The sequence below is a fragment of the Cavia porcellus genome, unplaced genomic scaffold (assembly GCF_034190915.1).
Source record: "Cavia porcellus strain 051 isolate PalLab524CR breed Dunkin Hartley unplaced genomic scaffold, mCavPor4.1 scaffold_16, whole genome shotgun sequence".
Lineage (NCBI taxonomy): Eukaryota > Metazoa > Chordata > Mammalia > Rodentia > Caviidae > Cavia > Cavia porcellus.
Window position 1 is genome coordinate 33,322,856 of NW_026947499.1, and position 235,184 is coordinate 33,558,039.

The 235,184-nt window shown below is 50.4% G+C and overlaps 14 protein-coding genes, 1 long non-coding RNA gene and 2 other non-coding genes across 74 annotated transcripts; 8 read left to right on the forward strand and 9 right to left on the reverse strand.

Annotated features, from left to right (window-relative positions):
* Positions 1–2,657: 2,657 nt before the first annotated feature.
* On the forward strand, positions 2,658–15,021 carry Nherf2 (NHERF family PDZ scaffold protein 2). 7 transcript variants are annotated; one of them, XM_023560911.2, is made up of 7 exons: positions 2,658–2,773; positions 6,636–6,836; positions 12,280–12,459; positions 12,669–12,822; positions 12,897–12,940; positions 13,667–13,774; positions 13,951–15,021. In XM_023560911.2, the coding sequence occupies exons 1-7, from the start codon at positions 2,729–2,731 to the stop codon at positions 14,107–14,109; spliced, it is 891 nt and encodes a 296-aa protein (XP_023416679.1). In that variant the 5' UTR covers positions 2,658–2,728; the 3' UTR covers positions 14,110–15,021. The 7 variants fall into 7 exon arrangements, with proteins under 7 accessions (XP_023416679.1, XP_063082376.1, XP_023416678.1 ...); XM_023560910.2 differs by lacking the exon at positions 2,658–2,773 and adding an exon at positions 3,886–4,268; XM_003478474.5 differs by lacking the exon at positions 2,658–2,773 and adding an exon at positions 3,888–4,268 and having other exon boundaries at positions 13,667–13,729.
* A 568-nt stretch (positions 15,022–15,589) lies between these two features.
* On the reverse strand, positions 15,590–22,233 carry Nthl1 (nth like DNA glycosylase 1). 4 transcript variants are annotated; one of them, XM_003478112.5, is made up of 6 exons: positions 22,057–22,233; positions 20,710–20,948; positions 20,257–20,427; positions 19,321–19,480; positions 16,249–16,354; positions 15,590–16,172 (listed from the first exon to the last, which is right to left on the reverse strand). In XM_003478112.5, exons 1-6 carry the CDS (start codon positions 22,184–22,186, stop codon positions 16,049–16,051), a joined length of 930 nt encoding a protein of 309 aa, XP_003478160.1. In that variant the 5' UTR covers positions 22,187–22,233; the 3' UTR covers positions 15,590–16,048. The 4 variants fall into 4 exon arrangements, with proteins under 4 accessions (XP_003478160.1, XP_063082377.1, XP_012997062.1 ...); XM_063226307.1 differs by having other exon boundaries at positions 16,249–16,351; positions 20,257–20,430; XM_013141608.3 differs by having other exon boundaries at positions 20,257–20,430.
* Positions 22,227–60,057, forward strand: Tsc2 (TSC complex subunit 2). Of its 10 annotated transcripts, none has more exons than XM_003478476.5 (42): positions 22,227–22,384; positions 23,018–23,184; positions 25,096–25,182; positions 26,701–26,811; positions 27,659–27,803; positions 28,701–28,818; positions 29,231–29,279; positions 29,652–29,777; positions 30,271–30,344; positions 31,476–31,602; positions 34,362–34,505; positions 35,739–35,876; positions 36,358–36,461; positions 37,033–37,114; positions 38,590–38,745; positions 39,189–39,305; positions 41,788–41,910; positions 42,403–42,509; positions 42,712–42,862; positions 44,022–44,144; positions 44,885–45,019; positions 46,349–46,538; positions 47,697–47,790; positions 47,964–48,066; positions 48,303–48,397; positions 49,457–49,585; positions 50,964–51,128; positions 51,364–51,516; positions 51,604–51,716; positions 52,122–52,334; positions 53,674–53,877; positions 54,500–54,568; positions 55,721–55,851; positions 56,172–56,668; positions 56,866–56,941; positions 57,062–57,148; positions 57,834–58,020; positions 58,280–58,419; positions 59,283–59,361; positions 59,439–59,530; positions 59,616–59,714; positions 59,813–60,057. In XM_003478476.5, exons 2-42 carry the CDS (start codon positions 23,047–23,049, stop codon positions 59,975–59,977), a joined length of 5,436 nt encoding a protein of 1,811 aa, XP_003478524.2. In that variant the 5' UTR covers positions 22,227–22,384; positions 23,018–23,046; the 3' UTR covers positions 59,978–60,057. The 10 variants fall into 10 exon arrangements, with proteins under 10 accessions (XP_003478524.2, XP_005007462.2, XP_003478525.2 ...); XM_005007405.4 differs by having other exon boundaries at positions 50,967–51,128; XM_003478477.5 differs by lacking the exon at positions 54,500–54,568.
* Pkd1 (polycystin 1, transient receptor potential channel interacting) lies at positions 60,053–107,595 on the reverse strand. 7 transcript variants are annotated; one of them, XM_013141602.2, is made up of 46 exons: positions 107,160–107,590; positions 92,069–92,140; positions 91,863–91,934; positions 91,499–91,668; positions 90,570–91,241; positions 90,262–90,442; positions 89,030–89,250; positions 88,701–88,816; positions 87,438–87,564; positions 86,898–87,130; positions 85,645–86,400; positions 84,425–84,556; positions 84,051–84,226; positions 83,613–83,746; positions 79,445–83,067; positions 79,102–79,251; positions 77,792–77,935; positions 77,432–77,711; positions 77,126–77,339; positions 76,897–77,053; positions 76,407–76,559; positions 75,520–75,664; positions 74,810–75,430; positions 74,458–74,614; positions 73,987–74,239; positions 73,666–73,861; positions 71,148–71,318; positions 70,886–71,029; positions 70,590–70,800; positions 70,370–70,496; positions 68,229–68,345; positions 68,070–68,119; positions 67,635–67,819; positions 67,463–67,556; positions 64,903–65,021; positions 64,626–64,828; positions 64,363–64,557; positions 63,909–64,048; positions 63,499–63,611; positions 63,158–63,302; positions 62,917–63,042; positions 62,590–62,764; positions 62,197–62,487; positions 61,991–62,125; positions 61,612–61,917; positions 60,053–61,520 (listed from the first exon to the last, which is right to left on the reverse strand). In XM_013141602.2, the coding sequence occupies exons 1-46, from the start codon at positions 107,372–107,374 to the stop codon at positions 61,038–61,040; spliced, it is 12,900 nt and encodes a 4,299-aa protein (XP_012997056.1). In that variant the 5' UTR covers positions 107,375–107,590; the 3' UTR covers positions 60,053–61,037. The 7 variants fall into 7 exon arrangements, 6 of the variants coding, with proteins under 6 accessions (XP_012997056.1, XP_012997057.1, XP_012997058.1 ...); XM_013141603.2 differs by having other exon boundaries at positions 85,666–86,400; positions 90,262–90,445; XM_013141604.2 differs by having other exon boundaries at positions 67,635–67,798; positions 90,262–90,445.
* Positions 107,596–119,104: 11,509 nt separating this feature from the next.
* On the forward strand, positions 119,105–124,302 carry Rab26 (RAB26, member RAS oncogene family). 6 transcript variants are annotated; one of them, XM_005007410.4, is made up of 10 exons: positions 119,105–119,193; positions 119,288–119,459; positions 120,471–120,581; positions 122,495–122,536; positions 122,615–122,681; positions 122,799–122,851; positions 123,174–123,239; positions 123,352–123,408; positions 123,488–123,584; positions 123,684–124,302. In XM_005007410.4, exons 1-9 carry the CDS (start codon positions 119,165–119,167, stop codon positions 123,557–123,559), a joined length of 669 nt encoding a protein of 222 aa, XP_005007467.1. In that variant the 5' UTR covers positions 119,105–119,164; the 3' UTR covers positions 123,560–123,584; positions 123,684–124,302. The 6 variants fall into 6 exon arrangements, with proteins under 6 accessions (XP_005007467.1, XP_005007468.1, XP_005007466.1 ...); XM_005007411.4 differs by having other exon boundaries at positions 123,498–123,584; XM_005007409.4 differs by having other exon boundaries at positions 123,508–123,584.
* A 341-nt stretch (positions 124,303–124,643) lies between these two features.
* LOC106025292 (uncharacterized) lies at positions 124,644–125,172 on the reverse strand. The gene is made up of 2 exons (XR_001198861.3): positions 124,982–125,172; positions 124,644–124,780 (listed from the first exon to the last, which is right to left on the reverse strand). It is a non-coding gene; the product is annotated as an uncharacterized LOC106025292 (long non-coding RNA).
* On the reverse strand, positions 124,858–124,941 carry LOC111754083 (small nucleolar RNA SNORD60). Its single transcript, XR_002788809.1, has one exon. It is a non-coding gene; the product is annotated as a small nucleolar RNA SNORD60 (small nucleolar RNA).
* Positions 125,173–125,413: 241 nt separating the features above from the next.
* Traf7 (TNF receptor associated factor 7) lies at positions 125,414–144,704 on the forward strand. Of its 7 annotated transcripts, XM_005007412.4 has the most exons (22): positions 125,434–125,619; positions 132,270–132,385; positions 133,684–133,802; positions 134,008–134,065; positions 136,335–136,426; positions 138,514–138,630; positions 139,078–139,170; positions 139,381–139,414; positions 140,179–140,362; positions 140,438–140,572; positions 141,134–141,351; positions 141,428–141,501; positions 141,729–141,777; positions 141,857–141,984; positions 142,274–142,356; positions 143,012–143,051; positions 143,173–143,289; positions 143,365–143,487; positions 143,645–143,764; positions 143,859–143,990; positions 144,073–144,192; positions 144,343–144,704. In XM_005007412.4, exons 3-22 carry the CDS (start codon positions 133,722–133,724, stop codon positions 144,355–144,357), a joined length of 2,013 nt encoding a protein of 670 aa, XP_005007469.1. In that variant the 5' UTR covers positions 125,434–125,619; positions 132,270–132,385; positions 133,684–133,721; the 3' UTR covers positions 144,358–144,704. The 7 variants fall into 7 exon arrangements, with proteins under 7 accessions (XP_063082382.1, XP_063082381.1, XP_005007469.1 ...); XM_003478115.5 differs by lacking the exon at positions 132,270–132,385 and having other exon boundaries at positions 125,435–125,619; XM_063226311.1 differs by lacking the exons at positions 132,270–132,385; positions 139,078–139,170 and having other exon boundaries at positions 125,432–125,619.
* Positions 144,705–144,882: 178 nt separating this feature from the next.
* Positions 144,883–162,138, reverse strand: Caskin1 (CASK interacting protein 1). 2 transcript variants are annotated; one of them, XM_003478479.5, is made up of 20 exons: positions 161,788–162,138; positions 156,265–156,316; positions 156,069–156,166; positions 155,732–155,877; positions 155,557–155,652; positions 155,314–155,444; positions 154,602–154,710; positions 154,409–154,517; positions 154,233–154,327; positions 153,959–154,076; positions 152,688–152,789; positions 152,512–152,600; positions 152,343–152,427; positions 152,173–152,264; positions 151,214–151,324; positions 151,024–151,125; positions 149,484–149,622; positions 147,413–149,413; positions 146,608–147,022; positions 144,883–146,421 (listed from the first exon to the last, which is right to left on the reverse strand). In XM_003478479.5, the coding sequence occupies exons 1-20, from the start codon at positions 161,879–161,881 to the stop codon at positions 146,322–146,324; spliced, it is 4,284 nt and encodes a 1,427-aa protein (XP_003478527.2). In that variant the 5' UTR covers positions 161,882–162,138; the 3' UTR covers positions 144,883–146,321. The 2 variants fall into 2 exon arrangements, with proteins under 2 accessions (XP_003478527.2, XP_005007475.2); XM_005007418.4 differs by lacking the exons at positions 151,024–151,125; positions 151,214–151,324.
* A 6,660-nt stretch (positions 162,139–168,798) lies between these two features.
* LOC111754067 (U6 spliceosomal RNA) lies at positions 168,799–168,903 on the forward strand. The gene has a single exon (XR_002788794.1). It is a non-coding gene; the product is annotated as a U6 spliceosomal RNA (small nuclear RNA).
* Positions 168,904–170,097: 1,194 nt separating this feature from the next.
* On the forward strand, positions 170,098–174,044 carry Mlst8 (MTOR associated protein, LST8 homolog). Of its 4 annotated transcripts, none has more exons than XM_005007419.4 (9): positions 170,098–170,241; positions 170,765–170,923; positions 171,064–171,115; positions 171,197–171,359; positions 171,708–171,783; positions 171,856–172,008; positions 172,689–172,813; positions 172,944–173,107; positions 173,391–174,044. In XM_005007419.4, the coding sequence occupies exons 1-9, from the start codon at positions 170,134–170,136 to the stop codon at positions 173,507–173,509; spliced, it is 1,119 nt and encodes a 372-aa protein (XP_005007476.2). In that variant the 5' UTR covers positions 170,098–170,133; the 3' UTR covers positions 173,510–174,044. The 4 variants fall into 4 exon arrangements, with proteins under 4 accessions (XP_005007476.2, XP_063082385.1, XP_012997494.1 ...); XM_063226315.1 differs by having other exon boundaries at positions 171,067–171,115; XM_013142040.3 differs by lacking the exon at positions 170,098–170,241 and adding an exon at positions 170,527–170,545.
* On the reverse strand, positions 173,901–176,359 carry Bricd5 (BRICHOS domain containing 5). 3 transcript variants are annotated; one of them, XM_023560731.2, is made up of 6 exons: positions 175,513–176,359; positions 175,253–175,375; positions 174,772–174,927; positions 174,598–174,699; positions 174,204–174,330; positions 173,901–174,103 (listed from the first exon to the last, which is right to left on the reverse strand). In XM_023560731.2, exons 1-6 carry the CDS (start codon positions 175,561–175,563, stop codon positions 174,009–174,011), a joined length of 654 nt encoding a protein of 217 aa, XP_023416499.1. In that variant the 5' UTR covers positions 175,564–176,359; the 3' UTR covers positions 173,901–174,008. The 3 variants fall into 3 exon arrangements, with proteins under 3 accessions (XP_023416499.1, XP_003478164.1, XP_063082386.1); XM_003478116.5 differs by having other exon boundaries at positions 174,204–174,357; XM_063226316.1 differs by having other exon boundaries at positions 174,204–174,368.
* A 179-nt stretch (positions 176,360–176,538) lies between these two features.
* Pgp (phosphoglycolate phosphatase) lies at positions 176,539–179,360 on the reverse strand. The gene is made up of 2 exons (XM_003478117.5): positions 178,652–179,360; positions 176,539–178,553 (listed from the first exon to the last, which is right to left on the reverse strand). The coding sequence occupies exons 1-2, from the start codon at positions 179,283–179,285 to the stop codon at positions 178,228–178,230; spliced, it is 960 nt and encodes a 319-aa protein (XP_003478165.1). The 5' UTR covers positions 179,286–179,360; the 3' UTR covers positions 176,539–178,227.
* Positions 179,361–188,179: 8,819 nt separating this feature from the next.
* E4f1 (E4F transcription factor 1) lies at positions 188,180–198,739 on the forward strand. Of its 5 annotated transcripts, none has more exons than XM_013141775.3 (14): positions 188,180–188,376; positions 191,441–191,592; positions 192,667–192,772; positions 195,201–195,394; positions 195,482–195,602; positions 195,743–195,904; positions 196,015–196,184; positions 196,541–196,750; positions 196,938–197,046; positions 197,179–197,396; positions 197,575–197,773; positions 197,850–197,940; positions 198,064–198,126; positions 198,203–198,221. In XM_013141775.3, the coding sequence occupies exons 1-14, from the start codon at positions 188,226–188,228 to the stop codon at positions 198,219–198,221; spliced, it is 1,965 nt and encodes a 654-aa protein (XP_012997229.1). In that variant the 5' UTR covers positions 188,180–188,225. The 5 variants fall into 5 exon arrangements, with proteins under 5 accessions (XP_012997229.1, XP_005007478.1, XP_005007479.1 ...); XM_005007421.4 differs by having other exon boundaries at positions 188,186–188,376; positions 197,850–197,992; positions 198,203–198,739; XM_005007422.4 differs by having other exon boundaries at positions 188,186–188,376; positions 196,941–197,046; positions 197,850–197,992; positions 198,203–198,739.
* Positions 198,740–198,930: 191 nt separating this feature from the next.
* Positions 198,931–201,804, forward strand: Dnase1l2 (deoxyribonuclease 1 like 2). 3 transcript variants are annotated; one of them, XM_063226327.1, is made up of 8 exons: positions 198,931–199,575; positions 199,825–199,976; positions 200,074–200,162; positions 200,247–200,330; positions 200,409–200,509; positions 200,631–200,743; positions 200,936–201,187; positions 201,485–201,804. In XM_063226327.1, exons 2-8 carry the CDS (start codon positions 199,833–199,835, stop codon positions 201,536–201,538), a joined length of 837 nt encoding a protein of 278 aa, XP_063082397.1. In that variant the 5' UTR covers positions 198,931–199,575; positions 199,825–199,832; the 3' UTR covers positions 201,539–201,804. The 3 variants fall into 3 exon arrangements, with proteins under 3 accessions (XP_063082397.1, XP_005007477.1, XP_003478531.2); XM_005007420.4 differs by having other exon boundaries at positions 198,931–199,976; positions 200,409–200,515; positions 200,580–200,743; XM_003478483.5 differs by having other exon boundaries at positions 198,931–199,976.
* A 993-nt stretch (positions 201,805–202,797) lies between these two features.
* On the reverse strand, positions 202,798–219,979 carry Eci1 (enoyl-CoA delta isomerase 1). Of its 5 annotated transcripts, XM_063226325.1 has the most exons (8): positions 219,849–219,969; positions 219,647–219,742; positions 210,861–210,887; positions 209,594–209,721; positions 206,190–206,336; positions 205,171–205,292; positions 204,892–205,070; positions 202,798–203,248 (listed from the first exon to the last, which is right to left on the reverse strand). In XM_063226325.1, the coding sequence occupies exons 1-8, from the start codon at positions 219,952–219,954 to the stop codon at positions 203,082–203,084; spliced, it is 972 nt and encodes a 323-aa protein (XP_063082395.1). In that variant the 5' UTR covers positions 219,955–219,969; the 3' UTR covers positions 202,798–203,081. The 5 variants fall into 5 exon arrangements, with proteins under 5 accessions (XP_063082395.1, XP_063082394.1, XP_023416712.1 ...); XM_063226324.1 differs by lacking the exon at positions 210,861–210,887 and having other exon boundaries at positions 202,798–203,323; positions 219,854–219,979; XM_023560944.2 differs by lacking the exon at positions 210,861–210,887.
* Positions 219,980–220,630: 651 nt separating this feature from the next.
* Rnps1 (RNA binding protein with serine rich domain 1) lies at positions 220,631–230,099 on the reverse strand. Of its 7 annotated transcripts, XM_003478484.5 has the most exons (10): positions 229,651–229,986; positions 229,205–229,223; positions 227,855–227,927; positions 226,485–226,672; positions 226,091–226,246; positions 225,235–225,426; positions 224,787–224,889; positions 224,245–224,398; positions 221,932–222,073; positions 220,631–221,482 (listed from the first exon to the last, which is right to left on the reverse strand). In XM_003478484.5, the coding sequence occupies exons 4-10, from the start codon at positions 226,553–226,555 to the stop codon at positions 221,383–221,385; spliced, it is 918 nt and encodes a 305-aa protein (XP_003478532.1). In that variant the 5' UTR covers positions 226,556–226,672; positions 227,855–227,927; positions 229,205–229,223; positions 229,651–229,986; the 3' UTR covers positions 220,631–221,382. The 7 variants fall into 7 exon arrangements, with proteins under 7 accessions (XP_003478532.1, XP_005007489.1, XP_005007485.1 ...); XM_005007432.4 differs by lacking the exons at positions 229,205–229,223; positions 229,651–229,986 and adding an exon at positions 230,000–230,024; XM_005007428.4 differs by lacking the exon at positions 229,205–229,223.
* Between the last annotated feature and the right edge of the window lie 5,085 nt (positions 230,100–235,184).

A 235,184-nucleotide genomic window follows, 5' to 3' on the forward strand; every position in this document is an offset into this window, starting at 1 on the left:
ATCTTTTTCTCTTTTTTTTTTTTTTTTTTTTTTTTGAGATGGAGTTTCACTATGAAGTTCAGGCTGGCATTGAACTTACTTTGTAGCTCAGGCTGACCTTGAACTCACAGCAACCCTCCTGCCTTGGTCTCCTGACTGCTGGGATTACAAGCGTGAGCTACCATCCCCGACCTGGGCAAGATTCTTGAGCTATCCAGAGCTTCTACCCTGAAGGATGTTGGCAGGGCCCTAGCTGAGTTAATTGCTTCTCTGAGGGCTGTCCTAACCCTGAGGCTCCCTTGCTCTGTCAAATCCCTATTTTCCTGGGTTGCAGAGATATTTATCCAGTGTTTGCCAGTGCCTGGTGCCAAATGATCTTCAAATATTTGGTCATGAGTGCTGGGACTCTTGGCAAAGAGTCTGGATACACCCTGGCCCAGAGTGGCGGGTACTGGGGTCCAAGGTGAAGAGGCAGAACCAATTAGCAGTTTGGCAGAGGTCAGGCTTCTGTGCCTGACACTCCCCATGGCAGTCGTTTCTGCATAAATGCCTGCAATGTACTGGCCTCATCCCAATACCCACACTGCAGGACTAGATCTGCTTCAAGCCAGATGGAAGAGGCTTGGGGCAACATCCCCCTCAGCCCGTCTCCACCCCACGACGCAATCCACATATTCTCGCCAGGGGGCGCTGCGCGGATGCTTTTACGGGCGGCAGGAAGGACTTCTTCAGCAATGGGAGGGGCCGTGGTAGAGGGGCGGGGCCTGGCGGGAGAGCAAAGCCGCCCCACCCTCCGTGGTTGTCGGATTCCTGCCCCGCCCCCTCTCGCCCGCCCGGGTCCTGTGCTCTAGCTCCCCGCACCTGGGTCCCTAAGAGAGTGCAATCTGAGGGAGGAGAGCCTAAGTGAGTCCTGGTGATGCTCGTGGGGCTATTAGTATCCATTAGGGAGAGGCGGTGGTGCCCAGGACACTCTACGATATTACTGGGATTTATATTCATGGCTCCACCCCCAGAATTCCCAGGCTTCTGCCCACTGCCACGTCTCAGAGCACCCTGCCAAAGTCCAGTCTCCTCCTGAGAGGCGGTGTTGCAGGAAGGTCTGCAGGTTTAATGCTCAGAGAAAAGCCCTCTGCCCTAATCGGGTTGCAAGGGCCAACCCTTATTCTAGGGGAAGGCCTCTGATAGCCTAGAGGAGGTGAGGGCTGAGAGGTGGGATTCACCAGCTCTCTCTGCCACAGAGCACCCCTGTCATTTAGCAAATTGACAGGGTTAGGGTGGGGTGAGAAATGGCCCAACTGCCCGATGACCTGTCTTGACCTTCCTAAGGGCCAGGTTAACCCACTCCTCAAAGAACTAGCAAATATTGGATTTAAATGTCTTGGCAATAAATAAATAAGAACTAGCAAATAAAGCCTACCATCCCTGTGTCATCACCCTAAGGCCTCGTGGGTTCTTTCTCCTATCCCATAATTGGAGACCCTTGCCACTTTCCTGTCCCCACCTCCAGGCCTTTGTTGGTGCCTTTTTGCTTGTCCCCCTCTCAGCTTCCCATCTCAACAGCTTCCTGGCCGACTGAAGTGCCTAGACGGTAATGGAGGAGGCCTGGGAGAATTCACACATGACAACCATGTCACCCTGTGTCTCATTCTGCAACTGTGGGCTCTCCATGCTTATTCTGTCACCTCTCATTTATTCCTGCTACTCCCTGAGAAATAGTGGCCTACTCTTCTCTAGGTGTTTGTCTTTATTCTGTCACTGTTACCTACTCTGCCAGGCACAGGCACCCACTTTCTTTGTTATCCTAAGATGTTGCTTTGTTACTGATACTTTCCCTGATACTTCTTGTTTCCTTTTTCCTTTGGAGACTCCTTTGCTACTCTGTGATTACAGTGTCCTGTGACACATCTTTGATTTCTTGCCCCTGGCTGTGATCACATGTGCCTGTTTATCCTTCTTTCTGGTCACGTTTTGTCCTTGTCCCATCTTAGGTCACCGGGTGAGTAGGTGAACCCTGAGCTGCAGAAGGCCAGGGAGGGCTCAAGTCTGATCTGGAACCTGTCCTACAGAAGAATAAGAGGTCTCCTATGTCCCTATCTTAGGAACTCTGGTCCCTACTTTCCTAATCCCTGGCTTGGTCGATCATCTCCTTCCATTCTAGCCATTAAGTGACTATCTGGCAAGTCTAGATGGTCTTGGTTGCTGCACAATGACCTCCATGGTAAAAATACTGCCCACACCCATCCTCACAGTCTCTGACGGTAGCAGTACCAGGCTGGGGCTAGGGAAACCAGTCACAGGTCAGATAGGCAGCCTATGGATAGGCAGACAGACAAATTGAGGTAGTCATACAGGATAGAGCCTATGACACCATCAATTAGGAATTGCAGAGGGGTTAAGGGTAGGGAGAAGCAGGGGGCTGGAGGTTTAGCTCAGCGGCATAAGCGCCTGTCTTGCAAGCAGGCTGTCGTGAGTTCGATCCCCGGTACTGATAAAAAGGAAAAAGACAAAAAAAAAAAAAAAAAAAAAAAAAAAAAAGGGTAGGGAGAAGCTAAACAGCCTTCACATAAGTGGCTTTTAAGAGTAGCCTTTGGGATATGGGCACCCAAAGGGCTATGCCCCAGAGGTTGCTCAGAGGCAGGCTCAGCCTCTATGTGTGTGTGTATGGGTGGGGTTTGGGAGCCTAGCCAAGCAGACTGGAGAGCTGAGAGAATGAGGCAAAGACTGAGACTAACCTGCCTCTCCGGCCCACATGGGGAACTGTCTAGGCTGGCCATACATAAACTCTAGGAGAAAGGTATGTAAGGTCTGTGGGCTGGGGTAAGCCTGGGACTTGACTATGTTCTTATGCCTGAGAAGCTGCTCCTCCATGAGGTGTGGGCTCACAATGTTGGGCCCAAACCAAGCTGGAGAACCTTTTGTGGCTTCCTTTTCACTGCTGCTTGCAGTTTTCTGATCTGCAAAATACCTTCTCTGCCCCTGTTGTTTAGGTAAAGCACACACAGAGAGGCTTGAGAATTATCAGAGATGCTCCATGTGATTCTTTCTGTTCTCCTGTCAGAGAAGGAACAATCATGCTTGGGAATCATGGTTGGGAAGGCTGGGAAAGGAAGGGAGCAGGCAAGGGGAGAACTGGAGGAGCTTAGTGAATGTGGGGCAGCTGACGTCCTCTATAACTTAGGGGCCAAAGACCTCAGCAAAGTTCATCCTAGGTCAAGAGGAGGTACCAAAGATCCTTCCATTTTAGCTGGACGAAGTCAGGTCCCTAAAGGCAGGGATATGGAAGGCAGCATGGTTAGTGGACCCAAATCCACACCAGGAGGTTCAGGGAGTCTCCCGTCACCAGTCTCCATGATCTAGGGAGGGGATACTGCAATGTAACTTTAAACCTGTCTTTTTGCCTCCTGTACTATCCTGGGACTGCACTGGGCCAAGACAACTCTGGTTGCAGGATGGGATCCAGATTCAGGGACAGCAAAGGGGAACAGGCAGAGGGGATTCTGAGGGGTGGAGAGAGAGAGTTTCTTGATGATGAAATGGGCTGTAGTCCTGGCTGTACCCTGTGGACCCTGCGTGGCATCCCTCAGTCTGGGAACCCATTCTCCTAAGATGCTGTCCATCTCAAGAGCTTGTCTTAATGCAGCGCACACAGGTGTCCAGTAATGTTCCTGCTGTAGAAGGCAAAGGTGCTGTTGCTAGAGAGGATGCCCAAAATGTGGAGTAGAGAAAAGAGGGTCCCAGTGACTCCGCAACTACTTTGGCTGGCAGTCCTCCACTCCCATTTTCCCTGGGCCTGCGGGGCGTTCACGCAGGGGCCTAGCTAGCAGGGTTTGGGTCGGGCTGGGGCAGCCCAGCATCGGGGGCGGAGAAAGGGCGGGCGCGGGGGCGGCGCTGCAGGCCTGGCGGGGCCCGGGCTGGGGCCGGAGCTGCAGCCGGAGCCCGAGGAGATCGAGATCAGAGCAAGCAAAAAGGAGTCTCCAAGGTTGCCGCAGGTCCCTAGTATCCCCGCCTGCGACCCCGCGCTGTGGGCTGCGGTGCGCGCTGTGGGCTGCAGTGGCCGGCCGGGGGGCAGCGGCGCCATGGCCGCGCCGGAGCCGCTGCGGCCGCGCCTGTGCTGTCTGGTGCGTGGCGAGCAAGGCTACGGCTTCCACCTGCATGGCGAGAAAGGCCGCCGTGGGCAGTTCATCAGGCGCGTGGAGCCGGGGTCCCCCGCCGAGGCGGCCGAGTTGCGAGCTGGGGACCGCCTAGTCGAGGTTAACGGCGTCAACGTGGAGAGTGAGACACACCACCAGGTGGGTGCCTGCGCCCCGCCCCGGGCCGGCCTCTCCTCTGGGGTGCAGATGACCCCCTGGCTCACTTAACTCTGCTGGGGCCAGGCGTGTGTGTGTGTGTGTGTGTGTGTGTGTGTGTGTGTGTGTGTGTAGGGGTGGCACACGGTGGCCTGTGTAGGCTCCGTGGCGAAATGAGGATGTGGTCCGGCAGGCTCCTGGCAGGGAAGCCCAGTACCGCACGTGTGTGTGTGTGTGTGTGTGTGTGTGTGTGTGTGTGTGTGTGTGTGTAAGAGAGTATTCCGTCAGGGAGGGGTCACTGCGGCTGTTCTGTCCCTTGGCTCTGGCTCCTGTGCTTTGGTCTCAGTGTAACTGTGTCAGGGTTTGGGCACATTGGGACATCTTGGCACAAATGCTTTCTGTGAGTGTGTGTACACAACTGGAAATGTGTGTGACTGCAGGTCCCTCTGGGGCATCCATATGTGCACATGTCTGCCAGTGTGTAGAGGGAAATGGTCCCAGCAAAATACAAGTGTCTGATATGTGCTGGGTTGTGTGCCTAGGACTGGGTTGGACTCGTCTGCATACATGTCCTGTGTGAGTTGGGCTTTGTATGTGTATGTGTGCACCTGTCTGCATGTCTGGTTATGTGTCCTTGGCAGTGTCTGAAGCCAGTGTACTAATGTGCATTCTACCTGGGTGTGGCAGCACATTCCTTGGCTCCTGAGGTGCCTCTCGTTCCTCTGAGCCTTCCTGCCTGGGCTGGGGTCACTTCAGAAGCCCCTGCCTCTTGCAGCTGGAGGAAGGCCTAGAGAGTGTGCTTTTTCTCTCTGCATCTTCTGCCCCCTGGGGTATCTTGTTCTTTGGCAGCAGACTCACCCCAGATGCTGGCTGAGGTCCAGCCTTTCTCTACCCTTTCTGCTCTAGGTCCCTTGTGTCACTCACAGCACTAGCCAGTCAGGTCAGGATCTGTCTTTGTGGCCAGTGGTAGGTACTGGAGATAGCAAACTGGTTTTTGGCTGGGCCAAGAGTTGAGCTCCTGTCTCCTTCAGGGGTCTGTCTATCCTGTCTTTTTCCTAAAGCATCAACCAAATATGGCTATGTGCTGAAAAGGGTAGGGGTGGAGGCTGGAAGGATGGTTCAACCTGTGGGGAGCCCCTGGAGACCTGTTTTTGGCCTCTGTTTGGCAGTCCCTAACACTCTCACCCCAAGTGTACCTGTGTATCCCAGGCCTTGGGGGGTGCCAGTATCCAGTAATTTCACACAGAACCATAATGGACCCTCCTCACTGCCCCAGGAAGGGAGGAAGTACAGCTCCTACCCCCATTTTATAGATGAAGAAACAAACTTTGAGACTGCAGATAACTTATCCAGGTCCCACATCAGAAAGCAGGAGGATATTGGAATTTTCCTGTCACTGTCTGGGTTATGAGGAGAGAGGAGGGACATTAGGGGACTAGAGAAGGTGAGTCTTGGTTACACCTTGCTATCCAAATGTTGACATCTGCTGAGCAGAGCAGTGGTTGATACTTCAGGGAGGGGCCGGGTTGTCACTCTTCTTACCCTGTGCTACCAGGAACTTCCCTTTCTCCTTGTGGTTGCACACAAATGCTCTGGCTGCTCCATGACTGCCAGCATGTTTGCCATGTTTCATAGGTATCCACTTAGACACATGGAAATCTGTAAAGCCACACCTGCCTGTGGCCCCCTCATCTACTGGAACTGAATTCTGCTGACTAGAAGGTGGGGAGGTGCCTGAACAGAAACCTAGGTCTTCACTTGTCTGCAGATCCACCAGGACTGAGTCCCTTGTCATGGAATGAAAGGCCTAGAGGCAAGAGTTTAGATTGTTATGTTGGTGACAAAAACCAGCCTAAGTACATCAGAGTGGCCCCAGAGAACATACCATTCTTGCATATCAGCCAGAGACAGACCAAAACAGATATGTGCCCAAGAGGATACACATGCATATGTGGATATATGTGCACATGTGCATATACTCTCACAGACTGAAAAACCAAAGTCCAGTCAGGCACATCTTTGCCACTTTCAGACAGACTGACTCTTCATTGGCTGATTCTGTGACACCTTCCCATCCCCTTCTTTCAGTCCTTCTTGGAGAAGAGCTGGGGCTGAGACCAAGGACTAAGAGGACACGAAACCTTTGCAATCCAGGTGCTAGTGTCAGGTACTCCAGGTTAAGATGGAGAGTGCTACTGGAGCCTGGAGGTAGGAAGGTGGGGCCTGCAGGCCTTTCTGTATAGCTACCCACCTCTACAGACCAGCCTCCTTCCTATTAACCCAAGCCTCTGTGAGCCCAGAGTGGTGCCAGTGTCCTTGTGTTACCCAGGGTAGTGCCTGCTGACCCTCTCCCACTTCCCTCTGTCCTAGGTGGTACAGAGGATCAAGGCTGTGGAAGGGCAGACACGGCTGCTGGTGGTAGACAAGGAGACGGATGAAGAGCTGCGCCGGCGGCAGCTGACCTGCACTGAGGAGATGGCCCAGCGAGGCCTTCCACCAGCTCATGACCCCTGGGAGCCAAAGCCTGACTGGGCACATGGGGGCAGCCTCAGATCTGATGCTGGCCAAAAGGTATGGCAGGCTCTCGTTATGGGGTCACTCAGCTGCTCCCAGAGCCGCTATCTCAGCCTTTTGACAGTCTGCACTTCTGGTTATCTCCATAAGCTGATGTTTCTTTTACCTCTTGGCACCCCCTCTCTGCCTCAGTGACCCATGGTGACCACCTTCTAGGCCACTTGGGGCCACTCATTCTGTCCTTATTGTGCCCCACCCCTGGGCTCAGTGGCTGAGGAGCCCTGGGAGGAGCTAGTAGGTTGTTCTAGGACCTCATGTGGCTAGCTCTGTCTGTGCTAGATGTCTGTCAGTGGCCCTGGGAATCTGTGTGTCCTGGGAAGAGCTGCTGGAGGCTGCATTTTTGCATTCTCCATTTTTGGGCAGTGCTTTGATTAGGGCGAGTTGAGGACACATTGAATTGAGGGCCCAGCATGGCCAGAGTTGGAGTGGACCAAGGAATAAGAGTAGGGCCAGCACCCAGTCAGTGCTTTTGCACTGGCTTCTCAGGCCTGCCCCTCATGTGTTGGGTCCTAATGGGGTGACTCCCCCAGATAAAAGGGGCCTCTGTGGCCCACCTTTTTTTTTTCTTTTTTTTCTGAGACAAGAGCTTGCTATGTAGTCACTTTGAACTCACTGTATAGCCCAGGCTGGCTTTGAACTAACGGTGGCTCTCTTGCTTCAATCTCCCAAGTGCTGGGATTACAGGGATGTGCCACCATGGTCAGATGTGTCCCTTCTGTGTAGTACCTGTCCTTTGTCCCTGCCTCGTTTCCAGGTTACCAGTTCTACACACACAAAAAAGAGAGCTAAGCATGGAAGCATATGCCTGTAATTCCAGCACTTTGAAGGCTAAGGTGGGATGTTGAGGCAGGAGGATCCCTGCCAATTCAAGGCTAGTCTAAATTACAGAGAGGCTCTGTTTTTTTTAAAATTTAATTTAATTTTTTTATTGGTACCAGGATAGAGCTCACAACCACATGCTTGCAAAGCAGGGACTTATGCTGCTGAGCTAAATCCCCAGCCCCTGAGACTCTATCTTTTAAAGAAAGAGAGAGAGAGAGAGAGAGAGAGAGAAAGAGAGAGAGAGGAAGGAGAAGAAGAAGAAGAAGAAGAAGAAGAAGAAGAAGAAGAAGAAGAAGAAGAAGAAGAAGATAGAAGGAGAAGGAGAAGAAAGAGAAAGAGAAAAAGAAAAAGAAAAAGAAAAAGAAAAAGAAAAAGAAAAAGAAAAAGAAAAAGAGGAAGGCTGGGGCTATAGCTCAGGAGCACACTGCCTTCTTGGCAAGCGTGAGATCATGAGTTTGATCCCCAGTACATCCCCAGCAAGGAAAAAAAAAAAAAAAAATTGAAAAAGAAAAGAAAAAAGAACAAGGGAAAACCTTTCCCACTTCCTTCCCGATAGCTATAATACCTGGGTGTGTGACTTGAGGCCAGGAGAAAGGGCTTGGGGTTGTACCTCCTGGAGGCCCTCATATTTTCTCTCATACTCAGAACCCTGTCACAACTACCCAAAAGAATATAAGTCTAGGGCGGGGGCTGGGGGAGGATTTAGCTCAGCGGCGTAAGTGCCTGCCTTGCAAGCGTATGATTGTGAATTCGATCCCAATACAAAAAAAAAAAAAAAAAAAAGAATTTCAGTCTAGGGGTTCCCCAGATCCTGCTCTGAGACCCTGTAGCCTAGGGGTGATGGCATTGTCAGGTCTGAAGTTTCTGAACACCTTGAGATTTGCCTTTTCCTTTCCCTTTCCTTAGCTGTGCCTAGGATTTGACCCTGATAGAACCTGCCTTAGGATGGGGAGATGGAATTCCCAGCAGAAGTCTTCTTCCTGGGCAGAGGCCTGTGTAGGGGACCCAGGAATGCTTTTTGTTCCCTGAAACTGGAGGGCATATGCTAAGTCCTGGAGTCTAGACTGCCTCAGGGCTGCCAAAGGTTGAAAGTCTTTCAGGAAAGTCCTCCTGGTGGCCAGCTGGTCCCCAGGTCCCCTCCCCCGGCTGAGGATTGGGTACCTCCTCCCTTCCTTTCCCAGGAGGAAGCAACCCCCACCCCCAGCATTTGTCCATTGATTTAGACACAACAGTGGTAGCTGAGTTCACCTTCCTGTGGAAAAATACGCCCTTGGGCCTTATCTGGAGGTGGGGTGGCTGAGGCACCTCAGTCTTGGGTGGGACCTTCCCCCCTTTCTGCTATTTCAGGCTCTGGGGGCTGCAGGAAGCCCTAGGAGGGAGCTTCCTTTGGGTGTATTTTTAGAGGAACAAAGGGAGGTGTGATGGGCAGGTCCCTCTATGGATGAGGTTAACTTGGGGATGGGGAGTCTGGGAGGTCAGAGACCCTGGGGATGGGGTCATTCTCATGTGTGTGGCTGCCACAAGCCAGGCTTAGAGACATTTGCCTTGAAGTTGAATGCAAGGAGTGTGGGAGGATGGGGTGTACCCTGCCAGGATGTTCTCTCTGATGAGGGTGTTTGTAGAAGAGGGACAGACTTAGGAGGTATGTGTGAGGCCCACCAAGTGCCCCAAAGGAAGTAACGGCTGCCTTTGCTCTGTCTGTGCCTCAAGTGTTCTCTGTCCTAGGCTGGGTAGGGAACGTGGGGCATGGAGAACACTAGTGTGGTCTGTCCTTCCCTTTGGGGGCCTAGAAGGCCTTGTCAGTGGTGACTCAGCCCAGGGCCACAGGAGTCTGGGGGTGGCTGCAGCTGCAGTGCAGCTGATTCTTGCAGTGACAAAGGAAACAGAGACAAGGCAGCCAGGGAAGTGGTGAAGCACCCTTGCTATCCACCTCCTCACCCCCAGCTGTGATCTCCCCCATTTGGAGGGAGTGTAGGGTAGGTGGCTGCAGGGTACAGGATGCAGTGCCTGCAAGAGGGCCTGGGGTTCTCTAGGCTGCTATAGTCCTCCTCCACTGTATGAGCCACCGTAGTAGGACTGTCCTCTGTCTTGGGGCTGGGGTTCCCCTCCCTTCCCTGTCTCCCTAGCCCTGGGTCCAGCAGCAGGGCAGGGCCTTACAGTGGCTTCCTTCCTTCCTTTCTTGGGACGGAAACCCAGTTAGGTGGGTGGGTGGGTGGGGGTGCTGGGTTGGAGTCTCAGCAGGGGACAGGGCTCAGTCACCACCCTGCTCCCCAAAGTGATTCAGCCTGTATGTCCCCACCCATCCTCAGGGAACCTGGGCTCCCACAGAAGGTAGATAAGTAGGGTGGCAGCCTGGGCTGGCCAGAGAGCTCAGGACACTCCAGGCTGTATGCTGACTGCTTGCCATTTCTGTACTGCCTCTCATGGCCCGCTCCAGGAGTTCCACACCACCCACCCCAGCTCCAGGAACCTTTCCACAGAGCCCACCCTGGGGGCTTGTGCAGGTCAGGTGGGATTTGGGAAGGGTGGGGCTGTGAGGACCCCAGCCTCGGTTCATTCCTCCAAGGAGGGAAAAGGGACTTGGGGACCTTTGTGTAAGTAGGCTGGACCCCAAGCAACAATGGGGGCCTTTCTGTGTTAGTGCTGGTGAGTCACCATCTGGAGGGGGCACTGCTTGACTCTTGGGGCATTCCCATGCCAGCCTCTGGCTCAGCGGGAAGACCAGCACTTGCCTTTCACTTCTTTAGCTGTGGGACCCTGAGGGCCTGGAGAGAGGCAGCAGGAAGTGTGCAGAGCCAGGCCAGGGAAAAGGAATTCCAGCAATGCACCCCCCACACCCACAGCTTGCCTGCCCACCCTTTTTGCACTGCTTTGTGTAGCCGGGCCCCCTATTGCACTCCAGTTGAGGGTCTCTTGCCAACTTTGACACCTTGAACCTGCTAGTCATAATGAGAGGGACTTATGTTAATAATTAGTAAGTAGGAACCTCTTGGCCTGTGCAGTGAAGGGGGGGGGTGTTCCGCATTGAGGCAGAGAGATGGCCAGAGTGGTCCTGAGAACACGGATGTGGCCTTAGCCTAGCCTCATGGCCCCGGATACTCCTGTCAAATCCTGCTTCCTGTTTGGGGGCCTTGAGAGATCCTGCCAGTCAGGCTGTTGCAGTGACTGTGGGAAGAGGCCACAGGGGCTGGTGTCACGGGCCCTGTGTTTACTTTTATGGGTGGCTGTGAGTGTCCCTGTAGGATGTTTAAAAGTGTAAACTTGGATGCCTTTGTCTCTGTAACCAAGGGATATAACCCTGCATTCTAGGCCATGTCCCTAAGCTAGGCATGGTCACATCATGTGTCTATCCTCTGGGCTGGCTCTGGCTTCTGTCTTGGTTTTTTCCTTCTCATCCCAGGCTGTGCTCCTGACACTTCTGTGGGAAGGTGGCAGGCCTAGAGGTGTAGGCTTAGAACACTAGGCAAGGCAGCAGGAAGACACTGTTGCTTCCATAGTGATGTAGCTGCCCATGGACAAGAACCAGTCAGATTTGGGGTTTGGAATGAGCTCAAAGATTGGGCAGCTGGAGCAATCAGGGGGTGCTCTGGCCTAAAGAAGGATGGGTGCCCATGTCTTGGAGACCTTCCCTGAGACCTGAGGGACAGTCCCCCTAGTGCTATCCCTGCTCCAGCTTGGCCAGGATCCCCCTGGTACCGATAAAAAAAAAGGAAGAAGACAAAAAAGAAAAGATGCAGGGAGATGGAAGGTGAGGGAGGGGCCAGCACACTCTCACCTGCATACGCCCTCAGAAACCTGAGCTGCTACCCGCCTACTCACCCTGGCCACTGTAATGTGTAACTGGGCACCAGCACCCGAAGGCCATTCAGCACCACAGTCACTGTTCTGGTTGCTGGCTGGGTGGGGGTCACTGGGTCTGCCCCCTGCCTACATAGCCCCTGACCTGGAGACCAGCTGCAGGATGCCAGAGGTAAAGCAAACTAGGGACCTGGGTGGCAGTGGGGGTTCCCTGCTGATACTGAGTGCTGTTGTATCTCTAGTAGGGTGGTGGGGGCAGGGCTGGGGTTCCCCTTCTAGGTCTGGCCCTTTCTTTCTGGGCTTCAGAGGTGGAATTAGCTGTGCTTTGCACTGGAATATGAAAGCAAACACAGCCATCACACAGGCTGCAGCCCATGGCCTACCTCCTGGAGGAACACAGCTGACCAGGCCTAGGAAGTGGGGCAGGAAGCCAGGGAGGTGGGATGTACACGCAGGCCTGGGGGTGCAGCCATTTCAGTCATTCTGTCACTGTGATAGATGGGAGCTTAATTCCACCTGGCTTTTCTCCCTACAACCTCAGCCAGTGCACAGCACCACCCTTGAGCATGAATTTTCCCAACAACTCCACAAGGCAATGTCCCAGCTGAGAATACTTCATATTGGAAACTGAGGCTTTGCCTGGGGTCCCACAGCTAGAACTTGGTCTCAGGCAGCCTCACCGAGGCACTGGGGCAGGGAGCACGTGGAGTGTTTGTTGTTGAGACCTGGGACTTCCTGCTAAGGTGGTGGGTGGTGTTCAGAAGAGTGACTTCTAGGTTTGGGAGGCCAGAGCCTGACCTCACATCCTTTATGACTGCAGGATGTCACTGTGCCTCCAAGAGAGCTGCGCCCTCGGCTCTGTCACCTTCAAAAGGGACCTCAGGGCTACGGATTTAATCTGCACAGTGACAAGTCTCGACCTGGCCAGTACATTCGCTCTGTGGACCCAGGCTCACCTGCTGCCCATTCTGGTCTCCGTGTCCAGGACCGGCTTATCGAGGTACTACAACCACTGATGTGCCATGTGTGTACATGTCTGGGACTTGGGTCTTTGCTGAAGGAGGGGAGTCACCGGGAACCTGAGCTGGCACTCCTGTTGCTGCCTCAGCTGGTGGTGGCTTTGATGAATATTTGATGGCACACCTGGCTAGGTGGTGTGGGTCAGGCTGTGTCCTTTGAGTCCTGCTGACCCTGTGCTGGTGGTGGCAGGTGAATGGGCAGAACGTGGAAGGGCTGCGCCATGCTGAGGTTGTTGCGAGCATCAAGGCACGGGAGCACGAGGCCCGGCTGCTGGTGGTGGACCCTGAGACTGATGAGCACTTCAAGCAGCTGCGGGTCACACCCACTGAAGAGCATGTGGAAGGTGGGCCAGTGCCTGGGGGGATGGGGTAGGGTCAATGTCAGGAGAGACCAGCCACTGACATGCTGTCCCCACAGGTCCACTGCCATCACCAGTTACCAACGGGACCAGCCCTGCCCAGGTGAGAGAGTGGGTCCAGGTGACCATGGTGCACCTCTGGGTCCCCAGGACTGACAGAGGCACTCCTTCCCCTGGAGATCTCTGCATTTGAGTAGTGTGGTTGTAAGACCCAGACCCATGTCTGGCTCTATTACTGCACTGGCTCCTCTGTGGGGATACTGTCCTGGGTCAGTATCATGCCCTAGTCACACATGGTAGGCAGGCACCTAGGGTTCTGGGGCCACTGTCTCTCTTTTCTGTTCCTGGTACTATGTGGCTATTATTTCATCCTGCAGTGCTCACCTCCTTGGAAGCTGGTCCTAGCTTTGTCCCAGATGATACTCATGGTTGATTCCTGCACCAATATTGCCCTTTCATATTGTGACAGGCCAGGGCTGGTCACCTGCCTGTTTACTGCTGGGTGCCCAGTGTCTTGCTCAGCTGGATCTGGACAGTAGTGGAGGATTGGTGCTCACTACCAAAGGAGTAGTAGATATACTTGAGGTGTGCACCTGTGCAAAGGCCTGCATGTAAAGGTGTAGTGTGTGTGCAAGGGCATGCATGCAGATATGTGTAATGGTGTACTATGTACAAAGGAGTGCATGTGTAGCTGTGGTGTGTGAACAATGGTGTGCATGCTCAGCTGTCATATATGTGCATGTGTGTGTGTATGTGTGTGTGTGTGTATATACACTAGTGGCTCCGTGGGTGGGAACCCTGAAGCCCTGCCTTGCCCTTGGTTTCCCAGCTCAATGGTGGCTCAGTGTATTCATCCCGAAGTGACCTACTGGGCTCAGACAAGGACACTGAGGTAACTCTGCTGTGTTCAAACATGGATGTGCCAGAGGCCTTGAGGGTAGGTGTCTGTGGAGATTACAGCCTGGACAGTGGGGCCACCACTTACAGGAAGCCCTCCTGCACTCACTGTCCTGATCCCCAGGTGGCCTCTGGTATAAGCTTCTTGGAAAGGTACCTGTCTGGGGCCCAGGTCTAGAGCTTATTTCTGGCACCTTGCCTGCCTTGTGCCCCCAGGATGGTGGTACCTGGAAGAGAGATCCATTCCAGGAGAGTGGCCTCCACCTGAGCCCCACAGCAGCTGAGGCCAAGGAGAAGGCTCGGGCCACACGGGTCAACAAGCGGGCACCACAGATGGACTGGAACCGGAAGCGTGAGATCTTCAGCAACTTCTGAGCCCCTTCCTGCCTGTTTGGGCCCATGTGGAATCTCTGGCCTTTCCAGAGCTCCCCAAGCCTCAGTGGACTGGAGGGTGATCTCATGACATCCAGAAAGCAACCTGTGCCCAAGTGAGCTGCTGTCTTGTCTTCAATTTGCTGTGTGCTGGGGCACTGTCCCACCAAGATGGGGGGAGAGAGAGACAATAAGAGACAAGTGAGAGAAAGAGACAGTGATGGAGAGAAGGGGCCCAGAATGTGACTATTGCCAAGGGCCTTGCTCTGTCCCAGGCTTGCTGACTGAAAGGAATTCATTTTTGCTTTTTTCCCCAGAAGATTTGCAATACACATTTTCACTTAATACCAGAGGCTCCCCTCTCTCTTGCTCTCTAAATAATTGCAATAAAACAAACCTTTCTCTGCAAATCCTTCCTCCCTTTCCCCAGCAACACCATCCTGAGTGGAAGCCCAGGGACTTCCAGAGGACAGAACCAGGGACCCTCGCCATGCTCATGTGAGCTTTTTTTGGGGAAAGGCTGGGGAGGCCAGATGTGCCTGCAGGAGTTGCCTTCCCTTGTGTGAAGGGTTACTAGGTCAAGTCCTAGCTCTTTGCCCACTAGAGGCTTGGAGTGCAGGACCTGGCCTCTATGAGGTGCCTGAGGATAGAGGCCCATACCCCCAGGAGGGCAGTCTCTGGATACATCCCCCTTCCCACACTCCAGCTCCCAGATTTGGGGAGTATGGATATAAGAACTACCCCCATAAAGGACCCCAGACCTATAGGCTTAGCCTCTGCCTTACACCCCATCCCCAAGGACATCCTGTTGGCTCTGCCCTTTATTCAGTGCCCTGAGCCCCAACAGGCACTGCTGTCTGCCTTGTAAGCCATAGCGCATGCGCGCCCTAAGAATAAACAGGCCTTGCCTTGGAACCTAGCATCATGTCTTCTTTGAATCTCCGGTTGGTAAGTAGAAGTTGATGGATGAGGGCCATTCTAGGGGACCCTGAGGTCAAACTGCAGTCAGGGTGGCTTTAGCTTCTACTCCTACCTGGGGCCCCCACCCTCTGGGGCCTCTGCCCATCTCTATTTGGGGAGCCCCAGCTCCCCACCATTATCTCCTCAAGGCTGCCTGAGCTCAGGATCTCTACAAGCTATCCCCCACATTGAGCACTACACACAGTTCAAGCTTTGTGTTCTGGTGTCAAGACATGTTGTTCTGTGAATGTTGAGGTGGAACCCTGGCAGAAGCAGCTCTCAGAGTAAGTTCAGGAGTTGGCAGAGTCTGGTCTGAGAAGCTGCTGGGCCTACAGATGGACAGAGTGTGGAGGGACTACAGGGATACCGTTCTAGTACACTGAGTCCCCGACTAACGAATGAGTTCTGTTCCAGGAGAATATTCATAAGTCAGATTCATTTGTAAGTCTAAGAAAGTAAGTCTTACACACTTCTGACACAAATATACAATGTAAAGCATAAAGAAAACCAAACATACAAATACTGTAAATAAACTATTTTTACTTTTATAATTATCTGAAAATGATAGTATAGTACAGTACAAAGGTAGGCATGTGAGCTACTTCCATGATTTGTTCACATCTACAAATGTTCACAATGTGAGGTCCCTTCCTATCTGTGAAAGTTCACAACTCTTAAGTCAGGGACTTACTATAGGCTTCCTGGCAGCTGGGTGCAGCTGGTTGTCACCATTTCCTCCTTCCCTGAGTACACAGCAGGGATTGTCATATTCTTCAGTCTCATAGGGAACTCAGCCCAACAACCATGAGCAGTATACATGTTTCCTTGCTGCCCTCAGACCCTGCGAATAGAATTCAGATCTCAACTGCAAACAATACCCAAGCTTTATTACACAGGTTGTAATCCTCCCCGGCCCCACTCCTGAAAAAGGCACTTTATAGGCAACAGCAGCAACAGGACCCAAGCTGAAGACCCATGGTCCTTAGAAGCTCTGGGCAGAAGGGCAAAGGGCCTGGTTGAGGCAGGTCTGGCAGCGAGGGTGGGTAGGTAGGCAAATCTGCTGGCCAAAGCCCACCAATAGTCCGTTGATCTCACTCCACAGCTGCCTGTGGAGGAGAGAGCCATGTCAATGTGGAGAGAGGAAAAGGCCCCATCCATCAGAACACCCCCATCCCACTGCACCTGGGCAGCCACTCCTCTAGGGCAGCGCGGGTCTCCTCTGGAGATTTGGTCATTCTCTTGGTCCACTTCAGTCGATTTGCAATTCTATGCACATGTGTGTCCACTGCTGTATGGAAACAGGGCAAGATGAACTGGTATTCTCCACCAAACCATGACTGCCCAAGTCATTATGTATGTGGGCAGGAGAGCCCACCCTAGGGCTCCAGAGCAGAGATGAGAACTGCATAGCCCTGGCTGCATGGCTGCTGCATCTCAGCTGCTGGGCTGGACCTGAGCCTCTCCCTGGTTGCAGCCCCTTGTATCTCTCCTATTGCTATGGGAGACTGTTAAGAGTCCAGTCCCAGTAATCCTAATGCCAACATGGGTATCTCTGGGCCAGGAAGGTATCTCTGCTCTAGATTCTGCCTTGACAACAGTAACAGCTAACTTGGGTCAACGGCTTGATGGGGTCAGATCCCACACTGAATTCCATTAGCTTCAGCTCAGTAACTCTTTTCTGATTTTTGTTTGAGAGTCCATTTAGTTCAGGCTGTCCTTGAACTCACTATATAGCCCAGGCTGGTTTTAAACTCTGGCCATTCTCCTGGCTCAGCTTTCCTGAGCTAGAATTATAGGCATGTGCCATCATACCTGGCTTTGTTTTTTTTGAGACAGTCTTGCTATGTGGTTCAGGCTGGCCTTGAACTCAGTATGTAGACCCAGCTGGACTCAAACTTGCTCCCAAGTGTTGGGGTTACAGATGTGCACTACCATACCCAGCATAGTAACTCTTTACAAACCACCTGTGGGTGTAAAATCAGACCAGGCAGGGTTCATTCCAAAGCATGCAATAGCTAGGGTATAGTGTGTGCTTGGCATATGTGAAATTCTGGGTTTGATCCCTAGCACCAAAAAACAAAAAACAAACCAAAACGGTGTACTTTCAGTTCATACTTTCCTCATTTACAACATCTGGCCTATAAAGGGCATGGCCTGCTTTCTTTGCCTCAGCTGCTGTGGATCCTGGCCAAGGCATTGGCTTTGGGCACCAGGTTGGATAACAGCAGCTGGATATAGTAGGTTAGTCCGAGATTATTGTGGCAGAGCTGGAATCTGCCACTGTATCTATCAGAGACACAGCAGGGAATGTGGCCAGGGCTGCTGTAGCTGTGATCTACCTGAGCCTCTGCCCCTACTCCTACCATCTGGCCACTGCAAAGGTTCATTCCAGGTGCCTACTCATTAGGGCCTCTTCCTCTGGCCCAGGCCTCCTCCTCTTGGCCAGCTGCAGTCTCAGCCCTGCTTTCTTCTCCGGGGTTGGTTACCAGAAGCTAAGCCCTGCAGTAGCTCCCTTCCCTTGCCAATGCTTGGGAAAATGTATCTTGGGTATAGGCAGAGGATGACTGCTTGGTGGGGAGTTCACATCCCAAAAACCCTGAGCCTGTTTTTGCCTAACACAGAGGTGACCATGCTCCTTAGGACATCCAGGTGTTCAGTCCAGGGCTACATTATGTGTTAAATTCTTGTGCTGACCCAAAGGGATTCTGATACATCTGTATAGTTAAGTATGGCAACTCTTTTATTGGCTTTGAAGGAACGAAGCCAAATGCTTGATATAAGGTAGCCCAGCTGAAAGTGGAAAAGCTGGGATGGGCTCCTGTAACCCATAGCTCTAACTTTTTGTTTGCTTTTTTTTAAACTTTTTATCGGTACCGGGGATCGAACTCACAACTGCCTGCTTGCAAGGCAGGTGCTTATGCCGCTGAGCTAAATCCCTAGCCCCTCTAACTTTTAATTTGAAGAGGACTTTTTTCCTCCCCTAGGAAGCAGCCCTGGAGTCTCTGTGATGGTCAAATTCACGGACAACCAGACAGAGTGACTTTCAAACACTCCTTTTGGCTGTGTCTACTGTGTTCAAAATATAGTCCCCTGCCTGGCCATGAGCCCTTCCCTTCCAGAGGTACCCAAACATAACATAGCACTCCTGGGACATGGGCAGGCAACTGAGGACAGTGCTCAGATAGGCTCAAATGTCTACCAAGAGGCTGGCAGGTAGCACTGAGAGTTTAGGTAGGGGAGGAGGCAGTGGTCTGCTCCTGCCCAGCCCAGTTGTTCCAGAGATTAATACTCTTCAGTCTCAATTGTAGCTGCTAGCTACCAACCACAGCTCTGGGCCCTGCGCTACTCTCCTGTTTGTCAGGGAGTGTTGCAAAGTTGCCTGCCCAAGGACCTGTTGAGGGAGCACCCCTTCCTACACAGAATCTCAGAGTAAGGGGCAAGGAGAGGCTGGGGTCACTTTCCTGGTTTCTGAACTGGCTGGCTGGGCCCTGCTGCTGTGTAGCTGCAGGAGCCTCAATCTCTAGACAAAGGTTCAAGAAAGCAGCAGCATTGTCCCCACCCCAGGGAGTCTGCCTTAGCCCACTACACTAAAATCTCCAATGTCAGCAAGTGACATCCAAAAAAAGGATTCCACGAAGGGCCCTGCCCCTGCCCCAAACCTCCCACTCAGTTGTCTCATTTCAGTTTCTGCTCCTAATCTCTTGTCTGCTGTACAGCTTTGCAGACACTGTTCCTTCTGTCTGGAATACACTTTCTTCTCTCAGCCTGGCTAATCTTTTTTTTTTTCCGGTACCAGGGATCGAACTCACAACCTCACGCTTGCCAGGCAGGCACTTAGGCCCTGAACTAAATCTCCAGCCCCCCGCTTGGCTAATCTTGCCTTAACCTGCGCTCTGGGTGGAAAACATGTCACCTGCCCAGGCTCAGCAGCATATGTGCCCCACATCAGCGTTTCCACCCACAGGGGAGGCACTCTATGTTGAATCTCTCTCCAGCAGGGGGCACACACCTATGTTTAGCTTCAGGGCCCTTTAGAACCCATCAGATAGTAAGATACTCAGGAAATTTGATCTCCTACTGTATTTGTTTCTGGTAGAGCTGGCCAATTTATCATTGGGAATACCTTCCTAACTTCAGGCTCAGTCTTAGATGAGAAGGCTCGAGCTGGGTCATTGGTCACAGGATGTGGAGAATCCCAACAGCAACCACCAAGCCTAGAAGCCATTCCTCCTTCTTGTGCCAGGTGCCACTTACCTATTCCTGACACAGTGCCCCAGGCCACAGCCATAGCTAGGTGTGCCATCTTGGGCCCCACACCAGGCAGTGCCACCAGCTCAGCCAGAGAGGCTGGAATGTCCCCATTGTAGCGCTGCTTCAGGATGGCACTTGTCTGCTTGATGAACTTTACTTTGCTCTGAAAGATGGTAAAAGATCAGCCCTGGGGTGGGGAGGTATAGCCTGATATGGGAGGACAAGGTCCTGAGGAGACCCAGAATTGCCTGTCACCTGCTCATCTCATTCCCCAGTAGATAGGAAAGAGCCAAGGGCAGCAGGGAGACTTAAGAGAGGCCCTCACCGGGGACCAAAGGTAGGGCTAGACCCCTGCCTTCCAGGCTTATGGACCAATGACATGTCTGGGGGGCCCAGCTTATATCCCTCTGCCCCAACAATCTCTCCCAAAGGCTGGGCTAGGCTGAACAGATAGGCCATTCCTAGGAGTTGAGCTCCTCAGCACCTGGGCCTTCAGCAAGGAAGGCCCAACTCCCTGCCAGCTGCTAAGCCAGCCAGGGAGTTCGATTCTGTTGCTGAATGAAGAGGGATATTTAAAACCTATTTAAGAGCAGCCCCACCCACTGAGCTACTTTCAATAGATCTGTCCACCCACCATCCAGTATTCTGAGGGAGCAGCTTGTTTGGGGATGCTCTCCAGGGAGGCTGGAAGTAAACAAAGGGGAAGGCAAGGAAAGGAAGGGCAGGCTGCTGTGAGGGAGGTAGAGGAAGGAAGGGGCACAAATGGGAAAGGCCAAGGAGTTCCAGGGACAGGGAAGCAGCCACAAAGCCTGCCGCCACCCCACCCTACCAGTTGCTCAGAGGCAGGAAGAGCCCGTAGCTAGAAATGCTTGCTCCTTGCCTTCTGTGTCTCTGCCTGGCCAGTACCACCCCAGCCCTGTCACCATGAGCCAGGCTTACCCTCCAGAATCCCACCGGATAGATGAGCTTGCCCAGCGTGTTGTCGTCTGTCTGCAGGATGCTGTCTACAGTTAGGCCCTGGGCCAGAAGTCGCTGCATGGCACCTGCAGTCACCTGGTCTTTGGTCTGGCTGGAAAGCATCAGAGCCAGTAGTATCTGGTACCTCTGTACCTGCTTGTGCAATGACAAGGACCAGAATAACAATGGGTTCTGGGAGCTTACTCTGGGCCAAGCCCCAGTTAAGCCCTCTATCATCTTCCTTTCATCCCCCTGGACCTTCTACTCACCAAGATTAACAGGATGTGTGTGTGGGCTTGCCTTGTGCTGCCTGCAGTGGAGGCAAGCTAAGAGCTGCCAGGTCTCAGGCTGTCCCACGCCTGAGGCCTGAGAGGAAGCAAGTGTCTTTCTTGCTGGGGGAGGTGTGTCACCAGGGCAGGTGGGGCTGCTCCCTACCTTCGGGGGAGCACTTGGGTCACAGCAGTGCTCAGCTCCCAGGTGGTCCACAGGTGCATCCTTCTTGCTCCTCATAATTCGGATATTGGTTAGCTGCTGCTGCCACTCCTGCGGCTCCCAAACTGTCACTACAGGTAGGTCAGCCCCCTCACTTTTCTCACCATCTGAGGTCTCATAGGCCACACACAGTCTCTGTGCTTTCCGCTTTCGCTTTGCAGGCATATAGTTTTTTTTTCCTTCTGCAAAAAAGCACTACTCAGTCAGGTCTGGTGTCGAAAAACTTGTAATTTCAGCACTTGAGAGGCTGAGGCAGGAGAATCCCCGTGAGTTCAAGGCCTGCCTGAATTACATAGTGAGATCCACAGTTCTTCAAATAGGGCCAACAGAGAGAGGGGTGAGCACAGGTACCGCTTGCCACCTCTCTCACTTATTCAGGTAGACCGTCCATTAGCTACCTAGCAGGGGTGTGCTGCTTCCTGGAAGGCAGAGGATGTAACCCTGAAAAAGTGCAATTAGCATGCCAGGATTCCAGTAAGGCTCCTACCATTATGCCTCAATACGGCCTATAAGCTGTATCTAACTTTCTAATACTCAAATCAGACTGCCACTCTCCTCTCGTCGCTTTGCTTTGCCTTAGCCCTCAAGATGAGTCCCGATTCTCTCTGGCTATGAACGCACTTGCTGACCTTGGAAGCACCATCACCTGCCTCTTTCCACTGCACAAATCCTTCCCCTCCCATGCCTATCCCAAAGGGTGACCTTGTTTGGATTTCCTAGTGCCCTGGGTGCCTATGGAATCCCTGGACTGGCCAAATTCCTGGTCTGGCCAAATCTGTAGAATTTCTAGCACGGGAATATAGGGGCTCTGTTGGTCTCGCTGAGTCCTGCTCCTTGGCACACAGTAGGTCCTTAAGGGTTACAGGACAAGTACAATGAAGGCCATGCCCTTTCCTGTTTTATCTGGGCACCACCCTTCAGCTGGAGGAAACCTTCGGGCTGGAGTTTTTTTTGGGGGGTTGGGTATTTTTTGGCAGTCAGTCTGGCCGAGAAGGAAGCAGCACAGAGCACAGCACTACAGTGCCCTGCAGTCAGCCCGGCACAAATGGACTGCCCCAGGGCAGGCTGGTGGGACTGGAACTTTAACGCGCAGGACGCGGGCGGGGCGGAGCCTAGATGCGGACACCAGTGTCTGAGAAAGGAACCGGGTGGAACCTCAAGGCTGCACGTAGGGCCAGAGGGTTCATTGGCGTTTGCAGGCTTTGCCGCGTCTTGGGTCCGAGTTCCAGCCTGCAACCCTCCATCCCTTTCCCTAGCCTCCTTCCGCGGTTTGGCCGGGCCCAGCGCTACCTGCAGCCACCTCTCTGTTCTCGGGCGGCGTGGGTTCTTCCCCATTTCCCCGCGACCCAACCCCGGTAGCGCGGCTCTGGCTGCGCGTCACCATCCTGGCCGCCGCCGTCGCTACTGCCGCAGCCTTCATGCCAGACTATGCTTTCCAGCAGCCCCGGCGGCCAGTCACTCTGCTCAGTACGCGCGTAGAACTACGGCTCCCGACAAGCCCAGCGTGGCTCTCTGCACTCTCCCACCCCCGGAAGTGCGGGTCGCGTTTCCGGCGGTGGCTTGTTGGTGGGGGGGCTCCGGGGAGTGAACGCTTCTCAGCACCTTGCGGCTGCAGCGGGTAAGTGGGTCTTGGCGACACTGCCACTAGTGCTGGCTGAGACGCCAGTGTGGCTCACTGCTGACTTGGTGGCGAGGATGCTGGCTCCATATGCTCATAGCTCTGCTGTGTCCACTGCACCTTAGTCTCTAAGGCCTTTTTTTTTTTTGTGTGTGTGTGTGTCTTTTTCTTTTTTATCGGTACCGGGGATCGAACTCACGACTGCCTGCTTGCAAGGCAGGCGCTTATGCCGCTGAGTTAAATCCCCAGCCTCTCTAAGGCCTTTTTGCTTTTTTTTATAAGTCATGGCGGGTGTGAGCGGGTCTCAGCTGCAGGTGTTCCTGCGACAGCTCCTCAGCCACCCAGGGAGAAGAGAGGTGGCAAATGTGGCTACCTGGAGCCAGGGGACAGGGGCGCGGGGGCGGGGGGGCGGCCGTGTCTGAGCAGGTAGCAAGTTAGGTCAAGCCTACATCTCCCATAGATTTTGTGGCCGGGTAGCCAGGCTGTGGTTGAGTGGTCCCCACGGGATGGGGCAGGGGTTGATTATATCCCCCGGAGACTAGAGTCTGTGCGGCTGGAGGTCAACGGCGGCGACGCTTTCGGGAGTGGGGAGCTGTTCCTTAGCTGTTTCCAATGCCTCTTTCTTCTTCGCAGAGGAGCCCTCTCCTGGGCCCCTCCCCACTATGGCCAAGCCAGCAAGCAAAGATTCAGGCTTGAAGGAGAAGTTCAAGACTTTTTTGGGACTGCGAACAACAAGACCAAATCCTAGGTCTGCAGAAGGCGTTCAGACCGAGTTTATCATCACAGCGGAAATCCTGAGAGTGAGCGAGCTGCCTGTACCTTCCTTAGCCTAGGGAGGAGGACAAGGAAGACTGGTCTGTCACAGGGTTCTGTGGGGGATGTGTTGCTGATGCTTGCGCAAGGCTACTATCCCTAGTATTATGGAGGTTAACATACATGTACTTCCACAGGATACTTCGCATCAGGATCTTGGTCATCTGCTCAGGCATACTGACATTAGAATTCAAGTGTTAATACAAGAAAACCCATTTTGCCAGATGTGGCCTGAACACCTTCATCTTCACAGGTGGTTAGGGATAGGCCAGATGTTAACGGGTAATATGTGAGTTCCTGGGAAAAGTGGATCCCTGTTTTGTTTTCTTGGCTATGAGAACCCCGATCGATGCATATACTACATGCATATGCTACCTGCATATGCTATCATTATCTTTTTTTCTTGTGGTACCAGGATTGAACTCATAACCTCGAGCCTGGCAGGCTCATATGCTGCTGAGCTAAATCCCCGGCCCTTGTGTGTATGCTATCAATGAGCTACACCCCCAGCCCATCTTTTTTATTTTATTTTATTTATTTATTTATATATATATTTTTTGTCTTTTTCATTTTTTTATCGGTACCAGGGATCGAACTCACAACTGCCTGCTTGCAAGGCAGGCACTTATGCTGCTGAGCTAAAATCCCCAGCCCCCAATCTTTTTTATTTTTATATTTTTGATGGTAACAGGAATTTGAACCTGGGGGCTCATTTGTGCTAAGCAAGCACTATGTGATTGAGTTATACCCCACCCCCTTTTGTGTGTGTGTGTGTGTGTGTGTGTGTGTGTGTGTGTGTGTTTTTATCGGTACCAGGGATTGAACTCAGGACTGCCTGCTTACAAGGCAGGCGCTTATGCCGCTGAGCTAAATCCCCAGCCCCCCACCCCACCCCTTTTTAAAAGCTTTAATTTTGAGACTAGGTCTTGGCTAAGTTTCTCAGGCTGGCCTTGAAATGGAGATTCTTGTTTCTCAGCATCCCAAGTAGCTGAAACTTTAGGTTTGTGCCACTGAGACTAACACGTTATTTTTTATGTATTTGAATACCCCTACTAACACATAACCTTGACATGGTATTTTGCCCAAGTAAATGTTAAATTTTAGCACTTGTAAAATTTTCAGTGTTTTTTTTTTTTTTTTTTTGAGACAGAGTCTCACTATGCAGTGCAGACTGGCCTTGAACTCTTGGTGATCCTCTTTGCCTCAGTCTTCCAAATGCTGTGATTGTAGGCGTGCACCACTACACCTGGCTAAAATTTCCAGTTTAGAGAAATGCTCATTGCTTGATGATGGCTACAGCTGTATAATGGGATATGGAGTCAGCAATAGAAACAGTAGACTGCTGACACATGGTACAACAGGAATGAATATTAAAAAAGTGCTAAGTGAAAGAAGCTAGTCATAGAAGGCCCCATGATGTACAAGTCCATTAATATAAAGTGTCTAGAATAAGAAAATCCAGAGAAAAAGCAAACCACTGGTTGCTAGGGTTGAATGGAGGAAGGAATTGATTTGTGATTTTCTTTTAGGATGATGAAAAGACTCTGGAATTGGAGATGTTATAAACATCATAAATACATTAAAGTCTGAATTGCATAGTTTAAAATCTCTGCAGTGGTGTGTTTTTTACATTATGTGAATTTTATCTCAATAAAACTTTGCAAATGTGGAAAAAAACAACCACTGCCGACAAATTTGGAAAAAAACAACCACTGCCGATTGTCAGTCTGCTGAGGTCTAGAAGTAAGCTCATTGCCAAATCCTCATTCAGAGAGATCTGTTACAGAGCTCTAGTCTGGAAAATGCAGAGCAGAGCAGTTTGTAGGATGATTTGTGATTGGAATTAGGGAAACCTGTCATCTGAGTACTGGCCCTTTTTTCTTCTTTTTGCTCTTTAGGAACTGAGTGTTGAATGTGGTCTCAACAATCGCATCCGGGTAATAGGGCAGATTTGTGAAGTTGCAAAAGCTAAGAAATTTGAAGAGGTAGGTTTGTCTCAAAAATGCCATTTAAAAGTCTTGAATTTAGAGAAAGAAAAATAGAAGGCTTGAGTTTCCTGTTTGTAAGAACATATCCTCTCATTGCATGTTTGGGCTGGGGGAATGATGGGATGCCAGAAGGGGGTGTAGTTTCACAGAGGCTGCTTCATGGCACCATGGTTTTGAGCTTACTTGGGAAATGTGACTGGTTGGTGGCATCAGGAACTCTCACAGAAGATGCAGCATGTGGTTTTTTGTTGTTTTGTTTTTTTTGGTATTGGGAATCGAACTCAGAATCTTGCACTTGCCAGGTAGGCATTGTGCCACTGAGCTGTATCCCTGGCCTAGCATGTGTATTTTTGACAGTCATTTCCAGTCTCATGCTGTCTTGTGGGCAGAGTAGCTGTTTTTCTAGGGGACAGGGTTGATATAGAGCACTTTAGAGCTCCTCCTGGCTTTACCCAGCATTTGTGTATGAGATTCAGAAGGTGACTCACTTCTGCTAAGGGAATGGCTACTATATCTTTAGCTGTTCACTGGAAATATGCAAGCTTACCAAGGAGCAAAGAAAAAATAGTCTCCATGTTGAGAACCTTGCCTTTGGAGATGTAGATAAGCAGACCTGTAAGAGCTGGGATGGTCCACAGGCTCAGTGTCTTTGTGCCTCAGATTGTATCAGTGCAAATCTTGGGAATGTAATATAGAAGGTGAGAGTTCCAGCACATCTAACATCTAAGAGACCATAACCATTGTAATCCCCGCTCCTAAAAGGAGGAGACCCAGGAAGCTAAGTGGCATGTGAACACTGGTTGAAGGGAGAGAAAGGGGATACAAAAGCCAGCTCAAGTGCTTGTGTAATGGCACTTGAGTCTCAGTAGCTTGGAGCAGCAGGAATTATTAGTTTCCTATAATTAGTGGAGTTGTGAGAGAAGCAGACTTTAGAAGGCTATTCAGTTTGTCCTTATCATCCTCAATAATGATAGAGGATTAGCATGCTGTTGAGTGCCCCACACCTGGTGTGTTCACACAGAGGAAAGCCATGAGCCAGGGTTCCTGGGTAAGTGAAGGCCCCGGCCGCACCCTGCACACCTGATTCAGAGACTTGCCATGTCTCTTTTTTAGAGTCCGAGCAGCTTTTCAGCACTGTTTTCCGGTCTTAGGAAAACCAAGGCTGCTTCCTTGGCTTGCCTCTTGTCCTAGCCTTCAATTTGGACTGGTTAAAGGGACCTCCTGAGGTTTAAAGTTCTGAGACCTATGGTCATTGCAGGCTACCAAGGAACTGATTCTAAGTTAGAAGACCCCATTGTTTTGCTCTGTCCTTTGCTTTTTCTTTCTTTCTTTCTTTCTTTCTTTCTTTCTTTCTTTCTTTCTTTCTTTCTTTATTTTTATCTGTACCGGGGATCGAACTCACTACTGCCTGCTTGCAAGGCAGGCACTTCCTTTGTTTTATCATATTCTTGCATTGAGGGACCAGGGTTCTTGAAGACCATACCCTTACTGGTATCCCCTTTGTGTTGGTGGCAGCATGCAGTGGAAGCACTGTGGAAGGCTGTTGAGGACCTGTTGCAGCCAGAGCGGCCACCAGAGGCCCGACATGCAGTGCTGGCCCTGCTGAAGGCTATTGTGCAGGGGCAGGTAAGGGGAGGAGCCTCATGGCCTTTGGGTGATGTCAGGTCATCAGCCATGTGGACTCATGTCTTTGGTGAGATGCTATATGTGGGGTCTGGTAGTTAATGGGCTCCAGAGCTAGACATCATATATGGGCATTGTGATTTAATTACTCTGGTCTGTGTGACCCTAGTTAGTTACTCGAACTCTGAGCCTCTACCTCCTCACTTTTGATAGGGTTAGTGACTGAACCTTCCTCATCTAGCATATTCTGGGGATGGAAAGATACAATTCATGGGAAGGTGGGGAACATGGCTTGTCACAGCCATTGTTACCTTGCTTCTGCTGCCTTATCCTCCAGTTGAAGGATTCCCCCTGTTCGCCATGCCTCAGCTGAGTAGAAGTATTTAAATTCTTGAATACCCAAGGCTCATCTTGCCATTCCTGCTGTAAGACTTTCTCACAGGTGGTCAGTTTCTTCCTTCATGGCCCAGCTACTTGGAGTAGGGTGTCCAATTGTACTGTCCCTCACCTGGTACCTTTGGCCTTTGTGTCATGATGTTTCTGCATGGATCTGCCCTGGGCTGTGAGCCGAGTGAGGCAAGAGCTGCATTGTTGCTACTCTATGCCCTGCCATACCAAGAGCCCGATATAATAGGTGGTCCACACATACAAGTCGACAGCAAACCGGTGACTCTGGTCTCCTACCCGTAGCCCACAGGCTTTGCTAACTAGTTCTTTGCAAAGTATCCCAGAGGAAGGACAGCAGGCCAGGTCTGGTGTCTTAGTGCCTGTTGAACTTGCTGGCCTCTTGGAAGGTAGCTATGTGAGAGAACTTAGCTGGCCTCTGCTGACCTATTGGTTTTGTCTTTAGGGTGACCGGTTGGGTATTCTCAGAGCCCTCTTCTTTAAGGTCATCAAAGATTACCCTTCCAATGAAGACCTCCATGAAAGGTTGGAAGTTTTCAAGGCTCTCACAGACAATGGGAGACATATCACCTACTTGGAAGAAGAACTGGGTGGGTGCTACACTGGGTGTGAGGTTTGTCTGACCTTGGATTAAATTCAACCTGGGATGGGGAAGAACCTGAGGGTGCTACAGGGGCTGTAGTTCCATGCAGCTCCATGCACCTATATCTCCTAAGGAGTTCTTTCAGGATGTAGCTCTTGGGCTTTACTCTAGATCTGCTGTCTTACAGTCTGTAGGAAGTAGGCTTCAAAGGTGCCTTTGAAGTGGGTAGGTAGTAGCTTCTCTGTCATTGGGAGAGGATATTGTCAATCCATCTCACCCAGAGTACCTGTCTGAGCCCAGTTTGAGTTCTCACCAATGTTGGTTGATCTCCTGTACCTTGACAGTGATAGGAAGACATTTTGGTCAAACATTTGGTCAGACTTCATGTCCCTGTTGTGGGAAGAAGAAGGAGAAAGAAGTAAATCTGGGTCTTGCTGCTGTGAGGTCCAGAGATGGGCCTTGGTGGTTGATCTCCCCCAGGAGAGATGCAAACATCTGCGGTTAGATTTCTGTCTGAGGCTAGTTGCCATACATGTTGTATGTCTCCTCCCAGAGACTTGTGGAATGATAGGGCTGCCCAGGAACCTGTCTCCTGAACATGGCCTTGCTGAACATCTACCCCACAGTGTGTGTATCCCTTGGCAAGGGAATCTGGCCCTGAGTGTGAACTACACAGTCCTACTGCGACCTAGCTCTGATCCTTAAGCAGTTTGGAATTGTCCATGCATGGTCCCTGTGGGCTCCTGCTGAGTCTCTGGGGACCATGAGTGGCTTGCTTGTGACTGCAAGGGGGATTGATAGTATGCTTCTCAGCAGTAATACAGACTCATTTTCCTGAGGGAGGAGTAAAGAGACAGTGTAGTCTTGGCTTCTCAGCAAACTATTGTCTCCTCTTCTTCCACAGCGGACTTTGTCTTACAATGGATGGATGTTGGCTTGTCTTCAGAATTCCTGCTGGTGCTTGTGAACTTGATCAAGTTCAACAGCTGTTATCTTGATGAACACATCGCATCAATGGTTCAGTAAGAAAAGGATTTGAGCACTGGGGGTGTAGCTCAGCAGTAGAGTACTCGGTTGGCAGGCACAAGGCTCTGGATTTAATCACCAGTACTAGAAAAAGAAAATAGAAAAGAACTTAAATAGTGTTATTCCAGTATACTGCTTTAGTTCTTAAGTTCAGCTCTACAGGGTGAATAAAATCATTAAAGCCACCAAATAAATAGAAGAGTTGGAAGTAGACTTGTCTTATACTTTAATTGTTGTCTTTTTGTCATTATTTTCCTAAACATCTCGTGTCCATGAGGGCAAATACTGGCACAGACTGGGAATCCTGAGGAAGAACATGCCACTCCCATAACTGACATCACAGAGACACAGAAGTGTAGTTGTTTAACTTTCTGAGAAACACTCTAAACTTTGGTTCTTTCTCCCTAGCATGATCTGTCTGCTGTGCATCCGGACCATGTCCTCTGTTGACATAGAGGTCAGTGACACCCCCCTACTTCCTACTCCCCAATAGTTAGTTGTATCTTTGTTTCTGAAAGACTGAGATTCTGAGGTCAAACCCTATGTGCCACTCTCTGGCTTTGTGGCCCTAGGTAGCTGCTTTGCCCCTCTAAGGTCTGCCCAGTTAGGACAGGTGGGTTCCATCATGGAATTCTACTTTAGAATGGGGTAACATTGTGTTGATGACTTACTGGGATGGGGCACAGGAATGCCTTCCAAATGTACGCTGACTTGCTGTGTGATTCTTTTTGTGTGTGTGTGATCTGTGATTCTGAGAGAGGCTAGTTGGGTAGTGGGAAGGAGGATGGGAGTGTAGGGCACCAGTGTGATCTATCATTTCCTTCTGCAGGTCTCCCTGCAGGTGCTTGATGCTGTGGTTTGCTACAACTGCCTGCCAGCTGAGAGCCTCCCTCTGTTCATTGTCACCCTGTGTCGCACCATAAATGTCAAGGAACTCTGCGAGCCTTGCTGGAAGGTGAGAAGTCTTTTCTTGGAACAGTATCCTTTTTTTGTTTGTTTCAAAACAGGGTCTCACTATGTAGTTCAGGCTGGCCTTGAACTTGCAGCAATCTTCCTGGCTGAGCCACCTGAGTGCTGGGATTACAGGAATGCACCACCATTCCCAGTTTGGGACAGCATCCTAACTCCAGCATATCACAGAAAGAAGGCCATCTTCAGTGGCTAGCATATGTTTTTTTGAGTAACCATGCAGTGGCCTGTTAGTGGCCTATTAAGGGCAGTTCAGTGGCCTTTCTCAAGCAATTGACCTGAGGCCAGTTTTAGCAGACATTTGAAAGCCCTGCAGCCTCTGGTTTGGGAGGAGGTCATGGTAAGCTGGCTGTGCCATGGGGATGCAGTGGCAGTGTGAGGTAGGGTGAGGCCTGGGATGCCCTTGATGGGATTGGGATGCCCCTGATAAGATTGGAAATTGTATCTACAGTCCTTATGCTGTGCCTTCTGTCTCCCAGCTGATGCGAAACCTCTTGGGCACCCACCTGGGCCACAGTGCAATCTATAACATGTGCCGAATCATGGAGGACAGGTGAGTGTGGGCAGCTGAGGTGACGGATGAGGGTGAGTGGGCTGGGATCAGCCACCCAGAAGCTTGCAGGAGGAGGCTTCCTGGTGTTGACACTTGCCTAGCGTGGATAAAGTTGGGGTTTTCTTGGTACTCTTGGGTGCTTGTTCCAGGGACTTTCACGAAAGCTAGGCATATCATATGCATGATCTTCTATCCTCTCCCACCAGGCAAATCAGAAAGTCTGTAGCTGAACTTAGAGCTTTCTCCCTCACATGGACGTCTCCAGTGTGGCTCTGTCACTATTCTATTACAATGCTAGAATCATGATCCCCTAATGTCTCCCTGGCCCTCACCCTGTAGCCAAACCTTTATGTAAGTCCTGTTGCTGCTTGCCCTGAGAAGTGGCCCAAGTCCTCTATGTGGTAGACACCCCACACCAGCGATACTCCGCTTTTGCTTCGTGGCATCCATTCTTATCCCTTGATAGTTCTCCACATTGCAGCCAAGAGGCTTTTACTGTATTGGATCTGATTGTGTCAACTTTTGCCTGAGACTGTAGTGATTCCCACGGCTCCCAGGACAGAGATCCTCCCTGTCCCAGGTGGCACAGCTCTATGGGTCTGTCATTCTTGACCTCTTGCTACTCCTGCTCCCACCAATGGCCTTTGTCTACACCATTTCCTTCTGATAGAATGTTCTTCTCACCTTTGCCGAGTCCTAATTGTTCCCAGAGTTTTTAGGGTAGTCATCAGCTCCCTGGCTTCCCTGAGTAGCTTTGCTCTTGGCTCCATGGCTTTCCTTGTTGACTGTGATTTTAAGTGAAAGTTTTATGCTATGGAATTTTTTTAATTTAATTTTTTTACTGTGGAATTTTTTGACTAGTTTCTGTCCCCACTAGACTTCTCACTCAATCTCATGTCCCTGGATCATGTCATGGCATGATGTGTAGTCAAAGAGTGCTTAGCTGTTGAATAGCATGAAGGAATTAGTTATTGCTGGCCTGTGTTTTCTGCCTGTTTCTCTTACCCCTTCTCAAGCTGTGCTTCTGCCCTAAAGATACAGGGGTTACTATTGGCACTGCCCATACCAAGACCCTCACTGACTCCACATAGGGCTGGGCCTTAAATTAGTCTTTCTGGGGATTGCTTTCAGAGCCTACATGGAAGATGCCCCACTGCTGAGAGGAGCTGTATTCTTTGTGGGCATGGCACTTTGGGGAGCCCACCGACTTTATTCTCTCAAGAACTCCCCAACATCTGTATTGCCATCTTTTTATGAGGTAATGTTTTTTTTTTTTTTAACCAAACGTAATGGTAGTTGGTTAGGTTACCTCTGCCAACTCAAAAGATACTGATGTTTTCAAAATATTAAAATATACTAGCCTTTTGGTAAACCTGAAATTATCCACAAAACATGGTTTACAAAAAGTTGAAGGTAGAATGTACTGTGGTTCTTTGCTTCATTTTTCAGTGCTTATTTATCTATACCATGATGTCAAAATTGGTTACATCCATCTGGATAGACTCAGTCTTCAGGTTTCACTGAGTTATTGTTTAGAACACTAATGATACATATATCTCCTTATATTCATTGGCTCACCTGGAGACTTCCAAACACTACCTCAGTGGTCTCATAAATTTTTTTTTTCTTTTTTGAGACAGGATCTTGCACTATGCAGTTCAGGCTGGCCTTGAGCTCGCTTTGTAGCCCAGGCTTGTCTCAAACTCACAATGATCCTCCTGCCTCAGCCTCTAGAGTGCTGGGATTACAGGCATGGGCCACCATGCGAGGCAGTGGTCTCATAATTATGGAGGTGCCTACTTACTTAAGATATTGTATAAAAATTTGTGAAAGTATATTCTATTTCTCTAAAAAAGAAAATAGCAATGGCAGTTTTGTAAAAATACTCTATAGTAAGTTTTTGGAATGCGTTGGCCAGAATTTAGGGTAAAACAAGTTTTCAGAGTGATAATTGATTTTGAGTTACTGTATTTTTTTATGGAACTAGACTGAAAAAGTTTTTGTTTAAAAATTTTTATCATTGATACAAATAAAATCTGTTTTATTTTGTTTTTAGAAGAAATATTAAAGACAACTTAATGAATATGCCAAATTTACTAGGTCTGTATTTTTGCTTAATACAAAAATGTGTTTATTTTATTCTTTCTTGTCTTTTTGAGAGAGGGTTTCACTGTGTGATTCAGACTGACCTGAACATTACTTTGTAGCCCAGGCTGCCCTTGAACTAGCAGAGATTCTCCTCTCTCAACCTCCCAAGTGGTGGGATTATGCGCCACCATGCTTGGCTCAAAATGTCTTTGAATTGAAATGTAATTCCCATATAAAAATAATATTTTCATATGTGAGTTATCTATTACTTACATTATGGGTGCCAAGAAACCATTACATTATCCAGAATATGGCCTTTATTATGCCTTAAAAATGTGCATGTATGAAATGTTGGTTTTGATGTAAACCTCATAATTTAAAAGTTAACATGTAAATTAAGTAGGTTACTATTTTCAGTATCACCTAGTATAATATGTTGATGCAATATACAAAGTTAGATTAATGTTAGAAATGAAGAGTCACAGTTTATCTTTTTAGGCTTTTACTAAATATTTCAGATTTATACCTTCAGCTTTACAGATGATTTCAAACCTAGACAATTAGGCAGTTTTCCCAAGTTGGAGAACACCATACTAATCCAGTTGTGATGTTTTGAGGCTTCATAACTTAATCCATTGTAACATTATGGAATCCATAGCTCAGGGTTGTGGAAAAAGGCTTCAAAGAAATGCAGGTTTAGCTTGGCGTGGTGGCTCACACTTGTAATCCCAGCACTCGGAGGCTGAGGCGGGAGGATCCTTGTGAGTTCGAGACCATCCTAGGCTACAAAGTGAGCTCAAGGCCAGCCTGAACTGCACAGCGAGACCCTGTCTCAAAAAGACAAAGAAATGCAGTTTTTTTTTTTTTCCCCTGCAGTAATAGTATTTAAAGAATAACAACAAAAAAAGATAATGGAATTTTCATACTGCAGTGAGAATATAGGAATTGGGGCACTCATGAGTTTCATCTGCAAATGAATGCTGAAACTGCTCAGTGCTGCCCCTAGGGTGGCAGTCTTCTTATTGGTGATGATTCTCTGGTTTTGTTTTTTGTTTTCTTGTGACAAGGTCTCCCGTGTAGTTCAGGGTGGCCTTGAACTCACTATGTAGCCCCAGCTGGCCTTGAATTTGCAGTGATCCTCTTGCCTCAGCCTCCTGAGTGCTGGGATTATAGGTGTGCATCACCATGCCCAGCTGGTGATGGTTCTCTTTTGTCAAGTGGTATTCTTGCCATCTTTCTGAAGAATGGAGTGATGTAACTTCAGCATCTTTTTCCACAGTGCACTGCAGCTTTCATAGCATTTCCTGTGTACATTCACACGTTCTGTGCAGACCAGAGAGGTGTTTGTAATTCTCATGGCTCCCTTGATGGGCTGAGATGATTATATGTCTTCTTTTCATAATGGAGGACAGCTGTGATAAGCAGTTTTCTTTTCTTTTCTTTTCTTTTCTTTCTTTTTTTTTTTTTTTTTTTTGTCTTTTTTGTTTTTATCGGTACCGGGGATTGAACTCACGACTGCCTGCTTGCAAGGCAGGCGCTTATGCCGCTGAGCTAAATCCCCAGCCCCAGCAATTTTCTTTTCTGCAGGCTCTGCTACACTTTTCTTCTCAACCATAGCACAGTGTTGAGTATGATTTTTGTGTGCTTCTGATGATGCAGCCCAGATCATAGTTGTCAGCTCTGCAGTGCTAGGACATTGATCTGTCAATTAGGCCCTTTGGAGGTGGGAGCTTTGGAGCTTTGGAGTCCCGACCATACTTGTACGGTATAGCACACATCCTTTTGAGCTCATCACAGGTTTTTGTGCACCATAGCTATGAATATAAGTGCTCCTTGGCCCAGTATCTTGCACTCAGCTCTAAAGGCCACACGGGGCTTTGTGTGTGTGAGCTAGGAAGCTGACCCTGCATGTTCTGCTCCATGTTCTAGGCCATGACTTGTCCCAATGAGGTGGTGTCCTATGAGATCGTGTTGTCCATAACCAGACTCATCAAGAAGTACAGGAAGGAGCTCCAGGCAGTGACATGGGACATTCTGCTGAATATCATGGAACGGCTGCTTCAGCAGCTCCAGGTAAGGTGGAGTGAAGGCTATGGTCAAGGGTATTGAGACCCCAGACAGGTGACCTATTCCTGGGAGATGGCAACCTAGGTGTCTAGGCCCTGTCTCTGGGATCTCAGAGTCTGCTATGACTGTGTTCACTTGTGTTTCTTAGAGGTGCCACTTATTTTCCAGTGAAGACAGGTCTCATTTTTTCCAGTCCTGCTCCATTGTTTTGACCCTGGGCAAGTGCATGCAGTAGATGAGCAAAGCTGGGCCAGTATTGCTCAAGGGCAACAGAGGAAGAGAACAGATCACCTCCATGGGTTAGGTAGTCCTGAAGGCAGATCCTAGAGCATCTGAAATGCTAGCTATGACTTTGAAGGACAGCATAAGTGAGTCTGTTAACTATGCAGCCCATAGGCACACACCTTTTGATGCCTGGGCTGTGATGATAAGGGCAGTATCTAGCTAATATGGCCAGGCGTGGATGATGTCCAGGGATCAGGACACCAGAAGGAAGGACTGGGACTCAGCTGGCCTGAGTTTAGTCGTCCTAGGGGGTAGGTACTTATCAAACTGTTGCTGTTGATTGGCTAGCCAGGTAGCACTTCAGCTTGAGTGGCAGGAGTGGGGCCCACCCTCCTGGGGCTTCAGAAGGTGTTAGAGCTTGGGAGAAGTGTGCAAGAGTGTGAAGCTGTAGCTACTCTCTCCTTCCTATTCTTTCCTTTAGGCTGGGCTGTGTGGTTTTAGCCAGGATTCTCCAGGGTGGGGAACAGACAAACACAGTGGTTGCCTAGATTTCTCAGCAAGGCCCAGTCACAGGCATGGGGGCATGTTCATGTGCAGCTGGTCTTGATTTGTGGAGGAGTATCTTTTTGAGACATGGTCTAACTGCAGTTTGAGTTTGCTTTGTAGCCCAGGCTGGTCTCAAACTCACTACGATCCTCCTGCCTCAGCCTCCCAAGTGCTGGGATTATAGGCATGTGCCACCATGCACAGCATGTGCAGCTAGTTTTGAATTGAGGTTTCCTAGGCTATGGAGAAGTGGGAAGGAGGAGTGAGCTTTTTTTCTTTCTTTCTTTTTTTTTTTAATTTTTTTTTTTTTTTTTTGTCTTTTTCATTTTTATCGGTACCGGACATCGAACTCACGACTGCCTGCTTGCAAGGCAGGCGCTTATGCCACTGAGCTGAATCCCCAGCCCCGAGGAGTGAGCTTTTTGAGGGGAATGGAAGTAGTCTGTGTAATGTACCTTGGTATTGCAGGACCTGGACAGCCCAGAGCTCAGGACCATCATCCATGATCTGCTGACCACTGTGGAAGAGCTGTGTGACCAGAATGAGTTCCATGGCTCGCAGGAAAGATATTTCGAGTTGGTGGAGAGCTGTGCGGACCAGAGGCCTGTAAGACTCCATATTCTCCACCCTGTGGGACCGCTGGGAGCATGGCTGCATACATGAAGCCAACTTTTCTAAGTTTGAAGTAAAGGGGTAGGCAGGCTCCTACTTTTCCAGGATCTTCCTTGTTGTGCTCCAACAAGGAAGCCTGCCAATTCAATGAGCAGTGTATGTGTGGGTCTATTAAAATGCTCAGTGTTAGCTTAACCATCAATTTCCTCCCACCTGTGGAGGAAGTGCTAGACTGCTCTGTGGAGACTGCTTAGTGCTTGCTGTCAGGCAGCAGTCATTTTTCCAGGAACACTCAGCCCTCATCCAGGCCACTTGTGCGTTTTGATATGCTAGGATGACTTTGTTCCTGTGGGATTCCTACCTAGAGCACAAGGGTAAGGCCTCTTTGAGCAAACTTGGTTTCCTTGGAACAACAATCTGACAGTGGGGTGACAAACCCTCTGGCTTCTTAACACCAGCTATCTTCCTTCAACAGGAGTCCTCCCTCTTAAACTTAATAACCTACAGAGCTCAGTCCATTCATCCAGCAAAGGATGGCTGGATCCAGAACCTACAGTTGCTGATGGAGAGGTTCTTCAGGTAGTAGACCCTCTGTGGCTTGCCCTGGGCCCAGACATTAGACTCCTAAAAGATGGTCTTTTTCATTTTTATCGGTACCGGGCATCGAACTCATGACTGCCTGCTTGCAAGGCAGGCGCTTATGCCGCTGAGCTAAATCCCCAGCCCCTCTTTTCTTTTTTTTTTTTTTTTCTTTTCTTTTCTTTTCAGTGGGAAGGGGGAGTCTTCTTGAGGCAACCTCTCACTATGCAGTTCAGGCTGACCTTGAGCTCATTTTATAGCTCAGGCTGGTCTCGAACTGGCAGTGATTTCTTGCCTGCCTCCCAAATGCTGGGATTATAGGCATATATACCACCATACTTGGCCTCCTTTCTGATTCTTGAAAGCAGCAGTTTTCACTGAGTGGCAGAGATTAGTTTTCCCATAGAACAGGGTCCTCTGGTGAGGCCCTTATGCTGTGGCCTCTTAGAAGGCAGAAGTCTTTGTCTCTTGGCAGGGTCTGCTTGGTTGAGTTGGGATCTGAGGGGAGAAGCCAGGGTCAGACCAGCCAGCCAGCCCCATAACCTGTTCTCCCTTCTTCCCTACCACACAGGAATGAGTCCCGCAGTGCTGTTCGCATCAAGGTGTTGGATGTGCTATCCTTTGTGCTGCTCATTAACAGGCAGTTCTATGAGGTGGGTGGTGCTGGATCGTCTTGGGACTGGGGGCTCCTGGGCACTGTATGTCTCCTGACCCCTGACCCTGATCCTCCAACCTGGAATGTCCCACTCCTAACTGCACTGCTCATTGGAAGGTGTTACTGCCTCAGTTCCTCCCTTGTTTGTGTATTCCTTTTTTCATGCTGTGGTACCCTGGCCTGTGCTGCGTCTGTAAACTGTGGGGGTGGCGGGGAGAACAGGCCTTCAAGGGTTCTGGTCTGAGTTGAAAACAGTGTCATGTAGAATGCTTTGTTGTATCTGTAATTGCTTTCATCATTTGCCTCTTGGCTGATCAACAGCTGCTGGGCTGTCCTGGCCCCTGACTGGTAATTCTGCCTCTGCCTTCTCCTCCATGCTACCCTTCCCTCCTGGAAGAGTATCAGTATGTGTACCTGCATGCCCTTTTGTGGAGATGTGTTCTTAGCTCTGAGGCCTCCCTCGATCCTCACTCTGAACCAGAGGCCTTCTGTTGTCAGCCTTTTATTTCCTGGGCTGGTGTACCTAGCTCTGTGCTTTTCAGTATTTCTCTCCCTTCCTCCCTTAAGCAGAGCTCAGTGCCTCCTTTTCCAGGAAGCCTCTCAAACTTCTCTGGTCCCTCATTAGGCAGACCTAGGCTCTGCCAGGGTCACAGGGATATGGTTGCTGTGATGGGCAACATGGTGTGGTCTTGATTGGGTGAGAGGCTTGCAGGCACGGTAGGTAGGGCTCATGTTGTCAGTCTGGCACTGAGTTAATGTCATCCTGCCTTGTTCTATATATGTGCTGCTAAAGCAAGAACAATCTTGCCTTGTTCTCTGGCACTTGTCTTTTTTTTGAGACGAGGTCTTGCTGTATAGCCCAGGCTAGCCTTGAACTCACAGTGAACCTCCTGCTTCAGCTTCCTGAGTGCTGGGGTTACAGGTGTGCACCACCATGCCTGACTCTCTGGCACTTTTTACCTGCCTGTATGAAAGCTTTTGTAACACTTGCAGTAGTTTCTGTGAGGTCAAGGTTTACTATCACCAATGTATACACAACCCTCTTCATAAGATTTTTGTGTGTATGTGTGTGGTAGTGGAGATCAAATCCAGGGCCTCATACATACTAAAGGAGTTACTCTTTTTTTTTTTTCCCTCCCCACCCTTCAGGAGTTACTCTTAATTGTGACACTGAGTGAAAAAAGCAAGCAGAGGCACTGCCTTGGCTACACCACAGCCTGTAGCTTTGGCTCTGTGGCTGGCTGGTATCAGCAGTCACTGATCTGAACTATGGGGCTGGGCAGATGTCCTGGTAGAGAGGACTCTGGAGACTATGTCAGGTTCAATAGGCCATGGTGACCTTGCTCAGCTTTTCTGCAATCTTGATTAACACCTTAGCTTTTTTAGTTGATTCCTTGAGGAATTTCATGTCACTGAAATGCCTCCCACCCCATGGGGCAAGAGACTTACCTTTTCTCTTTCTGCCCTATATAGGAGGAACTCATTAACTCAGTGGTCATCTCGCAGCTGTCCCTCATCCCTGAAGACAGAGACCCCCAAGTCCGAAAGCTGGCCACCCAATTGCTGGTGGACCTCGCGGAAGGCTGCCATACCCACCACTTCAACAGTCTGCTAGACATAATTGAAAAAGTGAGAGCCTCATGGGACCTGAGGTTCGGGGGCCTAAGTGCCAAAGGTACTCTTCTTTGTGGCCAAGTTCTGTGGACAGGTGATCCTCTGAACCTTTGTCAGCTTTGTGACTATCTTCTAAGGTCAGGATGTCCCTCCTAGCAGAAATAAGTAGTATCCAGAGGCCAACTGAATTGCATCCTATTTGTAGGACCTTAGAAATGGGTATTGTGTAGCTTCCTGGGCTAGATGAAGGGAGGACAGGGCTGTGGCCCGTAGCCTCCTGGCACAGACAGCATCTTTCCTTTTTAGAGTTGAAATAGAATGTGATTCCTGAACAGTCAGTTGGATATGTAAAGTGCACCTTTTTCTATAGAAAGTGGAAAAGAAATCTGTGGTAGCAAGTGTTAGGTCTGACAGTGGCTGGGGCTAGGAGCTGGGACTTACTTGTTCATTTCTCTAAGGTGATGGCCCGCTCTCTCTCTCTGCCTCCTGAGCTGGAAGAAAGGGATGTGACTGCTTACTCAGCTTCCCTGGAAGATGTGAAGACTGCAGTCCTGGGACTCCTAGTCATCCTTCAGGTGGGTGGATCTTTTTCTGGGAGAGTGTGCTGCCTAGCTCCTGTCCACTCTGATTGGAGGCTACTCTTCAAAGATGCGTCTCTCTGGAGACCTAGGCTCTGCCAGGGTCACAGGGATATGGTTGCTGTGATGGGCAACATGGTGTGGTCTTGATTGGGTGAGAGGCTTGCAGGCACGGTAGGTAGGGCTCATGTTGTCAGTCTGGCACTGACCCCGAGTCCGGATCAGAACCAAATTCTGCCCTTCCAGGGTACTTGCTGTGGCTGGAGGCAGGAGAGACATCTTGTTCCTGCTTGATAGCTAAGTTTCAGAACAGCTTTACTTTTCACGTATTGTATAGTGAATGACTTGGTCATTTTCAGTGTATTTACAGAGCTGTGTAGTCAATAGTGCAGTTTATTTTATTTTGGGGGGGACAGAGTCTCACTATATAGTGTGGGCTGGCCTTGAATTCTCTTTTGTGCAGCCCAGGTTGTCCTTGAACTCACAGTGATCCTCCTGCCTCAGCCTCCTGAGTGCTGGGATTACAGGAGTGTGCCACCATGCCTGTCTTGCAGTTAATTTTAGAATATCCCCAACATCCCAAAAGAAACCCCACACTCATTAGCCATCACTCTCTAGTCACTGGCAAACCCCAAACTGCCTTCTACTTCCATCCATTTGCCATTTTATATAAATGGAATTACAAAATGCGACCTTTTGTGTCTGGCTTCATTCACTCAATACCATGTTTTCAGGGTTATCCATGTTGATGGAGGTATCGATACATCATTTTTTTTTTTTTATGACTAAATAATGTCCCATTGTGTGGATGGTCAGTAGTTTGTTTATCCATTTGCCTGATGATAGATACTTAGGTTGTTTTTCCTTTTGACTATTGTGAAGAGTGCTACTTCAAACATTGTCACACAAAGGTTTATGTGTACATGAGTTTCCACACCTAGTGGAGCGGCAGATTGGTGGGTTGGAGGTTGAGTCTGTGTTTAAGGTTTGTGAAGCTGCCAGCTGGATTTGTACCAGGGCCGCATCACTTCACGTCCCCTTTAACCATGTGTAATGTTCTGGTTTTGCCACCACAGAGAAAATGTCTTCCACAGCATTGTTATATCTTTGCTTTGTTTTCTTTGTGCTTTTATTCTTCCAGTCTGTCTGTCTTTTTTTTTTTTTTGAGACAGGATTTCACTGTGCAGTTCAGTTCGGTTCAGGCTGGCCTTGAACTCACTTTGTAGCCCAGGCTGGTCTTGAACTCTCAGCAGTCTTCCTGGCTCAGCCTCCCAAGTGCTGGGATTACAGGCATGTGCCACTACACCCAGTTCATTCTCTCTTTGGAATGGGTGTTAGTATGTTACTCAGGCTGGCCTCAAACTCTGTTCCTGTCTCTGTATCTGAGTACCTGATGTACTGTACCCACCTCATTTCAATATCTTTGACTGTGCCCATCCTAGTGGATGTGAAGTATTGTCTCACTGTGGTTCTATTTCCCTGAAAGGTAATGATATTGAGCATCTTTCTCTTTTTCTGGTGCTATGAATTGAACCTAGAGCCTTACACATGTTAGGCAAAGGCTGTACCACTGAGCTATACCATCAGCCCAAACATCTCTTTCATATAGATATTGGCCAGCTGTGTATTTTCTGAAGAGAAATGTGTGTTAGGTCTTTGCCCATTTTACCTTGCACTTACCAGCATGTTTAAGGCCCTGGGTTCAGTTCCCATGACTGTAGCCAAAAAATTAGGAAAGAAAAAGTCATATATCTGTTTGGTAATGTACACATAGCCCCATTGAAGGGTTAAATATCCACTTTCTGCTGAGAACCTGGTTGAAGCCCTGTGAAATTCTGTTGGAAAAGCCTGCTGTTGCTATGAATTATGTCAAACTCCCTTATTTTGTGTTGTCCATCGTAGGATGATGCTTTCCTATCCTGTGCTCTGAGACAAGGAGAAACAGTACTAATGAGCTTCTAAGTACCTGCTGCTAACCTATAAGGCTCAGCAGCCATCAAGGCTCCTCAGGCTCCTGTAACACTGACCCAATCCAGAGTTGTTACAATGGTAGAAAGCTGCCTGGCCACACCTATCGCCTGCCAGGGAGGGTTCGGGGCCTTTCGTGGGTAGAACTTGCAGTAGGAGGGTGGCCTCAGCACCTGGGAGTAAGCCTGCAGTATGTGCATCCCACCAGCTGCTCCTTGTTGACCTCTTTGCTTTGTAGCATTGAGCATCTCTCTTTGGCATGCTGGGATGGGTATTAGATGGTTCCTCTCAGTTTTTATTGAAAAGGTTTTCCTACTTTATTGATTCCCTGCTGGTGAGATGAACGCATAGAGAGATGTCCCTTAGAGTGGGGATGGTGGCTGATGGTTGTGCACAGGAAGCATAGCAGATGCTGTATACTCAACATCCAAAAAGATGGTCCTGGTTTTCCACCCCTCTCTGGGTGAATGGCATACTCTTGCCTCACAATGACAGCACCCTTTCTCCACAGACCAAGCTGTACACCCTGCCTGCCAGCCATGCCATGCGTGTGTATGAGATGCTTGTTAGCCACATTCAGCTCCACTACAAGCATAGCTACTCCCTGCCCATTGCCAGCAGCATCCGGCTACAGGTATGATGGTCCATTCTCTGGGGCCCAGCGAGCTGCCTCTGTTTTGATGGACTTGATGCATATGGGCTGGAGAGACGGGGTGGCCTAGGGAGAGGCTCATTGCAGGTCTTTGCCTCTGTGGCACTTTCTGTTGCTGCAGTCTCTCAGTATCCTCTGCTCTTCCTTTGCCTTCAGTCCTCGTGTCTTTGTGGCTTATCACTGAGTTACATGGTAGCCGGGGATGGGAGCAGAGAAAAAGAAACACATTGACTTCAAGGTGGCATGTAACTCTAATGCTGCAGGTGTCTGTCAGCAAACTGCATCGAGAACTGGACTGGACACAAGAGGGAAAGGGAAGGGCACAAAAGGCTAGCTCTGTGAGCTGTTGTAGGACACTAGCTTGGGAAAAAACCTCAGGTGTCCTTGGGATACATGATCTGAGTGGGAAGGTGGTGTGGCCCACTCTGGACCGGTTTCAGGCTCATTTGGATGGCATAGTTCTTTTCTTTCCAGGCCTTTGACTTCCTGCTGCTGCTGCGGGCAGATGCGCTGCACCGCCTGGGTTTGCCCACCAAGGATGGGATTGTGAGATTCAGCCCCTACTGCCTGTGTGACTGCGTGTATGTGAGATGGTCCCTATCCCAAACTGGTGCTTCAGGGGTATCAGGGTCACTGGGTTAGAGATGGAGTCAAGTACTGTCTTCCCTGGAGGGACCATGTAAATGGTATTCTCACTATGGGCCAGGGCCAGAAGGCACTCTTGTGTCTGTTCCCACGTCCATAGTAGGATGGCCTCAGCTAGTATTCTGTTTGCTTTTTCAGGGAGCCTGAGAGGGCCTCTGACAAGAAGGCTGGCAGTACCCTTTCACCTCCCACTGGGGCACCAGGTTCTGCATCAGGAAGCTCTGCCTTGCGGCTTGGCCATCTTCCCTACTCCCTGCTTTTTCGAGTTCTGCTACAGTGTTTGAAGCAGGTGAGAAAGGCCTCTCCCTTTGGTCAGATGGAGTTGCAGTGGGTACTGCCCTGAGAGTACCAGGTTAGAACACGTCCCTCCCATGTGGGTGATCTTGTTCTAGGTTTACAGTGTGGCTTAGCCGTGTGCCAGATAATTGGACTATAGGTTCAACTGAACCTCAAGCAGGGCATGGACTGGTTTTTGGGGGAAGGAGTGCAGGGTGTGGTGGAAGTCATACCTGGGATACCTGCCAGCCAAACTAAAGCCAACTTTGAAAGGTGGGGCAAGTTTGAGTTAAATGGTGGAGTCAGCAAAGTTTGGGAACAGGAGGGTGCTATGGTAGGAGGCTGAAGTCAGGGATAGGGAAGCAGGATAGAGGAGGTTGGGGGCCAGAGGCCAAGGCAGATCCAGAGTCCTGGGGCATCAGGAGTCTCTATGCCTCATGTCACAGGGGTAGTATGTGGCAGGGATTCTAAGATTCTATCTTTTGACTTGACTCTGGGCAGTGGTTTGCTCCCTGTTGCTGTGGCCTTGGACTACTGCTCTTGGTTCTGTTGTGCAGGGGTCTGCCTGGGGATTATTCACTTGCTGCTTTTCCCTGTTAGCTATTTGATAGTTCTTCTGCTACCTCTTCCTTGTTGCAATTGGTACTCGATTGGGGTGGGCATCTATTACAGACTCCTGGGTACAATGGCATATGCAGGCAGCCACTAGGCCACTGCAGGTAGATGAGGAGAGGGCTAGATATCAGAGCCAAGTAAGTGGAAATCTTGAGTTGGGCCAAGAGGAATACGGAGGCAGCTGCCTGTCAAAGCTTCCACTCAACCTTGCCTCTGGAGGTCAGCTGCCACTGCCCAGAGTAGCTGTCTTTTTTTTTTTTTTTTTTTTGTCTTTTTCATTTTTATCGGTACCAAGGATCGAACTCACGACCGCCTGCTTGCAAGGCAGGTGCTTATGCCTCTGAGCTACATCCCCAGCCCCCAGAGTAGCTGTCTTTGAGCAGTAGCTGTTACTGCAGCTGCAGTGACAGAGACCCAGCCCCAGTCAGTCCTTGTGTGTAAAAGTGGTGAGGCCTTGCTGCTGTGTGACTGCAGACAGCCTCAAGCACTGGCCTTTGGCCTTCTGTCCCTAGGATCCAGAATGCTCTGCCACCCCTTGACCATCCCTTTCCCTCTAGGAGACTGACTGGAAGGTGCTGAAGCTCGTCCTCAGTAAGCTGCCAGAGTCACTGCGCTACAAGGTCCTCATCTTCACATCATCATGCAATGTTGACCAGCTCTCTTCCGCCCTCTGCTCTATGGTAATGCCCACTCAGCAGGCCTGTGCTGACCCTCTGCTGTCACTCACAGTGGCCCTGGCATGTGGGGGGTGAAGACCACAGTCCAGTATCTCCTCTAAAAGGCAACAAGCCCTGTAACTTGATAGACTAAGACTATCACCTTCAAAGCCCCTGGAACACAGACTGCGCCTCTGGACCAGTACACAGAGGGCCAGAAATCTCAGCTTACAGGGTATCAAAGTTTTTTTTTTTTTTTTTTTTTTTTTTTTTTGGGTGGGGCTTCTATGCTGCCTGTGCCTCTCACCTGTCAAGAGGAGACACACTCCTCTTTCTGAAAAGGTTGATCCTTGCCAGGAAGGAAAGTAGTGGCCTCCCATATTCTTTATTTTTCATGTGGTACTGTGATTGAACCCAGGGCCTTTGCATTGAATTATATCTAAATTCTTTTATTCTTTTATTTTTACTTTATTTTGAGACAGAGTCCCATTAAATTGTAAGGCTGAGGGGCTGGGAATTTAGCTCAGAGGCACAAGTACCTGCCTGGAAAGTATGAGATCGTGAGTTCCAAAAAAAAAAAAAGTTGCCAAGTCTGGGCTGGAATTTGTGATCCTCCTGTTTCAGCCTCCCACAGTAACAGACATATGCTACCATGCCCTGCTCCTCCTGTACTCTTGACTCTCAACCTCTCCTGGCCTTCGTGATACCCTCTGGCTACCCATGGGATTTGGCCAGTGCCTTCACAGGTAGGTCTTGCTCATTAGCTTTCAGGCCCAAAGACACTTGAGCGCCTCCGAGGCACCCCAGAAGGATTCTCCAGAACTGACCTGCACTTGGCTGTGGTTCCTGTTCTGACGGTGTTAATCTCTTACCATAACTACTTGGACAAGAGCAAGCAGGTATGAAATGGGGAGCCTCAAAGTGCTTGAGATTTGAATATCTGGTCCTGAGTGGAGGGCTCACCTTTTTTTTTTTTTAAATAAATTGCATGGTAGATCAGGGCTAGGTGAACTTTGCTTTGCTTCCCCTCAGGACTTCTAGACACCTACCTGCCAGCCAACCAGCCCAGAACTTTGGTTATCTATATCCCTTGGTGCCTCCAATATCCCTCTGGGAGTCTAGACTTTCGTGCAGCTCTTCAGTGTGTCCCTCTGCTATCCCTGTCCAACAGGGCTCCCTTTGAGGAGCATTCCCTCACCTGTCCCTGCAGCAGTTCTGGGATGCGTGGTCAGGCCGGGTTTGAGAAGTGGATGGACAAGCTGGACTTCCTTAGCTTCCTTTTCTTCTACACCTCCTGTGGGGAAAGCACAGAAGTGCTTTTTTCTGTCATCCCCTCCCCCATTACTGCTGTCACCCTCACTGTCTGTTAGAACCCTAGCACCTCAGTGAAGAAACATAAGTCTTTTTATGTGGGCTGCTGAAGTATACAGGAAACACAAGTCTTCGGAAGTCACATGCCTGGTTAGGGTCCTAACAGCCAGGAGAGAGATTTAGCTTAAGGCTTGGGCTGTCCTTTCCCCTGACCCAGGTTCCTGACTGTAGCACTGTTAGAAACTAACACAGAGCTCTGCTCCCTACAGACCTAGCTTAAATAAAAGCCCCCCCTCTCTATTTGAGTATACCCTAGCTCCTTCTTTATAGCTTGGCCTGCTTCTACTAACTTTGCCTCCCAAAGTGTGCTGGGCTGAAAGTTATCTGACTCTGCTGGGCTTCTGATGTTTCTGAGGGGGTACTAGCTTTGTGAAAGAACTGTTCCTGAGGTGTTGAGTCCCTAGACTTAGACCTTAGCTATCATTTTGCTGCTGCTTTCTCAGTGGACACTGCCAGAACTGGATATGGGTTCCTGCAGCATTTGCTGCACCAGGTGCATCTCCCTTTAGCAATAAGGCCAGCAGTGGAGCTCCCAGAACAAGGAGTCCAGGGGTCCAGCATGTCTTACTTTCAGGTTGGGCTGGGGAGCTGGGCTTTGGTGACCAGTGGAGTTGGGTTAGGAAGCCTTGTGCAGTCTGTCAAGTGGTCTAGCTAGAGGCCAGCTTCGTCACTTACGTGTTTAGGGACCTTCCTAAACCTTGCCCTTCCCTCCCTGTGGAGCATCCCAGAATGAAACCAAGGGGAGATGAGACCTGGGAACAGTGTACTTGGCATAGCAGGGTGGCTTAGGTGTTCTTGTGGGTGGGGGATTTGGCTGTTGGGTGGCAGATGAGGCCTGAAGCTCTTGCTTCCCACAGCGTGAAATGGTTTACTGCCTGGAGCAAGGCCTCATCTACCGCTGTGCCAGTCAGTGTGTGGTGGCCCTGGCCATCTGCAGTGTGGAGATGCCTGATATTATGATCAAGGCTCTGCCCGTCCTGGTGGTGAAGCTCACACACATCTCTGCCACGGCCAGCATGGCTGTCCCGCTTCTAGAGTTTCTGTCCAGTGAGTATGTACACAGGTGCAAGTATGCAGGGAGCCTCAGGGTGGAGCTGGGCCTGCCTGAAGTATGCTATGCTGACTTCCCCACCTACCACTTACTGGCTGCCTTCCCTAGGGAGCCCAAGTCTTGTCATCTCTGCTGCCGTAGGGCCTTGGCACCTTCTATGAACTTTGTATCTTCCAGCCTAGACTTAGACAAGCTGCTTCTCCCCTAACCCCTGCATCAGAAGTGTCCCCCAAAGGAAGCAGCCTCAGCCCCACCCCATCCCAGAACCCCATCTCTGTTCCTCATGGCACACATCACACCATGGGTGTTTCTTTTTTTGTTTTTTTGAGACAAGTCTTGCTATGTAGTTCAGGGTGGCCTTGAACTGAGTATGTATGTAGCCCATGCTGGCCTCAGACTCAAAGCAGTCTTCCTACCTGGATCTCCTGAGTGTTAGGATTACAGGTGTGTGCTGCCACACCTGGCTCATACCTTGGGTTTTGTCAACTTGTTCTTTATTTGGCCTTCACCCTTGTCATCCATCCATCTCCCAAGAGTTCAGGGTCTTTACCTGCCCCTTCATTTCTGTCATCTGCTGCATGTCTGGCCAGTAGCAGACCCTTAGGTGTTGAGACACCAGAAGAGAGCTGCACTGGCACTTGGTGGGGAGGACCAGAGAGAATGATGTGGATCAGATAGATCCCCTGCACACACTTTTTATTTTGCATATTATGTAAAGTATAAAAAACTTGGTATGGTAGGCATGCCTATAATACTAGCACTCTTGGCAGCTGAAGTAGGAGAATCACTATATAGAGTGTTGAGGCCAGCCTGAACTATATAGCAAGATCCTATCTCAGAACAAAAGGCTAGGTATGTAGCCTCCTGGAAGTCCCTTGGGTTCAGTTCCTAATACTGGGGGGAGTGGGGGAGGGAATGGTTATAGCTTACAAGTTATACGACTATAGGCCACTGGTGGGGTTTGGCCTTGGAGCTGTGGTTTGCTGGCCTCTGGAGTAGAGAACCAAAGGCCGGAGTTAGGAAGGTCACATTTGGGTGGCTGTGGCCTTCTGAATCTCAGGCCAGAGCAACTTCCCTGACCTTTATAAAGTGTGGGACCCTGGTGACATTGCTGGTGACTGCACCCTATCTGCAGAATTGTCCTTGCCCTGCAGCTCTGGCCAGGCTGCCACATCTCTACAGGAACTTTGCCGCTGAACAGTATGCCAGTGTGTTTGCTATCTCCCTGCCGTATACCAACCCTTCCAAGTAAGTGCTGTCACCAATGCCCTGCCCCTCCTGCTATGGCCAGTTCACATTTCTTGGAGCAGAAAGCCACATTGACGCCTGAGCTGTAGAGTTACTGAGCTCTCTGTTTTGTGCCTGTGGATCCTGGACAGTTCCCTGGGTGTAGCCAGCACTTCCCCTTTCTTCTTTCCCAGGTTCAATCAGTACATCGTGTGCCTGGCACATCATGTCATTGCCATGTGGTTCATCAGGTGCCGCCTACCCTTCCGGAAAGATTTTGTCCCATTTATCACTAAGGTTAGCCCAGGAAGTAGGGAGGCCTGTGTCTATTAGAAACAGGACCTGCTTTGCCTGGCTGGAGCAGGGAATTGGGCAGGAGGGAGGGAAGTAGGGGTTGGTTGAGGCTCTCCTGAGCCCAGCCCAGTCTAGTTGAGGTGGGCATAAGCCTCAGGGAGGTTGCCAACTTGTTGTGGGCCTGCATTTTGTCCCAGGCCTTGTTCATAAGCCTACAGCTTGGGTCTGCTTCACTCCAGGGTTTGCGCTCCAATGTCCTGCTGTCTTTTGATGATACCCCTGAGAAGGACAGCTTCAGAGCACGGAGCACCAGCCTCAATGAGAGGCCTAAAAGGTTCGAGGCCTGGTATCACTGCTGGGGAATGCAGGTGGGGTAGGATCCTAGACTGTGACCTCTGACCAATGTGGTGTGTATGGGCCTGGGGCTGAGGGTGTGCTGGGCGCAGTTTTGAGAGACAGGGCACAGTCTACAGGGGTCACTAATGCCCCACCCTTGCTATGATGGCCTGTCTCAACTTGCCTGTCAAGTACAGAGTTGCTGAGTTGGGGATTGGGATGCTGGCTGTAGGTGTCTAAGTTCAGGTATAGTACACTAAAGGACCTAGGCTTGCTCACCACCTGGGCTGGGGAGCCTGTGGCCGTAACTTCCTTGGCCCTGGAGCCTTAGCCCAGCCTCCAGACGGTGCCCTTTTTCCTTCAGAGCTTGCTCGTTGGGGAACATGCTCTTCTTTACCACCACAGCTGCTTGTGCTAAATCTGAAAAGAGCTGTGCTAAGCCTCTGTGTTCTTGTTTGCGTATCACTGAACGGCTATCCCATCTGTCCCCATCTCCTGCACAGCTTTCTCAGCTCTCCCTAGGTGGGATACGGCACCTTCCACTATGACCTGCACTTAGAAGCATTGCTTAAGCCCCTTTGCCAGCAGTAGATGGAGCCTCTTCTCTGAGGTTCTTGGGCCTCGAACCTGGAACTTGTCTCATTCTCAGTGATCCCCAGGGCCTGACTGTAAAGGAGTCAGTGCCTCAGTACCAGAGCAGGGGTGCCAGCCATCCACCAAGTGGGTGGGGATGCTTGGTCAGCATAGCCTGGAACCTGCCGTGAAGGCGATCCACATACATTTAAGTTGCGCTAATGTCCTTTGTTTTGGTATCATGCGTGAAACCTTACTTTTTCTTAGTCGCGTTTACAAGTTGTATTTTTATGCATTTTTGTTTTTCTGTCTCTTTCCTTGCTAACTGTCCTTTGGCATGGTTCTTTTGTTCATCTCACCTGTGGGATATCTCCATCCTGACCCTGTGGCCTGGGACCTTTCCTCCTCACCCCTCCATGGCTTGTTTTCCCCTTCCCGGGAGCTGGGCTCTCTGGGGCTTGGGGCTTCCTTCCTCACCTGGTAGTTTGAGGATAGCCAGAGCCCCCAAACAAGGCCTGAATAACTCCCCACCTGTGAAAGAATTCAAGGAGAGCTCTGCAGCAGAGGCCTTCCGGTGCCGAAGCATCAGTGTGTCTGAACATGTGGTCCGCAGGTAGCGGGGCTGTGTTGGGTGGGGGGCACAGACCCTGGAGCTTGGCCCTGTGAGCACCCGGGTGGTGGTGCATGGGGCTGCTTGCATGACCTCGTCACCTGCCCACACCCTCCTTGGCAGGGTCTGCAGAAGAGCCTGCCCCCTTCCACCCAGGAAGCTTGGTATTGAGGGATGGAAAGGTTGCATTCTGTCTTTGAGCCTGGAGTGAGCATGAGCTGGCTGCATAGCATCCGCAGTGGCTGGCCTGGGTGGCTGCTTAGGGAAGCTGGGAGACCAGTGGCAGCCCCTATAGGCTTATCCCTGGAGGGCAAGGGCTTCTGCACATTAAAGCAGTGCTCATGCAGGTTGATGGAGACATGCTCAGGTTTAGCCTTGTCACATTCTGCAGAGTGGACTTTTCTTCTTGGAGTTTTTTCTAGGAAAAGTCTGCTTTCTATTGTAGCTGGGAGGAAGTTGGGCTTTTGTGCAGGACTTGGGGGTTGGCATGAGGCATCCTGAGGGTGTTGGCCAGGCACTAGTATAGCCTGTTTGTTCTCCCTGGTGCATCCAAATCCAGGTACCAGTTTCTGGTTGCCAGGGTCCCAGTCGCTGCCTACCTGCAGTAAACCCTGCTGCCCAGGCTGCACTACCAGAGGACTGCCTGTCCCCCCACCCGAAAGTTGCTTCTCAGCCTTGGCAGCCCACACTCTGACCTAGCTCTTTGCTAATGCCTAACTTGGGCTCCAATCTCTTCTGGCCTGTGTGTGTGGGACTTGGTCAGGAATTTGGGGTAGGGGTTGCTTGGTGAGACTCCCCTCTCAGCATTTTTTTTTTTTTTTTTAGAAAAATCCTTACCATGTGCACAATATGGCTCAGGGGTTGTGATACTCATACTAGAATTTAATCTGCACAAGTCCTTCCCCTGTCTCTGGGGTGTATGTGGGCTGGACAATAATCCTGGCTCACCTGGCCAGAGCATGAGGTCAGAAAGCTACATGTGAACCTCAGCCCCTCCATTTCCTTGATGGGAGGTGACCCCATGGGCAGAATGCAATCTTGCTCTGTCCCCTGTGATTTTGGAGTCTGCATGACTAAGCCGTTCTGCCACAGCCATGACTAACTGTCCTGTATGCTTGGGCAGGAGGGATGCCCTATTTTGCCAGTCTCTCATATTTCTGACCAGAAGGCCTGGGTCTTTCCCATGCAGTGTCTCCCTTTGGGATGATGTAGTCCTTGCAGTTTGCAGTGCTGCAGTTCCACAGACCACCATGCCCTGGTCCTGGTGGGGTTTTTCTGAGTGAGGCCTCTCTACCTGTGCATGCATTGAGCTTTGGCCTTGGTGATAGGTGGCTTGGCCCCTGCCCAGCACCTTAATCCCTGCTGTGCCCTCTCCCTCCAGCAGAATACAGACATCCCTCACCAGTGCCAGCCTTGGGTCTGCAGATGAGAACTCCATGGCCCAGGCTGATGACAACTTGAAAAATCTCCACCTGGAGCTCACAGAAACATGTCTGGACATGATGGCCCGATACGTATTCTCCAATTTCACTGCAGTCCCCAAGAGGTATGAGTTGTGCTCCAGAGCTGAGGTCCAGGGGTGGCAGGTACACTTGTATAGGTGTTTTACAGTGGCCACACTGCTCCTATGTGGTGGTGGCAAACCAGCTGTGTAAGCCGCCTCCTTGCAGGTGGTGGGCCTCAGTTGCTCGGGTTCTTGAGGTCACACTGGTCTTCAGGACCTGAGAAGCCCTGTTTGAGAACAGCCCCACAAGCTGACATGGGTGCTTTTGTTCTTCCAGGTCTCCTGTAGGAGAGTTTCTCCTGGCTGGTGGCAGGACCAAAACCTGGCTGGTTGGAAATAAGCTTGTCACTGTGACCACAAGTGTTGGGGCTGGGACCCGGTCATTGCTGGGCCTGGACTCAGGCGAGCTGCAAGGTGCCCCAGAGTCAAGGTGATGGCTCTTTCCCTCTGTGTGTCCTGCTGGTCCGGAGACTCAGGAGGCTGTCATTGACACTGTGTGGGGCACTTATGTCCTCAGCTCTGAGCCTACTATGCACATAAGACAGACCAAGGAGGCACCTGCAAAGCTGGAGTCCCAGGCTGGGCAGCAGGTATCCCGTGGGGCCCGGGACCGTGTCCGCTCCATGTCTGGTAAGCCTTGGCCCTTGTTGTCTTCTTAGTAGGTACTCCGCCCCGCTCTGCTGGCTCAGTGTTCTGGAGGGCTCTGTGGAGCTAAGGAGTCATGGATCAGCTTCAGGCTGGCCCCTTCTCTGACCCTGGGTGGTGTCCTGTGTTCTTCTATCTCAGGTTGTTGGGAGGAACAGCCCCCCTTAACAGTAGAATGAGGCCCCTTGTAGCTGAGGGGCTACTGTTATATGGATGTGCACTCTGGTCCCCAGGCAGGCTCACCCCAGAACTTTCTCTGCTGTGCTCAATTAGGGCAGCTAGGTCCCCTGTCCTTGGCCCACAGAGTCGGGGTAGAATGGCCAGTTCTACACTGAAAGCTTTGTACTAGGCACCTAGAAGTTACAAGCTATCCCATTTACTACTCCATAGGGGGCCATGGCCTTCGGGTTGGTGCTCTGGATACACCAGCCCCCCATACTACTGGTGGCCCTGCTGCCCCGGGCCTGCAGACTGCACCAGCCACAAAGCCTGAGCAGACTTCTGCAAGTGCACCGGTTTTAGCACCAGAGAAGACGAACCTGGCAGCCTATGTGCCACTGCTTACCCAGGGCTGGGCAGAAATCCTGGTCCGGAGGCCCACAGGTACTGAGGGGACAGACAGGCTGGGCTGCCCAGTACTTCTGCTAGTACATAGGCCTCCATAAATTACTCACAGGCCTGTGGTTGCACACAATAGGAAGCACAGAGCATTTGGGGGATGATCTTAAAGCTGGATTTTCCAGGGCCAAGGGGAGGCCTATGTTAGGCAGAGCACTAAGTACATAGTCTGGGCCACAGAGCTTTATTGGCTGTCTGGAGGCTGGAAGTTGAGTCTAGAGTATATGCAGGGTCAGTTTCTCCCGAGGCCTCCCTCCTGGGCTTGCAGATGCTGCCTTCTCCCTGTGTGCTCATGTGGCCATCTGTGACCTAATCTCTTAGAGGATACCAGTCAGATTGGACCAGGGCCCACTTATATGACCTTATTTTGATCACCTCTTTAAAGATCATGTTTCCGGGGCTAGGGATTTAGCTCAGCAGCATAAGCACCTACCTTGCAAATGTGTGGTCATGAGTTCGATCCCCAGTACCGATAAAAAAGAAAAAGACAAAAAAAAAAAAAAGATCATGTTTCCTCATGCAGTCACATTCTAAGGTCTTGGGTGTTGGAGTTTAACATATGACTGAGGTGGAGGACATAACTCACGTTGATTATAACATCTGATTGCTGGGTGTGGTGCCACATACCTACAGTCCTAACACTTGGAAGGCTAAGATAGGATTGCAATTTCAAGGCCAGCCTGGGCAACTTAGCAAAAGGAAAAGGGCTGAAGGTGTGGTTTAGTGTGGAAGCCCTGGTTCAATCCCAGTACTGTAAAACAAAACACTAATTGGGTGGGATGGCACATTTTGCTATAAGCCCAGCACTCGGCTGAGGCAGGAAGATAATGAATTCAAGGGTAGCCTGGACTATAGAGTGAGATCCTGTCTCAGAAAACAAAATTAAATTTGTCAGTAATGGCTATCTTAGCCAAAACGAAGGGCTTGGGGCTGGGGATTTAGCTCAGCGGCATAAGTGCCTGCTTTGCAAGCACATGGTCGTGAGTTCGATCCCCGGTACTGATTAAAAAAAAAGGAAGGGCTTATCAGAGGGCCCAGGGCCTAGGAGGACCCATGGACACTGTGGGGACCAAGTGGTAGGGGGAGAAGAGGGCAGGGCACTGGAGTACAACTATAGCACGATGCTGCTGCCCTGTGGTGTGTTCCCCTAACCTGGCCTGCCTGGCCTTGGAATGGATATTGACCTGGGACAGCAGAGTGTGTATTGCCTCATCTACCTCTGAGTGTGTGCTGTTGGGGCCACTTTGGGGAAGGCTGCTCTGGGAGGGCTGGGGTGATGGCTTGGTGCAGGTACAGGTCTGAGAGTTCCCACTGCCCTCCCCAGGGAACACCAGCTGGCTGATGAGCCTGGAGAATCCACTCAGCCCCTTCTCCTCGGACATCAACAACATGCCCCTGCAGGAGCTGTCCAATGCCCTTATGGCTGCTGAGCGCTTCAAGGAGCACCGGGACACTGCCTTGTACAAGTCCCTGTCGGTGCCAGCAGCTGGCACAGCCAAGCCCCCTCCTCTCCCACGCTCTAATACAGGTGAGCACAAAGGCCTGTGTGTGGGGCTGTGGTTAGTGTGGGGCCCTGAGTTTCCTATATGGTGGCCTCCTACCCCATCATCCTCAAGGGTCTTTGGGGGTATACCAGTGCCCTGAGACATGGCATTAGGGGGCCTTGTCCCTTGGGAGTCTGACACCTGCTAGCTGCCACTTGGATGCTGCAGGAATGGCAGCCTCATGAACAGTTGGAGCTCTGTGGAGTCATTGCCTGTACCCTCTGGGAGGGCCCAGTGCCCAGGGCTTTAGGAATTACGGTGGCAACCATTCCTCCTTCCCATCTTGGATTGGATGTGTGAGCCTAACAGCCTGTACTCCTGTTCCCCCACCTGGCTATGTGCCATCCTCCTAGGCCATGTCTTGTGGCCCTTCTCTGTGGCCACAGATGGTGCTTAGAAGTTCCACGTCCACTCATGAGGAGCTGGGAAGTGCTGCCTCCCAAAGGTCCACACAAGCCACTTGGAGAGCCGGGAGCCTGTGTGCCGGCCTGGCCGCCGCTGGCCCTCCCCTCTCTCCTCTCCAGGCTCGGGGCTGTGCCTGTCCTTCTGCTCGGCCTGAGTGTAGTCTCTGCTGCTGACGTGGCCGCTCACGTGGTTCCCTTGCAGTGGCCTCTTTCTCCTCCTTGTACCAGTCCAGCTGCCAAGGACAGCTGCACAGGAGCATTTCCTGGGCAGGTATTCGTGTACCCCTTTGAGGAAGTGGTGTTTGCTGCAGAGCGCCACTTGGCCTCATAGGCACTGTTTTTTTCTCATCATCCCTCATCTAGTCATCCCTCCATGGCCCTGTCTGCCTCTCATCAACCTGGGGGAGCAGGGTTCTGACTGGCATGAGGACATCTGTGCAGAACGCCTTTGCTTTGCCATGGGAGCCCCTTTGATGTGTGCCCCTTTGTTCTGTGCTCTACTCCTGAGCTGTACAAGGTCTCCCAGCCCTTCAAGGCTGGAGGTGGGATGGCCCTAAGTTGCCTTGATGTCAGAAAGCAGCTGATGGGGTTGAGCCTGGCTCTGGGGCTCCACTGACCCTGCCCTGGCTGCCAGTAGTCTGGTTGGCCTTGTGGGCATGTAGGGTGAACTGTGACTATTATGGGTCCTGCAGACCAATGCCTGGCCTGTTACCCTGGGCTCCTCCAGTCTCTGGTGTGGATAGGAGCCAGTCATGAGGACAGTGTGCAGATGGGGTCCGTCTGATGTGTGTCCAGGGGCTGTCCTGGCAGAGGTGGGGGTGGGGTGGGGGTGGCCGGCTGTGCTGATCCTCCATTGTTTCTTTCCTCTACGTCCTACCCCAAGGCTGGCATAGGAAACTCAGCTTGGCAACCTTGTCCTCTCTTGTGTGTGCCCTGCTACAGGCCTGGCTGAGATTGAAGGCTAGCTTTTGCTCTCAGGGTGGCAGCTCTGTTCTGAAGGCATCCCTCTCCACCCTCTGAGTCTGCTTACAGATGGGAGTGTCCCCATCAGCTTCCTTTGGTTCAGAGTTCTAGAGAAATGGCCTTTTTTCCTTGTTTTTGAGGGCTATTCTCACTTGATGCACCCCTCTCAAGCTGAGGCCCATCTAGAGTGGGGTCATCTATTTGGCCTGTCCTTGACTGGCTGGAGGTGCAGGGGCAGTTTATGGTGGACGTTGGGTAGGCAGAGCTGGTACAAGACAGCCACGCAAGAGATACCAACCCCTCAATGTCCCTCCCAGCCTGCTCCATGGCGGCAGTGGTATAGAGCTGCAGAGGGGCTCTGCAGGGCCAGTCTCCTGTGGTAGGAGTAGGCTGGTATTCTGAGGCCACTGAGCACTAGGGCTCAGCCCAGCTCCCAGCAGCCCCATCTGTGTCCTCCCAGACTCCGCTGTGGTTCTGGAGGAAGGAAGTCCATGCGAGACTCACATACCAGGGGAGCCCCCAGAGTTGGAGGACTTCGAAGCAGCACTAGATACAGACAAGCGCTGCCAACGCCCTGACACTTACAGCAGGGTGAGTGCTACAGGGAGCCCTGCAGTCAGCTGTGAGCCATCAGAAGGGTGAAGGGTAAGGGGTGCAGTCCTTACCCCAAGCCTCCTAAAAATGTATTGGCCTTGCTTTGTTTCATTTGAGAGATGGCTACCTGTTCTTCCATGTCTCTCCTGTTCAGAGTGTCCTGGGGTGGCCCTTGTGGCATGGCTCTTTCAGGCTTTGGAACTCTTTGCTCAATTCAGCGTGGGCCCATCCCCCCAAGATGGACAGCTTTGGGTCCATCTTGGGGAAGGAATTTTCAAGGGACCTGATGAACATATTCTCTGAATGGCCTTTTGCAGTCATCCTCAGCCTCCAGCCAGGAAGAAAAGTTGTCTCACGTGGAAGAGCTGGCTGTGGGAGGCATACCCATCGAGCGAGCTGTCTCTTCTGAGGGTGGCGGGCCCTCCTTGGTGGACCTCTCCTTTCAGCCCTCACAGCCACTGAGCAAGTCCAGCTCCTCTCCTGAGCTACAGACCCTGCAGGACATCCTTGGAGAACCTGGGGACAAGGCTGATGTTGGCCAGTTGAGTCCTGAGGCCAAAGCCCGATCCCAGTCAGGAATATTGGATGGAGAAGGTGCCACCTGGTCAGCTGCAGGTGAAGAGAGCCGGGGTACAGCTCCACCCGAAGGCCCCTTGCCATCCAGCTCTCCCCGCTCTCCTAGTGGCCTCCGCCCCCGTGGCTACACCATCTCGGACTCCGCCCCATCACGCAGGGGCAAGAGAGTAGAGAGGGATGCTTTCAGAAACAGAGCTGCCACTTCCAATACTGAGAAAGTCCCGGGCATCAACCCCAGGTGGGCCTCTCCCTGCTGGCTGAGCTCCTGCACGCTGCCCAGAGATGTGGCACCTAAGCCACCCTGGGCAGTACAGCTAGGAGTAGGCCCTGTGTCCTTCCTGTGGCTAGCGGGAGCCTGAGGGAGGTTGGCTGTTTGGCCATGGGCTTTCCCCTGGGCATGCTGCCGGCCCTACCCTCACCCTTGCTGCTCCTCAGCTTTGTGTTCCTGCAGCTCTACCATTCACCTTTCTTTGGGGATGAGTCCAACAAACCCATCCTGTTGCCCAATGAGGTAGGCACGTCCACATCCCTCACGGGTGCCTGTGGTGTGGGTGCGGGGCTGGCCAAGAGGGGCAGGTTGGCAGCTGGGCTGGCCTCTGCCTGTTCTCAGACTCACTCTCTGTGGCTATAGTCCTTTGAGCGGTCAGTGCAGCTGCTTGACCAGATCCCATCCTACGACACGCACAAGATTGCTGTCCTGTACGTGGGAGAAGGCCAGGTGAGGCTGCCGGCCACCCTCCTGGTTTTGGGGGTCTGAGTTTTCTTCCTCTAGGAGCCTACGCTTGTCATCCTCCAAGGCCTGTTTCATGTACTATTCTGAGTGTCAGTGACACAGGCATTAGACAATAGGTTGACATACGGCCATGGAGTAGGCTAGAACAGTGATGGTGAACATATGCACGTGTTCTGCACTGGGCTGTATCATTGATTGCTCTAAAAGGTTTGCTGTCACTGAGCTGGAGCAGTGAGTGGGGCCCATATTTGCTACAGCAGTGAATGCAAAGGCCCTGGGGTGACCAGCCCTGAGTAAGCATGGGAGCTGGTGGGGGAAGGGGCCTTTTTAGACACTGAGGGGGCCCTGGATGGTTCTGAACCAAAAGTTATCTGCAATGTATCTTATGTTCACAAGTATTTCTCTTCTGTGTGGTGTTTCAGTGGAGTTGCATGCTGACAGTCTAGGCAAGGAGGTAGCAAGCCAGGAAGAGGGTGCTGGGTTGTTGAGTACTAAAGTTGAGTGTCTTAGGAAGACAGAGTTGACTGCAATTGTAAGCTAAACAGTGGGGCTGGTCCAGAAGGCAGGCGCCCAGGATGATACCTGGGAGTCCCGCCTTGGATAACTGTCAGCATGAAGTTGCCCTGCATTGAGCAGGGATGGTGACAGAGCTCCTTTGGCTCTCCCACAGAGCAGCAGCGAGCTGGCCATCCTCTCCAATGAGCATGGCTCCTATAGGTACACAGAGTTCCTGACGGGCCTGGGCAGGCTCATTGAGCTCAAGGATTGCCAGCCTGACAAGGTGTACCTGGGTGGCCTTGACGTGTGTGGTGAGGATGGCCAATTCACCTACTGCTGGCATGATGACATAATGCAAGGTATGCAGCTCTCTGGTGGCCCCCACTGCCTGACCTGTGATGACTGAGGTGTCCTAAAGGCTGGGTCATGATCAGCATGGAGGCTTTGGCTTTGCCCTTGAGAAGCCCAGAACTGCTTGTCAGGTGCTCCCTGCAGGCTCCCGGTTGTCAGAGAAACCAAGGCAGTGTTTGGTAGAGGCACAGAGGCTTGGGTCCCCCAAACCCTAGACATCCACCCAGGTGGATGCCCACCCCCCAGCTCAGCCTGACTCCTCTGCAGCTATCTTTCACATTGCCACCCTGATGCCTACCAAGGATGTGGACAAGCACCGCTGTGACAAGAAGCGGCACCTGGGTAATGACTTTGTTTCCATTATCTACAACGACTCTGGTGAGGAATTCAAGCTAGGCACCATCAAGGTGAGTGGTACCTCTGTCTCTGGATGTACTGGTTCTGCCCTTGTGGATGAGTGGAGACTGAGGCCATACGGAAAGGTGATCCCTCATCTATCTGGAGGTCCCCTTCATGACCCATAAAGATGACATCACTGTCTACTAGAAGAGGCTGTCAGTGACAGTGTGATGTGGTTCTAAGTCTTAAATCTTAGTTTCCTTATCTGTATAGTAGCTCTGTCACTGAACTAACACTTGCCTAACAAGAGGTGCAGTGCCTGCATGTTTAGTGCCTGCTCAGAGCTACTTTGTCAACTGTGGCCCTCAGCAACTCCTGGGCCCCTCTGACCAGGTTATTGGTATACACCAGTGTCATTCATGTCTGAGGTCACAGAGAAGAGGTACCTTAGTCATTGTGGACATTGTCACAGCTGTGGTTGGTGGGTGTCAGTGTGGCACAGTGCAATGTGGGTTGAAGCAACAGTGGGTGTCAGGATCGACTTAGAATGTACCAGAAGCCTTAGAGGACCCTGGGCCAGGAACCTGTAGGGGGATGGTTACTTGTGGGAAGGCCAGCATGGTCATCCTGGAGACATTTTCACAGCAACCAAAGAGAAGCAGGGCTTCAGAAAAGCCAAGGAAGGAGGGTGGAAGGCCCCACTGAGACACTGCCTGGCCCTGTCATGGTGGGAGGCAACCTTGGGAGCAGTCAGTCTCACTGCTGTTGTTGAGCTTTGGAACCAGCACTTAGGCAGTGCCCATGTGTCTACAATCTTGGACATATTCCAGTGCTGGGGTCCAGGTGTGGTGGGCCATCATGGCCCACAGTCAGGTGATAAGCAATCTTGAGCCCTCAGGATGAGCTCATGCCAGTCCTCTTTGTCTGGCAGGGTCAGTTCAACTTTGTTCATGTGATCATCACACCCCTGGACTATGAGTGCAACCTGCTGTCACTGCAGTGCAGGAAAGGTGAGACTCTGGGGTGGGTGGGCAGGCAGTGAGTGACAAGGCCTTGAGCCTGGTGTGTGAGCTCTCTCTCCCCTCAGACATGGAGGGCCTGGTGGATACAAGTGTGGCCAAGATTGTGTCTGATCGGAACCTGCCCTTTGTGGCCCGCCAGATGGCTCTACATGCAAATGTGAGTAGAGGTCAGGTTGGGGGCCCAGGTGGGTCTATAGCTGCCACTGGCTAGAGGACTCACTGTCCTGCCCTCTGGCCCCCAGATGGCCTCGCAGGTGCACCACAGCCGTTCTAACCCTACGGACATCTACCCCTCCAAGTGGATTGCTCGGCTTCGCCACATCAAGCGGCTCCGTCAGCGGGTAGGGATGTATGGCCAGTGGGAGTCGGGTAGAGTCCCAGGCAGAGTGGCAAGTGCTGCCTCTTCTGGGCTTGCTGCTAAAGCTGCTTTTCCCACTAGATCCGTGAGGAAGCCCACTACTCAAACCCCAGCCTGCCTCTGATGCACCCCCCAGCCCATGCCAAAGCCTCAGCCCAGGCCCCACCAGAACCCACGCCTGCCTACGAGACAGGTCAGCGGAAGCGCCTCATCTCCTCAGTGGATGACTTCACAGAGTTTGTGTAAGGCAGAGCACAGGATGGTATTTTATATAAATGAAATAAAATGGGGCTTCCTGGTGCTCAGACAGAGAAGCACAGATAGCAGTCAGCTCCTTTATTTGACTTTGTCTGTTTTGGAGGGTTGGAGATAGGACAAAAGCTATAATTAGGGCCCTTGGGGGAAATGTGCCCTCTCCCATCTGTGGTGCGTTGGTACTCCCAGGCCTCATGCCCTCACTTGCCCCAACCTGGGAGCCAGCTCCCAGGAGTTTCCCTACCTGCCTGGCATCCTTCACCACATGGAAGTCCCTTGCCCAAACCTGATACCAGCAGGCCTGGGTGCTATCCCCAGCCCCAGGCAGGGGAGGAAAACAAGGCCAAGGTGGTAAAAGGAATACCAGCGTATAGCCATGGCCCCAAATAGTTAACTAGCACCTGCCCAAGGCCAGACTCGGATCCAAAAAGCAGCTGCAGCTTCCCTGGCCCCATCACTGGCCACAGTGGGCCCAGGCCTAGCTTTAGCTACCAGGCCCTTAAGCTCTACTAAAAAATAGTGACATACAAAAATATACACATTTTAACCCCATATAAATTACTGACGGTAGACACAAAATGGGATGGCAGCTGGAGGCGAGCGTGCTGTGGGGATGGGGTGAGGCAATAACTTAGGGGATGGAAGACAGGAGGCGCAGCTTAACCTCCCCAAAGCCTGGTTCCTTAGCAAGGGGAGCAGGCTGCACAGGGGTGGCGCTGGGCACAGCCCTGCTGTACCTGAGGACTTGGGAAATAAATTAGCACGTCGGAGGCTGGGCACTCGCTCGTTCCAATACTGTTGTGTCCTCCCACAGAGAGCTGGGAGGGGACCCTGGGTCCTGGCTGATCACACAGCCTTTATAAAGTGCTAAAGCCCACAGACAGGCAGAACTACCCTGCCTGCTCTCTGGGAAACCTGTATGTAGCCGTTATACCTGGCCTGAGGCCTTGATGCAGAAGGTAATACTGAGCACTGTCTACCCTGGCTCCTGGGGCCAGATCAAAGCTACAGGCCCTCCCCCCAAGAAGGGGCATGACCCAGGCTTCTAGGACTAAGTGCTGTGCTGGCAGACCCTGTTCTTGGTCCACAGTGATGTCCTGCTGTGGCCTATACCTGGGTCCATGCCTTCACTGGCCTGGACAAGGTGGCTGGGCAGGGCTGACTTTGGGCTTTGGAAAGGGCTACCGTGAGGTGACCTAGAAAACTGGGTGCTCCCACAGCCTTGGAGCCTTTGCAGCTTCTGCTCCAGCTGGTAGACATCCTCCGTGGCCTGGTTGAGTCGGTCAAACTGGGTGAGCAGGGCCTCGAATACAGCGTGGAGGCGGGAGGGCTCTGGCTCAGGCTCTCCCTGGGCACCTGGGCCACCTGGGCGGCCTGGGCCTGCGTTTGGCGCATCCAGCTGGCTCGACGAGGTGGAAGGATGTGAAGAGTCGGAACCACCACTGGGTGGAGGTGCCTCTGGGGAAGACTTGGAACCCCTGGACGATCGAGAGGGCAGCGGTTCCATCCCTTCAAAGCGGACTTTGTGGCGGAACTGGGGGCGGCACAGGGGCTCTGTCAGTCTGACTGCACCCTGGGCTCATAGGCCCAGAGTGTCCCTCTCCCCCCCACTGGGCCGTACCCACCTCCTTGACCTTGCTGAAGCCCATCCAGAGGCGCAGCCTGCGCAGGAAGAGCTCTACCATCTCATAGTCCTGGGGTTCCCAGGCTGGGCGGTAGAGTTCCCCCCGCAGAGAGTGGTACCGCCAACGCAGAAGGACTGCGCCCAGTCTCAGAGCTCCACACAGACGCAGAGCCCAGAGTCCCATGCATAGCAGAAGGGACAGGTTCCAAGACTCGCCTGGGCACAGAGTAGGGACCCTGGTACTGGGGCATAGCACCAGGAGAGCCTGGACCATGTTGTGGAGGGAATCTGTACAAGAGGAGACAAGCTGCGGAGCAGGGGCAGGAATGAGTAGGTGCCTGGGCTGAGGCCTCCCCACAGACCCAGGCACAGCTACTTACCAGAATAGCCAGCTGGGCATAGGCCACTCCAAGTATAACCAAGCCCAATGTGGCCCCCAGGAGCTCCGGCAGGGCCCTGCACAGGGTCTTACCGAACACAGACCACTGGCGCACAAACCGCAGCTGCTGGGCAGTCTGTGGACAAGGAACATCAGCCTGCAGCCCCAGGGTGTGGCCCAGGCCCTGTCCCTGGAACTGGCTCTCACCTTGACCAAAAGCAGGAAGAGCAGTGAAGCTGCCAGGCCACGGGCTGCAGTGCTTAACTGTGCCACCTGGTCAAAGCTGGTGAAATGGTGAGGGCGGCCACGGAGGAAGCGGGTCCACTGGCGGTCAGCAGTGCCTAGCTGGGCCAGACGTACCAGTGCCGCAGCTGCTGTCAGTGTGACCAGGAGCCACTGTGCCCAGGCTCCAGGCTGCATGGCATGTGAACAGCCCTCCCTGCGCCAGGCTCGAGCCTCAGCCACAGAGAAGTAGACTGCGAACAGCAGCAGACATACCTGGGGAGAGGAGGACAGATCAGGACCCCTGGGGGAGGGCCCTGCAAACAGACCCCAGGGCTGCCAAGGGGAGGGGCAATCTGTAGAAGGGGTGGTACATACCGATGTGAGCAGTGGCAGAGACAGTCCTGTGCTGAAGCGCAGCAGCGCAAATGGGTGGACACTCAGAGCTGCCAGGGCACGGCCGGCAGCAGGAAACTCAAGGCGCAGAGTGATGGCAGCGTGCAGCCCTACGGCTGGGCTGTATCGTGTGAGCTCCACAAACACAGCACGGCTCCTGTGTAAAGCACAGGGTTGGCAGGGTGGGGCAAGCCCAAAGTGGTCAGGAGAGCAGGGGCAGGATGGCCTGGGCAGGGATGGCAGGCTGGAGAATCCAAAAAGCTGGGGTGGGGGGGAGCCAGGGGAGAGGTCAAGGCAGGCAGCACTCACCTGCTGTCAAGCCAGTTGTGCTGCTGCAAGAAGCTCAGACGTGTGCGGCTCTCCTCTAAGCTCAGACCCAGCTCCTGCACGTAACCACCACTGTCGTAGACCGCACAATAACCCCAGTACCAGGTGCTGTAGGACCAGCAGTGTTAAAGTGGCCCTAGGCTCACAAGCACCTGGGATCCAGGTTGGAGAGGGGGAGGGCTCCCCTGGGGAACCCCCTCCCACTTGCAGAGGCTCTTCTCACCCCAGTAGGTCAGGCACAGTGTAAGTCCATGTCTCTGAGCCATTGTGGGCTACACTCTGCCAGCCAACGCCGTAGTCAGTTGTGCTGAAGCCTGCTGCAGCTGGGCACAGATGTGTCCCAGGGCTGGGGGGGTCTGGACAGAGTGCTGGAATGCACAGGCTCTAGCTGACCTCCCTGAATCCTCCCAGCAACCCCAGACATCGTCATTGTACCCTTTTAACAGAAAGGTAACTGAGGCAGGAAGAGGGTAAAGCTCACATAAGCATCAGAGCTGAAACAAAACTCAGCTGTAGGCTGCTATGAAAAGAGAAGGAAAAGGGTGGAGGGGTCCTGCAGCTCACCTTCTTGCAGCCGCACCTGCCGCAGCCGCGGGGGCCCCAGCTCAGGGCTGGACTGGTTCCCGTGGATGTAGGGCAGCAGCACGTGGGACATCCATGGCCAGAACTCATCAGACCTACCAGCAGCAGGTATAAGTTACACTCCGGTTCACGGCTTGCCCACCCCACTGCGGGCAGGAAGCTCCAGCCTAAGGCTGTCCTGTGCTATGTAGGGTGCTCAGCTGTTTCCCTGATCTCTGCCCATTACATGCTTGCAGCACCTCCTCTGGGCCTGACAACCAAAACACATCTAGACATTTGTAAATGCCCCCTAGGGCCTGGGATGAGCTAACAGCAAGATCAAAGCAGGCCCCCATGTGCATCAGTGCCACCTTGGCCCAACAGAACATACAGGTGTCCTGGGATTTTCCTACCGAGTGATGGCCAGAAAGGCTTGGCTATCCAGCTCCTGTTTGATGGCACTCTGCAGATGATAGGCATGGTTGTGACAGGAAGCATCCCCATAGTTGGCCAACAGTGTCACCAGCAGGAAAAGCATGTGTACCAAGAGGCTCTGGAAGACAATGACACCATTGTGGTGAGCTAACTCCAGCCCACATCAGAGCATAGCTTTAGAATGCTGGGTAGTAAACTGCCCCTGCCCAGGCTGTCTAGCACTAAAGAAGAGCGTAAGATGCCCTCCTTTGGGGAAGACACAGGCCACTGAAGGCACGGCAACTGTGCCCAGGGCCCCGCAAGGCCAGGCAGAAGCAGATGGAAAGGAAGATGCAAAGGAGTCAGGATAGGAACCCCCACTGAAGGGCCCTCTGTGGTTGGCAAAGAGGGATAGGCCCAGGAGCTGAGGGGAAAGAAAGGGGCCAAACTCACTCTCAGCATGCTGTGCAGCCTCTTGACCTTCCGAGCTTCTTCCTTTGCCAGGAAGAGAGCAAAGCCATGAGGAGGCCGCACACGGGGCACACGCTCGCTCACTGGTGTCACGGCTGGACTCTCCACCAGCATGTCATCTTCGTCAGGGTATAGCCGCTTGGCCACCAATGAGAAGTAAAGGGCTTCCAGCAGGACCTAGGGCAAGGGTGACATCAGCCAGGGAGCTCTAGATCAGCAGCCCCCACTCTGCTGGCCCAACTCACCTTAAGTGGCTCCCAGCCAAGGAATGAGGCCAGGAAGCTGGAGCTACTCGAGAGGAGCCACATGACACTCACACTGGGGGGGAAGCTGGCACCAACCCACCCTGAGACTCCCACAGCCACAGCCACCAGGAGTAGACTGAGACCATGGGCTAGTGGGGCACACCAAGCAGGCATCAGTCGCTTCTGTAGACCTTCCACCAGTCCTGGAGACAGAAGCAGTCATGTAACTGGCAGCCCAGAGGGAAGGATTCAGGGATATGTGGATCTTTAGAGGTACCTGTTCTGGAGAGCCGGGCCAGTGGGGGCTGTTCCCAGGTCAGGCCTGAGCCAGGAGGCCCACTGCCCCCAAACCTCTGTATTGCTGGTGCCTCCATCTTCTCCCCAGCAACACTGGACCTAGGCAGGGGAAAAACTGAATTCTGAGCCCTTTCTAGTACAGGCAGTGGTGTCCTATGCCTTCACCTGGGTGGGTAGCTCCTCCTGCCTCTCAGGGCCTGAACCAGGTTGGTATAGCACTGAGGGCTCAGGACACCATGGTAACTCTCCTCTATGTTTCCTGCTGACATACCCATCCCCCTGGGCCTGAGCTGTTTTAATTGTCCCACCATTCCCCAATCTCTTGGGACTCCTGCAAGCTTCTCACACCAGCAAGGCCAGCCAGGGTTCCAGGCTTATCAGTGATCATGTCGAAAAGCCTTGTCCTCAAGGTTGTCCCCTTTGAGCCTGGGCACCACTCTGGGGACATACAGTCTAACACTGCCTTCCAGACAAAGGAATTTATGCATGTCTTTCAGATCCCAACAATATATACCAGGGATTTGCTCCTAAGGAGCCACCTGGCCAGAGTGTCACATCAGAGTCCATACACAATGACCCACCCAAATCCAATGCTGTCACAGAAGGGGGACCCAGAGACAAAGGTACAAATGGAAAGGCTGGCTAGAGCAGGACAGGATGGACACAAACAGGAAAACATCCTCATGCTTTCTGTAGCTACCCTGAGCCCTCACTGCACAACCCAAATGAGTGTGTACCTCCACTGACAAACCACCCCCTGCTCCCTGCCACCTCATGTATCTGACTCTGTCACTGGGCCAGTAGAGGATACATCATTTGTCAGGTGAGTTTATGTTGAAACTGACTTCTCTTAATCTAAAAATTACATGAAATACTGTAGAAAACAGGATAAAGAGAGAAAACATTGATATGTGCATTTCTGGCCCCAAGGAGCAGAGCCTCAGTGTCCTTGCCTGCCATCCTACATATGCATCCTACATAGCTTGTAGGCTACAGGACCCCAGGGCTGTGTCTGCAAGTGTAAGTCTCTGGCTCCTCCTGCTGCACACGTTTATCATTGCCCTGCTGAATGCCAGGCACTGCCACAAGTCCTGGGATATGCATGTGGAGGAATCACAGTGTGCGTGGTCTCCAACAGCACCTAGGGAGCAGCTGGACCTGGCAAGATGACCTGTGTGTGAATGCACCAGTATGGGCACACATTGGTAGCTCCTGCTTCATGGGCAGGAAGCCAGGCTCTGTTCAGGTAACACAGAGGAAGCACAAGGGGTAACCTCAGGGAAGGACACTCCAGGCAGAAGTGAGGGGAGCCATATTCTGGGGGGCAGCAGCAGAGTCTAGACTATAGGCAGCTTGGTGAACAATGGATGGCCTGCTCCAGTGTGGGAGGCTGCCACCAGGATGGCCCTAACAATACTAAACTCCACATCAGGCTTCTATGTAGCCCCTCCTAAAGTAACTGTGAAGAAAACTGTGGAGGTGAGAGAGTGCAACCAGTGCTATAGCTGCCTCTTTCTCAGACTGCTGGCTCCAGAGATGCTGGCTACCAGGTGAGAAGGTTTGTCAGCATCCCTGAGGAACTGATGCTTCTAGCCAATGGCCAACAGCGCTGCCACTTGAGCTGTTTAAACACTTAAGTATGCATCAAGAGAAGACCAAGTTGCCATGCAGGCACAAGTAGAAGATGGATAGAGAGAACAGAGTATCTCTCAAGGAGCCTGAACAACCCAGGACATAATGAGATCCTGCATCTAGAAAAAGTTGAGACCATCTGCTCACCTAGGAATCTTCACAGGGGAATCAAGGAATCAAAGATTTCAGCCGTCAGCTGCCATGCCAGAGAATACGTCTGGGAGAAACTGAGCACCCAGGGTTAAATATGGGCTGCCACCAGCCGCACATGTGGACCAGTGGCTGTGCAGAGCTCAGGAGCAGCCTTGGAGTGGTAGGCTTACAGCTGTGCCCATGTCACATTGTTCAATCAATTAGCAATTTCTCATCGGGATGCCTTCATATAACTCAGAGAACTTCCTTACCTCTCTGTCCTAGAACAGTTCCTATCTCAGCTATTCCTGGTTGCCTGGATATTAGAAGAGTTAAAAGAGATGAAAATGTGGATAATGAAATAAATATGGATGAGAAAGGAAGAATAAGGTAATTCAACATGAATCCTTTGTTACTGAGTAGAAAAAAGCAAAGATATTGACACATGCTTAAAATATCAAAATAGTTGCAAAATGGAAAAAATGAAACAAAAAAGCAGGGGGCTATTTAAAAATTTGACCATGATTTCTGTTTTGAGATGAAAATCAGAGCTCTTCCCTAGGCCAGCCCCCACCAGCCAGCACCAACTGCCTCTCTGTCTCCCCCAACTGCCCCATGTTCCTGCTTCCTCCCTTAGTGAGGGTCCTAGGGTCTCAGAGTTGTCAAGAACCATGGCCTAGGGATAAGGCAGGACCAGGAAGCCCTCACCTATCCCTTTCTATCCTGTCCAGTCCACATCCAAATATGACCCTTTTTTCCCGGGAATGGGTACTCACAAGCCAGTGAGCAGGTCCGTTTCTACGAGGGTGTCCTGGGTGACCACCAGGCCACTAGTCCCTTCAGCCAGGACTTGCTGGATAAGGTCTTCATCTGGAGGGTACAGGACACATTAGATGGCCCAGCCACTCAGGACCTCTGGACTCATCTCCCTACCCTACCCTAGCTCACCTGATGCTGAGAAGTATTTGGCAGGTGAGGAGGGGCTCACCAGAGACAGGCTGTCTTCCTCTGGGCCCAGCCCTCGGCCTGTTTGGCCCCTTGCCAACCGCTGCAGGGTGCTTCCCACGATTGATGGGTCGCTAAGCAGGTCTGGCCAACTGAGTGTGCCTTCACTGGAGGGCCAACACGCCAGGCTATAAGTGACACAGGTCAGCACATCCTTACAAACACCTGATTCAAGTCTGGCCACACACACAGATGTAGTAAGCAATGCACCCAGGGACACATAGAATTTCTGAGGTAATACTCAGTCACACTAGACAAAGTGTGGTAATACTCAGAGCTACACTGGACAAAGACACAGACCGCCTGACTCCCTACAACATGGCCTGCCATGCACCGAACTATGTCCAGGATGTACCTGATCTCCCTAAGGCAACCTACCTTTTAGAATCATCCATAAGTAAGTCATTTTTCACCTGTCCTGTGAAGGCCTGTTGGAAAGTACAAAGCATCCTCAGTGAGAACTCTCAGAGGCAAAGGACCTCTCTTTCCAGGGCCTAGATTTGCCCCAGCCTCAGCCTTTAGGGGCTCAGCCCTCACCTCAGCGCGGAGGCCTGAGAATGTAAGGAAGGAGCTGCCCAGCATAGATGAGTCCACACAGCTATCCAGCTCCAGTGTCTGTTGCACTGTGGGGCTGGGGCTTGGGCCACCAGCCACCTGTGGAGAGAAAAAAGATGGTGGGTTAGTAGAAAGCACCTGGCCCTGCTCAGGGGAGACATGAGAAACTAACTCCTGAACAGACATGACCAGTCCTGACAATGTCCTAGGCACTGAGCACTTACTGTGCTCCCTACGTACTGATCATAAGTGGCTGGTGGAACTAAAGTAATGATGGTTTCAGGCCGGGGATTTAGCTCAGCGGCATAAGTGCCTGTCTGGCAAGTGCGAGTTCAATCCCTGGTACCGCAAAAAAAAAAAAAAGAAATGATGCTTTCTACAACAAAACAGCAGTACAGCTCAGTGGTAGAGTACTTGCCTATTATGTGCAAGGCCCTGGATTCCATGCCCAAGACTGCATAAGAAAAATAAGAAAGAAATGAACCTTTTTCTTTTACTTACACATAAAATGTAAACAAGCCACATGCCTCATAGTTTACTGGGTTCTTGGGCTAAATCCCTCTTGGTGATAGTAGATAATCCTTTATTACATGCTGTTGGGCTTATTAGTGAAATGTTGAGTACTTAAGATACACATCTTCAGGATGTGAAGGTGATCTGGCTGCGACACCTGTCACCCACTGATTTGGCTGATCGGGCTGGCTAGGCGGGTGTCCCTTCCTCCCTCAGTGCTCCATGTGCACCCTCCTGAAGCTGCGCACTTAAAGAGGATGACTGCCCCAACAGAGGAGGATCATTCCTTTGTCAAAAGTATATAAGTAGCTGTGCTCCCCTCCTCTGCTAGAACCTCAAAACAAGCTCACAAGATCTATATGTAGAAAAAAAAAAAAGTACAGTGTATATATACACACATACACACACATATTTTTTGAGACAGGTCTATGGAGTTCAGGCTGGTCTTGAACTCACTATATACCCCAGGCTGGCTTTGAACTCACACTGATCCTTGTGCCTCAGCCTCCCAAGTGCTAGAATTATAGGTTTGAATCACCATATCCAGCTTGAGCAAGTACATTCATAAGGGACAATTTATTTCCTTTTCTTGTGATGTCCTTATTGGGATTTGGGGTCAGGATAGTACTGACTTCATGGAAGAAACAGGAAAAATTCCTCTTATATGCCTATAGGTGTCCCCCCCCCCCAGTACTGGGGATTGAATTCAGGATCTTCATAATAAACTACATCCCTAACCCTTTTAAAAAAGTTTTAAAAATTTTATAGCTGAGGGGCTGGGGATTTAGCTCAGTGGCATAAGCACCTGCCTTGCAAGCAGGCGGTCATGAGTTCGATCCCTGGTACCGATAAAAAGTTAAAAGTTAAAAAAAAAAATTTTTATAGCTGGACCTGGTAGCACATACTTGTTACCCCAGAACTTGGGAGACTGAAGCAGGAGGATTGCCGTAATTTTGAGGCCAGCCTGGGCTACACAGTGAGTTCAAGGCTGGCCTAAGCTACATAGTGAGATCTTGCCTCAACAAAACAAAAACAAAAAAATACAAAATAAAATTTTTAAAAATTTTGAGATATGCTATTATGAAAGTTGCTAAATTGCCTAAACTGGGATTAATTTCCAATCCTCTTGCCTCAGCCTCCCAGACTGCTAGCACATCTTCCCCTTGTATATATGCTGGAAGACTTTGTGAATGACTGGTGTTAATCTTTTAACTGTTTAATTCACTAGTGGAGCTGTCTGGGCCTTTTCTTTGTGGGACATTTTTATATTACTAACTCAATCTCTATATTTGCTTTACAGCTCAGATTATCTATTTCTTCTTGCGCTGGTCTTGGTGGTTTGTTTCCATTTCTCCTAAGATACATAACACATTGGTACACAGTGGCTCATGACATTCCCTTATATGCTCCGTCAGTTTAAGGTTGACAATGATGTCCCCTCTCATGATTCTCACAATTTGAGTTTTCTCAATCTACCCAAAGGTTTGCCAATTTTGTGGACCTTTCAAAGGATCAGCTTTTGGTCTGTTGACTTTTCCCTTTGGATATAATGCCAAACAGCACCATTAACTGGGTGACAAGGCTTATGTTCCACTCCCGTCCCAACCCACCTTGCTCCTAGACATTCGGAAGAGAAACAGGATGGCCAAGTAGACAGGGTAGACAACCACACTGGATACCAAGCCAATGGCAACTGTGTCAACACTTGGTGGGATCAGACTGGACAGAGGCCGTACACTGTGGGGCAGGAGATAGACCCAGGCCAGGTTAAGCTGGAAGGCCAGGAAAAGTTGGGCAAGGACAGGTTATCCTGACCCCATAGGCACCTACCTGTAGGTGGCATCTCCCACGACCCCATACCAGACCGCATTGGCACCCAGGAAGAGGCAGATGAGGAGGACACAGCAGGTGGCTCTCTGTACACGAGTAAAGCGACTGCGAGCTGGCCTGTCCCATATGGAGAGCCAGATGTGCTTGTCAAAGAAACCACGCTGCAGTTCGGCCACTAGGAGGCGCTGGAACTGCCACAGAGCTTCATCACCTGGGAGGAGGGCAGGGAGGGGCTGCAGGAGGCCCAGGGCAGGGTACCCACACCCATCCTTCCCTGCCCTATCCCTGGGCCTTACTTGCAGCCAGCACCTCCTTCTCTACTAGGCCACCATTGGCCTCTGTCTCCACAGACAGCCAATCATTGACCAAGAAGAAGGTGCTGTGGGCATTCTGTAGGTCCCTGACGATGATGTGCTGCAGAAACCAGGCGGGGCTGAGCCCTGTGGAGGTGGTGGTGGGGTGAGGGCCAGGGTGGTGGCAGGGGATGGAGGGAGGACATAGCGGGCCAGGGTTATCAGCAGGGTGCAGGATAGCAGCAATAGCAATACTTGCAAAGACCTTTGTTGTCATGCCACACCCGTATCTTCCACACATTGCCCAGGCTGTGTGGGGTGGCAATCCTAAAGATGTCCAGGCTGTTGCGGTGAAAGGCCCTGTCCCCATCCAGATGTCGGTGGCCACTCCGGCTGTCTGCTCCATATAGCATGATGCCCACATGAGCTGTGGTACCTGCAGAATAGAAAGAGGAGAACTCTAGGGTGTGGAGCCCCCTCCTCCAACACCCAGGCAAGTTATTTCATCTGTGATCTTAAGCACAGGTAGTCCCTACACTGCACAGTTCTGATGGATACAAATTTCAGTTTTCCCCCATTTGTTACATAAACACCAATCCAATATCAACAGCTGTAGCTCTGGGTTACCAAGGTGTAATGCTGGCAGATGCCCAGAGTGTGAACCTGGCTGCCACCCCTCAGTCTGCCAGTCACTGTGGGATAACAGGTGGATCACAGCCAGTGACGAGGCAGTGTGGAATTCACTAGTGAATATGGACTTACCTATGTACATCTCTGCCACATACAAAACAACAGCCCCACACTTGGGTGGCCTTCTCTTCTCCTGGTGATATGCCCACTTGTCTGAGACAAGGCATTGCTACATAACTCAGGCTAGCCTCACACTCATATAGCTTAGACTGTTTCAAATTTGTGATTCTCTTGTCTTAGCCTCCAAAGTGCTAGGATTACAGGAATGCACTACCACACACCCCGCTGACCCATATGAGTTTTGAAAAATGGATAATCACTGGGTGTGGTGGCACAAGCCTCTAATCCCAGCATTGAGGGAAGCTAAGGAAAGAAGACTGAAAGGACGGCCTGGGAAAATTAGCAAGATCTTATCTCAAAATAAAAAATAAAAAAAGACTGAGGCTCAGTGGTAGAGTATGTGCCTAACATGCATGAGGCCCTGGTTCAATCCTCAGCAATGTGAAAAAGAAACAAAAATGGGAAAAAAGAGAAAAACACTAATATTGGAAGTGAATTTGAATTAAAGGTAATGGAAGCTGGGTATGATGGCCCATGCCTAAAATCCTAGCATTTGGGAGGCTGAGGCAGGAGGATTACCATGAGTTGGGGGCCAGGTGGGACTACATAGTGAGTTCAAGACCAGCCCCTGTACTACATAGAAAGACTCTGTCTCAACAAAACAAAAAAACTTTTTTTTTTTTTTAAAGCAAAGGGTAAACAGTTGTTGAAGGGACAGTTACAAGGACACTGCACTGCTCCAACTAAGATTCTACAGGCAGGGGCTGGAGGTTTAGCTCAGTGGCATAAGCACTTGCCTTGCAAGCAGGTGGTTGTGAGTTCGATCCCCGGTACCGATAAAAATGAAAAAGACCAAAAAAAAAAAAAGATTTTACAGGCAGTATGGAGTTAACTAGCAAATATGGACTTATTTATGTGTGATGTTCATTCTTGTCAACTTGACCGGCTTGAGAGATACCTAGAAGATTAGTATGGCACACTTCTGGGTATATCCAGGTGGTCATCAGCACTTGACTGGGAAATGTATCAGTCTCCAGCCCTTTTTTTCTGGCTCATCAGATATTACTGATTAAGCAGCTTTCCTCTCCCAATCCCCTTCCACCATGATGTTTCTGCTTTGAAGCCAGCTGACACGGACTGAAACCAAGATCCAAATTAAACCTCACAGCCCTTATTTATTTATTTTTGGTTCTGGGGATCAAACTCATGACCTCATGCTTTCCATGCAAGCGCTTATGCCACTGAGATGTATCCTCAGCTACCTCACTGCCTTTAAATTGTGTGTGTCAGGTATCTTATCACAGCAATGGAAAGCTGACAGACACATCACATAAATAAGTGACTGCCACAAAGGAGATATATTGCAGCAGAATACAATCTCTTCAAAGAACTCTCAGAGTTCTTTTCACAATATCAAAAGCATAAAGGGAAATGTTGGAAGTCAGTATAAACTTTGGATGTGACACTTTCCAGAGCACACAAAGATGCTCACTCTGGACTCTTGATTATACAAGGAAAAGGTGAAGAAAATTGTTCAGTTTTCCATAAACAAACATAGTGCTTAACTTCAGTTTCTACCATTTTAAATTATGATGCACTAAGAAAACATCAGTGCATTTCCCTGCATACTTATGAACAACAGCAAGAGTTTTCTGATATTCACAAATAAATTTCAGAGATCACAGAACATTCCTCATTGCCCCACTGACTAGAGGGGCAGCCTGTACAGAGTTTGTGCCTTCATAAACTCAGAGGCCCACACAGAGCTAGGCATGCCTGTGACAACCAGGTGTTCACTTCCTACTGACAGTCATTCTCTTTCTTGGGAATGACCCCATATCCATTAAGCCATTTCAAGGATTCACAACCTAACCCTTTACACAGCACTTGGGAAAGGAGCTCTTCCTTTAGGACACCTATCACCATAATCATGAGGAAAACTGGCCAGACAGAGCCCAGGACTGCACAGGACTTGCAACTAGGAGAGCCCAGTTGGATATCACATCTCCTTACCCACAATCATTTCCCCTCACCTGAACCTCGGCCCCAGCCAGTCTTGACCAGGATCTCATACTTGAAGCGGCCCCCCTTTCCGCAGAAAGGGATGACACGGGCCCAGCTGACATCCAGCTGGTCCAGCCTGCGCAGGATCACAACCATAATGGTGTAGGTTATAAGGCACATGGCACATGTCAGGAGCACAATGTAGTTCACACGAGAAGCCGGCTCCTGGGAAGACAAAGCCAGCCAGCCCAGGAGATTCACTTGAGTGCTTTACCTTCTGAGGATGCAGCTGGAGCCCACCCAGGCATTCTCAACCCTGTGAAGAGACTGAAAATCAGGGCCCCACTCACAGGGAAGATGAAGTGGATATGGCTGGGTGGCACAAAGAGGCTGGCACCAAAGGCAGTGAGGTGACGGGTGAGGCAGACGGCCTGGCTGGGTGAAGTATCCTCCAGAGGCACAAGCCCCTCTGTCCTCCACATCATCTCCTCCTCGCTGAAGTACTGGCACAGGGATGTGTACAGTCCCACGGACACCTCCAGTGCTGACCAGTGGAAGTGGCTAGTCAGGTTCAGGTGGTAACTCCCACCTGGGTATCCAGTCCTGCCAGGGACAGGGCAGTGTCACAGCCAGACTTTGCTGGGTCCAGAACCCCAGTTCTAGCCAGGGAATAGTCTAGCCTTAGCTGCAACACCTGGCTGACTCCCCAGGCTTTTGCTATCACTGTTCTCAGTCGCCACATGCTCTTAGATACACAAACCAAACCACGTCCACCTGCCACAGCCCACTCCCAGGTCCCGTGGTGGTTGGAGGGTGCTCACCCTGGGGCGATGAAGAAGGTATAGGGCCTGTGGTCGGTTCCAGTGAGCATCTCCAGGCTGATCTTTCTGCTGGCTGAGCAGTTATACTCATTGGGCTGGGGCGTTGAGTGCAGGTAGACAGCCAGGTAGGGTTCAGGCTCTTCAGACAGGTAGTGCTCTGTAGGCAGAATAGTGTCAGAAATCCACCCAGCGACACCTTGGGAGCCCTCCACCACAGGTCCTGAGAGCCTCCATACTGGACAAGCATGTGCTATCCATGGTCCCAACTGCTCTCCAGACAGGACCCCAGGACCCACATGGCAGGAGGCAGATTGTCAGCAACCACAGCTGTGGACACCTTTGTGATACTCACCACTCTGCACTGTGTAGGTGAGCTGCAGGTGCAGCCCTGCTGCAGGGTTGCTGTTGTCCGGAGTGACTACAGCGCTGACAGAGGCCTGGGGCTGGATGACAGCTGACCCCACAGGGGTGTGGAGACTCTGGGTAGCCTGGTCCGAGTTGTTGGGCACCTTCACAGTGATGGCACGCTCTTTGGCCAGTCGTTCTATGGGGATCTGGGTGCCAGCCTGTGTTTGGAAAGCCATGGATGCCACCTTGGTGGAGACAGTGTAATTGTTGATGTAGCCAAAGGGAAAAGGATTGGAATCCACAAGGAAAATGAGCTGCACCACATCACTGATGTTGGACAGGGCCCCACTGAAGGCCTCGGGGATAGAGAAATGACAGCCAGAGCTTGAAGCATTGCCGTAGCACAGCAGGTTACGTGGGTCTGAGCGTTTGCCCTGTGCCACGATCTCTTCACCCGCCAGGGTCAGAGGCTCCTCATTTAGCACGCGGGAACGCATAAGAATACACATGAGGGCTGATGAAAGGTTGTAGGCCTTAGATGCCACCATCAATGAGGGCGACTCAGTCCCCAGTTCTGAAGGCTGTGGGCTCTGTATGTCCGAGCTGGCCAGGTGGATGAGGTCACCTGCACACAAACACACAAGGCTGGCACACTGAATGGGGAGGCTAGAGGAGAGGCTAAGTGGGAGGCGGGCTGGGGAAACATGTCCACACCTGTGATATTGAGGATGCTGTCAGCAATGGTGGTGGGTGTAACAGTCCCCTGGGTGGTCTCAGCCTGCAGGATGCGCATCATGCCCTCCAGCTTATGCAGTGTCTGTTTCAGGCAGGAGCGGCACACGAGCTCTCTGCTAGACACCTGCATGGAGCCCACACAGTGTCCAAGTCCACCTCACACACAGGGTCTCACAGTACCTGATCCCCTCTCCTTTACTTAGCCAACTCTGCCTCCATGGCTGCCAGGATGCCAGGTAGCCTCTCTACCTCCAAACTCTGTGCTGTGCTAGGCACTCTCCATGTGAGTCTTCTTAGGCCCTCCCTGCTGAAAACCTAAGGTGGTTGCTCTCAATCCAGGGGAAACATCTAAACTGTGATACCTAAGCATAGTTTTTCACACCACTAAGAGCAAGGCAGACACTGCAGCCCAGGTTGGAAACTAAGCTCAGCCACATAGTAAAAGGGCAACCTTGACCTGGAAAGCACTCTGATCCCATTTTCTCGGAGGACCTGGCCTTGCTCTTGGGTTCCTGTACTTATTCCCCTCCCCACCCTGGGCACAGAAACTCCTTGTCAGACTCATTCTGTCCAACTGACAAGTCTAGACCACAGACAGTGAACAGCTGGAGTGGATAAATCACACCTGATATGCCAGGTGTGTGGGATGTGAACACAGCCCAAGGAAAGGCACATGGCAGGACCTCTGTTGGCCACTCCATATACCCTTACCTCTGGTGCTTTTTGCCCTGGGTCACAAACTGGGGACTGTGGGATCATGCTGGGAAAAGGCAAGACAGGAATGGCAGAGGAGGACACTTAATCCTGTAGCCAGTAACTGCCCTGGACCTGGGGTTTGGAGGACATCCCATGCCTTGTTGTCCTACCATGCACTGGGCCAGCGCAGCCGTGATCTGCTGGATATCATCCACAGTATTGACCCGCAGGGAAACCAGGATTTCTGTGATGTTCTTGCGCATCTGGGCCCGCAGCTGCTGCTCTGAGTTAGGCTCTGTGGCCACATCTGGAGCCTGTTCATACTAAGATGGTAAACCCAAGACCTCAAATTCAGGTACAGATGGCTAAATGCTGCCTACTACATGATGCAGGCGGGGACTCAAAATCCTAAGCGGTTTCTTTGAGAGCAAAGTAGAGAGTACACAAGACACACTGCAGGCTCAAGAGCATTGGGAGGACTCTGGCATTGGATAGGACTCAGCATGTGGAGGTTGCTGAGGAGTAAGGTCCTTGTTTCAGGGACATCAGGGGGTTTGCCTGTGTGGGTCTGGAAATGATGCTTTTGCGAGACTATAGGAGTACTGGTCTCAGCTCTCTAAGGAGCAAACTTGGAATCCCTCTCTGCCTGCCCCCACTGACCTCATTGAGCACAGTGATGAGAGCCAGCGAGTATTCAATGACATGTTGGGGGTCAGCCTGTCTCACGAGCCCAGGTAGCACACTGGCAGTCAGGCTGTACAGCCAGGGAATAAGACCCATGGAGCTATTAGGCTCCGGCAGGACAATGGCCAAAGACCTGCAGGGCAGAATAGGGATGTAAGCAGCCAGGGTGCCATAAGCCCATCCCCACCCCTAAGGCCCAGCTCACCTGTTGAGGGCAACCACTGCAGCACCCAACTGATCCTGCACAACAACAGCCAGTCCCACCTCAAAGCCAGGCTGGAATCCTGGAGGCAGCACAGCCCCATAGGTAGAGAGACTACCCTTGTAGATGCAGAACTCCTCACAGTGGCCCTGACGACAGCGCCGCAGCAGCAGGGCATACACCAGTGGGGCACTCGCATCTTCTGCATCCTGCCAGCCTATGTGTGGGTGCATAGCTTAGCATAGCCCTGGCCCCTAGCAGGCTCTGCCCCCTACCACGTGCTGCCCCCCCCCCTGGGCCCATACTTACCCACACATTCAAAGTGCACCTTGGTGGTGAGGGCGCACACTGCATCCAGTGGAAAGAGGCGACATGCACCCCCCAGTGGGGGGCGGTTGGGTGACAGGCGGATGGAGGCACAGCCTTCCTCCTCACCTGAGTGGCCCAGCACTGTGAGCGTGAAGATGTAGCCCTCACCATCCCGCAGCACACCACGCCGCACCACTAGCCGCATGCCTGAGCTGCCTGTGGATGTGGTAGTCTCATCCAGCACCAGAGTCTTATTGCTAAAGGTTCGTGCAGCCCAGCGCTGCAAGACAGACAGGAGAGGCAATGAGGACAGTGGCTACAGCACCTGTCCAACCAGGACCAGACCAGTCTGTTACTTACCCCGTGCTTGGAGCCACTGCTGCAGTTATGACAGTGGCCTTCCAGATATATGTATGAACTGCGGCTCACTTCATATACTGCCTGTGCCTTGCAGGATACACACTCCAGTGACACAATGGGCACCTGACCACTTCGGACCAGCACCTGGAGAGGAGGCAGGTCACAGGGAGGCCCTATCCCACTGTGTCAATAGGGTTGGCAGCTGAGGAATACAATCTCTACCTCCTAAGCACTATAGCTGGAAACACTCAAACCCAGGTTCCCCTGCCAATGAACTTGAACAGGAGGTGTTAATGGTCTAAAAGGGCAGAGGCCAACAGGGCTGTCATTGCTAGTATAGGACCCTGGTGAGCCTGGCAGCAGGAGACACAGAAACCCACTATTTCAGGATGTAAGATAGATGAGTGAACAAACCAAGACATCTATGCAAAAGGACAGAAGTCCTTCATGGTCCTATCCCCACGTTTTCAGTCTCCCTAGGCAAAGCCTGATTTAGTACCATAGCCCAGGTGGACTCTGTTTCCCCAGATGACCTCTTGAGAGGGACCCTGCTCCCCAAAAAGTCAGCTGAGAAAAATCTGGTGTTGGGAAGACATCTCTTCTCCCACCTCCAGGGCAGTAACACAGCCCAGTACACCCACTGGCAGGACTGTGCTACAGTAGGTGGGGTGGTCATTACATGCAAAATGGCCCTAACTTTTCTGACCAGGCCAGGGCACCATGAAGCCAACGGTACCCCAATCCATTCAGCAATGAGGACACTCATGATCTGGGGACAGTGATTGCTTCTAAGGTAAGACTCAGTTTCTCAACATTTGCCTTTTATATTGTTGCTATAATGCCAGCACTTGAGAGGCTGAGGCAGGAGGACTGAAAGTTGAAGCCTAGCCTGGGCAACTTAGCAACTTAAGAAGACTGTCTCAAAATTTAATTTTTCCAAAAAGGCTGGGGATATAGGCCCTGGATTCAATTCCAGTACTGGAAAGGAAGAGAAAGAGAGGGAGAGAGAAAGGGGGAAATGGAGGGTGGGGAGAAGGGGAGGTGTAAGGGACAGGGAGGGGGAGAGAATAGATAACCAAAGTTCGTAGGCCCCTATAGGATTTGATGTGGAGTTATATCATGGCTTGAAAGGAAGCAACACTAAAGCTGGATATTTTGTATCAAAATCAGCAATCAGAGAACCCATCAGCCTCTAGAAGAAGCAACACAGAGAGCCTCTGAAAGAAATGGGGTGGAGCCGGGTACTGTTTGAGTGCTGTCTGGGCTGTGGCCTGCTCGGCTGTGGCCTGCTATGCTAAGGCAGAACTCACCGTCTGGCTGGCAGCCTCCTCCTTCCTGCCTGCTTTCCACACGGTGAGGTTAAAGGTGTATTCTATACCGGCCTCTAGACGTTCCCTGGGGATGGTGACTACACTGCTCCCTCGGGGCCCAAAGTTCAGGACACACGCATTGGTCTCACTCTGCAGCCCACAAACACAGAAGGCGGTATAAGACTGTGATCAGCCTCAAAGCAGAGCCTGGCCCAAGGAATTAGCTCAGGAGACCCTTCCCCATGCTGGGACGAAGGCCCACCCAACCATAAGGAGCACTGGGTGTTCACTGCTCACAGCCCAACTAAGGAAGTAGAGAAGATGGGCCTGCCACATAGCTGACCTGTGTAGCGGCCACACAGGCCCAGTGGAAGCTAAGTGGTGTCTGGTCATCATCCTCCAGGTTGGGGTCGTAGGACTTGCTCCCATCCAGCACCAGGTCTTGCGTGTCTGACCACACGCGATATGAGCCACCTTCAATGATAGGCACTAGGCGCTCGGCAGCCACTGTTACATTGGCCTGAATGCTCCGTGCCAATGGTGTGTCCCCAAATGACACCACAAACACAAAGCAATAGTGGCCTACAGGTAATGCCAGCCGTGGAACCACCAGCTGGGGCCGGCTCACGTCTACGCCAGGCAGGGCCACCCGTGCCATAGGCCCTGGTCGCTGGCAGCTGGCAGTACGGTACACCTCCCAGCGGTACTCAGTCTGGTAGGTGACACAATCACGCAGGTCAACATGAGCCTCCAGGTAGTTGCGCTGGGAGCGCCGCATCAATACCTGCAGGGGGAGGGCCACGTCCACCTCAGGCTCCCTGCAAGCTAACACCTGGACCGTCACTGTGGCCTGGGCCACAAAGAAGCTCACCAGGTTGGAGGCATTCACCTCCACACGGTAGTCCCCAGGCAGCAAGTAGGAGTGGTCAGCCCAAGGCTCCTCTGTGTCCTGCATTGGAGCCCCGTCCCCGAAGTCCCAGTGATAAGCCACACGCCGGGGACTAGGGCTTGTGGTGGCCTCAAACCGGGCCGAGCGGTTGGCAAAGCAGCGACCACTTCGCAGCACCACATACTGGATGGCATCCTGGACCTCCACTGTAAGTGTGAGGTTCACCCCACCCAGTTCATTAAAGGCACGCACGTGGATCTCCAGCAGCCCTGCAGCCACAGGAGTGTAGGTGACATCACGGCCTGAGAGAATGACCAGTGAGTCACCCTGGACCTTCTGCAAGGAGAAGTACCAAGCATAGGCAACTCGAGAGCCCCGCTGTACCCGAGCTGTAAAGTTCTTCTCAGTGCCCGTGACCATGCCCAGCTCGCAGCAGTTAGGTACCTGTAGCCCATCAACAGCCTCTAGCACCAAGACACGCACCTGCGCCTGACCCCGGCTCACATGGTTCTCAGCCTGCACACTCACTACATGGTCTCCAACCCGGGAGAAGCTATGGGAGAAATGGGGCCTGAAGAGTATCTCAGGATTGGCCCCACCAACCTGCAGGTGGAAAGTGACAGCTGAGCCAGCTGCCAGCAATATCTGAAAGTAGACCAGCTGCCCAGGTGCTACCACCTTGCTGCTGGCCCACAGAACCAGGCCCCTGATGGGTTCTTCTACTGTGAGGTTGTGCAAAGCTGTGATCCAGCTGACTGCATTGGAAGCATTGAGCTGGATGGAGAAGACCCCAGCATCTGGGAAGCCCACAGCAATATGCTGGCCATGCTTGCTGCCACCCGGCACAGCCCAGCACCAGCTTACATTAGTACCTGTGGCCAAGAGTCCTGAGAAGGGCACAGTGGCGCCGGCTGCTACAAAGCTGCTGTCTGGTTCACTAACCCTAATGCTAAGGCCACTCACAGGAACCTGCACAGTCACCTCAATGGTGACATTGACTGAGCCCAGCTGGTTCCTAGCTGAAACCCTGACCGGGTAGAGGCCAGCTGTGGAAAAGGAATGGATGGTAGATGGTTCAGAGGTCTCCAAGCTTAGCCCTTCCTCCAAGGTCCAAGTGTAAATCACATCACTGCCACCTGCCAGCTCAGCAACAAACGTGATCCTTCTATTGACAGCAGCTGGGTTGGGAGAGGCAGCCACAGTCAGAAACTCCACAGGCTCCACAAAGTCTATGGTGCGGTTGGCTGAGACACTGCCCAGCATATTGGTGGCCCGCAGCTGGATGTGATAGGTGCTGGCCTCGAGCACAGTCAGTAAGAAACTCTTGCCACTACCTACTAGTGCTGGGCTGCCATCCCTCTGGATGGTCCAGCTGTAGGAAATGTTGGTTCCGTCCCTGACTAGGGCCTGCAGCTGCAGCGTGTGGTTGGTGGGAAAGCAGCAGCCACTGCCACCACCTGCCACCTGCAGGCCCTCAATGAACTGCAGAACGTAGATGAAGACACTGTCCTGGGCTGTGCTCACCTCATTCTCAGCCGTCACAATGATGTTAAAGGTACCCACTGAGCGGAAGGTGTAAGAGATGGTGGGGCCCCCGGGGATGGGTGTGCAGCGGTCACACAGCACCCAGGAATAGTGCACATCACTGCCTGCATCCAGTGTGGTGCTAAAACTCACACTGCCATTCAGGGGCACCACCACACGGCTAGCATTAATGCTCAGGCCCCGTATGCGCTGCTTCACTGTGACATTGAGCCACGCCTCACTGTGGCTCACGTCATTCCAGCCCAACACCCTGATGGTGAAGTCACCTGTGCTGTTGTAGACATGAGTAATCTCAGGGCCCACAAGCTGTGCGCCATCCCCCAGCTCCCACAGGTAGGTAGCAGGGTGCCCATGGCCCATGGCAGAGAACAGGTAGGGCTGCTGCAGCTCCAGTACATGAGAGCCATTGACTCTGATACCAGTGACTACCATGGGCTCCTGTACCTCCACAAGAGCTGAGTCATTGACAGCAGAGACATTGTTGGACACAGTGACTGTCACCAAGTAGGACCCTGGATCTCGGTAGACCACTGTTGCCTCAGGGCCCCAGTCATGGGTCGGAACAGTGTCTTCGATGCCAAAGTCCCACGTGTACCGGTAGGGGAAATGGGGCCAGGGGCAGGCCACCAGCCGGGCTTCATCCCCAAGCTGCACAAACTGCTGCTCAGGCTGCAGGGTAACATTCTCCACCTCAGGCTCTACACAAACACTGGTGAAGTAATGTGCCTTGTTCACATGGCTTGATAGGATCAACACCAGGGGGAATATGCCGCTCCTTGTGAAGTTATGTGTCACTGTTGGGTGCCCCTGAACAGTTGTGTTAGAGGAGCCATCTCCAAAGGTCCAGTCAAAGAGGTAGTGGGCAGGGTTCCCAGCAACATGGGCTGTCAGTTGGGCCTCAGGCTGAGTGGGGATGCAGGTGGCAGGCTCAATACGCAGTACCTCCAGGACAAAAACACGCACAGGCAGGCTTTGAGTCAAGTGGCCTGCAGGGCTGGCTGCATTCACTGTCACTGTATAGTTCTGTGCTCGCAGATATATGTGCTGCACTGTAGCCTCAGGGCCAGTGAACACTGTGCCATCCCCCATGTCAAACGTCCACATAACATTGTCACCTGTCTCCACTGTAGCACTGACTACCACGGGAGCTCCCTGCTCCACAGCTGGGCTCAGTTGCACACTCAGCCCACTTAGTTCCTGGAAGACGTGGACATCTGTGTGTGCTACAACACTGCTCACTGTGTTGTTGACCTCCAGGCAGATGTGGTAGGTACCTGTTCTAGTATAAGTATAATTCACCATTGGTTGGCTCTGTATCAGGACAGGGGAGTCATCCCCAAAGTTCCACATGTATAGGACACCACCAGGCAAAGGCAGCGGGTACAGTGAGAAGATGACAGGCCAGCCGGCCACCAGGGTGCTGCTACTCACACTTATGGCCACAGCAGGCAGTGTGTCACGAACACTCACAGGCACTTGCTGTGTCAGGTTCTCAAAGGCGTTGGACACGAGGACAGTCAGGTTGTACTCACCTGCAGGGAGAGGCCTGAGTGGGGCTCCTGATGGCTAAATTTCCACCTAGCACTTCATGTTTCATGAGGCAGCTTCCTCAAAGCATAAATAGCTATCCCCTTGGACATGTGTATAGGACAGAGCTCCAAGAGGCAGAGATGAAGGTAAAAGGGTGAAGACAGGACCAAGCATCTCCAAGCCAAACTGGATGTACATGAACAAGGCAGAGGGCACATGGCAGGGGAGGGCACAAGGAAGGGGGTAAGGGGTAGTGACCTGCATCATGTGCCACTGGGGAGAATTTTAAAAGTAATTAAACAGTGTGTCCCACTGTTTGCTCTTCAAGAAAGAATTGAGAGCAGAGAACAAGAAGGTCCAATTTCTAGGAAATTTGAAACCTGGCCTCAGGAATGCCATTTAGCCCCATACCTCAGGCTCAGGTACCCCTCCTTCACTCTAGTAAGGCCCCCAAGCCATCAATCCAGCAAGGGGGACACATTTTGGGGGACCATCCCAAAGAGAGGGGTATCTGCAGAGCCAGCCGGGCAATGGATATGCTCCTCACCTGCATTGGTGTAGGTATGTGTAACATTATGCTCCACCAACACCTGGGCCACAGTGGGGTCCGGGACCTGGAAGGACTTGTTGTATGGAGGCTTGAACTGGCCGAGCACCTGCTGCCCATCCCCAAAGGTCCACCTGCCAGAGTAGTGGGCAGGTGATGAGTAGGATAGACAGGGACAGGTGGGCAGGGATGGCTCCAGCAGCAACCTGCTCCTGCAGTCACTCCTTCATGGCTCCTTTGTCAAAGATATAGCCCAACTCAGCAATACTAGAGTCTCCCACACCCTTCCTTGGATCCTCACAGAATTCCCATAGAATACCCTGAGAGAAGACAAAACAAGGTCTAGAGAAGAATACTTTGATAGCCTGGAATGAGCCACTACTATGACCCCAAAAGCTGGCTGCCCTTTTAGGGGCAGGATAGGTCCAGGATACTCACAGGAAAGCCACCTCTACAGCTGAGTCCACCATCACACTGGCCATCAGTGCCAACATGGTGTTGGAGGCCAGCACAGCTGGCACTGCAGACACCTGTAGGCTCCGCATTTTATTCATGCGCTCCACCGTGACATTGTAGTTCACAGTGACGTTGCTCACGTGATTGGAGGCTGTGAGCTGCAGAGACAGGCATCAGTGGGCATACGGCTCACAGACAACAGCCAGAACCTCAAACCCCTGCTCGGTCTCCCCACATTCACTCACAGTCATGGCAGTATCCTCAGGGGCAAAGTAAAACGAAACACAACAGAAGGCAAAAATAAGCACCCAGATAACCCAAGACCCCAAGACCTCATCTGCCTGCCCCCTACCTACCGAAAGCTTGAAGATGGCAGCACTCTGATAGATGACATTGAAGACAACATTGTGGAAAGTTAGGGACTGTTTGTCATCAATTGTCCACCGAAAGACCACATTGGAACCGGCCTCCACCATGGGGCTGTATCGCTGTGGAAAGGATATGGTATTGCCCAAGGCTGTGATTCTGGCCTCAGCCCCCATCTGCCCTCTTGCACATGCCTCCCTTGGGCTGCTGGAGAATTCCAAGCCTGATGGATAAGAGAGGACAGGGGTCCACCAGCTGAGCTACAATTCCAAGATACCCATGTTGGGGAGGACAAGGAAGTACACAGGCCGGCCTGGCTTAGGAGACTGTCATAGGGACTGAGCTTGGACTTGAGCATTGAGTGCCTAGGCCAAAGCCAGCTCTCAAACCTCCAATTGCATGGTCATGATTATGCCTTAACTCCTCTGTGCCTCAGTTTCTCCACCTGTAAAGTGGACCTAACTTTAGCAGTAGAATCAACCAATCTCCAAGCCCTCATCAACTTCCATTCCAGACACTTGCTGGAGCCCCCTAGGTAGACACCTTGGTGCCATGCAGAAAGGTGCACAAGTCTCAGTGAGCCACATGGTACTGGATGATCAGTGTCAGCTGACAGACCACATGCGTCCAGGGGAAACTAGGAGACACGACACTGGACACACTGCAATTATGACAGAACTGTCAGAAAGGACCATTACGCAGAAGGTGGGCATGTCTAGGATGAAAGACAGGGTGACCAGCAGCTTCACATGGGGACTTAAATACCACCTCAATAGGCACATGCATCAGGCAAGATGGGAGGACTGCAGAGGGCCCAAAACACACCTGACTCATGGAGGCTCTGGAGGTAGGAGCCAAAGGTGACAACCTGTTTTGTTTTGTTTTTTGAAACAACCTGCTTCTTAAAAAGTGAGAGAGGGAAGAAGGGTTTATAAAGCAGACTCTAACTGTGATCTTTTAGTAATTTAAAAACTGCTAAATAGGGCTGGGATATACCTCAGTGGTAGCTCTGTGTTGCCTAGCTCTGAGTTCAATCTCCAGCACCACAAAAGAAAAAGAAAACAAACGAATTGCTCATCAGTCTGAGCAATCCTGACAGGAACTGCTAGAAAACAATGTGCTAAGGAACTTCTACACTGGGGAGGGGGCTTCTTCTGTGTATACCCTTGCCAGGGCTGGGGAGTAGGGATGGGTCACAGGCTACACTCACCACCAGGGCACCCTGTAGTACCCGGGCCTCGGGAACAGGCGTAGCATGGAGGCCACGAATGGGTTCCTCTGCCATTACTCTCAGGGTGAGGTTGGCCCGGCCAGCGCTGTTCTGCACTACAACATCCACAGCATGCTCCCCTTGGCTGAGCCCAGGAAGTACCAACACTGAAAACAGAGTGTTGTTGGTCTCTTGGGTACAGATAGGCTTGAGGGCATCCAGCATGGTAGGGCAGGCAGTCTCCAAGGGTGCACTGACATTGCCCCCAGGCCAGTAAGCTGTGGCTGTGGCATTGGCACCAGAATCCACCTGAAGCACCAAGACCGAGCCGCTGGTTGGCACATAGAGTTGGCCATCAAGAGTAGCCGGGTAGATGACCCGGAGCCCAGCCACTGGGGAGACCACATTGAAGCTGCAGGAAAGGTTGTACGTGGATACATTGTTGCCCACTGTGGCCCGGACCTCATAGCGTCCAGGATGCTGCAGTCCAGGGTTGGACCTTAGGCCCAGAAGAGGGCTGAGTCGTTCAGTGGCTGTGACCAGCTGCAGGATACAGGCAGGGCCAGGCCGAGCATCATCCAGCAAGGTGGGCAGGTGGGCCAGCCAGTTGGAGGCATTGGTAGAGAGGTACAAGACCTTGGAGCCAGCTTGGTTGGGTGTCAGGGGACACTGCAGTAGGGCACCTGAGCCAGCATCATGCTGTAAGCCAATGAGGTCACCAGGGAGCACAGGGACATCCTGCCCATGGAAGGTCACCTATGGGAAAAGGAGGCAGGACTGTATCATATCCAGGGCAGGGATCACAGGACCAGGGCAAAGATGGGCAGATAGGGCTTCCACTGGGATGTTAGCACCATTATTCATTTTTCAGAGTCCTCTCAGCCCAGGTATTCATGGGAGGGACAAAAAGAACAGGCACACAAAGGCTACATGATCCCACAGAGGATACAGCACACATGATGTGGGCTGCCTCAGTCCTCTGCCCTTCTCAGAGAACTCAAAGGCTGCAATGAAGCCACCATGTTAAGGAAAGAAGAGTTCCTCATTTAGAAGACAGAGCAAGCTGGTGCTTCTTGTATGGGGAAACATGCAAAGGCACTCAGCTGGCAGTGGACAGGGATATGAAGGAGATGAGTGGAGGTGCTAGGTTATTCAGAGATATCATGTTCTGTCTGGTTGGTAAAAGACTAGCCAGGCAGCAGAGGGGAAGGTGAAGCTGCTTGGAAGCAGACAGGCAGATTGAGGACACATACCAAGTACTGTGTGGGGGGCCCTGCGGGCACGGAGAAAAGGAACTCTCTCCACAGAGCATAGGTGGCTCTGGGGAGCCCAGGCTCTACCACGGACTCATTGGCACAGGCTTGAAGGTGGCAGGCAGCATCCAATGGCATACAGAGACTGGCACCAGGACACCAGCATCCCTCTGGCATACACCTGGGGACTGGCTCAGTCCTGTTATCAGGCTCACTTCTATTTTCTGGAGCCCCTGCAGGAGAGGAGGGACACCAAGTCCTGGCTTACTAACAGGTCAGTTAGGGATGCCCTATCTGCTTGCTTCAATGTTAGACCTAGCGAGGTAGTCTCCCAGGCCCCTTACCTCCTCTGCCACAAAAATCAGCTGACTGACCCAAAGTATTTCTCCCATAAGGCAGGCCCCACCTAATCTTTCCTTGGCACACAAAGCAAGTCTCTGTGGACTCCACATCTCTTTTCATCTCAAGGCTAGGGACCAGAAGACCTGAGAACTGGGCCCACCCAAGCCCCCTGGCTCCCACTGCATTGTGGAGGCCCACCTGCCCTTCCTGAAGGCCGGTACACCTGAAGCCGCAACTGGGCAGGCCCCCCAAGCTCCTGGGTCTCAAACTCGGCTGTAGTGAGGAAGGCTTCACGGCTTGGGCTTAAGCCAGGGAACACCATGACCTGGTGGACAGAGGGCCACCTCAGCTCCAGAAAACACACCCCAGATCCTAGATTCCCTGATCCCAAACACCAGGATAGAAGGGAGGAAGGATCTTCATTATGAGGCCACTGCAGGCATTATTTTTTGTCACTTGGGAAGCAAACTCAGATCAAAATCATCCACAAAAGCATGACCCCTACCGTGGTTTTATGCTTACTTAACTCCTGGTCTCTTGCTAGTCTTTTTAAATCTAATTTTTATTATTATGTATTTGTAATATATAACAATTACATTCATCATGGGCTGTTGGTATATCTATACAACGCATCTTAATTCTGCATATATATGTATACCTCCTGTGGCTTCAAAAATAATTCAGCCATCTATGATGAATTCGATAATTATGTATATCTAAAATGTACCCATAAAACCTGACTGAAGAAAAAATTAATAAACTCAAAAAATTAGAATAATTCACCCAGAACAGCAAAGGCAAACCTTTTTGAGTGCCTAAACTGCAACCCCAAATCCACTTATTTATCACAAAATCTCAACACTGCAATTAAACCTGAATACTGACCAGTCATGCAAAAGCTCAGATGAGCTGTGGCTGAGTCATGGCTTGTGGCAGCATTGCCTGGCACTACTACTCCTTTCCCAGCACGTGCATGGCCCCTATGTGTGACATTAACGGAGGCTCAGTTGCTAGGGCAATGCTGGGGTGACTTGGCTCATGTGCTCAAAAAGAGGGTTCTGAGTGCCCATCATGGCATGAGGCATAGGTTCACCACCATGACCCAGAGCAAGGGCTAGGAAAGCAGCAGTTCTTCTAGATAAATGGATTAGATGCTTTTTGTCTCTGTGCTACAGGCAGTTTCTAAGCTGTCCATGCTGGTCATAAGCATTAAAATGATCTCCCCAAAAATAACATTTTTTTTGGTGTTTTGGTTTTTTTGGGGGGGCAGGGTCTTGCTACATAGCCCAGGCTGGCCTTGAACCCACAGTGAGCCTCCTGCCTTGGCCTCACAAGTGCTGGGCACCACCACACCTAGCTGCCAACTTGCTTCTTAAAGACACACAACAGCAGGGTAAGACAAGGACTGGCGGCAGATGGTGGGAGGGGGTGTCCACCAGAACACAAGAGGATCCAGCCTACCTCCACAGGCCACCGGGGGGGCAGGAGGGCTTCCTGTGGTGTCAGTAGAATCAGGGGCCCCTGCAGGCCCCCACCAGGCACTCCCATGAGGAAGTTCTCAGCATCCCACACGGGGCCTGGAGATGGTAATATTGCCGTGAGTGCTGGTGCCAGGTTGCGGGACAACAGGGGGACATCCGCGGTGGGGCCAGACCTGAGACTGAGCCACCTGGAAGCTGCTCCCTGCACCACTCCCTCCATTCTTTGTTTTCTCTGATACAATCAACGCCCAGGCCTAAGAGAAGGTGCTCAGCAGTCACCTGGCTGACATTAAGCAATGGGAAACACACCTCCAGGCCGCAGCTCACAGACGTAGCTATGTGGTGCTGAGCACAGGTCTGTGTTGCACTGTCCAGCAGGCCCCAGCCGCACACAGTGTTCAGCCGTGGCTGGGTGTGGTTCCCCAGGCAGCCAGTTTTGGCAGCTCTCCAGGCTGAAGGCTTCACCCTGGGGTGCCAGGCCTGCCTCTGCTCCCTCCACAGTTGAGAAGCCGATCCACACATCCAGGCTCCTGTGGGCAGATGGTAGGCAAGCCAAGCTCTTGGGGTATGTACCTCACAGCCCCCTGGCAAGTGGACCCCTATAGCACTGTCATGTTTTCCAGATGGTGAAACTGAGGCTCAGAGATATGACCTACCAAGCAAAGTCCATGACAGCACCCACCCATGCCCAAGAGACCAGTGTGGTATGGCCAACGGCTCTACATGAAGCTCTGCCTCAGACATAAGGCCATGGATCCCCACACTTTGCCCTGCAGGTACAGCATTTAGGGACCAAAACAAACTCACATCAGACCCCAAACAGGCTGACAGCACTGCCAAGGTAGGAAGCCCTTCCTAGAAACAGGGCTCAAGGAGACAGGCACAATGAGTGAACACATGGAAGGGAAGGAACCATGCTGGGCCCCCATATGCCTGCCTGGGAAAGGACCTTAACCAATCTGGTCCTTAATCACATCTGGGCACTGGGGATATGCAGGATAAGATCACTCACTGGCACAACAGGAATTCACCCTTGCCCAGCACATGGATACCCAAGAGAGGGGATATATAGCCTCACCTCCCACACCAGCCACAGGGTACTCTAGGCCACAGAACGAGGGTCTGGCCCACTATCATTGGGAGTCACCAAGTCTCCACAAGCATCCACCATGCTCTCCATGATGTGGTATACCACATCATGGAGCCCTGCCTCCCTCCAGGGAGGGAGCAGGCACAGAGGTACAAGAAGCAGCAAGCATACCCTCTCCAAGGTGCCCCAGAACCAGCCCTGTCAGGAAAGCCTGCAAAGACAGGACAGATGAGAGCTTGGGCCCAGCTTTTACTATGACACAAGCCACAAATGTTCACAGAAGCTGCTCTAGCCCATGTCCACATCCGTACCTGTAGAGTTGTAGAACAGCCATTCATGGAGCAGGACAAGATCCCCTCCAGCTTCCCCATCTCAACTTGGCTTCTGCCCACACCCCCATCCTGGCAACCCCACCCTTCTGTGGCCCAGAATGGGGGTCGGGGGCAGGCACCTGGTAACCTGGGAAACCAGGAAGTGCTGGATTGCAGGACTGTCCACCATGGCCAGGGCAGCCCCAGCCCAGGCCTGGCACTGCTCCTGTGCCTGCAGCCAAGGTGCCTTCTCTGCCACCAGGCGGTAGCAGTGCCCATTGCCTGGGAAGATCTCCGTGTCCGAGGGGCAGAGCGGATGTACTACTGGGAAATGGAAGGCAAAGACCAGGCATCAGTGTGGGGACACGACTGAAGTGTGGACTCTGTCCCAAACCCAGCCATGCAGAGGAGGGGAGGCAGGAGTGGGTCCAGCTAGAGAGGTACCTACCTTGGACTGGCTCCTCACCCAAGGCTAAGATGCTATAGGTAGCCTCAAGGTCTGAGCCTCCACGGTTCCGGATACTCAATTCAAGGCTCTCATCTCTGTGCACAGAGGATGGGCACACAAGCTCCAGAGCAGCAGGTGCCACCTCTACTTGCACCTCTGTCTCCAGTGTGATTGAACTAGCCCCCAAAGTCAGCACTGCTGTCACATGATAGTGCCCAGGCAGCACATAGCGGTGGGTGGCAGCAGGACCAGCCATGTCCAGCTTAGGAGAGCCATCACCAAAGTCCCAGCATATAGTGCTGAGAGGAAGGGAGGTGGTAGAGATGTGGAAGGCTGCTGGCTGGCCAGAGGCCAGGGGTCCATGGGGCCCCACCAGGGTGGTCCCTGGGGAAGAAGGGAAGACATGCTGGAGGAAGGTGGGGCCCCCGCAGGCAGGGGTGGGAGGCAGGGGATTGGAACACAGGGAGAGGCATGCCACTGAAATGTTGGGGGTCTGGGCTGTCCCACACAGACACTGGCCCTGCTCTGAGAGAGCTGCGAGGCCCTGGCCACCTAAGAAGCAAAAAGTGCTGCAAGCCTCAGGTGCCAATGGGCCCTCGTGAGCAATGGAGAAGGCCACCAGCACCATGGTGTCCGAGCTGTTGTCAGGAAGGCAGGCAACATACTCCTCACCTGGAAAAGACAGATATGCTGATTGTAGAAGCCCATCTTCTCTTGGCTTCATCAAGCAGGGAAGCCTCCTCCCTGCCCTTCCACCCCTGCTCCTAAATCAGACCCGCCCAAAGCCCCAATCTCCCCAGATGGACCTTTCTAACCCATATATCCATGTTTCTCTGGGCCCTTCTGCTGCTCCAGGAAGGGCTGCAGACCCTCCTGGCCTAGGTCCTGTCAGGGAGGACAGAGCCACTCCACATCGAGTCCACACTCACCACAGCCGGTGTCTACCAAGGACAGCCCAAGGAGGGGTTGGCCAGCCAGGGGGCCAGGCCCTGTGCATGTTGCCTCCTCTGGTTGTACCACAAGAACCTGCTTCTCCTCTGCCCAGTGCCTCAGCCACACTAGACCACAGTCACACTCAAATGGATTCCTGCTTAGGTTTCTGCAGAGGGAACAAGTATGGGGGATCAGGCTGAGAAGGGGCAGCCCTGACAGAAGGGTACTCTCTGCCCTCCTGTAGGCCTAAAACCTGTTCACCAAATTTGGGAGGGGTCAGGGGCCCAGTTAGGAGGGCAGAGGGAATGTTGGGGGTTAGGTTGTATAGCCATTGACACCATCAAAAGCAAAGCAACTTACATTTCACTTAAATTAAATAAATTAGCAAATATTCCTTCTTCTAATGTAGAAATCCTATTGTTGCTTATATCTCTGAAAGACAGAAGGGAATAGGCAGTGACAAGAGTCCTTGTAATGATATGATGACAGGCAACTGCCACTTGCCCACCCTGAGGAATCCCCAGCACGCTAGAGAGATCAGGCACTGCCAAGGAGGGGACACTCACAGTTCCACCAGTGCCGAAAGGTTTGCCAGGAGCCCGACGTCCAGCGTCTGGAGCAAGTTGTGCGAGACATCTCTGAGGAGCAGGGCAGCTGTAGGTCAGGGCAGAAGCCCCAGGATGGCCACACAGCCATCCCTTGTTCCACACTTAGGGATGCAATAACACATCCAAGCTGCAGCCTCCCACCCTCTGAGCTCCCCTTTTCCAGGATCTGAGAATGGGTTCTTCTCATGGAGGATCTGAATGAACACTCATCTGGGGACACTGAGGCAAGGAAAATTGGGACCCTTGGTGGTCTGAACCTATCTCAGCCCTTTGCTGAGTGCCACAAGGCACTGCCATACAGAACTGCTGCACGAGCACAGCCTAGATGGGCACAGCCCCTTCTACCCAGTCCCACTCCTACAAAGCCAAGGCCCCACACCAACCCCTTGTCCTATCCTAGTAGAATGGTCTCACACTACCACCTGGGATTCAGAATGCACCAGGGCTGACAGGGCCCCACTGCTGCTATCCACTAGTAGAGGGAAAACCTCAGAATGCTCCCAAGATACAATGGGGGCAAAAAGTTAAGATAGAGAAGGACCTTGGTGGATGAACCTACATCACAGTGATAGTGATGGTCTACAACAAACTTCAAATTCAATACAACCAATTATAAACTCCACTGGGCATAATGATGCAGGTCTATAATCATATCACTCAGAAAGCTGAAGTAAGAGGTTCACAAATTTCAGGCCAGTCTGGACAACACAGAAAAACCCTGCCTCAAAACCTAAAAATTAAAAATAAAAAATAAAAACCTTTACTGCATCCTAAAGACAATACAAAGGTTTCTCTGCATCCAACTATGAGAAGAATCATCAAGAAATATATAAAAATGAATTTATGACACCAACAGAAGAGAAGGCGCTATAGGACTCTGGCTTTCAAGAACCTTCAAGAGGTGAACAAGTCATAAGCAACCACAATGTGAACGCTAGAACCAGAGCTCACCTTCACAACTCCAAACACACAGAACCAGGGGCCAGAGACTTAGCTCAGTGACATAAGTGCCTGCCTGGCAAGCACTATGTTGCGTGAGTTCGATCCCCAGTATCAAAAACAACAACAAACAAAACAAAACAAACAAACAAACAAACCCACAGAACCTAAGTGACTCAGGACATACCAACCAAGAACAATGGGAACAGTCACAAGTTTCCACTGCGTGAACCTAAAAGCAGAAACAAAGCATCAAAGACCTAAGAACCAACTACATTCAGAAATACACAACCTAGCCAGGCACATATCTGATCCCAGCATTCTGGGAGGCTGAGACAGTAGGATCATGAGTTCAATTCCAACCTGGGCAGTTTAGCAACTTAGCAAGTCCTTGCCACAAAGTAAAAAATAAAATGGGCTAGGAATGTAGTTCAGTGCAAAGGCCCTGGGTTTAATTCCCAGTACCACAATAAACAAATAAGCAAGCAAATACCAAAAACACTCAACCTCCACAAACAATATAATTAATAAAATCAGAAAAAAACTACAGGCTGGATGAAGCCAGTCTCAATGTCTCACATCTACAGTCCCAACTGTTCAGAAGGCTGAGGCAAGAAGATTCCTTGAGCCCCAGAGTTCTAGAACCACTGGACCAGCCTGAGCAACACAGACTCTGGAGATATGGAAAGCTGTTGTTCAGGCTCCAAACAAACCAAAAAAAAAGTTTTTTTAAAAAGCACGACAAACTGGGACAAGTGCTACAATTTGAATTACTAACTAAAAACTAATAATACCCTTGCTAGGAACACTGAGCAAACCACAAAGCAAAATCTACCACTCCAGTTTTTTTAAAAAGAAACAGCTAGCATGGTGGTACACACATGTAACCCCAGATACTCAGAAGACTGAGGCAAGAAGATTGCAAATTTAAGGGCAATCTAGGGAACTTACTGAAATTCTGTCTCAAAATTTAAAAGTACAATAAAAAGGGTTAAAGGTATTGCCTAGCAGCATGAAACCTTAAATCCAATCCAACTGCCACTTTTTTTTTTTTTGTCTTTTTCATTTTTATCGGTACCAGGGATCAAACTCATGACTGCCTGCTTGCAAGGCAGGTGCTTATGCTGCTAAGCTAAATACCCAGCCCCTTTTTTTTGTTTTGTTTTTGTCTTTTTCGTTTTTATCGGTACCAGGGATCGAATTCATGACTGCCTGCTTGCAAGGCAGCTTATGCCACTGAGCTAAATCCCCAGCCCCCAATTGCCGCTTTAAAAAAGGGCTAAAAACAAAAATTCAATTAGTGAAATCATAAATAGTCACAGACATGGGAGGAACATTCAATTTTCATAGTATTACAATGAAAACAACCTGCAATAGTACTCTTTATTTAGGTTGTGAACATGTTAGAAATCCAGCCTCCTGAGGGCCAGGGATTTAGCTCAGTGGCATAAGCGCCAGTTTGGCAAACTCAAGGTCATCAGTTCAATCCTCTGTACCAAAAAAAAAAAAAAAAAAAAAAAAAAAAAATCCAGTCCCCAGCTCAGGGAACGTGTAACTGACCCATGTGCTCCACCCCCATGAGACTGGATGGTGATTATCCTGCTAGGCCTTTCTGAGCAGCATAATAGGAAGGTCCACATCTTTGCAGGGGTCCAACTTTTTTTTTTTTTATCAGTACCAGGGATCGAACTCACGTCTGCCTGCTTGCAAGGCAGGCACTTAAGCCGCTGAGCTAAATCCCCAGCCCCCAGGGGTCCACTTTTTACCCATCAATTCTACTTTCTAGCACTTTAAGGACCCCTGCTGTAGGCAAGAGCCAGTCATCTCTGTTGTCTACCTCCTAGCATTCTTTCTACCCACTATTCCCAACCTGACTCAGTGGGGTTCCTATGATGGGGGACCCTGGACTACTCTGACTCAGTAGGCAATTCTGGGTGCTACTAGGTCTGTGTATCATCCTAGTGTCTCCAACCCATGCAGGCTGGTCCCAAACCCACCCCAAACCACAGTTTCTGCTCTCCTAGGAAGGCATCACCACTTCCAATGGCACCTGGTGCCTCTCACTAGCCAAAGTCTTCAGATAATGCCCACTCACCTGCTGAAGTCAGAGACCAGGGAGTGGGATCTGCCTCCACCCTTTCCCAGTTCTAACACAGTCCAGGCCACCATCCCCAGAACCCTCCTGGACAGTGCCCTGGCTTGTGATGGCTCCTCCTATCTGAGATCCCAAAGGAGAGGCTATGGCAATGGTTGTACCAGGAGAAACTGCAGATAGACCTAAGCAGAGACTCAGTGGCTGCAGTGATTCAGAGCAATCTGTGCTTTCAGGGTAAATAGGCTATGAGGCTGAGCAGCAAAGGCCCTGGGAAGGAAGGTGAACCACAGACCAAAAGTACAGGTAAGCACCCGATGACAACTGCCCAACCAGCATGGGGGCTGGGCAGCACTGGGAAACTACTGGCTCAATCTCCAACAAATGAAAAGAGGACGTATTCTTCCATACCCTGCTTTCTGGGAAAGTTCATCCTGAGTGGCAGCTGCTGGAGCCACCTGAGAAAGCAGGGTATGGGGTCAGGTCAGCCTCAGGGCCCCAGTACCCTATCCTCATGTCAGGATACTACCACCACACCTCCCTTGACTGATTCTCCAGAGGCCAGACTAGTGGTAATGCACCCAAAGTTCCTCCCCCAAAAAGACAGTCCTACCACCAGGCATTTCTCCCCAGAACCTGCCCAGGCCATGGCTGTGGCACAGAAAATCAAAGAGAATCTAAGACCCTGCTTGGTCTATCACCCTGGTCCAGGACAAAAGAGCCTGGACAAAAGTAAGGTGCTATACCACGGCTGGTATCCCCAGGAGCATCTGTATGAGCAAGATATGGTAATGTGAACTGTAGGGACCTGGTAGACACTAGAGAAACTGGAGGGCTACCTAGGAGTTCCCAAGCAGTTCTGCTGCCCATAGACGCAAGAACTGGAACAATAGCTTGCAACATCTCCATCTGCTGCTGCTATCACAGTTCTGGGTGAATATCAAAGCCTGGCCAGCCCCATCCCCTAGTGCTTTGAGCTTCCTTCACATCCCCAAGTGATGTCATTACAGCTTGGCCATACACTTTGGGTTTCTGCAAGCATCGGGTAAGTGATGCAGCAGGCACCAGGTGCCCTAAACAGAAGGCACAGAGAAGCAAGGGCACCAAGGAGAGTCAGGTCACAACTGCCCCACAGCCTCTCACCCCTCATAGAAGGAAAGCCAGCAGCCTGGCAGGGGCACCCCAGAGAGATGTGAGTCAAATGGGGTAAAGCTGGACCTTCTGACCCTGCAAAGGCCTAAGCCAGCAGTTTTCAGAGATCTTGTAGCCAAAGTTGAAGGAGATCAGACAAGTTAAGATGTGGGGAGGGGACTGGTGAATCACATACACTAGGGACAGGCAGATGACCATGGCAATGAGACACATGGTGGTTCATGCCTATAATTCCAGCATTTGGGACACTGAGGCAGAAGGAATGCCATTAATTCAAGGCCAGCCTGGACTACATAGTGAGGTGGGTTTTTTTTTGTCTTTTTCTTTTTTATCTGTACCAGGGATTGAACTCACAACTGCCTGCTTGCAAGGCAGGCGCTTATGCCACTGAGCTAAATCCCCAGCCCCTACATAGTGAGTTTAAAGCCAGCCTAAACTACATAGCAAGACTTTGTCTCAAAAAACAATAAAGAAGAGACATACACATGTCACATCTCTGGCAGACCTGCTCCCCACTGCCCAAGAAACTCAGACACTAATCCCATAGTCAGTGACAGAGGTATGCAGACTCCCCACTGCTGCCCTCCCTGCCTATTGAAAAGTGGTAAGTATGCTGGGAGAGGTGAAAACCCCATTGCACCTCCCATAACAAGGCTCTTCTCCTCTCCCTGCCTTCCAGATCAGACATTACAGGGAGACATCTGGTTCCCCTGGGGCTGGGGTGGGGTGCACCCACATGGCAAATGGGCTTCAGCCCCGCTGGTAGTATGTACACCACCCAGGAATGTCTTAGGGTCTGGCTCCCAACTTTCCTACCCACAAAGGGCTTACCCCTAGGCCACATGGGGGCAAAGAGGGCAGGTGGTCTCAAGGTGGCTTGCTGGAGAAGGGGGATGACTAAGTGTCAAGGTGTGCACTAGGATGTGCAGGCAAAGGTCAAGGAGAGCCATTATAAATGCCTCAACCATTGCACAGGCTTGAGATCTACCTCTATTCTAGAGATGCAAAAACAAGAGGCTTCAGACAAGCCTGATCCTGACCTGAAGCTGAATGGCCTCGGCTGCCTCCTCTGCTAAGGTGGGGAGTGGTGAGGATGCCCACTCCCCAGTCCAGATGCTGGAAGAGGTGTGCTGGCCAGCTGGAGCCCCCAAGGAAACATCTGCACATTCCAAAAGCATGTGGTCAGCAGGCAGGCAAGTGCCAGGCCCAGCACCCCCGCCCCGCACTGGCCGCCGTACTGGAAACAGGGCTCAGGGGAATGGCTCTGAGGGGCCGCCTGTGGACATTATGTAACCTACTTCTCTGGAGCCAGCCTCCTCCCTCCAGCAACCAAGACAGTAAGGTGGGTAGGGGTCCCCATCTCCTCCAGGCCCAGTCAGCCCTGGAGGAAACAGGGTCTACTCAGTCAAGCTTGGGGACCTCCTAGAAGCATCCCTCCAGGAACCAGAGCCAAGGTACAGGCAAGGAGAACTCATAGTGAGAGGGTCCCCCCTCACCACCACCCCCAGCCTGGCAGAGGTGACAGGGAGGGAGGGCGAGCTCTTCTGGCCTTGCCACAGTACCTTCAGCACTAATGTACTTTCCTTTCAGGAGCCCAGCAGCTGCGCCAGGAGCATCCAACACCCTTGCTCTGCCTCACTCCCTTTGCTTTCTTTGCTTTTGTTCTCTTCTATTTATGGCAAGTGAGCTTGGCTTCCAGCCCCGGAAATGATGTTTAAATTAATGAATTCAAGTTTAAGAGAGAGAGAGTTGAAGAAAAACATGCACAGAGCACTGGGTGTGGGGGGACTCGACTATGCCCACCCTGGATTTCCTGGGTAAAAGGGACAGGAGGCCAGCCAGACCCAACCCTACTCTGCACTCTGATGCCCACCTCCCACCTGGCTCCAAACTAGGGCCCAGGAAGCAGCAGGAGGCCAGCCTTTGAGACAAGAGGAAAGAACAAGGGTACCTCAGCTGAGCTGGGATATGAAGGTCTTAGTCCCAGGGCTGGTGCAGGGGGAGCAGAAGGACCCCCACGTGACACAGGGCATTCTGTGGGGTCTGCCTGTCCATACAGAATCCCTTGTCACAGACACCAAGTACCACCTCCAACCTCACCTTGGATCCTCCTGGGACCCACAGATAAGGATGAGAGGCTCCAGCAGGGAAGCCAAAGGTCAGGGGACGCCCCTGCACTATGAGCAAAAAACTGCACAGAGTTCCACAGAGGGAATCATCCACTCATCTAGGCATTAACAGAACCAGAGTGGGCAGGTAGGCTCACCCCCTGCCATCTGCAGCTGAAACACTGGGACCCTCTTCTAGGGGAAGGGTGGGGAAAGTATCAATGTTAAGAGGCCCTCCAAACCCCTTCCGGTGCCCTGGCACACAGCAACTCAGTACCAAGACTGCCAGTGGCTCATATCCCATCACAGCCATGAGGGGAGTACAACATCAGCCTATTCACCAGACAGGAACCCTGAGGCTCAGAGAGACCTGTCTCTACCCCCACATTACCCGAGAAGTCCAGGGGTGGCCAGTAGACCCAGAATGCTCAAGGAGAAAGCTGGGGACCCTGGATTTTCAACGGCTGTTGTCCCCTACTGTGGGCAGGAACAGTAGGCCAAGTGGCAGTCTCATTACTCACTCGCATTATTCACTCAGCTCTCGGGCATCGCGAGTAGCGTTAACCTGCCCCATACCAGAGCTAGGAAGCAGCATGGATGCTCAGGACCCTTTAGCCCACTCTACTCCCACAGCTGTGACATCCCCCGAACTGCCCTAATCCTTGCACATGACCAGAAGGAAGAGTTGGCTTCTGCTCTTACCTAGAGACAAAATGTCCCCAAGGCAGCCTCATAGGATCCTACCTGCCTTCAGAGCAGGGGACTGCTAGACGTGGGGACAGCAGTTGACCTGAGCTAAAAGAAAAGAAGTCCCTCCTCCTTGGCCTCTAAGTGCAGCCTCTATCCCTGGCACCATTGCCCAGGCACAATAGGGCCCCCTGGCAAAGATGGCTGCCAAGCCAGAGAGAACGAGGTGTTCCGGAAAGGATATGAGCTGCATTTTCCAGCTGCGCTCCATCCTGCAGGAGGATGCTCACTCCACCACTGCGCCCACGCCTGACCAGGCCAGGAGGAGTGCTGAGCCCAGACAGCCACCACCCCAGACGGCTGCTGTGGGAGAAGCTGGATGTTTTCATTCCAGAATGCTAGGCAGGCGGCTGTCTGGGCTCCGGCTGCTGGCGCTGGCTGCCGCCACAGTGTTCCAGAAAGGAAAATGTGCATCTCCATCCAAAATGGCCTCCTCAGTGGAAACCAATCCCAGCCAGACTCTCCCTCAGGAGTTGGGGTCTCTATGCATTCTGCCCATTTGGCAGAAGCACCCCAGGTAGAACAGTAAAAGTAGCAGCAACCTGGTCCTCTACCGCTGGGGGAAGTCTAGGGAGGGGTCGGCAGATGTGGGACCCACATTTGGCATTAGCCACACTGTTAGCTGTCTCAAGATGGTAGCCTGAGACACGCCTCACAACAGCCACAAAGGAGAAGGCTCCATGAGAAATTCATTGTGAAGACTTCTCAAGCTTTGGAAGGAAAAGCCATAGAAGAGTCTCTAGAGGATTTGGAAGGAGTAGAAATGAGGGTCACATACACTTGGTACAACTTTCCAAAAAGCTCCCAAGGGCCCAGAAATATCCACTGGAGACACTCGCACAAAGCTCTACCAGTGCCTGCATGATGGCCAGGACTGGCTTCAGGGCAACATGCTGTCATAAGCAGGGACATTAAGCAGAGTGCAGCAGTCAGACACATCACCATTACCCAGGACAAAAGGAAAGGTAAAATGGGAGAGTGTGCACTGCAGGCTGCTTATTCCACATAATTTCATTGTCACATATGAATGCATCAAAAACAGAAAAGCTGCCAGGTGTGATGGTGTACACCTGGAATCCCAGCACTTCGGAGGCTGAGGCAGGAGGATTGTTGCAAGTTCGAGACCAGCCTGGGCTACAAAGTGAGCTCAACGTCAGCCTCAACTGCATAACAAGAACCTCAAAAATACAAAAAAAAAAAAATTGTCTCGAACACAAGAGGCAAGACCAAGCCAGGTGTGGTGATGTGTACCTGTAATCCCAACACTTGGGAGGCTGAAGCAGAAGGATGACTGTAAGTTTCAGGACAGACTGAACTACCTAACAGACTGAACTACCTAGTGGCATAAGCGCCTGTCTTGCAAGCATGAGATCATGAGTTCGATACCTGGTACTGATAAAAAAAAAATTAAAAATTAAAATAAAAAAAGAAGAGGGAACAACCCAGGCCTCATGAATCCCTACAGCCTTTACACTGAAGATTACCTCTCAGATCAGATCAGGGAAAACAAGAAGACTTCCAAACTTCTGGCTTTCTTGAGTTGGGTGCTGAGGTATGTATAAGAGTTTGCCTACTCACATTGGTCTGTTCTTCCCCTGTAGGTCACAGCATATGATCCGTGAATGTCTCAATCTTAGGCTCTTGTGTCCTATCTGCCCCCAGCAGGGCAGGTCCTGGGATCTGGCTCCTGTTCATTGATACCTCAGTACAAAGCAATGGGCCCCTACAGATCATGGAGAAGAGAGCTAAGAAGAGCTATACAATGGCTATTATTATTAGGCCTGGCAGTGAGCCCTGTTGATGTATCACAAATCCCCAACTCTGAAAGATAAATGTAATCATGGTGCTCATTTTACAGACAAAGAAACTGACCATCAGAGAGGCTAGTGACGTGGCCAAGATCACAAGAGAAAGTGAAGGGGGGCTGGGGATTTAGCTCAGCGGCATAAGCACCTGCTTTGCAAGCAGGCGGTCGTGAGTTCAATCCCCAGTACCGATAAAAAAAAAAAAAAAAAAAGAGAAAGTGAAGGACCCGAGATGTGTGAACCCATGATTAACTAGATCCCCACATCTCCTTCTTAAAGCTAAAAGGAAACTATCCAGGACCACAGCAAAGATGGCTAGAGAGTCCAGGAAGAACTAGTGGAAAGGAATGAGCAAAGAGCCTCAGCAGCCCCTAGGTCTCTCCACAAACACACCATAGCATACTCCAGGAGGCCACACTGTCACCGCTCCCTGGCACCAGGATGTTGCATGCATTTGGTGGGGGTGGGGGGATGGGGGGTGGGGGAGGCCTGCCCCAGAGTATGGTGAACTCATCACCTCTGCCACAACTCACTGGCTATGTGCCCCTAGGAAGTGAATCACTCTCTGGCAACCTCAGGTTTCTGGTCTGTAAAACGGGACTAACAGTGATTCCAGTCCCACAGTACCACAGTGAAATGCCTATGAAGGACATAAAGGGCTTAACGCAGGATTCAGCAGAGGGCACCACAAAGGGCAACAAATCAGCAGGGACCTTTAACTCCTTAGTAGTTCCTTCAGTGATTTTTAAAAATTCAGATATAATTTACACACCAGAAAGTTTACCCTTGGAAGACGATTCAGCAGTTTTCAGTATATCCACAAAGCTGTACAACCACTATCACTGTCTATTTCAAGACATTTTCATCATCCCAAAAAGAAATCCCACATTCCTTGGCCATCACCCCTTCACCACCCTACCCTTTCCCTGATATAGGTGACCATTAATCTGTTTTCTTTCTCTGTGGACTTGCCTTTTCTGGGCTTTTCATAGTGAAGGAGTCATAGGATATGTGGCCTCTGGGGTGACCACTTGGTCAAGCGCCATGTTCTCAGAGCCTATGTGCTCTGCCCATATATGATTGTTTCTGCCATCCCAGGATGAACATAACCTTCTTCAGACATACCCCTTGAAATGCCTATTTAGGTCCTTTCCTGTTTTTTTACAAAGCCTTTGGTTTTCATTTGTTTTCTTTTGGTTTTTTGAGACAAGCTCTATCTATATAGTTCAGATTGGCCTTGCACTCAGTATGGAACTCACGTTGGCTTTGAATGTGTGCTGATCCTCCTGCTTTAGCCTACATGGCCCATCATGGAATTCCTACTCATTACTGAAACTTTTGGGATGTTAGGCAAGCATGGTGGAGCATGCCTGTAACTCCAGCACTCTTCTGAGTGCTGAGGCAGGAGGACCAGTCACAAGTTTGAGGCCAGCTTGAACTACACAGTAAATTCAAGGCCACTTGGACTACATGATGAAGGTCTCAAACAAACAAATAAAAAAAAATTTTCCCACCACCTTGGTACTGTGAATACAATGGTGAATGAACGTGTCTTTGTGTGACATTATTTTAATTCTTCTTGGGTAAATACCCAGAAGTGGAAAGGCAGAGTCCTTTGTAACTTCATGTGATTGTATGAGGAGCTGCCAAACTCTTTTAAGGAGGCACCACACTTCACAGCCCTCTCCTCAGAGGACATGGGTTCTCATTTCTGCCCCAGTCTCATCAACACCTGTGATTCTTTGACAACTGCATCCTAGTAGGTATGAAGCGGTGTTTCACTGTGGTTTTGATTTTTTATTTCCCTAATGACTAATGATGTTGAGCATTTTTTTCTGTGGTTCTTGGCCAGTGATATTTCTCCTGTGGAAAAATGTCTGTTTAGGTCTTCCCCATTTTTTACAGAGCCATTTGGTCTTTTTGTTTGCTTTCTTCTGGTTTTTTAAGAGAGGGTCTTAAAAAAAAAAAAAAAGACAGGGTCTTGCTGTGAATTTCAGGCTGGCTTAGAACTCACTATGGAACACACACTGGCCTTTAATTTGTAGTGATCTTCCTGTCTCAGCCTCTCAAGTAGTGAGATTACAGGGATTGCTATCACACCCTGTCAGGGCTATTTGTTCTGTGACTGAAACCTAAGAATTCTCTTACGTTGTAGACACAAGTCCCTTGTCAGGTGGATGATTTGCAAATGTTTCTTATCCCCACAGATATTCTTGCAGCATGATGCTCAGGTGTTCCTGCAGGCCACTAGCTGCTGTGGGTTTGTAGAGTATATGTGCCCTGGGGTACATCTTTTCAGGTCTTTAAGTATTGTAGAGGAAGACAGGCTATATATGAGATGTTTCCCTTACCTGGAAAATAAGTCTCCTCCTTCCCCTTGACAACCAAATATAGAAGTTCATTGTTGTTCCCACTTTTGACAAACTAGGAGACTAAGTTACCTTTCACATGCTGTTCTGAATTCCCAACAGTGGCACCTTGTAAGAGGCAAAGCTCAGAACCCAGAGGGTCAGCCAGCAGCACTTGCATGATGCCATCTTCCCCTGCATCTCCACATAGCAAGTTAGGGTTCCTTCTAGAAGGTATTGGCCATGCTTCTCCACTAGACCTTATAATGCCCTCCCTATCTGATCTCCCCATAAAGATCCTGTCTCCTGCTGCTCTATCACCACATGCCTCAGGGACTCATATGGCTGTTCTCTTGTCTAGAATGTTCTCCCAGGTCCTAGGCAGCTCCTGCACAAACTTTGAATCTTGGCTTCATTGCAGCTGAAGTCTTTCTAGGCTCCTTCTCCATCATCTGTCTTTGTCTTTATAGAATCTTTGTCAGCTTAATGTGGGTTCCTCTGAGGCCAACAGTGGTCCCATAGACCTCAGACTTGGACAAGTCACAACTCGGCCCTACATCTGGTGAGGACTCATGGAGGCTCACAGCTGGAGAGAAATGCCTCAGTCTTCAGTGACAACCCTCAGTCCTGGCTCTCGGGACCCAGGGCTTAGAACAGGAGCTTGAGGACCTTCTGCTGCCCCTAAAGCAGCAATGCACATGACAGATACAATAAATGCACTAGCCCCAAATGCTCACTTTGCCAGCACACATACTAATACAGTAGACCCAAGCTATCCCCCACCAAGCCCTGAGGTCTGGATGCCTGCCTTCCCTCACACCCCTATCTCATACACAGACACCTGGGCTGAGCCTCCTCTCACCAATCTCTTGTTATTTAGCGGTTCAGGAAGAAAGGCCAAGACTCTCAATACCCCCAACAAACAAAAGGCCTTAAGGCCCTATATTTGAAACCAGTGAACCAATTACCTACTGAGTCCCTACTATGTGCTTCAGTCTAGTCCTGAAACACTCATAAAACACCAGGCCAAGGTAAACTCCTGGCCAAAATCAGCAGCACAAACCACCCAAGCAACCAAAGCTGAAGCTAATCAACAACTCACACCCAGAGCAGCACTCCAGGAGAGCTTTCTGCAAAGACAAAATAGTTATTTTGTAGCCACTGGTCACAAGAGGCTCTAAAGCACTTGATATAGCACCCTTCACACAAATACCCAACTCCTAACTTGAAGAGATATAGAGGACAGGAACACTCCCAAAAGCATTGCAGAGTGATAGCTTAAGACAACTGGGAACCCAGGGTCACAGAAGCCTGTTTATTGAAAGGAAAAGAGAGGTAGAGCATAGAGAAAAGAGGGAGTATAAACATCAACAGAAATTTAACACATCAAGTAATTACACTATGCATACTTTACTGAGATTCTAATTCAAACTATCAAAAACTAAGGATGAAAACGAATACACTGCACATTTAATGGACTGAGGAGTAATAATAGCATGGCATAACAATGCATATTAGTTGTGTTTAGGGAGTTCTGATACACTCCAAAATGCTCACATATTAAAGACCACAATTCTGGAAATTACTCAAAACATAGAGGAGAGTTGATGTGGGAGAGGTGAGATTTATCACCCCATTCTGCCTACTTTTCTCTGTAAGGAAGCTTTAAATTCTCCGTAGCAAAGCTTCAAAAATAGTGCAGCAGCAACGTTTTGCCAGTAACGTCATCTTTTTCAAGTTGCCACTTCCCAGCAGCATCATTTTAACCCAAGAAAGACTGGAAAGCTATGGTGTTGGAAGCTCAAGCCATTTTCCTGTCTGTCCTACCTCACGTCAGGCTGGCCAAGGACTCACAAACAGAGCTACCCCCGCCCCCTAAAAAGACTGCTTGTGACAGGAGAAGGCAACACTCCCAAGGCACCTAAACACCAATGTGGGAGGCTGCCTGGTGTCTGTAGCCTCACCCTTGGAGAAGCCCCAAATGCCTCCCTAAGGAGTTTGCGGAGTTAAAAACTCACTAAACACAGATGGTGGCCTGGAGGACCAGCAAGGGGATCTCATCTTCCCTTAGGCTCCAGTTTCCTATGTGTCCCTTTCATCTCTGGAAATCTTCCAGAGACAGCCTTGGGGGTAGAAAAAGAATGGGGTGTCTCCTCCATTCCTCACTCACCTGCCCTCATGAGGTCACCCTCATGTCCTATCACACAATGAGAAGGGCCAGCATCCTAAAAATCCTGCCACTTCAGACCAGACCAGGTCACCAGTTCCCAAAAAATTCCAAAAGCCAGGATCAGAGCCTAAGCAACAGCCTGAGAGTGGATAGTGCTACATGCCCCTCATCCTTTATTTCTGGGATAGCTCCTGAGAGGCTAGGAGGGGGGCACCAGGAGCTGCAGATATGGGAACAACAGGGAGAACCAGGCCTGACTCGAAGAGCAACCAGCTGGCAGAGATTGATACCCTCACCCACAGCATCCAGAAACAAAGGGTGGAGTGGATCTGACGCAATTCTGTGGGCACTGCTGGCAGGCAGAAAAGGGCCCATCTCCACAGAGACAGTGGCGCCATAGTTGCTTAAGTGGTCAAGAAGCACAATGACAAGCCCAGAACAGCCCCTAACCACAGTTTCCAGCTAGCCATGCAGAACTTGTTCTTTCATACCCCAAGACTATCAAACAAAACACCAGTGACAAAAAGCTCTCCTATTAAAGGCAGCTCCACACTGGAATTACCAAGGAGCAGGAGCATTACAAAACCAAAAGGCAGAGCAGAGCCTTTCCCCAGATTTAACAGGCCCAGGATGTTACAAGCTCCCCTAGAAGATTCCAGCAGGGGTTCTGGTAAGAGGTGCCCAAAAGTACCCAGGAAATCCAAGGAGACGGGATTATCAGGCCCTAAGGCTTTCCCTAGCCTCTGGAACAAGCATCTACAATCTCAGTTCTCCATCCCCTTCTCAGTCGAGTCCTTGGTTCCAGACCCACAGGTCCACTTCTCTGCCACCATTCCAGGCTGTGAAACCCTGGACAAGTCTCATCACATCTTCAGTTATTTCCTCAACTGCAAAACCTAGGGTTCTGACTGTACCTACTCTGAGGAAGTCAGGTACGACCATCCTTAAGAGTCTGGCACAAATCTGGTTCAGGGATTCTCTCAGTAAAGGCTCCCTATTACAATTACCTCCACAATGTAAATCTGACAGTCTTTTTTTTTTTAATCTGGCAGTCTCTTGAGCGGTTCCCAAAATATCCCTGCAACAGAGCATCCTGGGGCCCTTCAAGAACTCGGTTGGCCTGTGGAGCCACCTCCCACCCTTCCCCAGACCTTCACACCGTTCCGGCAGCTATCACCTGCAGCTCTCCAGTCACCTTCGCTTCCTCACACCTCAGGTCCCCTTTCTTCTTCCTTTGGTCCCACCTCCTCGCCCCTTCTTTAACATCAGGACCATTCTACCGGGTTCATCCAACACCTTCCCCTCCTCCACACCCTCAAAGAAACCCCGCCTCCCAGAAAATCCTCAAGCCCCAGGACACATCTCAATTAGTCTCTAATTAGTTTCTAATTAGTGTGTGTTTGTTTTCTCCACATACCTCGACCTTCCCGCCCAGCCCTGCACGCTGTCAGCTCCCGCTCTCGGAACCCCATGGCGAGACCTCTTGTCAGAGAAACCAGGACTTTTGGCCTGCCCTCTCTCCAGCCCCCACCCCGGCCACGCCGGCCGCAGTTCCAGATTTTCCTTATTTAGTCGGGCCGACAGCCGCGCCGCAGCCTCGCCCTAGGAGCGGCCTAGCCCCGCCGCGATGCGCTCCTGGCCACCCAGAGTCACGGCAACCGCCAGCCCGCCCGGGCCCGGATACTCACAGAACTGTGGTGTCGGCCGGGATGCGCAGCTCGGGCCCTAGCTTCCTCAGCCCACGGCCTGAGCAATTGACGCGGCAGGAGGCGCCCGGCGCCGGGCCGCAAAGACAAGGGGGCGCGCACGGCCCGCAGCCGCGCCCGGGGGCCCCCGCCAGCCCCCCGAGCCACAGGCCCAGGCCCAGGGCCAGCGCCAGCCGGGCGGGCGCGCCAGGCGGCATCGTCAGCGCAGCGCGCTCATGGCCCCGGCGGCCTAAGGCCCGCCGGCACACGGATGGCCGCGGCTCAGGCAGCGACAACAGACGGCATGGCTGGGCGCGGGCAGTATCCAGTGACCGCTGCGGCCTGTCTGCTGCACGACGCCCGCTCAGAGTCCTGCGCTGCCCACTCGCGCGCTGGCGTTGCACTGCGGGCCCTGTGCTGACTCTTCCTCCTCCCCGCGGCGCGGGGGTGGATCCTCCAACACCCCGCCCCCAGCCGCCTAGTCCGCCGCGGAGCGGGGCGGGAGGGGCGGGTTACTCGGGCCCCGCCCCTGCTCGGTAGCGTCATCGCAGGGCAGGGCAGGCTCCTCCCCATGTGCCGTCGAGAAGGCAGGAGCGGGCTCTGGGCGTGGCATTGAGAAACTATCCCTCGCCCTTGGGTTCTCAGGCTCCGCCCCCTGTGAAATTCAAGCCAACGGCGTTGCGAGATGGGCGGGCCATGGTGGCTCCGCCTTCCTTAGGGTTTAGGCTCAGTACCTCTCCACCCTTCACAACTGCTTTGCGTCAGAGTGCACAGGTTAGGCTGGTCTCCCGGCACATTTCTGCAGTTCCCATCTCTTTCCAATCTTCCCCAGTCAACAATCATGGTACTAAAAACACCAGCAATAACAACCGCCGCTCCCAACGATTTCTTAGTGCCGATTGCATGTGCTTCCACTCCCCAGGCTTCACAGCGGTCCCCAAACTCCTGATACACAGTAAGCTCTCAATAAGTGCGTACTGCGTCATTTCTCGGAGCTCCTCACAGACGAGACCTTGAGGTGACACACAAGATGCGACTCACCGGGCCAATAAAGCGCAGCCTTGCAACCCAGAGTGCAGCAACCCACTCCGCCGCCGCCAAGAGTCCACTCTTTGGTCCCTGTGCCTGTTTGCTCGTCTTTCTATGGCTTTGAGCCCTCCTTGGTCTCTTCCAAGGGGTTCTCCTCTATGTAAGCAGTCAATCATTACAAAACGAACACACATATTACAGAGAAGACTCCAGGCGTTCATGGATGCACCCTGAAAATATGCTAGAATCCCGGCACAACTATGTATTGTGTAATTACGTTTATATGAAATATCCAAAATAGGAAAATCAATGAACACAGGAAGTCTATCCGAGTCAGCACTAGGAGACGTGATGGCTCATGAATATGTGTTGAAATTAGTGGTGATTGTTGCACAGCCCAATAAAACATACTAAAAGCCTCTAACCTGTGTGCTTTGAAAGAGTGAACTTTTATGTTATGTGAATTATATCTTAATTTAAAAATAATTTAAAATGTTCCACTATGGGGCCGTGCTGTTGGACCGGGTATACACCAGACCAAAAATCAGCCTTTTGAGTCCTCCAGAGCCTAGACACAGACTGAGATTCATGGAAAGCTGTCCCCAGACTCCCAACCACAACATCTCTGTGGGGCTCTTCTTTCAGAGACTCAGCATTAAGGACTTTTCTGAGTTCTGAGGCTTTTCAGTATTCTTCCTCTGTTTAAACTGGCTGGAGGGGCTGGGGATTTAGCTCAGTGGCATAAGCGCCTGCCTTGCAAGCAGGCAGTCATGAGTTCGATCCTCGGTACCGATGAAAAAGAAAAAGACAAAAAAAAAAAAATAAAAATAAAAATAAACTGGCTGGAAAGCTCACCTAAATCTATAGGTGCGGGGAGATGGGGATGCACACATCCACTGCCACCTGCTGGGAAAACACCCAAGCAGGGTCACTCAACTATTCCTGAGCTGGAGGAAGCAGTGACTCCATGCAATTGGAATCACAATACAATGTGATTTTTGTTTTTGTTTTTTGCAGTGCTGGGGATTAAACCCAAAACTTTTACACCAAGCAATATCCCCATCCCTTTTTAATGTTTTGAGGCAGAGTCTTGCTAAGTCTCCTTCATTGCGTAGTCTGCACTAGAACTTTTCATTTTGTTTTTGGATAAGATCTCTCTGTGTAGTTCAGGACACAATCCTCCTGCCTGACTCCTGAGTCCTGGGGTTCCAGGTGTGTGCACCATGCCTGGCATTAATAGGGAGTTCTTCTGAATAGAATTTGGAGACGCTGGCTTAAATCCCTGGTTGGGTGCTTGGAGGAAAGAGTAGGTAGGGGTAGGTGGGGATGCCCAGAGGAGGGGAGTAGTGCAAGGTTCTGAGACACTGGAGAAGATTCCAAAGCCCCATATGCAGCAGAATGTGGAGCTGGGTAGGCTGGTGGACAATTTGTAAGAGGCTCCAGAAACAGGGAACCTCAAGAACCCCAGTCTGGAGTTGAACAGAAAGATCTAAAAGGGTCAGAGGAGTAGAAAAGAACTGAAGCACTATTTGTGTAAGTTGAGGCATAATTTCTGTACAAGGAGAGGTTAGCAGGTGCCTGTGCTCTGTGAACAAAGCAGGGACTGGGGCTCATGTGTTGGGGGTCCCCAACTGGTTGTCCCATACTCTCTGGGTTCCTTCATACCTTAGGATCTACAATACTCTCTATAGCTTCCCATTTCTCACCTTTCCCCATGTTGTCCTTTCTGTCCAGACTGTGTATCCATCTCATTTGCATGTATACATGCACCTACAGACTTCTCCTCCACAGTGCCTCCTCTCCAGGCTCCTTCACATGTGCTCATTTGCATGACATAGCCCTTTAGGGGGACACAAATTATAAGAAATCAACTTCAAGCAGAGTTTTTGTTCCAAGTCTGTCAGTCAGTACCCCTAGTGGGCAGTTCCCAGGTCATCCTGTCCCTGACCACCACCATATTACCTGTATATGTAAACTTCCTGGATTAGAGTGCTAAAAGCATGGTGTTTGTCAGTGACTTTAACTCTGGCCACATTTCATGGTGCAGTTGGTAGGAAGCCAAATGTCAGCAGGTTGGAGTGTAGACATGGCATGTGGCCCACTGTTTTTAGAAGCTCAGTTATGGAAGAGAGAGGCAAAACCTAGGAATGGCTAGATATTTCTTCTCTATAGAGGAAAGACTCAAGCAGATATGCAGCCCAAGGGAAGGATGCTGGCACAGAGAGGGCGGTGAATAATGCAGGGCAGTAGGGGTTTGGTGATGGCAATTTCTTCAAAGACAGGATGGAGGAGATCTACGTTCTTCACTTTCCCACCTATTTATTCACTGCCTTGTTCCACTGAATTCCAGCAACTCTAGAAAGTGGGACTACTGTTATCCTTTTATTAAATGAGGTGTCTATTAAATGAGCTAACTGAAGCACAGAAAGGTTAAGAAATTTTCCAAGGTTGCACAGCAGTAAATAGCATAGCTGATATTATTTCTAAAACCCAAACTTGTAAAATGTAGTTGGGTTTTTTTTTGGTTTTGGTTTTGGTTTTTGTACTGGTAGTTGAATTCACAACGTCATGCCTGCCAGGCAGGTGCTTATGCTGCTGAGCTAAATCCCCAGCCCCTGAGTTGTAGTTGGACGACAAATTTTAAGATTCAAGAACTCAAATTGAGGGAAGATACACCCACAAGAGAACTGGGGTACAAAATAAACAACACAGATCAAGGAAGGTGACTGTGGACCAAAATGCTATTGTTTGGAAAGGATTTCTGAAACAGTAAAGACATATCATATGTTTATAATAAGCTTTTTTTTTTTTTTTTTTGGTACTTGGAATAGAACTCAGGACTTCCTGCTTGCCAGGCAGATACTGGGCCACTGAGCTATATCCTTGGCCCCAAGACATATGTTTAAAGAAGAAAACTGATTATCTGAAAATGACATTCTCAACTACTCAACAGACCCTATGATAAGACAAAAAATTTGAAGGTTCTGGGAGGAAAACATTGAAAAGATGTTTAATTCTTTTTTTTGTTTGCTTTTTTTCAGCACTGGGGGGTTGAACCTGGACCTTAATACCAAGCTAAATCCCTAGCCTTCTTTTTTTTAATAAGATAATGTCTTGTTGCTAAGTTACCCAAGCTAGGCTGGAATTTGCAGTCCTCCTACCTTAGCCTCACTGGATTATAGAGTGCCTTGACTGTACATGTACACCATCACTTCCAGTTTAATTCTTAATAAAATGAAAAGATTTTTTTAAAAATTAAAAGCTAATTATAATTATTAGCATCATTGAAGAGTAGGAAGGAAACTAGAATGGGGAAAAACAAGAAAACTAGGGGGCTGGGGATTTAGCTCAGCGGCATAAGCACCTGCCTTGTAAGCAGGCAGTCGTGAGTTCGATCCCTGGTACCGATAAAAACGAAAAAGACAAAAAAAAAAAAAGAAAACTGAATCTGTTCAGAAGAGAACTTTAAAAAAGAAATAATGAATCAATGTATTCATCAACCCAAAATAAAATAATCAGAATAAAACCAAGCATGTGGGTGATTAAAATTAATAAATATAAATAAAATTTTTTTTGGTGTCTTTTTGAGAAAGGGTTTCGCTATGCAGTTCAGGCTGCTTTAAGCTCACTTTAGCCCAGGCTGGTCTCAAACTTGCAGCAATACTCCCGCCTCAGCCTCCTGAGTGCTGGGGTTATAGGCGTGTGCCACCACACCCAGCTAAATAAACTAAATTCTTATATTAAAGGACAGGATGTGCAGAGGAAACACTAAATCCAGGTAAATGCTGTTCACTGGGACACAGCTAAAACAAATAACCATTAAAAAGGCTGAAATGAACACTGAAAATGCAAACAAAGGTAAAGGGTCGTAGCATCAATACCATGCCAAAAAAAAAAAAAAAAGACTTAAGGCAAAATATGTTAAATGGGGAAATAGTTTTCTTTTAAAAAACACCAATAACAGGCACAATCTATGTAGAATACATAATGAACTATTGCATTCTCTGAAATGGAACTTGTTAACTGTGTTTTGGCACTACAGATAAAAAAATACTTGGACAAAATCATGTCCTTACTCAACACTACCCCCTAGAGGTTCTCCTGGGTCTTTTCACCTGTTCGTTGCACTGTGTCTAAAGTCTAGTCACCACTGAAAGTCCCCCAAACAGACCTAAACCAGGAATTCCCACCTGAGTAGAGAGGTCTGAGAGCTGTCCACACAGGATCTTGGGACAAGGTTGAACTCCTGACTCCCAGGTAATTAAAAGATAAGAAAAGGTAAGTGTGGAACTGAAGGATATATTTCTTTATTTTTTGTGGGGGCATAGCTTGTGACAGGATATGACTATGAGGTTAGGCTGACCTTGAACTCATTATGTAATCCAAACTGACCTCAGACTTGAGACTGTCCTCCTATCTTAGCCTCCCAAGTGCTAGAATTACAGACATGGGCCATCATGCCTGAGATTCCTTATCTTAATTGATGTACATCTACGATGATTCCTTGGGTATATATGAATGTTAAAACTTAACAAATTTTACATTTTATGAGTAATCCATAGTGGTGCACATCTGTAATCCTAGCATTCTGGAAGGCTGAGAGTGAAACCTTGCCTCAAAATAAAAGAGGGTTGGAGGGGCTGGGGATATAGCCCAGCAGCATAAGCACCTGCCTTGCAAGCACAAGGTTGTGAGTTCGATCCCTGGTACTGAAAAAAAAAGGGGGGGTGGTTAGGGACATAACTCACTGAAAATGCCCTGGGTTTTAATCTTAACACAGAAAAAGGAACTCTGAAGATAAGACTAATTTAAGAATCTGAGATGGAGAGAATTATTTGATTTATCCAAGTGATCCTAAATGTTAGCACAAATATCTTTATAAGAGAAAGCTTGAGGAGATTAATGATAATCAAAAGAGGCCAAGTGACTATGAAAGCAGGGGTTGGAGTAATATGACCATGAGCCAAGGAAAGTCAGAAGCCACCAGAAGCTGGGAGAGGCAAGAAATGAACTCTCTCTTGGAGCTTCCAGAAGAATTTAGCTGCCAGAACCTTGACCCTAGTTTGCACTTGCATCCTCTCTACTACAAGAGAATAAATCTGGTTGTTTTATATTATTGTTTACAGTAATTTGCTGCAGCAAATTCAAGGTCAGCTTGAGTTACATAATGAGTTCAATAATAAATGAATTTTGAAACCTAATAATAGACCTGAGAAATGGATCTTAGCTCTTGCCTTTATCTTGTGTTGTTAACATGCCCACCAAAATCATGGATTGTTTTTGTAGCTAAAGAAGCTAGGTGGGGTGACAAATACTGTAATCACAGCACTTAGGAGGATGAGGCAGGGAGGTATTGAGTTTGAGGTCAGCTTGGATACACAGCAAAATTTGTCTAAAAAATAGAAAAATAAATTTCAAAAGGGACTGAACATGTATCTTAGTGCTCCTTGGGTTAAATCCCTAGAATCAGAAGGAGGACGAGGAAAAGGAAAAAAAGCAGGAGAAAGAAGAAAGAGGGGAGGAGTAAACAGAGGTGGAGGAGAAGGAGAAGAAGAAATAATTTAATAAGGCCAGTGAATGCGACCCAGTCCAAAGCACTCAGGCACTGGTGACTTTAGGGATTGATGGTTACACAAAGATGTGTCCTATCACTTTGTGCTGACATCTGTACCTGCCACAAGGCTTAGCATGTTGCTCAGAGGCTGCCTGAGATCCTGAAGCCTGAGATACTTTTAGGTCCCACTCATACTTCTGCAGGAGCCAGAAGCTTCTACTGCAGAATAGTATTACTTGGCCTTGTTGGGAGTCCAGACATGCTGCCACGACTCACAAGAAGTAAACATGACTTCTACCTGAATTCATCTTTCTTGGTAGTGAGTACGGTCCCAACTGTCCCATCTAGTGAGCCCTTAAGTTGCTATGGTCACACAAGTAGGAGACTAATTCTCTCCTACATGGAAGGACTCTTTCAGGCAAGGATAAACATTCTCTATGACCACCTGTGTATAGGGACCCAGGGCCACCAAGAGGGCTGTGTGGGGAGAAGGAATTTCCTCCCAGGAGCAGAACATCCACGGTGACCCTCCATACCTGAATCCTATGGCCAGCACACCTCCAATGTCACCTCCAATGTCACCTGCTTTCTGGGGTGACTCTCTCTTTCTCTCCCCCCCCCCCGGTGGAAATTGCATTCAGTGCTGCACCAGTTCCTCTGATGTATCCATGGCAACGTTCACATGGATTTCATAGAACATAAGGTGTTTGAGCAGGAAGGGCCCTCAGAGATCAGCTCCTCCTGCCCCCACATTTCACAGAGTGGGGAGGAGACTCAGAGAGGGGATATCACACAGCCAGGGTAACACAGCAAGTCATGAACAAAGCTAGGTTTCTGCCCTGATAACCCTGTGCCAAACCCCCAGAAACAGTCCGCTGGGTTCTGTAGCATCAACTTCTGGGGACTTTGCCACCATCCCTGCTTGCTAAAAGGCCTCTTAAGTTCAGCCTGGCTCCTCAGTCACAAAGCTGTTCTTCAGTGTGTGGTGAGGACAGGAGTGGGTGGGATAAGTGCTATCCTCAGAAAGGTCACAGGCAGGGCAGAGGCAGCATAGCCCCAGGAAACCACAGAGAGCATCTGGGAGGCAAGAAGTAGGAAAGGAAGGCATTCCAAGTAAAGGCTGGGGTACTGAGAAGGACTCTACTTCTTGACAGGGCTCCATCTCCCAGCACAAGAGAGCCTGCCTGAGGCCCAAGCTCTTTGGGTGGGGCTTGGGTAGTAGTGATGCTGACAGGCTTGGAAAACTGGGCACACAGAGAACGACTGCCTGACCTAGAGGTCATATGAAGTCACCATGGCTAAGGATTCATGGCACATATCACTCCAGGATAAGGGGGGGGGGTCAGATACCCAGAAGGACAAATCAGAAGGCACAGTAACAGTAATTGTAGCCATGGGCCTAAAGGGAGTAGCAGGAATGAGGGTCCAGGAAGCAGGCGTTATCGAAGCCTCAAGGAGACTGGAGCAGGTCTGTAGTGATTTAAACCCCTTACTGCCATGGACCCATGTTGAGTCTCTTCTGCATAGGAGAGCCAACTCTGTGTTAGGATAGTTGAGGGTTGTATCCTCCTTCCCTAGCACATGGTCCTCAGCCCCACCTGCAACAAGACCCTATATCCAACCTCAGGCTCCTGCTCTGGTCTCTTCTCCTTTCCTGGCTGAAGAGCCTGGGATCTGGACATCCTCAGGCCCAGGCAAGGTTACCTTATACACCTGACCTTTCCCATCAAACTGATTCTTTCATTTGTGTTTGATGTTAGCCTGCTGTAATTATTTATTACTGTGTAACAAAATCCCCCAAACACTTATGAACCTGTATGGCATCTCCTGGGGCTTGAATGTCCACTGGGGCCAGGACATCCACCAGTAGATGAGCTTCTTCATGCACGCCTGGCAAATCAGTTCTTCTCCACTGGATTTTTCCACCAGGCTACTCAGGCTTTCTCCCAGCATGGCAGACAGGTTCTAAGGACAACCAACTGGGTATAGACAATAAACTGGGTACAGAATTATTTCTGCTGTATCTATTGTTCAAAGAAACCACAGCTTTTGTCCAGATTCTTGGCCAAGAAATTACCAAAGAGTGAGTTTGCCATTTTCAATTTATCCTGGAGCCCCTGTCTCTGTCCCATGAATGCTGGTGTTCTTTCTTCTTTTAGGCCTGCAGATACTGTCTGTGCTGTCTGTCTTTTCTTTCCATAGTACCTCTGCCCTGGGCTACTGTAGTCTCAGGTCATCTTCCTCCCTGCAGGCACCACTTGTCATTTCCTCTACCACTCCCCCATATTCCTGTAGCACAGTGTTCTCTCTATTGCTCTGTTCAGAAACCTTACATGACTCCTTGGTTCCTTAGCATAATTTCCAATCTCCCAGATATAACACTCAAATTTCCCTTATAATCTGGCCTATTTTACCTTACTTAAATTGAGTTACTTCCCTTGCTGCTCACGTACTGGCATTCAGCGTGGGCATATTGACTGCCTCCAACTGTTGAGTTTCTCCATTTTCTCTCCTGTTGGACCCTTTTGGACTCCTGTTCTACCTTGAAAACCCAGTGCAAATCTCTTCCATAAAACCCTGCCCTCATCACACAGTCACACCAGTGTTGCTTTCATTGTACGCACACTGACATTCCTTCTGCCTAAAGTCCTTCTCAGCATTGATATGGACCTCCTGAAGTAAGGTCTGTGTCTCTAACTCATATTTCTTTCATCAATGTTTTCTTCTTTCATCAATTTAACAACTGCTTATTGAGGCCCAGAGTCAGTTTCCAGGAATATGGCAATGACCAAGACAAGCTGCTTCTTGTGCTCAGAAAGCTTACATTCCAGAGGGGGAAAACAGATGGCAAACAGAAAAACCAAGAGACATAATGATCAAAGATTAGGAGGACTGCTGGGAAGGAAGCAAGAAAGTTAGGGAGCCAGTGAGGGAGCCCTAAGCCAAGAACCTAGAGCTTCCATTTTTCAAGAGAAAACAGAGAAATGGATCTCCTCCTCCTCCTCCTCCTCCTCCTCCTCCTCCTTTCTCCTCCTCCTCCTCCTCCTTCTCCTCCTCCTCCTCCTTCTCCCTCTTCTTTTCTTCTTCTAATTCTAATTCTTCTTCTTCCTCTTCCTCCTCCTTCACCTCCTCCTCCTCCTCTTCTTCTTCTTCATTTTCTTTTTTCTTTTTCTGAGACAGGGTCTCGCTATGCAGTTCAGGCTGGCCTTGAACTCACTTTGTAGCTCAGGCTGGCCTCAAACTCACAGTGGTCCTCTTGCCTTGGCTTACCAAGTACTAAGATTACAGATGTGTGCCAACAACCTGACAAGATCTGGATTTTTATGTAAAAGTTTTACAGAAAATCACATCTTCTCTGCACCTTAAAATTCTCCTCTGTGGGACCTCCACTTGCTCTGGAGAATCTGCCTCCTTCCCATTTTCTGGTTGACTGCCTGTAGCATTCCTCCACCCTTAGAATGACTTACTTGCAGATCCCAGCCCCAGAGCATCCAAATTCCTTGTTTCCCATGCACTGGACTTGCTCTGGGCAGCAGCTGATAGGAGGATGTAGGATCCACTGCCTAGAATCTTAGAGGCAAGTAGGCATTGTTTATTGAGGCCTCCAACTGAGATCCTGGGGTAATCATCCTGTAGGTGGCCTTTGGGGAAGTGAGACACCTAATGTCTCCAAAGCTGCAACAGTGGAAGCCCAATACTCACACCCTAGGCCAACTACATACATCTCTGGGGATTGACCTGGAGAAGGTGGAGGGCCAAAGAAGAGAGACAGTAAAAGAAGGCTCAAGGGACTCCAGAGCTTTTCTGGGTTTGTCCCCCAGCTCTGATAGGTTCCCAAGGGATGAATCAGGACTATCCCTGACATGGGGCAGTTTATGCTCTCTGTTTTTCTTTTTGTTTGTTTTTTGAGACAAGGTCTCACTATATAGTGCCAGATAGTCTTGACCTCACAATGAAGCCCAGGCTGGCCTCAAACTCACAGTGATCTCCTGCCTCAGCCTTCTAAGAGCTAAAATTACAGCTGTGTACAACCATATCCAACAAACAGGATAGATTTAAAGATGTCATGTGCCTGATACACAATAGCACTCATCACTGGGTAGCTTTCCCGGCCTCTAAGAAGTAGGCCACACTAAGCCCTCTTGAAGAACTGCTGCTGGACAACATCCCTTCATTTGGATTTTTCCAAGCCTCTGAGCCCCAGAAGTAGCTAATTATTGGTGCTTTGGGTACTTATAGCTGGGAGAGGTAAGGTTTCTGAACTTGGGATCCTGGTGAAAGCTATCATGTCTTATGGTACCATCAAACCATTCTTCAAGTTCCTAGATAAGTATCAAGAAGCAACCTATCCTAGGAGCACCATTTCATTCTTGAGACACAGAATATGTTAGCTAGGGGTTCTGGACAGAGCACCAAGCAGCCCAAGTAGGGCATTGTCAGGGCCTGGAGATGGGTATGATAGGGTCCAATGTGGGATTTGGAGAATCAGCACCAGCCTCCCTTAGTCCAGAACCTGGAATGGGAAGGTTAAGTCACTAGCCACATCTGAGGGCAAGGTCTTCCACACTCAAGGGCAGAGTCTTTTGGAGAGGACTTTCCAAGGGTTGCCTTCCCCTACTTTCTTTTTCTATAGATCCTCAGGCTTCTAAAAGCTCAGAGAGTTCCGTTAACCCTGCCTTGGGCTGCCATTTATAATCAGCTGTCCACTGAGCCCAATGCTCCCATGAAGCCAGCTTCTTTGCTCAGCATCAGAGTTGGCACTTCTTGGACCCACTTGCCCCGGCGGGGATAGAGCAGAGAGGAGCAGTGGGGTAATAGTAGGTTTCCCTGGATGAAAAGGAACTGAATCCCAGGGTGGCCACCCATACATGTTCTCTGTCCCCAGCACCTTCAACTCAGGAAGAACTTCCTTGTCCCAGGTCTGGTGACACATCCAGCGAGGGGGGTCACTGGACTGTGGAGGGAGGGACAGTGCACAGTGCATCGAGGTAACATACTACCCAGGTGGTCTCGGAGGAGGAGCAGGGTCCCTTTTTTTTTTTTTTTTTTTTAAATCCTTTTTCTTTTTGAGACAGGATCTTACTATGCAGTTCAGACTAGCCTTGAACTCATTTTGTAGCCCAGACTGGCCTTAACTCGAAGCAGTCCTCCTGCCTGGGTTTACCGAGTGCTGGGATTACAGGTGTGCACTACCACGCCCTGCTGGAACCTGGTCTCCACGACTGACTGCTCCACCAGGCCGGGGTTCAGGAGCTGCTCAAACCCCTGTCTCTTTCAGCCTCTTGACACCACCCGGGCGATCTCCTTTGCATGGCCACGCCCCTCTCCGACATGGCCATTGGCGGAGGCAGAGGTGGGAGGCGGGGCCTGGGCAGCTGAGCTGCCTGTGGGATGGCTGTGGCGGGGCGGGTGCGGGGTGCCCGGGATGCCGCCGCGGCCACCTTTCGGGTTCAGGTCCGGCTGGGGCTTACTGGGCGCAGGGAGCGGGGTGACCTGCGGCACTACGGGCGCAGAACGAGCGCACTAAGCACCTGCCTGCCATGTCTAGAAAGAAGACCTCCAAGAGCAAGACGGGCACTGTGCCCGCTGCCTCTGTGCTGCCTTCCGCTAATGGGGCTCGGCCTGTGCGCCCTGGCCCCGAGGCGCCACCCAACGGGCCCCATCAGCCTGGCCGACTGTCGCTTGGTGGGGGTGGTGACTTCTACGACATCGCCTTCAAGGTGAGCCAGGCACCTTGCCCCCGGGCGCGTGCAGCAGGTGGCGTCTAGTCGTCTGGTCCGAGCCAAGAAGGGAGGGAGCCTGAGAAGGGGCGCAGGGCACCCTGGATCTGGCGGAGGACACCTCGCTGCTGGCACAGCTGCAATGTGCACCTCGCGCACACACACAGCTGTCAGGCTCTGTTTGGGGTACTCAACAGCTGGCTGGGCCTCCCCTCCTCCCTTCTCAAGGGAGAGCCACACAAGGGGTCTTGGGACATCAGAACCTGGTAGGCACCCCTTCTGGAACGTCACTCTCCACCTGGGTTCCAGTTTCATCATTTCCCATATGTTGCCTTCTCTCACCCAAGGGCTGTGAATCTCTTTTTTGGGGGGAAGCAGGAGGCTGGGAAGAGGTTTGCCAGTTGGATGGGGAGACTGAGGCCTCCCCCAGACCAAGGCAGAAGCTATGTGAATTTGGCGGGGGTAGGTAGGATCATCTTTGGATTTTTAGAGCATTTAGCAGCAGGCTGGGTGGGGGAGGGAGAGGGCTTGTTTGTCCCTTCTGTCCAGGCCTACCTCCAGTAAAGATCTGACCCTGGGCTGGAAATCCTGCCTAAAAAGGCTGCTGGGATTTGTATCTTTGGGGGGATTTGAATAAACTCTTATGAACAGAGGTCCCTGGAGGTCTCTTGGGAGGTCCCAGCTCTCATTACCCTCTCCAAATGCTTCCCTCCCAGATCAAGCTTGACTTTCATTGGGGGGAAGGCAGCTGCCCTCACTCCCACTGATTGAGATGGGTCCTGTTGGGTGGGAAAGAAGGAATCAAGATTACCAGAGGTAGAACTGCTGTTTCCACAGGCCATCTGAATCTGCAAGCCTAGGACAGCCATCTCCTCTCCTGCCCCTCACTTTCGGACCTTTCTGGTTTGGGCAGTTTAGGCCAGATTAAAAACCCTCCCTAGGTGGGCTAGCATCCTATTCCCTTTTGCCCTGGCCTACTTCTGACTGTTGGCCTATTCCTGTCTGCCCTAGGTCATGTTGGTGGGAGACTCAGGTGTGGGGAAAACTTGCCTGCTCGTGCGCTTCAAGGATGGTGCTTTCCTGGCAGGCACCTTCATCTCCACTGTGGGCATTGACTTCCGGGTGAGAGTGGGGCTCTGATCAATTCCCCCTTCATGAGCGGAGTCCTCCCAGTATTCTTGGGCAGCAGCTAGTTTTCCATCTTCCCTATGGCAGCCACAGTTCTCAGGATGTAGAGTTCCTAGTAGTTGCTTCCCAGACACTGGACACCTTAGCCACCAAACTGACTCCCAACACCCAAGGGTCCTGAGATCTTCCAATATCTGAGGTGGTAGTTGCATCCAGGTGAAGTAGACTTCACCTGCACCAGGGGCTGGAATAATCCTGGGCTGTATTCCCAGGGTACTGACAGAAGTAGCTCAAAGCCCACTTCCCTTAAGCCAGTCACTGCCCCATTGCAGAGGTGGCTTAAGGCTGACAGCCAGGAACCTACCCAGGTCCTACAAGCCAGGTGGCTGTAATATAGCCCAGGAGGTATTTCCAGGCCTTGTTTGGGGGAGGGGTCCCTGCCTTTTGGTGTGGCCACCCCCTATTATCCCAAGCAGGAATCTGTGAGGCTCCAGCATCAGAACTGGTACCTCTGGCCACCAGTCTAAATCCTATGTACTGAGGGGCTGGTGTGTTCTTGGCAAATCCTGAATTTGCATTTTTCTTACCCTTTAATTAGATCCAGTTAGCTGGAGGCTGGGACAGTAAAGGAGGGCTTCCTCTAGTTTGAGCTGTCCTCCACCCAAATTGAAATGAAGGGCTGAGGTGCCAGAACAAGTATGGGGACACATGACTTTTTGCTTGTTTAGGCTCCTCTTCCCCTTGATCCTGGGGCAGGTGATGAGGCCAAGTGGATGAATGTTTGCACTCCAATTCAGAGTGCTAGGAAAGACGGTGTATTCTCTCCAGCCTGACAGATGGTTCAGTCTGGTTCCCCGGAAACCTAGAAGCACCTTTACAGCAGTAGCTTGGGAAGTGGTAGAGGTACCAGCTGCCCAGGGCTGCCCTTTCCCATCTGAGGGGAGGGGACTCTGGACTTTGTGTCTGGTCTCCCACCTGGAGAGCACTGTCAGACACAAATACAAGTACCTATTGTATGCCTGACACAGTTCTGGACTGAGGTTTTAGCATCGGGTCAGACAGACACAAGCCACCCCTTGGGGACTCCATGTTCCAGTAGGAAAACTTTTTTTTAAAAAAGGCCCAGGGGAGGTCTTTCTTTAGGGAGCACAGTTCTCAGTGCACACAACAGCTCTATGATGGAAATGGTACCCTAGCTGTCTCCATTTGTAGTAAGGAAACCAAGGCAGTGTCAGTAACAAAGTTTTGAGTATGGATTTTAGTGTGGCCAGGGTGCAGCTCAGTGGATGTTTGCCTAGTGTGGTAGAGGCCCTGGCTTTGATTCCCAGCATGAGGGGGTGGGGCATACAGTGGTTCTAAGTAGAACCCCCCACACCCCACACCCCAGCACATCAGAGGTGTCCATTTTTTGTAGCAGGGAAGAGGCTGACTTGGCCAAGTGAGTACATGGAAGCCCATGCAGAAGCCAGGTAAATGTGGCAGCCAGAGCTGGGGTAAAAGCCAAGGGGAAGGGAAAACAATGGCATTTGGCGTAGGATACAATAGGGTTAAGGCAGGGGGCCTTTCAGGTCAGTGGAACTGGTAGACAGGAAGACAAACCTGGCCCAGGATAGGTATAATGGTAGCTGTAGTCCCAGCACTAAAAAGGTAAAAAAAATTCAAGCCCAGCATCAAAACAGCTATCTGAGCAGGAGGGCCATGGGCAGTTGTGTAGCTGGAACCACTTTAGATTCCCAGCAGGAGAATCTGAAGTGGACAATGCTCAAGAACGACTTAAGGACTCAGCTAAGGGACTTTCATTCTTCTAGTCTGTGGACAGGGAATCGGCCCTGATCTGCATCCCGCCCTTTGGAGCCCCCAGGGATAGGATTAAAAGTACTTATTGGAGCTGACTGGTTCTGTTTCAGAACAAAGTTCTGGATGTGGATGGGATGAAGGTGAAGCTGCAGGTAAGATGACTTGGAGAACATATTGGGGGCAAGGGATAGGAAGGGGCTGGACAGCATGACCAGTGCCTGTTGTTACAGATCTGGGACACAGCTGGTCAGGAGCGGTTCCGCAGTGTTACCCATGCCTACTACCGGGATGCACATGGTGAGCCCATGAAGATGGGATTAGCTCCTCTGGGAGTCAGGGTTTTGACTTGAGCAAGAGGGTATGGGTAACCAGGAATCACTGGGCCCAGGTGTCCTTATTGTCCTCTACCCTCAGCACTGCTGCTCCTCTACGATGTCACCAACAAGGCCTCCTTTGACAACATCCAGGTCAGTAGCCTGCTTTCAGTGGGATAATAGGCCATGATGGCCCAGATGGCAACAGACTCCCAGAGTTCTGAAGACTGTGTTGACAAGAGGAGGAATGGTGGGCTCCTCTGGGCTTGAAGTGGCCCTAGTTGAGCATGAACTAAACATAGGGTTGGGCGACATCCAGCTCCCTCTGGAGAGGGTGGGCACCTCTGCCCAGAACAGGGAGTAGTTTCTGGAATTGCACATTCCATCAGGTGTGGCCTGGAGGGAACAAGGTTATGAGAGGGCAAAACATGCAGGGGGTACCAGCTTCCGCCTGGTCCTAGCTCTCCCCACACAGGCCTGGCTGACTGAGATCCAGGAATATGCCCAGGACGATGTGGTACTCATGCTGCTGGGTAACAAGGTGGGCAGGATACTCTGCTCTCTCCACCCTGGCCCCACAAGGCAAGGCAGGTAAGGGGGGTGGGTAGGCAAGCCATGGGCCAGCTGTCTCCAAAACCCTGTGCCTGGAGTAGGTGGACTCTGCCCAGGAGCGTGTGGTGAAGAGGGAGGATGGAGAGAAGCTGGCCAAGGTGAGTCACGGCGGGGTGGGTGGCAAGGAGGGTGCCCCTGAGGCTATGGAGCCTGGGCTATCCCCACACCACCACCCAGCTGGCAACAGCTGTTTGCAGGAGTATGGACTGCCCTACATGGAGACTAGTGCCAAGACAGGCATCAACATAGAGTTGGCCTTCACTGCCATAGCAAAGTAAGTAGGAGTAAACATAAATATCCAAGACCTAAGGTCTGAACCCCCTTATTGGTGGTTCAGATATCAGTTTGTTTCATCAATACTCTGGCTTTTCAGGGAGTTGAAACAGCGTATCACAAAGGCACCCAATGAACCCCACTTCCGGCTGCATGACTATGTTAAACGGCAAGGTCGAGGACCCTCCTGCTGCCTATCCTGAAACAGGGTTAATTCTAAAGGGACCCAACCCCAGAAGACTGGATGGAAACTCTGCTAGCAACTTCCAGGGATCCCCGAGTCAAGCCTCACCCCTTCCCTGTCCTAACAGCAATCTCAAACCTCCATTCCCACAAAGCAAATGTCTAGCTTCAGAGAGGGCTCCCTGCAAGTGTAACCAGACCATGTTGTGGGGCTCTGCTGCCCTCTTCTGGGCACTCCTAAAGGACTGTTCTCCAAAGACCAGCCAAAACTGGCTAAGGTACCAATGTGTCAAGCCACAGCTAAGACCTGAGATTCTGAACTCTACTTGTACTAGTACAGTGATTAAACCAGTCTTTTGGTTGCAAGCTGTTTTGTTTTTTTGAAATTGGGTTTCACTATGTAGTCCAGGCTGGCCTCAAACTCCTGACAACCTTCCCTGCTCTGCCTCCCAAGTGCTGGGATTACAAGGGGTGCACTACCACCTTGATTCCAAGTTTGTTTTCATTTCTAGTGAATAAAGGTATGCTTTCTGGAATTTGTCTTGTCTGTTGAAATCAGGTTCTAGAGCTTAGGGGAGTTGGTGAGACCCAAAGCTCACCACAAGATGGGTAAAGTTCCTTTACAACCCAGACTGCATCCAAGTTCAATGTTCTTTAGGGAGTACTTGGGAACCTCGGTGATTAGATTCCCAGGGACAAAGGCATAAAAAGTAATCTTTTGGTCTTACAGGCAAAACTAGGTAAGCCAGGCTAGGAGCCAGTCAAGTCATTAATAATGAACTTCATTTTAATGCTGTTCTCCTTTCCGTTTGCCTGTGGATGAGCCTGTCCTCTATAGAATGATATCAGGTTAAGAAAATACCAATGCTAGACAGAATTACGATTTGTTACTTTTGCTTTATTGCTAAGCAGTTCAGTTGACACAGACGCCCACCTTACCAGATCCTCCTGCCCATTGAGTCTCTGGATCTCAGCTGATTTAAGTTCAACGTCTGTAGCCGGCTCAGCACGACTCTGAAAGTCAAAGAGTTCGAAATGTAGATAAGCCTGTTTCCTCCGTGCCGAACCCTTCCCGTTAAGGAAGCTCACTCAAGCCTCAGTTTCGCAATATAATCAGACTGCACTATGCAGTTCTCATACGAGGTGTCAGAATTTAGAGCAATTCATCATTGGCTTGGAGCTGCATCCAGGTAACTAGGCCTGGCCCAGTCTTACCTGCCGGCGGTTCAAGAAGATACATTTAAACGACAATGGCTAAAGTGGAGCCAGGCCGAGGATGGATTCAAGGCCATACAAGCCTGCAGGGTTCGGGAGATGCCCAAGATCCCATTAAGCGCAAGACTTTTTCCCGTACTGTAACATACCATCTACAGAGAAGAAGCATTCAATCCTCGTGCTCTATCCAAAAAGAGGGCGTTCCTTCCCGGCTCAAGCTTTTATAGAAACTATTCCACTTCTATGATTGGGCAGTTCTGGCGGAAGTGCCGCCTTTCTTCGCCACTGATACGCTCCGCTCTCTACCCGACGGAGATCCGTGCTACTCCTTTTTGCAGAGACCATTGAGCGCAACTGTGAATGACGGTGCATAGAGTCAATCAGGCTCCGATGTGCAACATAGAGTGATTCTTAAGCCTCCAACCCTCCCCGGTACTCCGGGGCCGCCATAAATCGTAGTTTCTGAAGCACCGCGCTTGAGATAGCTGCCTGGGTCACTAAAGCCAGTGAACTACGAGTCCCGGCGAGCTCAGCGCCTGAACGCTTCCGGCTCGCGCGTCTTGTTCCTTTCTCCGCTAGCGGCAGAGGGGGCACGATGAAGCTAGCGGGTGGTGCTGCCGCTCCCGGGCAGCAGGCGGGTGAGTGTCCGTGCGGCGCGCCCGATCCACAACTCTGGCTTCTCGGCCGTGCAGGGGGTGGGAACAGGCGCATCCCGAGCCTGGCTTGGGAGTGTGGGGCCGAGACGGGCCCGGATCTCCGCGTCCGTATCTCTCAGTTTGTCCACCAGTCACACCTTTGCTTCATTTTTTCTTGCATTTATTGAGCCCCTCCTCGATACCAGGCACTGTTCTAAGCGCCAGGGAGACTATGAAGACCGCGAACCTAGTTTTATAAGCTCATAGGATCCAGGGTCCCCCAACCTGAGATGACAATTCGGGCTGGATTGTTACATACTGCGAGGGGCTGTCCTGTGCACTATAGAATGTTGAGCATCCTCCCTGGCTTCTATTCACCGGAAGCTAGCAACCTCCCCACTCTCGTTGTGACAAGTATTTCAGCAGACATTGTCAAATGTCTCCTTCATAATCCCTGGTCTAGAGAGACAAGGAAGAGACTGACAATAGACAAAATCATAAGGGATTAGGATAGGTATTATGAAAGAAACTGCTTTCTGGGAAAGTGAATACTGAGGACTACTGCCTTGGTGGAGAACCCTACAGTTGGGCAAAGACCTGACAGAGAAGCTATCAGTCCTGGGATATTGCCGGAAGAGATTACAGGGTGGAACTAGGAGAAAGAGATTGGCGCACCCCAGCGAGTACTGGTGAGGTGGTGGAGAGGTGAGGTTAAGAAGGCCAGATGATTCCACAGGGTACGGGTCAGGGATTGTACGGGGCTTCAGACAGGCTGTGGAGGACTTGTTGCACAGGAGATGGATCATATCTAAGTCTGGAGCCATCTGGTTATGTGCAGTGGGTGGGTGTGAGGATTCAGTAGAAACACAAGACTGAGGTAGGCCAATATGGTCAACTGAGGCTGGGGTCCTGGGCTCTCTACTTTGCTACCTCACTTGCTTAGGAGCTCCATTTGACATACTATTGGAGATATAGAGCCAGATGGCTCTAATCCCTGCACTCAGGAGGCCAAGGCAGGAGAATCACCTCGACTTGGAGGACAGTTTTGGCTAACGAGTTCGAGGTCAGCCTGCACTAAATAGCAAGAATGCCACAAAAAAAACAAAAAAAGAACTCCATTTGCCTACCCCTATGACTGCACCCCTGTCATACCACCCCACAGCTCTCTCCCCATGTACACGTAGGTCTTCTCTCTTCGGGGCTGTTAACCCTGGTTTTCAACAGGCATATATTTCCTTTTTCCTCATTCTTTCTCTGGCCTCTCCCCAGGTCCCTTTCTGTGACAGGCACAGGCATCTGTTATAAATCTCTACCTGGGCATTCACAGTTCTCTGTGGAACCTCTAATCCTTTTATCCTGAGGTTCCCTGTATCTATTTACTGAATAACTCCCAGAACCCAGAACTTCATTCTGAGGGGAAGTAGGGATATGTGCTGTTTGGCTGAGGTGACAGGCTAGGAAGGTGTGGCCAGGAGTGACAGTCCAACCTGAGAGGTTCCTTGAAGTTATGCCCTGTGACTTTGTGGGATGAATAGAAAAGATCAGAGTCAGGACTGGGGATTTAGCTCAGTGGCGTAAGTGCCTCGCCTTGCAAGTGTGTGGTCCTGAGTTTAATACCTGGTACCGATTAAAAAGAAAAAGACAAAAAAGAAAAAAGAAAAGATCAAAGTCTAAAGTACCCATGGAGCAGTACTTCTGACAGATAGAATGGAGATTAGTGGGGGCTCCTGTCTCCTCCGTTGGCTCTCAGCTCCTCCAGGGTGAAACTCGTATTTAGCCTAGCACGTCCCCAGTCCCTGGTACTGAGTAGTATGAACTTTGGCCTGCAATTTGACAAAGAAATAGCAGGTGTGGGAAATGGGTAGAAGGTGAGTTAAAGGGCCTAAGCTGGGCAGGACATACAAGCAGCCCCAACTCTGTGGCTCTGTCACTTTCCGCCTTGGCTTGACAAAGGGCTCAAGGGCCCAGCAGGGTTCCTAGGTTTGGCTATCAGTGGTGAAGAAACCAGAAGGAACAGAGTTTGAGTCAGCCTTGGTGTTACTTTCTACTGGCCAGGTACGTGGGCCAATCTCTCTGCCTCTCTTAGCCACCACCACTTTGAGCTTTTTTGTTTCTGAGAGAGGCCTGTAATTCAGGCTGACCTTGGACTCACTATATGGCCCAGCATGGCTTCGGCCAGTGGCAATTCTGCCTAATTCTCCTGAGTGCTGGGATTACAGGTGTGGATCATGTGGATCATTATGTCCGGCTCTAGTTTGAGCTCTTAGTGACAAACTGCTATTAGAAAAGCTGTCACTGTTTATCATGTGTCACCTCTCTTTTTTTTTTTTTTTTTTTTGTCTTTTTCATTTTTATCGGTACCGGGGATTGAACTCACAACCTGCCTGCTTGCAAGACAGGCACTTATGCTGCTGAGCTAAATCCCCAGCCATGTGTCACCTCTCAAAGCTCCTTCCAGATTTGTCCATCTCTACCTTGTTTTATGGTCAGAAATCTATGACAGTTGAGGATAAGCAACTCACCTAACCACACATCTATTTAAGCTGAAGAGGTAGAATTTGAATCCAGGTCTCTCTGAGTCTGGAGCCTGTGGGCTTGACCTGTGATAGACACTTCAAGGGGTCTATAAGAGTGTGTGTGTAAAAATGCCTAGAGCTGGCGGCTTCTCTGAACCAGGGTCCTCACAGGTCTAGTCTTGCTAGTAAACAGGCACCTTGTATTTTACCAGCCCCCTGAAGGGCTCATTAAGAAAAGAGCCTTGGAGAAGGACACCAAGCCTTCACCCTTTTACAAATGCTTTAATTTTAGGGCAGAGAAATGTGGCTGTTCCCTAGAGGATTGTGCTGCCAGGTGAGGTAGATGAAGAACAGCCGCTGGGGGCTAGAGTTGATATGGGTACTGGTGCCAGGAAGTTCCAGATAGATGAGAGGACAATCTGGAAGCTGGGGAGTGGGAATGAACTGATCCCAGGGGAGAGTGCCAGAGTGGAAGGGGAAGCCTTGCAGACCCCTGGACTAAAGGTTAATGGACTCTGAGTGATGGTACATAATGGGGAGGGAGTGGCATGGGGCCCTGTGCATTCCCAGAACTGCCCTTAGTACATTCCCAGCTTCTTTTTGAGCAGCAAGGAGAAAGTGAAGCCATGCAGGAAGCAGTGAGAAATCTGCCTGAGTAGTCCTGAAAGATAGAATGAGCGTAGGATGGGCTGGGTACTTGACTCTCAGGTGAAGGTCCAGAATCTGTTCCCAAGAGCTTGAGACTGCCTTGATTTATTTAAGATAGGCAGGCACATGCTTCCTAGTTCTATCTGGTCTATCAGCTAGGTGTTGAAACAGGAAGACAAATGCCATCTCTTTCCATGCCTCAGAATTTGCTGCCCGCCTACTCTAGATCTGGCCAGCCCTTGCTCTGAGAAGCCCTCTTGACTTCTTTCAGACTAGTCCTGGTCCCTGCACAGATACAAGACATACAAGATCTGCAAAAGGAAGGACAGGGACACGAAGCCAGCACCAAGGGCAGTGAAATGCATTCTGGCTGGGCAGTGGAGCTGAGTAGGAGGGACTCTTTCCCTCCAGTAGAGAGAGCCATGGATGCTGGAGAGACTCAGCCCGGCAGGCAGGCTGGGTGTGGGGTGCCAGAGGGAAGTCCAGCCAGGTGTTGTGGCACAGGTCTGTAATCCCAGCATTTGGGAGACCCAAGGCAGGAGGATCACCATGAGTTGGAGGCCAGCCTGGACTACATAGTGAGTTCAAGGCCAGCCTAAGCTACATAGTAAGACCCTGTCTCAAAACAAAACAAAACAAAATAAAACAGAAGCCTAGGAAGGGGGAACAAGTTAAGGAGCTTCTACAGAGCTGGGACTGTGGGTGTAGAGAGCAGAGAAGAGTTGAGGTAAGGGAAATGGCTGGGCTAGGATGCTGGGTGGTGGAGAATACTAACCAGTTCTTTGCCCAGGATCGGCAGAGCTTCTAAGGGGGTCTTTAGGATCAAGGGAAGCAGAGGCCAGGAACACTCCAGGCCACCCCTCCACTCCTGTGTCATATTGCCTGGCTGATATGGAAAAGATGTGCTAAAGGGCCATCAGAGAAACAGCCAGGGAAAGTTCATGTGACTTTGCTGTGGTAACCAGGCTTGTTTCTATAAGACTTGGCGGCAAGGCCTGGACCTGAGCCAAGGGGTCAAGATGGGGCTGAGCTAGTGGTTGGGCCATCTGTGGCTCACTAGGGATGGCTTCATGATACCAAGAGCTGTGTTTGGAGGTGTGGCTATAGTCCATCCTGTTGTCCACCCATAGCTCAGGCAGGGTTGAGGCCTCTTTGAGTTATCCTAAGTTTTTCCCAGCATGGTCACAGACCTAATGGGACATCCAAGGTGTGCCTTCCCTATACTAACATACTCTTCAGGAGCTGTCTCTCCACACTCTATGTGCAAGGAGCTATTTGGCCCTAGGAGGGACTACAGACTCCCTCCATCCTTCACTGTAGCAGGGCCCATCTGAGCTGACCTCTCCACCAGCTGCCAGCCGCAGAGTCTAAGTGGTCAAGGATCCTGCCAAGTTTAAGTCAGACCTTCTTGAGATATGCCCTAAAAGAAAAGGTGTAGAGACTGTGTTCCACATTTCCTCTGTGGGTGATACCCCAACAGATCTTATGCTCTGGGCCCCACCCAACTCTCCCTCTTCTAAGCTACTCAGAAGAGGGGGCAGCTCAAGGTTCTGAAAAAAGAGACTGAGACATTCCATGTGAGAGTAGTGAAGATAGTCGCCCACTCCCCCTTGAACAGGTAGCAGGGCTCAGGAACACCCGGGTTGTGGATGTGGGTACACAAAGATCCCAGACTCAGATGAGATGGGGCAGGGGGCTGCTCTGCATTATCTCCAGGTAGAGAATGCCACCCACCCTGCCTTGCTTTTAGCACCCTTGGGTCACACTTACCTGTGATACCCAAGGTGGACAGCTTTGGTTTTTTAAGACCTTTGCTCTCTAAAAGAGTGTATCTCCTGGTCTTTAGGGGCACTTACCCTGGACCCTGAAGATAGGCAGGTGGTATTACACTGGAAAGGAGGGACAGGGGAACTATGGGGAAAGTTCTTTTTCAGCTACATAGCCTTTCCCAGTTTGGGACAAGGGTGCCAACACTGGGGAAGGCAGTTCCCCATACATATGAGCACTGGGAACTGTAGGACAGGAGAGGTAGGCTTCTAGGGTTCAGAGAATGGTTAGAGAAGTGTTAATCTAGTTGACAACTTCCTATTCCAGAGCCTCAGCAGAGAGGGGATGGGGCAGAGGTATCTGTTCCCACTCTGACGGTGTCAGGGCACTCCTTGGGACAGCTGGTGCTAAGCTGCTAAGGTTGTATTTCCCAGGGATGGTTCCTAGGGGTTTGACCTGCAGGGCATGCACCCTCCTATCCGGGTCCTGGGTCTAAAACACCAAGGAACACTGTTACTGAAAAACTCAGTGATTGGAGAACCTGGCTGAGGGGAAGACTCAGGCATCTTGCCCAGTTCCAAAATGCTGAGAGTACACACCTGTGATCCCAGTACTTGGTAGGCTGAGACAGGAGGGTTGCCGTTAGTTTGAGAACAACTTGAATTTCAGAGCAAAACCCTGTCTCAAGAAAAAAAAAAAAAGACAAAATGTTGGGAATGGATGGATAGGCCATATAAATGGGGTTGGTAGACTCCAGCCTGGGAAGCTGCCCACCCCTGGATCCATAGCTAGGACTATACCCATGTGAATTAGAAAACAGCTTCCCAGGCCAATTTGTAGTCTGCCTACCTCCTTCCCTGCTAAGTCTGGCTCTTGGGCTGGTTCTATACACTGCTACCACCACCATCAGTATCATTGCAGGCTTGGTTGCTATTGGCCCATTCAGGACTTCTGGCTGATTTGCATGTTTCCCTGCGTGCTTTCCTGTTTACCTTACCAGAGGGAGGGAGAAGCCAGACACCCATCTCCCAAACTGAAGCTGCATGCGCTGGGCCCTCTGTCTGTGGGGACGCTGTCTAATGTCCCAGGGGGAGTGTTTGCTAGGGTCTTGGCCATTAGGCTTGGCATCACTTGGTGGACCTTTAAGCTGGCCTAATGGCCCTGGGAGCTAGCAATAAGAAACAGATGGGTTTATGAAATTCAGGTCAGTGTCTTCTAAGGCCTCCCTGTGAGCCAGCCCTGGGTTCCCAAAAATGATAAAACTTTACCACTGATGGGTGAGTCCTAGAGCTCTCAGCTTCTGGCTGTCTGGGGCTCCCAGTGTCAGGGGGCACTGGCCACCCATCCTGGACCTTCCTGCTAAAGGGATTGGAGGAAACACAGGCAGAGTTAAAACAGTGCTTCCAAACCTGCCACATTTACATCTCTAGCCCAGGGCCCCCTCCTCTGGGCCTGTCTTTGGCCCAGGCTGTCTCTGGAGAACCTAGTCTTAGGCACACAGCCAAGCCCTGAAATCACAGTCAGGCCAGGAGTATGGTTAGGGCAGCTTCTGTTGGGTTCTGAGGCTGGTACAGGGGCAGAAGAAGCCAGTGTGGTGAAGCCAAATGTGTACACTGATAGGTCAACAGTAATGAGTATGTCAGGGGCCTGAGTGTGGCAGGGGCCTTGGGCTGAAAAAGGGAGGCCTTAGGTAAGTTCTTGGGACCCCACCCATCCACCTAGATCCAAGAGTGCTCAGAGCCAGAGGCAATGCTGACTGCAGGGCTCCAGGGCCATCTCCAGTCTGCAAGATAGTTGTTTGACGCCTGAGCCCTGAAGACTGAGTAGACCCCTAACAGGTGAGTGGCATTGCAGGTGACAATTGAGGCAAGTGGGGTCTGGGCATTGTGAGGAGGAAAGGACAAGCAGTCAGCAGAGGTGGTAAACAGAGCAGGAGCCAGCCCCTCCTTGTGAACCCTGGGGCTGAGGTAAGAAGTGTACTAATTCAGAGGCCCTATCCTTGGGCAGGGAATTTGGAGTGCATGTTACTAGCTACAGCAGTATCCCCCTGAGTGGGACAGTGCATATTGGCCCGATGGCAGAAGTTGTGGTATGTGGCCTTCCTCCCCATGGGGAGTTCCTTTGTTACCATGGCAATCCAACTATGGTGGGATATGATCCTCCCAGCCCCACCCAGGCAGCTTGCAGACTGTTGGTTCCTGAGAGTGTGGACACCATTCGGAGGGTGTGCCTGCTGTGCAGCAGGGGAGGGAGGTATCCTCTTAGCAGTGGTCAGCTCCATTGACAGAACCTGTCCTGAGTGTGACCAGTCGCCCTTCCTCTTTAATCTTCTTTTTCCTGCAGGTGCCCCAGGCCTGGCCTTTCAAGGGGCACAGTCCCCCAATTCCCAACCCAGAGCTTCTCTTCTGGGGAGGGGAGGGATTGTTGGTGACCCTGTGTGCTTCCTGCATCTTCCAGTGCCCCCAGCCCCTGAACTGCACCCATTGAGATACTAGTGACCTGTGTGGAGTTGAAGTTGAGGCTACTGTCTTCATGTGACTATACTTAGAAGTTGGGCTCCAGTTATTTCAACCCATGAGTTCTTTCTGAGGTGTGACCAATGCCCTGCTGTCCTGTAAACCAGGTCTAGCCAGGTCATGACGGTACTTTCTGCAGCTGGAAACATTTGTCTTACCCTAGGTGGGCCCTGTGTGATGGGGTCCTGACATGTGTCACATCGGGGCCAGGTCCAGTGGGCGGGTAGGGATACCCACTGAGGCCCAACCTTGGCCCCAGGGACATTTGGCCTATAGAGGAGCAGGCCTAAAAGTGACCTGCTGTGACTTAGAACCTGGAGAAGCAGACAGCACCAGTGCAGTGCCAGGGGGCGTCTCTACCTCTGGGGTAAAGAGCTTAGTAGGCTGGGTGGGTTCCTCAGGGCTCAATCTTGAGGGCTGGGGAAGCTGAGGGCTGACTACCTCATGGCTCCAGCTGCCTGATCCTGGGGCCTATATAGACCCGGGCAGGAAGGACGACTTGCCTATTGTGGACCCACCAAGTTGGTAGTGGGGATAGGAGAAGGTTACCATAAACCCTACAGTGGACCAGTCAGGGCAGGGTGCTGCCTCTCAAGCCCCTCATTCATGTCCATCTGCAGGGGATGCTGCCCAAGGACCCTGCATGCTTCTCTAGAGCATGAGCTCAGGCAAGAGTACCCGCTACAACCGCTTCTCCGGGGGGCCCACCAATCTTCCTTCCCCAGACGTCAGCACCGGGGTAAGGGGCTGCCCTCTTTGCACACCCCTGCCTCAGACCCCCAGCATGCTCTGGTAACTTGAAACTGAACTTCCAGAGCATTCCCCTACCTACTTAGGGGGTCTCGTGGGGAGGATATATATGTGCTGTTGATGGGTCCCTGCAGTGCATGCATATGGCTGGGCCATGGAGAAGCATGTTAGTGCGTGTCCATGTTCTCTCTTAGACCAGAATGGAAACGACCTTCGGGCCTGCCTTTTCAGCCGTCACCACCATCACTAAAGGTGAGCCAGTGCGTGGGAGGACACTGAAGCCCCATCCCTAGGGGACACTTACTGGTGTAGTGAGAGCTCAGTTCTGATGTTAAAGAATGAGTAGTTGGCCTCTGATTTCTGTCCTTTGCCATGTCCAGTTCTGGGCTGTCCCCTGCTAGACAGGAGCCAGGACATTCCACTCTGGTACCTTACCCCTGTTTCTATCTTTCCCTGGTGTCCAGGCATCATCCTATCACCTCTTCCTGGCATCTGGCCTGGCACATGTCTATTGAGAGCTGTTCTGACCTTCTTGGCACCACAGCCACATCCATCCCTTGTCACAATGACCCATAGCTCATTCCCAAACCCAGACTCTTAATCCCTGAGAGGTTATGGGATCTTCTTTCAGGTGTGGTCCTAGGCCTCGGCCCTGCATTGTTGTCCAGGAGCTGAGGAAATGGCAGTGCAGGGCCGACCATACTGTACACCTCCTGGAGACACGGGGCCAAGTGAACCTGCGCTCAGGCCAAGGTTCTGAGGAGAGTGTGTTCTGTTTTCTCTCCGATGCCCAGCCACATCACCAGCTGCTAACTAGCTTTTTAATTGCCTTGATATGGTTTCCTGTGGGTAAACCTAGCCAGAAGTTCCCAGATACGCTTGCTCATACCAGCTCCTCCTGCTACACATGCAACATAGCCGTCTTATGTGGCTTTTTCTGAGGAAAAAAAAATCCCAAGTTGCTACCTACAAAAGACTTTCTTTTTTTGTTGTTTGTTTGTTTTGAGATAGGGTCTTATATACAGACATTCAGGGGCTGACCTTGAACTCACTATGTAGCTGAGGCTGGCCTTAAACTCATGGAGATCTTCTTTCCTCAGTTTTCCCAGTCCTAGGATTACAGGTGACAGCCACAATACCCAGCTAGGAAACTTATTTGTTCTCACCAGGTTTTGGATTTTTTTTTTTTTTTTTTTTTTTTTGAGACAGGGTCATGCTAAATTGGAACTCAAATTTGCTATCTTTCTGCCTCAGCCATCCAAGTGCTGGGATTGCAGGCATATGCCACCATACCCAGCTTCATGCATCACTTTTATAGACCACATAGTACCTGTCACAAATGTTGAAAGCTCTAGGGACAAAGAATACCCCTTACACCCTCAAATCCTTGTCCCTGGGTGATTGTGGTGGTAGGGGGTCAGCTGAGCAAAAACGCACCAATGATTCCTCATTTGACCATATTTGTACAGTTAAGGATAATAAAGCCCAGTCACAGGGCAGGCAGGTAAAGTTCTGATCTTGAGCTCAAGGTCTAGTCGTTTTGACAGCTGAATCTGGCTGGGCCTGGTGACATCTACTCTGGGACATCTGGCTGAGGGAATGAGTCTCCTGTCCCCAGAGCTGTTGCTTATAGGGCCTCTCTGGCTCCCACATGGGCAAGACAGGGCTGCCCTGCCCTCTGTCCAGGCTGACTGGGGTAACGTGGGGAGGAGAATGTAGAGCACCTCATCATCTTCCCTGGAAGAGCCCAAAAAGGCTGTGGCCTGTTTTTGATTCTGGCTATGTTAGGGAATGAGGGGCCAGAGAACCAGGCCAACAAGATGTGGTCCTGGCCCTACCAATGTCCAGCTAAGGACCACAGGCTGTCAAAGCTTACTTAGCACTTACCCTGAAAGTCGAACAAGATGTAGTCTCATTCAGGGGTCGTCATTTGGCACTGGTTGTGTACCTCAGCTGGATGCAGTGCCTCAGGCCAGGGTGGATGCTGGGCCTTGTAGAAGCTCTGAAAGAAACCCTTCCTGAGTCAAGAATAGTGGTCCATTCCTGTAATCCCAGCACTCTGGGAGACTAAGGCAGGAGGACTATAAATTCAAATCCAGCCTGAGCAACTTAGTGAAACTCTGTAAAATAAAATAAAATGAAAGGCTGCAGATATAGCTTAATGTAAAGGCTCTAGTGTTTAATCTTTAGTACAGAAAAAAAGAAGCAACACCAGCCTCTCCTCCTGGAGTAGTCAGGGCAGGGGCCCAGGACTATCCAAGTACAGGCTGAACCTCACAGCTCTATAGTCCTGGCACTGGCTTCACCTTAGGATACTATCCCAGCACTGCCTCCCCACCCTGCCAGAGACAGAGAGGGCCAAGAGCTGGAGATAGCCACAGGGCCCACATACTACACAGACTTCACCAGCTAGGCCCCCTGTCTGCCCCTCTGCTTGACCCATTGCCCTGCACTTTGGGTCAGGCCTCTGCACAGCCTGTGCTCATGGTGCCTGGCCCTCCCCTTCTTTCTTCTCTCACAGCTGATGGGAGCAGTACGTACAAACAGCACCGAAGAACACCTTCCTCCTCCAGCACTCTTGCCTATTCCCCGAGGGATGAGGAGGACAGCATGGTAGGCTTGTCTTCCCCTTTTCCCTCTGTCCTGTAGACTAGGCACAGGGGATGCTGATGGTAGGCTGGTGACAAGGAACTGTATCCAGGCTGAGGGAACAGCACATGTAGACAACAAGGCTTGAGTGCATGTGATGAGATCCTGAGACTAGGAGGTGGCTCTTGGGCTTGGTAGTAGAGGCAATAGACAGCCAGTTTGGAGAGTTGGGCTAGAAAGTATACCTGAAGACAAGGCAAGGCACATTGGTTTCATCTTAAGTAAGGAGGGTGACAGGGTAAAATTCATGTTTCAAAAGCTTTTATTGCTACTGAAGAGTGAATGAGGTTGCATGAGGTTGAAGAGGGTATCCTGACATGTGCACGGTAGCTGGAGAAGGAGGATAGACCCAAGTTGTAGAGTCAGCAGGGAAATGGGCTTAGGAGCCTGTAAGCCCTTAGAGGAGCTGGAGAACACCTTGCTTCTGGCAGTCTGAGAAAGGAAGGGTTCTGGGCTGTTGGCTGGCTGTTGGTGCCCAGGTCCTGTGGGCAGGCTCCTGGTGGCCATTCCCTGGCCGGGTAGTCACAGATACTCAGAGCACAGGCTCTTGAGACCCCTAGAGAAATAGGGGCTGACCCTGGTAGGACTGAGCTCTAGGGTGCACAGGAGCAAAGTGGCTGAGAGGCAGGGGAACTGGACACATTCCTTTGTGCTTGCACTCACTTTACCTATTACAGTGTCCTTGCTGGGCGCGGCAGCCTGCTGGTGGCTTCAGCTGGTTCTCCAGCACAAGTAGGCTTTCCTCAGGACTGAGACATCTCATCCTCAGTGACCAAATTTTTTTAAAATGAAAAGGAAACCCATCTTTAGTTAAATGAGCAGGCACACAGGGGTTGTCCATGAGGTCCCAGAGAGTCAGGTAGTCCAGTGTTCTGACCTCCAACCTCTGCCTGCCTCATGTCTGTCCAAGACCTCTGACTGTTCCACATGAGGAGGCTGGGCCCTATGCTCAGCAGAGTGTGATCCCAGGAGGAGCCCCTGGCTGGTGGGCTGATGTGAGTGAAGCTCCCTACCTGCTCCTGTCTGGTCTTGCTCTTGCCTCTCTGGTTTCCATCACTAGCCATGGAATATTTGACTCATTTTGTCTTATTTTCTCCTCTGCTTCTCATGTGGCATTTCCATGTGCATAGGCCACATGGGGCACTGTGGAGGGAGATAGGGCACCATCCTGGTGTGGAGGATAAGTGTCTCTTCTCTACTGTCTGCTCTAGGACACCCAGACCTGAGACTGGCTATGCCTCCGCACTGTGGAGCTTCACAGCTGAACTGGCAGGGAGTGGGCTTTTTCCCTCAAGTTGTTTGTGAATGGGGGATGAGTGAAGGGATGGTGTTTGCATGTTGCTTTTCAAAGGTTGTAGCTTAAGAATATGCTGCTAGTTCTATCAGAGTCTGGAGGAAGAAGCTGTGGGAAGCAACAGATCTTAGAAACATTGGAAAGTTTCTAGGGCCAGAAGGCAAGAAAGGACAATGTCTCCCTCTTCCCCCTAGTGCCCTCCAAGCCCTCACTGTGAGTGGCTGAGAAGAGGCAGGCACTTGTGCCCTCACTTTGGTACTCAGGAACCTCAACTAGGGCTCAGTGGGAATGCTGTCTCTGCTTCCTTTGTGAGCCTCTCAGCCTGGACCCAGTGTCCTCTGGCCGGGAATACCAGGCAGGCATCTGAAACCTGGCAGCTTCTCCTGAGTCTGCTTTCCATTCCCTTCCATCTAGAGGTCCAGGGGCTGGTGACTGCTCCAGGATTGGCTGGTGGAGGCACCCCCTCTATGGCCCACGTTCCCTCACAGGAAGCAGGAAGCAGCCTGAGCATGTCCTCGTAGAATTGAATAGCAGGAAGTCTCTCCATTTACACAAAGAAAGTTGGCAGTGGAGAGCGGGCAGCCCAACATCAGAGCCCAGGCTGACTCAGGCAGGCAGGCGGGGGACCAAGGCTGCACCGGCCGTGGCCCCCGTGGTCCCTGAGAGTACCAACTGGGAAAAAGTGGCCCAGAGCTGCTGTGCCCTCCAGTCTTTCCGCTGCACAAAGCCTCCTGATGGGTTGCCTGTCTCTGTGTAGCCCCCCATCAACACTCCCCGCCGTTCCGACTCAGCAATCTCCGTCCGCTCCCTGCACTCCGAGTCCAGCATGTCTCTGCGCTCCACATTCTCACTGCCTGAGGAGGAAGAGGAGCCGGTAGGTGTGGGCAGCTTGTTGTGGAGGGTCTTCCAGGGTTGTCACTGTGCTGCAGTATCATGGATTATCTTCTTAGGCCTGGCCAGGGCCTCACATCCTTACTGATACATGTTAGAACTGAGGGACCAGGCCAGGCCCACCTGGCTCAGGAGGCCCTTGCTACCATTCATCCCAGCAGGAAGGGCAAGTGAGAGCAGGGGAAGACTGTGGTGTACCTGCTACCCACAATGGGGACACAGTCCTTTCTGCTTGAGCTCTGCCTTTATGGCCATAGCTGTTCCTTCCTCTCCAGCTAGTCCCCTCCCCCAGCCTCAGTGTCCCTCTCAGCATAGATCTCAGCTGGTTGGGGTAGGCCAAGTGGCCAAGGTGGCATGACTGAGGGTAGCCTCCCTGGCATGTCTACATCCCTGGCCCACCTTTTACTATCCTTTGCCCTGCTTATTTCAGGAGCCACTGGTGTTTGCTGAGCAGCCCTCAGTGAAGCTGTGCTGCCAGCTCTGCTGCAGCGTATTCAAGGACCCTGTGATCACCACATGTGGAGTGAGGCCACCCTGGGGACCCCTCCCCCCTAACCTAACCCCAACTCACCCCAACTCAGGGCAATAGATTGCTGGCTCATTTCTTGTACACCTGGGCTTTTGTCATACACCTGCATTGGTTATGGGGTGGTAGTGAACCCAGATCTGCCCCTAGGCTTACCATGAGGTGAGGACTGTGCCTATACCCTATGCATGCCCTTTGTCTCCACAGCACACGTTCTGTAGAAGATGTGCCTTGAAGTCAGGTAGGTCTTGCCTTCCCATCCAGGCCTGGCCACCTTGTTCTAAAGTGGGAGTGGGTGGTCTCAGTCCTGCTTGGGGTCTCTTTTAGATATGGTTTCATGCCTCAGTCCCATAGTGTGGTTCAAGAGGTCAAAGAAACTGGCAAACAAGGGGCTGGAGATTTAGCTCAGCGGCATAAGTGCCTGCTTTGCAAGCAGGCAGTCATGAGTTCAATCCCTGGACCTGATAAAAAAGAAAAAAAAAAAAAAAAGGAAAAGAAAAAGAGAAACTGGCAGACCATATGATCTGTGCAATGTCCAGCACCCTTGGCTGCTGTTGGGCCTGGGCCAGGACTGCAGGCACTCAGACCACACTCAGAGCCTCCACAGAGGAGCCTGAGAGCCAGAACTCCTGTTGTCTCCATACCAAGAGCCCTCCCCATAGCAGGCATGGGATAGAACCTCCCAGTGTTGGCACCTACACTCTGCCAGAAGATGCCATCCCTACCAACTTCTGCCTCTGGCTTTCTGGCTCTGTGCCACCATTAGGTCTACCTGCACACCTTGTCTTCTGTCCCCTTGGCCCTTCCTAATACCTTACTAGGTTAACTGAGAGGCTTCCATGACCACTTCATCCTCCTGGCTGACCCAGCAATGTAACCAATCCTCTGCTTCAGGGGGGCAGGTGGCTTGGTGAATTACACAGCTAGAAGGCTCATGCCCACCTGGGGCACCCAGGGAGAGGGTGGCGGGGCAGGCTGTAGAGTTAGCATGCCGCCTTTCCCCAGAGAAATGTCCTGTGGACAACGCCAAGCTGACAGTGGTGGTGAACAACATTGCGGTGGCTGAGCAGATTGGGGAGCTTTTCATCCACTGCAGGCACGGCTGTCGCGCGGCAGGTGTGGGGAAGCCCAGCGCCTTTGAGGTGGACCCCCGGGGATGCCCCTTCACCATAAAGCTTAGTGCCCGAAAGTAAGTACTCCCCACCCCCAGTTCCTGGCTTCACCACAGAGCCTTGATTCAGACCTGGGTCCCACCTTTGCACAGGGATCACGAGAGCAGCTGTGACTATAGGCCAGTGCGCTGCCCCAACAATCCCAGCTGTCCCCCACTTCTCAAGATGAACCTGGAGGCCCACCTCAAAGAATGCGAGCATATCAAGTGTCCCCACTCCAAGTACGGGTGAGTGGGTGGAGGTGGGTGGGATTCCAGGTTCTTTTCAGCATTTCTGGGTGAGAGACCCTGTGTGCTGGGCCTGGAGTGATGGACCTGAGCCAGGAACTAGACCTGTCCCCATCAGCACAACCGATCCAGAGGCCCAAGAGATTTAAGCCCTATGGCAATGCAGAAAAGGGACTGGACTGGATGGGGAGCTGGGGTATTAGGGAAGGTGTGCACAAGGGTGTGTACCAGGGGCTGGTTTAGCATGGCAGATTGAGCAAATAGCAAGAGTTGTGAGCAGAGAGAGGAGCTTAGTTTTCAAGGCAGGGAGGCCAATGAGTGTTGGTTTTATTCCCAGGGTGGGAGAGCATTTTAAGCACACTGCAGGCTCATGATTGGATTTTGCTAGTAAAATAGCTGCTGGCTACTGGGTGGAGGAGGTATGGCAAGTTGGAGAGCAGCTGGATCTGAGGCTGGAGGGCCTGGAAGTAGAAGATTCTTGAAGGCTTTTCGGGGTTAAGAAGATGGGTAGGGTCCTACTAGGCAAGCAGGTTGGCAGCCGTACTGTCCCTCCTCCACCAGGTGTGCATTCATTGGGAACCAGGACACATATGAGACTCATCTGGAGACATGCCGCTTTGAGGGCCTAAAGGAATTCCTGCAGCAGACAGATGACCGCTTCCACGAGATGCATGTGGCGCTGGCACAAAAGGACCAGGAGATTGCCTTCTTACGCTCTATGCTGGGCAAGCTCTCAGAGAAGATCGATCAACTGGAGAAGAGCCTCGAGCTCAAGTTTGGTGAGAACCAGTCTAGAGGGCACAGGGTACAGCCAGTGTGCCTGACCCCAGTGACGCCTCCTCTCCTGCTTCTTAGATGTCCTGGATGAGAACCAGAGTAAACTCAGTGAGGATCTCATGGAGTTCCGGAGGGATGCATCCATGTTGAATGTGAGCAGGATCGGGGACTAACAGTATTGAGATACAGAAGGGGAGGGTTGGGTCCCAAGGGCAGCCCTGCCCTAATGGCCTCTGCCCATACTAGTTAGAGTTAAGGGCCTGAGTTCTGGCAAGAGCTGCTGCCACACCTGGCCAGTGCCAGACTTCAGAGCTCTGTGGCTATACTAGTGGCCATGGCAGCTTCACGCATTTGCCTTCCACTGCTCTTGACCTTGCAGGATGAGCTGTCCCATATCAATGCACGGTTGAACACGGGCATCCTAGGATGTGAGTATTGTCCACTGCTACTCTCACCTGCTATCCCTAGGGCCCCACTTGGTCCCTCACTGTCTTTTCCACTCTGCAGCCTACGACCCTCAGCAGATCTTTAAGTGTAAAGGGACTTTTGTGGGCCACCAGGGTCCTGTCTGGTGTCTCTGTGTCTACTCTATGGGTGACCTGCTCTTCAGTGGCTCTTCTGACAAGACTATCAAGGTAGGGCCCAGGGATGTAGCTCAGGGGCCTAGCGCCTGCCTGGCAAGCATGAAGCCCTGAGTTCAATTCCTGGTACAAAAAAAAAAAAAAAAAAAAAAAAAAAAGGCTATCAAGGTGGGAGGATCCTGCCCATGGTCTCTGAAGCCTGACCAGGCTAGGGTAGACTATATGCCAGCCTTGCCAACTTGGGTCTACCTACATGGGGTAGGCTGCCATCCTTATCTTGTGATCCTAAATTTTCGCATGGAGATGACTCCTTGGGAACCCACTATGACCCTGGTTTTTGCAGGTGTGGGATACCTGTACAACTTATAAGTGCCAGAAAACACTAGAAGGCCATGACGGCATTGTGCTGGCTCTCTGCATCCAGGGGTGAGTCTGGACACTGCCTCCTAACCTTGAAGACAAGAGAATGTGCTGCTACTCCTTGGGCTGCAAACCATGAGCTTGAACCTCTGTAGCTACACATCTGACTCCTACCCTGTGGAGCGCCTCAAATCTGAGCAGTGCTTGTCTTCTGTGTAGCATTGTATAAACCCTTGCATGGCTGCTGCATTTCCAGAGTTGTATGTTCACAAAGCCTGGCACTCTTACAAGGTGAAGGCAGTGGTGTAGCTATCACTAGTGTAGTTGGGGTCCATGGAACAGCTCCCCTAGCCACCTCCTTGCTCTGGCTGTCCTCTTCCCTAGACCTTCCCTCTTGATCATGTCAGGAGACCATGTGTAAGCATCTGTATGGAAAGGAAGGGCTGCACACTTATTGGAAGCAACAACTTGGGTGGCAACAGCCAGCCCTGAGACTTAGTGTTAAGGGCAGAGACTCATTCCCAGTGGTTGAATGCTGTCTAGGCAGGTATCAGGGGCTGGGCCACCACTTCCAAAGTTCCCACACAGATAAGGCCTGGCTCGGGGAAGCAGCATTTGTCCTCATGCCAGGCCAAACTGCTGGTTCCTATGGCCCAGACAGGGCAGTGTCAGCAACGACAGTGGCTTTCCCTGCCCTCACACACTGACTTTGCTTCCCTAGGTGCAAATTATACAGTGGCTCTGCAGACTGTACCATCATTGTGAGTAGGGCCCACAGGCAGGTGGGGGTGGGAAGAGATGACACAGCAAGGCGTTTTCTCCTCATTGCCCTAGCTCCAGGTAGTGGGGCTGGGCCCTGAGGCTTGACATCCATCCCTTCAGGTGTGGGACATCCAGAACCTGCAAAAGGTGAACACTATCCGGGCCCATGACAACCCTGTGTGCACGCTGGTATCCTCCCACAACATGCTCTTCAGTGGCTCCCTGAAGGCCATCAAGGTAAGGGCAAAGGGCATCCATACACATTTAGGCCACTAGGTGCCACTCAACCCCTGCTCATAGCAATTTCCACAGGTCTGGGACATTGTGGGCACTGAGCTCAAGTTGAAGAAGGAACTCACAGGTCTCAACCATTGGGTGCGGGCCCTGGTAGCAGCCCAGAGTTACCTGTACAGTGGCTCCTATCAGACAATCAAGGTACATGGAACCATTCCCTATGGGCACAGCCACACCCTCTTCCTCTCTTCCCAGCTGATCCTTGAAGGTTCCCTCTGCCCTATACCCATCATGATGCATGAACCCCTGCATGGGTGGGCTGCCTTCTGGTGTCTAACTGGCCTGGGACCGTCCATAGATCTGGGACATCCGGACCCTTGACTGCATCCATGTCCTACAGACGTCTGGTGGCAGTGTCTACTCTATTGCTGTGACGAATCACCACATTGTCTGTGGCACCTATGAGAACCTCATCCACGTAAGGGCCAAGTGTCCAAGGGAAGGACTGACTCTGGGCCCATCTCCGGCTCTCTCATTTTGGGTCTTTGACTGGCTCGTGCCTGCCCCCTCAGGTGTGGGACATTGAGTCCAAGGAGCAGGTGCGGACCCTCACAGGCCACGTAGGCACCGTGTATGCCCTGGCAGTCATCTCAACACCAGACCAGACCAAAGTCTTCAGTGCATCCTATGACCGGTCCCTCCGAGTATGTGCTAGCCCAGCACCAGCAGGAGGCCCAGGAGGGTGGTTGTACCTGAATAGACCCTTACATCCTGTGTGCCCCCTAGGTTTGGAGTATGGACAACATGATCTGCACGCAGACCTTGCTCCGTCACCAGGGCAGTGTGACTGCTCTGGCTGTATCCCGAGGCCGGCTCTTCTCAGGAGCTGTGGATAGTACCGTGAAGGTCAGTGACTATGGTTCAGAAGCTGCACAGATGGAGTAGGGGGTGGGGGACAAGGAACTGGAAATATCAAGCAAGTGGTAGTGGAAGGCAAGCATTATCACCAGGTATCCCCTGGAGCACAGAGGACCTGAAACACCCCTTTCCTTGCAGGTTTGGACATGCTAACAGAATCCAGGCCAGGCCTCAACTCCCTCTGTGTATTGCCTGAACCAGGCTGATCACACAGGGCCTTTGAGTTTCTGCCTGCCATGTGTGGACAGGTAAATATGCTCAAGCAGCCAGGCAGTGTCCACCCTGCTCCACACTCAGCAAACCTCCCTCTACTTGGCCCTGCCTTCACTCTTGCCAGAGCAAGGCCAAGGCCCCTCTGGGTGCCAGGTACGACACTCCAACCCACCCTTCATCTACACTCCTGATGAACTGAGAGCCTTTTTACTCATCTTTTTTACTGTTTTTAGACTGTATATAGATTTGATTACTTCTAGATTGAAATAAAAATGGCACAGACTGTGGCTGTTGAGTGGGGAGAGGCTCTGAGGCCTGGGACCTGTGTGGCCTTGGGGATGTACATAGGTACCACCACATTAAGGAAGCTGGGCCCTTCTTCCCCTGCAGAAGGAGGCACAACAAATTTGGTTCCTGTGCCCCACTTTCCCCAACACCACAGTCTCAAAGAGTAAACCAAGCAGCTCTGATTTCTGCAGTTTATTGACAACCAGCTGACATTAGCTCCTTGCCTGGATGACCCCCCCCATCCCCACCTCCCAGAGCCCTAGCTGGGCTGCCCACTGATGGCTGGCTGGTCAACTCACTAGGAAGCCCACAGGTGTGACAGTTGGAAGAGGACCCATGCCCAGACATCACCCTACCTGGTCCCTCCTACCAGCCCACAGCACAGTTGCTGGTTTTTGGTGGTTTTTTAATTTTTTAATTTTTTTTAAGAAATGTCAAAGTTGTGCCCAACACTTGTGGACCAGCAAACACAGTAGAGGAGACCAGTCAGTACTTTTTAGAGGGAGAGAAGAGGAAGGTAGAGAGAGGACAAAAATGACCATACAACACAGCCTGGACCATGAGCAGAAGCATCCATGGGAACTGAATGAGGCCCTGGGGAGGAAGTGACACCCTCACACTCACATCTACCCACAGGCTGGCATGCATACCCCTGCACCCATACTGCTGTCACTTAGCTGACATGCCCATGATCACATGCTGCCCCAGGGCACTCCTATCAGCAACCCCAGGACATGGGCAGCCCAAGAGGAAGAAGTCCTCCCCACAGTTGGGCACAGAGGACACAGCCCATCAGCCAGCAAGGCACATCCTTTGAGTTCTTCCAATGCAGAGAAGTTACAAGAGAGGAGCAGGGGAAGAGACCCTGGGCAGAGCCCTTCCCTAGATAGTCTTCTGTGTGTTCATTGCCAGGGCATGGCTACTCCTAGACACAGGGAAGGAAGGACACACAGATAGATGGCCTGGGTCCCTGACAGTTTTAGTCTCAAGCTGGGCTCCAGTGTCCTTTCAGTTGGTAAATGTTTTTTCTAATATAATCAATAATATTTCTTTTCTTTAAATATATATTTGTTAAAGTTATACCTTTTTTGTTTCTCTGGGGAAATCTGCCTTAGCTCATTCCCAATAAATTAATACTTTTGATAGCTTATATTCTGGGGGTGCAGTGGGGCAGCCAACCTTGGCCCCCTGTCCCTTGTGCTGCGCCAAAGCGGCTGGCAGATTCCCCAATGGGCAGTTCTGTGCTGGGCATAGGCCTGTGCTCTGCCACAGATTGGGGAAGAGGTGACAGCAGCTACCCCATCTCATCTACACGGACCAGAGAGGGGGCAGCCCTCCACTCACTCTGAGGTGGCGGTTGTGGCCCAGCAGTTATTGCACAGGGAGCAGCAGACAGGGCCGGGCACCACGGGGCAGCGTGTCCACCCAGAGCCCTTGGAGCCCCTGGCCAGGTGGTCCTGCAGGCGGGCACCGGTCTGGACCAGGACGAGAGTTGTGCTTGTGCCAAGGATCTAGCAGCCTTGCCCGCCCACACCTGGAGGGTTCCGTCCTGAGGTAAAGGTTAATGTGCAGGCTGGAGCCCGGTGGGGGCGGCAGGTCAGACGAGGGCAGCCACCTCACTCCAACATAGCGTCCAACTGGTCAGCCAGGTCGTCAAACATGCTGCCAATGTCATCCAGGATGCTGCCAGTGCTCTTCTCCTCAGCAGCAGAGGGTCTGGGGCGGGCCCGCGTGAGCAAGGCCCAGACAAACATAGGACCCAGCCCTTAGGCTAGGTGCTCCAACGACCAGGGAGAGGTCACCCACCTCCCCACCATGTCTCCCGACCCCACCCTTCCCAAGCCAAGTCTCTAGAACCTGTCAGCTTCCCTGTACCTCCGTCCCCACAGTGCCCCCACCTACCGTGAACCCTGTCTGTCCTCCTGCCGAATCTTCTCCTCCACAGCTTGCAGGGCTGCGGCCAGGCAAGCACTGGTCTCCTCCAGTTTCTGCCTCGCACTATCCCCAGGTGAAGCGCCGTCCAGCACGGTGGGAGCCCCAGCTGCAGCAGCAGCGGCAGCACGTGGGGGCTTGGCAGGCACGTGCAGTGCAGGTGCGCTGGGGGATGGAGGCTTGGCCGGGCTGGCGCTCAGTGAGGGTGGCGTGCTGGCTGGCTTGGCGAGGGCAGCGGGTGGCTGACGCACTGGTGAGGGTGCGGGTGATGGGGTGGTACTACCTGACTGCAGCCCTGTTGTGGCCTTGGCCGGTTTGGGTGCTGTGGGGGGCGGTGGTGGCTTGGGAGACACAGGAGGCGGTGTACCGTGTGCACGTTTCACTTCTGCAGAGAGGGTTGCATTGGCATCCCAGCCAGTGCAAGCACAGTGGGAAGCAGAGACCACCCCCAACCCCAGTCTCCCCAAGGCAAACCTTTTTTCATCGTGCTTCCCAACCCTCTCCCCCTAGATGTGACCTGCTGGAGCCACGTGCCCATCCAGTTGTTTGAATCCCTCACGTCCTTAGCACTGCCATCCTACCTGGAACCCCACCCCTACCCCACCCTGTTCCTGGGTACTTCTAGTCCTGGGCCAACTAAGTTGTCACAGGGTAGATGGGCATGAGGCTGAGAACACTCCGACCCTACCCTATCTGGACCTCATCAAATCCAAAGAGGCAAACCCCTCAGACCATGGGATGATCTTGCACTCCCCAAGAGGGCTCCTGTACCTACCTGGGCTGCCAGGACCAGGCAGGGGCACCTTCTTGGAGGAGGGCGTGGGTGAGCCCTGAATCTTGGGCACAGGCTGAGTCAGGACAGGCTTGGGAGAGACAGGCGGCTTTGCTGGCTTTCGGGCATCACCTTCTGGCAGGGGCAGTGGGGGCAAGTGTGCCAGGTCAGTGGGTGGGGGCTCAGCAGGTGGAGGTGGGGGAGGCAGCTCTGGGGGCCCAGCTTGCTCTGAGGCTGGGCGGCGTCGAACTGTAGCTGTGCCATTCTGATACACGGACAATGATGGGAGGGTCTCAGAACCAGCCTCCCGCTCCTTGGCCTTGGGGCGTCGCTTCACTGTGTCAGACTCAGTCAGGATGAACTTGACATTTTCCTGCTGGTTCTGCTTGGCCCGGATGCGCCTTTTTAGTGTTGCACTAGCCTCCACCCTGGCCAGGGGCGGGCCATCAACACTTGTCTCTCCCTTGGCTGGACCCTGAGGCCGCTGCCGGGCCTTACCATCTTCCACAAAGTGGCCATGATCTGTTGGTTCCCCAGGCCCCTGACGGGCAGTGGCCAAAAGTCCAGTGACAGGCCCACTGAGTGTGCGGCGCCGGTTCACTACCTCACCATCAGGCCCAATGGCCTCCTTGTGCTTCACTGAGGCTAACACAGTGGCCACCCGGCCTGGCTCTGGACTGGCAGGATGAGGTGTGGGGTGGCCCTCAGGAGGCCGACGGGCAGCCCGGCCACCACCCCCAATGGAAGACAGCTCGAGCATGGCTGCAATGCTCTTCACACTGCCAGCACTGCCTGTGTCCACACTGCCAGCCAAGTCACTAGCCCGCCGGCGCTGTGCCCGGACCCCTAGCCTGTCGTCTTCAGTTTCAGCATCCGGAGCCGGCTCATCAACCAGGTTGGCACTGGCCATGGCTGAGCTGGAGCGCTTGGGCGGGGGTGGTGGGGGACCCTTCTTGCGGGGCCGAACAGCGAAGGACTGACTACGGTTTACGTTCTTGTCGGTGCCAGCAGGCGCCCTCACAGAGTGGCTACGACCCACACGCCGCTGGACTGTGGCATAAGGTCCTGCAGCAGCAGGCACCAGCAGCTCATCTCGCTCTGGCTCACTGTCAGATGCTGCATAGCGGTTCAGGCTGTGAGCACGCTTTTTGGGTCGTCCAGGCTCTGCCTCAGCCTCAGGAGGCAGGCACAGCGTGGGCACAGCTACAGGCATGGTTTGGGGCACAGGCCCTGGTGTAGCTGGCCCTGTGTCACCTTCCACGGGCTGGGGCAGGACATAGGCAAAGCCGCGGTGTGTGGGTGACTGTGGCAGGGAACGGGGTGACATGGGTCGCTCTGTTGGTGGCAGCAACTGTGGGGTGGGCTTCACCTTAGCTGTGACAGGGCTTGGACCATGAGGTCCTGTGAGGGCTTGTGGAGAGCCTGGCCGGGCTTTGGTGGGCGTCTGAGGGGGTGTGAAATGGCTGCCACTTGGTGGAAGGACCTGCCTTGGCTTGCCTGGCACTGGGGGCACACTGGCCCTCTTGACACTATGGCCATGGCGGCTAGGCCGGACTTCCTTAGGTGGGGTACCAGGGACCTGCCCCTCATCTAACAGGTATTCCTGGCTTCGTGACATGGGGCTGCCAGACCCAGGGGGCCCTTCCCCTAGCAGCTCCTGAGAACTACTCATATGCCGCACTCGTCCACCTAGGCTAGGCTCATGCCGCATGGTGGCCTTTGGAGTGGGCAGGTGGTTGGAGGGTTTCTCAGCAGTGCCTCCTTCAGCTGGGCCAGTCATGGCAGCCTGCAGCTCACCACTGAGCTCACTGTCCTGGAAGGTGGTCATCTTGGGGGACTGGCAATCAGCTGGAGCAGGCTCAGGTGGGGGTGGTGACTCAATGGCCATCATTTCAAGTGACTGGGGTGCCTTCCGACGTAGGGGTCCCCCCTCATACTTGGCATATTCTGCCTTCTGGAGCTCTGCCAGCTTCCTCACTGCCAACATCAGCTTCTTCTGGTGACCTAGGTAGGACATGGGGGCAGGTCAGGTGGACCCAGAGGTAGAGGGGCTGGGTCAGGGCCAGTGCCTCACCCAGTTTAGTGATGCCGATCTCCTGCAGGTCTTCCCAGGTGATGTCTGTGATGAAATCAATATTCTCATAGCCGTTGTCCACCAGCACCTTGTAGTACTGTGCCAGCCCGATCATGGACAGCCACACAGCCAAATTAGCCTATGGAGCAGGGGACACAGAGGGGCAGCCCAAGCTGGTTGCTGTACCCTGCCCACCTACTTGGAGCTACTGGAGAAAGCAGCACTGGGCCAGCAGGGCACAAACAAACAGAAGGACAAACAAATATACCCAAGGTGTCACTATTGGAGACAGCATTAGCAGGAGCCCAAGACAGCTCGTTAGCACATCCATGGGGCACTGGTACACACAGAAACCAACACACACACACACACACAGGAACCTATTACTCAGGACATGGTTTTAGGGAGAAAAAAGGATTTCTTCACCTAGCCAGACAGCCATGGGCACAGTGCCCTAAGAAAATGTACCCACACATCACAGACACAGATGCACAGTATCACATTGGGAATCTTGCATGATACCACTACACCAGCAGTGCCACAGTATCACATTGGATACACATATACATGCATACCCTAAACCCTGCATGTCCAGAACACACAGGCATATGCACACACACACACACACACACACACACACACACACACTAACGCTCACATTCTTGCTGTTTCCCCACTTACATCAGACAGTTATTCACACACCACATCTATATCACACAGCCACATCAGCACACGTGCAAATGTCCACAGCAGTCTTACCCAGCACCACCTGATCATTCCTACGCACCCAGCAAGACCCACTCATGCGCCAACACTCACTACTCTCAGTCTCACCAGTGACAGAGTGAGGCAAGGCTACAGAGTCCAGACATGCTCCTGGGAGGATCTCTGAGCTGCTGACTGAGTGAACAAGGTAGGATAAATGTAGACCTCTCCTATCAACAGATCCAGGACACTGTGGGGTTTGGGTTGCCACCAGTGCCTCTCCCATAGATGAGTAGGACCCCAGAGTGCAGTAGACCAGCAAGCCAGTCTCAGGATGGGCAGCCCTGCACCCACCTCCTCTTTGCTCAGAAGCTGCCCCCACATAGGTAGCACAAGCCCCTAAAACAGCACAGGCCATGGCCTGAGGACATACTACCAACTCCTGCACTGAACTGGCACAGGTCAGCATACACAGCAGACACTGTGTAATGTAGAACAGTTGTGAGAGCCTGGAGAGTATTTGCACATACACACTGCTGTATAGCCAGATGTTCCCACATGGGCCTTCTATATTCTGCATGTGAGTAGTGCCCTAGGAAACACTCCTGGCCTCAGATTCTCCTCACCCTTCCAGCCCCCAGTGTCACCTTGCCCCTGCGCAGTGAGGTTGACCCCAGTGACTGAGGTAGACCAATAGAGACTGTCTGGGAGCTCCCCGCTGGTGGGCCATCCTCCACTCTGCTCCCTAGAGCTCCAGCAAGAAGGTTAAGGCTGTAGGCATGTGTCTGTCTGTCTGCTGGTCCTGGCTCAGCCACCAGAATGCAAGGAGCCTTACAGGTTTGTGTTCAGGTAGCCAGTCAGGGATGTTCAGGCCGCTGATCTCTGCTGTGATCTTCTTCCGGTGGCCTGGCTTGGTGACACCTATGGCCGTGAGGTCCTAGGCAGAGTGAAGGCCCATAAGCAAGAGGCAGGGGCCCCATTATTGGAAAGACATAGCAGCCAGTAGCCAACCTGTTGCAGCTTACCTCAGGGGTCATACGGCTGATGGTGGGCAGATCGTAGCCAGCGCTGGTGAAGTTAGGGGCATAGAGCTGCAGCTGGAACGTGGCAAGCCACTGGCTGACCGCCTCAGCACTCTGGAAGACACAAGGCACTGGCTGCAGGCCGCCCACCACCAGGCCTGTGCCCCGGCCACCACAGCACCTCCTTTTCTGCTCAACTGGTGGGCCATGGAGTGCTGGGTCTGCTGTCCATTGTCCATCTGCGGCCAGGCCCTGGTAAGCCTGGCACTGGTGCTCCGTCATCTGCCATCCTGGACACTGAGCATCCTCAGCCCTCCAGCTTTCTTCTGTGATCACCCGGAGGGTACAGCTGTTCAAGTCATAGCCTTTCCGACCTGCCCCCTGTTCCTGAACCAAGGACACCCACACCATCTTGGAGAGGCAGGCATTGTGACCCCATGTGAGGAGGCTCTGGGGAATGGGAGTTGGGGTGGGCTCTTCAGTGTTGCCCCCAGGTCTCTGGAGGGTGGATACTGTGCCCACAGGCAGGAACACCATGCCTCTTCTGCTGTGCAGGACCCAGCCAGCAGCTCACACCTCCCAGCACATGGGTACATACACACACAACCCCTTGCATTCAAGCACACATCCATGTGTCTCACATCCATCCCCTTACATGCATGCAGCTACATACATGCATACCCAGCTCATAATCACACTATTGCACACACACATACCGGTCATCCTGTATGCCTCCACAAGCACATACATGTTAGCACACAGACTACATAGTGGACAACACCTACACACTCACATGTGTGCACACATGACACATTCATAGACTGACAGACAGAAGGACAGGATCTGGTCTTGCAAAGGTCCCCAGCTACTGCTGTGGCCAGGCCAGACAGACTGCTTGGGTGTCAGTCAGATTGTCTATCCCTGCCCCCCAGCCTGTCCCCAGGAGCCTGCCCGGCCTATACCTTGCCCTCCGATGCTGGTTCCAGCTTCTTGGGAGGCTGCTCCACATAGACCTGCCCAGTGTGGGCTACTGGAGGCTGAGACCGGGCTGCACCTGTTATCAAGAAGAGGTAGCAGGGCAAAGGTGTTCAGGAGCCACCACCCTACCAACCCAGTGCAGCTAGGTCTTCACCTGTGGTGCCCTCTGGAGGCTTGACAGGGCTGTCCCCTGGGCTGGATTCAGAGACAGACTTCTGGGAAAGCACCGTTGCCAGGAGCTACAACCCAGAAAAGCAAGCTCAACCAAACTGCTCCAGGCCTGGTCACCCAGCTGTACCAGCCCTGGCCACCACCTCACTGACCTTAACCCCTTCAGAGCCTGCATGTAGGGTGTGACCCCCACCACTTCTGCCACCAGCCACACTGCTCAAGCTGCCACTGCGATCGCCACCTGCTCACACAGGGAGTGTGAGGCCAGTGTCAACCCTTGCATGGTCTAAGTGACACCACCTCCACCCTCCTCCGGGCCCTGGCATACCTGCAAAAGGCTTCCTCAGCACCCAGATCTCCTCAGAGGGCGCAGAGGATCCCGATGAGCTTCCTACCTGGGCTGTGCTTGGCTCACTGCCTACCCGGGAACCTGCAGGCCAAGTACAGCCTCTCAGTCCTGGGTCTGCCCAGGGGGGGCTGGCATAGGAGGAGGTAGGACATGGTCTTTCTGATTCCTGGACCTGTCCAAGTGGAGCCTAGCGTGGAAAGGGAACCAAGCAGAGGTATAGACCTCTAGAGATCACATTATAGCTTCCTTCTGGGCTAACTCCAGGAAATTAAGAGACCCTTAGGAGACCCCTCTCCACCTCAGACATTTGAGACTAGGAGAGTGGTTGAAGGTGCTCAGGGCCAGGTGTCCTTATAGGCAAAGGGCTGAGGGTTGCTAGAAGACCATTTCTATGTGAGAATGATGTAAGAAGTTTCACAGGAGCCAAATGCCAACAATTCCATCCCAGGAACTAAATGACCTAGTTCCGGAACACACCTCCTAACTGATACCCTATGCATTCTTGTGCCACCTATCAATCTCCACATCCTTTAGGAAAGGTAAGTCACCCTAGCCTACTGAAACTAACCTGTAGAACATTCTTTTTTTATAATTTTTTTTTTTTTTTGGTGCTGGGAATCAAACTCATGACCTTGCACTTGCCAGGCAAGCGCTTAAGCTACTGAGCTAAATCCCCAGCCCTTGCCTGTAGAATATTCTAACCTGATCCTGCACCCCACTCACTCTGTCCTTTCAGGTGCCAGGCTTCTTGTCTCAGTATTTTTGCATATGGAAGTCCAAAAGCCTGAACTGCTGCATATAGTTTAGGCTGCCCTTGAACTCATTAAGTAGCCCAGGCTGACCTCGAACTTGAGGTGATCCTCCCGCCTGTTTGCCAAGTGCTTGAATTATAGGCGAGCATCACCACATCTAGCTCAGAGCCTTTTCTGACCTCCAAATTCTCCCTGACTACTTCACTGCTTCTCCTACTCCACGGTGAGCTTCTGGAGAACCAGAACATCTGTCTGGTCCTTGTGTGTCTCCAGTGGCTAGCCCAGAACTAGAGCATGGCAGACATGCAGTATTTGTTGAATAAAGAACTCTGTGAAGGGTGCTGCTGAGATGATTGGTGGGACACATTGCTAGTCCCCAGTCCTGGTGGTGGCTAGAAATCAACCCTGGCACCACTGCAGCAAGGCAATGCTCTTCCTGGACCCCCAGCTCAGGCCAAGTGCCTCCCTGCTTCCCCCCCAGAGCTGGGTGGAACTTGCCTGCTCTCTTGACGATGGCCTCACCCAAGGAGGATGGGAAATAGCCCACCCGGTCATTGCCTGTCCGGTTGTCATGGATACAGCCCTTCCACCTGCCATCTGGATGTTGTTCCAGGACCTGGCCAAATAAGTAGGGCAGTATTCTTAGGGAACTGCCTCTAGGTGAGTCCTGCTGCCCAGTGTCCCCACCCCAACTACTATAGGAGAGTGCACTGGGTGAGCATGCCCAGGTCCCACCCTTCCCTGTCTCAGTAGCCCCCAGGGCCATTCTCACTGTGATGATGTCCCCGGCTTTCACGTTGAGGCTTGTCAGGTCATAATTGTTGCAATAATCCTTGGTTGCCCGGACCTGCAGGGCCGCTGAGGCCTCTGGGAATACATGAGGTGGACCCCCCAGTTCTGCGAGCTGCCAGCCCTGACCCCATCCCACCCTCAGATGTCTGGGCCCACCTCGTAGCAGCTGCTTGATCTCCTTGCTGGCCTGTGATGTGGTGAACTGGTGCACGATATCCAGTGCCGTCTGGCTGTAGGTGTTCCTCACCTGGGCATTGATCCCGCTCTGCACACAGGAAAGTGTGTGGCCCTGATAGGGGCCCCCTTACCCTCACCCAGCCCCAGCTGCTCTCCTAACCCTCAGACTCACATCCAACAACAGCCGAACCACTTCTGTCTTCCCACAGAGTGCTGCCTCATGCAGGGCTGTGCCAGACTTGGTCTGGCGGTTAATGTCGATGCCGGCTTGGAGGAGGAGTCTGGTGGGAAGGTGAGGAGGGTGGATAGGGCCTTTCAGGCAGTCTGTCCTCCCTGACCCCCAGGCCTTGATTCCTAGCTGCTTAGGCTGAAGAATGGGCCAACATGGTTCTGTGTCCCTGACCACATCAGTATCTGATCTTTGGCAAGCACTTGCCAGAGGGCCCACCCCTCACAGCTATGACATCATCAAGTCCTCGGTATAAGCACCCCTGTGAGCCTCACTTGATGGATAGGGAGAGGCTCTGAGGCTCTCTGAGGCTCAGAGAAGCTAAGTGCCTCTGCAAGGTCACCCAAAAAATGGAGAGCCCAAGGTAATGAGCTCTGACAGACTGAGGCAAAAGGATCATAAATTCAAGCCTGGCCTGGGCACTGAGGTGACCTACTGAGATTTTGTCTCAAAAAAATAAAATAAAAACCTCTCTCTGACCCTTCCAGGTCACCCTTTACCTGGGCCTCTACACAGAGGCCTAATCACATCCCTACAGCTTCCTAGAGGCTCCTATTTTGTTCCTAGGCCAGTAGCAAGAACCTCAAGCCCATGGATACTATTTGAGCCCCAGGAATCCTGAGGCTGGGTCCCCCCTCCCTGTCACTGGTTATACCTGATTATGTCGATGTGGCCATTCTTGGCTGCCAGGTGTAAGGGGCTGGTGCCATTAGGGTCAGTGGTGTCACTCGGCCGGGGCTCCAGCAAGGCCGCACACATATTGCTGCTTAGGAGTAGCTGGACCACCTTGAAGGAGGGATCAGGGTAGGAGGGCCCTGGCCTGGGACTGCTCCTAATCCCTCCCCAGATGAGGAATATAGGCAAGTAGAGTCCCACTCAGTTTCCAGGGGAGACTTACCCCAACTCGGCCAAACTCACAGGCCAGGTCCAGAGGTGTCTTTCCGGAGTTGTCCACCATGCATGGGTTGGACTGGTGCTGCAGTAGCATCTCAGACTGAAGACCCAGGCCATGATCAGTTTCCAACAGCACCAGTCCTGGTGTCTATCCAACCCATCACGCCACCCAGACTCACCACATCATAGTGACCATGCTGGGCTGCCAGGTGCAAGGGGATGTGGCCCTCATCAGATGGGACATTCACTGCTGAGCCAGCCTTCAGCACTAGCTTCATGGGTTCCTTCCGGCCCTGCCAGGCTGCATAGTGCAAGGGCCGCATGCCTGGGGGCAGGTAGGGCCAGTGAGAACTGACCCTGGCTCTGAACCCCACCCTGACCTTAAGAACACAAATCTTTCGTGGCCCAGACTGAAATCCTGGGTAAAGACCTCAGTGGAGGAACCATCCAGGTTAAAGACTCCACCCCTGACCTGGATCTTTTGCCTTTGGCCTCAGGGCCCTAGGCCAGTCTTGCCTTTGTTGTCCTTGATGTCCACAGCAGCCTGAGCCTCCAGCAGTAGGGAGATCAATTCCGTGTTGCCATTCAGGGCTGCATGGTGTAGAGCTGAAAAGCTGGGCAGGCAAAGGACAAGTCTAGGAGAGGACCTAGCGCCCTGGCCTTCCCCAGGAGATCCCCACCCCAGTCACTACCATCCCAGCTGAGAACTCACCCATCTGGGTCCTGAAAGTTGACATTGATCTTCTTGGTGGAGCCCAAGAGCTCTGGGGAAAGAGGGAAACACGTGAGGAGAAGCTCTGCCCAGATTTCTCAAAGCAGCTCAAGAGCAGGGGTGGATAGTGGTAGCTCCCTGTGGCCGAGAGCCAGGGAGGCTATAAACATCCAGTCCACCCCAAGTGCCAGCATTTTGAGATTTCCTATTGCACTAAGTATGTGTGTGAAGGTCACTGTGCCACTGGCCTGTCCAGATTCTCAGATGGGAGACAAGGAAATGCACCCACATGTGTACCCACATGTGCATAGACAGCATCTCTCAAGATGCTGGCTGAGCACCTGCCACTGGTGGGAGGGAGAGAGCCGCCCAATCTGTCTCTCAGAAGGACCCAGATGGGCCCGGGGGTGGCCAGGAAGGCTGGAACACCGGAAATGGGGTATCTCTAGGGAAAGAGCTACATCTCCACTGTCAACCCAGACCTACAGTATGAATGGGCCCTACCTTCACAGGGCAGAAAGGGGTGGCTGGCAAGGAGGCCATTGCCTCAGAGAGATATGGCCATAATCACCTCCTGAAGCCCAAGGAGCCAACACCCTGCCATTGAAACCCATTTTCCTGGAGCCACCCCTGGCTGCCTGCCAGAGAAGGGGAGCCCACCGATACCCTCCCAGTCGGCTCAAATCCATAAGGCCTAGGGCCAACCCCCGGCCTGTCTGGGCCATGGTTACATAACCCATTTGTGGGTCAGTTGCTCTGTGAGCTGGGGCTGGTAGGACAGAAGCCCCTTTGTCCAGGTCCACAAGGGGGTGGGGGTGGGGGACCAAGGGCAGGAGAGCCAAGGGAGTCGAGTCACAGAGGGTTGGTGCAGGGCTCTACTCTAGCTCTCTCTCAGCTACTCGGTGAAAGGTATGGCTCCCCTAGGGCCCTTTAAACCCATAAATCAGACAGAACTGAATTAGAATCTTTTTTTTTTTTTTTTTGTCTTTTTGAGATGGGGTCTTGCTATGCAGTTCAGGCTGGCCTTAAGCTCACTTTGTAGCCCAGGCTAGTCTCAAACTCTCAGCAATCCTCCTGCCTCAGCCTCCCGAGTACTGGGATTACAGGTATGAGCCACCACATCCAGCTCTGAATTTGAATCTTTATACTTGGTAACTCACTAGCCTTCCAGGTTGGCTTTTGGCTCCTCCCAGGGCCTGGTAAGAGACTAACAGAACAGGGTTTGGTGGCATGCCTGTGATCCCAACTGGGAAGCTGAGACAAGAGACTCACAAATTTGAACAATTTAGATGCTGAGCAACTTAGAGACTTAGCAAGAACCTGTCTCAAAATTTTAAACAATACCTTCCTGGCAAGCATGAAGTCATGAGTTTGATCCCTAATAAAAAAACAAACAATTTTAAAATGGCTGAAGGGGGCTGGGGATTTAGCTCAGCGGCATAAGCTTGCAAGTGTGCGGTCGTGAGTTCAATCCCTGATACCGATAAAAATGAAAAAGACAAAAAAAATGGCTGAAGATGTAGCTACACATACACATGTATACACACGTGTGCATGCATACACACACACACACACACACACACACAAATGTTACTATGACTGACCTGAGATATAAAGCAATTCCAGACCTAAGTTTTCACTAAGGCCAGCTATGTGGGAATGTATGCTCCGGAATTTCCAGGAGCAGGTGAGCAGAGTGATTCCACCTCTCTGCCCTACTGCCTCTGTTCAGACAATGCTAGCACCAGCGTCCATCTTGGCTAGCAGCAAAGCTACCCCTGCCTTTGGTAGTAAGTCAGCCCCAGGGCTTTTTTTCTTTGATATCCAAATTATATCCTTAGGAAAAGAAAATTCTATTGGTTCTACCTCAAGATTTGCTCAAAAAAGGCCAGGGCTTAGCTCAGTGGCGTAAGCACCTGCCTGGCAAGTGTGAGGTTGTGAGTTTGATCCCAGTACACACACACCCCAAAAAAAATTTGCTCAAAGAACACCCAAGATCCTATGGTTCTCACTATGCCATGCCGCTAGCTTGAATCAGGAACTCTAGCCCTTGCCTTGCCTTTCCATTGGCATCCTTCCTCCCTCCCTGTACCCCATGCTCTGTCCTTGTACTCACCAGTTGGGACCCTGTTTTGTTTGTTTGTGTGTGTGTGTGTGTGTGTGTGTGTGTGTGTTTTGTTTTAAGACCTTGCCTGAACCCTCCCCCCAGAAAAAAAAGGTACCCTGTTAAAATGCAACTCAGCTCCTCTAACTCTCCTCCTGGAGACCCTGCAGTGCCCATTTCATTGGGATGAGGATGCACTGGGCGATGGCTCTGTGGGACATGGCCCCCTGACTTTCTCTGACCTCCCCATCCTCTACTTCTTTTTTTTTTTTTTTTGTCTTTTTCCTTTTTATTGGTATCCCCTGCACTGTCCAACCAGCCTTATGGGCACATGGCTAGTACAGTTCCTCAGAAAGGCTCCATGCTTGAAATTCTTAGCTATTGGATAAGGTGACCTGCAGTTTCATCATGTGTGGGGTGCTGCAAACTATGTAAATGGGCCTACCACAAGCTGAAAGGCATGTGGATGTCACTGTTCCACTGTATCCCCTCTAGAGTCATGTTCAGAATTCCTACCTCACTGTGGAATATGTTGCCCCTACTCTTCTCACGCCAATGTAGCCATTCCTAGCATCTTCCAAGACTTGCCAAGCCAGACCTCTCTCCCCTGTTCCACCACAAACCCTCTAAATTTCCGTGAGCTCACCTGGCCACACCTGCAAGGGCTGACATTTCACAGGGGCATGGAGCTCAAGGCCCAGAAAATGATACAACTGGGGTGGGAGGGTCCTCCATCAGGCAAGGGACTACCTCACACAAGGAGTCTCATTACTAAGGTCCTCTGCCTATGATCTCAGGGAGGAAAAGAGCTGAAAACTGGAAAGGCAGCCAGAGGATCACAGGAGATCCCTCCACACAATGCCTGTAAGGGGCAGTGGGTGTCCAGGATGGGCCCAAACTGAGAGTGCCTAGGGCTGAGGAGATGGCCTCAGGAAGATGGCTTCTCTGAGTAAACCAGGGGCAGAGCACAGCTGTGGTGGGGACAAAAAGGTGGGGGAAATACTAAGGTCACAACAGCCAGTTCCTTTCCCACAAGGTCACAAAGTCCTCCTGATTCTACATCAGTTATACAGTATAGCTGGGTGTGGTGGTACAGGCCTATAATCCTAGCACTAGGAAGGCTGAGGCAGGAGGATCACTGTGAGCTCAAAGTCAGCCTGGACTACATATCGAGACCCTGTCTCAAAAAACAAAACAAAACAAAACAAAACAGTACAAGTTTTGCCCCCCATCCTGCCCCACATCAATTCTCATTTCTTGGGCCTCCTAATCATTCTCCTGAAACTACCCCTGCCTTTGAGGCCAGATGCAAACTCTAGACTGGGAGGGAACTCTTAGTAGGCCAAGGTGATGGGGGCAGGCAGGCCTGGCTCACTGTTGAGAGAGTATTCTCAGGCCCACAAGGAGAAAGCCTGGACCAGAGGAAAGGGCAGAGCCCCTTCCTCACAGCAGAAAGGGAGTTTCTGGACCAGCATATTCCCTGAATAGCAATCTCTTCTCCTCAAGGACAGCTACTAAATCTGTGTGTGTGTGTATGTGTGCACATGCAAGGGGAGGTTCCCTTCAAGGCAGAGTGGGGAGCTGACAGCCTAGGGTGACAGGCACTGTGGAATGGAGGAAAGGGGCTGGGCACTGAGAGGGCACATAAAGATCCTGGGAACCCCTCTGGGTCTGAGGGGTGGGAGACTCTCAAGGACACTGCTTGAAGCCCCCAACCCCATGGCCCAAACTCCTGCTTTACTTTGCTGAATCAAAATACATGTTACTCCAAAGCAGGCCAGTGTTGCTATGACGACTGAGCTAATTCATGGAGGGATTTCTCCATCTGATTTATTATGCCCGCCCCTGTGAGTCAGAGCACAAACATGGGGAATAGGGCAGGTGTCTCTCTTGCTCCAGAGGCCAGACCAGGTAGAAACAGAGGAAGAGATTCAAGTAGAGGTGAAAGTGCCCATGCCTTTCCAGGATGCAGAAGAAAAGGGAGAAGGAAACCCCAAACCTAAGGCCCACAGGTCCCTGGCTGTGGAAGGAAGCCAGCTGGGTTAGTATTTACTGAGCACCTACTAAGTGCTTGTGCTTGGCTCACTGTTCTCAGAACAATGCTGTGTACCAGGGATCAGGGACACTCCATCCTACAGACAGAGACTAAGGCCCAGAGGACACTGGCCACTAGGTGGAAGCCTGTACCATGCCTATTCCTGCCTCTCCCTGGAAGCCCTCCCTTTTTCAGCTCTGAGGCCCTTAAGCTAGCCTCAGAGAGCAGAGCCTGCAGAGCCTCATCTCAGTCTGTGGAAGCAGTAGACCGTGCGCCTGCAAGGGTGGATGCCCTTTGCTGGTGGTCAGCCAGGGCTGCTAAAAGGTGCTGTTCTGGAGCTCCAGAACCAAGCCCCTCCCAGGCAGTCAGAGACCTCAGTATCATCCTAAAGAAAGGGAAGAGGGTATCCTGCTTGTGTGTGAGGGCACCCAGATATCACGTGCTGACCTGCAGAGCCCTGCCTATACCTGCACCAGTGCCCTGACACACTGACACGGTCATACGTGCGCAGCCGCACACGTAGCTCGCAGCTGGTCTACACACCCATCCATCTATCTCCAGTGGCCCCCAGGGAGGCTCTGGGCTGAGCCAAGATGAGCCAGGATGAATGCCAAGATCAGGGCTGCAAGCCCCAGGCCCTTCCCTAAGAACCCTACTGTGCAGGCTAGGGACAGCTGGAGGCAGCCCCGACTCATCCACAGCCCCTTTTCCCAGCAAAAAACTCAGGGAAGATCAGTCTGTTGAAGTCAACCTGAGCAGTGGGCCCAAAGCCCACGCTGTCTAGGCCATCCTTGCCGGGAGCCTAGCCTGCCCTGGACTGGCGACCTTGGGCCTCAGCTTCCTCATCAGTAAATGACCCACACAGGCCTTGCCTGGGCAGCCACACCCCCAGTGTGGTCTGCTCCCACCTTCCCTGCAAAGCGCGTTATCAAGCATGAGATGGGGAGGGGTGTCTCCCCGAGACTGTCACTACCAACCCCCGCGGACCCTGCTACAAGGGCCCCCTGCTAGAAGGGTCCCCTCCTCCACACTACATGAGGGGGCGTCCGCCTATTAACGGTCCCAACAGAGACACCTCCCAACCCCAGCCAGCCCATGGCCTGGGGAAGAAAGGGGCATCGTTAGGGAGGGACGACGCGAATGCCAGAGTCGCCGGCTGACCATGGAATACGTGCCGCAGGTGCCAGCCCGCCCGCCCAGGGGCTCGGGGGATAGTCATGTGAAGGGGCCGCCAATCCTCCAGCTCTGGGGGACTCGGGGACGGGAGGTGGGGCAGACCGTGGGTCCAGGCGCTGTCGGCCCCGCCCCGTCTCTGGGGACCCGCGGCACCCCCTCCTCCCCATCCTGCGCGTCTCCCCACCCCGCTTGCGCCCACCGCACTCACTGGCCTTCCCGGGCCGCGGCCTCTGCAGCAGCCTCTGCGCGGTCCCCACGTCCTCCGCCTTCACCGCCTGCACGAGCTCCTGCTCTTTCCCCATGGCTCGGCCGGGCCGCTGCGACGCAGCGTGCTCCGTGCGCCCGGCTCAGAAGCAGCAGCGGCTCCGCATCGCCACGGCCCCGCACCGCCTCGGCCCCGAACCGCCCGCCGCCCTGAGCCCTAGGTGGGCTGGGCCGGGCTGGGCTGGGGCTCTGCGCGGAGAACACCGGCACCTTACGGGCAGAGGGCGGCCGGGGGCCGCGGGCGCGGGGCGGGGGCGCGGCACCGGCGCCGCCTCCCGGACGCCTGGGTCCGCTGCTGCGGCCGCCGTCAGCCCGCGCCCGCCCGCACGCCCAGCTCCGTGGCTCCGCCCCCGCACCAGAGCCCTCCCCCGCCCCCGCAGACGCCCCCTCCCCACGAGTAAGTGCGCGGGTCAGTCCTGGCCTCTGCAGACTGCCGGGCCAGGGTGACAGCTGGGAGTGGGGGGCTGGCCTCGGAGCTCCGAGGCGGCGGCGGCTGGAGCAGCGTAAAGCTGAGCCGAGGAGAGGCTTCCAGAGGCTGCGGGACCCAGAAGGGAGGGACTCGGCGGCAGTGGGCGGGCAAGGACCCAGGCACCAGTGCTGAAAGTCTGCTCGCCAGAGGTTGTCAGACATTTCTGGTCCGTGGTTCCCTTAGGAGGTGTCGAGGGATTGTGAAGTGGAATCTCCAAATAATGAATTCGGTGTCAGGGAACCCTCACCCCTCCCCCAACTACACCTTCTTCCCTGGCAGCTGCTGGCTCTTTTCCACAATTCTGGACAACAGCTCTCCCCCAGAGTGGCCCCAGAGGGATGCTGACTCCTCCAACCTGGGCACCAGTTGATTTGTAGCTCTGCATATCCATCAGGAAGGGAACTCAAACTACCTACATCCAGTATCAGTCTGAACTCTGGCCCCAACCTTCTTACTCTCCAATCTCCAGCCTCAGGTTCCTGCAACCCCAGACTGAACAGTCTGCTGGACAGATCCTGGAACCCTGCATTCCCAGAGCCTTCCTCTTTATATCCTGCCTGAAGGCCAGGCCCTGGGCATCAGGTCTTATCCTTGCAAATGTGTGCAACAAGGTAGACACAGACCTGTTAAATTCTGTATGTTGGCTTAGGCTCAATGTCCTCATTACCAGCAACAAGATCAACAATCCCAGTCCAGCAAGGGTACTGGGAGAATTTGGTGTCGCACATATCATGTATGGCCTGAAGCCCCACTCTCTGTGGCTTGACCCATCAAGAGGGTGAAGCCAGAGGGAAAGGAGAAGCAGCAGTCCAAGGGACACCCTCCCTTCCCCTAAAATCTTATAATCCCTTTGTGGGAGCTCCCTTAGGTCTTCTAGCATGTGCCATACTCCCAAAGGACTCCAAATGCAAGGATCCTTCACCTCCACTGTCAGATGAAGTGCTGTACTGGTCACTTTTTAGACGGAGATGACTTATTGTCACCATTCTATAAAACTGAAAGCCTGATATGGTGGCACAGGCTATACTCCTATCTACTCCGGAGGTTGAGACAGGAAGATTGTGAGGTCAAAGCCAGCATGGGCAGGGCCTGGGATTTAGCTCAGCGGCAAAAGCACCTGCCTGGTAAGCGCAAAGTCGTGAGTTCAACCCCTGGTACCAAAAAAAAAAAAAAAAAAAAAAAAAAAAAGGGCCAGCATTGGCAATTTAGAGATGCTGTATCTCAAAGTAAAATACAAAAAGGGATGGGGAAGTAGCTCAGTGGTGCCATCCCAAGGTCATTCCCCAGTACTGGGAAAAATAAAAAACAAAACAAAACAAAACCCAGAGGCCCACTCATCAAATGTTGAATATTTAAATGTTTTAATGAGCACTAATAGCCTGTTAAATAAAATACATTTTCTTTTCCTATCTCAACAAATATACCTTCATTATAATCTGAAAGATCAAGTTTAATTTAGAATTCTTGGATTCCTTTTGAGTAATGAATTGGCCTTTGCCTGCAGCAGCCCCTCTCATTCCCTGACCTGCTTGGAAACCAGCCACACCTGCCGGATAGGTACCTTTGAGGCACTGGTTAAACTAGGAGTGGCATCTGACTGTGTGGCTCATTCAAGAGGACATACTCTGGAAGAAGGCTCTACAGTCACTGGAAGAAGGCTGGCAGCCTTCTGGGCAGGAAATTCCAGAACATGGTCTACAATAGGGCAGCTGGGCTCCAGATAGGCTGTTCTTGTGGCCCCAGAGATTCTTTACCCCACAGGGTGGAATATGGCAGGAGAAGAGCCAGATAAAGTTAAAACCTGGGGTGGGGGGTACAGAAGCCACCAATGACTTGAGACAAGTTCTGGACGCTTGCTTGCCTTGTCTGTCAAACAGCCCAGCAGCTGTACTTGCAGCCCACAGAAGATGGGAAGGTCCACATGGAAATATAGATGTATGCCTGCCTAGGGTCCTCCCAACCTGCAGATGAGGGCAACATAGAGGATGAAGATGGACTGAAGGCCTCAGGCAGCCCTCCAAGAAGTCAGGCCTCTGAGGACAATCCGTGGAGGAGGGGCCGCTGAGCTAGCACAATTGATGAGGCTGAGCCTAGAGTAGCGCTAGTGGCAGCTCCACTGCAGCCCCAGCTGGCCTTTTTCCCGGATGCACAGCGGCCACCAGCCAGCCTGCAGCCCTGCCTCTGCCCACTAGCTGTCTAGGGCCTGCTCAGGTGCTCCCTCGGACCTTTCCCACTCCTAAGAGCCTTGATGGCCAGTCCCTCGGGTGTAAAAGGAAGATGGTGAATATGCTTTCTCCTTAAGCTGTTGCAAGCATGCAACATATGTCAGCTGTGTGGTCCTTATCATTCTTGTGGGTGCCACTTCTATGAAGTGCTGGCCCAAGCCTGATACATTGAAGAGGCTCAACAATTATGTGTTCCCACTAGCTTCTTGCCCAGCGTAGATGCTGTAGTTGCTCAGACTGGTCAGTGGCCCTGCCCAGTTTGTCAGCTACTTCTTAGTTGGCACATTTTAGCCTCCTGAGTCCTCAGCCCCTGCTCTACCCAGAGACCCACTGGAAAGGGAACAGCTCAAGACCCTAGGGAAACCTGCACATACTCAACCAAGTCTTCTTTAACCTTACCCTTCTCTCTTGCTCTTACGCTCTGTCGTGGTTTATACAGCTCCTGATGTTCAAAGGTCTCTTCTGTTGCCACTACGCCCTACACCTACCTGCTGTCCTGAGCCTGCTGTGAAACTGCCTTAGATGTTCTTGTCTCTTTGGAGAGGAAGATGAGAAGGACAGGGAGCTTTCTCCTCAGACAGAAAGGGAACAGGAGAGAGTGGGGCTTGGCAGGAAGTTGCCTGACCTGGAGTTAAATGAAACCTGGTTTCACCATTTTCCAGTCTTGTGTCTCTGACAGCAGTTCTACAACTCTGAATCTCAATTTTCTTTTCTTTTCTTTCTTTCTTTTCTTTCTTTCTTTTTTTTTTTTTGTCTTTTTGAGACACTTTATAGTTCAGGCTGGCCTTGAACTCATTGTGTAGCTCAGACTTGCCTTGAAGTGGCGCTTCTGCCTCAGCCTCCTTGAGTGCTGAGATTGCAGGCATGTGCCACCAGGCCTGGCTTTTCTTTTCTTTTTCTTTTCCTTTCTTTATTATTTTTTTAGACAAGTTCTCATTATGTAGTTAAGGCTGATTTGAACTCACTATGTAGCCCAGGCTGACCTCAAATTCACAGCAACCCTCCTGCCTCAGTCTCCCAAATGCTGAGATTAGAGCTGTGCATCATGAGGCCTGGCTTGAATCTTGAGCCTCAATTTTCTTGTCTTCAAATGTAGTAGATTCTTGGGGCTGGAGATTTAGCTCAGCAGCATAAGCGCCTGCCTTGCAAGCAGGCAGTCATGGGTTCGATCCCCGGTACCGATAAAAAGGAAAAAGACAAAAAAATGTAGTAGATTCTCTTCAGCAGTCATTGTGAGATATTGATACATAATCACAGGTAGGTGGTTCCTCAAAAATGAGTTTATGACCCAGTAATTCCATTCCAGGGATATACTCAAGTGAAGTAAATATCTTTATGCAAACAGGTGTTTGTATATGAATGTCTATAGCAGTACCATTCATAAAATCCAAAAAAGGAGAAAATAACCCACACATCCACAAGCAGATAAAAATCTGGTCCATCTGTAAGATGGAGTATTATTCAGTCACAGAAAATAATGAAGTACTAACACATACTGTGATGTGAATGAACCTTGAAAACATAATGCTAAGAGAAAATGGCCACAAACAGCCACAAATTATAGGATTCCAATGATATTAAATGTCCAGAATAAGCCAATACATTTATTTATTAGTACTGGGAATTGAACTCAGGCAGTGTTTGCCAGGCAGGTGCTATGCCACTGAGCTACACCCTTGACCCCCAGAATAAGCCAATTTATAAAGACAGAAAATAGATTAGCAATCGGCAGGTGGTAATGGAGGTGGATGGGAGCAGCTGCTTAGTATGTGCATGTCTCCCCTTTGGAATGATGACAAAGTTTTGGAGCTAATGAGAGGTAGTGGTTGCATACCAGTCTCACTGTACTAAGTGATACTGAATTGTCCACTTTAAAAGGTCAGTGTTATGTGAATTCCATCTCAATTAAAACAAAAACAGCCCAGTGCAGCAGTGCACATCTGTAATCCCAGCTCTCTGGGAGGCTAAGGTTGGAGGACCAAAAATTTGAGCCCAGCCTGGGCAATCTAGTGACTTACTGAGACCCTATCTCAAAATATAAGATAAAAAAGAGGCTGGAAATGCTGCTCAGTGCAAAGTCCTGGGCTAAATTCTCAGAATTGGTAAAAAAAAAAAAAACCACCAGATATAACATGTCCCCAAAATGAGAATAAAGGTGTCTTGGTTATTTTTTCTTTGCTGAGACAAAATACCCAACACCTAAAGTTAAAGCAGGGAAGGTTTATTTTTGGCTCACAGTTTGTAGAGGTTTCAGTTCATAGATGGCTGGCTCCAAGGCAGGATGGCAAAGCAAGAGAAACAATACCTGGTGGGTAGAAGGTAGCAAAGCAATGAGGTAGTAAAGAAGCATCAAATGAAGATGGAAGCCCTCTTTCCGTTCCTTATATTCTATACAGGCTACTGAACCTTTGGGCATGTAGCACTCATCCCCAGGGATAGCCTTCTCATTATTCATACCCAGAATTATGCCAAACAAATCAGTGAACAATTAATTTACTAAAAAACACCCTTGCTCCCAGCATCATACACTCTAGATCCAGCCACTTCTGAAAAGCATCACTTAGGACTGGATAAGGCTTTGGGGAGACATCTAGACACAGGCTACAATGGGTGCTGAAGCTCAGGAGTTAGGCAGGAAAAGGGTAGAGGGAAAATATCTCAGGCAGAGGCAAAGGACCTAAGTGAGAGTGTGAAGAAGTGAGGGGGGGCATCTCTACTGAGGCTATGACCTGTGGGAAGCCACATGGTAGACCACAGTCAGGCTCAGGAGCCTGAAGGGTACCAGGGGTCCTCTGAAGGCTTTAATGGGGTGATAAGACCTGACCTTTGCTTGTGAGAGACCAATCTGAGAAAGTGGATGTACAGCCAGACATGGTGGTACACACCTGTAATCTCAGTAGGCAGGAGCCTGAGGCAAGAGAATCACTCTGTCTCAAAGAAAAAGTGGATGTGGCAAGTGGGGAGGTTGTTGTCAGGGGAGAAAGAGTAGGGCAGCGGAAGAAAGGGAGGTCAGAGGAAGGAAAACTTATGGGAGAAGGGAAGGGTGAGGGACGCAGATATGTCTACATGATGCCCACCTGTAACACATGGATGGGCCCAGGTCGCTGAAGTGTAAGCTGTTAGTAGAAAATTGCCTTGGCCATGAAGATGGTGTCCTCTGTGGGGCATGTAAGGGGCTCAGTCTAACTGGGAGCTGGATGTGCATAAAGGGCAGACACTCTGTAAGCCATCAAAGCTGGAGACAGTGGAAAGTTCCCAGAGCAAGGATGGCACTGGATGCTCTGAACTAGTGGTCACAAGCCTTCAGGGATCTTGTGGGGAGGCTCCTGTATCTGGAGGAAATGGAGAAAGATCAAGTGTTGGGGCATAATTGTGGCCATGAAAGATGAAAGTTATTCAGGAATGATGCTGTCAACCATGGGGTAAACATGTCAAGAGAGAGGAGGAAAAGTATCCACTGGATTTGGCAAAGTGAGATGGCCAGTGACCTTGGAGAGCTGTGGGTAAAACTGAAGAATGAGAGGGAGGCAGGGAAGTTGAACTGACAAGGAAGTAATGAAGACAGCTTTTTATGGAGGAGGGGTGCCAGGGATCCACTCATGATCTCATGTTTGCCAGGCAGGCGCTTGTGCCGTTGAGCTAAATCCCCAGCCCTTTTGGTTTGGTTTTTGAGATAGGGTCTTGCTATATAGTTCAGCCTGGTTTTGAACTCACTATGGAGTCCCCACTGGTCTTGAACTCCAGTCATCCTTTTGCCTCAGCCTCCCCGAGTTCTGGGATTACAAGTATATGCCACCATGCCTGGTGTGCTTTGGTTTTGTGTCAGGGTCTTGTTATTTTTTTTTTCTTTTTTTTTTTTTTTGTGGTCTTTTTCATTTTTATCGGTACCAGGGATTGAACTCACGACTGCCTGCTTGCAAGGCAGGCGCTTATGCCGCTGAGCTAAATCCCCAGCCCCAGGGTCTTGTTATTTAGTTCAAATTGGCCTTGAACTCATTATGTAGTTTTTCTGTCCTCAAATTCACAGTGATACTCCTGCCTTAGTATCCTGAGAGCTAGGATTACAGGAATGTACCACCACACATGGCCTGAAGACAACCGTTTGGGTTTGTTTTGCTTTGTTTTGGCACCAGGGATTGAATTTATGACCTTGCACTTTGCCACATAGACATTGTACCACTGCCCCAAAGACAACTCTCTGAAGGAAAATGGCAGTTGAAAGTTTTGGAATTATTTTATGATGTTAAAAGGCTAAGGGGAGTACTCACTTTGGCAGCACTATACTAAAATTGAAATGGTACAGTGAAGATTAGCATGGTCCCTGTGCAAGAATGACATGCAAATTTGTGAAGCATTTCATATTAAAAAAAAAAGGCTAAGGGGAAAGCCAATAGTGGTAAGTGCCTATAATTTCAGCACTGGGGAGGCTGAGGAAGGAGAACTGCCACAAATTCCAGGACAGCCTGTGAGGCTACATAGTGAGTTCAAGGTCAGCCTGAACTACACAGTAAGACTGTCTTAAAAAAAAGAAAAAGAGAGAGCCAAGGATGCATACCTATTTGCAAGTTTTGCAAGTTTAGCGCAGTCTAGGTGACTTAGCTACTTAGCAAGTAGCCTCAAAATAAAAAAGCACTGGCGATGTAGTGTGGAGACCCCTGGATTCAATCCTCAGTATAAATAAATAATAACACTAAGTGGTAGGAAGGAGAGGAGGTGGGGAAGGTGTAAGTAGGAAGGTCCCTGGGACCCAGGGCCTGGGTGAGTAGATTAGAATGTTGGCAGTAACCAGATCCACTCTTTTCATCATCAGAGAAAGAAGTGGTTGCAGTCACATTCCGAAGTATGATGGGAAGAAACTATTGTAGAGCCTGACTCAAGAATTTGGAGAGACTGGGTATGATGGCACAGGACTGTAATCCCAGCATTGGGCAGGCTGAGGAAGGATCACTTTAAGTTCAAGACCAGCCTGTGCTACACAGTGAATCCACAGCCTGAACTACATAGGGAGACCCTGTCTTAAAAAATTTTTTTGGAAGGCTGGAATGGAAAGCAAAGCATGAGTATCTACAGTTTGAAAAGGGTCACAAGTGGGGTACCCCAAGGTTTAGGTTGGGTGCTGCGTAGGTCATAAAGTGTAGGGACCGGGGGCTGGGGATTTAGCTCAGCGGCATAAGTGCCTGCCTTGCAAGCAGGCAGTCCTGAGTTCAATCCCTGGTACCGATAAAAACAAAAAGACCAAAAAAAAGTGTAGGGATCAAGGTGTCAGATGCAGAATGCCCAAATACACGTGAATGTAATGTAAGTGAGTCATAAATTTTTAGTATAAACATATCCCAGGTAATGTTTGGGATACAATTACATTTAAAATTTGTAGCTTATCTGAAATTCAAGAGCTGTGAACAAGAACAGTGTAACACCAATAGTGGGTCAGGGAAGGAATACGGACCGTGCGACCCTGCTTGATACCCGGGCTTGGAAAACAAGCCACGCCGGACTACTGGCAAGTAAGAGTCCGTTACATGTCGTGATTCTCCGTCGTCCCCGTTGTCCCCGTCCCAGAATTTTAGTCTCATCCTACCACCCCTCCCGGCATTCCATGGTATCGCCCAGAAGAGCCATCGATAACTCAACGCTCGGCCTCTATCGACTCGCTCCGGCTCTTCTAGCCATCCTGGGTCACGGCAGAGTGCGGAGCGCAAGTAAGGTATGGAGGATATGGGACAAAGGCCAGGAATGGGCTGCTGGGTGGCTAGGGAGTGCCGCCAAGGAAAGGTGCGACCAGAAGGGACCCAGGTCTGTCAGCGAAGCAACGGGAGCTCGCAGGTGTGGCCAGACAGAGCCCCGTTCTATCAGGTCGAGCAACCAGTGAGCTACACATGCGCAGCCGCAGCTCGGTTTTCTTCCCCTCCTCCCCCGCCAGCGGCCTGCGCATGTGCGTCCCGCCCCTGCGGCAGACGGCGGCTCGCGTGACTGCCCTCTCCCGGCGCGAGTGGCGTGGTTTTCGGCAGGTGCCTGCACGGGCTGGGGCTTTGGAAGCTAGGTGCCGTGGCCAGCAATCAGCGAATCCTTGAACTTACCCAAGCCTCAGTCTCCCCATCGCTAACGTAGGAATGTTAATGCGTGTTTGAGAGCACCAGACATTTACTTCGTACCGAGACAGTATCTCCTAAGTACTTAAAAACCTCTCTCTTTTCCAAATGGTCTGACCTTTGACCTCTTCCAATCAGTTTTCCTGCCGAGAGACTCGAAGCTGCACCATGAACACCTCCCCAGGAACAGTGGGCAGTGACCCTGTCATTTTGGCCACTGCGGGCTATGACCACACTGTGCGGTTCTGGCAGGCGCACAGTGGGATCTGCACACGCACTGTGCAGCATCAGGATTCTGTATCCTCCACCAGAGTGTGGGCAGGGTGGTGTTGGGTAGGCCAGCGGGTGGAGATGATGTAACAGCTGTTGCCATATAGTGAAGATGAGAACCATGGCCCCAGACTCCCTTTCTGTCATCTTCCTTAACCTGATCCTAGCAGGTGAATGCACTGGAAATTACTCCAGACCGCAGTATGATTGCTGCTGCAGGTACCTGTGACTCTTGACCTCTGATCCCTGACTTCCCCTTGACTTGGAACAGCCATGTTTCAGTTTACCGTGTGTTCTTAGGTTATCAGCACATCCGCATGTATGATCTCAACTCCAATAATCCCAACCCCATCATTAGCTATGATGGAGTCAATAAGAACATCGCATCTGTTGGCTTCCATGAGGATGGCCGTTGGATGTACACAGGCGGAGAAGACTGCACAGCCCGAATCTGGGACCTCAGGTGTTGGGTGCTGGGCAGGAGGGGCCTGCTACCTGGAGGTGAGGGTGGATCAGGCAGGGGCCTGGCTTGGGCAGCTTTTCTCAAGCAGATGCTGGGCCAGAGAGGTTTGTGTGGGTGGCTTATTGAGGGAAGGAGAAAAGCCTAGTAGAATTACATCAAAGAGATAGTACTTTGAGGCCAGGACCTGGCTTTTCCCTCCTCTTCAGTCTCTCACTAGCTTCAGGATACTGCTGGTTGGGAAGAGCAAAACCTCGTGCGCGCGCGCGGGGGGGGGGCGGTGTCTAGGAAGAGGACATTTGGTGGGACACCAACAGCATTCCCTAGAGATAGTGTGTGATACCCTCACAGGTCCCGAAATCTGCAGTGTCAGCGGATCTTCCAGGTGAATGCACCCATTAACTGTGTGTGTTTGCATCCCAACCAGGTGAGAATTACTCATGGGGCCAGGGACTTGGTTTTAAAGACAAGGATCCCACTATACACTCCTATACCCTAGGCAGAGCTCATCGTGGGGGATCAGAGTGGTGCAATCCACATCTGGGACCTGAAAACAGATCACAATGAGCAGCTGATCCCAGAGCCAGAGGTCTCCATCACATCTGCCCATATTGATCCTGATGCCAGCTACATGGCAGCAGTCAATAGCACCGTGAGTCCCTGTACTCCCTGCAAATGTGCTGATTTTCCAGTATCCCTCAGGCCCCTTGCCTTCTCCCAGGTTCAAACACCTATCAGCTCCCAGAGCTGTAATACGGGTACTACTGATGTCCTTTTTGCTGCCTGCCATGGCCCATTCAGCAGGCAAGCAACCTCAGGTTTTCCTTATATGTCTGTCACCTCCTGGCCCCAGTCACCCTTATCTTCCCTAATGCTGACAATCGCTCTGTGGTCTTTCTTCTGACCTCCCTTGTTCATTTGTCCAGTCTTCTTTGGCAGCAGCAGTACTATTGAGACTGCATCATTCCACTGAGGAGACCCCAAGATGCGCTGGATCCTTGTGCATAGTCTGTTTGGGCTCTGCTCCCTTCTAGCCTCATTATTCATTTAAGTCACACTTCTCCCACATCCTAGCCTTGGCCTGCTACATCTCTGTCTGGGTGCCCTCTTCTCCTTCTGCACACCTCTTTTGTTCAGTAGTGTTCCTCCAAGGAGGTATGTGGAGCCTTTGGCCAGTATGGCCTCCTGGTTTTAGCTGGACAGGTGTGGCCTTTGATTGGGTCCTGGTCCAGCTCCATATATGCAAGCCCCAAATGTTGGATCCAGGTTCAACCCCCAGGATGCCCTTTTCTGAGGTTCCAGGTATCAAGTGACTTCCCTTCTACCCAATAGGGAAACTGCTATGTCTGGAATCTGACTGGGGGTATTGGTGACGAGGTGACCCAGCTCATCCCCAAGACCAAGATTCCAGCCCATACCCGCTATGCCCTGCAGTGCCGTTTCAGCCCTGACTCCACGTGCGTGCAGAGCCTGTTGGCCTGGGAAGGCATTTGCCTGGGGCTGGGCTTTGATGGGTTGAGCCCACCTGTTGCATGGTAAAGGGAACGAATTGACTACCACTTTAGACTCCTAAATCTGTACCTCCAGGCTCCTTGCCACCTGCTCAGCTGACCAGACATGCAAGATTTGGAGGACATCCAACTTTTCCTTGATGACAGAGCTGAGCATCAAGAGCAGCAACCCTGGAGAATCATCACGTGGCTGGATGTGGGGTTGTGCCTTCTCAGGGGACTCCCAGTACATCGTTACAGGTGAATCCTGCTTCCCCTCCCTTACCTGGGCCCAGCTGTTGTTCCTCCTTTACCTCAGGCCAGCTATGTCAGACTCCAGACATAGCTATTGTCCTGTAGGGTAGGAGGACAGTCACTTGAAACCAGAGTCTTAGAGAGGGGAACCCTGGGGGTGTACATAGGGACCTTGGCTAGGGTGTGCAGATGGATAGCTGGAGTCCTGCCTTTAGGAGGTCCCTTGGAGGCCTAGTCCCAACCAAGAGCCATACCTGGCCCTGAGCTATTGCCACATCTTTCCCTACAGCTTCATCTGACAACTTGGCCCGCCTTTGGTGTGTGGAAACTGGAGAAATCAAGAGAGAGTATGGTGGCCACCAGAAAGCTGTTGTTTGCTTGGCTTTCAATGACAGTGTCCTGGGTTAGCCTGTACCCTTAGGACTGCAGGCAGCTACTGGACAGTAGGAATGGCCTCTGCAGGGTCTACAGCTGGATATATCTGTGTATCACGTGGTCAGAGTAAAACCCCTGGGCTAGCCTCTGCCCACCAGGTCCACTGTACCTGAGCAGGCTACCCTGGCCCCTCTCAGCCGATCTAGACCTGCTGTGTGCTGTGGAACTCTGTCAGTGCCCATTTGCTTATCAGGAACCTATCAATCCAGGGTACACATGCCTGGGTTGGGAGAGCCTGCATTCCCTTCAGAGACTGAATCTCTGCCTGGAACTGCTGGGGGAACCAGAGGCTGGTGCCTGTCTCCACATCTTGCTTCCCCTTCCTGCCCCAATCAGACCCTGAGGCCCACAGAACACCACCACAGCCAATGCAAGAGTTTATTTGTTCCTGCCAGCAGTTGCCCTCTATAGTGCTGGTGACCAGCCAACTGCTGGCTTGTGGAGACAAATCCAGATGGATCAGGCAAAGGACTTAGTCTGGAAGATAATAAAAGCAGACAGACATGCAGATGTTGCTTGGGAAGCAGATGTCAATGCAGAGATAGATCAGCCGCTGTCTCTGGGGTCCTGGAAGAAGAAGGGTCATGAATCCCAAAGAACTTCCACTCAGCTTCTTCGATATTCTGTGAGAGTCACAGGCCTCTCCATACAGTATCCCCCAACTCACCGTCCACTCGATGAGCCCAATAGATGGGAGTTTTTGCACAGAGCTGTTGGACTGAAGTTCCCACCTGGGTAGGATCCACGGTATGGCTCCCATGCACCGCCAGCAGCTCTTGGGCATGGTAGGTGACCTGGCCAGGGGCATAGAACTCTTGGACCTGCAAAAAGACTTCGGTGGGCCATAGTACAGGGAACTTTCCTGCTTTAGGCAGGGTCAGGGCCACACATCCCACCCCAACCTGACAGTCTAGCCATCTGCTGCTATCAGCAGCTTTAGCTAAGAGAAGATAGAACTCTCTGTTCTCTGAAACCAGAGCCCCAGCTGGCCTGGGCCAGCTGCACACAGGACCCTTTGTCTGGATCCTGTCCTGGGGGCTGAGTGGAGTAGGGCTGCTCACCCTGGAGGTGTTCACCATCAGCTGCAGGGTCTCTCGATCTCGAGCCTCCATCAGGCGGAGGAAGCAGGCCTGGTGCTCTGCTGGGCGGTAGCAGATGCAGCCCTGGGGAAGCAGGTGCGTACGGTGGGACTTTTCTCTAACATACACAGTTTGACCCCCTCCCTGTTAACTCACGTTTTGCCCATCGAACAGCACTGCCCAGCTGCGATTGCTCTGAGGTGGAGTCACCATAATGGTTGCCATGTTCCGGGCCATGTCCACCAGAGTAGTTTGGTTGGACCAGGGCCCCCGTGGGCTTGGGAGAGTCAGTCGGAGCATCTGCAGCAGTGGCTGAAAGTGGGAAGTTGGAGTTCAGCCAGACAGGCTTTATAGCCCCATGTCCCCAGCCCTCAGCCTTAGCACTTCTGCATCATCTGAATGGGCTTTTGGGGCCAGGGGTTTAGCTCAGCAGCACAAGCACCTGCCTGGCAAGTGCAAGGTCATGAGTTCAATCCCTAGTACCAAAAAAAGGGGGGATTTTGAGGCTTCTGGTCCTCTTGTCATTTGCTACAAGGCCAATGGCCTGCTCTGGGCCCTAGCTCCTCTGGAGGGCTGGTATGTGCTAGCCTTCTTGCCCCCCTTCCACTGTGTATGCCTTTGTGCCTGACAGGCTCACCTTGGGAGGGTCATGGGTGAAGCCAAGAAGCCCTCCAGCCACAGCCCCTGCAGTGGCTAAGGCTAACAGCAGCAGCAGCAGACCTGCAGCTTTCCAGCTCCCATGGCAGGGCTTAGTCTTCACCTAAAGGGACATTGTGGTCAGTGGGTCCATTGCGTTGGAGACCCAGAAGCAGGGTTACTCAGAGAAGGAAGCTATAGTGGTGGTGGCACTCCCAATCCCTGGAGATTCCCTATCCAGGCAATGGCAGAGGTACTCACCTCTGTAGGACAAGGCTCAGGGCCCTCTGTGTAGCTGCTGCTGTTCTCCATGCTGTAGCCCCTGCTGACAATACACTGATTGTCTGCAGCCCCTTGGAGGATTCCAGCAAGGAAACCTCAGGATGCCTCTAATGAGCCAAACAACTGTAACCTCCCCTCAAGACCCTACTGCCTCCTCCCTACCTCAGTATCTGATATCTAGGTCAGAGCCATGACAACTCCCTCCCCTACTGGGGATGCCAATCACCAGGCCAGGTTAACAACTGGCCTATACAGACTAGAGAGCACAGTCTCAGAAGACTTGGGAACACGCCTCAGTGGGAATGCAGTCCAGCTAATTGATGGGGGCAGCTCAGGCCCAGCCTGGATAATTGGCTGGGGCAGTTTTAAGATCTTTCCATCTGTTATCTCTGGATTCCAGAACTGAGGGCAGAGTGTGGCACACGGCAACCCGTCAGTAAGTACCTGTCCAATGACAGTGGGCACCACCTGTGTACCACCTGTCCTCTCTCATGTCCCTAGCTGCTTTTAGCCTGTCCCCCTCCCCACTACCTACAAGGCTGTGGGCATCCAGTAGAACACAGGCCTAGCACTAAGGTTAAAGACTGAATCAGCAATTGTCACCCAACTGGAATCTCCATGTTGAAGATGGTCACTTTGGCTTTTTGGGTCCCTCCTAGAATGGCTTGCTTCAAATTCATCCCTACTCACACGTCCTAGCCCATGGTCCATTTCCACACATTAATGTCTAGGCTATATGTGCTTCATCACATGGCCCTGCCCTGCTCTGGTTTTTTCCAGAATAGTTCTGGTTTCTCCAGAACTGTTTCTGTAATAGGCCTGAAATGGTCTAGGCTGCAGTAGCCATTGTTCCAGATCTGGAATTGGAACCCTAGCCCAGGTTTGTTGTTTTTTTTTTTTTTTTTTTTTTTTTTAAGCCCTCCCTCCGATTCTACCCCTGCCTCCCCAGCTCGACAGCTGCCACCTGGGAACAGCTGTAAAGACGAGGAAGGAAGGCCCAGTCAGTGCAGGTTTGAGAGTTTAATGTGCATGTAAGGTCACACAGCGCAAGGGGTCAGAGATGGGGTTCACACAGGCTCCCAAGCTGGCTGAAGAGGGAAGCATTGCTGGCTGCTGCACCTGCTGTGTGCTCCTGGTGTGGGTGACAACGCCCTGACAGGCCTGCTCAATATCAAGACCCACCTTGAGCCGACCTCGCAGAGCCAACGTCAGCACCACCAACCTCACAGGCATGGCTGCCCTCCTGCTGCCATGTGGCACCATCTCAATCCCAGCCACCCTGGCTGATACCCTTTATTGCTCTGAGAACTCTGAACAGGTGATGGAGCACTGATCACAGGGCTGAGAGAAGCCACTGGATACAGGGTGAGGCACTGGGAAGGAGTCAGCCAAAAGGAACAGCCTCCCAGGATCTGCCCTGCATGTGCTGCCAAGCCTACTCAGCAAACTGCTAAAGTTCAACAGCCTTAGGGAACAGGCAGAAAAGGCCAGAGCCCCTGCAGAAAACCCCAGGTTGGCTGGTGGACCCTGCCAGTCCTCCTACTGACTATCATCAAGGGAATATAAGACCAGATAGGTGGTCTCACACCTAACCCTTATTGACATGTAAGTCTAACCCTGATCCAGGGTACAGGCAAGCAAGGAGAGACCGAATACTTTGTAAACTTCCTGTTACCTGGGAAACCTCTTTCCTCCCCCACCCAGAGGGCACCCAAGGTGACAGGCAATCCTTGGCCAACACATGCCTTTAGCCATGTTGCTGGCTATGGGACATGGAGACTTCTTCAGTGTGATTTCTCCTATGAGACAGAGCACAGCTATTAATCCACATACTTAAGATTCAACTCCACCACTTGACAAGGTTGTCCACAAGTTAAAAAAAATTTTTTTTGGTACCAACACTGCTCCAAGCTCCCTGCACAGCAGCCCAGAGTTCAGTGAAGGTGTCCACACCCGCCTGAGTCACCTGCATTTAAATGCATACTTGAGACAGCCGAAGTTTAGCTGGGGTCTGGGCTGTTTACAGAACGGGGCAGCTGTATATGAGAAGCTGCAGCCCTGGGATCTGAAAGGGAACAGACAATTGTGACATCAAAGTGGTTTTCAAAGGGAACAGGAGGGGTGACAAGGGCAGCACCCCCACACTGAAGGACAGGGTGACAACATTAGGAGTGGCCTCCTTACTCCACACAGATAAGGAGCTGGGGCATAGCAGCAGCAGTCAGCTGTACTGCATTACCACATACAGTGGGGAGGAGGCAGAGGACTTCCTTCTGTCTGCACAAGTGTCTCACAACAGTCACAATAATCAGGTTCTTCTTTTCTCTGCCCTCCAAAAGGGCTTGATCCCTGAACAAAACTTTTAAATACGTGACACACCTCTAGACCTGCAAGGTCTGAGGTTACCTGAATCTTGGACAGGTGCCAAGCCTGCCCTAACCAACACATCCAAAGCCAGGACCCAATCCTACAATGCCCTCCAAGCTTAAAAAGTGCATCTTAAATTAAAATATAAGTATCTGTAAACAACATTGTCCCCGGAAACGTTCACTTACAAGGCTAACAACTACTGCCTCTGTTTAACTCCAATTACACTCTTGGGCTATATCGCTGAGCCAATGCCTAAGCCCCACCTATTAATTTGGCTAACATTTTCAATTACTTTTTATTCTGGAGATTAAAGACACTAAATCTTTAACCTTGAAGGGCGGGTAAGAGATCGGCTATGCTGTCAACATAAAAGTCAGGAACCATTTTCTTCTTAGACATGCAGTCACTTTCCTGATTACTCTTCACGTCCCCCAACGTGGAGACTCCCGTGAGGGTCAGGATGGTCTTCAGGCCGCAGGTGACGCCAAGGAGGATGTCGGTGTCCAGGCGGTCCCCGACCATGACAGTGCGCTCCGGGTTGATGCCATATTCCTGGGACACGCAATCGAAGATGAAGCGGCTGGGCTTCCCGATGATGTCGGCTTGGCGCTGGGCGGCCATCTCCACCGCGCGCACCAAACAGCCGGTACCTGCGGGGCGGAGGGAGGGAACGGGACGCTGGGGTCAGAGGGTGGGGACGGGGCGGGGGCAGTGTGCCCTCCGGCCTCCCGCCCCGGGGCGCACGGACCCGCGAGGAAGCGGCCGTTCTCCAGCGGTAGCCGATTATCCATGTTGGTGCCCACGAGCAGGCAGCCGGGCTGCTGTAGATAGCGCACGGCCTGGGTGAGCTTCATGTAGCTGAAATGCGGGTCGAAGCCCACCACCACCGCACGCACCTCGGGGTCGAGCGGCAAGGCTAGCCAGTCAGCGGCGCCGTCGCCCCGCAGCGGCTCAGGCCCCACGCCCACGCTGGCGACGCCCACGGCCTGCAGCTCTGTGGCCAAGGCCGGGCTGCCCAGCACATAGGCCTTGGGGGCCGACGCGCCCGCCAGGCGTTCGCGCAGGTAGAGTGCGGCGCAGTAGGCCGTGCCGAACACCTCCGGGCCGGCCCCCGGCCCCGTGGGGCCGCCGAAACCCAGCCGCCGAAGCTTCTCGGCGTAGGCGGCACGCGTCTTGCTGCTGTTGTTGGTGATGAAGCCCAGGCGCTTTCCGCGGGCCCGCAATGCCCTCACAGCCTCAGGCGCGCCGGGCACCGCTGTTTCCCCGCGCCACAGCACGCCGTCACAGTCAAACAGCAGCGTGTCCACGTCGGCCAGCAGTGCTTGGGCCCGCTCGGCGTTCAGCCGCACGCAGCGGGCGTCGTCGCCGCCGGCCTCCGCCATAGCTGTCCGCCACAGATACTGCCGGCCACTGCTGCCACCGGCCTCTCTCAGCCGCTAGCCGCGGCGCCCGCCCCGGCGCCCGTCCCGCCCCCAGCACGATTATTGGCCCTGTGTCTCGCGCGCATCGCCTGTTGGTTATCGTCTGCACCAATCCGTCTCCTCCCCTGGCAGGCAGCACCAACCACCGCGGCCCAGAGAGGGTGTGCGTTTTTCCATTGGCTGCTGGGTTTGAGCCGCTCCAACCATTGGCTGGCAGGGTGCCAACCGGCTTGCGGAAAAGAGCTCTAGCTGCAGAAAAGGTGCGGCCGAGGGAAGTGCAGGACGTAAGGCCTTTGCTCATTGGCGGCCACGGGACAGCTCGCCCATTGGAGGCGCGTGGTCAGCCTAGGTGACGGAGGCCCCTGGTCAAGCGACCCGGCGCTAAACCGGTTGTTCATTGGCTGGATTTTCTTGCAGTCTCGAGGGAGGGAGGTGCTGCAGCCAAAGAGGGAAAAGTCACGTCCGCCCCTAGGTTAGGTTGTGTGAGGTTCGGGATATGTAGTCACCGCGTGAGCTGTATATTTCCGAGGTCTTGGAGTTATCCTTAGTCCTTCCTTCACCACAGGCCTGGCCCTCTTATCTCCATACCTTTCCAAAAACGTTTCCAGGCGGTGTAGTAGCGTTAACCTGTTATTCCAGCGGTGGGAAGGCTGTAGCGGGAGGTTTGCAGAGAGTTCCACGCCAGCCTAAATTACATAGCGAGACTCTGTCTCTAAATAAATAAAAAACAGGCCTCAGGATATAGCTGAATATGAAGCCTCAGGGTTTGTTCTTCACTACAAACAGAACGAAACAGAATAACTGTATTGCCTATGAACCACTGATTCCAAGGCAATGGGATTAGGGTTTAGGAGGAGCACCCTACCAAAACCTATTACTATCATTTTCAGTTATTAGATACCAACTTCTGTTGAGGCATAGCATGCAGTAAGGTGCGGTTTTTGTTCTTTTTGGTTTGGTTTCTAGTGTTGAGGCTTGAACTCAGGGCCTTTGCAGTGAATTGCACCCCCCGCTTTTGTTTTTAATTTTAAGACAGGGTCTCCCTAAATGGCTAAATTGCCCAGGTTAGACCCGAATTTGGGGTCTTACCTCAGCCTATCAAAACGCTGGACTACAGGATTGCACCACTGCCTACGTACTGTATTGAATTTTTATATTCCTATATGCTTATATAAACAACCCAAATAAAATTTATTTTATTATTGTTTTTGTCTTTTTGAAACAGAGTTTCACTATGTAAGTTCAGACGGGCCTTGAATTGACATTGTAGCCCAGAGAGTCTCAAACTCTCAACAATCCTCTGCCTCGGCCTCCCAAGTGCTGGAATTACAGGCATGTGCCACCATATTTGGCTCAAATAAAATTTAGAATACTACATGTGATTAAATATATATATATATATATATATATATATATATATATATACACACACACACACACACACACACACATATAGTAAAGCTGGCCATGGTGGTGCTTACTGGTAATCCACTGCTTGGGAGGCTGAGGCAGGAGGATTGCTGAGAGTTTGAAGCCAGTCTGGGCTATGTAGTGGGACCCCCTTTCTTTTTACTTTACTTTGTCTTTTTGAGATAAAGTCTCATTATGCAGTTTAGATTGGCCTTGTGCTCACTTTGTAGTCCACAATGGTCTTGAACTCATAACAATCCTCCTGCCTCAACCTCCAAAGTGCTGGGATTATAGGCATGTGCCTACCACCACCTGGCCATGACCCTTTTTCTTTCTTTTTTTTTCTTTTTTGTCTTTTTGAGACAGTTCACTATGCAGGGCCTTGGGCTCACTTTGTAGCCTACACTGGTCTCGAACTTGCAAGGATCATTCTGTCTCAGGATTAAGTGCTCCTGAGTGCTGAGTGCTAGGATTACAGGAGTGTGCCACCATGCCCGGCTGACCCTTTTAGAAAAAAAAAAAAGTATGGTAAATGCTCAAATTTAAAAATATTTGTTACAGTAGGTGTATTATCACTAATGCTCCTCCAAATACTTTTACTTAGAATGCACTTATCCCATTGTTCTTGTAAGTTTCTTTTCTTTTTCTAATGGTTAAAAGTCTTTATCAACAAAGGTCACTTCATTTCTTGTAAATTCATCATAATATTAAATAGGATAAGATGCTTAGTAGCTGTAATTCAGGGCTTAATTCCAGTTTAGTCCTTTTCAATGAACTTGTTCTTGCCAGTTTCTGAAACAGTTCTAGAATTTTTTTTTTTTTTTTTGGTCTTTTTCCTTTTTATCGGTACTGGGGATTGAACTCATGATTGCCTGCTTGCAAGGCAGGTGCTTATGCCACTGAGCTAAATCCCCAGCCCCACTGTGATTCTTTTAAATTAAACATTCATTATAGTTTTCAATCATCCCTTGTATTTCCAACACCCCAGAGAGTATCCCTCCATGTTCCAATTCAGTCACCAGTGAATATCTTGTCTCAATCATGCTTGAGACTTCCGTTGCATAGAGTTGTAGCCTAATTTGCCTATTCGAGACCATTTGGACTTTTTTTTTTTCTCGTCTTTTTTGAGGCAGGGTCTCACTATGCAGTTCAGGCTGGCCTTGAGCTCACTTTGTAGCCCAGGCTGGTCTTGAACTCACAACATCCTCCTGCCTCAGCCTCCCAAGTGCTGGTATTACAGGTGTGAGCCACCATGCCCTGCGCCATTTGGACTATTTTCCTGGACTGGTGATTAAATGCAAAGTTTTGCACATGCTAGGCAAACACTCTAGCACTGAGCTATATCCCAAGGCTTTATTTGTTTATTTAGATAGGATCTCACTATGTAGTCCAGGTTTGTCTCTGACTCTGGATCTGCCTGGCTCAGCCTTCCTACAGATGTGTGCCACCATGCTGGTGGTAACAGGTGTATACTACCATGCCTGACTACTGGGCCTTGCTTCTTTGGCTCAATATAATGTCTGTGAAGAGGCTGGGGATTTAGCTCAGTGATGTGCCTGCATTGCAAGCACACGATTGTGAGTTTGATCCCTGGTATCAAATTTTTTTTGTTTATTTTCTATATATATTTAATTGTCCCATAAGGAATTGTGATACCATAGCCTTATACGTGCATGCATGTGCACTCGCGCGCGCGCGCGCGCGCACACACACACACACACACACACACAGCTGCTGCTGCTGGACATTTGTGTTTTGTCTATCTAAATAATGCTCCCGTGAACATTCTTGTTCCTCTGTAAACATACATGGATATATGTATCCTTCCCTCAGATATATATTTAGGAATGAAATTGCTGGATCATAGGATAAGTGCCTGTTTTCAATATTACTTTCACTAGGGTCAGGTTTAGAACAACAATGATTCCTAGTTTCCTTAAGCCCTGTCCTGATTGCCATCTGGACCCTGAATTACCAGTGTGTTCATTCCATATTCTTCTCTTGGGCCCCAGCTGTCCATAAAGTCTTTGAATCCACCTCCACCTCCATTCCCAAACCCATCAGGCAAAATTAATGTCCTTGGCAAACTTCAGGTCTTATTTGTTTACATAACAGTCCATTTCTTTTGTTTTTTGCTGGCTTAGGAACCTTTGGAGGACAGGAACTATAGCCCAGAATTGTAGGGTCTATAAAATGTTCCTGTGTGGAGAGAACACCTTAGTTCTGTTTTTTTTTTTTTTAATTGGTACTGGGGATCAAACTCACGGCCACATGCTTGCAAGGCAGGCAAGCGCTTATGCTGCTGAGCTAAATCCCCAGCCCTTAGTTCTGTGTTTTTAAAAAGTGAGAATTAAACCCATGATGTAATCCCAGCACTAGAGAGGTTGAGGCAGGAGGATCAATGCACATTCAAGGCTAGCCTGGGTGCCACACTGCATTCAAGGCCAGCCTGCACTACAAGGAGAGATCCTGTCTCAAAAAAATTGCTAAATTGTCTAGGCTAGGCTCAAACTTGCAACCTTCCTGTCTCAACCCCCAGAATGCTGGAATTGCAGGTATGAGCCACCACACCTCCTAGTCCCTGATCTTCATGTTGGGTTTTGGTGGCTGAACTGGCCCTTGGAAGAAATGCCTTAGACAAAAGATCACAAACTCTGTTTACTACTCAGTATCACTCAGTTGATAAGTATGTCTAGATGTGCCTGGGCTTTGGCAGCAATGTTTATTTGATTGCCTTAGTTTATGGTTGGACAATCAATGTCTGGACAGAAATCTTTACTTGCATATTCTTGCAAGAGTCATAGGACAGAGCTCAAAGCAAGGACTGTCAGTATCTCTATTTATAGATGAGGGAAACTGAGCTGCTGAGAGCCACTAGCTATACAATGCAGAGTTAAGGTTAATTCAGCTAACTCCAGTGTGGAGTTCTGCCACATCTGACTGGTTTAACATCAGATAAGTGTGCTTGTATGTTGATAGGTGGTATGGGCTGAAATGGAAAGAGAGTTAAGTATAGACAAACAGGATGGTTGTGGACAAAGTCCTAGAGTAGTCTGGAAAGGACCATGGCCTTCACGGGGCAGGGCAGACTGACCTTGGGTGGGGACAGCACATAGTAGCCACATATATGGGGGAAGAGTCTATCACTATGTGTTTCTGATACACAGTGCCTACTTTCAAATGCATGGGACCAACATTGCCCCAAGAGAGGGTGGACGAAGGGATGAGGTAGTATAAGGACAGACACTTTAATTTTTAATATAATCAACCTTAATAGTTGTATGGATTTACAAGTTTTAGAAAATACATGTGGCTACCGAATCTGTTTGAGATAGAATCTCACTATGTAGCCCAGGCTATTCTCAAACTGCTGATTCTCCTGCCTCATCCTCCCAAGCGCTGGTATTACAGGTATGCATCATCACACTAAACTTCAGTATTATTGTTTCTAATAAGCCAAGCAAAAATGAGGGTCACTGTATCCATTAACTTTTCTGTCACTGAGACACAATCCTTGAGACCAATAATTTAAAGGAGGTTTAATTTAGCTTATTCTTTCATGACATTCAGTCTACAGCTGTTAGCTCCAAGGTAGGAATATCATGGTAAAAGGGCAGAGCAAGGTTGCTGAGATCATGATGGCCAGGAAGCAGAGCAAAGGAACAGTGCCAGAAAAAAAATGGACAAGGGATAGTCACCCCATCCAGAAGCATGCTTTACTAATCTGCTAGGTGTTCTTAATTGAATGAAACTGATAATCAGGGATTAATAGTCACAGTTTTTTTTTTTTTTTTTTTTTTTTTTGGTAATGAGAATTGAACTTGTACTTGCCAGGCAGGCGCTTACATTACTGAGCTAAATCCCCAGCCTAATAGTTACAACTACTGAAAAAAGGGCTCAAGTGTTGAAAAAAAAAAAACACTTGGATGCATTTGAAAAGTTCTTCAGCATGGGATTAAAGTACATTCAACCAATAGAGGGTTGTGGAGTCCCTGTCCAAGTGTCAGGGAAAGAGTTAAAAGTAATTAGAGTCAGTGAAATGCATGTGTTCATTGAATGACTTTGGCTTGTGTGCCTTTCTGCAGGGAGGCTATCTTCTGAGAAAGAAGTGTATAGAGATAACCGTTAATTCAGACACAAAACTGACTATTCCCAGGCTCTAGCCAAGACTGGGAATGATCCCTTCCAGCCACATAGGCCTGTTGGCATCAAGTCACTTTTGTGTGAATGCATTTAAAAGAATGCATTGTGGTATTTTCTCTACTGTGAGCTGAAGGCTCTGTCTCATGCAACCTTCATCTTTGGTGCTGTCCCCATGTCTCATTGCGTGGTAATATATTATTTGACTATGCTCATTTCTGCTGTACTTTTACAGTAACTTCTAATTTCTGTGGTGACAACCTATATGCAACTCCTTGCTGTTACAATAAATCTTAACATGGAAAACACATGGTATTCAGCTGGAGCCCAGGCTGAGGCAGGTAAGACAAAAGGCCATCATAAAGAAAAAGATTGGTCTTCCTGCCTGTTACTGCAATCCTGCCTTCCAGTGACTTAGGTACTTCTATCCTTGTTGTTCTGCCTGGGTCTAGCACTCAACTTGGTTAGGATACCCTTTTCTGAACCCCGGGGAGTAACCAAGCAAGAAGCCTGGCCTGCCCCCATTAACTCTGTTTCTCCTGGGCTGGCTTGTCTACCCAAACCCAAGCCATTCCCTGCCTTTTCCATTCTTCTTCCCTGCCACCTCCAGATTCTGGCTTCCCTACTCTTGAACACATTGTCAAGGAAGGTGACCCAGGACTCTAAACTTACTTCTTCCCTGGAAGCTGCCCCCCAAATTCCTTGTGCTCCAAAAGGTCCAATTTGCTATTTCCGCTGTCTTCCTCTCACAGATTATCCATCCTGGATCCCAGTGGCTGCTTGAGCCACTTCATGCCTCTGCTGAGCCCTGAAGGTCTTCTGGAAGGTAGCTGGAGGCATCCTCCTGAAACAGACAGTTGTTTTCTCTGCTTAAAATTCTTCAGTGGTATATGTCTTGCCAGTGGAAAACAACTTCATCGCTACCTCAACCTGACTGCTGATGAACTGGCCTGCTTCCACATTCCAGCTCCTTCCAAACAAAAGGTCCCTAGTTTCCCAGCTAGGAAGTCCCAGGGTACAGTCAACCCTTATTTAGTGCTCTTCCCAGGTAGACCTGCCCATTACCTGCTGAGGGACACCTGGGATCTGGAAATTTCCTTTGCTGGAGACAAGTAGGTCTGATTCACCTGGGTCTGTTAGATCTGGCATGTGGCTGGCCCATAGAAAATAGACATTCAAGAGCAAGCCCTGGGTATTCCCAGCCTGGGTTGGACTCTTGGGTTAGAATCCTGTCAGTTCTGCACGTTGGTTTTTTTTTCTTCTTTAAGACAAGGGTGATTGGCATTATAAATTCTTTCTTTCTTGTTTCTGAGACAGGGTCTTGGTATGTAATTCAGACTGGCCTTGAACTTACTTTGGAGCCCAGGTTGGCCTCAAACTCACATCAGTCATGCTGGGATTATAGGCGTGTACCACCATATCTGGCTTTGTAAATGCTTGTGTGTGTGTGTGTGTGTGTGTGTGTGTGTGCTTTAATCCAATTGTACATTTACTTTTAAAGAGCTAATTAAATATTGCCTTAAAAACTTGCTGGATGTGGTAGCTCAGGTCTGTAATCCCAGCACTCAGGAGGCTGAGGCAGGAGGATTGCAGCAAGTTTGAGGATAACATGGGCTACATAGTGAATTCAAGACCATCCTGCACTGCATAGTGAGCCCTTGTCTCAAAAACAAAAACAAAAATTTGCATAAGAAAGTTTAGAATAGTACTACTCAAAATAGTAAAAACATGGAAACAATTTAAATGTTACAAATGAATATGTAAAAAAAAGGTAGAAATGAATATGTAGGGCCGGGGATTTAGCTCAGCAACATAAGCACTCAGCTGGCAAGTACAAGGTCATGAGTTTGATCCCGGGTACCAAAATAAAAAAAAAAATATGTAAAATGTAGCCTGTGGCTGGGGATGTAGCTCAGTGGCATAAGCGCCTGCCTTGCAAGTGTGCAGTTATGAGTTCGATCCCTGGTACCAATAAAAACGAAAAAGACAAAAAAAAGTAGCCTGTCGATAAAATGGAATATTACTAAATCATAAAAGTATGGCTGGGTATGGGGCAGACACCTGTACCCCTAGGATTTGGTAGGCAGAGGCAGGATTACTGGGAACTGGAGGCCAGCCTGGGCTACATAGTGAGTTCGAGGCTAGTCTGAACTACATAGAACTATGTATCAAGACTCTGTCTAAAAAGAAAAAGCACTGACATTCACTGTAAAGTGCAAACAAGTAGAGCAAAGTCAGATACGACAGCACACAGTGTATGATTCCATTTGTATGTGTTCAAAATAGGTAAATTGTGGAACAAAGTAGATTGGTGGTAACAAAGGGTGGGGGCAAGCGGAGATGGGAATGACTGCTTAACGGGTACAAATTTCCTTTGAGGACAATGAAAATGTTCTGAAACTAAATAGCAGTGATGGTGCTTATTTAATGCTGCGTGTGTACTAAATGTCACTAATGGTAGACTTTGTATTTATCGCAAATTTTGTAAAATATATTTAAAAAAAAAGACTTTGCGTAGCTGTACATGAGCCATCCCTCATGTCGTAGCAGCTCTCTGTGACCGGTAATCATTTTTTTTTTTTTGGTACTGGGAATTGAACTCATGGCCTCATGCTTGCCAGGCTGGCGCTTATGCTGCTGAGCTAAATCCTCCGTACAACCTTAATGATCATGAAGACAGATTCTGACATCTTAGAGGGCGAGGTGGATGGGCGAGCGCGACATCCTTAGTTCAAACTGGGACCCTCGGCTGGCAGTAACCTACTCAGGGTCGGATTTTGGCAGGGGTACCTCCGCTAGGAGGTGCTGTTGAGGCCGGTCGGGCAGGCTGCTTCATCGGGCGCGCCAGCCTCTTCCCTCTGGCTTCCAAATCCAGAAACTTCAGAATGGGGTCAACCGGGGCTGGGGATTTAGCTCAGCGGCATAAGCGCCTGCCTTGCAAGCAGGTCGTTGTGAGTTTGACCCCTAGTACCGATAAAAACGAAAAAGACAAAAAAAACGTGACCAACCAAGAATCCGTTCCTTGCCAGCCCCGCCCCAACCCCCTCGTTTTGGATCTGGACACACCCTCGACGCAGAGACTACGCCCACCCAGAGGAGCCGCTCCTAGCCCCACCTTTTGGCCTATCAATCTGTTTAATTGAAGCCACGCCCCCCCAGCTGTCTGCCCTGTTCTCGGCTGAGCCGGGCCCCACCTCTTCGGTTCCAGGCCACACCCCCCACAAGGCCTGTCTGTCAAATTTATTCAGTTCTTCCCCGCCCCCTCTCGCCGTTTCCTTTCACCACCCTCGGCGGCCCGTTGTTATGACGACACGGTCGTAAATCCGCCATCTTCCTGCGGCGCGTTGCGACATGGAGGGCGCGATGGCAGTGCGGGTGACGGCCGCTCATACGGCAGAAGCCGGGGCCGAAGCTGGGCGTGAAGCGGGTGAGGGCGGGGTCGCAGCAGCGGCTTCGGCCCCCGGCGGATTCCTTGGCCTCCCAGCGCCTTTTGGCGAGGAAGGTAACGAGGCTAGATGGTGCCGGCACGACCAGGGCGGGCGGCTCAGCCTGGGTTAGGGGAATACCCAGGGCCGAACCTTGGGGCGTGCAGACCCTCCTGGACCGCGGTCCCCACGGGCTCCGCATGCCTTCCCGACACTCGCGGGCTTCTCTGCGGGGCGTCCGCCACCTGCTGTGCCTCTGCGCTTTTGCTGGTGCCCCAGAAGTCTCAAAGTCCCAGATTGGACCTAAACAAACGCCGACAGCCCAGCCTTCTGGCCTTGATGTCAGTCCCGACGTCCCTGGGGGGGGGCGGGGGGCGGGGCCCTGGTTCTCTGCTGGATTGGGCTCAAATTAGGAGCTCATTCGCCCCTCCTACAAAATGTAGCTGAAGCCTCCAGAATATGCCGAGCACCCACTCCTTCCAGCTTTTTCCATCCTTTGTTGTTGGTACTGGGGTTTGAATCCAGGGCCTTAGCATTGAGCTACATCTTCGGCTTCCTCCTCCCTTTTTTGTTTTGAGACAAGATCTTATTAAATTCTCAGGCTGAGTTTGAACTTTCTATCCTCCAACTTTCCAGAGTGCTAAGGATTACAGGCGTGCACCACCACGCCTGGCAGTTTTTTCTATTCTTAAACCAACTCTGAGATATGGATGACAGTTTATTCCATCTTTAAACCAACTGTGAGATATGGATGCTATTATTATTATTTGTGTGTGTGTGTGTGTGTGTGTGTGTGTGTGTGTGATATCAGGTATTGAACTCACGACCCTGTGATTTCCAGGCAGGCATGTGTGCCGCTGAGCTAAACCTTCGACAGGATGTTATTATTAGCATTGCCACTTTATAGAGATGAGGACCATTGAGGTTCACGAATGTGGAAGTGGATGGGTCATGCATTTAGTTACTAGCAAAGACTGAACGGGATCCAGGCCTGTGTAGCTCCTCAACTCCTTTACTTTCTGGGTTCTGTTACTTCATGGGAGAATGGCAAGAATAACTGTGTGTGTGTGTGGAATGTCTGAGAGTAGTACTGAGACACTCAGCCAGTGCTGGCAAACCATGCATGCTGCAGTGGGAGTGCGTGTGTTATTATTGAAAGCTCTAAAAGGTTCCCCATCACTGCCTAGGGGCAATGATAGCTTTTTGAAACAGCCTAGGTGTCTATTTTTCTGGATTCTCCCAAAATCAGACAGGAAGGGGGTTGGCTAGTGATAATTGTGGTAAGGGTGATCTTTGTCCCCGCAGGGGTTCATAGTCGCTCTACATGTACATATATATTTGGTCCCTTATTTTAGCTTGGAAAAGGGCAGTGCCAACCTGAGAGGAGACCTTTTGGAGGTTGTGCCCTGCTGGATTTGTCTGCCTTGTGTTTGAAATACAGTGGTATGTCCCGTTCTGGGCTGGGGCTTTTTCAGTAACAGTACTGTTATGCTAAATCAGGCTCTCAATGAGTTGGGAGAGTTAGGAGGGTGACAGGATGCTCAGTGCTTGGTTTGTGACAGTAACCCAGCTGCCAGAGGAAATCACCCTCTGTTAGGTGGCCTGTGGATGAATCATAGCTGTTGTTTGGCACTTTATTCATTCATGAATTAAACAAGTTTGACTTGGGCTCCTCCTTTGTACCAGACCTGGATTTGACCTTGATTAATGACTATGGGAAGTGCTAGGAACTGTCAGACTTTTATGATAGCAGGGCACCTGGGTTGGCTTGTAGGTTCAGTTGGTTGACTTGAACCTCAAGTTGTTTTTCTAGGTTGGAAGTAGTCATCTATTTCCCCAGAGTACTGGCAGATTTGATGACATTCCTAGAGAGGTACCTTTCATACATGGGACTCAGGGAGCCATAAGTCTCTCCTGCAGGTCCTAGGACAGGCATGGTGACAGGCTTAGGTATAGGTATGGAGACCCTCTGGGATGCTCTAGCCTTGACATATGCATGTGAACAGGAGTTTTGTCTTTTGGGGACCGATGAAGCATCAAGTCAGGGAAAAAAGAGTGGTCAGGGGCTAGGGAATGTAGCTCAGTGATAAAAAGTGTGTTTTTAGTCTGGGGGAGGAAGACTGGTTCAATCCAGCACTAGTAATGAGTGGTTAGAGATTAGGATCCCTTTTGCGCCTGTCTTTTCTAAAAGCTGGGCTCTTAGCCAAAGCTTTGTGGGGCTCAATCTACTAAGCCCCTGTGGTGCCCTGATGTGAATACACGTCAGGTCAGACCATTTTACAGATGAAGAAAACTGTTTAGAGATGGTCGCTGAGATGCTCAGTGGCATATGCAATCACCAACAGTATACATTTTTGTTTGGTTTTTGGTGGTACATGTTAAACAAATGCTGTACAATTGAACTATGTCCCAAGGCCCTCTAGTCTTTAAAGTAGTGTACACCTATAATCCCAGTACTTGGGAGGTTGAAACAGAAGATTGCTGAAGAGTTTAAAGCCAGCCTGGGGTATATATTGAGTTAAAGGCCAACCTAACCTACATAGTGAGATCCTGTCTCAAAAAAAAAAAAAAAAAAAACAAAAAAAAAAAAACCAAAAACCGAACCCCCAAAACACGCTAGACATGATGGCAAATGTCTGTAATCCCAGCACTTGGGTGGCTTAGGCAGGAGAATCACTGTCAGTTCAAGACCAGTGTGTGCTACATAGTGAGACCTTGTCTCAAAAACAAAAGCAAATACATCTCCCCACAAAAATCCCCAACAAAACAAAAGCACATGCACCAAAACAAAACAAAATTCAGCCCTCTACTATGCCCAAACCCCTTTGCTTCCCACCTACTTCTGGGCCTTTACCTTCTTATTACTGGATTAGGGGATTTGGGCATGACAGCCTCAGTGGGTTTTGGAACCAAAGTGTGTGATAAGTGCCATTCTGGGTGGGTTTTGCCTCTGCAGACTCCAGAGGCTGGAGGCTATACCTAAGGTTCCCTAGCCTTGGACCCTCAGGCATGTTCTCAGCAGCCTCTGGAACAGGGACAAGAGCTCTGCTTCTGATGCCATCCTTGGATGAGTCTGGTTTGGGGCTGGAGAGGAAGCTGGATTGGCCCTGCTGGGAGCCTCTGACAACAGGCTCATTGCAGATGAGGATGATGTACACAGATGTGGCCGCTGCCAGGTGGAATTCACTGCGTTGGAAGACTTTGTTCAGCACAAGATTCAGAAGTCCTGCCAGCGGGCCCCTCAGGAAGCTCTGCATGCCCCCTCTGCTACCACCACACTCTTGGACCAGGAGGTAAGCTCCTATCCTACTGTCCTCACCCCTCCCTGGGGCTCACTTTACAGGAATAGAAGGAAGAATGGTAGGACAGACCTGTGTAGCTGGTTCTTGGTGACATGTGGGTGGGCAGAGGGCAGACATCTCCTTTCAGGTGAAGGAGGGTCCTGGTTGCACCATTAATCCTGGTGGTACACTTGAGCTTCCTGGATGGCCTGGGTGGCCTAGTCTTCTCACATCCTGTGTAGTTGAGGTACTAGGTCTCTCTTTCCTTAAAATTTTAGCTCAAAGTGTTACGATGGTGTTTGTTTTCTTGACTTGTTTCCTGTCCTGTATATGATTCTTCTTTTTTTTTTTTTTTCGCCTTTTGCCTTTTTATCGGTACCAGGGATCGAACTCACGACTGCCTGCTTGCAAGGCAGGCACTTATGCCGCTAAGCTGAATCCCCAGCCCCCCCTGTATATGATTCTTGAGGATCCACAAATGAAGCAGGGTCCTGTAGGTCCCACCACTTTGTCATAAAATGGTTCATTTTGTTGAACCCCTGTGATATGCTTGGGGCTAATCACAAAGCCTTATTAAGTTTCACAGCACTCTTCCCTGGTGGGAGCTCTTTACATTCTCATTGTGCAGAATCAAGAAAGGAGTTTCAGGGTAGAAGTCAGTGGCCTCAGGCCACCAGTGGTCTAGATGACATTGGAACTAGTTTGTCATACTCTAACCCTTTCCTCTGACCACCTAACTGTGGCTGAGGTGTGGATACAGCACTGTTGTGTCTGCCACAGCTCAGATTCAGTTATCATTGCTTGACTGTGGGTGCCAGTATGCCATGTCCAGGCCATGATGAGGGTGACAGAGTGACAAGGCTAGTCCCCAACTGTGTTGAAGAGCCAGGCAGGAGTCAGGTTCAGAGGTGTGGTCTTACGGGGCAAAATGGGAATCCCCACTCTAGCCATGCTGTAGGACAGGGGCCAGGCCTGTGCTCTCCAGTTTACTCCTCCACAACTTTATGCCAAGGGAGCCCAGGCCCTTCTCTGGAACTTCTGGAGCCCATGGACATGTCCTCTCTGTCCCCGTCTTCCAATTGGTAGGTGGTGCCAACAGCAGCAGGTCCAGAAGAACCCATCACCGTGGCTCACATTGTTGTGGAGACAGCCTCCTTGGCAGCAGACATCAGCCATGCTTCTGACTTTGTCGGTAAGCCAGCTGCACACCTGCTGTTCTCTTGGCGCTGAGGTGTTGCTGACTTGATAGCTTCTGTCATTAGGGCCAGAGGATAAGGCACTTCTGATACCATGTCTTTCACTCTGCCAAGAGCAAGACCTGGCTGTGGAGGGGCTTAGGGCTCCTGTAAGACCCTTGGACTGGGTAGGGCCCATAGGAGGAGGGTGCATCACACACCAGGCTCTGTGGGAACAAGGCCATGACATTCTGTATCCACAGTAGCCTGAACAACTTACGGTACATGCAAGCATCAGAAAGTCTTTACCCTGTGCATCCTGAACAGGCTTTCCCAGGGTTTTTCTCCCCTGGTCTTCTTAGACCCTTTTCATTTCTCTACCACTGCACTGGTTCCTGCCCACTGCCCCTAGTTGACACCCACTAGGAAAACCCCTCAGAGCCTCCTGGGCCAACCATTAGCTTTGGATGTTTGGTATGGGGCAACTGGGGTGCCCCTACTGCTGTAGCTGGTCCCAACTTGCTGCCTGACCTTGCCCTTCACCCCAGTGCTTGTTTACATTTGTGTTGGAATTCCTATCCTTATTGTCATTGGGCTTTTATGAGCATACAACGCCAAAGCCTTTTCAATGACTGTGTTTTAAATTTAATTGCCTCATTGATGTGAGAAAGGAAGCACTGAGAGGTCTGTGTTGGGTCAGGATCTCATTAATGGGGAATTCAAAGGGCTTGCTAGCTAAATGGAAGGAATCAGTGTTGTTTTTGAGGTGGGGATAAGTGGCTGGGTGTGCAGATGTCAGGGAAGGGCTTGATTGGGCCTGATGTTGTGGGAAGTTGGGAAGGAAGCAGTTGTTACTTGGGTTGCCTGTTGGGCAGGGGCCAAGGCAGGCAGCTGGGTTTGGGTTTGGGCAACAGGTAGAACTTGGTTTTGGAAAGCTGTGGGGACTGGCTGGAGCAGGAACAGGGAGGAGCTATGAGAGAGGCCAGCCTTGGACATGGGAAGGGGTGACTGACAGGTTGACCACCCCAGGGATGTAGCTAGGGTACCTGTCCAGGTTCTCCATGCTGTCTTTCCCTGATTTCCTAAAACAAAGACACCTGCTGTCACTTAGATTTAGTAATGTTGCTGTTGGAGGTAGGCCGTTGCTCTAGCTCTGGTTCAGAGTTTAGTTTCTGGGTTGGATGTGTGGTATCATTTGAGGAAAAAAAATTCCCTGGGTTTCAGAAGCATGTCCAGGCTGTAGCCTTTGGTCAGCTACAGCCCTTTCACCCACCTTGATCTCCAATGGTTCCCAGGCTTCGCCTGGCACGGTAGCCCTTGTTAAGTAGTACTGCAGCCCCATTCCCCCATCTCTTGCACCCCTTTAGACTTTTTTCCCCTTTGTGAGCATTCTGAGTGAGCCGGAGCTGAGGACTGCGAGTGTTTCTGTTGATCTTGGGGAGAAAAATGTCTGAGAGGTGATTGGGCTTACTGGGCTCTGTCCTTTGGGGGCAGGACTTAAGTGCCAGGGGGGTGCATGGGGTGGGTCACCACTGCCAGGTCCTCTTGCTTTTGCTCTGGATGCAGACTCAAGTTTCTTTATGGGCCAGTGAAGCTGTCTCCCAGGTCATCACCCATTAGGTCTCTGTTCTGGGGCACTGAGAATATCAGCTGGATCATACTCGAGAGATGCCATAATTGTTTTTGAGTCATTCGCTTGGGTTTTATTTCAAGAGAACAAGATGCCAACCAGATGGAGATGGTTTCCAAGAAGTAGCTTCTCAGCTGTTTCCCACTCATCACTTCTATGAGCAGAAAATGAAGTGTTTGCAGTCTTAGTTTGCACATTGTCATATTTCCTCAGCACCACTGAGAACAAAAAACATGACTTCCTTTCTTTAGGCCATCCAGGTGTCTGGAGAGTATTAACACTTGGCTGGGACTCATCTCCACAGCCTTCTCCAGGACAGGGCTCTGGCGGAGTCTGACAGCCCAGCCTGTGGGTGAATCTAGAGGCACCTTCTGTCCATGGGTCTGTGGCACTGGGGGTAGGAGGTGTGTACAGGATAGACACAGGCAGTTGGACTGGCCCAGCCTCTGTCTCTGCACCCTGGCATATTGTTGCCAGAACTTGCATATCTTCTTGGCATAAAAGATGGGGCATCTGTTCTTATGGTGGATCTCTGCATTGCATAAATGTAGTGTTTCCAAGCTGCTCCTTGGAGTCCAGGGTGTCTGTAGCCTACAGTCTGAGTCAGGCTGAGTGGCTCCTTGGCTGCGGCCCCAGGGCCTCTCCATTGATTTTCCTGTGCCAGGTTGGACCTGGACTTGGGCCAGAGCACAGGTCCCTCATCTGGGGCCAGGAGGAATATAGACAACCCTTCCTACTCTATCACCTTCTGTACAGATCTTTTCAGGCAGATCCTGTGGTACCAACCAAGGCTTATGGTGACTTGCCTTTCTTAGGCAGTGGACATATTAAAGAGGTCATTGTGGCTGCTGACACTGAGCCAGGGGACGCTGAGATGGCAGAGGCCCCGGTTAGTCCCAACCATCACGGGATTGAGCTTGCTGTGGAGGGTGAGCAGGCACAGGCCAAGCTGCTGGTGAACAAGGATGGCCGCTATGTGTGCATGCTGTGTCACAAGACCTTCAAGACGGTGAGCCCCTGGGGCCAAGGGCTGCCAGGCCTCCTGCCTTCTCCTATCCTGGGAGGTGCCCCAAGCCTTACTGCCCTTCCCTTGCAGGGCAGCATCCTCAAGGCCCACATGGTCACCCACAGTAGCCGCAAGGACCATGAGTGCAAGCTCTGTGGGGCCTCCTTTCGGACTAAGGGCTCACTCATCCGGCACCACCGGAGGCACACAGGTGAGCTGCTACATCTTAGCCAGCCTTGTGGGTGCCCTATCCCTGGCCTGTGTAAAGAGGCGGGGCCCTGTGGCTGCCTTCCCTTTGTCATAGGGTCACACAGGCTGTTGTCTACTGAAAGCTGACTGTTCTCTCCACAGACGAGCGTCCATATAAGTGTGCCAAGTGTGGGAAGAGCTTCCGGGAGTCCGGTGCATTGACTAGGCATCTCAAGTCTCTCACTCCATGCACAGAAAAAATTCGCTTTACCATGAGCAAGGATGTGGTTGTGAGCAAAGAGGATATGCCTACAGGTCAGCATGGTAGGATCTTCCTGGGTATTTGGGGCTGCTGTTTCTAGCCTTGACCCCCTGGCCTAGGTACCACTGCTCAGGGGAAATGCTTAAAGAGCTCACTCAATTCTGCCTTAAAGGCTCAGGTGCCTCCACCATGGGGACGGTTACATCTGCATCAGTGACAGGCGAGCCTATGGAGACGTCGCCGGTGATTCATCTGGTGACAGATGCCAAGGGCACTGTCATCCACGAAGTCCATGTCCAGATGCAGGAACTGCCGCTGGGCATGAAACCCATGGCCCCAGAGGTAGGGTAACTGTCCACTCTACCCTCTGCCCCTTATCCATTTTACCTTCCCTGTGCTCTGAGCACTGACTCCAGTAGGAATAGGCAATTAGAGCTGCTGGCAGGAGTTCAGTCTGCCTACTGAGTAAACTAAAGAGCTCCTTGGATGGTAGGTAGCATGCCAGAGGGTAGGGAACAGGTGAGGGGGATGAGTGAGCAGGGGCAAGGTAAGAGTGAGAACCGGGCTCCACCTAGTGAAAGCAAGATAGCTAGGGTTAGGAGGCTGGGAGTACATCATAGGGCTCTGAAGGTACACAGTACCTCTGGGTCCCCTGGATCTGGTGTGGGTCTGCACTGCCTCTCACTTCTTTATCTCAGCCTCCAGGCTCCGAGGAGCTTTCCTGTTCTACTGAGGGCAGCCGAGAAAACCTGCTGCATCAGGCTATACAGAATTCTGGCATCGTTCTTGAGCGGGTCACTGGGGAGGAGAGTACCCTTGAGCCAGCTCCACCCTCTGGGTCTAGTCCACAGTCCCTGGGAGATGGACCTCCCGAACTCCCACTATTGGAGGTGCATCAGATGGAAACAGTAGGTGTCTCTTCCTGGTATCCTTCTGGGTGCTGGACATGGGAATTTGGTCATGATGGTGCCTATGTTCCCTGCAGTGGATAGTAGCACTGATTTATTACCCTCCCTGGGGCCATGAGGGAGCTGGCTGGGGTGGCTGAGGCACAGCCTGCAGCGGGTGCTGGATACCTGCTTGTGGTCGCCCCAGCAGGTGACCAATGAGGCCTCCACTGTGCCCAGAACCCACCCATGTCCTCAATGCAGTGAGACCTTCCCAACAGCCGCCACCCTGGAGGCTCACAAGAGAGGCCATGCAGGTGGGTGCTATGAGGGCAGGTAGGTCCATGGACAGAGGCGCCTGGAGGCAGCCAGGATGGCCTGTGCTTCTGCAGTGGGTGGCCAGATGAGCCATGGGTGGCAGGTCTGGCTGATATTGTGTGTGGTCCTAGGGCCGAGGCCATTCCCTTGTGCGCAGTGTGGCAAGGCCTTCCCCAAGGCCTACTTGCTCAAGAAGCACCAAGAGGTACATGTGCATGAGCGCCGCTTCCGTTGTGGGGACTGCGGGAAGCTGTACAAGACCATCGCCCATGTGCGTGGCCACCGGCGTGTTCACTCTGACGAGCGGCCCTTCCCTTGTCCCCAGTGTGGCAAGCGCTACAAGACTAAGGTGGGACCCTGGTGTCTGACTCAGTTGTGTGGCCCTGGGACTAGATGTGCCTCTTTTATTCCTGCTTCCCCCACTGCCCTCAGCCTGCTCAGTCTGTGCCTTTCAGGCCCAGAGGTGGGTGGGGATAGCCGGGGTCTGCTTTGGCTGAGACCAGGCTGGCATGGACTGGTGTCCACAGAATGCCCAGCAGGTACACTTCCGGACACACCTGGAGGAGAAGCCACATGTGTGCCAGTTCTGCAGCCGAGGTTTCCGGGAGAAGGGGTCACTGGTGAGGCATGTACGGCACCACACAGGCGAGAAGCCCTTCAAGTGCTACAAGTGCGGCCGTGGTTTTGCTGAGCATGGCACGCTCAACCGGCACCTGCGTACCAAAGGTCTGGGCTAGTGGGTGGTGAGAGGCATGAGGGCAGGGGGTTGCCTGACGGTGACTGGGCTTCGCTGTCCTGGCAGGGGGCTGCCTACTGGAGGTGGAGGAATTGCTGGTGTCTGAGGAGAGCCCCTCAGCAGCTGCCACTGTACTGGCAGAGGACCCCCACACTGTGCTAGTGGAGTTTTCATCTGTAGTGGCTGACACACAAGAGTACATCATTGAGGTGGGTGTGGGGCTGGTGGGGCCCGGATAGGGCCCAGGGTAGTCCATGCTGACTTCTGACCATCTGTCCAGGCCACTGCAGATGATACGGAGACTAGTGAAGCTACAGAGGTTATCGAGGGCACCCAGACAGAGGTGAGGAACCTGGCAAGGGTGGGAGGCTGGTCTGGCCTCTTGAGCAGTCTCTTGGGCTGAGCTCTGGTTCCTGCAGGTGGACAGCCACATCATGAAGGTGGTACAGCAGATCGTGCACCAGGCCAGTGCTGGGCATCAGATCATTGTGCAGAATGTGACCGTGGACCAGGAGGCAGGGCTGGGCTCAGAGGCAGCCTCTGCAGACACCATCACCATTGCCACTCCTGAGAGCTTGACAGAGCAAGTGGCCATGACACTGGCCTCAGCTATCAGTGAGGGTACTGTGCTTACAGCCCGCACAGGCTCCAATGGCACTGAACAGGCCACTGTGACAATGGTGTCATCAGAGGACATTGAGATTCTTGAGCATGCAGGCGAGCTGGTCATTGCTTCACCAGAGGGCCCACTTGAGGTACAAACAGTCATCGTCTAGCATGGGGCCTGCAGGCTCTCGCTGGCTAGGGGAAGGGGCAGGACAGAGTAAGGATCCTCAGTGCCCACCCATGCCTGGTCTGGTAGAGAACACAGCCTGGAATTTCAGGCATCCAAAGGAGATGGTATGTAAATATGTGGAAATTTTTTGTTGCTTTACAATAAAACATGAAAACTTGCAGCTTGTGATGTTGTGGAAGTGACCTTTGGAGATGACTTCTGGTGATACCTGCCAGCACAAGCAACACTTGTTCAGATGTCTGGCCACCTGCCCAGGAGTATTGCCAGCCTTGGTGGCTCCTCTGGCGCGTGGGTGTCTCTGGCATGTTGACAGGCAGCATCTTGCCACTGCTCTTCCCAGCTGGAAATAGGACCTCAGCTTCTCCAGGCCTGCTGGAGTTGGGGAAAACTGGTGCTGCTTTCTGGCCTCCTACTAGGGCTGCCATGGGTTGGTTTCTGAGGCTGAGACCCAGGAACCTCAAGTTGAACTGAACAGCTGCAGCATTTCACCCCAAGGTGAGGACAAGTGTAGGCAAAGCAGCAGGGGATGTTGGGCCAGGAATGGGGCTGGTCTTTCCTGACTGCCTGTCTTCCCAAGAGGATATGGCTCAAGGAGGCAGATTCTAGGTGACCTAGTTTCTGGGGAGGCGGAGATGAGAACAAGGATTGGGCTATAGGTGTGGCTGCCCCTTTTCTGAAGTCCTGAGGCTGTCCTTATGGGGTCTCCAGGGGCTTCCTAGGTGTTTCTGGGACAAGTCTGGGGTACTACAATTGGTTTAAGATACCTGTCCCTTGCCTTCTGGGGTTTTGGCATGTATTCTATAAAGGAGGCGGGACGCAGTGGAGCCCTGCCCCTTCCTGGAGCAGTGCCTCAAATACCCATCAGTGCTCTTACATCAGAGCTCCTGGGCCAGGGCAGTAGTCTGTCCAGGGCTACAACAGGCCCCATCCTGGACCTCAAGTCCCCACTTGGACTAGTACCACAGAGCCTCTGACACTACTTAATCTACTTCCCAGGTAAGTCTTGGAACTGGGTCGAGCTGGAGACTGGGAATAGGGTCCTTGCATTTACAGCTTCACTGGTGCAGTAGAAGTTCCATCACAGGCTGAGAGGCTGATGTACCACTGGGAGTGGAGGGGCTGGACTGACCTGGAGAATATGAGTGAATGTGCTTTCTCCCAAGGCCAGTGCTTGGGTCAGATCTAGCAGACCCTGGTGAGGTATGGTCAGGGTTATTACTTGCAGGCTGTCCCTGACCCTTTCAGCTTCTGCCATGGGTGGGCCTGGAATTCTGCTGGTGGCAGTCTGGGTGCTGAGGTTTGTAGGGTCTGCAGCGCTGCGTGTTGGAGCCTTCAACGTCCAGAGCTTTGGCGACAGAAAAGTGTCGGACCCAGTCTGTGGCAGTGTCATTGCACAAGTAAGGCCAGAAGCATAACTGGGGATGATGGGGGAGGAGAGGGCAGACAGGGCTCTGGGGCATGTTTGACAAGCTCTTCAACCTGACTCCTCCCTAGATCTTGGCTGGCTATGACATCATGCTTGTGCAGGAGGTGCGGGACCCAGACCTGAGCGCTGTCACAGTGCTCTTGGAGCAGATCAACAGGTGAAGGAGACCCCTGTGTGAACCTTCAATCTTGATAATCTCAGAAAAGCACTTGACATAAGGGCCTGACCCTTCCCTTCACAGTAAGTCCAAACATGAATACAGCTTTGTGAGCAGCAAGCCACTGGGTCGGGACCACTACAAGGAGATGTACCTGTACATATATAGGTGAGATGAGGGGGTACAGGGAGGAGTGTGCAGGGTCCAGGTGATAGGCTCCGCGGACCACCAGGCCTCTTCTCTCAGGAAAGACACAGTGTCAGTCGTGGAGACGTATCAATACTCAGACCCAGAAGATGTCTTCAGCCGAGATCCTTTTGTGGTCAAATTCTCCACCCCCAGCTGTGGTGAGATTGGCTCCATCCTTCCTGGAGTCCCTGTCCTGAAGGCCACACCCTGACAGGTTCCTTCTCCCTCAGTCCCAACCCCCACCCTGTAATGCTGCCTTGTTTCCTCCCCATGACACAGCTGCCAAAGAGCTGGTGTTAATCCCATTGCACGCAGCGCCTCACCAGGCTGTTACGGAGATTGATGCCCTTTATGATGTATACTTGGATGTTATCAACAAGTGGGGCACTGATGTAAGCTCCCTGCCGGTTTTTGTTTTTTTCTTGGTGGGTTCTGGGAATCGAACTCAGTATCTTGCACTTGCCAGATAGGCACTGTACCCCTGAGCCATACTCCTAGCCTTGCCTCGTTCTTGGTCCCTTGGTCCTGTTGGTGCATGCCAGGGGTTTGAGTCACTAAGCTAGTGACTTCAGTGGCATCCACAGGACATGCTGTTTCTGGGTGACTTCAATGCGGACTGCAACTACGTTCGGGCACAAGACTGGGCAGCCATCCGCCTGCGCAGCAGTGAGATCTTCAAATGGCTCATCCCTGATAGTGCTGACACCACAGTAGGCAACTCGGACTGTGCCTATGACCGCATTGTGGTGTGCGGTGCCCGTTTGCGCAGGACCCTGAAGCCCCATTCGGCTGCCGTGCATGACTTTCAGGAGGAATTCGACCTAGATCAGGATCAGGTGAGTGGGCCATGCTGGCACTGACTGGGAAGAGGGGCCAGGATACAGTTTCTGTTTCCCCAGTCCCACTTGCGAAGGTGATTAGTCTCAGGTCTAAAGACCCTTAGCCCTGCCAACAGGGGGTGTTTGCGGAGTCCTCTGCTATTCCTACACAGGAACCAATTGTGGACCTATAAACAATAATGGGGTGGACACCTAGGCCATATTGGCCCCTATGCCACAGAGAGTGGTTTGCAGATAATTATTGGACTCATTGTACTGCAGGACTGCTGAGTCTCTGCTCTTCCCTCCTTCCAGGCTCTTTGCGTCAGTGACCATTTTCCCGTGGAAGTGACCTTCAAATCCCACTAACAGCCTGCCTGAAGAACTGGCTAGGGAATGCCATCTGCAGACTTAGGCCACAAAGAGTAGCACCACAGAGGCCGTTGAGGATGCAGGGCAGGGTCACCTGGACACATTATAGGACTACTTAGGGCATCTCAGTTTCCCTATCTGTAAGTCAGACTAACATTATCTACCTCTGAGGGTTGTTGTGAGAAATACCTACAAATGGTGCTGCTCTGTGCAGTGCTTCCCACAATCTCTTAATAAACAAGGTGCTCTCAGCTAGGATCATACAGGTTGGCTCTAAGGCTTCTGTCTTAGGACCCAGCTCTTCTCAGACCCAATCCTCTTTGGGCCTACTGCCCAGTGGGTCAATGGTCCCAGCTGACTTGGGGAAGACAAAGGGCCTGTCCTGCCCACTTTTTATTCTGGTGGAAACTTACAACCTCTTGACATACTAACCCTGAAGAAACACCTGTTCTCTTTCCTGTGCCAGCTGTGAATACCTTCAAAAGCCTGCTCCATGAGTATAGCTGGCGTGGTATTACACCACACAACAGCTTTCTGGCCCTTGATATTTCAGAACAGGCTTTTATGTCCATCCTCCTATCAGGGACTCATCTGAATCAGAGGTCCTACTTCACCCAGTTCTGTAAGAAGTCAGGGAACCTGGCCACACGTCTCCAGCCAGTCATCTGCCCCGGGACTTTTGGGGAGTTCTTTGGGTCTCTCTCATGCCACACATGTGGCTTAAGGGTAAGGTTCTGCCCAGAGACTACATACCTTGCCTGGGCACAGGTCTGTGTGGTTTTTTTCCCCAGCAGTCCCAGTTTGGGTGAGGACTTGCTAGAGGGTGAGCCTCTGTGCCTGGGGTGAGCCCATCACCTCAGGAACAGAAACAAGCAGTTTTTAGAAACTTGATGAGGTTTCTAGATTTTGAAACAGCTCATCTTTGGGAGAATTTGGAAACTGGCCTACATCATCTGGAAAGGAAAGTCTTTGTTTAAAGAGTTTAACAAGTTTGGTTCTTCCAAAATCTTTTTAAAATAAGATTCAGAATTTTGACAGTAGTGCATGCCTCAGACATCCAATGCTTTGGGTGGATCCTCTCCATGCTCCCCAGGATCATCTGAATAGCCACATACTCCCTCCATCTAACTGAAGAAATATGATACAAAAAGAATTTTTCTCTGGGAGAGGAGGTCCTGTGAGTCTTACTTCATCTTTTTTGTTTTTTTGACTCTTACTTCATCTTAAAAAGCCTCCAGCAAGTAAGTAGCCAAAGGTTAGGGATGATACAACCTGAAGACTTTATTCATAATGCTGTGTTGGGAAACCAGACAGTGTCTTGTCTGGACCCACAAGGACCCACCTGTCATTAAATCCAAAATCCAAACACTGCTCTTCAAGCCCTCTAGCCTTCCCACACCAGGTACAAAGGCACTTATGATAGTGGGCCACAAGAGATGGGACTCTCGTAAGATCAGGAAAACAGAGGTGAGCGAATTGAAAACTACTTTTGTTTAAAATCCCCTTGGAATCACAGGAGAAGCTGTGTGGCAATCTTGCCTTAGTGTTTCTTTTGTTTGAGCTTTTCTAAGTACACTTGCAGGGACTTCTGGATGGAGTCTCTGGAGACGAAGCTGACAAAGTTCTGGATGTCAGCTTCCCGCTGTTTGATCAGGTTGTCTGCTGTGGCCTTCCGCATCATGCTCTTGGTCAGCTGCCGAGCATGGTCTAAGGAGAATGAGGTTGCTGAGACAGTGGGGTCATTCCCAATCTTTCTCAAGCATTCAGACAGAAACCTGAGAACTTAGCAAATACAATAAAACTAAAATCTCCTATACCCATGGCCCACTGATTTTCCTAAAAACCATAGGGTGATATTGTAAAAATTGTCTTTTTAAACGATATTTTTATTATGGAAAATAACCTTCATCATCAAATATTTGCTCATCTCTCTGTATCAGAGGGTTCACAATTTTTCTTTTTTTTTTTTTGTCTTTTTCCTTTTTATCAGTACCGGGGATCGAACTCATGACTCCCTGCTTGCAAGGCAGGTGCTTATGCCGCTGAGCTAAACCTCCAGCCGCGCTCCCCGCCTTTTTTTTGAGACAAGGTCTCACTATGTAGTTCAGGCTGGCCTCGAATTCATGGGAGTGGGGGAGGTGTGGAATCCTGCCTCACCTTCCCCAGTGCTGGGATTATAGGCATATGCCACCATGTCTGGCTGTTTTCTTTTTAATTAGTTGGAAAAATTCAAAGGATATTTTGTGATGTAAGAAAAATGTGATACTTTCTGGGGGTTGCAATGCATACCTGTAATCCCAGCACTTGGAAGACTAAGGTAGGAAGATTATCTCAAGTTTGAGGTCAACCTGGACTACATAGTGAGTTTAAAGAGAGCCTGTTTCTTTCTTTTAAATTTTTATCAGTACCAGGGATTGAACTCGCAACCTTGCGCTTGCAATGCAGGTGCTTATGCCGTTGAGCTAAATCCCCAACCCATAAAGAGAGCCTGAAGAGAAAGGTAACAGTGGAGCTTCTGTGTCCCTACAATCTCACTGACACATGGTCACACATCATTATGTGTTCCTTGCAGTGTGTCCTGCCAGGACCCAGTTCAACAGAGAGACCTTGTGACCTAAAAAACTGACAATGTCCCTGGTTTTTCAGACAAAATCTGCTGCCCTAGTCTCTATCATTGTTGATATGACCATTCCTACTCTATACACAGTCTGGCAAGTTTCCAGCTGTCTTATCGAGGACTTCCAGAAAGATATGTTCAAGTCCTAACCATTCTCCTAGAACATGTAAATGTGACTTTAATCTGAAAAAGGTCCCTGCAGATGTAATTAAGACATTCATTTTAGGGGCTGCGGGTTTAGCTCAGTGGCATAAGCGCCTGCCTTGAAAGCAGGCAGTCGTGAGTTCGATCCTCGGTACCGATAAAAAGGAAAAAGACAAAAAAAAAAAAAAAAAAAAAAGACATTCATTTTGGATACAAGGAAGACCTTATTCCAGTGGCAGGTATCTTTTGAAGTGAAAAGACATTTGAGACAGACGGGAGGACACATAAGAAGGCAAAGATGAGTAATGTGGCCACAAGCTGAGGGATGGAGCCAGAATAAGCTGGAAGAGTCAAGTGAGCCTCACCATAGCCTTGATTGGGGGGGGGGGGAAGTGTTACTGAGAATTAACTGAATTCAGGATCTCATGTTTGCCAGGTAAGCACTGTGCCACTGAGCTATATCCCCAGCCCTTTCCTCAGAATCTTTATGTGGGAGAACTGGTATCACTAGGATGCATCATCAGGCTGAGGAGAAAGATTCCCTTTCCTATGAATACCTGCAACTGCCCATTCCCCTCAAGCTCCTCACCTGGAATGGCCAGCCATTCAGTCATCACTGAAAGTGCTGTGCTCTGTACCTGGTCCTCAGGAACCACCTGGTCCACCATGCCCACCTGAAGGGCCTCTGTTGGTTGGAAGAGCAGCCCCAGCTGCAGGGCATGCTCTGCGGCTCGGTGTCCAATGGTGTTCACAAGGACGTCTTTAAACCTAAAATGCAGATGCCTGCTCACCTCTGGCCTCTGGGGCTCCCAGCAGGTTCTGTTTAGCTCAGGGTCAAAAGCAGTGTGGGTGCAGCCCCTGGCCTTACCAGAAGGGGGCAACGATGCCCAGCAGAGTCTCATTTAGTCCTATTCGGTAACGAGGGTTGTCAGCTAGGACCCGGTAGTCAGAGGAGAGGGCCATCAGGCAGCCTCCTGCAGGGGAAGCTCCCTGCAGAGAGGAGAGACAGTTTGGAAGTGCCACTGGTCCCAAGTGTACCCCAGATAACAGGGGTCAGAGTAGAGCCCAGGAAGGATGAGTGGGTGGGCATAAGCTCTCAGAGTGCCCCCCAGCCCCACTGGGGGATGCACCAACCATTCACATTGGATGTGCACAATGAAGCAAAGGACCAAGAAGGAACTCTGACACCTCTGAGGACTCAGCAGCAGGGATCTCAAGAAGGGCTGAGGCTTGCCCATCAACTCAAGGGCCCCTAAAGACAGGACCATCAGCTTTTAGGGGCCAGAAAAATCTGCTACTGAGGACAGCAAGTTGCTTTTCCTTTTATAGTTTTCATCTGATGCTACTGCTCCAAACAAGCATTTAGCTAGGGCTGGCATTTCATGTCAGGGCCCACAGGGTCCCATTACCATCTCCAACAGCCAACCCCACTAGGGTGTCCTGAAACCCAAACTCATTCTGTGTCATCATATTAGCCCCACACTGCCCCAAACAGAAACAGCAGGTCATCAGTGTGTCCTCTTTAGCATCCCTATCCTGTCTTACCATGATACTTGAAATGAGGCCACTAACTTTCATGTTGTCTTTTTCTTCCTCATGACATGCTGCCTTTCTTGGTTAGTCACAGTTACCTGCTCAAAGCACAGTTCCAGAGCCCTGTTTGTCTTCTTCAGCTTCCCATGTTTCCTAGGTCTGGTTAGGGTGAGGGTCCCAAAAGGCAGACCTTGTCCACCACTTGCTCCACCATAGCTTCTTAGTGGGCCAGGCCCTGGTCCCTATCTACTAGCTCTTTTGTGTGTCATATCTGACTAGCTCAGGCTGGTGTCTGCCCCTACTCCTGGGCTGGTCTCAAGAGTCAGGGAGACCTCACGGGGTAGAGACACTCACATTGATGGCAGCAACCAGGACCATGTTGGACAGGTAGAGCTTCAGCCACGTCTCCTGTATGGCCCTCCAGTATTCAGCATAGTGGGCTAGGTTCTTCCCACACATCTCCCTCAAGTCCAGGCCAGCTGAGAAGATGCCAGGACAGTCCTAAGAGAAGCAGTCAGAGCAAGGTATTCATCAGAGTTCATTGTATCACCAGACACCGGATTGGGCAGGGTGCTGCCTCCAAGAAGTGAAGACCTGGGGGCTCCAAGGACATAGTCTAGACCTCCCTGACCCAGCCTCCTGTTTCTAGGATATGCTTCCCTTTCCAGCTTCAAACTGGAAGCAGCAGAACAGGTAGATACCAGCTCTCTGCACATATAGGCTAATACCTCCATATGTCCAGTTCTGTCATCCAGGGTGAGAGTTCAGGTACAGTGAGGACTCTGGAAGCTCTGGGACAAGTACCTTCCCTTATACAAGGTCAAGTAAGGCCAAGAGGTGCTGGGATAGAAAACTGACCCAGAAGGCATGTGGTCCCTGGTGGATGACCCACGTCCCAACACAGCTAGCCAGGAGTAGGTGGGAAGAACACAGAAGAGACTGCTAGGCTGTCAGGAAGGAGGTGAGCAGATTAGTGGGATGCAGCAGGTAAACACTAAATCTTGGGCATTTGGTTGAAGGGCTGTTGGCCAGGAGTACATCCCAGGGAGAACATCCCATAATGGGGCTCCCATGGGCCATGGTACCTTCCTCATGCCTTTCCATCCATGGTGGATTTCCTGGGATATGTTATCAGACACAGTCTCACCTATTCTGATTCCCAGATAGAAATGGATGGCCCATGGGGCAAATGTTTGCCCCATGCTGTTTGTAGCAACAAGGACTGACAACCTCACGGGTGTGTGGAGGAACAAGAACAGAGACAATGGATGGCCACACTCTGTAGCCTTAGATGTAATGAAGAAGTCATAGCATGAGGCATGGAATGATTTCATTCTTCTCATTGTGCTCATTTGTGTACTATACTGGGCTGATCTTTTTTAGGTTTCCATGAATAATGTTTTTGTTTTGTTTTTAACTGAAACCAAACAGAGATCAAAAGATAAGGTATGGTTAAAACTAAATTTAGCTATTTCTTTCTGTTTTTTGGTACCAAACTCACAACCTCATGCTTTCCAGGCAGGTGCTTATGCCACTGAGCTAAATCCCAGGCCCCAATTTAGCTATTTCTGATTGGACTGGTTCAGGGAACCACAAGTCACCACTCGGTGCTGACTGTACAAAATGGCAGAAGGGATAGAGCAGAGGTGATGACATTCATGTGACTTGGTAAAAAAAAAAAAAAAAAAAGCGCTTTATTCTGGATGTTCAAGAAATAATTAGTCAGGAATGGTGGCACATGCCCCTAATCCCAGCACTTGGGAAGCTGAGGCAGGAGGATCACCCTAAGTTCAAGGCTACCCTGAGCTACACAGCAGCAGATCCTGTTTAAGAAAAAAAAAAAAAAAAAAAAGTGACATATTACTGGGGTTACCACTTGCCAAAACGACTAGGAATAGCTGACATGGATAGCTGATTTGTAGAAACTAGGAACATACCTGTTGTTGGCTGAACTATGTCCTCTAAAGTAATATGCAAGCCCTTACCCCAGTATCCATGAATATGGTTTTATGTGGCTATTAGAGGTGTTATCAAGCAGAGTGATGAGTACACCTTTATCCAAGTATTCTGAGAGACTGAGGCAGAAAGATAGCAAGTTCAAGCCCAACCTGGGCAACTGCGTGATTCAGTGAGCCTTGTCTTAAAATTAACAAGGGCTGTGGATGTAATCAGTGTGAAGGCCTTAGATTCAACCCCTAGAACTTCAAAAAGAGAAGATTAAAAAACAAAACATGCTATCAAGTAACGATAAGGCAGACTGGATTAGGGTAGGCCCTGAGTCTAATGACAGATGACTTTATAACAGAGGGTAACTTGAGCTAGTCCTAGTGGCAATCAGGGAGGCTAAGCAGGAGGCTAAGCAATTGATAAATTGACAATTTATCAATTTAGTGAAATCCTCTCTCAAGATAAAAACTAAGAAAAACAGGCTGAGGATGTACTTAAGTATGATAGCCCTGGCTTCAATCCTCAGTACAACAAAAGAGAAAGAGAGTGGGAAGGGGAGAAGAAAGGGAATATAAACACAAAGACACAGCCACAGGCATAGGGATGGCAGAAGCTATGAATACTCTGGAGGCTGAGGCAGGAAGATGAAGCTGGAGTCTAGCCTGGGCAATTTAGCGAGACTCTGTCTCAAAATTACAAAGAAAGAAAAAGAGATAGGAATATAGTTGAGTGTGAAGGACTTTGGTTCAATTCCCAGGGCTAAAAAAAATGGGTTTTTAAAAATGAAGTGACAGCCTAGGCCTGGTGGTGCACACCTGTAATCCTAGTCCTTGGCATTCAGTTTCTTTTTTTCTCTTTTTTTTGGTACTGAGGATTGAACTAATGACCTCATGCTTGCCTGGCAGGCATTTATGCCACTGAGCTAAATCCCCGGCAACCCCAGCATTTGAAGTGTTTGAGGCCAGCCTGGAGTACAAAGTGACTTCTTCAAAGCCAGCCTGAACTGCATAGTGAAACCTTGTCTCAAAAGAAAAAAAAGTAAATAAATAAAACTTTGAATGGTGATAAATTTCAGGACCAATTCAAGTGCAAAAGACCTGGGTAGCTACCATCCTAGCAAAGGTCCTTGGAATTCTGACATCTCCAATCTACCCAGTATCACTGCTTTCCTACCCACAGGGTTGTAATGGGTAATCTCTTCTCCAGAGGGTATTTATACCTCTTCCCCACTTCTACTACAATCAACAGGATGTCCCAAGGAACAGAGCTGACACCAGATCCGAAGGTCACCACTTCTTTGGATGAAGTCCCTGGCATTTGCAGCGCTTGGAGCAATGCTGGAATTTAGACAGATGTAAAGTTTGCCCTCTGAGAATATGAGTTAAGTGGGACCCAAACATCAGCGGTGTGCTGGCTTTCTAGACACATACAAGAGGGATTGGCTCAGGTACCAGAGTCCCCGAGGGTAAAGCAGCCTAGAAGCCACTGAGTTCCTTAGGGTCAGCTTCCTATGAAGCATCATGGGCTCTAGAATGCCTTTGCAAAGACCTGGGTCCCCTATGGTTCCAATCCAGGCTGTGGAGCACCGCAGTACTTCTCAGGTCTACCCTGACAACTAAAGGCCTGGCAAATGGCCTTGAGCTTGGTCTGCCTTCAGGAAAATGACCTGCCTGAATTCACTAGTACAATCAAACCTGATTGACTGGGGACTATGCTATCTAAAAGCCTCCAGGGGGCAGGGGCTGCTTGATTTACTCTGTCATGTGACAGCTGGCTTCAGCTTTTCCCAGTGGCCCTGAGCAAGCACCTACCGAAGTTAAGATGAGGCCTCGGTAGGTCTTGTCATTCTCCAGCTTCTCCAAGCAGATGATGAACTCTGTCAGAAACTCCAGGGAAAGGCTATTCACTGGAGGGTTCTTGAATTTTATTGTAGCAATTCCTAGTTTAAAGAAGGAGGAAGAAAAACCCCACATCCAGCATGGGAAAAGTGCTCTGGCCAGGCTCTACCCTCATCCAGGACATGTAAAACTGTACAATTCTGGGGTTTTAAAAACTTAGGGGAGCTAGGAGAAAACCTAGCATTTGGTAGGCTGAGGCAGAAAGACTGTAGTTTGAGGCCAACCTGGGCTATATAACAAGTTAAAACCCAGCCTGGAGTACAGTGAAATCCTGTTTCAAAAATCAAAACAAATAAAAACAAAAGGAGAAGCCAGGTGTGGCAGTGCACTTCTGTACTCCTACCACTCAGGAGGCAGAAGCAAGAGAATTACCACCAGACTGAAGGCCAGGACGGGCTACATGTGAGTTCAAGGCCAGCCTGAAGTACACAGGGAGACCCTGTCTCAAATAACACAAAACAAAAATACACCAACATAACTGAAGGGAAGTCAGGTGTGGTGCTACAAGTCTGTAATCCCAGCAATCTAGGAGGCTGAGACAGGAAGATCAAAAGTTTGAGTATAGCCTGGACAATTTAGACCCTTACTCAAAAATATAATAAAAAATTTTAAAAAGCATGCTCAGTGATATGGCCTTGGGTTCATTTTCTAGAACAGAAAAATAAAACAAAAACCTAGAGATGAGATTTACATAATACAAATCAATCAATCTACGTTTCTTTTTTTTTTTTGGTACCGGGGACCGAACTCATGATTTGTCACTTGCCAGGCAGGCATTTGTGCTTCTGAGCTAAACCCCCCGGCCCCCACTATGTTTTTTGAGAAAGGGTCTTGGTATGTAGGTCAGGCTGGTCCTAAACTCAATACATAGCACAGGCTGGCCTTGAACTTGCAATGATCCTCTTGCCTTAGATTCTTCAGTAGCTAGGATTATAGGCATGTGCTATTGTGGTCAGCAAATTTTCTTTTTTTATGGTGCTGAGGATGTAACCCATGACCTTGCATATACTAGGTAAGCCCTCTGCCACTAAACCAAATCTCCATCTTTGTTATTTTTAAGAGTGAAAGAACACTCACCTGTATAGAACAGTCACCCTTTATTTGTGTACAGATGGACACTCTTTGGCTACTGCACAACACATCACTGAACATGTATGCACATATTTTATTTTTTACATACCTGTTCCCAGCTCTCTTAGATATATTCCTAGAAATGAAATTGAATTTGTTTTATTTTGGATTTTAGGCTGCCAGCAAGGCTGCACAGGCAGCAGGGCCCTGTGTGCCCTTATATAGCTCAGTTTGCTATGCTGGCTCCTTATCATATCAGGAAGGCTTCAAGTCCCTTGATGGTATCACCTCTCAAGGACAAAAAAAAAAGGCTTAAGAGTTGCCTCTTCTTGGGACAGGGAGAGACATCCTGGAAACCCATGTCATGCACAGATGATGCCAAGTGTGTACTAAACATGAATTCCACATCTGGTACTTTGGCAGGCAGAGGGGATACTGGGACCCAAGACATGGACCCTCTTCATCAGGACTGGAGATTTCTTGTCCCTACTTTTCAGATGTCAGAGGTTTTGAGAAGAAGAGGCACCCCACACAAGTAGGGAAGCAGTTGCACCAGGATAGCTTTGCAAGAACCTCCCACTTTCACAGGAGGTCCTAGGGCCTGTGACCTTGGAATCACTGCTAGTGGGCAGGAAATACTCTAGGCCTTGTCAAAGCTGCTCAGACACAGCAGGACTTTTTGTTTTGTGGTACTGGGGGTTGAAATCAGGAGTTTTACAATGAGCTACATTCCTATCCCCTGTTTACAGTTTTATTATTTTGAGTTACGGTCTCATTAAGTGGCTAAGTTGCCTAGATTGGTGTTAAATTTGTGATCCTCCTATTGCAGTCTCTCAGTGCTGGGACTATAGGCATGAGTCTCCACATCTAGTTTATATAAACACAACTCTGCAACTTTAACTTCGACTTGATTACCCAGTTCCTCACCCCAAAATGAACCCACAGTAACTGCAGATTGGTTCTGGGCATAATACCGTGGTCTCCCCTTCAGGCCCACAGCCTCTGTGCATGCCCTGTGTTATGTCCCATCAGTCCTCTCAGGCCATTCTAGTTGGTAATGCCTCTGGAAATGTTTTTTTTTTTTTTTTTTTTTTTTTTTTTGGTACCAGGAATCAAACTCATGACCTCACACTTGCCAGGAGGCCTGCTGTGCCACTAAGCTATATTCCCAGCCTCAAAAATTAGACACTGACTTTTTTTTTCTTTTTGGTACAGGAATTGAACTCAAGACCTTGCACTTGCCAGGCAGGTGCTCATACAACTGAGCTATATCCCTGACCCTTGGTAATGCCTTTGGAAAAGCTATAAAAACACTCTGTCCAACTTATGTAAAAACATTTGGGGAGAGCTGGTTGTGGTAGTACATGGCTGTAATATTAGCACTAGGGAGGCTGAGGCAGGAGGCTAGTTACAAGTTCGAGACCAGCCTGGGCTACAAAGGAAGCTGAAGGCCAGCCTGAACTGTGTAGCAAGACACAGTTCAAAATAAAAAAACAAAAATACCACCTTTGGGGAAACTAGGAGATGAAGACATCCAGCCATGTAGATAAGCCCTGCAATGGCAGGCGGGAGGTAGACAATGATCCAGTTGACTTACATTATAAAAACATAAGTTTTGTCTGATCCCTTGCTACTTTAAAGAAATCTTTCATGATCACTAACCACAATCCTGTCTTCTAGACATTGGTTCATTCTGCTGCATATATTTGAAATAGAATTTTTAATCTCTTGGATTTCATTTCTTTCCTATGCTGGGTATTCATGGTTTCCATCATTATCCTAATAATAATCTCTATTTTTTAAAAAAAAACCTCTATTTTTTATCTTTATTTAGTCTAGATTCACTAATTATGCCCTTCAGTATGGTTATCATCTCTGAAATTATCTGAGAAATTATTTCTGATTTGATTTTTTTCTAGAGCCTCATTCATGAGTTTTGTTGCTTCCACTGTTACCACTTCAGAGTCTAGCTGGGTAGTTTTTGAATTGTTCCATCTTACTGTTCCTGGGTTTGCCTTTGGCAAACTGGAATTCTGGGATTACTTCTTGCTTCCATGTCTTCTCATTTTCTTTTCTTTTTTTTTTTTAGCTTAATTCCTACTTTGATGCTTATAAATTATTTATGGTGGGTACTTTTATTGCTAGTATTCCAAAATGACTACTGAGAAATGTCTTTCAGGTTTAGCTGGCTTTTTGGTTTTGAGTCTGTTGCAAGATCCTCTTCAATTTATTAGTGATTAGAAATTGATGCCTAGGGGCTGGGGATTTAGCTCAGTGGCATAAGCGCCTGCCTTGTAAGCAGGCAGCTGTGAGTTCGATCCCTGATACCGATAAAAACGAAAAAGACAAAAAAAAAAAAAAAAAAAAAAAGAAATTGATGCCTATTTGGCTAAGCCCCTGGTTCTTACACATTGGGCTATATTTAATTATTATAACCTGGGATCACTGGGAAATCTCAGTCTTGGCATACAAGGAAGAACAACTGATTAGAACAATTATATAATAACTGTAATAACAACAGCATCAAACAGCCTAGAAAATGACAAACTATGGTAACAATTAATTTGCTACCTTTAACTGTAAGATTTGTAGTTACACAACAAAATCTGAAACAAACCAGAAAATTGTATGCAGTGAATATCTCAATATGATTTTACCCTTAAGAGAGACAATTTAGAAGGGATTAGGGGAAAAAAATAGAGAAGAAAATGAGATTAGAAGGATGAAGAACAAAGGAGGATTACGCAAGCTCTGGGAACTGATGAAGAAGCAGAGGGAAAGAAAGAAGAAACAGAAACAAGAACACAACAAAACAACAAAAAAATAGAAACAATGTTCATACTCATAAAAACAAGAACAAACCATCAAGAAAAAGACCAAAGTGGGGGCTGGAGGTTTAGCTCAGCGGCATAAGCGCCTGCCTTGCAAGCAGGCAGTTGTGAGTTCAATCCCCGGTACCGATAAAAAGGAAAAAGACAAAACAAAAAAGAAAAAAAAAATTACACAGCAAAGAAAGGAAGAGAAGTAGGAAAAAAAAAAAATCATTTTCAGTGTGTGTCTTTGTTGTCAGTGGTAGACAGAGCGAGCAGACAAAAGCCCAGATCCATGTTTACTGATCCTAGTGAGCTAGTAGTAGCATTACAGTGGTATTGGATAATCCCAGCAAAGCTGGGTTTTAGCTGCACTGAAGTTGGTTGCCACTTTACTCTTCTGTGTTGTGGCCCCTTCTTCATTCTCTCCCATGGCTCCAGTTTTTGCTTTAGGTCCTTGCTGGGTCCCAGGGACTCGTTTTCTTCTTTTCTTCCTTATGTTGATATATTTCAACAACTGGATTCCAAATATTGGAGAGGCTGTTTTTCTGCTGCTCACTATTCCTACATTGTCTCAGAAGTCCAACACAGTTTTGTCTGAACAGCACTTTCTCCCCTCTAGCACTAAGAATTGAACCCAGGACTTTTGAACTGAGATATACCCTCAGGCCATTTTAAAAAAAATTTTATTTTCCTTTATTTCTCAGTTTGAGAAGGGTCTCAATATGTAGTTGTCTGGTTTTGAGCTCACTTTGTAGCCCAGGCTAGTCTTAAACTTGCAATGATTTTCCTGCCTCAGCCTCCCACAGGCTGTGCTGGGATTACAGGTGTGCACCACCACATCCAGCAAATTATTTAATAATTGTCTCTCTTTTTTATTTTTTGGTACTGGGAATCAAACTCAGGACCTTGAGCTTACCAAGCAGGCACTGTACCACTAAGCTATATATCCCTAGTCCCTCCATTTTAATTTTGTGTCAGGGTCTCTCTATATTGCCCAGACTGAGCTAAGACTTGCCATCCTCATGTCTGAGCTGCCAAGAGTGTTGAGATTACAGGTGTGTACCACCGCAACTAGCTAAACAAGTACTACTTTCACCATTTTATCATTTAAAAATGAGCATCTGGTATCTTTTCTTGTAAGCCATGAAGAAAACCTATAAGAGGAACAAGCTGGTATGTTGGTGGTCGTGCCAATTCCTCATTAGTAGTGAAATTAATAAAAGGCATTTTTTTTTTAAAATAAAAGATATTCTCCAAGCTGAGCACGGTAGCACATGCCTGTTATCTCAGTTACTTGGAAGACTGAGGCACAAAGATTATGAATTCAAGCCCAGCCTAGACAAATAAGTGAGGTCCTACTTCAAAATTTAAAAAGGTAAGGGTGCTGGAGATATAGTGGTTGAGTGCTTGCTTAGTATATAGAGGGCCTGAGTTCAATTCCCTGCACTGAAGCAGGGGGAAAAAAGGTCCTCTTAAATCACAAAGCTACTATGCAAAATGAGGCCAAAGGTACAGTCATAAAGCCAAAACTCTCCTACCTTAACCCTCTGTTGTCCTTCCTCCTATGGGTCAGCAAACTTTTTCTGTAAAAGCCCAGGTAGTAAATATTTTTAGTTTCACAGGTCACATAGTCACTGTTACAACTACTCAGTATGAAAGTAGCCATCATTTGTAAACGAATAGGTAGAGCTACTTGCCAGTAAGTTTGTAAGAAGAGATTTGCTGACCCACTTCCTACATCTTATAACATTCTGTATTTTTCTATTCTTTTCTTTTTTTTTTTTTTAACAAGAAAATGAGGTGCATTTCTGCTGGTAACTACTGACTGTTCATATTCATGAAAACATCTACACTTGACTCAGGCCCTTGGCAGCCTCCAACAGACCACAAAGGAACCAGCAAAGTTAGCTTTCGCCTGCCCCACAGAGCTCCATATGAACAAGTTCATCATGTTTTTGCTGAGACAGAGCTAACCTTTGAACAGAGAAGAACAAATTGTTTTCCAAGCGTATTATGCTGGAGATATTTTTCCTCCAAGTAAGTCCAGAACCATGTTACTAGGTTGAAAGAGAAACAATATTGTGAGAACAAGGATGGAAGACCAACAAAAGTCCTCAAAAGGCTACAACTGCTCTAGGGAACCCTGAAAACAAAGGAAAAACAGACCTGGGTTCCTGGGTATTTTCCCTAGCACCTTCTTCTCAGCTTCAGTGCTGTTGTGGGCTTAACTATGGCCTCTCAGAAAGACCTGTTTAAGTCCTATGCCCTGGTATCTATTCTGAAAACCAACTTAATACCATCCAGCTGCCTGTCACTGCCATTGTCACTGTGCCCCCCATTTTGGACACTGAGGAGGGTCATTGAAGGTCACTTTCCACAAATGTGAGACAGAAGTTTTTTTTTTTTGGTACCAGGGATCGAACTCATGATTGTGTGCTTGCAAGGCAGGCACTTGTGCCGCTGAGCTAAATCCCCAGCCCTGTTCCTTGTTTTTTTAATTATTCAATTGTTTTTTAATTTAATTATTTTGTTGTTTTTTGTTTTTATAGTTCAGGCTAGCCTTGAACTCACTGTGTAGCCCAGGTTGGCCTTGAACTTGCAATGATCCTCCTGTCTCAGCCTCCCAAGTGCCTGGGCCAAGGTTCTGACTGCATGTCAGACAATGAATGACACTGGTCATAGCTCTTCTGCCTCTATTTCTCATCAGCCTGTCTTTATGCCTGGCTTATCTTTATTTCATCAGTATGTTCTTTGTTCTTTTCCCCCAGTAACATGTCCTGAGTCTTTATGGAAGGAGGATATACTTTACTTCCTTGAGGAGTGAACAAGAAAAATGTAAGCAGCTGTGTGTGGTGGCACTGCCTGTAATTCCAATAATTGGGAACCTGAGGCAGGAGGCTCACTACAAGTTCAAGGCCAACCTGGGTCATATAGTGATTTCAAGGAGTTTGAACTACACAGTGTGACCTTATCTCAAAAAAAAAAAAAAAAAATCTAATTGACTAGATGTTAGACGTGAGAAATTATAACAGGAGTTCACCTCATGCTCATTTAGAGAGAGAAGGTAAAAACACTGAGGTCAGATGTCCTTACACTGTCTTTGGCCCATTATCTGAGGTAGCAGAGAAAGCAAAAGGGACAAAGGCCTATTACTGGACAGATGCAGCTGTTAGCCAATGGCTCCTGTTTCTACTTCTCACTGATTGGTGCTTAGTGACCTCCAAAACATCACCAGTTGGGGCTGTGGATTTAGCTCAGCGGCATAAGCGCCTGCCTTGTAAAGCAGGCAGTCGTGAGTTCAATCTCCCGTATCGATAAAAAGGGAAAAGACAAAAAAACAAAAAAACAAAAAACAAAACAAAACAAAAAGCAAAAAAACCCAAAACATTACCAGTCAATTAAGAATTTCCCTGGCTAAGATATGAGTGTCTGGATTGTCAACATAAATTATGTTCTAGGAACTTGAACAAAGTCTTGGTGGCAGATAGGGTCTTTGGGACCTTTGATTTATGAGGAAAAGGTAATATTACCTAGCTACAGATATACATCTTAAAAAAAGTTTTACAAACTTAGTTGCGTAGGAAGTTTCTGGAACTGACTCTAAAGTCTGGCAGGGTAGCTGGTAACACTAGGGAAAAGGTAAAGAAGCCAAAGGTGAACGTGAGTTAAAAGACAGTTTGGAGGAATTTCACAATGAGGGAATTGCATTCCTGTACTGGCACAGAATGGGTACTGATAAAATGTCTTTTTTTTTTTTGGGGGGGGGGTTGGTTGGTACCAGGGATCGAACTCACGACCTTGAGATTGCAAGGCAGGCACTTATGCTGCTGAGCTAAATCCCCAGCCCCATGATAAAATTTCTTAAATAATGTGCTGAGAATCTAAAATTAGCTTCAAGAACTGGGCATGGTGCTGCACAACTGTAATCCCAGCACATGGGACAGTGACACACAAGGATCACTGAATTTTGGGCCAGTCTGGGCTATACAGAGAAGCGTTTTTTTTTTTTTTTTTTTTGGCAACATTCTAATTTTAAGACTAGCCTGCAATACATAGTGAGACCCTGTCTCAAAACAAACCCAAAACAACAAATCAGCTTCAATACTGTACTTACGGACTCCTTACTCTCCTCGCTGTACTGGGGACTGAACTAGAGACAGTCTACCACTGAACCATATCCCCCAGCCCTTAATTTTTCCTGCTACAGTCTTGTTAAATTGCCCAGACTTGATAGGTATGGTGGTGCACATGTGTAATCTTAGCACTTGGGAGAGGATGAGGCAGGAGGATCACCCTCAGTTTGAGGCCAGCCTGGCTACATAGTGATTTCAAGGGCAGCCTGGACTACATAGTGAGACCCTGTCTCCAAAAAAAAAAAAAAAAAAAAAAGAAAGTTGCCCAGGTTGGCTCTGAACTTTTGATTTCTCGCCTCAGCCTCTCAAGCAGCTAGAGCTGGGTGTGGTAGTGCACATCTATAATTTCAATACTCTGGAAGACTGAGGCAAGAGGATAGAAAATTTGACCCCGATTTAGCAAGATCCTTTCTCAATGTAAAAAGGTCTGGGGGATGTAGCTCAGTGCAAAGGCCCTGGATTCAATCCATAACACTGTACAACAAGGTAAGAAAAACAAAAGCAACAAAATAGAACCTCAACTTTTTTTGGACTCAAAGAGTTGGGTTTAGGACAGTACCCTCATCATCTTGCTCAGGCAGCCACTGAGAACTGAACCCAGGCTGGGAAGCATAAGGAACCTGGAACCATGACATAGCCTGTATGCGACTTGGGAGCGAGGGCCAGGCTGTAGGTCGGTTTGGGCAGGAGACGGCTTCCTCCTGGTACTCCTAGACAGAGCCAAGCCCAGCAGTGAGAGGCCATGCGGCAGCCTGTCCAAAGTGTGAAAATTTGCCAGCCTCAGACCTTCATCTCTAAGCCCAGCTGTCTCTTTTCTGCAGGGAAAGCCCGGGTTTCACTCAAAGTGTTTTCTTTATTTGTGCTGCAGGGTTTTTAATGGGGAGGGAGGCAGCAGTGGGGAGTGATCTCACTTGTGCCTTCATGCATTAATTATTATTATTATTTTTTGTCTTTTTCATTTTTATCAGTACCAGGGATCCAACTCAGGACCACACACTTGCAAGGCAGGCGCTTATGCCCCTGAGCTAAATCCCCAGCCCCTCAAGCATTAATTAGAACAGTTCCTACATTGGGAGGCTGAGGCAGCAAGACTGCAAGTTTAAGATCAACTTACTGAGACCTCTCAAAAATATAAAGGGCTGGACATGTAGCTCAGTGGTAGTGCACCTATGGTTCCATACCCAATACTTAATTTTAAAAAAAGGCTGGAGATTTAGCTCAGTAGTGTGAAAGTGCCTGTCTGGCAAGTGCGAGACGGTGAGTTCAATCCTGGTACCAAAAAAGTAAAAAAAAAAAAAAAAGAGAGAAGAAAAAAGTAAAACGAAAAATAGTAATCTGCTGCGGGGCTGGGGATTTAGCTCAGCGGCATAAGCGCCTGCCTTGCAAGCAGGCAAAGACCAAAAAAAAAAAAAAAGAAAAGAAAAATAGTAACCTGGTTCTGTGATATGTAAGATAAATAAATTTTAAGATATGTTAAGATGAATGAATTTTGTTTTATTTTTTTGAGATAGGGTTACAACATGTAGTTCAATCTGACCTTGAACTCACAAACCCACTAGGCAGGCCTCCAATTTGCACAGTAATCCTCCTGTGTCAGCCTCGTAGGCTGAGATTACTTACAGGTGTGTGCCATCACGCCCGCCAGAAAATGTTGTAAAAGAAAATGCTTCCAATCATCTTCAGCTAATTCAAGAACATAGATAACACTACATTCTCAAATTCAAAGACAGAAACACTTCTTAATGAACAAGATCCATTTAAATCATCGGAGTAAAAAAGCAAGTTTACACTGGGGCTTAATCTCTTGCTTTTGGAAATTCAACAGCGTTCACCGGAATTAAAACTTTAGACTCGATTTTGGGGCTTAGCTCCAGGGATCAAGGACGATATAGCTATGGCAAGGTTTACAGTACTCATCTAGCTCACCCGGCCCTTCCACCCGCGCTCACCTGCGGTCACGTCCGATTCCACCAAGACCCGCTGGCTCACGAAGCGTCGCGCGCCATTCCCGCCACGGGCCGCCGCCTCAGCGCCAAGCCAGACCCCTACGGACCAGGACCAGACGGAGGGCTAGTTAGCACAACGGGCGAGTCCCATCGTCCTGATCCTATTCCCAGGGACTCCATCCTCCAACCCATCATTTGCCCATACCGCACCCGCCCGCAGCAGCAGGGTCTTCCCTGCAGCAAAGGTCTTCCGCCCCGCCACCAGCGCCATCTTGCTCCACCACTGGATTGCTGCGCCGCTTAATCCCCATTGGGCTCCTCCCCCGTCTCGCCCCGCCCCACACTATCCGACCTATCCGGGAGCAGATCCTGGCCCTGCGGAGTTAGTCAGGGTCCTACCCGCTCAAGAGGAGGGTCAAAGTCCCGGGCTCGCGTTGGGGGAAGTGCCCAGAAATGATTCAAGTCACCCTCTCAGAGAGCAGTAGGTCACCGCCTCAGAGAGCAGGGCGGCCTGATGTGGCCACAATAACGGGGGATGGGGGTGGAGGGGTGGTGTTTGCAGCAGACTGAACGCTGGAAGGCCAGGCCCAGGCGCTAAGTAAACAATGAAAGGACACGAATAATTTGTTTAGCCTGTGCACTGCTGTCCAGTGTGGTGTCGTTTTGACTACTGCAATAGTAGATACAGGGGCTGGGGATAAACAGCGGCAATGAGCGCCTGCTTGGCAAGGGCTAGGTGTGAATTTGATCCTTGGTACCAAAAAAAGGAAAAAAAAAAAACAAACAAAAACAAAAAAACCCCATCTCTATCCTGTTTGCTCACAGGAGTAACCTAAAACTCCTAGGTACACTAACCCAAAGTTTTTCTGACCCAAAGGTTTTGGAGGTGTCACTTTGGAAACAGTAATTTATCTGGTCTGGCATCAAAAATCATGATTATGTTAAGCAGTTCTGGGAATTAAAGAACAGTGAAACCAGTACTCAATCTTCATTCTAATCCTAGGTTTATTCAATACAATTTCTTTATTCTACACAACAAAGTACAAACACAATCTTACCTAAAATGCTACAAAGTTACAAAACTCAAATTTTATAGCACTGACTGTACAATAAAAGCCAAAAAAGCAATGTACATGTTGCCAAGGTAACCTGAACAGCAGGTGACATGGAGGGGGCTCCATGATGATCTGCAAAGCTTGCTCTCAAACTGCTCACCACAAAGAGTAAAGGAGACAAATGGGGGTGGGGATGTAGTTGAAAACATAGAAAGAACCATTTATGGCAATTAACAGAGGGCAGGAGGGCCTTTTCAAGGTGTTTGACCCTAAAGGCTGGAAGAGGACTCAAGTAGGAATCAAAGGGCCAGGCCTAATAGGAATGGCAGATTGGTTCCCAGTATATGACCAGATTGCCACACTCTCCCTAAATCATCTGGAAAGGCTGAGGCAACCTGTTACCTGTAGGCTTGCTTGTTCCTATAAGCTCTGCCACTGACTCTCAGGAGATGGGAACGGGTGAACTTCCTAGACAGAAAACTGTGGGGTGCCTTTCCAGACACAAGCCTGAATCAACAGCACTTCTGCAGCCAGAACCTGCCTGAGGACCAAGTGTGTCCACTGCTGCCTTTGAAGGCTGTTTGAGGGAGGGATCCTCTCCTACTGCTCCACCTTAGGCTAGAGAAGTGACAAAACTGAGCTGAGTGGGACATAAGTTACAGCAGTGAGCATCAGTGGCCTTGCTTATCGGGAAGAATTGGAGCTAGAGCGGCTCCTATGGCGGCGGCGGCCAGGAGAACGGGACCGCCTGCGTACGGGAGACCTGCGTCTTGGGGAGCGTGACCTGTGGGAAAAGAAGAGGCTAAGTCAGAACATCAGAAGCAAAAGTCCCAAGAAGGAATGATGCAGCGCAAGCTGGCTTCTTTCTGGGATAATCCTTTGTGATTTATTTTGCAGCACTAGAATCTGTGACCTCTGCTCAGAGAATTATCCCTCTGCTGTTCTACTGACTCCAGAATTCCTCCTTCCTAATTTGTCCTGTTTTCCAACTAAGAATGGAAAAGAATTCATAGTTTACTGCTTATTCAGGAGGTAAGTGGTCCTGACAGAATCCCACAACCTCTTTGCTTATTACTGTCTCATATCATGACTGCCATTCTTTCCCAAAAAGCTTCTAAGGGCCAATATGCTAAACTGCACTGAATAAAAGATCCCAAAGTCATCACAGTCACATAGGCTTATACATCAAACAGAGCAGTCTGATGAGGCCAGTGATACTCCAAATTGACATACCTTCTTCTCATCCGTGGAGGTGACCTACGCCACATAGGAGGTGGTGGTAGCATTCTCCTGGGAGGGCTGAATCGACGGGGAGGCGGTCTAGGCCAGGGGGCCAGCACAGCAGTAGCGGTGATCTCTTGACCATCAATTTGTCCTATGGTAAAAGGACCAAGTCATAAAGCCAACCCAGGCAAAGCACCAAGCCAGAGGCTGGGCCCATAACAGTGAACCAAGGGACAAGAAACAACTACACTAGGACTGAAACTCACCAGGAAAAACTAAATGTGGCATGGGTTCTGACTGTGGACACTAGGTCAATGTGTTGGGTTCCAGAGCAAGTGGTACTCAAGCAAAGGCCTAAATATGCTAGATCTTGCTAAGCAGAAAGGCAAGTTTCAAAAAGCAGAAAAGAGGCAGATGTGGAGAGACTGATAAGATAAACATAAGGCTGGAAGACAGGATGAGGGACTTCCTGGAAGGCCACAAAGTGGCATGAGTATCTGAGCTTCTTTCTCAGGCACAGAGGTAAGTTGTACTAGGCCAAGTGAAAAAAAGCCTGTCAGGAAGTTTCCACAGCACTGAGATGAAATGATACCTAATTGAAGGAAAGGGAAAATTCAGGGGATCACTGGGAAATAAATTGGCTGAATGATGATGGCTTGCTGGGAGTGGTAGGGTAAAACTCTGTTGTGGTATAGTATGAAAGAGGCCTTGGGAGAAATTTACATGAAGACAGTATTAAACACTACATGTAGGACAGAAACTCTGTAGAGTATAATAAAGAGTACATTCTGTAGGGTGTAATGAAGAGAATCAACAAAAGACCCTAAGGCACAGACCTGGGAACTCACAACCTCAAGAAGTTGTCTTCAGAGTTAGAGGTATTTAAAGTCCACACATAGCCCCTTTCACGTCCGCAAAGGGCTCTCATCCTCTCAGCTCCTTTCTTGCAAGGTACCCAGGAACTAACTCAGGCACGTGAACTTAGAATACTTAAGAAACTTTACCTAGGTAAACTGTAGGGTAGCTCGTGGCCCATTGCCAAAACCATTTCAAATTAGGAATTTCATAGCACTACACTTGTTTTAACAGAGACAAATCCATCTTTTGGTAGGCTCTCAGTAAAGGTCAACTTCTTCCACTTTGCCCTAGAAACAGCACAATGGGGGATGGATACAAAAATCCTACCAGGATCTTCAGATAGTTTTCATATTCATACCCACACTGGATGTCCCTCAGTCTTCTAAGTTTTTAAGTGGATTAACAAGTGCTCAGTCTCTGTCAAACACCAGATGAATAGGAGATTCTAAAATGAAGGTATAATTCACAGAGTCCAGAGCTGATATGAGGGATATGCAGTTTATGCTGTGCTCCTGAAAGATGTAGGAGACTTTAAAGTTAGCTAAGGATCAAGGAAAGAAAATTTTAACGCCAGAGCTTTGTCAGTACTCAAAGTCAATTACAAAAAACCTACAGTAAAACCAAAAAACCCTCCCCCAAAACAAAAAAAACTTGTTGAGCTATCTAAGAAGCTTACCACAGAGCTCCAGAGGACTCTGAGATTTTGGGGCATTCAGAATCTCTTTCCCATCTGGGCCTTGCTATACCCATATAGTACTGTGCTGCCTGTTCACAGCCTCGTCTGCCCTAATCACAGCAGCAGAGACAAATTCTATTCCTTAAAATGTTGACTTCAAGGCCAAATGAAAACTGGCAACCCAAAACTGTGAGTGTTCGTATGCTTTCAAAACTATTCCACTCAACACAACTATAAATATTATGGAGCTTAAATACATAGAGGTTTGAGAAATGCATCAATTTTGTGAATTCAGTAAAATCTGTCACCTAGCAAAATACTCCTAAAACATGCTGAAATGTGGGCAAAAGAAAATGACCCAAATGACGAAAGAAAATATTCTTTTTTTCATTTTTTTTATCGGTATCGGGGATCGAACTCACGACCGCCTGCTTGCAAGGCAGATGCTTATGCTGCTGAGCTAAATCCCCAGCCCCAAGAAAATATTCTTACAAAAAGCCTAGTATATTCTTTATAAGAAAAGCTTTATTTGATCCTTAGACTTAACAGACTGAAAATTTCTTAAAGTGCTAATATACTCATATTTGCAGAATTTTCAAAAAATAGTATTTCATAAAACATGTTATTGATAAACACACCTACACTGAGTAAGAATTGGAATCCCAAAAGAGCTCCAGTAAAACTCAAGTACAGCTTGAATGGAAGTAAGCTGGAAAGAACTCTATGGGTCATGGGTCTCCATGAGGACAGAGGTGGGGGGGTCAAAGGGTGCTAACAGAGTAACCTACCTCCATCCATGTGCTTCAGTGCTTTCTCAGCTTCATCTGGGTTCTCAAACTCCACATATGCATAGCCTTTGGACAGATGAGGATGCATCCTTTCTACAGGCATGTCAATCATTTTAATTTTCCCGTAGGTAGAAAATATCTCCATGATGTGATCCTATAGGGAAAGGATTATACCACTAATGCTCATTAACCGCACGATGACTAAGCCTCAGCTGTGCAAAAATGTGTCATCTGACAAGAAGCCCACTGTCACACCACGCCATGTCTCCTATATAGATATTTAACAGTCCATTGAAAGGAATAGGGGCTGGGGATATGGCTCAGTGGCACAAGCATCTGTCTGGCAAGTGCGAGGTCCTAAGTTTGATCCCTGGTACAAAAGAGGAAAAAAACCTCAAAAAACCCACCAGACTAAACCAAACTGAACTAGAATTAAACCAGTGTACTATTTGAACAGGTAGGCTATGCTCTAGGCACACCTGCTGCCAGGGGCCTGCCTGTGTACACTTGACTGTCCCCAGAATGGATTTGTGATCCTTTACCTTTGTCACATTCCTGGTAAGTCTTCCAATGTGCACTTTGGTAGGTTTAGGAGAAGGGCTTCGCCTTTTCCTCTCCTTTTCATCTCTTTTAGGTGGTTTGGATCTGATAGAAAACACCAGAAACAATCTGTGTATGTCAAGTCAAAGTATACTGGATTTAGACTGGGTGTGAGTGGTACAGCAGTACCTTAACGTTTAAGGTGCTATGTTTGGTCCCTAATACTGTGTATAAATGTGTGGCTACCATGGGATGGGCATAGACACACAACAAAGTACTGGGTTCCTTCTTAGTGAGGTATCATGTACTTGTATAATATGTTTTACAAGCAAGTTTCCCCCAATTCACATATATTACTCCTGCCTTAGAAATTCAATTACAACAGAAAGACTTCATTTGAATTATCAGCCACAGTTCATGAACAGTCTCATCTGTCAATGTGGCACTCACTTGGAGCGGGAACGCCGCCTGTTGTCATGTCTGCGTCGAGAAGGGCTTGGGGAGCCAGAGGAGCTGCTGGAACTGGAGCTTCGAGATGTACTGGAGCTTCCAGAGCGGCTAGATGCTGAAGAGGAACTGGAGCCACTGCTTGAGCCCGTGCTGGTGCTAGAGCCTGAACTGGAAGTTGAGCTGGACCGAGACCTGAGGGGAAGGTGGAAGGGGTAAAGACAGCAATGGGCAGGAGCTGTATTTGTTTACAACAGACACCCCAAAAGAGAAGGATCGCTGTCCAGGTATCCTCAAGCCCCAGTGGACAGAACACTGCTCTTCTACCCCCAAACCACAGCATTGTACAAGAAAGGGAGGAAAAGGCTAAGGTTATAGGAACATTTCCTAACGGGAGACAAAGGAATCATTGAAAGTCAAAACCACCACCTCAGCTTGGAAGGGATGTTACAGATGAACTTGGGATTGTATTTTTTCTTTCCTTTTTTGTTTGAGACAGGGTTGTGCCATTTACTTGAGGTTGGCCTTGAACTCCCAATCTTCTTGCCTCATGTTATGTGTGATCATTGCCTGGTAAAGGCTGGATTTCAATTACTAAGAAATATACTAGGACAACACAATTGTAATTCTGAGTAAAGATACAGATGAAAGAAGATCACACCCCAAAATGTCACATTCCAGTCTCCATAGTGGGGAAAAAAAAAATCTAAATTATCTTCTGTGTATGAAAGACCCCAACTAGTATCCTATAATGTAAGGTCTCTATTAACAACCTGAGGGTTTGGTTGCTTTGTAATTAGTTAAGGAAAGATAGCCGTCTATGGAAGAATATGGTCCTGTAGTGGCCTCTCTGACCCACCTGGTGCTGCTGCTTCCACTGGAAGCACTGCGTCTCTTTCGGGTCTTATCCCTGCCGCGGTCCTTCTCACTAGACTCCTTGGTGGTTCCTTTGTCTTTAGAGCGATCCTTGGACTTCTCATCAGAGCGGTCCTTTCGTTTGGTAGGAGAAGGAGCCCTGGGTGGTGGGGAAGAGTATGAGATTGCATGCTCCTCCAACCAAACCCCAAAATAACAGCACAACCCAAAAAGGAGTCCAAAATGGCTAACAATCCCATGAAACTATACAACAGAATGATCTGTGGCTTAGGATACTCACTGTAGAATGCAAAAACATTTCCAATCTCCCCTTTCTGAAAGCCCCTATCAGTGAGCACCCCCAAAGTAGCACTAGAAAAATCTTACAGAAGGATTACCTAGTGCTGGACTTTTTATTATTTTCTTTGACTCCTAGCAAGCTCTTCTTTTTCACTCCTGATAAATCCATTCTCCCCTTCTGAGGTGTTCAAAGCAGCAATGCCGGCCTCACTTATCTGAAATCTCACTTCTAACTTGAGTCTGAGAACCGATCCCTAATCGATTGCAATTTACGCCAAAGAGCAGCCTAATAACAAGATAAAAGGATTTAAATAAAAAGTGAACGAGTTGTCAAGGCAACAAATCCATTTTGCAATTAAAAGTTGAACCACAAGAAGGCAGCATGAGAACACAGAAGCAAGTGTCCACTGAGCCTAAAAACTGGGGCAGTGGTGGTGATGGTGGGATGGCAGGCAAACAGTTTCTTTGTGGAGGATTCTCTATTCCCCATAGGAAGCACAGGTAGATAGTCACTTTAGCTTGTTTTTTTTTTTTTTTTTTTTACTTTTTTTTTACAGAAAAGAACATAACAATGTATTACGTGCCCAAAGCAACAGACTCATCTAGTTGTTTTTTTCTTAAGAAGATGGGGGTGGTGGCTGCCACTGCTGTTATTTTACAAGTTGCACACCACCAGATTTTATTCCTAGGTTTGAAAATAAGCCCCCTATAGTCCTTTCAAAATACTACAGCACTATATTGGCATGCAGATCAGAAAAACATCTAACCCACACGTGGATCTTCTAAAGGGTCAGACCTCTTGTCTTATAATTTCTATTTTGTGTGTGTGTGTGGTACTGAGAATTGAACTCAGGACCATGCACTTGCCAGGCAGGCGCTCATGCCACTGAACTACATCCATGGCCTCCTTTTGTGATACACTGGGTCATAACAGGACTGGAGGCAAAGATCATTGTTAATGAGACTAGAAACAACATTTAACATCCAACATAAACATTTAACATCCAAACATAAATGTTTCATAGAACATTAAAAAGCAGGAAAGACTTAAAAAGTCATCATCACACTGAAGTTTTTTTTAATGACTTATGTATCGGGAGGTATAGGCAACTGTGCAATTTACCTTGAAAATGCAAGAAAAAGTTAAGTGATGAACAGTTAAATAATACAGCAAATATGGCAGGAATGTGACTTGTAGATAATCTAGGTGATGGTCATGTGGGTACAATTCTTTCAAATTACTGTTTTTTTCTTTCTTCTTTTTTTTTTTTGGTGTGGCAGTACTGAAGATTGAATCCAGGACACTCTGCCACTGAGCTAGATCCTTCAATTTATTTTATTTTAAAATAGGTTCTCACTAAATTGCTGTGACAAGGGTAAACTTGCCATTGTCCTCAGCCTCCCAAAGTGCTGGGATTACAGGCATGTGCTACCACTCCTGACTTAAAAGGTCAATTCCTCAACTCACTTTCAACTTGCAAGGTGCAGACAGCGCATTATTGAGGTACTGTATTCACATATGCAGGGGTTGCTTCGAAATGCTGGAAAAAAAAAAGTTCTGATTCAAGAAAAAGTGCTCAGTTTTGGAAAGTTGAATAAAAGGGGGCAGAGTAACACTTTCATTGCTCCTTTCCAGAAATATACATTCCACCCCCAACAGGTACTGGAAACTGAACCCACAGCCTTTGTAATAGCTACATACCTAGCAACTGCCCTTCCCTTTGAGAGGTCTCATTAAGATGCCCAAGCTGGCCTCAAACTTGGAATCCCCTCCAGCCTCAGATTCCCAGAATGCTGGAATTATCACTGTATACCATCATGCTGGGACAGAGCTGCAATTTTTTTTTAAAATGTCTGTTTGAGACAGGGTTTCATTATGCAATTCAGGCTGACCTAGAACTCTCAGTGATCCTCCTGCCTCGGCCATGCTGGGATTACAGACATGATAGGATTATAGGCATGTGCCACCAAGCACAGGTGAACTGCAAACTATTTATGAGCCACTTTGCTTTAAACAGCAAGCTATAGACACCAAGTAGGCAGCACTGTATAAAGTTAACATTCCAGGACAGTGAATATAACCTAATGGTTGAACATTAAATCAACATGCCTGGATTTAATTTTAAGGTATTGCTGTATGACCTTGGACACGTCACTTGTGTTTTTTTGGCATTTCTCATTAGCAATGTGGTAACAATTACAGTTCCCACCTTAAAGTTATCAAAGGCATTAACTACATTAACCTATAAATCTCGATATGGCGCTGTTAAAGTTCAGTAAATGTTAATATTAGAAGAGTTGCTTCGGCCAGACAAGGCAATGCTCTTGCCTCCAAAGTTACACATTATTTCTGAATGCTCAGCAGGGGTCCCCGAATACTCTCACAGCAGCACTACCCAATAAAAGTGAGAGCCATGACTACAAGGTGTAATTTTCTAGTACCCATTTCACAAAAAGGTGAATATACTTGACATATTCAATTTATCTAACATACAACCAATATAAAATTTTATTAATAAAATTTTATTTTTTCTCATAGATTTTCTAAATCTGGTATATGTATAAACGTCTCAGTATGAATAAACATTTCAAATGCTTCATAGCCATTCGTGGCCTACGCTCTACTGGACAGTACAGATCTAGAGTGGTTATATTGAGTTACACCCCCAACATCTGCTGGCAGGTACTTTGTGAAACAAGCACCGCCGCTATTCTTTAGCACTTATAAATAAGGGAATGCTTTGCTGGGTGTGGTCGGATGCTAGAAGGCAAAGGTTGAAATTCTCTGGTCACACAAATTCAGTTAACAGCTCAGGACCTTGGTTACCTCCCCCATCCTCCGGAAGGGTGCGCGTCCAAAAGCCAGAGAAAGGAGAGAACAATTAGTTAAATCTTGAGCAGACGGCGTTCCTACACAATTTTTCAGAGCACCCTCCCCATGTAAGTGCATATTTCAAACACAGAGCATGCAAAACAAGTAAGCAGAAAACGCCTACTCCAGATCTCTCATCGTTGACTTTAACCTTCCCGTACCCTCCCTTCCGAGTTCAATAACTATGTTCGGTCGACCCTAGGCCGGATCTCCAGTCCTAGCGCAAAGAAAGTCAAGTAGGGACTCAGAAAATTTCGTAAAATTCACGATTAAACTAATGACTCCCAAAGGAAGTGCGAGGCCTTCCAGATGTCCTTCACAAAGCAGGTCTGCACGCCCCCGCCCAGGCCCCACGTGCCGACTTCGCCCCCAGTTCTCAATTGATCACTCACTGCTCCCCACGCAGGGCCTGGCGTGCCAGACTGGGACTGGGTCTCTGCCCGGCGTGGGACCCTAGAAATGAAGCCGCGTTCTCGGCGGCCTCCAATTCCCGCAGGCCTGACTGGGCCGTTCTTCCGTCCGCCGCGACCCCGACCACTTCCGGGCCGCGGTCTCGACGCCTCCCACTCAGCCCGCCCAGGGCCACAATCTTTCTCCTCGCGCTCAGCAGCTCTGCGCCAGGTCACCAGGCCGCTGCCCCTTTACAGGATTGCCAAGCCGGCAGGCTCCACGAAGTAACCCTCCGATTTTGGCGGGCGGCCCCCGAAACTCGGATGCGGTCGGATTCCGCCCCTAACTTACATCTTCCCGCCGCCGCCACCTCCTCCCGCTCTCCTCAGCCGCTGAGGCTGGCGCCGCTCTGCCGTCAGAGGAAGTTGCCAGCGTCTGGCGAGCAACTATGACGAAGGAATGCCTCAGCCAATGGGCGCAGTCGTCGGACTGTTAAAGGGTCCCAGTTTTTTGTAAGGCGCCGCTTTGAGGGTACTTAGTGTTTTTTCCCGGTAGGGTCTTGGGTTGTTCAAGGTTGGCTTCGCGCATTCTTGGGTAGGCAGATTGGCCGTTCGCTGGGGCCGGGAGGGACTTTAAGCGAAGACGGGTAGCGGAATGGTGAGAAGTGGGTTAACACTGAGGGACCGGTCCAGCTCCCGAATTTGCGCCCTGGGTCTGCTCCCGGCGTCGCAGCTCCGCCTCTGAGGCTCCCGAACGGTGGAAGAGGAGGGTCTGGCCGCACTGCAGCTTTACGCTGTCGGCTGTGGGGACCAGTAGAACCGCCCGCAGTCTAAAGGGGCAGATTTTGGGTTTATGCTGTAACTTCGAAGATGCGGCCTTAGCGTAGGCAGAGCTCAAAAACTAACGCAGAGAACTAGTTCACATAAGTTGAGGTAACATCCGTGGAGGCATCAGCCTGTGCGGCTAGAAAGAAGCTGTCACCGAGAAGGTGACACTGCAGTTGGGATCCGCCTGGAAGAGCGTGCGGTGGGCAGGGGAGCCTCAGGCACAGAGGCTTCCGAGCCTGTTGGGAGAAGGCAAAGGATGTCGGACGTGTCGGGTGCTGTGCCGAATCTTGACCCCAGCAGTCGCTGGAAGGTCTGAGTGGGGGACACTGGGCTTTTTTACAATGACCGAAAAGGGTGCGGGTGTGGCAAGGAGATGTGGTTATTTCTAGAAGGATCTGAGGTGCAGCCTCCCTGTCGTCTGAACAGGTTCGCAGCCGCAAGGAAAAGAAAAAAAGAAATAAACTACACGTCATAGGAAAGGACAAAAAGAATCCAGCACGCGGTTTGGTGGCATGAGAGGGGTGGTGATGGTGGCGTAAAGTGGTCTTTTGTGAGTTTTTCAACCTGTGCCTGGAGACTGATTTTTAAAGCCCATCACTCTGGCCCTGTCCCTGAGTGTTGAGTGGGGTCCTAGCCCTTTAGCCTGGGCTGAGGGGAATCAAAGAGTTGGGGACAGAACAGCTGGGAGAAACCTGCTTTCTGAGGCCGCACCACTGAGACACCAGCTCATCCCTGGGGGTTGGGGTTGGCAGATCTGGTCAGTCTGGTCACAGGCCCATGCACATACACACCTGCCATTGGACTTAGATTTGATGTGAGGAGCATTTAGGTTAAGTTCAATTCCCTAATTATTGTCACATCTACCATGGACAGATGAGGCATAAGTAGATCAGAAGGGCAGTGCCTTGGGGCCTTCAACCTGTTCTTGCTGTAAGGAAGGGGCTCTGGAGAATCACTGATGGGGATAGAGCCTTTGGTGGTCAAACAGGCAGCATGTGTAATTCTTTTAAGTCAGTGGAACCTTTAATCTGGGAAGCTTCTGGGTGGTCCCAGAGCCTATGCCCAGTGCAGCATTGACACTATGAGGGGAAGAAGACTGCTTGGTGACACCCACATAGCAAGAGAGTAGGGACAGGACCAGCTGGGCTGACAGTCCCTCCCTGCTTTTTGTTTTTGTTTTTTGGAGACAGGGTCAAGCTATGTAATTCAGGCTGACCTCGAACAACTCAGTCTTTCCGCCTCAACCTCCCAAGTGCTGGGATTGTGGGCATTTGCCATCTCCCTACTTTTTTGTTTCAGACAGGCTCTCACTATGTAATTCAGCTGAACTTGAACTTTGGAACCCAGAACCTTTTTGCCTTTCAACTCAGAGTAATTCATATGCTTAGCCTTTCTAACCCTGGGATTATAGGAATGTACCACCATGGCTAGGTCCCCTGCTTTTTTGATGTTCTGAAGTATTTTAATTTGGCATACATAAAAGCTTTAACACATTTTATATTAAATTTAAGTGCTTGATGTATTCAGACACTTTGATCAAATTTGTTTTTAAATGTGGACTTTTATAATCAAATGTGCTATTAGAGTTTGAGGTTTGATGGATTTTGCCATCTTGAGCATCAGCAGAAACATGTTTGGAACAGTTTTGGGCATTGAAAGTCTGAATATCTCTCCTTCCTTTTGGAGTCCTGTCATCACATTTCAGCCTCAGTGCCAACCTGCTAGAGTTTTGAAGGCTAAGGGCCATTGTCCTGGAGCATTCAGGGACCTAGAGCATCTTTGATCCACCTTGCTGGAGGAAGCATTGGTAGCTGGCCAAGGCTCAGGAGTGTTGCACCACAGGCATCCTGTAGACCCAGGCCAGTATCCTTCCTTCCTTTTGGGATTTTGGGGCTGTTTGGGGCTGTTGAAGGTCACCTGTTAGGGATTTGGAGCTGCTTTAACTTTGAAAGTGCATCTTTCAAAGTGGACCCTGAGCAGTGGGTTTAGCTGTGGTCCTCTTCACCTCAAAGCCACATATCCATTTCTGGCTTGTGGAAGTAGGTGGTGATACATGAGCTGTGCCTCTAGAGTGGACTCAGGGGATGGGGTAGGGACAGACTGATGAGAGCTGAATGCTGAGCTGATGAACTGGAGACAGGATGGACTGACTGAGCAGAACTATGGTGGAACCTATGATGTGGAGCTTCATCAATCCCAGAGGCACTGGACACTAGCATCTGTGGGGTGTGGGCCAGGCCCCAGAAATAGGGCCTGGGCAGCCCCATGTGCTGAGGAGGAAGTTAGGGCCCCTGCTCCCTGGGCTTGACCCCTAGAGCTTTAGTTCCCTACTGCCAGCCCAAATCCCAGGCCATGAGTTAGGTGAGCAAGGGTCCCTTTTCATAGCCATGTCACCAACTCAATGGGAATGATGATATGCCTGGAGAAGTGGGAACCTCTCCCTATGTGGTAGAGACTGCTAGACATGCTCTGGTGTCTGGGTTTACATTACCTGACATAGTCCACAATGTCTTTGTTCTGGGTGACAGTGGGGAGCATGAAGGATTCCCGTTAGCCCAGTGTACTTTTCCCTTCCCTATTCCATACTGAAAGATGACCCCAAGCAATGAAGCCTCCACCTGGATGACAGAGCAGGCAGATGGAGCCTAGTCCTTGAGACCCTGGAGGTGACAAAAAGCCCCATATTGCCTTGCCTGATCTTCATATATGTTGTGAAATAAACCATTGTCATCTGGGATTTTTGATACATGTAGCAAGCCTGGCCTGGATGTAGATCCCTCTTTATTGTGATTTGAGCTGCCTGGGGGTTGGCCAGGTCCTCCTAATCCCTTGGGTTGGGGTAGTACTTCTTTAAGCCTGAAAAGACAGTGGGAGAATCTTGGTCCTAGTCCTGTCTACTTTCCCTCATAGCCCCCTTGCCATATTCTAGGTACAGTTGAGCCAGGCAGGACTAAAGAACAAAATATACACGTTACATAGGCCTAATCCAGGGTCTCGTTGGAGGTGGAAGTAGGGCAGGATCTGGATCCTCAGGTGAATGCTTTGTAACCTGGTACACCAACAACCTAGAAACAGCATCTCTAGTCACCTGGGCCCTGTTAGTATGCAGGGATAGGAACAGGAAGGAGTGAGCAGGCCAGACTCTTCTGTCCCAGGAATCCATAGCTTCCCTTGCCCTCCCTGGGACTTAGAATTGGCACTGCTCAAAAAGCCCAATGGAGCTGGGCTGTGATGCCACACACCTCTAATCCCAGGAGGATTATAATTTTTGAGAGTAGCCTCAGCAATTTAGTGAGCTCTTGCCCTAAAAGTAAAAAAATAACTCAGTATAGAAGTCTCAGATTCAATCCCCATTACTGAGGGAGGAAAAGAAGGCTAATGGGTGGGCTTCTGAGGCTTGGTCTTGGCTCTTTTTCTTGAAGATTCAACTAATAGTGCTGAATGTTTAGCTCTGAAGACACTTCTGGGGACTACTCTGGGGTTCCTTCTAATTGGGTGCTCCTGTAGTTGTCCAGGCTTGTGCCTGTTTATAGCTTTGAACTCTTCCCATAGACATACAAATTCTTCTGGATGTTCCTCCTAACTGCCTGCTTCTTCTAGTCCCCAGGCAGTGGTCTGAGGCATGTCTGTCTGCACTGCCTCAGATCATCTTCCCAAATAAGATTCTGGTTTGACAGTCCTCACTTAAGACCCCAGTTGCTGGCTGTATGTAATCCCAAAGGCTTTTCTTTCAGGCCAAAACACCTTTCCCCACACATTTTTATGGTATCAAAGAGAAAAATGACAGATTCCTAAATCTCTAATACATGAGCTTAAATCAAGTTCAAGGACATCTGTTCTAGGGCTTTTGGGCATGATATGTGGCCAGACATGTATTCAGTGGCCTGTTTCTTCTCTAAACCCATAATCTCACCAAGGATGTAGGCCTAGGCCTAGATCTAGGGGCCTGCAGGCTTGCTGACAAATTGTGAGACTAGAATAGGTACACTACTAGGTGGTTTCTCTTGGGGTGTATTTAGGCTACAACTGTTCCTAACTTATTTTCTATAATATGGAACTAATTGATAATTTGAAGGCATTTAAAGGGAGTAAAAGTGCCATGGGAACTTTGCTTTTATAAACTTTCAGACTGATAAATTTGAGGAGTCAGGCATGGTGATGCATTGCATATAATACCTGCATTGTGGAGGTTAAGGCAGGAAGAGTGCTGTGAGTTTGGGGCCCACCTGGGCTATATAGAATTTAAGGCCAGCCTGAACTACAGAGACCCTCTCTCAAAACAAAAAAACATTGTTTCAAAAACAAATCTGAAATTGTCCCCAGGAGCCAAAATGATGATAACACATTTTCTAAGATTATGAAAAAAATTTTCGGGGACAGGGTCTCACTACATAATTCAGGCTAGCCTTCAACTGACAGGGTGGCCACAAAATTGCAGTGATCCTCCTGCCACAGTCTCCTGAGTGCTGGAATTACAGATATGTGCTACTATGCCTGGCTAAATTATGAATTATGAAGGAATTAAATTGCAGAGATTCTAATCACAAAGCTTTAGAAAACATTAGACAACATGTGCAAAGAAGGGGACTGATGTTGAAGGGTCTTCTAGAAAATGGCTTCATGTCCATGGATAATGCCAAGGCCAGAGATTTCCTGCCTACTTAGGTCTGCAGCATCCTGCACCGACCAGCTGTCTTTTCTTGATTGTA

Bases quoted from the DNA above. Each gene is read 5' to 3' on its own strand.
- Nherf2 (XM_023560910.2), top strand. From the start codon at position 4,056: ATGGCCGCGCCGGAGCCGCTGCGGCCGCGCCTGTGCTGTCTGGTGCGT. The intron at 12,460-12,668 runs GTACTACAACCA...TGGTGGTGGCAG, and splicing joins TCCAGGACCGGCTTATCGAG to GTGAATGGGCAGAACGTGGA. The intron at 13,775-13,950 runs GTAGGTGTCTGT...TTGTGCCCCCAG, and splicing joins ATGTGCCAGAGGCCTTGAGG to GATGGTGGTACCTGGAAGAG.
- Nthl1 (XM_013141608.3), bottom strand. From the start codon at position 22,186: ATGAAGGCTGCGGCAGTAGCGACGGCGGCGGCCAGGATGGTGACGCGC. The intron at 20,431-20,709 runs GTAGGGAGCAGC...TCATTGCACAAG, and splicing joins ACCCAAGTGCTCCCCCGAAG to CAGGTACAGAGGTACCAGAT. The intron at 16,173-16,248 runs GTGCAGTGGGAT...TCTCCTCCACAG, and splicing joins CTAGAGGAGTGGCTGCCCAG to GCAGCTGTGGAGTGAGATCA.
- Tsc2 (XM_003478476.5), top strand. From the start codon at position 23,047: ATGGCCAAGCCAGCAAGCAAAGATTCAGGCTTGAAGGAGAAGTTCAAG. The intron at 36,462-37,032 runs GTAGTAGACCCT...CCTACCACACAG, and splicing joins CTGATGGAGAGGTTCTTCAG to GAATGAGTCCCGCAGTGCTG. The intron at 56,669-56,865 runs GTGGGCCTCTCC...GCTGCTCCTCAG, and splicing joins GTCCCGGGCATCAACCCCAG to CTTTGTGTTCCTGCAGCTCT.
- Pkd1 (XM_003478113.4), bottom strand. From the start codon at position 107,374: ATGCCGCCTGGCGCGCCCGCCCGGCTGGCGCTGGCCCTGGGCCTGGGC. The intron at 84,557-85,644 runs GTGAGTGTAGCC...TCCTTTCCACAG, and splicing joins TACTACAGGGTGCCCTGGTG to CGATACAGCCCCATGGTGGA. The intron at 79,252-79,444 runs GTCAGCTATGTG...TGTGGGCTGCAG, and splicing joins CCTGTGTGGCCGCTACACAG to AGTGAGACCAATGCGTGTGT.
- Rab26 (XM_063226309.1), top strand. From the start codon at position 119,165: ATGCCGCCGCGGCCACCTTTCGGGTTCAG. The intron at 119,194-119,287 runs GTCCGGCTGGGG...TGCCATGTCTAG, and splicing joins CGGCCACCTTTCGGGTTCAG to AAAGAAGACCTCCAAGAGCA. The intron at 122,852-123,173 runs GTCAGTAGCCTG...CTCCCCACACAG, and splicing joins CCTCCTTTGACAACATCCAG to GCCTGGCTGACTGAGATCCA.
- Traf7 (XM_005007412.4), top strand. From the start codon at position 133,722: ATGAGCTCAGGCAAGAGTACCCGCTACAACCGCTTCTCCGGGGGGCCC. The intron at 141,985-142,273 runs GTAGGGCCCAGG...TGGTTTTTGCAG, and splicing joins CTTCTGACAAGACTATCAAG to GTGTGGGATACCTGTACAAC. The intron at 143,290-143,364 runs GTAAGGGCAAAG...CAATTTCCACAG, and splicing joins GCTCCCTGAAGGCCATCAAG to GTCTGGGACATTGTGGGCAC.
- Caskin1 (XM_003478479.5), bottom strand. From the start codon at position 161,881: ATGGGGAAAGAGCAGGAGCTCGTGCAGGCGGTGAAGGCGGAGGACGTG. The intron at 155,445-155,556 runs GTAAGTCTCCCC...CCCTCCTTCAAG, and splicing joins GTGAGTTTGGCCGAGTTGGG to GTGGTCCAGCTACTCCTAAG. The intron at 151,126-151,213 runs GTAAGCTGCAAC...CACTCTGCCTAG, and splicing joins TCAGCCGTATGACCCCTGAG to GACCTCACGGCCATAGGTGT.
- Mlst8 (XM_005007419.4), top strand. From the start codon at position 170,134: ATGGTATCGCCCAGAAGAGCCATCGATAACTCAACGCTCGGCCTCTAT. The intron at 170,242-170,764 runs GTATGGAGGATA...TCTTCCAATCAG, and splicing joins GAGTGCGGAGCGCAAGTAAG to TTTTCCTGCCGAGAGACTCG. The intron at 171,784-171,855 runs GTGAGAATTACT...CCTATACCCTAG, and splicing joins TGTGTTTGCATCCCAACCAG to GCAGAGCTCATCGTGGGGGA.
- Bricd5 (XM_003478116.5), bottom strand. From the start codon at position 175,563: ATGGAGAACAGCAGCAGCTACACAGAGGGCCCTGAGCCTTGTCCTACA. The intron at 175,376-175,512 runs GTGAGTACCTCT...ATGTCCCTTTAG, and splicing joins CTGAGCCTTGTCCTACAGAG to GTGAAGACTAAGCCCTGCCA. The intron at 174,928-175,252 runs GTGAGCCTGTCA...TCCCACTTTCAG, and splicing joins TCACCCATGACCCTCCCAAG to CCACTGCTGCAGATGCTCCG.
- Pgp (XM_003478117.5), bottom strand. From the start codon at position 179,285: ATGGCGGAGGCCGGCGGCGACGACGCCCGCTGCGTGCGGCTGAACGCC. The intron at 178,554-178,651 runs GTCCGTGCGCCC...TCCGCCCCGCAG, and splicing joins GAACGGCCGCTTCCTCGCGG to GTACCGGCTGTTTGGTGCGC.
- E4f1 (XM_005007421.4), top strand. From the start codon at position 188,226: ATGGAGGGCGCGATGGCAGTGCGGGTGACGGCCGCTCATACGGCAGAA. The intron at 197,047-197,178 runs GTGGGTGCTATG...GTGTGGTCCTAG, and splicing joins TCACAAGAGAGGCCATGCAG to GGCCGAGGCCATTCCCTTGT. The intron at 197,397-197,574 runs GTGGGACCCTGG...TGGTGTCCACAG, and splicing joins GCAAGCGCTACAAGACTAAG to AATGCCCAGCAGGTACACTT.
- Dnase1l2 (XM_005007420.4), top strand. From the start codon at position 199,782: ATGGTCAGGGTTATTACTTGCAGGCTGTCCCTGACCCTTTCAGCTTCT. The intron at 200,331-200,408 runs GTGAGATGAGGG...CTCTTCTCTCAG, and splicing joins ATGTACCTGTACATATATAG to GAAAGACACAGTGTCAGTCG. The intron at 200,744-200,935 runs GTAAGCTCCCTG...TGGCATCCACAG, and splicing joins TCAACAAGTGGGGCACTGAT to GACATGCTGTTTCTGGGTGA.
- Eci1 (XM_063226322.1), bottom strand. From the start codon at position 219,954: ATGGGGATTAAGCGGCGCAGCAATCCAGTGGTGGAGCAAGATGGCGCT. The intron at 219,743-219,848 runs GTATGGGCAAAT...CCTGGTCCGTAG, and splicing joins TGCTGCTGCGGGCGGGTGCG to GGGTCTGGCTTGGCGCTGAG. The intron at 206,337-209,593 runs GTAGGTGCTTGC...TGCTTCTCTTAG, and splicing joins GAGGCCTCATCTTAACTTCG to GACTGTCCTGGCATCTTCTC.
- Rnps1 (XM_005007434.4), bottom strand. From the start codon at position 226,555: ATGGATTTATCAGGAGTGAAAAAGAAGAGCTTGCTAGGAGTCAAAGAA. The intron at 224,890-225,234 runs GTGAGTGCCACA...GTTTTCTATCAG, and splicing joins AGGCGGCGTTCCCGCTCCAA to ATCCAAACCACCTAAAAGAG. The intron at 221,483-221,931 runs GTATGTCAATTT...CTTTTCCCACAG, and splicing joins CCTCCACGGATGAGAAGAAG to GTCACGCTCCCCAAGACGCA.